Source organism: Ciconia boyciana, chromosome 3 (genome assembly GCF_034638445.1).
Source record: "Ciconia boyciana chromosome 3, ASM3463844v1, whole genome shotgun sequence".
Lineage (NCBI taxonomy): Eukaryota > Metazoa > Chordata > Aves > Ciconiiformes > Ciconiidae > Ciconia > Ciconia boyciana.
Window position 1 is genome coordinate 110,069,017 of NC_132936.1, and position 270,801 is coordinate 110,339,817.

Here is a 270,801-nt window from a genome sequence, read left to right on the forward strand (position 1 = left end):
ATGAGCACTCTTGGGAAATGCACCTTTTGAAATCACCTCTGAGCCACCCCAGCTCCTATGGGCCATGACCCAGCATAGAGCAGAACCAGCCTGGGGGTGCTGGAGCCCCTCCAGAGCCACCATTGCCCATCGTTCCCACCGTGGCTTCTCCCTTGCAACTGGTCTGGAGCCCTTGGGAACCAGCCCCAGGAAAGGGCTTTCCATTCCCCATTCCTGCTCAGGTATTTTGACAGGAAGGAAGGCTGGAGGAACGAGGGGGTTTGAAACAGGGGAGGGGGAGAAGATGCTTGTCGGGGGAGCAGGCAGAGGGAATTGCAAGGAGGTGTGAGATTTAGGGGTCCGAAGACCCCAACCATCATCACCGAGAGGAAACCAGTGCATTACCACTCGGCAGAGGCAGGGCTGTGAGTCTGCAGTGTGGAGGGCGAGGGAACGGAACGGACCAGAGAGGACATGGATTTTCTTAGAGGAAAAAGTGAGCAAGAATTACCTCAACGGAAAAATATTTTCTCTCTCTCTTTCTGTCTCACGGACAAATATAGCCCTACACATTATGCAAAAGCAGTGTTCAAGCATGCTTGGAATGAGCAACTTGGGAGGCAAATTGCTACCACTTGTCCTCACCCTTGTTTTTTGGCTTTTATTTCCTCTTTTCCCTTTGTCTTCTCCCCTCCAGCGTGGCCTGTCCCTGACAGCTGCCACAAAGCCACCTCAGAGCGAGCCCCTGCCTTGGGAGGAGAGGGGGTGCCCGGGGGAAGCTGCCAGCCACCGCAGGGAGAACAGCCACTGGGCTGCACAAAATGACCCGAGAGGAAAGATGGATTGAACCGGGGTTGTGCAGGTTAAAGAAGAAGGGAGAAATGCTCGGGTTGAATATTAGAAAGGTCTTTCCAGCAGTAAGGAAACGCTGGAGTAGGCTGCCCGGAGATCTCGCTGACACCTATCCCAGGGCATTTTTAGGAACCCGTTCAGCAATATCTGTCCAGAAAGGCACAGGCACAGGCAATCATCACTCCTGACAGACTCATTGCTCAGCGGCAGACCAGGCAATTTTCTTGCTGCCCTATTTCTGCAAAATTTCTTTCTCTTTCACTCTGAGTGTTACAGAACTTTTTTGCTTGGAGTCAAAAGGCTGCCAAGTGCCTTTAGCTGTTTCAGTCGTCTCCTGTTTCCGCAGCCCCAGCTGTGTTTCCCCAGAGGCTGGAGCTCCCGTTGACCTGGCTTGCTTCAGCGGCTTCATGGCTGCTTGTCCTTGGTTTGCTCCCATGCGGAAGCCATCTTGGAGGGGCCCTGCAACCCACGCTGCCCCACAGCCGGTGCCAACTCCAGCTTGCACCGACATGCTGTGGGGAGGCAGCAGCAGAAATGCCTGGGGGGGGATTTCTGAGCAAGGCTCTGGTCCTGCACTTACCCCTGCTTGTGTTTCACTTGCAGCACTGAAAATTTCAGCCTTCTGGTGAAACATGGAATAGCTGAGAAAAAGTCTAAATGCAGAGGCGAGCAGCTGCACACCCACGACAGCCATGGCTGCTCCAGGGAAAGGAGGGGGAAGACCCGAGCTTGGATGCCAAGGAGAAATCCGGCCTTGTGTTGCCAGCAATAACCAAAACCCGCCCTGTCATCCTCCTCTAGGACTGATAGAAGCAGCTCTCGAGCCTTGGAGCCAGCTCTGCAACCAGACCTGGGACCGAGCGAAACAGGGCAGAACTCCTGCTCACCCTCCCGCCATGGGCCCAGGGTAGAGATGGGTTTTGCAGCCCAGGGTCTCCCACGTCAGGGTGGCAGGGCTGGGGGGACCCAGAAATAAATTACCGACAGAAGAAACCATGGGGCCAGTCTTTATTACCCAAGGTGGCTGCGCTCGTGTTTTACATTTCTGTAAGGCTGTGCATTTTGCTTGCCTTGGCCCGGGAGGCAGCAGCTCCTGCCCGTGCTTGTTTCTGGAAGCTCCCCTCTGGCACTCGCTGCATGTCCCAGGGCAATTCAGCTCTGTACCCCCAGCACTCCCGCAGGCTGTGAGAACTGGGGCAGGGCCCATCCTTGGGCTGCACAGACACCCAACACCTATCACACCAGGAGCATCGTCTGGGTTGTCCTCTTACTCAACAAGTAGTAAGTAGCAATAGCAATAGCAATAGCAATGCTTCCCTTCCAGATGTTTTATTTATGAGAAAATCCCCATGTTATATTTATGAGAAAAAAATTAAAAATTAAGAAATCAAATGTCTTCCTCAAACCCAAATCATGAGATATCTGGAAACTGGCACAGATATCCTCATTCCTAACCCTCAGCTCAGCCACTACGTAAAGGAGTCAGGCAACATCTGCAGTCTCTAGGATGTGTTGCCCCTCGCCAAGAGGAAAGTTGGAAGAAGCAGAGCCAAAGGAGTTGTAGTCACCCCCGTGGGCAATGCCATGTCCAACGTGAACGGTGAGGACTAAGGTCTGGGGCAGTGCAGAGATGAGAACAGCCTCATCTCCCACGGTCGAGGTTGCTGCCTGCCGTTACCTCAGGGTTGCGTTTCCCTCTTTTCTTGGACGAGTTTGACGCGAAGAACTTGGAAGAGGTCTCTCCTCCACAAAGCTAGTTCTGTCTGATTTCCAGGAAATCAATGAAATGGGACACAACTAAAGCAAACAGATTGATCTGTAAACAGAGAGACTTTTCTCAGTCTTTCATAAGCAAAAAAATAAAAGCAACAATTACCTTCCCTAAAAAATAACACCAAATGTCATCTGCCGGCACTGTTATTTCCACTCCCAGTGGGGAGGCAGCCTGGTGCTGCTCCCAGATTTTCTGTGAATGGGCTGGGAAGCAAAGCAATTAGGCAGAAAAGAATAAACCATTCATCCAAGCACAACAGCCAGCAGAAGAGCGGTTGTAAACAAGTCAAGCTTTCTTCCCTCCTCACCATTTCCAGTGCTCAGCGGTTTTGTGAGAGGTGGCAAAGCTGTGAGTGGTGGGATATGTGGTACGCACCCAGCTCCTCCGCTCTCTGGGGCACAGCCCTCCAGGGCAGGTCTTGTGCCCGTTAAGAAGCGTGAGGATGAGGTGGTATTTGCCCACCTAAGGAGTCATTTGTGCTTGCAAAATATTAAAAATTAAAATAAAAATACTAAAATTTCCCAAGCTTCATACAGAGGTTTTTGTACTTGTAGCCTGCAAGAAGAGTCAGTCCAATACTGGTGGCTGGTGTCAAACCAGTTTATAAATCGCCTCAGGTTTCCAGTCCTTGCTGGTGCAACGCCTGCCTACCTTAGCACAGTTAAGACAGAGGCTAAGCTCTTCCTCGCGATGGCTCTGGCACTGGTAAAATCCACCTTCACGTCGGCTCTTACAGCAAATGTTCCACAGCACCGTGGTCGCTGCAGCACCATGGCGGGAGGCAGAGGAGACGCCCAGGGGGGCCCTAGCCAGAAGCCAAACCCTTCCTAGTGGCCTCATGTTGGGGACCTGCCCAAGCACCAGTGGCCAGGGCTGGGATCCCTCCGTGCTCCCGCTGCTCGGCAGGAGGAGGGAGAGACCCACCGCTGCCAGGTGCATGCAGGTACCCCTGGGGTTTGGCCGGAGCGGTGCCATTCAGGCACCACAGCTGCACCTCCACAGGGTTCATACGCATCGATACAGCTTCCCAGGGGGTAAGAAATCTGTTCTCTACCAGGTTGTTTCCACTCATTTGAGGGTTTTGATGGAAAAGCTGCATTTTTCACAGAAATGCCACTTCTTTGGAAAAAAATGATGTTCGTTGAGAAGTCAGTCTTCAGTCAAAAATATTGCATCAAGGAGAAAATGCTGAGCAGTCCAACTACCCCTGCTTGAGCCATACAGCCATGGGCCTGGAGCAGACATGCGAGTGGAGTGGAGGTACTGATGCAGATGTAGTCCCTCAAAGAAATGACTTGACCAAATGGCACAGGACAGGATGGGAAGGAAATAGTAAATGCAATTTGTTAATGTCCAAACGGAGAGAGAACAAATTTAAAGCAAAAAAAGAGAAAGGGAGAGACTCTGTGCTCATGAGGTATTGGGAGGAGAGGTGACGGGCACAGGACGAGAGGAGGAAGAGCTGTGCTATCCAGGTGGTCACCCGTATGACACTGAAGAGGCTTTTTAAAAGCCACAGCCTCTCCTAGGCACACGCCTTAGGAGACAACAATAATTTTGTTTAGTTTGGCACATTCACAGCAACTGACAAGCAGGCATCCAGAAAGGCTCTTTTGATTTTTGCTCCGTAAACTGTGAACAAATGCTTCACAGGAGGAAATTTCTGTGTGATGATAATCCCTGAAAAATATCAAAAAAAGGCTATGCCAGAAGGGTCTCCTTCAGGGCAAGCATTAACCATTTGACCATCGCGGCTGACTGCCCCTCTGGCATCAGATCTCGGGAACTTGCATCCAAGTGGTTTCAGAAGAAGCACCACCAGTTTGGTGTGCTCGTTTTCGTGTGCTGTACAATTTCTTGGCAAATAAATGAAGACTTTGTTGAAGTAATTTTTTTTCTTTGAGCAAACACAGTATAAAACGTGGTTTTGTGTGAAAAGCCTGAAGCCAAACAGTGACAGATACATTTTTGCTACCATTAATCATGTGGAAGAGCTGTTTGGAGACTGCTGCCTCTAAATAACACCCCGCGTGTTTGGGCAGTGATGTATACAGCCATCCAGTCTGTCTTTGGGATGATAAAAGCCTTCAGATCAATCTCCTTACATCTGCATCTCCTGGACCTGATGATGGGAAACCTGGGATACAAATCTCTTCTGGCTCTTTTAAAACACTTCGATGAAGAGTTGACAGTGCCTTATTGATGAAACCATATCGATGACAGCACTATTATTTTATTTATTATTTACTATTTTATTTATATTATTTATTTATTTATTATGATCAGGTCTTCTTAGATTTTGGAGTTATTGGGACATGCACGGATTTCCTGGCTGAGCCAGGGGACTTTTTCCCCTCCATACTGCACAAATGTATAATCCCTCCACCTCTCCCAAACCACTTTGGGCAATGTCTGCTCATGAATGATGGCATGGATGGATGCATATTTCGCCGAGTGCCCGGTCTTCCCATCCCGTATAGCACAAAAAGATACAGGCCCAAGTCTATATGCAGGAGGCCCTTATCTCCAGCTCCATCCTTCCCTGAGCAAGGGCAACTGACTGAGGCGGTCCTGGCCTCTCCCAGGGATGCTCTGTCCCTTTGTGCTCCCTTGGTTAATGCAGATTCTGGTCCATTAAGGGCTTGCTGTCCCTTCCCTCTTCCAGGCTGTCTCATAGCCTGTTGCTTCTCTCCTCAGGCCATACATACCGTCACCAGAAGTGTTTCACCATCTTCCATTGATCTACGTGGGACAAGCAAAGGGCCAAGCAGGGGGAAATGGATGGTCCAGTAAATTTGGAAGGACTTGCTGAATGATTTTAATTCCCCAGGTCTAATTCAGCATCCCCTGCTTTGAATTGTTGTTCTTTACTCCCAAATGATATTCCAGCTGATGTACACCACAGGGGTCCAGATGATTGAAGGCCCATCATGACCTTAGAAGAGAGGCCAGAGACGAAGCTCTCCAGGTCAGGCTGGGATTGTCTTTCTCACCGTTACCGGGACAAGCTAATGAAGAATCTGAAGAGCTTTACTTTTCCTACACAGGACCTGTGCTGCCTGGAGTAGGGCCCAGGCCACCCTCCTCCAAGCACGTGTGCTGACGTGGCTGCTTCATGCTCTGCGGCTTACAGGAGCTTTTTCCACGCATCCTGCAGCAGACTGGGCTGAACAGAGCTGTCTGAAAGGCCGAGCATTTTGCGCTAATTGAATTAATGTCTTCCATTAAGGCTGCTAGCTATTAAAGTGCTAATTTTCTTCCTGAGCCTGAGGGCCAGATTTTCCAAAGCAAGATACCAAGGAGAAGACTGAGGCAACGTGAGCTTCTAGCATCTTACCTCTGTCCTTGCTGCCAGTGATCTGAGACACGTTTAGCAGACACGTGCTCTGGCATCTGTAGACCCTGACCGTTTGGCCATCAGTAGAGACTGAAGCCACAGCCATCACCGTAAAGACCTTCTTCCGCTTCAATATAAAGAAATGCACCCTTAAGCAAGAAGGACGTTGCAGACTTTTAGCATTTCATGTTGGGTACAAAGATTCAATGTGATTGTGAACAAGGACTTAGTCTTGCTGTACTGCAGATGACCCATGAAACAGCTAACGGGTCAGCCAGCTCTGCAGATACCTGGTCTGCACGAAAATCAGGCCTGCAGCTTTCCCTGTAGCACCAAGCTGTGATGCTGCGAAAAAATCAGGGCTGTTTACAGCTGCCCCGTGCACAAGAATATTGTACCTTGGACAAGACTAATGCAAAAATCAAGAGGGACAGCTTGAGACACAATCACTTAAAGGCATCTTCTTGTCTCCTTGAGCCTATATTACACAACGTAATTACAATAAATACAAGATTAAGTAGTATCAAGCCTCTAAAAACGAGCTGTGTATATTAGTGCCCTAAGCAAGACAGCGCCTGGGATGAGCGCTCTCAGAGGAGATAATGGCTGCCTCTTCCCCTCTGTGCACACACAACACAACATTCTCATCGTTCTGATGTCACAGCACGTCCAACAGATGAAAAAACCCAACTAAAACAGCCCCAGATCTCACAGACACATCACAGGAGCGCAGCCAGTGGAGGAAATAAGCACGCATCTTACATCAGCCTGCCCCGGGTTGCTATGCAACCAGGGAATCCACGCGTGTTGCCATGACGACGTCACTTCATCATCATGCAGGGCACAGCTCAAATGAGTGCAGCAAGTCATTGGCACGCACATGCCAGGACAGAAAAATGTGGGATAGAGCAAGAGCATCGCAGCTCCATGGACGGGGGGTGCTGCTATCGCAGCCGCTCGCCGGGGCAAAGCACGAAGGGCTGCTGGCGGGACTTCCACCTTTTCCTCTTAACACTCTGTGGTCCAGCATTTTCCCCTGGTGCTTCTCAAGTGTTCCCACGTCCGGTGTCTATGACCGCAGCCATGGACAGCAGACGGAAGGGCAAGGCATTCTGTGTAAGGTGGCAGCATCCTCCTCCCCTCGCTGCCCCCGGGGAAGGGCAGCAGCTGGGGGAAGCTTGCAAGGGAGCGCAAGGACACGGGCTGGGAAGAGAGGGAGCTGCTTGCGTGTCGCTGGCAACACACACTGCTTCACAAGCTCTCACAGCACTAGTAGGATTGCTACTACGTTGTGATGCTCGTGATGAGTAGCACCAAAAATAATAAGGTGACAGTGTTAAAGACCAATAACCGAGCCAACTGGAATGCCACATTAACCCAGGAAGGATGAGCAAGCTGGAGCTTGTGTAGGTAACCTTAGCTTGGCATCACTGCCTAGATCCTGCAGTGCTGAGCTCTGCAGAGATGGGAAGAGAAGAAAAGGCTTTGACTGGAAAGGGGGCATGTTGTTAACCAGGCCTCGATGTCGAGCCCAGTGGTCAGCAAAACCCAAAACCAACAACCATATTGCAGCACTCGGACAAAGGATGCTAGTGAACACAGTCTCTGACCCCCACGGAAAATAACCACTGTGGCCAACAACCACCTTTACTATCCTCCTCCACACCCACCTTTCCCATGTGAACTACTGCTCCTTTGCGAAAACCTCTATCAGCTGTCAATGCCGCAAGAAGGACAAGCACTGCAAATTATAGTAAGAGAAGAAAATTTTGCCAGGCAGGTGTGATAGCTAGTTCTGGCCCTAAACACGTGGGAGGGATCACAACGGGTTTGTGACCACAATGCAGATGAAAGAGCAAATGATCTCAAGTCATCACATGAGTTATTCACAGCTGACACTGGACCAGCCCTGCCAGATAAAAATAATGGGGCAGAGGGAGAAGTCTTAGATGAAGACACAGCTGGAGGGGAGGACCTAAAACAAGTCACTCTGAGGAGCTGATCAAAAATAAGGTTGCAGCCCAGTGTGGCAGAAGAAGGAGCAGCTGGTGTTGAACACTATGGGAAGGATACCTGCAGGCTGGGGTGTGAGCGAGAAGGTCAGGCCTGTGGCTGCAGCGGTTGGGCTGGGACAGTCTGATGGTTCCTCTCTCTGCAGTGTCCATCGCCCCACTAGGGTTGGTGGATTGACTTCAAGGCTGACTTTTCTGGTTTGAGCAACAAAACCCCCTTTTCTTCCCTCTTCTTGGATGAAAACCACAGCTCCTCAGTGAGACAGGACAAGGTCTAGGACAAGGTCTAGGCACTGCTGAATCCCACCTCAACTCTACAAGAACAATAACTAGAAACCAGACATGCAGGAGCTTCCTATGAAGTCAGGTGTGAAGTCTGCCTGGGTTTCTCCAGAAATCCTGCCAGCCCCCGCCTGCCCACTCCGGCTGCCTCCAGGACTGCTGCCTGCGCCTGGGACTGACTCCGCAAGGTCAACAGGAACCATTACAGAGGCTTTTGGGTCAAGTTTAGACAACAGCAGGCACATTTCCTTCTCTGAATAGTCAGTATCTGCTCCAGGGTTGTACTCAGGGTTGAAGAGCTGAAGCGCTGAGACCTGAACCAGTGCATGGGGTACTCCAAATCCTGGTCCTGCTCATGGCTGCTCTTATCCCAGAGCAAGATGTGCCAGCCATGAAATATCAATTCCAGCTGTTGCTCTGTTGGTATGTATTTTGCCTACGTACCCAGCAAAATGCTTGCTTCTCTTTTGCCTTTCACTTTTTTTTTAATTTACAGTTGTAACGCCTGCCTATGTGGTAAACACATCCATAGGAACAAGATTAAGAAAATGGAAAAATTCAGATCATTTGCCAGTCTGCTCATGCTTGGAGCAGCACCCAGGGTTTGCGTTTAAAAATAACCTTTAAATTTCATTTAATAACTGCTATCAAAATCCTATCTGAATCCTAATGCAATTTTTTTTTCTTCTTCCCGCTTTCCACATCCATCTAGTCTGAGGGAGGAATGACAAAATATTGTCATTACGTGTCCTTCACGTCTCTGTATGGCTCTCTGTAATTTAGCTGGTATTTGACTCAGCCGTTTGAAAGAGCAAATCCTAACACCTCGCATTCATGCAGCTCCTTTCTCAGTGAAGGAAAGAAAAATTGCTGGCGTCACACAAAAGCTGCTATATTTTGCTTTCCATGTATATTTTCCCCTTTGTGCTCTGTGGCTTTTCAGAACTACCAGACTCGCCCAACCAACACAAATCTATTTGCTTCTCATTTTCTTCTTCTTCTCCCTTTTTTTCCGGAGGGAGGCTGTGTTTCCACTGGACACCCCCTGGGACCGATCGCAAGGGCAGGCAGGTGTTTTTGCCTCATCCATGCCCTGAATGTCAAGCCCTATGTTTAATCCAGGGGCACTTATTCCATGGGGCTGCAGTTGCGGTATCCCTGCTCTTTTCCGTAGCGAAAGGTAACACTGCTCCCACTCCGCAGTTACTGCGAAGAAAGATATAGGGAAAAGCCCCTCTTGGTGCAGGCTTAGCACTCAGGTCACGGTTACGTTAGGGCAACATGGGCTTTACCCAGCAAAGGCCCGTAGGGTGATCCTGATGGATGTTTTATGTCGTTTCTTGTTTCGCAGTCACAACAGAGATGGAAAAATGGTCGCTGGACCTAAGGAAGTATCGTTAGGTTTCCACATCAGGCCAGGTAGAAGCTGGTCAGAGCAAATGTCTGCAGCCCGTTACTTGAAAGGGGCTATTAGGAGGAGACTAAAATTAGGGCAAAAACATGAGGGTTCTTGCTCGCAAACGCTACCCATCTCCAGCAACATGTTGCTGAGGACCTCAGCGCAGAGATGTTTTCTGTGCATTAACTACCTCTCCAAAGCACCTTCTTCTGCCAGCGTGCCCGCTCTTCCCGTGGACCTCTATGAGGCTTTTGGTGTCCTCAGCACCCTGGGGCAAAGCGCTCCCCTGCTTTTTTGCTTACCGTGCAAAAAGCCAGCTCCTTCTTGCTGCAGCCCCATCACTGCAAGCGATGCCTGGAGCAGCTCTCACGTCAGAGGGACACGGGGCGAGCCTTGCCACACGCGGCTGCTCACGCTGCTCCCCCTTCCCACTGCCCGGCCAGCTCCCACCTGTACAGGACTTCTTCCCGGCCCCGAAGCAATGTCAGAACAGAGCGGTAGCTTTCTATTTCTTTGCCATTCAGCTCCCAAGTGCTCAAGTGGGCAATGAAAGCTGTGCTTTCAGGCCTCGTGTGGTAGCTGCAGGGTAGCAGGCAAAGGCTTGGAGAGGGAGCCACAGGAATGGCTTTCAACAGCTGGCGGGGGGAAAAATAGCTCTGCTGGCGCATGGCTATATAAAGGTTTAGACACTGCACTTTGAAGGAGAAAATTGACTCCATTACAGTCAAGTGGCTCGGTGCCTTCAGCTGTGTCTGGACGCTTCTGATTCGCAAGGAAATTGTTTTGATGCCTTTTGTTGTGCTCCTTTAGCAGAGCTATGCAACTGATGTGCTCAGCCACCGCTCAGCGCCGCTGCCTGCCCCGTGCCACCCGGACCTGGGGGATGCAGGAGTAACTGCAGTGAAACTCTCTGCCTGGTTATAAATCTTCCCTCGGTCCTGCTGATGTTTTCCCAGCTGCTTTTGAGCCCACGGTCCCTCCTGTCCGGTGGTGCTCCTTGTTTCCATCGCTGTCCGCAGGCTGCTGCTCTCGGGGGGAGAGCACAGGGCTGGAGATCTCCTGTGGAGCAGAGTAGGTGCCTCAGGCTCAGATGGACACAGGGAAGGATTTGGTCAAAGTCTTTATCTGTCTCAGATGATGAAAGCGCCTCTTGCATTTGCCGTGCTGGATTTCTGACTGCAGATCTCTGCGGCGGGCAGCAAAGAGCACCCATACTACATATTACTGGGGTTTGGCTTTATATCTCCAGCAGAGATCCTCCTCCTCCTCTCCTCCTTCCCGCACTGTGCCCCAGGGGATGCTATCCCCAACTGCTCTGAGGTTTGGGGGGTCGTGAGGTTCATGCCTCTTTGGGACCGTGCCCATGTTCCCAGCCAGGAGCAGTTGTGTTGTGCACCGTTTTGCTGTGGGAACTCCCACCCAGGTGAGGACCCTCACGTCGACTGTGCTGTAAGGTTGTGAGCCCAGTGGTGCTTTTCCCCGGTCTTGAAGCAGCCACTTCTTTGATGAGCGATGGGGGCATTGCTGGCTGCCACCTCTCTCCAGCCAACCGACGCACACCCACAGCAGTCCTGTGCAGGCATTGCTGTCGCTGGATGTGGACATCTGGGACCCAGAAAAAAAAAATTCTGTAGCAGAATTTGTCAGATTGGACTTGGGATAGGGGCTTCAACTTCTGCGGACATTGAGCTGAAGTCAGCAGGGCTACGTGCATTCATAGCAACAGGGAATTTGGACCAGTGTTCAAGCATCACATGAAAGCCCAGAGTTTAAGGTGATTTCTGGCTTTGAAATAGCCTGTGGGTTGGCTGCTTCTGTCTTTGTAAATTACTCATTTCGTTACCGTCACATATGTTTTGTATACAGAGGCCTTTCTGGCATATGCGTATTCCCTGTAGGAAACCCATATGCTAATTTTTCCCTGGATGGGCAAAGCCTATCAAGCTGCTAATGGAGTACAATGGGTGATGGAGAATGAAGTTCTCATTTTCATTTCAGAACAGCAACCCCAGCAAGCAGATGTAGCCAAGTGAGGCTGACATTTAAAGCAACTACCAAGATTACATTACTGAGATTATATTTAATATGGATGGCCAAATCTTTCAAACAAAATCAATGTTCTTTTACTTAATAATACCCTTGCCACATCTTAATGAAGGCTCCTCCAGCTCAAGGCCCTATTTTTCTGCAGTCATTTTGTTGTGTGACATCGCTGACTGCATCAGATGGTACATAATGCTATTTTCATCTGTTTCTATTGGATTTTATGTGTTCCCATCCTTGATTTGTCAATTGCCGGATCAATTAATCAAGGGACTCTTAGGGGAGAAACATTTTTATTACTGAGAAGGAAGGGGAATTCATTTGAATTCTGCGTCTTCCTGCAGCATCCAACATCTATTATTAACTCTCCTCCCCAGGCACGGACAGGAGGACGACGAGGGACCTACAGACCAGTCCGTGGCCATCTAAGTTATTTGCAGAAATAACAGCCAGGCTGGGCTGATCCCTGGTCTGCCCCTCGGTTCTCACACCGGCAGAGGCAGCCAGGCAGTGCCCCAGAGCCCGGGCAGCCCCGGGGAGCCCGGGGCTCCAGCACAGGTCCCTGCACAAGGCTGAGCCTGCCACGGGCAGAGCCCACGGACTGAAGAGGCGGCACTGGAGCCCAAGCAGTAGTCGCAACAGCTGTGGGCGAAACGAGAAAGACACTTGTCATCCCAGTAAATTCAATTTAATTAGCAATGCCTGAAGAAATTTAGTCGAGACAGGAGCTGTACTAAACCTTAGTGCAATTACAGAGCCCAGCATTAGCCTTTTCTGAAAGCTGGGGGGAAAAAAGTTAATTTATGTATCAGCTGATGCCTGCCTCGGGGTGAAGTGTACCCCAGCAGGGACACCCGAGCATCCTTGTCAAGCTGTAATTTTGCTGCAGGCCCAGCTCTAGTACATTCCAGAAAGCAGGCTCCTGGCCCCAAAACGACCACCAGTGACCGCATTTTCTCCCATCACACACGTGATTCCTGCCTACGAGCACGCTCCCATCACTTGGATCGCTGTAATGTCTCCCATCGTGATTCCCTCTTTGCGTGTACTCGGCTTCGCGCACTCTCTTCCAAAATGCAAGATGGCCTTTCCATTGGGAGGCCCTGTGGAGGGTTCAGTGGCTGGAGAAACCAGCTGGGAGCTAGTTCCGACCAAAACACGAGCTCAATGCACCAAGTCCAAACACTTCTGAACACTCGGGCATTTACAGCCAAATTGGAGCAGCTTTTGCTCTGGACAAGGGGCTGCACCAATATCCCTGCATGACGGCCCCTCTCCCCAAATCCTCCTTAGAAGAACCCTGGTTTGGGGGTCAGGCTGCCACCCAAACTGATTTCCCACAGGCATCTCCTTGCACCCAGCTGACCAAAGGCTGGTGGTCCTCCTGCTCTGAAGACATCCTTCCTCAGGGTGTGGGCTACAGACATTAAAAATAAATAACTGAAAGTATTATTTAAATAGTGTCTCCAAAGAGGAACATAAAATTGCACGGCCCGTAATCCAGTTTGCCATTTTCCCATCCCATTAACCCCCTTTAAAAAATTATTATTGTTGTTTGCCAGTAGACAATCTGGCGGGGCTGGGGTGAACTCAGTCCTTGCAGCCACCGGCCCCTGCCTTGCAGTGGGAAGGCACAAGCTCACCATTCCTCTGGGCTCCCAACACCCCACAGGGAGAAGCCCCAACCTGTTTCGCAGCCACAGGGAGCCGGTACCAGCTGCGGGCAAGCTGGGCGGCCGCATCTCCTCCTGCCTTTTGCACCTCTCGGGCTCATTTGGTGATCAGTGGCTGCTTAATGAGGATGTGCGGAGCTGCTGGGACTGCAGGTGAATGATAAAGGCAGGGCTTTTGTGTCCTGGGGTTTAAAAAATAAAAAGCAATTTCAGCAGCTGTTGCAGGAGAGGGATGTGCCTCGCTAAGCCTGTCCAGGGGATGTGGGGTTGGGGAAGGAGGGGCTGCTGTGACAGCTTGAGTTATCTGCAGGGAGGACCAAGGGGAGCAGAAAAATGCGCGCGGAGATCTCTGCCAGGACCAACTCTTCCAAGTAAATTACCTTGCTCAGGAAATATGCGGTGGGCAGACCAGCCCCGCAGCTATATTTGAATCGGTCCTTTTCCTTGGTTGCTGCAGGACAGAGCCTCATCCCAGAGAGGCCAGGGCTGACCAGTGCATCCATGCTGGTGGTGCTGCGTTGGGTCTCCGAGCCTCAGCCGGCGACACTGCTGGGAGCAGAGGAGAGCTGGCACCCAGGTGCTTGGCCAGTGAAAGCCCAGAAGGACTGATCCAGTGCTACCAGGAGCATGGGTGGACTTTGCAGTGACCGCAGAGACTCCACAGACAAGCAGAAGTAAGAGCGTGATGGGAGGAACACCCTCCCATGGTTTACATTAAAACCTCCAAAGTTTACGCTGAAGGTGGGACTGAGACTACACATGACTGCAGCACAGGCAAACTCCTTACCCACAGCACGGGCGTGACCACTGGTGTTGACCTCCCGGTCCTTCTCCAGGGGTCTGTCCTCCCTGTCAGGGCTGCCAGCATCTCCAGGCTGGCACCAGAAGTGGTTCCGGTGGGGAGCAGGATCCCAGCTTGTGCCCGACACCTGCAGAGCTCCACGTGGAGCACTGACACGGTGCGTGCGCCTGCCTGCACCCCTCTGTCCCGGGCAGCCCCTCAACGGCTGGACCCCCCTCTTCTCTCTGCCCTCTGCCTGCACCATCCCCAAGGCTCTGCAGCTCCTCAGCCCACAGCTCAGCAGGAGCCTCCTTTCAAGGCTTAATTAATACTGGCTGAAGCAGTCGGGAAGCTCTACTGCTCCTGGAGGTAACCTCCACCCTGACATTCATGGGAAAGAGCTGTTCTTCAGAAACACAAAAATAGCAACGAGAAAGCACTTTCTGACCAAGCTTTTCCAAACCATAACAAAGCGTGGATGCTCCGGGTGGGTCAGAGCCAGCCCCTGGGATTACGTTACTTGAATTGGTACCAGCGCTCTGCGAACCCCACCGAGGGGGATATCGACCTTGGCTGTGATGGGTCACTAACTCAACACCTCCGTGCAATTTACCCCTCTGTAGTTTTATTGTATTTCAAGAGGAGGGCAGGTCTTAGAGCTGCACGTGCCCATCTGGGCCACCTTTAGCATCGTGGCCTGGCCCTTGCGTGGGGCAGGCTGCTGAACCGCATGAAGCCAAGGACCAAAGACGTGACTGGGGATGTGACAGGGATGCACAGCCATCGGGGTGATCGCCAGCCTCGTGGGACAGGCTGCGTGGCCAGGCTCTGCTCTCTGCCTCTGGTGGGCAGGTCCTCCATCGGGTCTACAGGAAGGCAGAATTTGGTCCGGGGCACAGTATTTAAGATCTTAAAAAGGTACATGGCACGTATGGGCACTGCGCAAACACAGCATAGGGACTGTGGGGTAAGGACCACTCGTTGCCTATACTGGTCTGGGTAAACCAGGGTACTGAGCTGTGCTTTTGGGCACTGCAGGCAAACAAATTCACTTACAATAGTAGAAACCGAGAAAAAGGAGACTGTCTGCTATTTCCTTCCACCTGTTCCAGTTTCCTAAAAAAAGCTCTCATTAACCATCTTTATTCATGCAAAACGGCAGAAACACCCCTCCAGCTGGCTGCTCACCGCGATGTCTCCAGCCTGACGCAGGGTGAGCTTCCCTGCTCCAGGGGCACTGCTGCCCCTGCAGCCTGCTCATCGAGTGGGATGGCGACAAGCCTTCCTCCCGGGCTCCTTTCACCTGCGGGTGGGCAACGCCTGCCAGGAGCCCTCCTCAGGTCCCAGTCTTGCAGTTTGCAGGAGAGTGACAAAGCCTCCTCCTGTTCCCTTGGCAGGAGGGCACAGAGGGATCTCTGAGCAAAAGGGAGAGCTGGATACGTGTTGGCTTTCAGCTCCAAGGTGAACCAGACGTAGTCGGCCTCGTAAGCTGCTCAGCAACAGTCCCATAACAAATCTGTCCTCAGGTGGCTTCTGCAAGCTGTCTTCTGCCTGGCGTGAGCAAGCCTCAGCTGGCTGCAGACGTTTGGGCAGCCGAGCATGCCAACAGAAAGACATCCACAAAGCATCGAGGCAACCCCAGGCCAAGGAGGAGGCACGCAACGTGTCCCACCAGCACCCATAGCACAGCTCAGGCCAGCCTCCACGTTTGGTACCAGCCAAGGACTGCCCTGACCCGTGAACGAAATCAGTCGTTTTTAGTGGTACTACACCCTATAAAGGAGGATACATCCTACTCGTGTTCAGGTTCCCCCCCTCCACACAGCAGAAATGCCACCTGAGGACTCTCCCAGTGCAGACCAGCATGGTACTGGGGTGCAGCCAGGCTGAAAGAGGACGAGGTGGTGAGAGACCTGCTGCCTGCCAAGACACTGGCTGCTGAGATCACTTTGCCTGAGCACTGCCTGGATGCCATCCCACACACTGGAGGTGGATTCCCCACCCTGTGTGGAGCAATGGGGTGGTTGTCTCCAGCCCTACCCTCTCCAGCCCTACCCATCCAGAAAGGAGGATGGAAAGTGCCTGGTGCACTGATAAGACCTACGTAGGCTTAGATGGTCATCGCTTGCCTTCTGTATAGCTGATGCCCTCACATGGGAAGGGAGAAACTTGCAGCCCGGGCCATCCCCAGCCTTTACGCTCCTGCCATGCAGGATGCTCTAAGTCACGAAGCTGAAACCTGGAGCAGGCAGGTGAACCCAGCACCCTGCCTGTGGGAGCTGGACCTGTGTGAGTCCAGAATTGCTGGGCTCAGAGGCAGAACAGCCCAAAAAGGAGGCTGACTTTACAATACGTTGGTTATGGCATGGATCGGGGGTCTTTCTCCTTCTTTAGGCACTGGTTCAACATCCAACACCACAGCAGAAGTTTGAAAGGAGGCTTAGTGCAGTGTGGATCCTGCCTTTTTGGAGGTGATGAGCATCTGATCATAGCATCACCAGCTTTTCCAGAGCTGGAAAGGCTCATCAGGGCCTCCTGACCTTGGCTCCCTGAGCAACTTGATGATGCCCTTCTGCAGCCGAGTCGTATTTTTAGGTCCTTCTCTCTGCTGACTCATTAGGGAAGCTAATGTTCTCCAAACTGCCGGGCATCTGACCCCTCAAGGTGTGTACGCCACGCACTCCTGATAAATATAGACCACTTCAATTACATAACCTGTCTAATAAGCAGCGCCTGTCCTCCCCGCGGGTACGCAGGGCACCGGGAACCGAAACACCTCTGCCAAGGGTGTGAATGGATGCCTCGCTATTTATTGTATTTCCACTGTCGTCTATTTTTGATGACTTCCTGCTGTATTGACTTAACGAGTGACTCAGTGAGGTTCGGTGGCCCTGGAAGTACTCCAGGTTCAGCAGGACCTCTCCGCTCTGCCCACTGCCTCCGGGGTGCAGGGTAAGGTCCTCCTTTCTAATCCTCCCCTCTGCTGGAGAAGACACGGCAGAGCGGGATGGGGTGAGAGGATTAGGATTTGGAAAGACCTAGGTAAAAGCTGGGTTCATTTCCTAACTGGATGTGTCCATTTGGCAGACCAGGGGTAACCGAAGGACTTTATACCTATGATGTAATGGTCTATCACTGGAAAAGGCACCTGGTTTTGTTAATAGAGCAATGAAAGCACCTAACTGCATGTCGTGTCAATACAGAGGGCTTAAAAAGTCCGTGTGCTTGCTAGTAAAGACATCTTGGTATCAAATAGTAAGACATCATCAAATAGTAAGACATCAGTAGAGTCGGGCTGTGATCTTACAAAATGAATGTCTGATAACTTTAGGACCTAGATGTGGCTGCAACAGCTGAGTGGCAAAATGCAGAGTAGTCATTAAATAAAGCATTCAAAATACAGTATGAAGCACATTATTAATAGACTTGACAAATGCATGCATAAGTGGCGTTTTTGCGCAGTGATTTTTAACCCCTGGTCTCTGGTTCCTTCTTGTACTTGCAGCAAGAGCCCCACGGAGAGGACCCAGAGAAACCAAGTCTGCCCCACGTTAGCAGGTTTCTCTCCTTGAGAAGTGTTCAGGGATCTGCTAATCATAAACCAATGCAAGCCTCATATTATTTAGAAAGAGAAGTAGCTGTTTCCATCAAATGCACCCACTGCTCGCCATCGGTTTGGCATTGCTCAGCCAGACTGGCTGTGAGCAGCATCACGATGGCAAAGAGGGCTGTTGAGACGGCTTGAGTGATATTTATACAAGGACCGTTCTACCTATATTTGTTGTTCCTGCTGTGCAAGCATCCAGCGTGTCCTGTAATAACTTTAATAGCATTTATGCAATGGCTAGGAATGATGAAGCTAATTCAAGATTAGGTATTTAACCTCCCTGGTTTTATTCCTGTCTTTATCTAACAGTTAACAATCTGATCTCTTCCAGCATCCCTCGCTATCAGATTCAGGCTGGAGCGGGGCAGAGGGCTGGTCCCAAAGTGAGGGCTCTGCTCTGGCCTCCACAGAAGCAAAGAGGTCTGCTTTTGCTCCCAGACCGCCCATCTCCTGATGTGCCGTGGCCTGCCACCAGGCATCAGGCTGAGGAAAAGGGACAACTGTGACCAAACAGGCCCTCACGGGACTGGAGCCCCTTTTCACCCACAACAAGGGTCTGTGGCACCGTGTGGTGTGCGTCCCCAGCAGCAGCGCATCCCCAGGAGATGTCCCCAGTCCGGCTGAACCGCCTGGGAAGCAGGAGGTGCGTGGCACATGCTGCTGATCGGTGGCAGGCCCAACAGTAGAGCCCAAGGTCTTTGCCCCAAGGTCTGCAGTCCGCCCGTGAGGCCACAGGTCTGGGGTCTGTCCCAGCCTGCAGCAGAGGACACCAAGCCCCACCACTCCTTGTCCACGGGATCCTCCTCCACCTCCTGGCCTTAAATGATGCAGAAAGTCTGCTAAGGAGTTTCCTGCTGGAAGGACTCAGCAGGAAGCAGCTAATGCAACCTCTTTTGCTCATCCACAGTACTCATGTCCAACGGATAATAAAACCACAGGCTCCTTTCTCATTAATCCCTAATTAGGCTCTCTCTCACTTACATAGAACTTTCTGTCATTAGCGGTGGAAAGCTGAGAGCCTGCCTTTAACCTTCACATGTTGTGAGGAGGCAAACCCGAACACCTTGCTGTGATCTTGCATAAAACATCTCCTTGTGCTCGCTCTCAGGGGCTCCTGGAAAAGACCCACCCTTTCCCCAGCAAGGGCGGAAAAGCAAAACCTCCAGAGGAGTGAAGCGTCTGCAGCGAGGAGGCTGGAGATGTCACACACCCAGTGGACACTTGACCACTGAGTGACCGCAAGGTCGGGTTTGCCCTTGCACAGCTGCAAGAGCCCAAGTGATGGACCGCACAGACCTGAGCCAGCTACCCTGCTCCTGGCAGCTCGTCCCGGCGTGGGAATGGAGAAGGCAGCAGAGGTCATACGCTTCCAGCTGGACTCCTGCCTCTACCACTGCTCTTTACCAGTGGCTGGGAAGGAAAGGGAAGCTCCATCAGCCCTCCTGCTGCAGAAGAGGCTTGCCAAGGTCCCCCAGTGGGCTTTTAAGTTGCTGTATGGGAGAGTGATCTGGCCATGGCAGCAGGGGACTCGGAGCAAGCTCATCTGCCCATTGAGAGTGGGGCAGAGTAGTCCACAATGAGCTCTGTGCAGCCAGACTCATCCTAGACTTCAGCTTCTTAATTTAAAGCCAGGCTGGGCGTGTGGCATGCAGGCTGAGACATCCTGTGCCCTGGGACCACGCAGGTGTCCCTGCACTTGGTGCAGGAGCAGGAACAGAGAGAGGAGAGCAGAGATCACAGATGAATTATTAGGATGAACGCTCTGGGGGGTGCATGTGCTGGGCACGTGGCAGGGATGGGAATGGGCAGGCAGCGGAGTTACTGAATCTGGAATAAAATGCCCAGTCCCTGCTGTTGCCGGCAATGTGACGTTTGCTGCCCGTTATCCTGGCAGCTGCAGGTCAGCTGCATTCTGCGCCGTCCTGCCCGCGACGGTGGGACTCGCTCCTAGCCAAGGCCTCAGGGACCAGGAATAATACCTGTCCCAGATGGACATGCAGCCTCAAACCCATACGTGAGTGTTAGTGCCTGGTGCTGGACTCATCCCCGGCTTGCAGTAAGTGGTGTCACTGCACTGTCCCTAACGCCGGCCCACGTTACCCACAGCATCTTTGAGAAGACCACCAAGGAGACCCAAGGGCTGTCAGTCAGCAGGTCCGTGCACAGCTGCACCTTTCCCAAGCACTCTTCTCCCACTTCCCAGCTGGTGTCCGAAGTGCTGGGGTCCTGCGGGACAATGCTCCGTGTCCCGTTGTCCTTGTGCTGGCCATGAGGGTCTCGCATTGTTCATGCAGCAGCCCAACAAGATGAACCAGCTGGCACGTGCCCACCAGCAGCAGGTGAGGAACTGGGTCCAGCCCCTCTCCTTGTGGGTCTCTCCAGGGGCAGACAAATCCAAGGAGCCTGTGGTGCCAAGCAGTCCTCGACTCCTGCCTTGCGAGCCGGGCCAGCACAACTTGACGCATGTGGGGCAATGGCTCCAGCATCACTTCTTCAATGTTCTCCTGGTTTAAGCTACCAAAACAGAGGGTGTCCCAAAACCTTCTCCTCTCTTGCTCCTGGGAGGGAGGGAGGAGAAGGCAGGCCTGGAGCAAGAAAGGAATCAGAAAAGTTTTGTTTGCTGCAAAAACAGGTTGTTTTGTGTTTTTCCTTTAAATGGCTGGCTCTGCTCTGCCAGGGGTTGGTGTTAAGGCCTGTTAGAAGTGGCATGAACTCAGCTCCTGACCTCCCTGCGGCCAGGACTGCAGGTTGTAGTCTGATCTAACCGGACCCCGAGTGCTGGGAGGGGACCCCCTCCCACCCTCACAGCAGAGGAAGGGTCTCCCCACCGTGACCCTGAGGCCGATCCACTGGCTCTGATGTTTTGTGCCCATCACAAAACACCGAGGAAAGCCCCTGGGAAGTGGGAACCTTTGCTTAAATAGTTATAAAAAGGGCACTTCTCAAGTGAAATGAGTTCAGAGCTGAGCTTCAGAGAGCTCTTTGAACAGCACTGGGGTAGGGAGTGCAAACCTGTGGACCGACCAGCGTGAACAGCGTCTCCACTCGAATCATTTCAGTGGATAATCTGGAAGGAAATCTAACTGCGGCAGTGGGGAGGGGGACGACGAGGCAACTCCTTGCCAGGGAGAGGAGATGAGGAGAGGAAGCACCAGGCTGCCGAGCGATGCACTGATTGCACGAGGCAGCGCTGCGCTACAAGCCATTTTGCAAGCTTCCCCGGCAAGCTGGGCAGCTTCCCAGCCTGCCAGTGGGAATCTTACCGACAGCAAGGGATTACTCTATCCTTAAAGAACTCAGGGTCTTGCACAGCTGCCAGAACAAGAAACAGGAGGAGCCGTTTGCATGTCTTGAAACCCAGCACATCAAGTGAGCAACCTGAGCATGGAAAGAGAGGAGGTATCACCGCGACTAGCTAGAGGCAGGCATGGGCGATGCCGGCACTGGTGGGCAGCCTGTCAGGTAAGAACATAAAGAGGTTCCCCACAGGGCAGTTCGTGGGCCCCGCTGTGAGCCGCTCCATGGAGGACGTTCTCTCTCTCTTCACTTTCTCTAAAGATGTCTAAGTAAACAAGTCTCTTCATGTAGACGTTCTCCTTCAGCCTCCGAAGCAAGACGACGTGCTCCCAACCAGCTGTACCCAGCACTGGCAGGAGCCAAGACCTTCCCCAGCACCTCTATCCCATTATCCCTGACGTCTCCCTTCCCTTTGGGTTCAGTGTTAATAAACATCCATTCCTCTCGTTCCTCACTAGACAGCCAGCAGCTCCAGCAGCAGGGCAAGCCTTGAAGGCAGGCCAAGAAATAATGCCGGGGTAGGGGGCAACACTGGGTGGTGACGTTACTGGCAGGTTACGGCTTTTTTGCAAAAAGCGGTGCCCAGCGTTGCCTCCCGCTCCTCCTGCAGCATCTTCTTCTGCTCTCGCACCCTGCAGCGGCTTATCCTCCTCTGCTGGGGGGTGTCCTGTGGACACAGAAGCAAGGCTAAGGCCTGAGCCCCGTTAGCTCTTCCCTTTGGTAAGGCTGAAGGTGCTTCTCTGCTCCCTGCGGACAAGGGTGAAGGGGCTCTCGCCTCCTCTTCTCCCTCTGACAAAGAAGATGGAGAGAGAAATTTAGGGAAGAGGGTGCTGACCACCAAAACCATTACACTCACAGCAGCAGCCCCTGTGCACCTGCCTCTCTCATGCAGCCCAGTGCAAAGTATCTGAGAAGGAGCAAAGACCTTTCCTTCTGAGAGCAGCAATGCCTATCTGAGAAAACGCAGGCAGAGTTTTGCTCAGGTTCCTCCTGCCAGTCTCCTGCATACCCCACTGCCAGAGAAAAGAGTCACCCCACATGAAGATCTCCAGAAAAAGGGATGACAAACCATACGGAGGCCAGACTGGAATAAAACAAAGACATCTGCTTAAAAATTCAGGGCCTATCGCTGCTCCTGCTAAATACACTGGTCCTTTGGAGAGGACCAGCAAGGACAGAGGTGAGCTCTCTCTGCCTCTTGTGTGTCTCAGCACAAACCCTCTCCAGGATGAGGGAGAGTCACCCAAGCATGTTATAAGCACAGACCATGCTCCCCGCTCCCGGGAATAATTTCTGGTCCAGATAGCTTGTGGTCTGATTCAAAGTCCTCAGGAAATAAGACTCAACCTTTTACCTGTTGTATTGAACTGCAAAGGAGGCGTTTGGGGCAGCTGGAGGGTGAAAGCTTTGGCCTTCATTACTATTATTTTCTGTAACAGCAGGTAAGACAGACAAATCAATTTTTTCATTGCATATTTAAGCCCTGAGGAAACAAACAGGAAGCGACAACCATGTTTTCAGAGAGACAAAGCTGTTTGATACAGAGCATAGCTCATTTCAACTTTTGGGGACTTGATTTTTGGGGACTTGCTCTGAGCATATGTAGACATTGCAAATATCATCTCCAGCTGCAGAAACTGCTACCAGGGTCTGGGTTTCTTGTGGTCTTTCAGACACATGGTACTTGCTGGAGATGTGGGTGTTTTGCTACAGCTGCTGTGGGGTGCAGCAGTCACGGCAAGGCTATTCCCTGTTAGGTAATGAGGAGCACAGCAGCTCCTGAGAAACACAGCCCTTGCCCTTCCACACTGGATTAGCTTCGGACAACGCAGAGATAAATCAAGGAGCCTGTGATCTGAAGTTACGTTAAACTCTAAGAACGTGAACCAAGCCATAGATCATTTCTTCTGCCAGTAATTGCATGGGTGGTAACAAGATATAGCTAAATGGAGGAGCTACCTACGCATCAATAGCTAACATGCTCTTTCGAACCACAGCTTATTCCTAAGCAGCACTGGTTAAGCAGCAGAGCAAGGCTAAAATTGAGCTGTACCTCTTGCACACTCGAAGGCTTCCACATCCCTTTACACGAAGAGGCTAGAAGGGAGGGTACAGCCAGCCGCCCCTTTCCAACCTCCCACGGAGAGAAGGGAGACACACCACCTCAACAGCCACAAACCGTGGGTCGAGCACCCGGACGGACACCAGTCTGCCCAAGACAGACAGCCATACAATTGAAGACAAGGTTTGTTCCTTATGGGCACATACAGAATATGTCACGCAGTAAAAAGAAAACGGCCAAATTAAACACATGCAATGCTTCAGGTCTTTATTGTTGCTGTAGAGTAACTGGTACATGGTTAAAACATTCTAATATAATCAGTGAATTCTGAAAACTAAGGCTTTCTGTAGGTTTGTAGTATCCTGGTGTTTCCTTTCACACAGTGTACATATAAAATCAAGTTATAAAAACACCTATCTTTTTTAAACAACAGAGATTGATGCAATGCACAAAACTAGGAACTACATTTCATATGATCAAGATGACACCTTACAGACCAGCTTCAGGCCTTGCAGCTTTGAAGCCAAGAGAGAAATATCTTGGTCTGACGTCCTGCTACTCAGATGAGCTTGATGACAAACACAGACGGCAGGATTTCAACCTTCTGTTCTGAGCAAAGAGAAAGAAACCCCTGATGCTGATGAGGAAACATTTGATTGAGCAAACGAGAGCAGCATCCCTAAAGCACGTCATTGATCTGAGATAATGTAAGCAAGACCTACCAAGACCTGTAGGTCCCGTAGACGGAGCAGTCACCGCTGAACAGTGCGGCTGCTGGGACTACGAGAGAAGGCGAGCCGTGACAAACGTGCTAACGAGTGAGACGAGTCTGGGTGCCAATATGCGTCCCACGAAAGAGAGCTGTGTGTGATTCCTGGAGTACTAGCACCTTTAACCTAACAGCATTGAAAACATTTCAAAGTGATTTACCTGGCATATCTTAATGTACTTTGAATAGGGAAAAAGGGTGAGTAAGAACAAATTAGTCTCCAAAAATCTGTATATTAGAACCTTTTGAGTAAAAAGCTACATTTTGACCAAAGAGGAAAAAAAGCATTCACAGAAAGATCTTCCCCCTCTTCCTTAACCACTTTTTAAACAAAGAAGCTTCCGTATCCACAAAGCTTTTTATTAATTTTTTTTCCCCTGTCTTGCATTTCTAATTGAGCTGGAAAATGATGCACATAATCTGAACATTTACGTCAATCACAAAGCCAATACCCGTCCTTGTGAGAGGAGGATTCTTCACTTACCACATGCTGCCCTGCATGATGGAGTCAGGCACTGCAAATGTGGCATTTGCAGCTGACAAGACAATTATTCTTTTTCTTTGATCTGAATAAATGAGGAGGATGAATTACAGATTTGCAGGATGTTTACCACATTACAGTAAGTTACATGTTTGGCTCCAGCTGGGAGAAAACCCCTTGTAAGGGTCAATGATGGATTGCATTTGATTTCATTTTCCGAGCCCAACTCTAATCACACACAGATGTAAATCTTTCGCTGCTCCATGACCAAGACTGATGTTTCTGATACATTTGATGACCCCACAAAGTTCTCTGAACGACTGAGAAAAGTGTAGCTGGTATTTATGTCACCAACATACATAACCTGTCCTCCAAAGTCATTCCTGAAGACTATGTTAAGGCTATTGGAGTAGGCTGGTCATGGTTACTCCTGGTGTGAAAGCACAGCCATGGCTCAGGACAGACTAGAAGAAGCCTTTTAGGTCTCCTCTGCATTAACCGTAAGTGAGGTTTTTAGGTTTTCCTTGCGGCGAGTTACCCAGATGTGCAGGGAACTGCACCAAAGTGGAGTATGAGGTGAAGGAAAAGCAGGCTACGTAGATTTAAGCTGTAACCACACCTTTGATATCACAGAATTAGGTTAAAAAAAGTCCTCATCGTGCAGAAAGGACCTCCTTCCACTCGTGACAATGAAACACCAGTTGTCAGTCGTCAGGTACTCAAATATAAATATGAAAAAATAATTAAGAAACATAACCCTAAATATAAACCTAGTTTTATTTAAGAAAAAAGAGATTAAAAAAAAATAGAGTAAAACAGATGGCTTCAAGTACTTTCTGCATAATAAACAATTAGCTATTATAAGCGTAGATTAAAAAATACCTGTCACCTTGCAAGGGACAGTTGAATAGAGGCTGGTGATCCGTTTGAAAAATAGCCTTTGATACAAACACATGAGAGAAGATGTTTAGTGTTGTAATTTAGAAGAAAACAGATGTGTCTACCATGCTGACCCAATGCTTGAGACATTCAGCACAGTACAAGATATATTCTGCACTCCGTACTTTCACATTTCATGGCAATGCCACGCAACATACGGAGCCAGGCCATCTCGGTTTAGCTCAAACAAGCCTTCATGCAATAAACAACAAATATTTAGTGAGTCAGGAAGGTTTTGCAGCAATACAGTTGATCAAGTGGTCTAACATTTTTGAGGTTGAAAAACAAATCTAACCTGAAGTGTCTCCTAAGTGCTGGCAATGTTTATGTCTTTTACTACGTGAGCATGAACATTACTTGTATTATATATGGAAAAGCAATGATGTCATCAGGCGATCAAAGAGAATATTGCAAAGGGAAGATGTAGCTCAATGTCCCTGTGCTGTGCTAAGTCTGAAACCCACCTCTTGTACCTATAAGGAGACAACCATTGCATCAGATGCATTTCAACAGGTCTGGCTGACACACATGGAACAAGCAGTCTTTCTGCTTATCTATATGGACACTTGAAATGCTTAAGGAAGCAATGTGAAAACCCAAATAAATGCTTCAAAAAAAAAAAGATATCTTGCCTACTCTGAAAACTAAATAAAATGTTTTCAAACAAATAATGTCTACAAGGAGACCTTTATGAAAAACATTTGCCAGCTACTCAGAGACAGAGACTTATTTTTGCCTCTACCAGAAAAAAACACCAACCAAACAACAAAAAACCAGCTCCCCTATCCTGCAGCTCTGTATACGACAGTAGAAACAAGTCTCCCGCAGCTAACAGGGCGACCGAAACAGGATGGAACTGAGAAATCAAAACTTAGCTGCATAGGTCTGTTAAATAAACAGTTAAGACTTAAATGGAGGCAGAGCCAGCACTGTTTTCTGTACTACAACACAATACTGCAAGGCTCAAAAATCCTTCTGAGTGCCCAAGCCAGAATGGTTGAATAGTGGTAGGTTCGGTAGTGTTTGGAAAAGCTTATGCGAAAATATTACATTAAAATAAGGTTGAAATAGAAAAAAGAAACAGAGCAACTTCTCCTCCAACTTCCACCTACCATCAAAACGTCGTTAAACTTACCAGCTTTCCAAATCCGGTGCTTACTTCATGACAATTTGATTATACAGAAATCATACATCTGTCTCTCTTAGCTGGACAGTTTGGGTTTCTACATGAAAGTTCAGTGCAGGTCACATTTATTAACGTCCTTATGATTGTTCAATAATCCAGCAATTTGTTTCTTAATTACAGCAGAATGCAGTTGCTAGCTGCTTACAAGAGCAATGTTGAAATTACATTCAGAGATTAAAAAGTACCATTTTCACGTGTAGCAATAACTAACATTTTTCTTTCTCTTCACAGAATCAAGTGCAAATGTCTAACAACGGCGATAGTAAAACACAATTCTCATGCAAAAATTCTTCCCTGTGCATAAAATTTGCAGGACATCTCAAACTGACCCATTTTTACATCTTTCTCTACCCCAGAACTAATTGTTTTTTATTTTTGTGTTGTGAAATTTCTGTTGCTTTTTAAAATACCGATGACAAGCAAGTTCAGTTAGTTCCAGCCCACCAAATATCTTTTGCTGCACGACAAAAAAGATGATCATGGCTGCAAAATACCATCGTGCAAAGCTGTACAGGTACAGCAGTGCCAGCATACCCAGTGGGAACACGGTCCAATACAGGAGCGAGATGCACTTAACCACGAGGACCCTGAGCTCAGATTTACACGGTGGAATAGTGCTTGGCCCTGTTGCACTGAAGCACTTTCCACCTTCGTAGAAGTGTCGGAGTCTCTCCTCTTTCTCTTCCCAACGCTTCCGGCACCAAAGCTGCAGCTCCTCCTTAGAAGTGGGCACCGTCTCTATGGGATATCTCTGGATGTGGAAGTGAATCTCCTTTGGGAAGTTTCCATTCAAAAGGTGCTTCTCCGTCTGAGGAATGTTTTGGGGGTATGCCACAGTTATGTCATGGATAGCATCGAGATTGTCACCTAGCAGAAAGGTTTGGGGAAAAAAAGATCAACAGAGATCATGCAATGGTCAGAACACGAATTTGCTTCAAGGCGTGATTGAAAACTGTCCAAATTGTGACAGAAATCCCAAAGATATGTTAGCTATGCAGAGCATGTTTTATCTGCTAAAATCTCTAAAGGCTGAGAGGTAAAACTTTTCCCAATCATTATCTGTTCTGAATCTGAGCAAAAAAATTTGTGAACAAAATTATACACAGTACAAACTACCATAGAATTACAACACAGTGACTAAGAGGATAAAGTCAAATTTAAAGGAGAGAAGATGCACATCTGGTCTTGGATAAAGAGCAGAGTATGCGAGACTGATCTTCAGTTATTCGTACCTATGCTACAAGCTGAAATTGCTTTTAACTAATGAAATACAACTTAGTCTATGTTCCTGTGAACATTGAAAAAGATTCAGTTTGATCTGGAGCAAGCAGCATACACAATCCTAATTTGCTGAAGATTGAGAAAACATGCATGAAACATATACCAGCTAAATATCAGGAGCTCATTAAATCTAGGGTATCTCACAAAGGATGAGGAGTATCTGCAGCTCAGCCAGCTTTGCAGAGCACTCCAGTTAACACAATTTCTTTAAATCTGACCAGCCAGTACTGTAAGGAGGTGAGCTGCTGCTTGCTGCATTCCAGATCTGGTGAAGACAAGTACAGCATAAATGGTGGAGAAGCCCAGCTTTAAGTAAACCACATATAGTTAGCTATTTGGGTAACGTGAGTATAGTTAAACATTTAAAAAGCAACTGCAAATCAGAATTTCAAGGAAATACTGATGAAAAAACCCTCTACTCTTCATTATCATGCCTGATCGAGCCAACACTCTTGAAAGGATATCAGTATTGCCAAAGTGGGGTTTGCTAGCGCATCTTTGTAATAAGTGTTTTTACATTTTGCACTTTCTAAATACCCTCTTTATCCCCCAGCCTCTGACCAGACATTCTTTTTCAATTTCATAAAGTAAATTCCGCTAGTGTAAAACTGACCTAAAAATAGGCGCATGGTGCACTGGATGTTGCATAACCGCTAAGTTCTGCCAGCAGTGATTTATCCCGCTGTTTTTATTTGGCTGGCTGGCTCAGGGCAAAATAGAATTGGAGACTAAAAGCTGTCTCCAGTTGCAGCAACTGAAGACTTTTGTTCTCATAGATGATGTCACTTCTTGCAAAGATGATCAAAACCTACTCTTTAGCCCCACTCCCCCTTTTCATTTGTTCCCCTTCCCTGGCATTTTGGCTTTCCTTTACAGCTCCAAAAATGACAGGGACAGAATAGAAAGTTATTTTAAAAGGCCATGTTCAAAAAGATGTATCTACAGTTCAGCTCCAAATAGCACAAGAGGGGGAAAAACCCTATTCAGCCCTTCAGAGTATTTTATAACTGTTCTGTCTTATAACGATCTCTCTCGGACAGTTTTGTGGCAGGTTACTTGGGTTTTTAAACAGCTATATATGGCTCCTAGGAGGTCTATCAGAGCAAAACACAATACTCCAGCTTTTGTCTAGCTATGGGATCACATCCTATCTAAGCACAGCATTACTGTATTCTGCATGGATAAAACCTTTCAGATCTCCTTCCAAGTGATGCCAAAATTGAACGTGTCTTAGAAACCCTGCTGGGAAACGATGACCAGCCTGCTGCACCTTAGCACAAAGCATTTTCATTTTGAAAACAGCTCACATTTTTCCTCCCCCTACTCCAAGTATTTCTGACATCAGAAGGAATTACAGTCACCCCACAGGACAGACATCCCCTAGTTCCTGTCCCAGTCAGGGGAAGGGCTGCTACATATGCCTCTGAGATACGCATCTCTTAAAATCTGTCTTCCTCCTGATCCTCCATAGCTCCCCAGCTCCTAGTGGCACATAACACCTACACGCTTTACCTCAAGAGGGAGGCCAGAAAAGCTCAGCCTTCCTGAGATGAAAAAAGCGCCTTCTATGAAAAGAGTTTTTGGCTCCACGAGTTTCTCGCCCACCTTGCAGTCATTTGTGTCTGCAGCTAAACGGTCAGTCTGCCATTACATGCAAACGTTCTTGAAAAATCAAAGCTTTACACATAAGGATCACTGGCATACAGACCACAGACAATAAATCATCAGATTTGCTTAAGACACAGATTTTCTGACTCAGTGCAAGTGGGACTGGCAGGACCGGGCAGGACTCCCTGCAGCCACACAGCTGGTCTCATCTCTTCAGCATGCAGATGTATTTCTGCCCGTGAATTCCTGCTCAGAAACAGGGAAGCCTCTACTCCTTACCTATGGATTTGTAGCATCCCCCTGGACCTTCCAGCAGGGCTTCACGCCAGACTGTAGGTGGTCTACACTACATTATGGCTTCTAAATTAGCTACCCAGAACAAAGCCAGAGAGATGCGTACAGGAGGGTGGACGTCACTCTTTCTGCATTACAAACGGAGAAACCGAGGCAAAGGATGATTACGTGAACTGCTCGTTGTGTCCAGCTTGAACCAGTATCTCCTAATTCCCAGCTGCAAGGTTTACCTATTAAAGCATATTTTACACGAGAAGAAATGAAACTTCAAAGGTAGATTTAGCATATCTGAACGCACAGAAACATCAGAAAGAGAGAAGAGCAGAATACCAGGTTTCAGATGCAAGAAGATTAGAGCCTTTCTCAACAGGCCCCTTGTTTGGGTCATACATATTTAAAAACTCCACACAAATGGCAGCCTGAAGCTTTAATTCCCTGGCAAGGCAAGCATGTGGAAAGGACCAGCTTCAATCAGTTTTCTACAGCTGTTGAAAGAAACATGCCCTGCTAGTGTTACGTGCAGTAAGGCTGCGGGATCCACACTGCACACTTGAACAAAAAGGTTCTGCATATTCTCTGCTGATTTATCAATGGCATCTTTTAACATGGGCACGGTGAATGCATCACCGCCAAACATGCTACAAGCGAATCTGCTAAAAAGAAGAAAAGTTACCGCAGCGGATGAAGGTAGACCATTTGTGAGCAAGGACAAAATTCCCTTGGGCTAGGTTTAATCAGGCAGTTTTGAACCCGCATTCTTGGCTAGAGCATCCTTACTGTCTCCGTTTCCCTCTGAAGTTAAGCTTGTTCTCTCTGCAGTCTGGAGACATCTTTCACATGTTTCAGATCAAAAGCAAAGTGCCAGTCAACCAGCAAAAGAAAGCAATCCAAAGTGAAGACGCAGGGCAGTCACTGATTTTCAAGATCTTTTTTCCACTTGAATTTAAAAATCTGCTTAAAAAACCTGCTTCTGCACATTTTAAGAAGAAATTGCCCTAAGGGAAGCCACATCATTCTACTTCTCTAGTGGGTCAAAAATGAAGTAAGCAAGCATATTTGTTCACCGTTCAGAGAAGATGTCGGTGGACAAACTACTTTTTGCAATGCTTTTAGTGACATCTGAGGGATCTTCTTTATCCTGCATGTATCCACATCCCATTGGGGAAGGAAGGAAAGACAGAAGAAATCAAATAATGTGCACAGTTTTGCATCTGAAATCTACTAATTAAGCTAAGAAACTGCCATTAAGGCTAAAATGTCAGGCAGGGAGCCCAGCTCTTCAGGACAAAGAGACACCACTTTCAGTAGCTTTACAGTCTCACAACTTTCTTCCTGCAGTAGTAGAACTATATATCCTTCATACCGATGAACAATATTCTGTCCTATGCTTTATAAAAGAACCTCAGAAAAGGACAGCTTACAACAGTGCTCAGGAGTGAATATAAAATGTATTTGTAATTATTGTTATGCAGCTATAAACTGCGTAACATGCAGATGATGATTAATCCATGTGGCGGTCTCCATTTTGGATGAGAAAATGATTCAAAAGCACTATTCTTTTGTTTTTTAAACTTTCTGTGCTCCAATCAGAGTTATTTATATTTCAGGCTCTGTTGCTACACAACATTACTTCAAGCAATCACAATGCACAGCTGGTTGCTTTGGGCATTGCACTTAGAGGTGGCAGAGGAAGAACTTACCAGGTTCATGACCAAAATAACAGCATCAGAGAAAGATGCCTTCTTTTAAAAATATTAGGACTTTTTTTTTTTCTCTACACCAGCTGTTCCATCAGAATTTTTATTTTACATTAGAAGTTGCAGCATCTGGTAGCCCAGTAGAGGCGAGGTTGCTGCATCTCCCTGCCCCAGCTAGAAGCGAGTCTGAGCACGTATTCCCAATACACACACGCACACACATGTACAATGCATGGGCACAGACAGACGGACAGCCACGGATCAACAGGGACAGAAAACACACCACTCAAGCAAACAAAATGGCCTCATAGTGTTCCCCTCTCTGGTTGATTAGGATAAAGGTCTGTCAGTGGGGAATTATATACATATATACAGGCTCTGGATCCCTCCAGAAACTGGCCATAGACAGTCTATGCTGTAGCTGGCCCTGGGTTCTTGGTCGTCCCAGGTGCTGGCACCTGCACACTTGAGCCCCTGGGGCCACAGCCCCTCTCCAGTGGCCGGTACAGACCCCTTGCATGGACACACACACACACCGTCGATCCCCCCTGTTACTGGCCTTAGACACTCAGGGCCACCCAGTAGCCGGTCTTCAGATCCTCTCTTCTCCAGCTGCCTCATGCAGAGACAGACAGACATACAAACTGGTCTCAGTTGACCCCAGACCCCACAGTCTCCTCAGCCACCAAGCATGGACCTTGCAGTCCCTCCAGTAGCCAAATTGTGACCATCTGACTATCTCCAGTATCAAGACTTATGGCCACTTTGATACCTGACTCCCCAGCCTCTTACCCTACTCGCCCACTAGTCCTGCTCAATAGTCACTAGTGATCACTCACTGACATATGCACCCGCACAATAGACATGGACCCCGGTCTCTCCAGTTGCTGGCACTTGGACCTCCATAAGCACACCCACAGAGTCTCCTCACCAGGAAAACAGTTAGAAATGGGGTTTAGTGAGAAGACGGGGCAGACTGGGCTGATAAGGTGCAAGGCACAGCCAGGCAAGTGTACTGACCAGCCCCATTAACATGGGACCAGCCCCTTTTACCCCTTATTCCTCTATTTTCCCAAACTTGTTCCTCCCAAGCCACCTTGAACCATCTCTTTCCCCACTTCTGGTTCCTCCCCTAAATATACCATAACAAATCTTGTACAATCCCCAAATGCTCCTCTTGGGCATCTCGTAACGAGTCCCAAAGCCCTGCAAGCAGTAAACCCCCTTGGTCTGTAAGGTGATGGACAGGAGCCTCTCCCATTGACTCACTGTGATGGGTGTCACCCCTGGTCCACGGGCTGATGGCTCCCCCGTGACAGCCCTCAGAGGAGCCAAGGTAGGGGATCTGTTTCTCTGTCTGGATTTTAGGGTTTTCTCTACCTGCCGTTGTGCTCCTGTGCTCCTTTGCGTGTGTGCAGACAAGCCTTTCACCTCACAACCTATTATAAAACCTTACAACCAAGAGCCTCTTACGAGGTTCAAAATAAAGGTATCACAGGTAAACTGAAATTACTTTTAATGTGTGTGTATTAAATAATACAACGTCAGCACAGTATTTTAATTCTAGGGGGAAAAACCAGCCTGAATGTAAAAGGAAGCAGTGAACTATTTTAAGCTGCTTTCAAATACATTTGCAAAGCAAATATTACAAGGTAGCTGCAATTAGTGAAAACTGCCAGAAGAGATGCTCAGCCCCACAGCACAGTCCCAAATAAGCGGGCTGGTTGGATGGACCCATCCCCTGTGCTGTAAGGATCGCTTGGGAGGTCAAGCACTGCTCGTTCCTCAGTTATCATTCACGTCAATGACAAGGACACTTTCTTGCTCGTACTCGGGACCGAGCAATGCTGAGCAAGCTCACTGCGAGACAGAAGGATCTATATAAGCAGCGACTTGAGGGCCAAAATGATGATTCAGAACAGAAGCTCTTAAAGCCAAAATGACCATCAGTGAGCCTAAAATGAGGATGGGCCCCAGGCAAATCCATGCAATGAACTGCTCAGACTCTCAGCAGTCTGGAAGGTAAATGGGCAGCTGAGTCTCCTTGGCATTAACAGTGGTGGCTATTACCCATTTCCGTCCCTAGCAAGGATCTCAGCAGCCGTAATTTGTCCTACTTTAGTTATCATTGACATTACTTTAAATCATACAAGGATTATACAGTCTCTTCCCCTGTTTTGATCCAGTAGAGAAGATGCTATTCTTAACCGCAGTACATCACAGAACAGCGTGCCAATGAGTTGAGCCAGAACGGAGAGAGGTATACTGAGATGCTCTCACAACAAAATATTCATGATAACCTTAAAATAAGCTGTTCTGTGACAAGTGGGACCAATATGTGAGGCCATTCCACCTCCCACCATAACATAAGTGTAACTCCTTCCTCCTGCAAAGCAGCATACCTGTCCATCACACAGTTCCAGATGCTTCATACAGCTCCAGGCTTCCATAAAAACACTGGTTGTAGCTCCCCCACCCACCCCTTAATATCCTCAATTTTATATAACATTTCCTTAGGAAAGACGGCAGAAGGAGGCTTGGCATTTCTGTAAACAAACTGATCAACAACATAATCAAAACAGATATGGAAACAAGTAGAACAAAACTAATTATGTTTCACAATATCTGAGTATTGTACGTTAGCTTTGAGACAAAGATACATTTTTGGACATTAAAACAAAAGCCATCTAAAACTGCTTACTGGGAAATATTACTGTCTTGGCTCCTGAGATTTGAGCCATTTTTCTTTGAGAACACAGTATCATGAGGGAGCAGCTTCAAGGATTTACAGCCCCTCCTGGGAAGTATCATCCTTGTGAAGATTTAAAACTTCAGGCAGCCCTCTTTAAAGCAGCAGTGTCAGCCAGGGTTAATCTAAATCACTTTCAACTCAGTAGTTATTGGAAATCTTTTTTGGGTAAGTGTAGCAATCAAATAAGCAAACAAAAAAAGACAGAATGATAATGCTGGCCTTGATTAACAGACAAGAGTGATCCTGCATACCAATTCTTTCTCTAGCTATCCGATTTTCCACTGGCGTTGTGATACAAGGAGAGAGGAAGACCTTCCATCTGCCGACACGAAGGAGTTGAGAAAACTGCACCTCTTGTCCTTGAGGGTGGGAGCCTGGGGAAGGGGCAGCCCTGGCTGCTTTCTGCTCCCCAGCAGTAGGAGCTGGGCTCTGGGTGCTGCATACAGGAGTAGTCGACTACTGGGATCCACTACGAGGTACCTCCAGCCTGGCTGGTACGAAGATCAAGAGAAATAAGGACATCCTCATAGCTATCAGCAATCATTACGTGTGCTTAATTCTTTTGTTAAATACATTCAAATCACATAGTTTTGCAGCCTGATGCCACACCTCATTAATGTGTAAAACAATACCACTAACTGAAGTTGTTGCGGGGGGAGGGATCCACTTTGACTTTGAAATCTCTGTGAATACCTCATTTAATTAATTTAAGACCAGACTGGAATGTTATCATCATCTAATCTGATCTCCTGAATAACACAGGCCACAGGAGCTTATGCAGAACGCTTTCGTTTTTGCCATGGGATGTTATACGACAGACATCCTGTGTTGTCTTAACGCTTTTAGCATGAGGTAGGCGATTCCTCTAATGAATTTTTTTTTTTAAATCAGCATCACTACAATGAACTTGTAATGCCAATAAAATCTAATCGACTTAAATGCCTCTTACAGATTGAGTGATTCTTTGCAGGACTATAAACCAATGTTACTACAGCGGCAGGAGTAGATGTCCCTCTTTTCTATTTGAATGGGAGGGATGCTCTTTTCTTCAGCAGACACACCTGCCAGCTCCCTTCCTCCTCTCCAAATCAGAGCTACTACAAGAAGGAAGCCACAGTGTAGTTCAGTTATGGTATGAAAAGTCAGTACTGTGGGAAAGCCGGGAAAGCTAAGAGCAGACCAAGAAGTATATTATCCTGGTCTGCAGTTTAAGATATATCGAGTGCTAAACTGATTCTTGGTTTGTGGATTAAACTGTACAAAAATACTTATGCATGTATCAAGCAGAAGTGAAATACAGAAGATTTACCTCATAATTACTGCACGCATTGTTTGCACAGCTACACTTCACGGGCAAAATACAAGTATGAGTTGTGGTGCTGGATTTCATACGTTTCACACCACTTTACAACCTCCATTAAGGCTTTACAGACACCCTCCGACCCAGCTGCTATCAAAGCCACAGCCAGCTCGTCTGAAATGCTACACGTAGCTCCTGGGTACCGCTGTCAACCCAAACCGACTAATAACTTCAGGAACTGAGTTTGCTTGTTTAAAAGAGGAATCTCTGACCAGACGAGGGAAGGGTGTGCAGGGCAGAGGAGGGACCCGGCCATCGCGATGGGGAATGCGCCGACCCAGCGGCTCCATCCACAAGACTGCCCAGGGGCTGCTGCCCTTCCGTCTTCCCTCCCCAGCTCTGAAGAGTTATTTTATGAACTGCAAAGCAAAAGCTGGTTGAGCTATAAATAACATACAAAATATGTGGAGAGGAGGGAGACAAGGGATAAAAGGGTTGGAATAACAAGTTATTTTCAGTCATTAGGGATGACCAGGCATAACTGACTCACCACTCTCTACTCTATCATTCCCAAACTATATTTATCAAATCCAGCTAACAAAAATGCCGTGTTTCTTCCCCCGCCTGCATATCTGCTCACTCCCAGCCTCCCATACTACATGTCTGCTCTACATATACATATGGGATTTGGTTTTTATGGGTATGTTACATGTTAGGAAGGAGAAAGCATTGTTTCTAGGCTTATAGTACACTACTACTTATTCATACAGAAAAATGATATTTCATACAACAGACAGACACTGATGCACTGGTACGCAACTGCCCAACTCCACTAAGCTCTAACATGAATTTCCTGGCAAACAGCCAACAAATTCAGACAAGAATCACAATTATGACTGAAATAAAGACAATTTACTACACTGCAGTGAAAGCCTTTTAAAAAGCATTGCATGTACTCTACCTTCTCATGGTAAGATGTCTTTCTAGACAGGCAAACGTACATATATTAGGAAATGGCTGATTTTTTTTAAACTTTTATAAAGAAAGTTAAACTAGTCATCCAAGTGTTTCTGGAAAGCTAAGTATCATGACAATTAAGCAAAAATAAGATATTAAATATCCTTAAAATAAATCATACATGCACACACACACACAAAGCATGTATAAGCAGCTCAAGCTTATTGTTTTCTTTTAATATAGCAGACTATCCACCTAATTCCTCTGTTACTTGTTGGGCATTTGAAATCACTGGGAATCTGAGAAAGAAGTAATCCACCCATGTACGTTTCTTTGCTCTCTGCCTGCATGAACAATATCTCTCCAATGCGGATGGAATTAAGCATCAATCTCTACAAGAGGAAACACGTCCCTACTCAAGCTAATCCAGTTCTGCCAGAATTCAGCTGTTGCATCTGCAATTCCCACTCTCATTTCTGCCTGGCCTCACTGAGTTAAGAGTAAAGCAAAACACTGGAACAGTTTACATACACAACTGCCATACCAATGATGCTCAACATCGCAGGATATTACTGCTCGGTAAACAATGCAGCTGGCTTAAGACCTGGAATTTTTGGAAAAGTGCTACATTTTAAAAGATGTAAGGAGTAGCAGTATGTATGAACTGCCACGCTGTAGCACAAAAGCATGTTAGCTTTCAGCATCCCAATTAAAATACAAGCATTAAAGGGGCTACCCTTCCCAATCTTGCTGCTCATTCTATTAATGTTATTTACTTCCCCCCTGTTCTTCCAAAACCATTGCTTACACTCTTTTCACATACATCTATCGTCTTTTTTTTTTTAAATAGTTTTATGATTTTCCAGGATGTAGGGTAGGAATTTTGTCATCATTTTATCATTGTTTTTAATAATTTTTAAATTGTTTTAGATAGAGGAACATCAGACCCCAGCCGATCTGCAGATTGACCATGCAACTTATTTTGAGTCTTGTCTTTTGTGAAATCACTACAAAGCTAGTGTGAGACACTGTGAGGAGTAGAGAAAAATAATTCACCACAGATATTCAGAAGGAAGCAGTTGTGGCAATTTTCGCTCAGTAATGAACTGATCAAAGTGCATCCTATCTCCTCAGAAACGCCATGGACTTTTCACTTTCCATCAGCCCTTAGTTCATGCCAATGGAAGGATGGTGCTATGAATACCATAACACCATCCAATGCTGTATTGCAGCAGCAGCAATAAGTAAATAAATGATGGCTATTAAAGAAAAGAGCTTTTATTCTTGGCTTCTAGTGCATTACATCCATTCTTTTCTATAATTCAGATATAAAGTCCAGCTTCCTCTCCTCGCCTTACTCTATTTTCCTCCCTTTTTTTAATGGCTACAAATAACCTCCTGTTAATTCAGTGCACTTCGCTATCTGTTCTTATCACTACCCAAAGTCAACCGCTAGAGAGTACTCTTTAGCTGCTTAGTGACCTGACACTGCTTTATAATCCTGCCCTCTTCAAACTGTCCCAGGCATCACTCATGGTTAGCGCAGCCTTCCGCAGCCCCAGGAGCAGCAATCTGGAACTAGGGGTCAACTTGGATTCCTCGCAATAAAAAAGATGGGCTAGATGATATATCCAGTGCCATTATGTTTGGGACACATGAGAAGAAACTGAAAACGCATTCAAACTTTTGAGAGACTCGGTATTACAAATACGGCCCATACCGAACCAAAACACTAAATGAAAATGTACCCTGCACCAAAAATAGAGTATGAACTAGATGTTGAAAAAACACCTGCTGGCAGCCACCTCAAATATTTGGATGGAGTGCTTCCGCAGACGTCCTGAGCCAATCTCTTGCATTTCATGCCTCGCCGATTTGTGCTATTGCCATTCTTGGTCACAGTGGTTTGTTTTCATTTCTGTGTACAAAGCAAGAGGAATGCAGAACAGCACCAGCAGCCTGACAAGAAGGCATAATTTCAGCACACAGAAAATTGTGAGGCTTATAACTTCTCTCTGATGGATATATATACTAAAGCCACATCACGCTTTTGCTCCACCTTGTTTTAAATCCAGGACAAGGATTTTGCTCTGAAAACATTTCATACTCTGCCATTAGAAGAGCTTCTGTCAGGCATGTCTGTTTTATTATCTGAATTCGCAGATGAGGCATATTTACATAGAAACGAGCTCAGCTATACATCTCACTGAGTGAAATCAGTTTGGGGTAGAGAAGCACTCGGGTTTCAATTAAGCAGCAAAGCCCTAGTCATGAATTAGTCAACACAACAGCGCCTCTAACTTACTTTAATCTTCCGTTCTTTAGCATAACCCTCTAGATGTAACTTAACCCTTTGATATTCAACTCTAGCACTACTAATTCAATTTCCATGGTTTTTTTCCCCTCCGCTGACCGACCACACAAACCATGGAGCCCCCTGACACCAGAGCATAAAGCACTGCACACAACAGGCATTTAGACCCATGCCTGCCTGCACTGAGATATGAACTTATTGTTCCCAATCCCCTGGTGCTAAAACAGTTTCCACCAGACCATGATACACACAAGTGGACAAATCTTATTAAATTTAATCAGCCCAGTACTTGGGGGAGCCATCTTAATCAGAAAGGGATTTAATGAAAAGCCGCAGCTCCAATGAATACTCTTTAATTACGACTGACTAATATTTATCCACAAAGAGGAATTTGTTTCAGGATTAGTCTGAGACCTGGAAGAAGCCAAAGACATAAATTTAATAATGAAATGCCTAATTAAAGTATAATGGAAACCTAATTGTGATATACTGCTTTGTAGCACACATGATTTATTTAGAACAATTGCTTTTCACTGGGCTCATTAGGGGAAGTTAAACAAAACACAATAGTAAAAAGGAAGAGGGAAAAACAGACACACTGGAACTTCCAAGATGATTATAATCGGCTGATGAAAGACAGTGACATATTTGTCAGATAAAGCACTGCCATCCCTCCACAGGCTGTGGTTAAAATTTCTAAAAAGGATAATGATTATATAGTTCCTTTCCTCCCTGACGGCATGGGATCAGACCCAAACCCTACTGCAGCTACTTGGGGGAGCTCCTCTGGTGGAAAGAAGCCATAAAGTTGAAGGGTCTGACGGTCTTTGGATCCTCCTCATGCAGAGAAACCTCCCATAACACAGGTGCCGCTACAGAAGGAGAGCGGCTAGGGCAGAGCAACCAGCGCAACCCCCCCAGCCCTCCCCACCTGCAGCCTGCGGCTACAACTGACTGCTCTCTCTCAGGATGCATTTCTTTAATGCGGCATGGCCCTATGGGTGCCCATGGCACATAACTGAATGTCTCCTACTTTTCTTTCCCTGTATAAACCACAGAAAGCTGCTCAAGTAGTTCTTATTGTAAAACCAAACATCCTCCTGTTTGCATCCTGATGGCACCGGGGTGGTGGTCCCCCCAGTAACATGGGTTAGCTGCTACCCCACTCATTCACTCAAACCAAGATGAAGGACGCGCACTATTTATCCTGCATCACACTTTTACAACGTCAATGCAAACAGTGTTGTGCTGACCCTCTATGTTTTCTTCCCTTCACTGGTAAAGTGCTAGGAAAAACAAAGCATGGAAAAGAGCTGCTCCTCCACCCGGCAGAAAACAGACACAGGGAGGTCCAGGAGAAGATGAGCTTCCTCCGACAGTGGCTTCTGGAGCCGCCGATCAATGGCCTTAGCTCCAGCTCAGTTGTGTGTAATTGGTGATGTGAGAACGGCTGTACCAACAGAAGCTGTCACGACAGTGCCACGGAAAAGAGAAAGAGATGCTACAGACCATAGGATGTGTGAAAACACTGCATCATGGCCTTGCAGATGAATGAGGGATTGCAGTCATTTTAAATGCACAGCAGCAAAAAGATCTGTCTCTAGAAATAACATGATTTGCTAATGGTTTTGTTCCAACTACTGCTGTTCATAAGGATGCTTAGAAAAATTATACTAAAGTCAATCCTTTGAATGAAAATGAGCAAAGACTGCTGAGAGTGCCTGAACAGTCTTTCCTGTGCCCAGACAGAAGCTGAATTCTGGGCATCCGTCTTCTTGTACTTCCACATGTGTGATGCTGTCAGTCTGCCAGCCTGAGAAGTAAAAACTGAATTCCTATCTCAAGGACAGCAAAAGCATGGGCCAGTGGTTCATGGTCAGATCTGGTCTCAGTACTGCAAGAGAAAGGCTGAGAGAGACCACTTACACCAGTACACAATGGCCCGACACTGAGCCAAATGCATCGCTCTGCTCAAGGCGAACGGAAACAGGTTTAGGCTCATAATCTATGCATTGTACCTTCACGTTAAAGATGTGGGTTGCAGTGGTCTGCTGTTTCTCTATACAGATCAGAAGGCGATCCCACGCTGGCAGCTGAAGTCGCAGATGAGAAAATGCTGTAAATCCTTGTGGTACAGGCCTCTTTGAACGGAAGTCTAAAACTGGTTTCCTGAAAGTATCTGCTATAAACTTCCAACTCTGAACGCCGGCAGAACATTTAACTCCGTTGGCACTGCATGCTAGAAAGCTCTGATAGCAGTCATTACTAATGTTTTTAACATTGTTTTTCGACACAAATATGAGAATGTACATAACTAAACCACAATGAATAAAATCAACTTAGGCAGTTCAATTTATTTCGTAGGAATTGTAGAAACAAATGTCCTGCAAGTTAAAAAGTCCATTGTTGTCAGCACACAATTGTTTTCCTTAAATATTTTAACTCGGGAAAAATGAAGGCCCCTGAATTTCACACAGTGCATTGAGAGGACAACGCTTAATTAAGGGGAGAAACTATCTGTCACAGCAGAAAATCCTTTTGAGCTATGTTTTCCATAAATACACTTTGCTGTATCTAACACATTTGAGTTCAGAAACACCTTCCCTCAAGACCGCCTAAACAACGTCTCTCCGCGCTGCTCCCCCCAGGCTTACCACTGAAAGCACAAAAGGCATCGTGTGGTCCTCGCTCTACGGCTTCCTCCACTGTGAGACCCCGAGGTGTACAGGGACAGCAAACAGAGATTGGAAACACACACATCAGTAGCACAACCCAGAAAACTCCATGTTCCTCGGTAGTACCTTGGTATTTTCCCTCAAGTGCTTGTGTACATAACACGGTTCGCTACAGTCAACATCCAGCCCCACTAGTCTGAACATCTTGTCTCAATGGCCATGAAGAAGCTAGACGCCATCTGCACAGACTTTAGGTGAAGACTGCTATTCTCACTCGTGTTTGGTCTATGGACACAAACAACTGTGGAGAGCTTCAGCCAGGAGGGGAAGGACGAGAGCCCTCCTGCCCACCAGTAAACACACCAACAGCCCTGCTCTGGAGGAGTGAGAGTCAGGGAACAGACCTGGCCCAGGGCTGGTGGAATTAGAGCTTAAAGCTCTGACCTGCCCACAGGAAGGCTTTGCCATGGTACAGCACAATGTCTTCACCAGCCAGGAGCAACTGGGTGTCTCCCATTTTCCATCCCAGTGGGAAGGAAAAAGGCTGTCCTTACAAACGGGAACAAAGAAGTTGTCACTGGTTCACACGGCAGATCAACAAAGGCAGCGAGAAAGGTCAAGTTTGTCTGAAGAGCATAATCTCTCATCTGAGGAACAGCTTAAGTTAGACTTTTCAAGAGCTGCAGAATGATGAATTGCCAGTTTGTCTTTCACAAATAAACCACGGGGCAATGAAAAATCCAGCGTAGCTTGGCTGACTTCAAAGACAGTTTAGCTCTAAGAGGTAGTTCTGGCAAAAACCTTTCTCTCTGTGGGCAAACACAAGCAAAGCAGAACTTCAGCAGCTTTGCTATACTTTTTGAAACATGGAAAACATGACGAATGCTGAAACCCAAAGTCCACCACTCCTCTCAGTATGTTTTCTGCCTAAGCAATGGTGACACAAACTAACTCCCACCAACTCTTCCATCTGCCCCGCTTCTGAGAGCATTAGAAACAAGTCAACAAACCAAACAATAAGCAATTATAGCATGAATATCTCTGGAACGACACATAATTAGTGACTGAGGCAAAAGAAATGCATAACAAAAAGACGTCTTATTTTTATTCTCCCAAAGCCATGTCAACCTACAGTCATAAGTTCATTAAGTGACAACAGCAACTTTAACTATGTTGCTCCGTTGTAGAAATGGCCTTTCAAATGTCAAGGCTGACAACAAATTCATTTGGCAAACTGACAACTTCTGTTCAAACACCTGCAGTAACTCGTGTACTTTAGTATGCAGTGGACCGCACACTAAAGTGACCAATTCTTTGATTAGTTTATAAGACATACTGTACGTCAAGTCAAAACACAGTGTTAGGAGAGTGAATATGCTGCTGCTATAATAGCTAATGTCTCAGAGAGTTTACAAAATGGAATATTTTTCTAGATCAATCTGTGATCTGAGAAGTCGTCATATTATCACTCCACTCTCACCAACTGCAGACATGAATGAATAATTCTATCCATAGAGTAAAACCCTGGCACGCTTTGGCATTTTAAATTGACTAGTACATTGAGTTATGGTGCTGCCTGTGCTGAAATAACGTCGTAGGCAAGAGCCCCAAGATGGAAATGAATTGGCTACTGTCCATCTGTCTTCACCGACTTTCAAAAAACTTCTCCCTTGACACTAAGAATGACAAAATAGGTACCAATGTGTTTTTAGACTCATTGGTAAATTACCTTACCTAATCTGAAATAGGAAACTGTTGGAGGTCTGGAAGGCTGTCTAACTGTACTTTATTCACAACTTTAAAGCTGTTTTGGCTACTTCTCAGTTACAATTACAGGGCACATTTCTATTTTGCTCCCTGAGGTACACACCTTCAAGAGAACTAGCAGAGATGTACATGGTAGTAGACTGATACAGCCGCATCTACACTGCTCTCCCAGCAGTCCCAGGGCAGGCATGAGGCCAAATTAATTACCTGTTTCTAGTTACTTACCAGGAGCATCCTCCTGGGGCTAGCTGCAGGAAAATCCTGCTGGGATTCCCAGAGGGAAAATTTCAGATGTGTCCAGTGCTTAGGAAAAAACCCCTCCTTTATTTGCTGGATTGGGACTTGGTGGTCTTTGCCACCTGCAGCCAGGTGAACATCCGGCAGGGTACATACATTTTCCAGGGTCCTTCAGAGAAAGGCCTTGGTACCACCTGCCAGTGGGGGCTCAGTGGGATTTGTACAGAGCCTGAAAGTATCTGCCAGGGTGGAGTGGGAAGACCTATTGCTGAGTCTTGTCACCAGCCCAGACCCAAGGGTGTCATCAGCCACCCAGCTGAGCACAGTATTCCTGATCCAGGCAGCTCAATCAGCAATGGCTCCTGAGAAGTCCAGACCCTGCACTTTGGTTTTACCATCTGCAATACAAGTATAAATTACATCTATCTATAGATAGCATAGGCATACTAAAACCTAATTAGAGTTTATATAGCACTTTGAAAAATGTACAATAGTACTCAGACTCTTAAAGAAGAATTGTATACAGTAAAAGGGGAAAAGACTAGATGAGCAACTTTTCCAGACAGACATTGTGCTGTTCCCTGACTCTCATTCTTTTCTTTTCCTGTACTGAAGACACACTTCTACTACCAATGGTTGAACTCTATTTATGACGTACAATTTTGAAGTATGCTATAAAACCAGAAATGTATCCCCTAAAGCAAGATGAAAATGACTAAATGCTAAGAAAGTACATATTATCAAGGAAGGATTCTAAAATTGTTGAGAAGTCCATCATTTTGTCCTGACATCAGCAGGACTTCAACTAAAAATGTTGATACTACAGCTGATCTATGTAGCTGCTTCTGATTTACTACACATGACGCTTTCCCTTCATGATCTACTGTCTGAAATTGCTAGCCAGTAACAATACCTGTCTCATTTTTGAATACTGAAAAAGGGAACAGCAGAGCAAAATACCACTAAATGCATGATGCCCTGAATTCCTGATTCTTAAGTATACATTCTCAAAGGGCTGTTTTAAGAAAATATTTACTTTTTGGTTGTTATGGTGATCATCTTTTCACAGCAGTTTATAAAAATAGGAATGGCTAAAAATAAAAACCCAAAGGAACCTAAGGCCCTAAAAAAGGAATATGGCATGCAGATTTGTCTGCTTCAGAATAAATCTGCATATAGTGTCCTACAGCAGCACGTTTTACAAAGGGAATTAAAGCCATGAAATTAACATTTTAATGAAGCAGAGAGACCATTGACGTCAGGACTACTCACTGATTGCTGCTTCCAGGTGGCCTAATGAGATGAAAATGAAGTTTATATCTTCAGCTAGTCTAAGCCAGGCTTGTTTTGTGACTGTGATTGAATTTAAATGAGAAGATACTGCTGTGTGCAAACATGTCTAGGCTGGTAAGTAGCCTTATCAAATCTAGGCATAATAAATGCTTGATTTAAAATATTTTAGGTTAAGAAAAGGGATTTCAGTCTTCCTTTCACAATTCAACGTAAATGCAAAGCCAAAGTTTTATCATTAATTCTATAGCATGCCACAGCTTTTGTACTGCTTGCTCCAGGAATTCCCATATAAAATTTTTACTACAAGATGTGCTCGTTTATCTACCAAGACACAGAAAACATTCTGGATTACAAACGTGAAGTAGGAAATCGTAAATCCAGTGTAGCCTGTGGATAACCCACAGTGTGATGTTTTGGCACCAGAGGCATGTCAGACATTAAGGTACAGTGATGGAAATGCAGGACCACCATCTATTGTGAAACACAATACACAATAAACACAATAAACAAGGAACTGCAGCACATCATAAATTCCATGTTCCTAAATGCCACTGAAAGAGCTGCATTTCATTTTCTGTCTTCACTATACACAGTGACTAGACATGTATAAATATTCTTCATTATTTCTTATTAGAGGAATGACTCAATATTGGTTTTGCTTTAAATACCTATTTCTACCTAGAGAACGAGACAACCATAGCGCTGGGGACGTACCCTCAGAATTTCTGTGAATAAGTTTAGTACTGTTTAACTTTCTACTCCTTGTTACAATATTAAAAAAGAAATAAAAACAAATCCAAAGCCAGACTCGGTTCGTAACACTATACATATTATTTAAGCCTAATTCTCACTTCATTCCTGGGTTCACACATCTGTGAAGTAGTCTTCAACAGTCCTAATTTCTCACTTCTTAATATGTCCTGACATGCAATCTGCTGCTGCTGTTATAATTGATCAGCACCAGAGATTGGAGCAGGGCTGGAGAAATACAGAAAATAAATTGACTGACCCTCCAACTCAGCTCTTTTCCTGAGTCTAATCTAGAGCTAAAGAACAGCAATGAGGGGATTTGTTTTAGTCTCCTTACAGGACATTCTATATTTGTCCATTATAACATATGTAGTTGTAAGTTCATAACAAGAAAAAAGGTAGATCAATAGCTCTTTGCTCTTTTTAAAATCTGAAAACTTCACAGGAAACCACTGCTATGGAAACCCCTTGTTTCTCTGCAAGATGGGGCTACTAATGTTTACTACTTTTAGCAGACTGCTTGTAAGCCTTTTATAGACATCAGATTTCCAGACAAGATGCATCTCTGGATACAATATCTATATTTGCATTCCTTTTTTCTTTCTTTTTTTTTTTGGTGTGTGTGTGTGTTGCCTTGGAACAAGGGCTGTTGCACATGGATTACATTTGACGATTTGGTAACTAGGTTTAAAAAATGTCACCACTGGTAATGTAACGATACTACCATGCTTGAAGCTACCCCTGACCCCTCCACAGCACAGCCAAGCGACCTTCCTGGCTGTTCAGGTGGAGATTTCCAGAAATCTCTTTCTGTTTGAGACCTTACTAGGTATAAGCTGCAGAGATATTGCTTGGAAGGACTTCATGAAACATGCACCATGCCCTGCCATGGGAACTCAGATGCAGGGAAAATGACTGCTCGAAGCAGAGGAACAGCTGGCAGACACGTATTTGAGATGCTCTTGTATCATCAGCAGAACAACCCATGTTCTCACGGGCAAATAAACACATCTGAGCTCAGGACTGCTCTCTGGCCCCTGGGACTACCTTGAATATGGAGCCTTCTGATCCAGCGCTTGCACTACTTGAATTGTTGAGACAACTGTCCTGGACAGAGGGCTAGATATAAATGTGACTGTTCAGTATGCTACCAAAACAGAAACGTAGCCTGCTCAGTGTCATAGCAAACACCTTTCTCTCAAAAAGGAGGTTAAGCCACTTTTATTCTTAGGATGCAGGTGATACAGCTAAACCAATCCTGTAGTAACCCACCTCCGAAAGGAGTGATCTTGCTGTCTCCTGCCCTGCGCTGGGTGCTCCCATTGCTCCCCCTGATCCTGCAGGCAGCCCTTTCAGCACACGGAGCTGGCAGAAGCTAACCCTGCCAAAGAGCCGTGCTGGTACTGGGGGTGCTGGCGAATCTGGACCCCTGACTACTGACGGAAGTGGGACACAGGTATTCCCACTGCTAGCTCGTCAAGTCAGGAGAGCTCGTCAGGCTGGACTGGATGCTATACATACAGTGTGTTTTCATATTAGAAACCTCTTCCTTCATCCACCAACGAGGATAAGCACTCTCCGTTTCCCCCACCCACCCAAGATGTGGGTGCAGGCTTGTCTTCTTACGGGAGAAGACCCAACCTGCAGCTCACATCTGTTGTGTTGGTAAGATGCAAAAACAAGATTACACAGAACACAGCGTCCTCCTGTAATTCATATGAATTCTGGGCCAAGGGTTGGAACATTTTTTCTTCATTATTCTACTGCTGCCTAGAGTAGCATTTTCCTCTATTAGTTGCTATTGCCTAGAACAGCATCTGGAACAAGTTAGGTAGCCAGAAGAGAGTAACAGACATGAGCTCAGTGTGTTCCCAAGACCTGATTTTCAGAGATACAACACACCTGCAGCTTTCAGCAAATTCATTACAGAGTTAAAGGGCTCAAAGCTATCTGAAAAAATCAAGCCCATGCTGATTAAACCCACTCAGGAAGTATGCCATGGCTTTCTACACACCAGCTAAATGCTCTGGAGGCTTATGAACATTTGCTCCAAGTATGGATTGCAGTATTTCAGCCTGGGAGGTGACAAAGACATGAATAACCTCCGCAAGATCCACATCCGAGAAGGATGTTCACAAATTCCTGGCTAGCAACAGATGGAAAAAACAAAGGCATGGAACCACAGCTGTTCCTTTTCTGAAATGGTGAAGGACCCAAGAGGACCTCCAAGCTACCAACTCCAACAGAAGCGAGTGGCACACCCTCCCGCCTCCCTCCAGACGTGTAAGCACTTACTCCATTCCTGCAGATAAATGCCCTCTGCCATTCAGACCCAAATTTCTTCATCACCAACAAAACACAAAAGTGCTTAGATTGTGGAATAGGTACATGCCTCTAAAGCTTTATCACCAACCACTCCAAGCTAGGTGAGAAGAAAATCACGACGTTGTACCCAAGTTGTGCTAAAACTGTGGTTTTCAGAACTTTTCAAACCCTCCCCCAGTATCCTTATACATTCACTAATCTAGAGCAGCAACAACTACAGCAGATTCCCGAGATTAAAAACTTCCAGGGAGGAAAAAAACCACACTACACGTCACCTTCTGCCATCAGTCAGCGCGTAGCTCTGACACCTTCACACACAAAATGCTTCCTGTTGTCAACAGGAGATACTCAAGAAACACTGCAGTGCCTCAAGGGAAGAACAGAACGAAGACTGGGCTACGTTGCCACCTCCAGATGTGTATAGCCCTAAACTCCTGGATATCTGAATTTTGCAGAGCCCATCTTTAAAAAAAAAAAAAGAAAAAGAAATAGAATAATTCCTCAGGTTTTTCATTCCTCTCAACTAGCAGAAAAAAGCCAGAACTGACTTCAATTTATAATTTTGGGGTTGGGGGGGGAGGGGGGGTGTGTGTTTCTTTATTTTTTGTGGTTTGGGGTTTTTTTGTTTGTTTGTTTTTTCTTTTTCCAAACTGAAGTTCTGTGTTTCAGTACAGCAATTTCTACAAGGTGTTTCCTGCCTCCCATCAGCCACCCAACTCCTTCATGATGATCTTAACTGATGGGGAATTAACAAAACATGTATCTTCCTTATTACAGTGTAAGGTGTTTAAAGCTACTTCTGTGACATATTAAGCCGATATTGTCTTTAGTAAACAGCACACTGCAGGCTTCCAGTGCTTTTCAGTTTCAAAATAAGAATTTCTATTGAATGCTTAATACCTACATTTGTAAACTGACAGATAAAACAGTGCTAACGCTTGATGCAACATAATTAATTGTTACAGAAAACACTGTTGAAAATGAGTAAACACATTTTTGAAAAAAATTAAAAACAACCCACAGTACATCAAATATTGCAGCTAAGACAAAACCCCTGCTTTGCCTAGTCCTTCAGTCTTGCTTCCCTGACTTTATCCTGCTTTACAAATGGTGAAGTGCTTGACCTAAGAATTAATTGCAGAGACAGAAACAGTAACTCTGAATCCCACCTAGGGCTGTTTACAAGAAACCATGTGAGGCATGTACCTATTCAGTAATAAAACTCTGAGTAAACGTCCCTGCAAAGAAAAAAGAAAAAAGAAAAAAGAGAAGAGATGAAAAAAAGAGACAAAAAAGAGAAGAGACAAAAAAAGAGACGAAAAAAGAGAAGAGAAGAGATGAAAAAAGAGAAGAGACGCAATCAAAGGGGCATGAAAATGACAGTCCTGAACTAGATGCAAGCACACTCTTCTAGAGTATGACTGTAGACTTCTGCTACAGCTGTGAAACAGTATTTATAAATGGTGGGTAACACATTTCCTCAAAACAAGGTTGTAGCTTGTGTGCTTAATATTTGGATTTTACAGGTTTTTTAGGAGACAGGAGGATTATTTTCTCCATACACAATGTGTACAAAAAACATGCATGCTTAAACCTGTCTAATTATCTTTTCTGCCTTTATGAAACACATCTAGAATTTCCATTTTAAATTACGCATAGGATTCTTTATAATAAATGATATGACTCACCCATGTAAATGTAATCTGCCAAGAACTGCTTACGGTAGTCAACTGCATGGCAGGCACATTACTGGCACCGCTGCACGTGAATTACCTCAATCCCTCCTCTCCCACTCACCACCCTAATCTCCAAAGTGTTAAAGCTCAAAGATGTTTCACGCTGCATTTTGGGAATACTCCCACCACGTGCAAAATGAGCAAAATTCTGTATGAAAACATTTTTTCTTTTAGGAAGGATTCGTATCTTTTTCCATGTTTATCATGTATTCACTGTGTTTAGCAGATATGAATCAAACATTTTGGTCCTGGTTGGGACCTGCAGAAGGTTATTATAATGCAATTAATTACAGTGACTTTCATTTTTATGGATGAATCTCAAAACAATCCAGTGGGTTCCAGGGAGGCTTTTACTAGGACAGAGGACGTGATTTACCTTTAAAAATACCCAGGCTGGTTGCTGAAAAGCTTGGTTGAGATTTTTAAATAGTTTCTGTGGTGTTTCACTGCCTACTTCTGAAAATTAGCTTCTAAGTGTAGTAGATCCACTTTTTTCTGTTGCTTAACTAAAGTAATCAGCAGTTTAAGGATGCTTTGTTCAAACAGAACTTGAGTTTGTACTTTTCCATTTCTTAAGTGGAAACACGATCACACAACTAAATGGTATGTTCACTTCTTGTTTCATGCATAGAATTACAATTAAATGTCAACCTCATACATTTAGAGAGGAAATCGACCAAGGTTTCACAAAAGTTATTTTTATATTCCACTCCAAAATAGAAAGGAAAGGGGCTATTTGGAAAAAAAAAATGCAGCCATTCTGAAATGAAGATGATTGAGTTGTATTTGGTTAGGTCAAAGTCTGCATTCCTTAACCACATTACACCACTGTGTGTGAAAAAGACCCCAATCCAGCCACTACAGAAAAAGATGTCTGATTTTGTTTTAGAGAGAAAAGCACTGACAAATATAACCTACTCTGGCATTCAGGAAATATTTTTTCCATATACCAAAACCTACTAAATCAGAGCCTAAAAAGAATGCTACTTGAGTTTTTAAAATTTACTATTAAAAGTATCAACTCCTGACCTGAAAAACTACATATATATATATATATATATATGTAGCTGTATACCTACATGTCTTAAAAAAGCAAGTTGAAGCTTTTTATTCCTCTAGTTTTAGGGAAAAAAATGATTCAAACTGGACAGAAAGTGACTACTGACAGCGTTCTATTAAATGTGCAAAATGCATTTGGAGGAAAAATACAATAAAACAAAAATCAAGCATGTTTTTTAGTTGACAGGGTAACTAATAAAAATATATTGTGTTTCAACATGTTTGAAAGAAACAAGATGCCTGCAGAAGATGAATTACATAAAGAATGCTGTTTGGGTTTCATATAAATCACTTTATTTTTATTTTCAGAAACCTAATGTACTAACAGTCCTGAAATCAGATGTGCATAGCTTGCCCTGTGTATTTGTGCAGTCCCTTGACCACAAATGAAATTGCTAGATTACGATCTAAAATTTAAAGAAGCTTCTTTAACCTCTTGTACCTGTGTATTCATATGCACAGTCACCAGTGCCTCGAACAGTTTACAACCCCTCTGTGTATGCTTATTAATTTTCCCTGTGCCAGCTATATTCTTTCATTTCTCCTCATTTCCTGCAATCCACAAACCATATTCTGTGCAAGCAGAGGAAGCCATGAAGTGGTCAAATGTGATTGCTGAGACAGTAAGTAAATAAGAGAAGCACCGCATCATATGGCAGAGCATTATATAACATGTTCTTCTCTCCTCACATGTGTTATTTGATTTTCTCGGACACACAATTATTGACGGAGGAATACAGATCCGATGTCACTTTTTGCTTGCACATGTGGTCGCTGTAATAGGACACAGGTCAGGTGAGTGCATACACATAAAGCCATTTTGGAAACCGTATCTGCGTACACCTACTTACAGAGTTTGCTGTAACACCCCACCGCCCCCCCATCTTTAGTGCTATAATTTTTAAAACCAGCACTAAAGGTTATTTTGATAGATTTGGCTTAGCTCATGATTAAAAGTATTACCTCTAACATTTACCAAAAAAGACTCCTAAATCTTTGTTTTTAAAAATCTGCCAGCGATGCTAGGAAAACCTTAGCTTTTTTACAGTTCTGAAATTAAAAGATTAAAAAAAAAAATACTTTTTAAGTTGCATCTCACAGACCCTTAGTCCTCACTAAAAAGTGTTTATATAACATTTCCAAGCTATTCTGTGTTGATATACAGACCCTGAATTTTATTAACAGAATTTAGCGTGATCAAAATCCCAGTAGGGTATGCTGACATTGCTCTCCCTCCAGCTGGTCGTCTCCATCTGAAACGTTCTCTAGTCCATAAACAGGAAAAACTACTAAAAAGCCGACAGCATCATATGGTGCAGACACATGCATCCCTGCAAACGTACAGTTTACAATATCAACAGCTGTATGGGGAAAAAAAAAACCCAAACCAAAAAGGAACATTTCATAACAAGATTTCAAAAAAACCCTTTAACAATTGAACACTTTTTGGTCGAGCAGCTGAAGCTTGTTACAAATATCCATATATAAAAGTATCAGATTGTCCAGATGCAGAAACAAAGATAATCTAGAAAGACAGATGTAATTCTGAAGATGGTGCTGCATGCAAAAATGTCCATTTTTAGGTCTACTAAAACACAACAGAGGGTATGCAGGAGGTGGAATCCTTCTGCCAAATGGACAGAGGAGAAAAAGAATTGCAATATGGGATGTGTCCAGAGATAGAGGTCAGAGAGAAGAGAAGGGAGAAAAGGTCACATTCAAGCTTTTAATAGGCAATAACATTTTCTGGAGGATATAATTCCAAAACTATTTGGCAAAACTTCAGGACATCCATCAGCACAAGCAAAATGAGGGTCAGTTGGCTATTCTGTGAAATATTGAACATTTTATGAGTCATAAATTTAATAAAATGTGGATGTGCTAAATTTACTCCACTCCCAAGTCACACCCTTTTTTGGTAACCTCTGTCCATGATATTCTTCAATGCATCAATAATGGGAACCCTCCAAAAAAACCTAAACTCAAAGGAATTAAGACTGAATAAAAACAGACAATACATGAATACTGAAGACCCATTTAAGGTAACAAAAGAATAGAGTAAAAACTCCAGACACACAAAAAAAGCAGATATGTTGTTTTTGCTACAGGGTTGTAATTAGTGATGGGAGAACCAACATTTCACAAGGCTCCCATAGTTAAAGGATCAGGATCTTGTGAATAGTTTTGCTAGCCTCTGGTAGACATTTAGCAGCTATTTTACTGAAAATCTCAATTGTTAAGCTGAGCAATTTCTCCACATACTTCATCTATAACACTACAGGGCTGCAGAGTGTGTCCTTCCAGTCTGTCTGCCCACAATCTCACTGCCACAGCTCACAAAAGCAAATTTTGCTAGACACAGATGTGTAACGTACAAATCTACGTCTCTCTCTGTAGCAAACCAGTAATGATCTCGGCAGCATATAGCAGCAGACTCCAAGCATTTATTTCTTTAGGTGATTCCTAGTTGGACTGGTTATTCCACAATTTATTTCTTGCACCTCTCCCTGAAGCAGCTGCTGAAGGAGTTTGGATACTAGATGCGCTGACCCTTGGATTTTGTTGAAGGAGTTACTTTCCTTTAAAAGGCCCTCACCACTACTCTGCAATGCCTTCTCAAATCCCATCCTTTGCTCAGACTTCTGTATAAACTCTCAACCACAATTTCAGCAGACAGTGCTCTGTTTCCCCAAGTCTTCAGAGGGAGCACGGGAGATGTGCTGTTACCCCATCCCTTCACATTATTCTGCCTGATGCCCCTTGTCTTTTTATTTTGACTGTAAGCTCTTTGGTTCAGCATTTAACATTACAGTGGAATGGAGGAAGAACTACTGCCATATAAAAAACCCTACCATATAAAAAAAAAAAAAACAGAGTAACCCCCGCAAAACCAGCCAGACTTTTCATGAGTTACTAAGAGGTGGAGTGGGAAGACCCAGCCACAATTTGCAGAAGGCCTCACAGATACCCTCCATTATGGTTTTAAATCACTCCTGGAAGAAAGTCAGTAGTGGTGAAGCAAGAATCTGTAGATCCCAACGCTTTTACTATCTACAAATTAGCGTGAGTCATGAAGAAAAAGCTGGGTGGAGTGGGAGAGCAGGGGAAGCAAGACCTAATTCAAGAAACCACCAAATATAAGCTTTAACTCAACCAAACGCTTATATGTTCCCTTTTCAGGAAAACAAGGGAAAGAAAAGAGGATGGGAGGCTAAACGGAATTGAAACTGGCAAAAAGTCAGTTTTCCAAACAAATCTTTATGTAAGAAACTGTATCAAAACCTCTGCTGGATTAGTGGACCTGTAAAGACACTGTTTTAAGGAAACCCTTTCCTGGCTGAGGCTTTGAATTTTAAGCTCCAGCCAAGGGCGGGGGGTGGGGTGGTGCAAGTGGCTCTTTTTTTGGAAATTCAGAGGAGAAGAAAGGTTATCACTGTTTTACAAGGATGAGTTAGCCTGTCTTTTGTTGTCTTTCAACAACACATTTGTTTTTATATTCACTTATTACAACCGACTACATATTTCCTCAGGAGTTCCAATTCATCCGATGTTGGCAGAGAAGCTATAGTGGTCAGCACAAAATGAACTGATTTCTTAAATTGCCAGAACAACAGTCACTACAGGTGAAAGACTTTGTCTTACAGATACAAATAATTACTCCTTAAATCTTAAAAACAACCTTCTGAAAATACTTCTGCTTAGTTAAACTCTTGGGATGGTAGAAAGGAAAGACACTTGCTCCTAAGACCATGCCTGCAGACAGGTGGGCTTCCATTGCTACTACGAAGTTGGCCGCACCCAGAGGTTCAGCTTTGATGGCTCCTTTTAACGTGGTCATGTGTTAAATTGCCATTAAGCAATCCCTTGCACAAACATCACTAAAATTGCAACTGCTGGTAAGGCTACCAAACAATCTCATTAAAGTACAAAAAGTTATTTTGTTTCTGTCTGAGGGGTTTTGTTTGTTTTTCTGGGGTGAGGAGCTATTTGACAATTTTTGAATGATCTTGTCTCTCATGAAGTACAACATGCCATAAACTATGACGTGATTTTAACAAAACCATTTCTTTATGATGGTCACTACAACACAGGGGCCGCTGCTGGCTTGTTAATTTCAAGTTAAGTAGTTTTAAATACAGGAGAACAGCCACATTCAGTGGAACATTTAGTTTCTTTTATTTTCCTGTTTAAAAACCAAAACAGGAATTAAATCATACAGTATCTGCAATATTTGTATATGAAAGAGCACACATAAAACAGAAACAATTGATGAATTTCTATAACTGCTGGTAAATATCTTTTATCTTTTAGTATTACTAACACAGTCATTTTCAAAGAGAGACTAATCTGGAAATGGAGACTACCAATATTTTACTGAATTTATTTTATACCAAGCATACTGCTTTTGTTAAGCTTTAAAAAAACCAAACAGAAACAAAAACAAAAAACAACCCAACCAAACAACCAAAAAACCTAAAAGATACTTCAACAAAAGAAAAATGTTTAACTGTTCCTCGTTAAATATTTATAATGAATTGTATCAACAAGGCACAAGCAATTTAAAAATAGCAGTGTGTGACACCTAATACTCAAGCTGACTTCTAATGAATTAATGTTTTTTCCTCGATCAATACAAATAAACCATTAAATTCTCAGCAACCTCTGCCCATATAGAGGAGGAGACAGCAAATACCAAATTTCAGGAGATGTTGGTCAACTGGAGAAAGAAAGAACAGTATCCCAGAAAATGGCCAATGTGCCAGATTTACCAATTTATTTTGTAGCCCAGTGAATGCATGAGTGCAAGGAAGAGGTTTTGCAGAGACCTGGACTCGTCGGGTGCCCACCTCCCACAAAAGTCAAGAAGTTAAATACCCTGTGGTCTTTTCAGATGAACCAAACTGAGTCAGGTGCCTATTTATATCTGTAAGAATCAACTATTTCCTTTTGTCAACTGGTCTGTTTGCCCTGCTGCTTTATGTTAAGCTGCAGCACTTGCGCTGGCATTGCCAGCAATACAGAACAAAATAGAACAGCTTCATCCACCTCCCTTGCTCTCTTGCTTTGGCATCACAGGGCTGCTCCCTCCCCCCACGACCACTGCTATGACACAAGGATTTGCAGGCCAGATGGTGAATCATATCAAAAAAATTCTCCCGTTGAAAAACAATCCTTTTCCTGTATTTCTCCCCGGTGGCAGTTGCTGGTTTACACGCACATAAAACTACATGGTTGGTTACAAAGCTTTTGGGTGGACTAATAATCCCCCCGTCCCCTCCGCCCTAGTTGTGCAACTTGTTGAGAAGCAAACAGACTTAAGAACCGCTTCCTGGCTTATTTTTACTAAAGTTCAGCCGGGAAATAAAAACCTGAACTTCCAAGTGCAAACCCAAACATTCTAGTTAAAAGAAGGGCAAATACTTGACGGGATGGACAATGGGAAAGTTGTACTTATTTCAACAGAGTTAAACTAATTCACCCCAGCTAAGGATCCAACCTTGCAAGAGCAGGCAGGCAGAAAAGCAGCAGATCCTCACTGAAGTCGGTGAGAGCTGCATTCATCTTGGAAGGGAGCAACATAACTTTACCCATAAAGGGTAAGACGTTATTAGTAATAAAATTCTTCGCATTCTTTTCAGAAAAAGACGTTTCATACTGCAAGATGATATCCTAACAAACTAGCCTTAGATGGTTGGATTGAGTCTGCACAGTGCAATGCCAACATATCACACGTTCTCCTGATCAAGCAAAAATCAAAGTGGGACAAGCTGTCCAGTCCAGATTGGGTTATTTGGTCTAAAAATAAAGTTCCTGAACACCAATTTTATGCTAGTATGAAACAACTCAGATGACAACAGCCAATTTCTTTTACTATAAAGCAGGCTTAGTACCTCCATGTTACAATTTCCCAGCTCTTTCATTACAAGACCCTACTGTAATTGCTATGTACAACATCAAGTTTAAACTACTTGGACTGAAGTGGTTTATATTTCCAGGTTCTTTCGGCCTCAGATTCATTTTTTTGAAGGGAAGAAGGTGCACCACAATCTCAGCTGAAGCAATTCAGATATATCAAAGACTGAGGCTATGGAAAAAATGTTTTTGTTACTTAAAGAGTCACAAAAAAAATTTCAGATGGTTTCTTCTTTGGAAAGGACTGACATCCCCAAGCCTTGGAACTGGGACTTGAAGTTTGGCAGGAGATGGTATTTGTGTCAGTAATATGCCTTTTGCCAACTTCCAAGAAAACATCCCAAATTTGGCCAACAACTACGAGCCTTTGAAGAATCTTAATTTTGCACACACTCAGCAAACATTTTATAGAGTTTACAGCTGAAATTTAAGAAGAATCTGTCCTTATTCAGTATTCCCAAGTTCTGGCCTTCAGTTCACACACCATTCCCTGTCTGTAAAAGACCATGGTACGTCCCCTCCCCGCTCCTGTGTGTGACCACCCATGCAGCATGGGGAAGGAAGCAGTCTCATTCAAATGCAAAGGGGACAACTATTTCACAGCTCTGGAAGGGAATTTGGCAACCAGAGCAGAAACCCAGCCTGGGGAGGGATGGCGGCAGTATCTGTTGCACGATCGGCTGTTGATTTAGTGTTTAAAAACATTGTAGAATAACATAAAATACATCAGTAATAAAGAACATTAGGTTGTAAAGTTCAATACTCAGATGTAGGAAAATGCCAGACCTAAGGTTGCTTTTGCCTATATAATGGATATTATCTTTAGTTCCGTGATGATATACTACTTTGCCCCAGGACCTGAACTTGCAGTGAATCAGGGTTGTGTAACAACAGAGTGCAGGAGCTTTGCTTCGTTTGCTGCAGGACCAGAAAGGTCTGCAACGAACAAAACAGAGTGAGGGGGGAGGAAACAGGACAAGTTCAACTTCAGGCAGCTGAGTCTCAAACCAATCTTCATGCTAAATAAAACCCATGAGAACTGTATGCTATTTCTGCCCATCTCATAAACAGACTTTAATTTCTCATCTTCTGGTTTGGCTGACTGGAAGTTTCTAGGGTCAGTTTTACAGTGCTGCTGAGCATCGCCAGCTGCAAGCTGCATGGAAAGCGCTACGACTGAAAAATAAGCCCATAGGTGTCTAATACCAGGCAGTAGGCCTGACCTTAGTCTTGCTGCACTTCAGTTTCCCACATGCATGAGACAAATAGAGATGCAGTGCAAATAAATTCCTTCAAGATCAGGAAGCACTCTAGTACTAGAGCAGCAAACAGCAGAGATGCTTATATGGAAATTCTGTTTTCAGAGAAGAGCTTGAATAGTGCAGCCTGTAAGCCCTGGGGCCACACACTGAAGATGAGGAGAAAACAAAATATTTAAAAGTTGCTCCTTCAGTGAGTGCTCAATGAGGCAGAGGATGCGTGTGTGGGGAGAATGGCATGCAATCATTTAGCTAAAGACTAGACCATCTCATATATACATGTAAGAAAGCCAAATTAAGATTCCACAAACAGCTTTGTGATGTTTGCTGACTTCTGAGTGTCAATTTTTCCAAGCATTATAATGTTTTTTCTCTCTCTCTTTTTAATTTTGCTTTCATTGTTGGTTTCATCCAAATAAAATTACCAGTTCCCCAACAAATGGAATAAAACAGTCCTTTAAGATTTAACAATACTGGATGCTGAAAGGTGATAAAGAAATCTGGCCTCACCGTTAAAGAATACATTAGGCCTTCAAACATTCAGCTTTGCATCAGCTTTTAAATTCAAAGCCCAAACCTGATCTGTAAAGGAAGACTCAAATTTTGTAATGTCAATGACCAAGTCTTAGAGCTTTCCATTTACAAAAGCAGTGCTCATTAGCAACTATAGAGCTAATTCACTATGATTTTTCTGATGCTGTTTCTCAGACATTTATAAAAAAATATTCATTCATTTTAGACTTGAACTCCATGTGAAAGTTGTAGATTTGGAAACAAGCTAAGGAAAAAAATTAGGATTTTGTCATTTTGACTTGCAGCTCAAGTGTTAGAGCCTCACCTTTGTACATGTAAACTGTTTGCAATAAGAGCATATTCTTATTTTGGGCATTATAATATGAACTCAGTTGATGCTTCTAGTTTTTTTTAATTATCCCTAACATAAACACTTGTCCTCAGCCATTCCAAAGATACTCAGTCCTCTGTGATACACAGGGCTGTGTAACACAGAGATAAAAGATTGTGCCCTGCCTGCCTCTGGCAGTACGGTTACTGCAGATTAAGGACTCGTGTCTTACAGGAAGCTGAGTGGTGGCTCAACTAATCAAATTCAACAGTAGATTAGAAAGAAGGAACAGGACTGAATTTGCAGCTCCAAGCTGAACCCTCTGTCATGACAAACAATTTGACAGGCACTGATCTAAATGCTTTGGGATTTGTATTTCAAAATTGAATAGCCATATGCTTACCATTGAAACATGCCAAAGGCATCTGTTCTTTAACAGTTTCTGAAGCTTGTTTACCAGTGCATATTAATATACATGTAATAATTGGTTTAATACCCTCCTCCCTCACCCTCAAAGACTAACAGCTCCAAGAGAGTTTTAAAAGCTCCATACATAAGCTAGGTCTGAACTTTTATATATCCGTGGACAATTCTGAAATGAAGTAATACGAGCAGCGTACATAAACCATGCATGACGAGTCAGGATAAGCATTGCCATCTATCCAGCAATCTGCAGCAGAAGGCTAAAGAGAAATGCACCTTCTTCAACTTCTTCCTTCTCCTCACTGCTCCTCAGTTTTTCTTCTACACTCAGTCACCACAAGTGAGTTTCCTATCTTCCAGATAACAGGCTGCCTCTCGGCTGAATTCATGCTGGAGCTGTTCCCCCAAGGAAGCAGTGTGGTGCACCCAAGCCTGCACTTAGAGCATCCTCACCTCTGCCAGGCCAGTCCACACCCGATAGTCTTCCTCTCCTGGTAGGGAGCACCCCTTGCCATTACTTCCACAAAGTTCTGGAAACAAGCTAGTCCTTACACAATCTTGGCATTAACTATGCCTGCTTATCACACTGATTCAACACTAGTCCCTTTAATCATTAAAAGCGGTAACATAGACATGACACCCACCAAAGAATTAAATTAGCTTTTAAAAGGCTAACTTGTCTGACTGTTTCTAGACAAGACAACACCTATGAAGACCACGTTTTTACTGTGAATAAAGCATACATTAGAATATCTATCCAGGAAAAGGCAATTTAAGAAGAAAGGCTCTATTTCAAGTGTGATTTTGCTGCTTTGTTCTATTCAAATGGAACACAGTGTTGTTGCTTATTATATTGCCACTTTCAATGTTGCTTAATTTACATAAAAATTAACTAGACTCTTCTTTTGCATGCATCAAGTATTCATGGTTAGCTATCTATGTATATTTAATATATTTCCATGTCATCATCCATTGCTAGATAATTAGTTCCTGGAACTCTTACTGTGTTTCAAACGGTGAAACATAAGATGATCCTATTTAACATCAAGTTTCCATTCAACAGATGAGTAGCAACTTCCCACTCATCTTCACCTCTTCTGTGTTTTGATAGTTTTTTCTCATGTTTTACACTTAAAGGGAATGCACATTTCAGTTACTGAAGAGACACCTCACAGGCATCCAGTCTAACCAAGGTAAATGAGCATTCAACACAGACAGCTAAATGCTGACTTTCTCTCACCTCCTTTATATTACCTTTTCTCCAAGTCGTACTACCTATCCCAACATACTGGCATACAAGACAGTTACACAGAGAAAGCCTCACTGAGAGTTAGAATAAACACATTAATACCTATTTGAAACACCAGGATTTTAAACATTCTTGTATATAAACATTATACAATGTTTTGTCTTGTACAACAACATATCCAACCACCTTATCCAGTACAGTCAGTATGAAATTTTCTACCAACTTCAACAAGTGAGGGATTCTGCCAGAGGTCAGAAGGCCAAAACGGACACTTAAAGTTATCTTAACCTGACCTTGCACCAAAGACCACAGAAATTCCTGCAAAGGAACTTCTACCTTGTGATGAGATAAGACAGAACTGTTATATTTTAAAAAAACCAACCAAACCCAAAACCAAACAAACAAGACACCCACAAAACTGTAAGATGTTTCTATTCTAACAGTACAGTAAGACTGAGCAATACTGAGGTATTGCAATAGCTCAGGCACAGGTTTGATAGCCATCTCCCTCCCCGTTAAGATACTTGAAGTAGTTTGCAGTTCTGGGATTAAGTTCCACTCACATCTGCTACTCTTGCGCTAGACACTTTGGACCAAATTTCATCTTTGGTTAGCAAGATGAGTACCTGCTGTTTGTTTGCTAGTGGAGGCTTATCCGTTCTTCCTTTCCAGACTTGGTGTTACAGTCATTTATTTCCAAGCCCAGACAAAAATTCATGAAAAAGCTCCAGCTGGACACCTTCCCCCAGGTCTCTGCACTCTGCCCAGCATGCCATTCAAGGTTCTGGTACAGACCTTCCTGTCCCTCACCGAGTTGTACTCACACATCCCCTGGCAGCTTTACTCAACATGGATCTGCCTTCAAATCCGACACATATGATCATTCAAGCTCATAACCCACTCAAAGCAAATTCCTTTGAGAGCCACCAGCTGGCTGGCTGTCATCCAGAACGCAAGTTTGGCAGGGGGGTACCTTATTATTCACAACTGTTTATAAAACGGAGAGCAGCAACCCAAAGCTGCCTTGACTGTGTAACCTCCACCAGCCTCTGTTGGTAAACAAAGGGAAACTACTAAACTCAACCAACCTTACTCATATTCCTGCTAATTGAATTTCACTCAAAATGTCATATATGGGGTGCATTATTTAAACTGAACAAAAAAGGAACCAAATATATCTCAGTAATGTTGAGTTAGAAGTGTTACTATCGTAAGTGCCTGCCGTGTGGCAAGAAATCTGATGCATCGATTCAAACATTATTGTACTAGGCAGCTGCCAGGCATCAGCACAACTAGGGCTGCCTGGGGTGGAGGTAGACACAGCAGAAGCCTCTCAGAAGCTGCAGAAGGGTCCTTCTGACAAGTACCTGATGTGGAGTGACTTTGTTGAGGGAAGTTAGCAAAGCATCATGTTTTTCATCCTTGAGAGAGGGACCAATCCAAATTACGGCTTCTTTCAAGAGGGGAACAAGCTGAGCGTAATACACAGAAATGACTAGTAATTAATTGCACCATCGTCAGTGCCGGAGCAAGACTGTGGTGAAGAGTGCATAAAGAGTAGAAAGAAGAAATGTCCAAAAGACAAAATCAGGAAGGCTTGAGTTTTCTTAATTCCCTTGAACTTCAGCGTTGACAGAGTTTCTTCCCTCTGCTCTCAGATGAAGACAAGGAGGGAGTGACATGAGAGAGAAGGAACCTTAAAGAATTAACTCTGTCTTCTGCAGAATTGGTGAGGCCACTTATGATACTCTTTCAGGCCTATCTGAGGCACAGGCATCAGGACATGCAGAGCACAGAACTGCAATAATTTAGTGAAGAAGGATTACATGAAAGTGTATTTGGAGTGTTTACTGCAGGGAGGTGTAGGTGGAGATCCTTCAAAAAAATCCTGATAGTGTCCTAAACAAGTATGTGGAAAAGACTAAGAATTTGGATGATCTTGAGCTTCTAATAGTACACACAGTAATTCACCTACAAGATAAAGACCTAGCAGGGCATCAGGCTAAAATCTAAGCAACATCATTCAGGATGGGGTACATCGGCAAAGGGAGCAAGTTCCAAAATTGCTGTAGGCTGCCAGATGGTCATCTCCATTTTAGCAGAATTGCATACTCTGTTATAAAGGCTGGACTAATTTGACTATTTTGACAAGCACAAGTGCTCTGTCGTCTGTGGTTACAACAATTATAAAACGCTTCCTTGTCTATCCATTCATTGTCATCAACCTGCATCTGATGGCTTTCAATTAGTCTCTCTCAGCTCCAAGGTTCTGCTGATAAGCATCAGCTCCTCCGGACTGGATTGCTTCAGTCTCATTTTACCTTGGCTGATAAATCAGAACATTTGCAACCTTCATCTAAATTTGCCCACAAATATACTAATATAGTAGTTATTGCTCTTTGGTTTTGACCAAAGTAGACTATTATGGAAAAACAACAGAAAGAATAATTTCTCATCTATGTCAGCATTTTGTTTCCCTTGTAACTTTAAGTAACTCCTTCGGTTTATTCCTATTTAACCAGGCTCCCTAGTGTATTTATCTGGTTCTGAACATTCTTTTGTATAATAAACACTGCTGAAAATAACATCTTACGAATTACAATAACAACCTAAGATACTTTATCCCTACACTATACTAAAAACAATTTCTGATAATAGTAATATTTAGATAGTCTCCAAAATTCACCAAATATTTTCAAACACGAAATTTGCTTCCTCAAACCTTTTTTTCCAATGAGTAAGAATACCTAGTTCTCAGAGTTCATTGTAATGCTAATGAAAACCTTTTTTCATACTGACTTAGTTGAAGGATATCCTGTCCTTCTACTGCATTATTAATACTGCCAAACCACTGGAAAACTAAGTGCAAATGCCAATTCACTTAGTGCTATCATTCGGCTCTACAGAATTTTCCATTTTAGCTACAGCGTGTGCTAAGTAGCAGACAAAATATATTTTACATGCAGTTCTCAATAGCCTTTGTTTATCTTGTGACACAAGCCTGACCAGCATATTGCTCATGTTCTTATTTGTTTATAATTGGTTTCTTAGTGTGTTTATTTTTTTTCAGAAAAAGATTTTTGTGAAGTGTCATACTTCTGGGATTAAAACTATGCTGGTATTCCTTTTCAAGATAACACCTCTTGATTTTTGTCCACACCAGATATACGTACCAAATTCCATGGAGGAAAAGGCAACATGACATTTCTGCTCCATAAAGTAGAAGTACAATTTAGTAACAAAAATCAGCAAAGAAACATATCATTTGAAAATTAGAAAAAGACTTTTGTGTTTTGTTGGGGTTTTTTTAAGAGATTGAAATCTGAGAGCTAGAAGATGCTTATTATGTAACCACGTTCAAATATCCTGTTTGATTCACCATTTCCTAAAGTGTACTCTGGATTACTCATAGATGTAAAACACATTATTGTATTTATAAGATACAGATTTGAGAATCTGCTGTCAGTATACATCTTCAAACCCCTCTTACTTCTTTCAGCTACCTCCACTACTTCCATCCTTTCGTATTTGCCACAACTCTTCTATTAAATAAAGAAAATATTTCAGGAATGCATTTCTGGATAGCAAAATATTTTGGGGAAACAACATTAAGAGAACAACTGTAAAAGATTTTTTGAAAAATTTGAAAATTTTTGAAAATGAAAGGAACATTTCTGGAATTATAACCAGATACTCCCAAGTTCCAGCTTTCTCATAGGAAGAAACTCAGTTCATTTCCTCAGGTTCACCCCTCTCGGGCTCTTCCAGAGAATGTTGCAGATTATGGAACTTGCTTTATTCCTTCCTAGCTTTTTGCATAACCTCAGAGCCCTGCCGGTAAAAGGTCTCCATTCTAACATGTTTTTTCTTTCTTTCATTTGAAAGGAAAAAGCATGAAATACATTGTTAAGTTTGTCATTCTAAGCAAAGGAAATAGCAGACTGCCAAAACACAACATTAGTTCTCTCACTCAAAAGCATACACCACAAGAGGGCTGCATTCAATCTCACTTTTTGAAATTCCTATTTCTCAGCATTTAGTTATGCAATCTGAATGTTCAACACTTTCCTTCTGTTTTACTTTGAAAAGATGAGGCTATTTGAGTTGTAGGTCAAGACAGAGCATCCCAATAGTGGGTCCTGGAATGTTTTCCAAGTGACATGTACCTACCCAGTTGAGTTCCTCCTCTCGAGCAGCTAAGAGGAGGTAACGGACCTCTAGCAAGAAGCCAGTGAAATCATTCTGAACAACACTGCTACACTGGCTTGGGGATGCCCCAGAATATTTTGCAGACTGGGTGAGCTCACTTTGCTCGTATTCTGGACTAGTTGAAAGCCATGTCAGCTTTTTTGCCACAATCTCTTCAGTTTCGGTGTAAAGCAGCCCTAATCTGGCCACGGTGCCTTCAGTCTGCTCAGAGAGAGTGGCAGAGTAAAATCACTCTGCTTATAAAAAATCATGGGGGATATATCCTTGCTGCATAAATTCACAAAGACTAAGTAAGATTTGTTCTCTCTAACTGTGTTAACAAGGTTTTAGAATATGATGCTCGTCCTAGACAGTTTGCCAAGACAGAAATCGGCCACCAAAACTCTACATATACGTAGCTTAGTATATACGCAACATACCATACCTTACAGGAAAAAACCCACCGTGTGAGTCATAGCCTCATTACATTCCATCACCATTTGGCTGTTTGATTTTAATGAATTCTGTGCTGTCCGCTACTATCCAAACAAGAAGATGTGAAAAAGAATATGCTGCTGGTTGATTACAGCATGTTCCGGAATACAGAAAGGCACAAGACTGAAAGTCAAGAGAATTTATCCCTTCAAGAAGGAGAATAATCCTTTGAAAATGTTCTCTCCTAGTGCACAACACTGCTGTTATAAATCAGAAATTATGTATATATTTTAAAATTGAGTGCATGCTTACGTGTGTGTCTCAGTGTGTAATGTCAACTGAATTCGTTAGCTCCACAGGTAGCATAAATCCTGATGAATCTCCACAGCCTCTCAGTATGGTTTGGAATGTATTATTAACAGGTTTATTAAATATTTGCAATGCTGTGGACATGCAGAGTGCACTATTTGAGACAGCTACAGCTTAACCGCTACGTGCTTCAACAATGCTAATATACCAGTGAGATGGTTGTTTCGGATGTACAAAAACAAAATACCTGCCTCAAAAAGACACAGTCCTAGCAGATAGTATGTGAAGAATGGGAAGGAAAGAAGGAGCCATATAGCTGCTGAGCATATGTTTCATTTAATTCTCTGATCCATGCCACAAGAGCAGCAAAGCAAAGGGCTGATAGAGGAAGCCAGGCAGCTTTCAGGTCTTTTGAAAAGAACGCCTTTTTGGATAAGTGAAGGCAGAAGTAGGACTGGTTAAATCACAGTGGTGCTGCTGACAGGATGAACCTGGAGAGCACTTAGGCAAGGAATCCTTTTGAGGGATGATTTTTCAAAAGCATCCAAGCAGATTTAAAGAACACTAATTCTTACAGGATTTTAAATGGGACTTATGTCCCTAAGGTCTGCCCTCTGTGTGTTTGTCTTTTCAACATCAGTACCCATAGCAACTTCCAGGCAACGCAAACGTGCCATTGCTCACAAATCCCAAAGTCTCTGGAGCATTTTTGAAAATGTTTCTCTTCTTTTTATTTATTGTTCATGTTATGCTTTTCTCCTAATAGATGTCCTTATTGTCTGTGCAATGCCAGAAACCATCAGGACAGGCTGGCTCCTTTCAGAGCAGTGCAGTGAAGGACCGGTGATCAGAACAAGCCAGCCAGAAGGTTGCTCAGGTCCCCACTTGTGGAACTGTTTTATAATCACCAAGAGCACTCACTTTTATTGTTATACTGAAAGATCAACAATGACTACCAACGCAAACAAAATCACAGTTTTGCATATGTCTAAACATAGATGATACACATTTCAGAGATGCTTATTTTAAGATGTGAGCATTAGCTTTTAACAGTATGAAAGAGGATGAGGGAGAAACACTACCATATTGAATGTACATTAAGAACAGTTATCCAATTCTTAACTGGTAGCCATTCCACAGAAAAATGAATTTATGGGAAAATATATTCAAACCTTATATCTGTAATATGCTTCATTTTAACAGTTATTTCAGATTGTTACAGCACTTCAAATAACTGGCATAGCACATGTGCAGAAAAGGGAAGCCCTTCCTATATCTACCAATGTTTGGTGAGAACACTGAGAGCCAAGACCTTATTTCCAGCCCTCCAGAATCCTGCAGTTCAGGAAAAGGTTGACAAAATAAGACTCAAAGACAGCAATATTTCAGATTACATATAAGGTGATGAGTGAGGTGAAGAGTTGAATTTATGCCGAAGTTTATGTTTTGATAAAAATCTATTTTAAAAAGCATTTATACTCTACCACAATTTTTCCCAAGCTCCTCTGCCCTCTTACTGATACTGTTTTTCAGTATCAGTACCATAGCAACATCCAGGACTCATGAATGTGGCACTGCTCTCAGCATCTCTGGAGCAGAGCCTTGCAAGTGATTGCCAAACTCAGGGATCTGAGTCAGCTCGGAAAAGTATGATGCTGGGCTAATTTTTGTACACCCTGAAGATAATGGCAGGGGATTGGGAGGGGGGCAAAGGGAAGAAAAGCTGAAGCTGCAACAGCAGAAAGGAATGAAAGAAAAACTACTTAACATTTAATGATATATAAGCAGCAAATCTTGCAAGTAGAGGAGATTGAGAGTTTTATTACTATCTTACAGGTTTGGGGGCTATATCTGAACAACTCGAGGGTTCCAACATTTCCAGTAACTGAAGTGATACTCCACGGACCTTCTCCCCTGCCAGCAATTACTCATATAGAGAAGTGGCATCAGGAATACACAAAATACATTTGCAGCAACTTTAATGCAGCTGGAAATGAAAACAGCTAGCATCTGCAAGAAGTGGAAGAGTGGGGAATCCATCAAATACCACTGAGAATCTCCTCTACAATGGAACTCTGATTTGGGATTAGTCTGTTCAGCCTGTAGATGCTGCTATTTTTCTAGTAAAACACATCAGGAAACATCATCTCTTAACTGAAACTAAAGCAGTATTTTGTCCTGGAAAAAGTATGTTTAGGGTCCTCTCTACTCAAGACTGCTTGAAGCAATTATCTGCCTTACTAATAAACAGAGCCGAGAAATGGGTATGCTGTGTAGAGCATCTGGTAATGCCATGTGAAATAAATAGATATCAATACTATTCCTCTGTTTATAGGAATTAATTTCAATTTCAGCAATAACTAAATATGCTACCAATCCAACCAACATCACCTGCAAAATCAGGGCTCATTGGCTGACAAGAACAAGCAGTAATTAATAAACTTCAACGTTACCGGAGGCTCACCTATTGTCTCTCTTGCAGCCATAAGTCTTTAAAAATAACCACAAAGCTCAGTACTCTGACACAAAAACCCAAATCCCCTTGACAATTCTTACAGTATTCAGTATACTTTATTAGTATCTAGCACATCACAAGGATGTAGTGAACAAGCTCACAAAATAGACTGTTTGGTGTTTCGTGCAGGCTCAGGGGAGCACCAAGGGTATTGCAAGACCCTGTGCTAAGCTGACTATGCTGCTGTGAGTGACAGTATAGGAAAAATCAAACCAAATAAATATTCCAATCCCATGACTGACCTTTCAAAATGCACACCCAGAGACATGCTGACCAAGTCTAGACCAGCAGATACACCATTACACACATTCTCGGTCTACCGCCTAGCCAAAGTGCGTAAACTATCAGATAAACCTTATTTTAAAATATCTTGAAGAGGAGATAAACATAAGATTAAAAAAAAAAAAGGCAGGAACATCTTTTCAATTCTGAAGAAAATAGTTCTAGTTTTTACTGAGCAATCATTTTTCCTGAACTCATCTGTGGCCCAGCTTCATTTCTACATATGCAATCTGATGAGCTAACATCGTTCCAGGTCTCCAGTTAAAGCAATTAAAAAAGTCCACATTCGCCAAACATTACCACATCGCTACCACAGATACTGTGTATTCTGAGTTAAGGGAAAACAGTGGAAACCTCTAATACCACTGTGGGGTAACTGCTGGCAAATAACAACTTTTTAATATGGTTACCACAGCAACTATTAATAACCTGCGAGGAGGTAAACGGAAAATGATCCACTGCATGGTATATCTGCTTGTCACAAGCCATGACTCACACGTAAGAGAGTGTAAGGAGATTACTTCAGTAGATGGATCTTGATAGACTCAAGAACGTAAAACCTGAAATATTTCCGATGAGTACCACAGATGTGTGGGTGACAAAACAGCAACATGTCAACCTGCAAACACTACAGGTGGTAGTAATTCTTACATGGATCCACCATAAACCCTTCAGTGAAAGGCTGCGCTCCCTTCTCAGAAGCAATGGAGGGTGGAAAGAGGAAAGGATGGGGGCTGAGAGAAGAGAGTGGTTTGGATAAAACCAAACCCTTCACAGGATGACTGAAGTGATGGACTGTTTGCCCCAGAGGTGGGGAGAGTAGTGCAGAACACTGCTCCAGTAAGACATGAAAGAAGAGACAGAAACAGAAACTTCGACGTGTACCAAAGGCCAGAAAATATCTAACAGAAAGCTGGCGCTCATTCTGAGAAGCACATCAAAGCCAACACATGCAGATGTTTGCAAGATATGGTAATCATCAACGATTAACACGATTCTGGAAAAAGTCAAGCTGCCCTTTCCCATGTTCCAGATTACAGAGACAACTGTCAGCATTCGCAATAAAGCACAACAGCCCGCACCCGATTTTCTGCATTGCTGAATTTCAGAGACATGCCTAGCGATAAAAGTGTGTTTTCGAACAAAGGTCTTTCTTTTTTTTCATTAACTAATTTATTATGAATTTTCTACGAATACACAAAAGGCATAAAAGGCATGCAAGCTTCAATTTACATACTGATATTTCTATGTCAAAGGCTATGCTATTTAATGCACAGGATCCAATTCTCATAAAAGCACAAGTTCAAGTATAACGGCAACCAGTGAAGCTCTAATACTGCATTTTCTGCTAAAAAATTGCTCAAAGCTCTTTCACAATAGCTCTGTAATTTCTGAGTACCAGCCTACTTAGTAACATGACTCTGGGAAGCACACAGGCACAGAGAAAAGAGGAAAAAAAAAAAAAAGAGAAAAATATTGGGAAGAAAGAATTTCCTTGCATTGAGGAACAATGGTTTAGAGTTGCTGCTTAATCTCTGCAAATCTGACAGACATACAGGTGAAATCAGTTGATTGAGGCCCTAAAGTTAATGCTCATGTGGCCACTTATATTTTCCTATTTCCAAAACAGACTGGTTTTGGTTTACACATGCGCCGAGCAACCAGCACAAACAGGCGAGAGCTGCTCTGAGAGATGGCGGTGCCGGTCAGTGTGCAAGCTCTGGCCTCGCCAAAACCCACAGAAATTTTGGCAGTGGCCCAGCATATCATTCTGGGAGTCAGAAATCTGTTCAGTCAAAAAGAGGGAGGCTAGCTTTCATTAAAACAACAGATCTAACCCTTACTGTCATTTGATGTGGGGCCTTTCTATGTCCTGTACCTCTGTTACACAGAATACAAATTATGCACGAACCTGAAAACTGCTGAAGTCCTGCTTATGCGGTTCAGTTTGAGCACGTAAAACCTCCGAAGGTAATTCAGCAGACACTTCTGTGATCAAGACCCGCACGCCTCACCCAATATTTATGCGAGGAGGAAAGAAACTTTGTGTATCAAAATAGAAAGCAGTATATTTAATACAGACATCCATTCATTCATACACCCCGCCCACCACAGCCTGAGCATTTAAGTCAATGAGCAGAGCTATTACAGACCTGAATTTTATACCTGCATCAATTTTCCCTTTAAAAAACCCCAAATATAACACACTTGGAAATTGGTATTACTTTGATTTACATTTGAAAGAACGAATGGCATCTGTCTTGTAAGCTGTAGGTGCTTCGGACATAACTGTGCAGAGAGTAGAAGCGTCACCTACACCAGAAGACAAGCCGCTGGCAGTATTATGGCAGCATTCCTCATTGACATTCATCCACTCATAAAAGCAGCCTCCTGCCTCTCTCTCTTTCAAAGTCAGAGTAAGAAAAAAGCTCTGGGAGCTAATATACTCTGCCTGCTTCAAGTTGGAGGGTCTTGTTACTGAATTACTAAATTGAGAGGCTCAACTTTAAACACTGTTTACACAAATACGTCAAATTTGAGCACCTTGGCTCATGTGATGATTGCAGGGCTCGAGACAGAATCATCTCCTAAAGACGGTCCATAAGCTATTTAGGGCTTTATATGGGAGCTTACTATATTCTCCGTGCATGGCAAGGACATCCAGATACGGCTTACAAGGACCTGCTGCGTAACTCTTTGGCTACTTCACACCCCAGCGAAGGTGAACCAAACCGTATGTATCAGCTTTCAAGACCTGTTGATCGTCATCATCTCCTATTAACTGTCTTAGATATATATTAATCTGCAAATTGTAAACTGTCTCCCTAGATTATTAGCTCAAAAGTGCCATATAAGCACATTGTACCATAACCCAAATAAATGGCATTAAGAGTTAAGTACATAAATACACATACATGGATACTATCGCTCCCAGAAAAGCACACAGAATCTACATAATAGTCAGTAAGTGTCACAGGACTAAAATATTTACCTAGATATATATAGCTATCCTGGATTGAACACCTAAATACAATTTTCCTGCCCTAGCAATGAAACAGGCTGGGATACTTGCATGTGATTACTGAAATGCTGCACAACTGTAAAACTCGGGTATAAACAGTAGAAGATACAGACTGGTTTCTGATTGTGTGTATATAAAGACTTGTGTGTACTTATTTTGGGGCAAAACTATCAATTTTGAACCAATCATGGAAACAGAATGAGAATCACAGTAAGTATTTCTTTCCATCAGTAAGGATATGCAATGAAGGCAAGCATGTTAAATTTGTATCTTTTTTTATTTTAGGATGCTGCAGTTGGCAGCTGTTATCTGCAATATTTTTTTCAGTTGGCTAATTATGAACCAGAAATAAATTTGAAGTTGAAATACTATAATAAGGCAAATAATCCTGACTCTTCATCATACTGTAAAACCAAGAAAATATAAACCCCGTAATAGGAACATCCAGTCCAATGTATCCAGATATTAAAGACTGTTGACGGATATAGAGGAAGTGTCAAAAAGAGGTCAGTTAAAATTTAATGTTGGCAGAAATGATTGTCTGCAAAAGTATGAATAACCTTCTAATGATGGTTTAAAACTTTAGCTCTGTCTTAACACTTACTGTTTATTTAGTCCTGAGAAAATACTTAAAAACCATGAAGCAATTTTAAGAAAACATTCGTAAACAACTATTTTCTCTTGACAGACTATTTGGCTACAATTACAGATATTATGCCAAGATAATATATGTAATTCAATGAATCCAGATAATATTGAATCAAATCAACTAGTATTATTTTCCATCTCTTTGAAATGGAACATTCAAGCCATCTGAACTTTCAATGTCATTTGGCACTTCAGAAAAAACTGTGTAAAATACAACCAGATCTGAAAACCTATACTTAATTTCTGAGTAACCTCCTGACCTTTCATAGAAGGATCTCACAAACTAGATCTTCAAGAGCATTATATAAACCATAAATGTTTTTAATTAACATTGTTAAAGGCATGCTTATATAAAAGTCTTATTTAAATTCCTGCACATTTCTGTCATTTTCAAAGTCCCACATTTTGTAAAAAGAGATGATTTGCCTTAACCCAAGTTCTGCCAAAAATTACTCCATAGGTAACATCTATTCAAAGTTTCAGGTTTAAAAAAGGATTAAATATTATTTTAGGAGATGGTTAAAGTGAGGTATATGATGATGAGTTAAAAAAAAAAGTCATGACCAATCCTCATTTTGGTGCCTTGCATTTTCTCTTGCTCATTCACATGTTCTGACTGTCTTTCCAAAAGTGCTCACCTTTGTTCCCCAAAGAAATACAGCATAAGGCTCTAGTAATTTTTCACCAGGTGCTGATTGAAACCAGGATTCATAACAGCTGAGGCAAGACAAATGATATACTTGATCAGGTGAACAAAGTTAGAAATAAGCAAATCAACTATTTTATTTCTCTTTGCTTTCTATCAGTAGCCAACTAACCAGATGTGATAGTACTTGGGATTGCAGTGGTCACTTTGGTCAACAAAGGTTTGGTCTTCCACAGGGTAATTCCTCTGGCTGTCATGGTAAGTGATCAAAGTGATCAAATGCGCTTAAGCACTGAGAAAATGTATAATTAATAGAGCTCATACACTTTCTTTAAGTATTTTGATAGACTAAGGCCAAAGTGTTTGCAGAAGCAAACTTTAAGGCATGCTAGGAAAAAAAGCTTGTGCTATTTTGAGTAATATGCATCAGTAAAGATTAATGAAGAATCTCACAAACCTGCTTTATCTGTTGCAGAGACTGTCACAATTGACTAGAAATTCAATAATCATTCCCAAGAAGGATGATCTTCTTGCAGGGGTGAAAAATGCATGTATTTTGTTAATCTATATATAGCCTAAGTATATTTAATACTTTTCCATCTTCATTAATCCTTACTGAAATTTTTGTTCCTCTCTTACTCACTTCCACATCTTCAGGTAACACTCTATACTGTGTATCAGATAGCAAGCTGACCTTATCCAGCTACCATGCGGTCTTTCCCTCTTTGTGTTCTCATGTCTGTACTGTATTTTCTCTTACCACGCACAAACAATGACATTATATTAAACCATCCTACTTAAAATTATTATTGAGCCAAAGGAACACACTTCTCCAAAAATCAATGCTGAATCAAATTTTTGTCCTTCGCTTGCTTAAAAACCAGCAACAACTGCAGTCCTTATTCTCCTGAGTGTATTATTAATTATACATCTAAAGCATGTTCATAGCCTGTGTTTACTCTTGGGTGATTCTAAGGTTTATATGAATGAAAAAACAGTAATGTGATCATTTACAAGTAAAATAATATTTTCACTGTCTTGGCACTTGAGCATAATGAAAGGAAAAAACAGTCAGCTTTTACCTGGGTTTCTGTTTAGAAGAGTCAGCTCAGGGGGTAAGAGCTATCACTCATTAAGAGCTAGAAGGTGGAAAAAAGGTAAGAGACTCAAAAGCCAACAAGATGTATTGCCTAAACAATTTTTATTGCTTTTTTGGTGGAGGTTATATAGATTTCTTTTTTTCTTAGCTCCCATAATCTCAGCAATGCCTTAGAAACCATCATAGCAGCATTAGGGGCAAAAGAGATCAAATAGTTGAAATAATGACCATATAAGAGCGAGAAGGCAGCCAGAGGAATTTGAGTGTTGGTCAACACTGGCAAAAATCCATTCGCATGGTTCAGATGTTTTTGCCACCTATGGAAAGCAAAGGACTGATAACTGCTCAGATTATGCTGTCAGGGTGCAGATAGTGCTTCCTCTAGGAAGAAACTCTCCTGCAGAGATACAAGCAACATCTTACTGAAGGTTATTTTTTCCTGATTCTTCATTTCCTATTCAGAAGGGTCGCTAATAGTTATTTTTATGTAATAACAGCTAATTCTTTCATGCTACAGCTTGCGATGCATGGTTCTTGCCAAATTAAATTCATTTTTTCAACATTCGAAAAGCAGTTAAACTTCTAATGACATTTTCCTCCTCTCTTCATCAACCTATTTTTGGAGCAGAATAACGTACTCAGGCCTGAAGTAAAGACACTTGAGCCTCAGGAATGGAAAACAGCCACGAGCCAAAATGTATTCACAGGAGAGCTATAGGGCAATAAGGTTGTCATCTATGCACAAAAATACTTTCAAAGACGTAAACATGATGTTAAAATCTCCACCACTCCCTCCTGCATGTTAAAGTCACACACACTGCTTTGTGTTCGCAGTTATGAGCAGGAAAAAAGGGAACAAGTCTATTTTTATGATTATTGCTACTATTGAAGCACTAGGACAGTCTAGAAACAGGGACTCGTGTTAACACCATATCCTTAACAATCCTGATTTTCTTTATTACTACTAGTATCAGAAATTAGAATTGTAAAAAAGGCATTTTATTAGTATAAATAATAAGTCAAACCAGAGCAGCACGATAACGCTACGTACCAACGGTGCCATCTGTATCTGAAAATCTACCTGGACACCTATATTGTACAGATGAAAAAATATATATATGCAGGTATATAATATACTGACGTGTTTTAAAGTCAAGCAACTACAGTTAGGTTGTCCATAAAAATAAAACATTTCAACACAAATGGTCTGTATTTGGCACACTTGCAAACAATTGAAAAACAACTCTTAAATTAGTAAGTAATAACTAAGTATTTTAAAATGCTAATTGAACTACCTTCTCACACATAATTTACTACATAATAGCACACAGTCATAATATATATAGCTTAAAATGCCTATCAAGGTACCCAATACCTAGTAAATTCAGTGCTAAAGGGACATTAATATTTCACACAATATTTGCCTGCCTTAAATCACAGTAGGACTTAAAAGCATTTGAAGGACTGGACAAAAAAAAAATCATTAGGAATGTTTTTGTTTTTTCCCCAGCTTTGTATTACATAAAATCAGTTAATCAGCCTCAAATATTTTCCTTTTTATAACCCAATAGCCTAATTTGCATAGATCTCTCATACAGCAATAGAAGAGAAAAGCATTTTTATAAAATCAGAAAATGACTGTATAACCATAAAGCTCATTTCTGCAGCAAATACAGAATCTTTTTTTTTTTTTTAAGTTGATAATATTTCAAGTGGAAAACATTCCTTTAACTGAAAATTTATTCTAGGCTAGAAGTATTATTATGCATTAGGTTAACCTAGTGCTGAAAAGTTTTAAGTAAAACAAGCTTTTGAAATTGTGTACGTGGCAAATTTTTTTTTACCACAGCAAATTGAGTAATAAACATTCAAGATAGATGAAAATCTAAGATGTCCACCACTGAATGTCCAATAAAAATAGGGTCAAATAGATACATGGTCCAGCTAGGATTGTCCAGCTGGACAAAGTATGGAAGTGTTTACAGTGATTTTAGGATATCTGCTTAGCAGGAATCGAGCAAAATGCAAGCCAGCTCTGCTCCTAAAATCCAAGCAAGGATTTCAACAAGGGAAAAAACCTACCAGCAGGCCCTTTTCTTTTTAATAATCTCAAACTCCTTCCTTTGGCAGTCAGAATAACCAGCATGTGTTAAAAGATCTAGAATCGCTCTTCCCTGAAGAACTAGCCTACAAGTAAGTCACTTCATATCTACTGTACATGTTTATTTTCTTCAACCATACATTCATATATCCTGCAAACATTTACTCATCTGTGTTTGAATCACTGCCACATCAGTATCATTTAATGGTTACACTGTTATGGCCTCAAACCTCAACAAAATGCCCATGCCCAAAACAACCCACAGACGTCTCGATCTAACAAGCAATCACATCTTTATATTCTGTTCCCCTGATAACAGGGACTCGATCTCTACCCCCAGATTAATACAGGGATGGAAGACCATTTCTAGGTAAAAAGCAAGTATCATGCATCCTCTTACCCACCACTCTGCCAAGCAGCACAACTCCTATTTTACGCAGCTTCTTCAAGTCACCAGTTCTGAAAAAGCTGGCAGCACTGGGCAGTTGGCTTGCTGCAGCTACATACTTCTCTGCATTCCCCTTGCCCATTTAACATAGCAACTTGTTGTCTCAGCTCTCAGACTTAAAACCAGAAGCTTTTCAGAGAGGGCAGTGTTATACATGTCTGTGTGTTCGGTGTCAACCACCCAGCTGGGGTTGAGGACTGGTACAGACTATAAGGCTGAACTTCCTTGGGATCTTTTCCATTATTTTTCTGAGGTAGACTGCTAAACAAGCTACAATATTTAAAAAGAAAAAAGTGAAAATGTTTTCATCCACCGCATATCTCCTGATGATATTAGCATCTGTTAGCAGTTCCCTCAAATCTCTCCACATTACAATCATTTTAAGTAGGGTTGCAAACAAGGACTTTTTTTTCTGATCAGGATACATAAAAGTTTTTCTGAAATTACTTCAAGCAGTTTTGCGAACATCAGCTTCTACAGCTTGGGTGAGATTCGTTATCTTAAAGGAAAACAACATATAAATACACAGCAGGATTACCTTCCCTTAGACGCTCAACCACAAAAGTGAATCCAGTAGTTCGCGGATGTAAGACGTACTCGTATTTTTGAAGTCCGTTCTTTTCAGCGAATTCATTACTGCGGGTTTTGGTATTGGCTGAAGGAGAGAATAAAAAGCACCATTTTCTATTAGTGTCCATGTAGACCAAGAATTAAATATAATTATTATATGACAGGAACAGTACAACAGCAGTTGACACAGTACGAATGTGCAACAGCTTTTCAGGTGGAGGCAGACTGCAAGTGTGCTTTCAGTTGGCCATCGTATGGTATGAGGAAGAGCAATGTGGATTGCAAGAAAAGACTTTTTACCCTCTTATTTCATTTTAGAAAATAATCAGAAAATCTTTTGTATTTATCAAATGTGATCTGAAATCTATTAATTAAAGTCTGTTAATAGTTCTCTGTACACTTCAATACCCATTTTACAGTAAAATGTGTTAACTGGCTCAATTTATTTTTTTTTTAACTCAAAAGGCACAATGTATAGTAATGTAGGTTTGATATTATGTACAGAAATACCTTGAGGTCAATGTTTAACCAGGTTAAACTTATTTCAGAAAGAAAACATTAAATGGAGGAAAACAGTTAATCTAATACATTAAAATGGTATTTTACATCTTCATGCTGAACTTGACACTTTTTATTCATTGACCTGCGCTGCACATACATATCCTCTTTTATTTTTTTGACCTCAGTGTCGCAACGCATGCTTGCTACTGTATGCAGAGTACACGCAAGGCATCTGGAAAGCAGCATGGCTAAACCCCATGACAAATGCGTTTCGAACCTCTGGCAAAAAAGAAGTCTCTCACGAGAAAACCGAACAAAGGCTTTCCAGAGCCAGGTACTAACAGAGCCCACTAAGCAAGGAAGATGCAGACACTAAAGCGAAAACTTCTGAAGACAAGCGGAGAGGAAGCAATTTGTTCTCCAGTGATGTGCAGGAGGCTCTTCCAAGCAGCCTCAGTTCGCAGCCAAATGGACTTTGCTGGCTACACTTACTCCTTCATCATGGGTACTGCTGTGCTCCCCTGGGGCCAAAAGGCAATGGACACATGCAATGTTCCCTCGGCAACATGGAAAAAACCAATTTGATCAACTAACTTATTAAATAACTCGTATTGATATAGTTTTACAGGTGTTTTAAAAGACAAAATCCCAGCAACAGATCTATGGAACAAAATCATTGCCTAAGCAATGTATCATCTTTTTCAAGCAGAAACAGCTCTTTTTTTAAGTGTCCACGGTTAACCTTAACAGAGGTGGGAGATAAAGTAATGAAAAACGTATTACTACTTAATAATTTAACAGAACTGATACTTATAGGTAAGTCCTGTCCCTTACAATCATCATAAGTTTTCCTGTAAAGGAACAATAGCACAAGTGGACAAATCAACAGTAGTGTGAGATGTAAAAACAGTTGCATTACTGTTTTTGCAGTAATGCAACTTTCCTGCATATTTCTTTTCTTCCTAAATTACATGAGCTCTTTGTTTATCAAAAAATGAGGGTGTCCCTCCTAAAGGACCATCTACCTATTAATAAATGCTATAGCATATCAGTATACTGAGTATTTTTCTCCCTGTGACCTATTGTTTCCACGCATGAGAGTACTGCTTTTCATATATGCAACCCTTAAGATTTAGCGCACAGATTTCCTGACCATGTGATTTGGAGGAAAGGAAAACTGTTGCACGGTAGCCAAGCAAGTGATTCAGCAAAGAGAATCCAAAGATTTAATTCTTGCCAAATTGCCAAAACGTACAAATACTTGAAAATATGACATCTTCAAAAAGCATTGCTAAAATTACAGAATGTGTGAAATACCAAAATTACACTTGGCTATGTAACTTAAATTTATCTTTCCTTGAACATATGCATTATGTCTTTAACCACATGACCAGAGTATCTATTTTTGTCTGCTCGACTACTACTCCATTCAATGTTGAAAATGGACTATTCTGAATCAGCAAAGGGACCTTGCCTTTAGGACCCTGACCTCTGCAACAGGACAACCTCTGCAAACTTGCAAAGTGAGTCATGAGCAAGACTTGGAATGGCAGAAAAGGCAAGAGTAATCCGGTAATTATTAAATGCTCCTCTGAAAAGCCAGATTCCACCTCTTAGACACAACTGTATTGCACTATTAGCTCAACAACTTAAACTCTTTATTTCCTCAGAAATGACATTGATCACCATGAGTGTTCCTATAAAAAGTATACAAGTCAAGAGCTCCTTTCCAGATTCTGTGGCGATTCAAGTAAAATGCTTTAAATTAATTTATCACAAAAAGTTTTAAGCTAATGTATTGTTTCTTCCAAAGGACAGAGGAAGTGTCGTCTTCATTTTCTGCACATCCAAGTTTGGGTTTCACATAGGAACATTTGCAATCTGCAAATCAAGTCAATCAAAGCTTTGAGACACAAGTGCCGTAAGTGTCTACATAAAGCAAAGCAGTCTAAAAAAAAAATAAATCTAAGTCTTAAGCATCTCAAACTGCACATAGTTAATGAGCACTCTCTGTATGTCTGCTCACTAGCACTTTGTTTCAGAGGGAGCATGGAAATGAATTCCGTGGTGTTTGCAAAACACTCCTACTTGCACCACAGAAAAAACAAAGAGTAAATGGGCAGTTTTGTTTTCTGAGCAAGACCTAATTGATGCTGCAAAAAAGGTTTGGGACCTCCACTGCCCATTGCCTTGAAGTAATCATCTTCAAACCTCCTCTTAGTGCACCTCCTGCACTTGGAAAGAACTCACTGTAAACATCTGCAAAACATCTTCGAAATTTCCCTTTACTACCATGCCTTTCTAAAAACATGTGAACAGCTGGATACTGGCACACCAGCCAACACTATTCAGCTATTTCCTGATATTTGTATCCCTGTCTTGCCCCTGGACTGTAAATTTTATATAACTGAGATTGTTCCCTTCCCCTTTTGCATGACCCTAGCGTAATGGGATTTTAGAACTAGAATAATGCTCCGAGCTAATACAGTGATCATTGTCATCTGGAAAAATCATCTCCCTCTTCCCTTCCTAACAACTATCAAGCCACAGGTCTTTGTGCATTAAACAATATTTATTATAGCAAGTCAGGAAGGTCAAAGGGTTTTTGATGCTATCCTGAAAGCAAGGGTAGGATATGCTTCCACTCTACCAAAAAGTAAGAATAATGCCCATCCTCCCCCTCCTGCTACTCTCAACATTTGAAGAAAACAGTTTCTTACTCTGCTATTACTTACAAACAAATGCACTGACTGCCATCTTATCCAATGTAAGCACCTTGGTGCCTACTGCTGGTTGGGATCCCCGTGCGAGACACCTGTGCCTAAACCTGGGGGAAATTCAGAGCAAGTCTCCTGGCTCAACACTGGATTCAACAAAAGGCAGAAAACGTGATGTTCCCCATTATATGAAACCTAGAGGTTAGAAAACTGATCCAGGAAATTAGAAACCCATTTTTATATCCTCTCCAACCTAAGGGAATTCGCACAGCAAACACCTCTTTAAAATCCCTTAATCAATAGACCAGGCTACACTGTCAGCACTGCAAAACTTATGCAGATGCCTCATCATTCTGCAGTGCAGATTATAACATTCTTAGGTGGAAAAAATAAAAAAGTGAAAGATGCCTTTGTACGCCTGATAGTGAAACACTTCCTTAAAAAGAGGAAACATATGTTCTCTTCTTTGCTTCCAATCAACTAACGCAAATTGCATAAGCAGCTCTTGAAGCAGGGACTGGAAATGAACTCAGGTTAGATCTCTCCAAACCCAAAAGGTCGCTCACATCATTTGACTAAGGGTGATGTCCCCTCTTGCTCACTCTCTCTGAAAAAGATGAATAAGTGTTGCTTTCTAGAAACAAGTATTTTCTTTCTCACACTGTATTTAAGCCAAAGTAAATCTACCCTCAGAGTTTTTGCGCATAATTCCTATTAGGTGTATTTTGCATTTTAACTCCTTGGTTCTATCTGATAAAAAAGAATAAGTAGATATGGCGCAATGATAAAAAAGAATAAGTAGAATAATCTATTTTTATGGAAAGCAGCCAGTTTATTAATAGAGGGTGATGTGGGACCTCTCCTGATCCAGAACTGCTTCATGCTCTGTCTCCTCTGGTCTCACATTGACTTGCCTCTCCTCCCGTGTCCCCTTCAGCTAATACATGCTGCCTCTCAGAGGGTATGTTCTTTGGGGTGGTGACAAGTACAAGAAGTCCAATTTATCTGAGTCTTTAGACACTACAGCAGTGCAATTGTCAAACTACACAAAAGAACAAGAATTTAAAGGTTCTGGCCATAACCTCTTTTTTTTTTTTTTTCTCCTGTGCTACATCATTTGATTTCATTTTTTCTCATTTATCTCAAAATTATGTGGGCAAAGCCCATTTATCACATTTTTAAATTATTGGAAAAGCTCAGAAAGTCAGCACTTTCTAGGAACACCACACTTCAGAATTTCATTTAAAGTAACTGGAGAAAGAAATTATGGGAACATATTTTCTTCATTTTCGAGTTACAGATTTTTAAGAAGTTAAATTGCTTTTGCCCCGAATACAAGAAGATACAATGAACAAATTCAATTTTTTAAAAAATGTACAATTATATTTTTAATTTGTGAGCTAGCTCTGAATTAAAAACAAAATCCTCTAGAATTTGACTTTGATGAAAGCCGTAATGCAGTAACAAGCTGCATTTGCGTGAGTCTTAAGAGTATTTGGAACTAAAACTCCAAGACCTGTACCCAAGGAAAAACTAAGTCTGTGCCCCCCATGAAATATGTATGCAGTATTAGCTCCTCTCAAACAAACAAGCTCACATGCTTTTACAGATTCAACATTGTCCGGGCTGATGTGTTTTGCTGGATGTCACCCAAAAGAATTACAAGGTTCCCTCATCATCCTACTGGAAGCTGATTCTGACAAATTTAATACAACTATTTCTGATCAACTCTCAACTACTTTTTTTTTTTTGCTAGTACTAGTGCACTGAAATTTCAACATGAAGTACTACCTTTTCCTTTAATCTGACTTGTGATAAAAGCATGCATGTACGTATTTCTATGACTTCAAGTACTCTCAAATGATATTGGTACCAGACAGTGAAAGAATAAATGAGTACTCCAGAAATTTCTCTTTTAAAAAATCCCCCTCATTTATCTCTCTATTAGAGGTTTGCATAGAAAGCATAAAAGCTTCATTGGCTCACAGTTGATATTTTAAGAAAAAGTTAAGCAATTGTTCTTTTTTATGCTATTTTCTAACTGTTACACATTAAATCTACTTCTACCAGTACTTTTGAACAATATTTTTTTGCATTACCAAAGTACATCTTATTTACTACAAAAAGAGAAAAATCCAACTGCAGTTCATTGTTACCTTCTAGACAGAATATTGTATGTGTTCCACATCACAACACTCCTGCCAAAATCTGGGCTCTAGCAAGCTTTCCTACTTGTTTTTTAGCTGTTCCTCAAGGAAGAAAAGTCTGTGCAATCACACTGTGTCCACCTGTTCCCCTTAACTTTTGAAGCTATTGCCACCTGCAAACAAAGTTTGACAGAGACAAGAGATTCAAAGATTATCAAGCCCCACAGCAGTTTCAGAAAAACCAATGGCTGAGTAAAGGGAGCCTCCAAGAGTAGCGATCTTAATAACGGGAAAAGCCAGGGCAGGCTCCACAGGTATTTAGTCTGTCAGGGCTTTCAGCACAGCGTGCAGCCGTCCGTTGATTAACGCAAGTATTGGTGAGGATGACCCACAGCACACAATGCCTCTTGCTGAGACAGCAGCAAGAGATTTGTGGAGGAAATGTCACACAGAAGGAAACACAAGGAAAAAGGAGAAGTTGGAGTGAAGAAGAGACCATGTATAGGGATGCAGACACAAATCCATGGGAAATGAGGCTTTAACAGGTGCAGAGCAATACAGCAACTTTTTTTTTGTTATTGCTTTCTGAAGAATTACTACAAAGAGTCTTATAAGGAACACCAAGAAAAACAAAAGAACAAGCAAAATGGTGGGTTGTATTCCAGCTTTCCAGAAGCACTAGACTTATGGTTGTTTTGTTTTCTGCAGGGCTTCAGAAAGTCTGGCTTCTTTTTAAGCAATTACAATAAAATACCTTTGATGCACTTAGCTTTAACCTTGAAGTACTCCAGAGTGAAAAGATGACCAACCTATCAGAAATAAGTATATAATTATTACCTCAGACCCTATACATCCAGTCTGCAAATACATTGTTCAGGGTTCATGACATTACTGTTTCTAAAATTTATTTACGTAGCATCTTCCACTGCAAAGTACTTCACCAACTTGAAGTCAGGCAGCCACCCATGTGTAAATACAGTCATACGTTTCTTTGAAATCTTTCATTCTCAAATACCTGAAAACATCATACAATTTCTTATAAAGAGGAGTAAATCTATCATTGTCATGCGAGCACTGAGAGGATAAAAAAAATGATAGCACAGAGCTGCACAGCAATTCTGCTTTTCAGTGAAGTACATGTAGAATGTTATATTTCATTTTAAGCACCAGAAGAATTTTTTTTTTCAGAAGTAATCAGCAGTTTTGGAATTTGGTCAGAAAACAAAAGCCATTGCCTCTATTTTTGCAAAATGTTCCTTAGGATACTGGGTGGCCATTCAGAATAAAACTGTGGTTTATTTCTTATTCTAAAAGATGGAACATGAGGTTGCAATAGGTCCTAATACGTCAATAACAACAGTTTTCTGAAAATCATTTTTCAAAATGTTACACAAAATACTTTACTATGTTCTATCATTCTCATATGGCATAAACTTATTGCTTGGTCAGGATAGCTTGTCAAGGATCTTGCCCTGTCTCCTATAATATTTTACAATATATGAGCTAACGTTTCCTGTGAAGGCAATTAGATAAGGAAAGCTATTTACTTTCACAGAAAAAGCCCTAGGGTTTTGCCTGTCTCTATAGATCTTACTATGCACAAATATAATATCAAGGTGGCATTCATTACTGATGGCAAGTTAGAGTGGTAAACACCGGACAGTTTACCATGTCAGAAGCCAGCACGGCTGCCCAAGGAAGCAGTGCCCTATCGTCTTCCCTGCCCGTCACTCCATCCTTCCCACCGCACTGCTTCCTCCCTGGGCTGCTCAACAAACCGGGGGGAAACGATCACCACCCATCTGCAGTGGCTTCAACTGACGTCAGAAGAACAGCACAGTTAGTGCGGATATCCATTTGACACGGCAAAGTTAAAGAGTACGTGTTATACACGTACGAGGAAGGAAAACCAGAACAACAGAAACACCTTAAAAAAAAATCTGCCAAAAATCTGTGTTCAGAAATCCAATTAGACAATTTTTTAATATTAAGTGAAGAATCTTGTCTGCATGAATTTCTCAGTGGATGGTATCAACAGCATATACTTAGTCTAAGTCATTTATATCAGTTACAACAGCAGAGAGAAAACGCTGTGTTTCCTCAAGCAACTCCACGTTCAGGTGGGAGCATCCCCACCACTGCCTTTGGGACTCCACAGCACAAGTGTTAACACACCACAGCTGTCTCAGTCCTTGCCAATTCTTCTTTTTTTAAAACTCAGTATGAAACTTCTTCAGTTCTTTAAAATCTGTTGTCTCTGAGGAATACTGGGAGGGATTAGAAGGTATACATAATTTATGGAATAAATTACAAACAATCCAATTCTTCAGTCATCTTGAGTTGGAAACACCTGTTCAGAAAGAGAGTCTGAGCAACCCAAGGAGGAGTCTCCTGACTCCATGAATAAGATTAAGATTTCATCTCATAATTCAGAGCTAGGAGGGGAGAGTTGTTCATGAATTCAAAGAAAAGAAAAATTTAAAGTGAGATAATTTCCATCCTTCTTCCTAATTTTAGATACAAAGTAACTAATTCAACAAAAGATATCACGTGAAGCAGTTCAACAACGTACAATGAATTTATCCTCTTTTAGGAAGGCTGATCAAGTGATGACAATTCCCTACAGTGTGACAGCATCTGAATACTATACATACCCATTTTTAGGGATATTGGGAATACAGAAGAAAAAATAGCAATATATGTTAGTTATTTTTATACTGTGTCTAGTACTTACTGAGCTGGCATTGCAATAAAATATGATTTGAGAATATCTACAAGGGAAAGTATAGTAAAAAATCTTTTAAATAAGCTAAAAGATAGAAGTTTAATTGTAATTGATTTTCTATTTATAGATGATGCTTATCAACTCATGCTGCAGGCATTAACCACCACAGACAATTCATATAATGTTTTCTTTTATTGGCAATTGAGTCGTCTTCAACACTGATTAGCAGCTTGCTACTGATGCCATAAGATACCTGTATTAAGGTAGATATTTTATTAAGAATTAATACTACAGGATCAAACTCATTAAATTTACTCTTATGATAATGTCAACCTTTGTTTTAGGGAGATATTTTTCTTATAGAGGCAGATACAAACTGCTTACATGGCCTAAGGAACAAGTATCTCCATTTTCTCCTCTCAAAACATTAGGCAAGAAATCTAATAGAATCATTAGTTCTCCTCTTCAATCACTCTCCCATAGGTCTGAAATGATTTTGCACTGTTTGCCCCAGTAGTATGGGAAATGCAAATACACAAGTGATTTATTCCAGGTCCTGAAACCTACTTTTGCTAATGCAATGTACATACAGTACTGACCAATATAAAGCCATTCCAATCATCAGATGCTTTGAAATGTAACAGTTATTTCAGGAAGATTGGCAAAGCCTCTCAATGGAACTATATTTGTGCCTCTCAAATGAATCGGCACATATGATCATTAACTATAATTTCTACTGTCCATGAGAACCCAGTCTTGCTCCTGCCTTGAACTTTTTTTAACTATTTCCATAAACAATAAAGAATTTCCACATTGAACATTCCATGAGAAGATGACAAATGCAGCCTACCTGTGAGATCAGTTCCTTCCGGAAAGATGAGGAGTTGTAGTGGTTCACGAATGTCACAGAAATAATCCAGCATTTTTTCAAAGTGACTCTTGTCATCTTCCCACTTTCTCTGAATGAAAACAAAGGCAGCAACCTGCATCGCCCAGCCTAAAGTTTAAAAAAATACACCTTTAGTAACTTTTCACTCTGATCCTTCCACAGTGTCTGTTATTGCAAAATATTTCATAAATTGTGTTAGACACAACATTTTATTTACTGCCCACCTGTCCTCACCTCTGATTAAGAGCACTTAGTTAAATTGTAAAAGGAGTTTTGGATAGGAAGCAAAAGAACACATAATCTAAATAAATAAATCTAAATAAATTTGGAATGGCTACAGTTTTGCAAAACTCAAGTTACTTGAGCTAGAAAAGCCTTCCAGAAAGCAAGAATAGGGTCAATGCTATCATGATGTGAAGGATTTAAAACCACGGCCCTCACTATAACATCCTTAATCACTGCAACACTGATTTGCTCAAGGGAAGGCACTGCCCCACAGACAAACATCTCAGCAATGCACTGCAGGATATAAGAAAGCTGCATTATAGAGAGAAAGTTGCCCTTAGTAGTGCACGTTAACCATGTGCATTGTGCAGAAAATATCTATTGCTTTGAGGGCTTTATTACATATACGTGCTTATAATTTTCATTACTAATAGAAGAAAACACAAAGTTGTTCTTTACACTTGATTATAGAAAAATTTGATGTATATCCATTTGTTTGTATAATACACAAGACAACTGTGAAGATTTACAGACTGACATCAAACTCACAATGTAATGCAGTTAAATAAATGAAATTGCTGCTGAGCCTGCAGCTCAGGGGTCACATGCCATTATCTTCAATAAACATTCTTGGCTTTTTTGGCACAATTTAGTATACAATATATCACATAATATTAGAAGTGCTGTCCACTAGTTCAGACAGCAGGACGAAAAATCAGGGCTCCAGTTCTGCCACATGCCTGTGATGCTCCTTTCTTAAACAGGGCTCGGAGGAGCATGACGTTGCCTTACCACTGTACTTGGCTAGCTTGTATCTCATCAGAAAACCTGCGGATAGATATTCCACATCAAAGAGAAAACATCACAGCTTCCCATTCTCCTCTTTGCTCACCACAGTTCTCAAAAGTCCATTCTTCCTTTGCTGGTGACTTACAGCATGTTATTCTTGCACTTTATTTCGGCTCCTCTTTAGAGGGATTCCTTTCTATTCTGTTCGTGGCAATATCTTACAAGGAACATATGCTAGAAAATCACTTTAATAAAGTCACCAATTTCTAAATCAACTTTGCAAGTCAGTCAGCCTGGATAACGTATTGACCAAGCTGCAAAATCTCTTCTGTATTGGATAGGAACATTAATTGCATTGTTAAAGATTTGTAACCTGTATCATAGGGTAGATACGTTTTATTTTTAAATCAACTAAACAGACGGAGCATGCATAACTAACATGCCTTCTGCAGTCTGGACCTAATGAGTCTCAGATACTCAGATAATGAATGATATCCAGATAACCAAATAATGGAAGCAGTTATACGAATTAAGAAAAGAAATGCTCAGAATGCAGTCTCAGCAAATCTTTTCAAATTTGCACGCTGTACTTGTTAAAAACCCTCTGTAAACAAAAGTAAACTTTGACCACAACATTTTATGTGCATCTATGCACATACCACATTCCCACATCTGCAGTGTCAAGAAGTATCAGTATAGCTTTATTAACAGAGGCTATCCATGTTTAAATTATTTGCAGGAAAAAATACAGGTCAATTTTAAAGTAACTGAAAAATAACTTACATAATTTAACTATGCTCTCTTCTGGCATTTAATCGTCTCCTACTGCTACGATACGTTTCACTACAATGGTGCAAACCCAATACTTTAAATTGAACTGATCAGGGCTTCATTTTCACATTTGTCATTGTGTTATATAAAGAGGACATCTTTTCATACCAAATGGTGCCAAAGCATTCAGTTGCTCTAGAAGATACATGGAAATGGTACGAAGCTGCATCAGGGGAAGTTCAGACTGGACATTAGGAAAAGGTTCTTCACTGAGAGGGTGGTCGGTCACTGGATCGGGCTCCCCAGGGACATGGTCAGGCACCAAGCCCGTCAGAGCTCAAGGAGCATCTGGACAACACTCTTAGTCATAACTGGTTTAGTTTTAGGTAGTCCTGCAAGGAGCAGGGAGTTGGACTCAACGATCGTTATGGGTCCCTTCCAACTTGAGAAATTCTATGATTCTACGATACTTCATCTGAAATCAAATTCATAAAAATGGACATAGCAAAGGAAAAAAGCCCTCTAAGCAGAAACAGAGATGCCTTGTACCATACCATTTACAACACTGAGAATGTAGATGCTCCATGGGACAGAGTGGAAATATACATAGAGATTAGGGAAGTTCTGCTGTGGTTTTGGTGTTTTCCACTCATTCTTACCTCTCAGCCCAAATCTTCTGTATGTTTTATGTACCCTAGACATTATGCCTAAATTAGATTATGCAAAACCTGTACTGTGCTAAACCATTTTATTGTGTGGTATCACACATCAGGCCTAAATTATTCAGTCCTTGTGTTCTCATTGCAGCAGAGTCTGTAGGCGGAAAGAAGGGAAACAAGCAGCAAAATAAATGCTCACTTGGGAAGCCTGCTGGTACTTTCCCAGGTCAGCAGCCTCTTAGGAAGAGCGATTTTGGTCCATAATAGGGAGGGAGCATGGAAAAAACCTCACTCCAGATCCCACCCTGTCCCCTACCTTTCTTCACGCAGCACAAGGCTTTAAATTATATGGAAACTTGCATATAAACTCCTTCTGGTGATCATTCTTTAACAGCACTGTGAACATCAAATTACAAACACCTTTAGCTACTAAAAAAGCTGCGGCTTGGGTGACTCGTATTTTACCTGACTAAACTGCCTTAAAGCAGAGGATATAATGCAGTGGTTTCCCATTCCTGTCCTAAGTGGTGGTGTTATATATGGGCTATGAAAAATTAAACAGAGGCAGTAATGTAATGACAGCAGGGTGTCGGGGAGGAGGAAGAAAGAAAGAGAGGGAAGGGAGTTGGGAGGCATCCAGTTTTTAAAATAAACAACAGGTTTGATTTTCTAACCTTTCCAATAGATAACATCCAGTGTTCTGGAAGAATTTTTCCATCTTTAAGTGTATATCTAATTAGATAAAACCGTCCTGACTGCTCAAATAAGAACAGATTATCAACAGTCGGATGACTAACAGTAAAGGACCCAGGTTTTCCTCCGCACTTACCCCAGCACAGCACACTGCACCAAACTATTTTACCATCTATGAAAGTGGAACAATCTTCCACATTTGCTCAAGCTTTAAGGCCTCCAGTGAAAGGCAACAAAACCATGAATTACTGCCTTCAACCAAAACCCTGGTCCATGCACCGATGGGGAGAATGCCTGCTGTTTACATGTCTCGCCATCCCACCAGATTCAAGAGGGAGAGGAAACCCAGCACAGGCTTGCAGACACATGCCTTTGAACAAAGCAAAAGCAGCTCTCGCTTTGATTTCCATTCCACAGCGTGTCTGCATTGTGCTGCTGGAAAAACGACGCGTAACAAGTCTGAGGCACAACGTGGGATCCACGTGGGAATGCACAGAGAAACAAGAGGAATTCAGTAAAGCAATGGGCAAAATTAAAGGTTTTGCTAATCAGCAAGATTTATGATTAAGCAGCAGAAGGAAGCAGCTTCTCACGTGCAGCTTGCAGTGAGACATGCTGTTCACTTAATTATTGTTAAGTTTAGGTCAACATGTTGTCCAAGAAAAGTAATTATATTTTGCTCTTTTGCACAACGTTTTTGGTCATCTAAAAGCTCCCGGGCAAAAGGAATTTTCCTAGCAAAGGCAGCATTTACTTGACTGGGGAAAAATGGTTGTCTTTTGATTTGCAGATTCTTGAGAAATCATCAGTTATAAAAACACAGCAGAGGAGCAGTGAAGCTAAAGAAATCATAACAATGCAAGTCCTCTGCTAAAACAGTCTTCTTGTAACAGACACCGTTTCTGATAACTGACATTGCCTGTGAAAGTACAGAAAAAGCATCACACTGCACAGCTCTTGATCAAAATTGCAAAACAGCAGCATGAAAACCTACTTAGGCAGAGTAGCTAGCCACACTGACTTTTAAATCAACTTTTCGGAGCTGAAAAAATAAAAAAGGCAGCTTCAGCTCTCAAGTAACACAGACAAGCGAATGTTATGTATTCCACACTTCAATAAGGCTTTATCAGGACATAATTTTAACAGAAAAAAATTACAATTACACAAAAAGGAAAGCCTGCCATTGAACTAGAGAAATGTGCTGTACATAAGAATTTCCTTACTGCTCTGGGGATAAAGCAAATTATAGCTTATGCAGGTTGAGAATTTGCAGCTTTGTATTAAAAATGCTAGTTGCAAGCATAAAGCTTTTTAAATTCTAAGACCCTGCACTTCTGTTTTCCCTACCCCAAAATCCTTTAAAAGAAAATAACACTTGAAGCTAAAATTTCTTAAGTGTGTTTTCATTGCAAAGGTAATTTGGGAGTAAGTAGATACTAGGGATGGGGGTGGCAATGAACAAAAGAGAGAAAGAGGGGAGTTGTGCAAAAAAAAGTCTTTGGTTTTGTATCACAATTTTATGTACGTTTCCATAAGTATCTCAGAAATTAGATATCCCCAAAAATGTCATGTCACTGTAAGAGGAATATTATGGCTGATATTGAAAGCAAACATACACACATGAAGAAAATGGTATCTATGTATTTCCTATAGCAATGTAACAGAACAGCTAATAAATACTAAACCCCTGCACAAACAAATTCAATAGATGATTCAAAACTGTAGAAACAAGTAGGAAAGTAGAAGGCCTAACTATGGGATTTTGTTATTATATTCATTCATCCTCCCTCTTTTCTTCCACTGCATTATTCACTGGTTTTTCATAGCATTATCTCGGTCAAAAATAAAAGCATTATTCAGTGCGCCTGTATTCAGCTGGGGTCTGGTCCTGATCAGGGCTTTTGAGGCAACAGTGAACCAGACATCTAGGCTTAATAAGGGAAATCACTCAGAAGCACATGATCCCACTGTATACAAATAACTGGGTCCGTTAAACAGTTTGTTATTCCAAGTGTTTTGCTGCATAAAATATCCACAAGGCAACAACCACGCAATTCTGAATGTTCCTTATTTTCAAGATGGGTAGGTATTAAAAAGACGTTAGCACACAGAAAAATCACACAGGAAGCAAGGGCTTAAAGTTACTATGTATATACAGTTAAGTTTTCATCAGCATAGACTGCTAAACAGATTTCTGCAAATTCAATTAGAATCAGCCATTTTACTGTTTTTCTAGATAGTTTTATGTCTAATAACCCAAAGCAAATTAAGAATTAAAAGATTTTTTTTTAATTTAATGTAATGGTTTGAGTGCACAAACTACGAAAATAAAGAAAGAAATGCTTCTTGAAATAATCTGCTAATGCACAATCTCTGCTCCTGGCAAGTTTTTTGAAACCATGGTCATTTCCAATACTGTAGTTAATAGGAGTATAAGGAATTGAACTACCACCATCTGATTTGGTGAATTCTTCAAGCAAATTACAAAACTAGCTAAGAGATGAAATTCACAAATATAGATTCACAGTAGCACTCCTAATTTTATAGTGAAACATCTGATTCAGTCTATTTATTCATTTGATTCAATCTATTTGTAAGGTGTCCTTTTAAACACCGGTATGCTTTCACTATTGCCTTGCCCTATCAGACTCTGAACATTACTTCAATCTACATCTGTTTTTAAATTATTTTCACGGTCACATCCAGTTTACGTTCAGACTATGTATTTCATACATGTATATACCACATAGTCTACTTTTTACTTGGACAGAATATCATTGCTTCCGATGTGTGTGAAGCCTAAACCTGTTTCCTTACTAAAACAACTGAAATGTGAACAAACAGCAATGTTAGAAACACAGAATGTTAAGGTAACTGAAAAAAAGAAAAATATCCTGGTTTTGCTCTGATCAGTTTTAGCTTTGATTTCCCCATAGTTCTCATGCATTTGTTTCAGTACCAAAATATTCTAAATTTTATATTTAAGTCACATTCAAATATTAACACTTTCTGTATTGCCTTTGGTCTGCTTCACTCTCTTGTGGGAGAATACAGGATGTGCCCGTACAAACCTCTGCTTTAGCTTATTGTTTATTTATAATACGATTAGAAGCTTCTTCAAACAATGTTTACAGTATGAGATTTACTTGTCAGGGCAATAACAACGTTGTCAAAAAGCTAGCCAAATATAGTGGCCTATGTCTTAGCTGTGAAAGTTTAACTGTGAAACCTTCTAGAAAGGACATTCCATTGAAGAATTGGTATCTCTCAGCCAATATACACACAAAAAAGTATAAAAGTACCTAGGAAAAAATCATTACAGTAGTAGCAGGATATATATGTATATAAAGCACCCAGACAGAGATATATTATACTCTTTGAAAGTATTCTTTCAATATTCAATCCCTTGATCGTGAATCAGAAAGATGCTATTTGGACACTTCATACTCAAATATTCATTCTATTTCCTAAATTATGCCATTTTTATAGAATACAGACAATCAGATGGTTAACTCTACCATTGTATTAATGCTACTTACACAAAATCTTTGTGCTAAAATGCTATAAATGCTGTTAAGGAACATTAAACCCATTTAGTTACAATATCCATCTTAAAATAACACTTCAAATTTGATTTGATGTACTGTGTAAAATCAGAATAACATAACATTACTTAGAACTAAAGCAACTAAAGCAAAGGCTTAAACCTCTATAGGATGGCTGGAAAGCTGCTTTTTCTAATGCATTTTAAAAATACATCAGTACAGTGAAACAGAGCATGAAAACCTAAGTATTAAAAAAGATGAGTCTGGCCCAATACACATCTGGAAAAAAGCCCCACATCATTCCAGAATCTCCAAAGACAGAAAGGAAGCAACCTCTGGCTGTTAGGTCGCAGGGAAGAACAAACAGGCCCCACCAAACACTGCGAGTCTCTCCCATGGATATGTCATCTCTACTGCAAGTCAGAAACGGTGAGAGATTTTACAATTCAGTATCTCTTCCATAGGCCTGCATCCTCTTCAGTTGCTCCATCTCCTTATGGGAGGACTGCAAAAGTAACTCAGCCTGATGAGCTGATCTGGACAGATGCTGCATAACTCACTGATAACAGCAAAGGAATGTAAGTTGGGAAAACATGTCATCCTAGTTCTGCTGTTGTTTGTTCTGTGAGCTTGGACAAAATAACCACTCTCTTCATCACTTGTCGTTTATAAAATGGGGAGAACGAGAAAGGTTAGCATCTGATCTCACTCTTTTGATGTGCGTTTTGGAGAGGCAAAGGGGGTGGAGAGAAACTGGAGTCCTTATTATATAGAAAGGATAAGGAAAGTTTTAATGGAAGACAGGCTCGTTTGTTTGGGGTTTTTTTGGTTTGTTGGTTTTTCGGTTGAGTTTTTTTGGTTTTGTTTTTTCCCCTTGACAGAGTTGGGAGAATTTCTGTGGTATACTTCTGAAAATATTCCTATTATGCCTTTCCTGGAAAACCCAAGCTGGGAAACAGGCACCTAAGTCTTTTCTTCCCCCAAAAAAAGGCATGTAGACTTACAGGAAAATTAAGCTGCATTTTCGCTTCGAAGTATAATCCTTCCCTCACACTTAAAATTTTGTCAAGAGAGTCTTGTGTCTCTGTCTTCCCTGTGAACAACTGGTAGAATAACAATCATGCTTTCCATTAGAGAGCATACTTTTCAACTTCCACTTTAAAAATCACGTAGGATAACAACTCTAAGGTAATTAAGTCTGGCAGCTCATAATTGAAATGCTAGAAGACAAAAATGTCACAGCTCCTCAAAAATTTCATTTCAGTCTATTTTAACATAACAAAGATACTTGAGACATGAGCTATACTAGAAAGTTCAGTAGGTTACACTTCTAATTTTTTAAACCAATAAGCTCTACTGATAAGAATCTGAATGCAAATCCAGCTATAACCGAACAAAGATACTTTATGCTGAAGTATTTATATCCCTACCTGCGGAAGTAGCCGTGGCAGCACAAACATTTCCATGCCAATATAAATGCATACAGATTCCCCGCAGTGCGCTACTTTAACTATACTCCAATTCAGTTAAGTGCTAAAATTTTCTAGGCTTAGCGACACCAATATTTTATTTCTGATCCGTCATAGCTGTCGGTGTGCATGCTCTTAGCCCGTGGCAAAGGCAGGATAATTTGAGTTGTTTTGCCCTGCTTCATTGAAAACTAAGATGACTCAAATGACTTTGAATTTGCTTCAGGCGAAGCTCGCACACATGCACAGCTATAATGGATCAACTGACATGCAGTAAAAGATTGGTGGGGCTAAGCCCAGTGCTGAAATAGAGCACAAGTCCTTTTTTTTTTTTTTTCCTGGCACTTAACACAACAAGGGCCAAACCTAACTTGAGCCTTTGAGAGCTACAACACAAGTGACTGGATGAGTGAAAAACAACTATAAAGTTCCTACATCTTGCAGTCTCTTCAAGAGCAATGTTAGCTACAGAATAACTTCAATACAGAGATGAAGATCTGGACAGAGTTACTCAGTTATCTCTGCTCCTAACTACTCCAGGTTTGCCAGCTTTGCTTATTCTCTTTTTCCTTCATCACCTTGTTCCTTTCCTTACCTGTTCCTGCCCCAGTCTGCTCCAGCTATAATTCCCTGCTTTAGCAGTCTCAGTGAACCTTATCAAAAATGGTAAGTCTTCAAGATATGTCCATCAATGGTGCCTGCAGCACCTGCATACTTTAAATAACACTGTAATTCAGTGTACAAACGTATCTTTTCCATCCGCATTAAGCAAAACCAGGGTTAATATTATCTCACATGGCAGCTATGCACTGACACTAACCCCTTTGGTTACCCTCTCTCATTTTTCAATCAATTTATCCGAGTGTGCTCAAATTAAACCCAAATTTTAATTTCTTTTTCATGTAGATGTCAAGGCACTTTTAACCGCTAAAATCCAAATATTACTGCAAGCCCACCCAACACATGCGAATTGTCCATCATTAAAATACATCTGTTTCCAGTGAAGTCTTACTGGTTCATATCACAACAAAACTTTTACAAATGAAATTATTAAGAAAAAAATGGAAAGGATGCAACTTCTAGTTATTATCTTGTCATCTGACACAACTGTGTATGTTCCTTGGTACCTACTCGAACAGTATGTATTCCATAGCACATGCTGAACACAACTGTATCGTAATTATATCACTTCCAATACTATTCCTCATTAATTGAGAATAGGCAAGAATATAAATTGTACATATCTATTACAAGTACTGTAGAGAAGTCCTATCTTGTCAGACTGCGCAGGAAACCGTCAATGCCATTAGAAATTCTCCTTGAAAACTGACACTGCAGAATGTGTCAGGAGTTTCTGATGATGTCAGATGAGAAACTGCAGCAACAGCTAAGAGCAAAGTAGTGCTCCCTCGAGACACCAACTTTGGCAAGTTGTACTGAAACGCTGCAAGAATGTTTCTGAAATTGAGATTACTGAAATGTAATACCTCTTTCTGAAAACTTTACTGCACACAATTTATCAAGCCAAAGCTATGGTTCCAGGAAGAACGGACCATCTGTTTTTCTTTGGGCTTCTTTTTTTGAGGCTCACCTTTAATCAATTTAAAGTTTTTTCATACACTGGAATGCAAAGACTTAATAACTTAAGAACTAGATAAGTGACTCAATGCTTCTCCTTGAAATACTGACTCCTCTGATTTTAATTGTAATTAACTAGAAAATAACTGCCTACTTGTAATACAGACTCATTAAATCTGATACCTTTACACTTTTAAGCTACAAAGGGGGTGACAAGGACTCTGGATCTATTTGCATTCCAAGCTTTGCCCTTCACCTACCATATATACCACTTGGATCAGTATAATCTCTCATACACCTATTTTTACACCCCAGCTGGGATAGTACTTATAAAAACAAAGGTGCAATGCTTAATACTCACAAGGTTTCAGCAACATGGAAATTAGAGGGTTGCATTATAAACCTTATCTTACGCATAATTTTAAATGAAATCCTTGTAAAAAAAAAATCTTTTGAAAGATCAGAAAAAAATGCGCTGAAAGCAATACAGTATATTCATTCAAATATTTATCAAACTCAAAGCAAAATTACCATTAGGTAAAGATTTATTATGTGTTACATTTAGACAATATATCAATACTTCCATAATCATATACTTTTCACTATGTACAACTAATTCGTATAAATATATGAAAAGATGAAACTGAAAGACAAGATGAAAGTATTTTAATTTCCACAAATATTATACCTTAAATGATCAACATCTAAAGTATCAACTATAGCTGCAGTGCACTGAAACTGTCCAGTTGATTTCCAAGTTACCTTCTTGCCTTTACAAGCTCATAAAATAAACAAAACTTGTATGTGAAACCACCAGACACAATTTAACAAAAACAAAGCCAAAATCTCACAAACACCTATTAAAAGTCTATCACATAACACAGCAGGGCCGTTAGAGATAAGTAGGAGAAATTCTGCTCTTACTGATGAGATTCAGGGTTGTCCACTTTGGACACTGTTTTCTGCTATATCACTGCCCCACCAAACTTCATACAGATTCCTGATTGACAGAAATCTTCTGTCAATCTTAATTTCATCCAAGAGTCTCACTTTCCAACTGTCCCCTAATTACGTAGCTATACAGAATACTTTATTTTTGCAAGAATCTGCCACCCAAAACACAGGCTGACTGAACGCAGAGACATGCATTTCTAAGGCCTCTTTTTAGATACACTATGGCAGAACAGAAGCTGAACATTTATGATTTTAGACTATCACATTATGGCTTGAGTGCAGGACATAGTTTAGCTGGATTCCTCTCCTGTGACTAATAACACAACATTAACAGCCTACTAAAAAATAAGCTAAAATTCACAACATTGCAACCAAAGTACTCAAAGCCCATATATTGTGGAGGGTGCTTAGGGATCTGGCATATTAAATAGTGGTTTATAACACTATAGATCCAGGCACCCCATCTACTGCCAGAAATTGTCATCCTGTAACGCAAACAACTGGAGTAAATGATGCCACCTCTACCATCACAGCCCACAAAGTGGAGTATGAGCCCAGAATTTCATCAGTGGCTTAAGCTACTGTGTCAGACTATGAACAAAGGCGGCATCGTGGCCTGCTAACATTGACCTGCCAAAGCTCCATCTGCCTGAGCCTACTCAAACCTACTAGATGTGCTCAGTTTATGCACAGAACTGAGAATTGGGGGGGGGGGGATCAACTTCTAAACAATTCCTGACACCCCTTCAGGAATCAAATTTGGCCAAGCATAACAGCATGCAAGCTCCTGGAGCTGACGTTCTAATTTTATTAAAGGCATTAACAAGCATACATACAAATGTTTTGTTACCAAAAAAAAAAAAAGCTACTTTTGAAGAGATAAACGTATGAATCTTCCAGACTATACTCCTGATCCCATCTTCCATCATTGCTTTAAAAAGTTGCATCTGCAGCTGATTCCAAGATTTCAGAACATCCCTACTGTATTATGAAGACGAAACATTTATCTAAATATGTATTTTCTCATTTCCTGTAATGTTAAAAGAGATGTCTTTTGTCAAGTAAAATTGACCTTAATATTTGACTGTTAGGGAAGTAAGTATGTTACCTAGTTGCAGCTCTTACTTAAGAGGACCAAAGGCCCAGCAAGTGAATGCAATAGCAGCACAATGGTATGAGAGTTCCTCCATATGGTATCCTGCCAAAATTATCTGTTCAGATAAATGGCCTGACAAAAGGGAACCATAAATAAGGTTACTCTTTCGACATCATAAAGTTGATGCATATCATGCCCAAGCTAGTTTTGTATAAAACAGCAAATAAATCTAAGAGATAAATAAAATGCAAAGAGATGCTTTCATTTCAGATAAGTCTGCCTATTTATTCAGAAACCATTTGTGCAACAATTTTTGGCTCATCTGAAACTATTTCTTTGAGTATGTGCAACTCAGATCCGTTTCCAGCCTACATCACTATAAATACTGATTATTTCATATCCTATACAGCATATTTTGTGTAACCAAGTTCAATTTAAAACTACAGTTATTAAAATGAACCATCAACTTTGCAATTGCCTACAGGGCTTTTTCTTTTTTTTTTTTTTAATCTTCTCAGTAGTATAAATTGGATAATGAAGAAAGAAGCCTGATTAGAGCATTTGCGATGTGGGGTGAAATAGCACCAAAAACAAAGTGTTGAAAGAGACTTTGAAAAGACTCATAAAATCTTTTTCCATAATTTAAAAAAATGCTTTCAGTACACAAAGCAGAATTATTTTTACCTACAAGCAACAGCAGCACATGTAGTATCTTTAAAAAGAAATGCTTAAGCATGTAGTCCAGGCATCCTCCAGGAGATTTATGGTTTAACCGCTCAATATGCCACATTTTACACAAGTTTTTTTAAAAATACTGAAACAGAATTTAAACCTAGGTCATTTAACAGGGTATGTACAGTGCTGTGCAAAATTTAAACACATTTTCCTTTCAAATTAAAGGGTTTAGTGACCTACCAAATCCCGGAATGCTTTTGAGACTGGATTTGAGACAGATTTTTTCACGTCTGAGGTAGCTGTATCGCAGCAGGCAGTTCCACAGGAACATCCAGTCCATTCGTGTGCGATGGTTCATGATAATGACACTCCTTTCTCCAGGAACAAATCCATCACCAGTGACAACCACCTTGGCACCAAACACCATCTCCAGCAAGGCCTAGAAACAATATCTCAATATTATGGTTTTACTCCCAGAAGAAAAGCATCAGCCCATTAGCAATAAAAATTAATTTGAATTCTATCATTTCACTTATTCACTCACATTATCACTGGTAAACAAACTTCTGACTGTTTTCTAATAAGGCAGACAGCTTTTCCACAGTAACAGTCAGCTGTTTAATGGAAGAGGAAACAACAATTAAATAGCACTTCTTTAAAAGCACTCTTTTACAATCAATGTCTAACATTAAACTTGGTTTTCCCTGTTTTTCCCAGAATACTATTACATAGGAATAGAAGCAAGGGAATCAGTATGGATTATAACTTGGTAAGTAAAATCTAAGGAGAGACTGGCTGCACAAACAATCTATTGCTCAATACTGTCAGGGCTGGGAAGGCATCAGAAGCTGTCTTGCTTTCTGCTTGGGTCCAAATGGTCAACATGTTTGTGCTTGACTTCCTCCTGCAAAAATGGCTAGAACTTAATGGCAGAAAGAGCAGCTGAGAGAGAGAAATCCCAAACAAGCTTGAACATAGTACAGTGATGTAGACCTAGATCTGTACAGCTCTACAGTGCTACCTTGAAGCCTGAGCCTCCACCCTACAATTTGCAAAAAGCATCAACCACCAAATGCTGGTACAGAGTCATCTACGAAGTGCCGTCCCAAAGCATGGAACAAGCCTCAAACTTGGAAGGACACAAACAAGAGGCTGGACAAACAGCTTTCTCCATTTTGCCTGAACAGTCAGTGATGCTAGAAGTTCACATATAAAACATGTTTCTTGCCTTACCCGCTATGTGGCTCTGAAGGGTCAAGTTATAAACCATAGGTTGGTGGTTTATCAAAAGAAAAAAGCAGGGAAGAACTACACAGTAAGTTTAAGAGGGCCTGGTTTCATAACCTGGACAGTCGGACCATAAACGTGTAACTAGACTAGCTGTACATAACATCAGAGCCCAACGGCATGCTCTAGCCGTGTTCACACCACTAAGTCTGTCAACCTCCAAAACAAGGTGGCCACATAAAAATTGCCTATTGGAAATGGTTTCTGACCCATGACCATTCCCAAATCATGCAAGAAAGTGTATGGAGGAGTGCTGGTCGGTTACAGCTAAAGACCAGGACCAGGCAAATAATTCAAAAATATGGATGACTGAACGCTAGTGCCTTGCAACCTTTTAATACCTACTGGAAAAACAGTGGAAAGGTACAAAATCCCAAGAAACACAGGTAGACAACAGATATTACCTGGAGGTACAACTTAAGGCCCTAAGGTTAGGGCCACTGGCAGGACACTGTCCAACCCAGTTAGCACAGAAAAAGAAACCACAAAACACAGCTGGACATCTAAAGGAATAAACTTAACAATCAGCCCTAATGTTATAAAAATGGAAGCACTTCAAATTACCTCCTTACCTTCTCTTCCCCATTCTTCCTCCAGAAAAATATAGAAAAAGAGGAAAATTTGGGGATTAAAACAGAGCTCTAGGAAGTAAAACAACTGTCTGTTCAAACTTCTGCCATCTCTGTGCCACAGAACCTCAAAGAACACAAATGTCTCAGTTTAAGTCATCTGTAAAACCGGAATGACATTCTCACAATCACAAATGGCTTGAGATCTCGGAACGAAAAGCATTATATGGGCCAAATATTAATACTATTAATAACTCAGCTCACTATCATTCTGGCAAAGGTGTTTGCTATCGAGAGTAACTATGGACCACTGCAAAAGCAGAGCAGGTCATATGGCTCAAAATGGTAAACAGTTCTCTCTTCTGAAAAGAGAGAAGCAGCCTTTTTTGATAGTTTAATAAGAATCTTATTACATATTTAACATCTAGTTAAACATAATAATTAACAGATGTCCTGTTCTACATACCCTAATGATACTATAAGCCAAACTAAACTGAAACAGTTAAGACTCACTTGCTGTCCCATCCTGCTGACTCTGCTAGAAAGGAAATAGTATGGGGCAGAGGAGTGAGGAAGGTGGAAGTTTCTTATATCTACAGAGGTCAGGGTCAGAGCTTCCCTGTTGGAGTCCAACTGGTCCAACATTAATTTATTGTCCGGAGACACAAACCCAAGTACCTGCTTCTCCTGACTAAGAATGGAGTAGTGTAAGGACAGAAAACTAACACAGACAAGGTCTGAGCCTTCAAAAAGGTTGGGTGCAAAATCTTTTTCAGATCCCTTTCCTGAACCTAATTATAAAGAATTATAAAGCCCAGGCAGCTAATCAAATAAAAGATCAGTATTTGATTTTGGGGAGTTTGCAATTTTAGAAAAATTGGAAGACAAACAGGCAGAAAGGGTCGATTTTGTGACGCTATCAGTACTCAGCTAAATTGCATCATGGCAAGAAATAACAATCCTTCTACTGGTAGTAATTCCCTTTCCTGGTAATTATTTCTTCCCTCCTAATTTCATAGCATTTAGTAATGACGAAAAGGACAAAAGTTTTAGAACATGAAACAGCTCACACACCTTTAAAACACACAAGACAGAAACAGAGAAAGCAGAAACTATTTGACATGCAATAAAAATAAATCTTCCTTTATGCCACAAGATACGTATTTCTGCACACCAATATAGCATTTTACTTCACAAAAAGTTAAATCTTTAAGGACCTAAAGGAATAAAGTCCCTTGGTTTTTAGAGAACGGATGAAGAGACAGATCCCATTCATACTGCCTTTCCTCAGGAACAATTCAGGGAAGAGCTTTGTTATTGATTTCCAGACTCCTATAGCTATAAAGTTGATGCAGTTCAAGTGAGGAAGATTTCATTTCTAGGGGAAGTTGTTCTTTTTCACCTGAAACCATTTGTCTCTAATTCAACTACAAGGACTAAATTCTAAGAGGATTAAGTAAGAGAACAGTGAAGGTCAGCAACAATGTACCAGACAGTGAATAATTTTCCTAATTAGATAGTTGGAGCACAGTCCAAAGGAAGAGTTTATAAGATGACTCATTTAAGAAGTTTGCAATTTAAAAAATTCTCCTGCTTACTAGTGCTTCACTTACTCCTCCCTGATCAGCATCTAACTGACCCTGAATGGAGATGTCGTGAAAAGGCCTTTTCAAGAGTACAATTAAGACGTGGCATGAGGTGACACACAAACTGTGGAAGAGGAGGACAGGCACACAATCTGCAGCACTGAGCTAAAACCTGTCTCCACAGAGAGTATGTTAAGGCCTGTTTTGACAAAAGCATAAAATACTTTAAAAAAATAAAATTAAATTAAAAGTGTTATGAGCAAACTACATCGTGGGATTATGAACATTTGCCCAGAACTTGGCTCAAACCGCAACTTACCACTGGGAGCGTGAGCCAAGTGGCCACAACGCAATCGGTGATCCAGCGATACCAGGCCGGTGAGATAAACATCAAAGGTAGAAAAGGACCAAGCATGAATATACTTCCAAAAAAACTTCCCAAGAATAGTGCAAGTACAAAGTAGATCCCTTTCCATGACACCATGGCTCTGAAAGAGAAAGTTGGCATTATGTTAGAGAGATAAACTGGAAGTAATTACATAACTCTTCAAGTCCCCCTTCAGGTCCAGTTTGAGGTAATATTCCTCCTTTTTTTCCATGGCTAACAATACATGATGACAGTAAATGCAACCAAAACGTTCTACCTCACAAGCAGCCGTAAGAGAACGACTTTATAAACACAGTGATTTGTAAGGTGCATTGGGATCTTAAAGGGGTCATAAAAGTACCAGCTACATCATAATTTCCTCCACTTATTACAATATGTCGTTCCACTCTAAAATCTTCAGCAAGCTATTTTTATTATACAAAGGTACGAAGAGCTATATAACAGAACACCTGTTATATTAAACTTTTCAGCTGCTATCTCTGCCATTGGCAAAGTACTAATGTTGCGTTTTCTGAAGATGAAGAACTTTGCTTTTCTATTTCTCCATTTTGTTTCCTCTTGCTAAACCCAGTGTTGCAGAAACTCATCTTCCCCATCTAACAAGGGTCTACGTGTGACCTCCTTCAGCAACCACTCAAACCTCGCGAGACTGATCAGCCGTTTCAAACACCAGTTCCCTTTTCATCACAACAGGGCAGGCAAGCAGCTGCTGAAACCTCCCAGCTCACCCTGGCTTAGAGAATTTGTGACTTTTTCAAGTCTGCTGTACTTCAACTGTCCTTATTAGTTATTTTCCAACTTATTCCACCAAAAAGCCAATAGCGTTTGGCTTTTAAGACAGTAGTCTAGACTTGAAATATTTCAGTGTCTGTGCTATCAGCTAGACTCCCCTATTATAAATTGAAATGTACAGTGCATGGAGCTTCTTAATGCATTACAGCAGAATGCTCAGCAATCCTCCAAGCATTTGTAATAGCTACAAGCTTTCACAATTTAGCAACTACCACCAGCTATGACAAAGCAAATGTGGAAATATCAATTCTCTAAATTAGGGCTAAAAATAGACTGTTTTCATCTATTTAGGACTCAACCAATTGTTTATAAAATCAAAGGTTAAGTAGAAGTCACTTTTCAGTCGCTTTACTGAATTCCTTTTCTGACAGGCTATTTTAGGAATTATAGGAGCTCAGATAGGACTTCAGGACAAGAAAAACAGGAGGCTGGTGTTTTTAATTTTAAAACGAGCAATGGAAAAGTAATCCATTAAGCCTTGTGTACTGTAATGTACATGATTTATCTCAAGCATGTTTTGTGCAATGACCATAGCAATAATGTTTGCACAGCAAAGTATTCAAAAGTCAAGAAATGGCAACGCTAGTGTTGTTAGCACATGAATTTGCTTCTGCTACTTCATGTTGACAAGTAACAAGAAAGTAGCTCTATTTTGGGATACTTTTAGGTTTAAACAATTTCCTAAGCTGTACATATTTGGTGGAAGGCCAAGAGAAGAGGCCATGCAAATTTGTTAATGTAAGAAGGATACAGGAAGCTGTATTTAGCCTGACTTCTGTAGCACAGCAAAAAAATTAAGACTAAATACAAATGTTTGCTGATAGCTATATCAGAAAGATTTTTAACACAATGAAATTTGAATTCAAACAAGTACACGTTATTTACATCCTGGAATACAGAGCGCTCTCTTTCCTGCCAAAAGCAGAAACTAAATAACCAGCTGTCCACATATGCGTGCAACCGAATAGGATCAATTTTGACGTATCAAGGGATCCTTGAGGGGCACTGCACTGAAGAAACAATGCTCCAACTGCCTTCTTGTATTTGTTACTGCAAACTTGTGTGGGCAAAGTCCGAAATAAAGGTAGAAGAGGACAAAAGAAAGAACCCAGAGAAGGACAGAAACAGCAGAAAGGGCAAAGAAAAGCATCAATTGCAGCAGGACTAGAAGAAAAGGCCTTCTCCTGACATATCAAGATTTGAGACCTACTGCAAAAGGCAGCAGAGAGGATCAACCTTCAATGTGCTTGATCTACTCAAGCATTTTTTGAGGAACACACACAGCGAAACAACTAGAAACATCTAGGGACAGCTTTCAGACAGGTAAAACCCACTAGCAGACACAGAACACGAGTTTGTTTAGCTCCAGCCAGCTGCCCCAGTCCTCTCCGAGGCTGCTCAGAGCCACCGGTCATCGAGTCAGACGCAATGATGTCCACCAGACAGACACCCTGGCTCCACGCGGCTGCCGGACAACACGGAGGCGCACGTTCCAGTTCCAAATCCTTGACTGCTGCACGCAGGTAACCACAGAGTCAATGAGTGAAGACATCACACTGTCATCCTCCTAGACTCTTAGGAAAGCAAGGTAGGTCACTAATTTACAGGATGGGTTTTTCACAGTTTACACTGGTCCTTCCCTCAAATTATAGCACAGAGCCAAATATTTAAGAAAAAAAAAAATCTTTTCTGTATTTTATGTGAAAGATTGTCTTGTAAACTTTTATTTTTTTTAGATGAAGGTACCTGAGCTATGGAAAAGACCTGAGGAAGTTCTAAAGTTTCTCTTCTTCAACCTGCACCCCAGCAGTATTTTCTTTAACATTAGAGTATATACTTATATAAGTTATACTGCATTCCACTGGGTTAAACACTGCAGTGTTTATGTCTAGACACAAAAGATACCGTGTGTGTTTTTAATCGATGTCATTTATCTCTCTTGCAGCCACTCTTTTAAAGCATGATACATACCATATTTTGCTTATTGCTTATATATAATACATTATATAACTTTATACACAGACACATGCGTTTATCTAGAATAATGGATAGACTTTGTCTCGGAGTTACCCCCACCACAATACAGCACATACCATGCAAACAGGTATGAGAACAGAAAAACAACTCCCTCTTAATGAATTTGAGCAAAACTACAAAATGAGAAGCCTGTGATAACATGAAGAACTTACAGTAGAGAATAACCATCCAGCTGGCCTCCTGAAAACAGGGCTCAGCAAGCTGATTTTAGTAACAAGGTGAAATTGTTAACACACTCAACCCATTTATTTTCGTTTGTGGGTTCACGTGGTGGAGTTACAGCCTGGACAATAGGTTACATGATTTAAAATGCATCTGCCTATGCATGTCAGTTGAGAAGCATTTACATATACTCTCATTTTAGCCAACAGTCAAGGATGGGTATTCATCACACAAGCTGCTGGGCGCGTTGGCTGCCAACAGCACATGCCCTGGGCTAGTCAGCAGAAGTGTTGCTCTGCGTGCGTGCAGAGCAGGGAGGGCAGAGAGGAGGCTGAAGCCCCCGGCTGGATTTGACGCACTCGCCAGACCAGCCGCACCACTGGAGCAATGTGCCCTCTCGAAGTCAAGCGGTGCCACAGGGACCCAGCTCCAGCACCTCCTCGCCTAGAACTACAGCGCACAAGTTTGTAAATTGTACTGAGCCAGCTCTGGTCAGACAAAATAATCAGTCACAACTTTGTCTCCTACTAAAGCTTCACTATAGTTTGGGAACTGCCCCGTCTCTGAAGCAGTGCAGTCGTGTTCATACGGTGCTGCAACTTGCCTAACAAACCCCCTTTTGCCCGTCTTTGCTCAGCTCTGTATCCTCACCTTTTTCCCTTCCCAACAGCAACCCCTCTCCCAGCCCCGCGTCCCACGTCTCCCATCCCCAGGCAGCAATACCCCTCCCATACACACCCCATTTCCCCCCCGCCCTTGCCATACCAGCTTGTTTGGGCAGGTGAAGAGCAGCACGCTCCAAGCGGCCACGCACCCTGCTGAAAAGGAAAGCCGTAATGCTGAGGACTGCACGGCTGGCACGCAGGCTCAGCTATCGAGTCCTGCCAGGCCAGACTCTGCACACTGGTGTCAACCTGTGTTGGCACTACAAGGGCTGTTGTACCCAGTTTACCACTGTGTCAGTCACCTGAGGAGTTCCCAGACACCCACTACCAAAGACAACAGGGAACTGACTCTATTATCATCCTTTAGCATCTCTCAGCCCCTTAAACACCTAGCTTAGAAGCAAAGTCTCTTAACAGATGTCAGCCACCCCAAATCTAACATATGCATTCAACAAGAGAAGTAACAGCTACAAATCAATGCAAAATACATGCCTGCAACTTCAAAACATGATTAAAAAACAACCAAAGTAATCTCAAAGGGAAAGGAGTACTTAACGAGGACTTGTAAAATGATCTAAAACAAATGTGAAAAATCTCAAAACAAAGAAAATCAGAGCTGACTCATGTCAGAGATGAGACACCCAAGAAATTAATTAAAGGATTCGACAGGAAGTCTGAATAACAGAACCCAAGCGTTTTCAAAGTACAGAAGTATTCCTTTACTGCTGCTGACAACTATCTCTTCCTAATGCAGCAATCACTCTCACCACCAGATTTAGCATGTATTACAGCCTTTATGCATCTTAAAGCCACTTTCCACTTGCTGTGTGGGTCAGAGCTGTGGGGAGACAGTCAAAATTATTTTAAGATTCAGACTGTAAGCTGCAAACAGTGAGGAAGACAGCACCCTCATACTGGGCTTGTAGTTCTTCATCTATTTTGTGGCAGAACTCCAAGTTATTGGGGTACTGTACTTCACATGTTCTCGTTGCCACAGCAGAAGGAAAACACGCTCTGTCTCCAGGTAACGGGAAACAGTAATTCTTAAAATACAATTTTTGTTTTACATTTCAGTTAATTTTAAAAATTCTTGGCTACAATAGGACAAATTACTTTCCAAAACAGTTGCATTTTTGTAAACTTCAACTTTATTAGAATATTTTCTTGAAATTACTTCAATATTCTATGCAAACAAAGTTTTTGCATAGTAACATAAAGCAGAGGCAGCTTCCTGTGATCGGATTTTGCCTTGTTTTGCTTATCATCTACATGCTTTTATTCAAGGTACAGCTGGAATGACAGACAAACCACAGCTTGTTATGATGATGATTTCAAACGGCTTTGAACAGCCTGTTCTCTACAACAAAACTAGTATTTCTTCACAACTGCTTCTATGGCTTTTAAGTGGGCAAAGGATGCAAAATAAGTTTATCTGGTAAGAAACAAAAAAGTTCTAAAATTCAAGGTCTAGAAGTTTCACAAGTAGTCAAGACTCACCACATGCTTCACATTTCCTTAACAGTTCCTTGCTAATTCAAAGTTCTTGTACAAGCAGGTTAATTCGTTTTCCAGGTTCAATGTAAAACAAGATTTAACCTACAGTATGGAATTAAGCAATACTACCTGACAAACAGAGCCAGCTGCCTGATAACTAGAGATTTTTAAGCACTTAGTATTATGCAGTCAGCAAATCAGGTTTTATTACACTACTGAAAAGTAAAGAAATGCTCTTTAGTGCCAATAAAACAACATTGTATTATTACCAGTCAGGATGATTCCATTCAATCAGCATGGGCAATAAAACTGTTCATTAGTCTTCAAGAACTGAATGGGGAATACTAGGCACTAGGTTTAATTCTTCTTTCAGTCAATTACCAGTGGAAAAGGTAAATGTTATCTTCAATTAAAATCAAGCAGAAACTTACACAGACAGCCAAAGATGCCTTTTCTCTAACAGTTCTCCAAAGAAAGCCAGCGGTTAACTGCGAACTGACTTAATTTAGTTTTACATTTCCTCTAAGCATGGCAAATGACAGAGGTGAGCTGGAAATTCCAGCTCCCATATTCAATTTTGCATTCTGAAACATAATTTCCAAGTCAGAAGATAAAATTTTCACAACAATTTTTAAAACCTTTCATCTGGGTGAAGTGAGTTGGACTTCAAGGAGGTGGGCAAGAGGGGAACAAAGATTGCCAATTTCCCAGGTGTCCATTAAATAAGCCATTAAACGAATGACCCAAACTTACACTTGTTCACTAGTTTTTAAGGTTACTAAACAAAATCATCTAAGACAGGAGAGCAGGCAGCTGGACAATCCTTCCCAGCTTGCAAGGCAAATAACGCAGGGGTCTCAGCAACCACTGAGCAGGTGGCCAAGTGCCAAGGTTATCAGCCAGGCAAACAAAGTTTCAGTGGAAATGACACACCCTAGCAGAACGTTTCAAGTCCAACAAATCACCAGGCTTTTCTGTTTGAGCATTTTATGGGTTTTTTTCCATAACAACATTTCAAAGGAAATTTTTACCAATTCTTGCACTCAGAGCAAGAAACTAGTTTCTATGTAGTACCGCATTTTAAAAAGAAAATTGCTTACAGCAAGCTTTTATAGACTGACTCAATTGTATTTCCAGATCTACAACTTACCCCATCTCTTTGATCACGTAACTTCTCACTTGTGCCTCAGTTAAAAGAACTGCAGAAACATCACAGGTTATATAGGAAGCAAAGGAAAAAGCTGAATTGCACAGATACCCACTCTAATCAGTAGCCCACACGATACAGGCAAGAAGCTCCATCAGTCTCCACAGACCTCTTTATGAGCTACACTTTATTTCTGATCCTTCTCTTGGGCACTTGTATATTTTAAGGAACATACAAATACAGCACAGATCACTATCACAGAAAAAACGTGAAGAAACAGGCACTTGACCATTAAAACTACTTCCCTTTTATTCAGTTCTTGCACTTAAAAACCTTTAAGAGATTTAACACGTGTATCGTAAAACAATATAGGATAGGGCAATAAAAGATAATTATCATCACAAACCACATCCCTGACCCTCTGTAACAGTATAGCAGATATTAGCTTAAACGTGCACCAAATAAAAAGTACAATACTTAATGAGTAATTTCCGTAAATATTACCAATAAAATATGATTATTGCTGTATCTTACAATATATTATCTCTTATTTGCCAAGACTTAATCTGACTATTATAATTCGATAAAAAAATTAACAGAATATTTAATTTGCTCTTCCAAGTCATTGTGTCTTTCCAAATGCAAAAAACATGACTGAGGTTCTTGTCAGTACAGCCTTTAGATACTGTAACCAGATAATTCAGTCAGGGTACAGACATCAAATCAGTCTGATGCTTTTTCACTCTTGTTCACCTGTACTCTTTCCACTGTTGCTCCAGACAACCATTAGACCAATAAAGCTTGAATGAGAGCATGAGCTAAGGTATTTAAAATCATTTGTAAGAGGGTATCAAGCAACAGCTACAGCTGCTTCCTGAAAAAAGAATGATTTAGGGAAAAGTAGCTTGCTTTTATTCCTTACTATATTCAGAAAATCTAGATGAATTGACAAATTTGAGCTGCTGTAAGAACTGCACAAGAGCTTTTTCTACCAAAAGCTACCTCATTTTTTATTACGCATATTGCACAGACACAAATAATTCTGAATTGCTTCTTCATGGCTTTCCATGCATACAGTTGTTCCCTATACTATCCTTAAAGTTACTGTGGCCCCACAAGCCTCTATTAAACAGTAACCAATATAAAAAGAGTGCCCTGGCTGACAAGTCATCAAAAATAGGTTTGGCAGATGAAGAATAGCTGTTGTATTCCCCCCATCCCCTTCATCCCTTGTCTTTAAATAAAACCAAAAAAACCCATAACCTTGCAACAAACATGGAGTAGTGGTCAGTTCTGGAGTGTTATTAGGTATATTACATAAAACCTGCAGGTCAGTTCTAGGCCCAGTCTACTTTACAAAAAAAGCTACTTGTGGTCGACAGCTGGCAAATCTAAGTCCTCTGGTTTTAAAAGTCTACAACAGACCAAAAAGCTGACCAACATTGACAGGTAACAAATCCAGGTGAAAATTATGAAAAACAGATAAAATGTACAACTTTGTAATTGGAGATGTTACAAACAAACCAATAAATCTTCCCCCCCCCATAAGAGCAGCCCAACACTAGTTCACAGCTATTCTTAGCAGGGAGGGGTGGCATTTAGAATTTCAGAAGAACCTATTACACAATAAAATCCCCAGCTAGGGAACAGAAATCAAGGACTCCACGCTGAAGAACAGCTGAAGAGCTGAAGAACTCAAAGACAAAACTGGTAGAGTGTTCAGTGAAGTATCTTAAAATCTCTGCCACTGGCATTGAACCAAAATCAGTCCCTGAGAACAGTGAAAGCTCTTCAAGTTATTCATATGCACTGCAAGAGATCCTGAACGTACAATTTAAAAAAATGCTGAATTTCCAAGGTTCTAAAAACTTTGCTGATTTATTCCAAGATAAACTCTTTTCTCAGCCTACTTACAGAACAGTAACTCACAACTCCCTTCTGTGTAAGGATACATCCATGAAACTTCTAATGGCTTTTCTACACTCATCAAGACAGAATTTACTCGTCAGGCTAACAACTCAAAAGAAATACAGGAGACGTGTATGAAGAAAATTCAAACAGCCTGTTCAACAAGCTATGAAAACCACTGACCATCAGTAGGATATTAACAGCATGACAGAAAACTTAGGCTAACTCATATTATTCTGAAGAGTGCAATTATGAAAATAAAAAGGGGGGGATGTAAAAAGCAGACTTTCAGAGGCCTTAAGCAAGGTACCTAACTTGGAGAAAGTTTCAGTGAGAGCTTTGTATTTGTGACCATCCTTTACAAAAACCTCTCTCAGTTTTAGAACAGAATATATACCCAAATAATTCCTCCTTTTCCAGTTATAGTGTCTGCTATAAATGAATTTGATTCTGGGTGGGTAATATTACAGCATGGGTTTGTTGGTTTTTTTTTTTTAACATCTTTTATACTATGACAGCCATCACCTGTAAAACAACAGCAACTGCTAAACTACTTTATTCCTTTTCTTAGTAGCACATTACAAGCTATAAAACTTCAGCAGGCCCCATGCTAAAAATCCCAACAGCAAACTTACTGAAGCCAGTGAGTCTCCACCTAGAATCAATTGCAACATCAGATTATGGATTTTATCTACTCTCAGAATTGTTAAAGGGCTGAAAAGAAAAACTAGAGACTTATCTTCATTTCCCTACCATGTAAGTCATTCTGGCTAAACAGTACTTATACAAGAGATGGAGAACAGTGCCTACCGACAAATTTATGTCACTTTTTTTTTTTTAACAATATTAAAGATAAATTGCTATTATCAATTGCATATAACTCTGCCAAGCCTTTGAGTCTTGCAACTGCCTCAGGCTTTTTAAAATATATTTCCAAGACAAATATCAAAGAAAAAAAAAAAAACACATTTGCCAATAACATTAAAAATGTTCTAGCCACTTAATTGGAAAATCCCATACTTTAGAGAACTTGAAATTTTGCAGGGCTGCCTTTGCATCAGGAATACACAGCACTTTGAAGCATACTTACACATCAGCAAATATCACATGTTTATAACAACTTTAAAAGCCACATAAATTGTAGTTTTCTAGTGAGTTATGCTTAAAGGCTGGCTGCTTTCCAAGGTAAGCATAGTAGAAACAATAGATCTGTTACCTGGCAGGCTTCAAAGCAAAAGAGGAAAAATGCAGTAGTTCTGCAGAAAATTTAAATGTTTCATTCCCACTAGAAGCCGCAGAAACAGTTTATTTGCATTTGTTCCATTTCTGGACATGAAATCCTGTTCTCAATCTGTTATGTTTTGGTGAAGATGGAACACCCAAAGCAATATAGGCAAAAACCACACATTGCCAAACTACTGTTCCACTACTAACTAATATTTCTGCTTCAAAACCTTACAGTAAGAGATGAAGTTCTGCTATGCTTTTCGGAGCCTTCTAGAGAACAGTCTTCAAATCTCATTTGCACAGCTCACCAGCAGGATCAGTCAACAGCATATCTGGATATTTCTAAGATTACATTACAAACCAGTGTTAAGAACTGTAGCTTTAACCCCATCTTCAGCTCTGTAATTCTTTCTTTCCACCAGCTACAAAGGGAGGCTTCTCTTCTGACAGAACTCCAAAGGGATGTCCTCAGGGCTTCAAGTCGACCCAGGTCTTCAAAACCATTTCTAGGAGAGCACTGCATTTCACGGTGTAAACACTTCCTTCACCCATCTGCGTGGTTCTGTGCAGAGATGCAAGCTTTGCCTGGGAAGACGCACAGCTGAGTTAGACGATCTGTACTTCAGCTAATAAAGCTCCGTGTCTCAGCAGGGATTCTCAGCCCATGCACAGCGGGAGGCTGATGCAGATACATTGCTTCTGGTTCCAGGGCTACTGAATCTGATTCTATAAAACACACAACATTTTTCTTCAAACTTTAAGTGTTCTCAAAGCCCGAAAATGTTTTACCAATATAGTATAATAAAGCAACTCATGTTTCTTGTTAAAGCTGAATGGCTTTGGTCCCTCAAACACATAGGAAGATACGAGCGACCGTTTGATTCGTAAAGTGTTCTGCATTTAGATGCAAAGACCCAGTGCTATTGACGAATAACAATGTTTTGCATGGACATTTAGCAAGGTCATTTCATCCTATAACAAATTACCAGTATAAGCAGCTAAATAAAGCAATTCAATGCTGAAGCAACCAGATAAGTTATCTGCCAGTGCTTATGCAATACTTTACCAAGCCACCAGAAGACAAATGGAAAAAAGCAACATCTAAGACTAAGACTTTTAGCTTTTTAGCTTTGTATTATGTAAAACAGTAGCTCATTTGAAACAGAATCTCAGTTTCTAATAACGTTTGCCAGAACTGAAAGGAGCTTATAAAAAAGAATTAAAAGTGGTTTAATAGGTGTTGTATTTCCCATGACAAAGACCAAGTCAATGTTACAGTAAGAATGAGTTTCAAGTCAGCTGCAAATACATTTGGCAGTTGCAGATTCATTAGATAGACGGGCTGTGGCAGACACATAGGTGCTAGGCAATTCAAGAATAAAGTACCCATGAAATAATCACAGAACAGCAAGTGACCCAGTCAGGGAAATAACCCATTATAGCTATTCAGGGACTACTAGATTTTACACATGTGAGCAAAGCTCTAGCTTAACAAGAGCTATTAGGAAAAAAAGGGGAGGAAAGAAGGAAAGCCGCACAAGAGCTATAGATAAAGAGCCTCCCAACACACATTTGGGGCATTTTGTTATAGACCAACTGATGGCTTCCAGTCTCCGACTCAGTACCACTGATGTTGCTACAAAAGTGCCTTAAAAGCTCCAAAGTGATAGGGGAAAGGAATAAAAAGACAGAACAACTTTTAAAAGACCGTGATTGTCGAAGCAAAAAATTGTTTGGATAGTTAAGGAAACTATGCTGCTCATACCTCAGGGATGAGAGGCCAGAAGATAAAGAACACCCTGACCTACACCAAAACTATCATGTGGAAGATAAAGGAGACAGGTGACAAGGTAGACATAGCCTAGAGAAGATTATTTATTGGTATCCCTTCTCCCCTGTAAAAGAAATAATAATAAAAAAGGAATCTAAGAGGAAATGCAATGACTCAATCTTTGCACTAAATAAATCATATCCAAAAAAGGAAGATATTATCCAGATTTGGCTGTGCAGATCATGCTACCAGAAATACCTAAATCAGGAATCTTCTCATAGCAGTTTCTATAGTCATGGAACATGTTTCATACCAGCTGTATCTAGACTTTTCTTTAGGGCCAGACAGATTTAGAGTTAATGATCTAGCAATTCATTATAAGGATTTTTTTTCCTCCCCCCCCCCCCCAAGAATTTCTCTTCCAAGAAGATCTAGCAGTCTCTCAGTTATTTCCAACAGGGAACACACCCTGGCATATGTTTCCCGTTCTACCAAGTGCCCCGACCTTTCAGGGAAAAGATTATACAAAACCACAGAATTCCTGGAAAGAATCTGCTATTTCTGATTAGCACACTAATATCACAGAAACAGAAGCTAGAAGAGCTTATCTTCAAGCTGTAAAATATGCTCATTAATAAGTGAAGTACCTGGGCAACTGGCTAAAGATATATATGAGCAAGCACGTACATCTTTCTAGCTGCATTTGCAGAAGAATTCCCAACTGCAATCACAGCTCTTGAAATGCCTTTAATGAGTTCACTGCAATGGGCATTGTGGAGGTGATATTTTTATTGGGGAAATTATAAATCATGGACTTGTCAAAAACAGATGCTTATGACATTGCACTTCCCTCTCTTCCTCATCAGTTTGAGGCTTCTCCCTGGGTCTTATGAAAGTAAACACACTGCTGAAACTCTCACTACTCCCAAATAACCAAAGAACAATATATCTTTACATACTGGGACACTCTGCATTCAAACAATACAGCCTCAAGAAAATTAGTCCACTTCTGGTATGACTGCAAGGCATGCTGAAGTTAAAAAAAATCATCACAAGCACAGCTACAAAGTTGAACACAGAAGCGCCAGCATTAAAAATAACAGCATTGACAATGAAATATTCTTATGTCCCAGAGCTAAGTGACATTTTTCATTTGAGCATAGAACAGACAGCTATCTTATCCAATCCTGAGATGTTCAGCTCTGAAATATGTTTGTTGCCAGCATGACCACCACACAAACAGCTTGATAAACAAAAACAAGAGTAGTGATGGCAAATGATGCAACACAAGGATCGAAGACCTGATATTACACAGTATCACTTGGAGTCTATTAAAGCTATTCATTTATGCTACTATAAGTAAATACTAACAAAAGCATGGAAACTATTTAGAGAAACTATAGTTACAAGACCTTCATCAAACAAGGGACAGTAAAATTGTTCCAACTCTTTACTAAAATGTTATGAGTTAATTAACTGACAGTTGGGTCAACCTCCTGTCTTTCCCAGAGGCATAAAACCAAGAAGACATGCAGGGATGCTTCTTTCCAAGCTCATGGGCAGAATGAATAGTATGTGAATTTCTGTTCTAGTGGAGGCACCTAACTGAGAAACACTCACTCCTAGATATCTGAACTCATCCTGAGCAGGGTCCTAAACCTAATTCTCCACAATGGCACTAAAATCAGTGACAAGCAAGGCAAGGGTCCTGCCCTTCAGAGTTCTGACTTCTTCCCTCAGCAGGCCCACCTTGAGCAACTATTGAGGCAATAACACCTCTGAAAAAGCTAAGCTGTGATTGTTGAGTTAAAAACTCCTAATTTTAACTTTCACAGAGGAACATACGCAGACACTTCTTTTGAGTGCTTCTACTCTTGACACTAAATATGATTTCTTGTATGTACTTTGATCTGAATTTATGCAAGACCACTGTCTTCCCATGAGAGTAGCTCTTAATATGTACATGGCCTTAAAAGCTCTCCACAGAAATGCAGAGAATTATATCGTTTTATTTAAAGATTAATAATGCATTTTTCACAGTTTAAATAGAACATAAATGTTTGCAACTTCTACTACAGTACCTACAAATGTGCTGTGAGAAAAATCCCAGGCTGTTATAGTATCAGTTATATACTTGGATTAACACAAATAACTTTGATTAAGCCCATAATTTCTCAAGGCTAAACCATATCATTTTTAATTTTACATAAAGTTGCTTACCACTCAAAACTTTCTTCTCGCACAAGTCATTTTCACCTGCTCCTGCTGTTGTCACAGATTAACAGCCAGAGAGAGAGGACAGAAAGAACCAAAACAATGCAGTAGTGGGAATAAAGGAACATACTCTGTCAAAGGGAAAGCCTAGAGCTATTGGAAAGCCCTGTATTACAGCTAAGCAAGGCAAAACAACATGCCTTCTAACAAAGACAATTTGAAGCCAATTACAACCCAGAAGATTAATGTACTGACTCAGACGTATATGAGCCTGAGTTTTCCATCACCCATCTTTCCCAAGAACCCTTGCCTAACTCACTGAAGGAGGGGTAAAGCTGGTTGTGAAAGTTTTCAAAAGTGCAGTAAGGAGAAAATTTGAAAACAACTTGAGGAAACATGGATTCCTGCTGAGCACAGAGTTTTCAACAACAGCTCAGATTTATTATATTGAAAATTTTTTTCCAACATAGATACAAGCTACAACAACGTGTGTTTCCTTTCCAATTCAGCCACAGCTGAACATTTTATTGAACCATTACAGTAAGAAAAGAAGCTTTCACAAAAACTTTTCAAAAAGATCTCTTCTCTTGGAATCAAACATATATTATTAAAGTAATGCTGGTAAGAGGAATCAATCATTGGACTAAGTGATGTCAAGGACTGCTGAGCAATTAAATCTGATTACTAATTTTGATGTATTGATGAAAACGCCAGAACAGAGTATTCAGAAAAATATACTGAAGACAAATGTTCATGAAACTATTCTCCAAGTCTTCACTTTCCCTCTGCCCTGGATTTGAATATATCAAGAAATGTAAACAACCTTCTACATCAACATTTAGAAAAGTTTTATGGGCAATGCATACAGTAATTCAGTTTTTAAAAAAGATATTACTACCCATACTTACTATTTAATCAAAGGTCTCTTAATTTGTTTGGGTTTTTTTTTTTTGCTATGGAGAATAGTGAATAGGAGGAGAAAAAAAGAAAAAGAATAAATGACACCTTTGCTAGTTTCTGTTGTAAAAGGTAAGCTAGCAATAGTCACCAAAGCCAGGATTTTTAGATCCTCCTCCACCTTCACCAGTTTACTCATATGACAAATTAACCTTCTTTTCAAAGAGTACACTGAAATAACACAGCCATATAAATTCTGTTTGGAAGCAGTTGGCTGGTCAAATAGCACATGCGTAGCCCTGCACTACTCCCAGCATGTGCTACTCTTTGATATATTCCCATTAGGCAAAGGATGCGGAGGTAAAGCTGCAGTTGGTGCTTTGAAGGGAGTATCATTAGGGGCTAAAAACAAAAAATTCAAAAGGATCAAGGTTTTATTATGGCACAACCTATTTTCTAAATAAGTTTCTAACATCATCAGATGAACCTTCCCATTGATTTCCTTGCAGAAGGCAACACACTTTTTGTACACATACTACAGTATTTACAATCAAATAATCTTTATTATTTACATAAGTAATTTTTAAAATTTCTCCTTGTACATCACATCTGATTCCAGTATTAGGTTTTATTTTATCCTCCTCCCCCCCCCCGCTTTTTAACTAAACTTTGCTCCATAGAAATATCAGCAATTATGCTTGGTGGAATGGGGTAAGAAGTTCACACACAAAGCTCTCTCACTGAATAGGCAGTGATGACAGGATTTGTTAAATATGCATTTTCTCACCCTAAAGGTATCTCACTGGAACAGCCTGAGCGCAAGAAGAAAAAGTAATGGTCTCTTGGCAGCACATATAAGCTGCCATTATTGTGATGAAACACTAAACCACAAGCAGCTTCCAGAGCAAGACGTGCTTATGTAAAGGAGCACAATTCTTCAAGTGTTTTAGCTTACATAGATGCTGAAGTCAAAAGAATTGAAATAATTTTAAGAATCACCTTCTACGTCAGCTTTCACCTCTTTTGTTATGTATATTACAATAACATTACTATATTTCTAGAGTAAAGATTTGGTTATTTTTCGAATCTTTGAGAGAAAACATTAAATTGAAAAGAAAATAGCTGTCTTCTGCTTCATACCAGCAAAGTAGTACAGACTTTAAGATCCTGGATCAAAACTACCTTAGGCAATTTTGAATTTACCGAGCCTAGTACCAATCCCTCAAAGAAGGATTTCCTTCATTTCATTTTGGGCATTTACACAAGTGCCTTAAGGTGGGTTACTGGAATTATTTCCCCTCATTCCTCATCCCATCTCGCTCCATTCAGTAGGCTGATCCTATAATCTAATTTCACAAAAGAAAACTCCACTTTCTTTTCCTGTGAAGCAGCAAATACACACACAGCTTATTTTCATGGAGGCTTGATCTACAGGGGGTTAATATTTTAGAACTTCTGAGTAAAATCTGCAATCATAGTAGGAAAAGCTAAAGAGACACTTAACCTCAGGGATGCCTCACTCTCCTCACATCTTCGTGATATTAGAACCATCCAAATGCAAAACACTATGCAGGCAATATTTTTTCAAGATTTTCTTCTGAGAAAAGGGATGGAAGCAACAGGGTACAGGATGCCCTGGAAGAGTTTCCTGTTATGAATAAAGGTTTTCCTACAAGAACATGCAACTATCGCTGTACACCCACACAGCTTGGAGTTTTGAACAGTTTCAGCAAATAATGAAGTTTAGCCCTTTCAAGCTGTTTGAGAGATCAGTTCGAGACCCAGGTTATCATACTCACTAACATTTACATATGAAAAGGATAAGAAGTGACGATGAAAACTGCCCTTTTTCTCTTTACATACAAGAAGTGACTAAACATGTACAGAGTCATAACAAACTTCAGCAATGAAAGACACAGTTTGCAAAATGAAGTCCTTTTGCAAAATAGCTCCCTCTTCAGTTTTCTTTCTGTTTGTTCCTGCCAACTTATGCAAAAGAATATTCTTCCATCAATGCCACCAGAAGACATTTGGAAAAACTGTGTTAGATTCAAACTGTATTTAGGTGTCATGGGCTTCTCCTCCTCAAAGGAGAAGGAGAAAAAAACCCAGAAGACACCATTAGATCATATCTTCTAAACCCAGAAGATACCATTAGATCATTTAATCAAATGTTTATGGAAGGCTATTCAATTCAGTTCACTTAGCCAACAATAGTTTGTCTAGAACAACGTTGGTTGCCCAAGGTTGCCCTGTTTGAAGACACCAGCATGTGGATATCTACCATGTCCTACTATTATGCTATTGACCCATATTTCAATTTAATAATTTTGTTTCCATAAAGATAACTGCAAGCTAACCATGAAACTTCAGTCTTCATTTAGATAAACTGGACAAATGTAATAATACATCATGAACAGCTAAGTAAAACACATTACTAACACTACTGAATTTGATCAACGAAACTTATTTTCCATATAATCATATGTATTCAAAGACCATCCTAGACCAGATTCACACTGGGCAAACATTGCCGTGACCACTAGAATTTTCCCTTAGCCAGTTCTATTTTCAAAAGAAATTATAAATTTAAAAAGTAACCTACAGATGATAAAACACACATCAGACAGAAAGATTCCCTACTCACTATGCTGTGAGGTTAACCCATTACCCTCTAATAGTCTCAAGGATGTAATCTATTACTAATGCCACGAGTACCCCAACCTCCTGCCCCATATATAAATACATTAGTAATAGGCTACCAGTCCTTAATAATGGACTATTTAGTACAGTCATTAAAGTGGTAACATTTTAAATGCCACTGATTCAAAAAATTTTCTTCCTTTTGTCATGACAACTATATTCACCAGATAATTTTTCTCCTGACTCAGGAACAGCCACATTTGCCTCCAGTTAAATTATTCGTAACTGAAAAGAATCAACAGTGACTAAGCTGGGAAATTTAGTTTGCCTAGTTTATCAGAGACTTTCTGAGCATGCATCTAATTTACAAGAACTTGGCCTTTCAACAAATACTTATAGCTATTTGTACATTCAGAGACAAGAACCCAAAAACAGGATTGTAAAAATCAAACTCAGCAGCAAGTTTTTGCTCAGGGTTCCTACCTAGTTGAACAAACAGCTAAATAGCATATATCGACACTTAGATATACTGATACTTCAAAACAAGCTAAAAATTTACACTTTACATGTGGAAATTCATAAATACACCTAAATCAAAAGTGAGCTGCAATACATCTACCTATTCCTGGATGGAAAACTCCATTTTAGAAAGGGGAACTAAGCCAGCATTGCCAGTCAAGGAGATTGCCACTTCCTCTCAGTATTTGCAAGTTCCTATGACATAACAGCTGTAAGTTAACGCAGGGAAGATTTCTCTAGTTATATTGGGGTGGGAAGGTGTGGGGGGGTAGGGTTTTTTTATTACTATTTTACTTTAATCTTATTTTGGATTTCAGTTTTCAGTTTGGTCTTAAGACTTCCCTTCAAGTATCCCAAACTTGTTTCAGATGTAGTAATTTATCCAACTAGAAGAAATTATGCTGTTAGTCATATGGAAAGAGCCTAGCTAAGAAGTGAGCTTAATTTCTCTACAAAATAAGCTCCTTTTTCATAAAGGATCAATAAGTTTAACCATGAAATTTTCAACATTAGGAGGACTGCACTACTTATGAGCAGGACAGGTAGGTATGTTTCTAATTAAAGAGTAAGCGACATTCTTCATTCAAGGTTCTCCATTTGATTGCTTATAAGTTTAGCTAGTTAGAGAAAAAGTAGTACGTGTTCACATAAATCAAAGATACTACCAATGTGTAGATCAAAACTGAATTAACCTCTGCAGGCATTTTTACTTCTAGTATTTAAGCTTTATTTTCCACCAAATTAATAATTGAGAATTTAAATAATTTCATTTGTTTCTCTACGGACATCACATGCTTTTTTGAAAGACTCAGGTCTTGTAAATAAGACAGTTTATCTGAACCCTGGAAGGGGGTGGGGAGAGGAGGGGAGGGGAAAAGAGGACAGGCCTTAATTCACTGTGAAGAGCATTCAGATAGTTTGGTGATCAGATCATACAAACCTTTATGGAATAAGATATTCCAAGAAACACTGCCAAGATCTCTAAGGGTTTACAACGCTTCAGATGCATTGAAGGGTTATACTAAACGTTAATTGCACTAGAACATATTATCATGGATATTTCTACAAAAGAAGTGAGCCCTATCTTACAGGTACTAGAAGAACCCCCAGAGTCTTGATTTTTCCCCCCTTGTAAGAAGAATTATATTGTAGAGCTTTAAGCATGTCCAAGAGTTTGGTCAGACTAGATGTATTCACAGTAAATGAAGTATTTATGGATTCCACAGAACTTATTTTATGAGTGGCAATGACTATAGGCTGGTAAAGGACTCTGGTATTCTATCAACCTTTTATACCTCTCACACTGGACAGTATTTCTGTTTCTCCAATAAAAAGGAATTAGTCATGCAAGTTTTCAATCCAGAAAAGAGCTGCCCTTATCACTGTAGAAGATGCCACGTGGCATTTCAGGGAATGAGTTCTAGAGAAGTCTATATCCAGCAGAAAGAGTGTACCTCAGCATGAACTGAAAACTGCAAGTCAGAAATTACGAAACCGTAACAAATTCCCTCATTGACCTTCTGTCAATACAAGACCTTTGCAACTATCAATAGACAACTGCTAAAATAAAATATCCTACTTCCCACCACCTCTTCCCTCACACAATACACCTCTGATTAATATCAGTTTTCTTCGGAAGGGCATTCCTTGCTTCCTGTCTTTGCCCATGGGCTGTAAAGAGAAGTTAGAGAAAAGAGGGCATCTGTCCCTAGGGAGAATAGACTGCAATGTCTAAGCACTCAGAAGACACAGAATAACTTAAACACTGAATATACATACACCTTTGCAAATTCCACATCACACTGGGTAGGAAAACGCTACCTACTTGTCTTAAAAAAAAACAAACAAACAAAAAACCGCACACACACACAAAAACCCCCAACAAAAAACCCAAACTATGCACTTAAAAAGGAATCAAGTAGGAAATGAGTCATGGGGAAAATTTCAGGGAAATTTCATACGAAAAGGAAACCCATGAGCAATTTCATAAAATTTTCCATGCCCACTTGTCCTGCCCGCCCTTTCTTTTTTCTTTCCTAGAGGCTTGATGGAAGAAGACAGGCCCCAAAATACTTTTTTTTTTTAATTTATCCTGCTATTAGAGGGAGAACAAAACAAAAGAATAGACCACAGTATGCTCTGACGCCCTGAAGATTTGTCTGTTGCATCTTTTTATTCATGGAATTAAAAAAAAAAAAATTGCATCAAGAGCTTGCAACTACAAGCAGTCAAAAACTATGAATCAGATTGCCAAAAAACCCAAACACATTAAATAACCATTCCACTTGAAGTTTTCAGACATGCTGTCAGGAAATGAATGGTTTCTTTCTTGTCCTATGTCAAATGGGCAGGTGGAAAATTCCCAAGCACATTCTTCTCATGGCTATGTTCTCAATCAGCTGGAAAGCAAATGTGTCAAAGTCCCAATAAGATCACTTGGATTTATGTCTTAGTTCCCTCCCTGACACTCTGAACCAGCCTTCTATCTTTGCTCCTGCACTAGAAAAACCAAAAACTTGGGATTGTTCAGATGCAGAAGGGGAAAAGAGATCCCTATAGATGGAGAGGTTCTCAACACCCCTACTATCAATTGGCTGTACTTAAGCAAATTATCCTCTTTCCTCTGTAAATATCTTAAGTCATCACCTAATTAAAGAAAGAAAAGCAAGCTTCTTTGCTGTCTTAGGTCAACTTACTTTTTTATGGAGAGCACAACAGTTTGAAGAACAGATGGAAATACCAGCTGGAAGCTCTAAAGGACACTGATCTTCCTACCTTCTTAGAAGACTGAGGCACAGTGTTCTGCTCAATACATTTACCTGTTCACACGCTTACAACCTTTGCAGCTTCTAAACAGCACTCAGATTCAGTCTTGATTCTGAACAGGGCTCAAGAAAAGGCTTTCTCAAGAAAAGTTTACCACAAATAGAGTCTGCAGGGTAATTTGTTTGAATGAATTCAGAACAAGAAAAATTGAGTCCTTGTGCAAAACGTTTGTTTCCAGGAGGCTCACAAAGGGATTCTGCTACTGAAACGACATCGTGTTTGTCTCTAGAACAAGTGTGGTTTTCCAGGAGTCTTCCAATGAGACATTGCCTGGACTTGATGAATCAATTTTTCTAGCTTTTGCACTCTCCAAAATAAATTTAAAAAAACAAAACAGAAACTACATTAGCAATCAAAATAGAAGCAGAAGCACAGGAACTGAGAAGCTCTTTTCTTACACAGACATGGTCCTCAGATTCCAGACTATGTCTCAGTTTGGGTGGCTGTTCCCTCTGGTTTGGGAATTCCAGTCTGACAGTCATTGACCTGGAAATACTTCATGGATACTAACTCTCTGGAGAATGGTCACAATTAGGATCCTCAAAAAACATCTTAGGGAGGTCACAAGTCCCACCATGACTCACACAGGTAGCAATGGTTTCAAGGAAACAATTATTAGCTCTTTGAATGTGTCACGGCACAGTTCATTCACAGTCATTGCATTATACAGATCAATCACGTAGATCTGACAGATCAAAAGGCAGCAATCTCACAGAGTTTGAATGCATAAACCCAGGCAGCAGAACTTCCTCTAGTAAATCCACTGATGAAGAAATTGTTCTTTCCTATCACACATGAACATGATTAAATTCAATGACTTGTTGATATAAAACACCTTTGGGGGGAAAAAAATCTCTTTAAACTCTCACAATAGTGAATTCATTGTAACCCCAAGAATTTCAACTAAAATAAGAACACCTGTAGAGAACAGCAGCACATGTGACTCAAGACAGACAAGCTGCAGCCAGCCACCAGCATTCAACGAGTCAAAGAACTGACCTTGTGAACTCCATTAATTGTTGCCACACTCATCTGGTATAGAAGAAACCGAAACAGCTATTCTGTAGCTGCAGATAACATTCTGATTACTGCTCTAAATACCTGCTTCCTGTCCCTCTTGCTGTCATTCAGTCTTAGTTTCTGATCCTGCTTCTCAGCAGTGATCTTTGGCCCTTCAGTTGTATTAACTCATTCTGCCAGCACAGCCTTGGTTTCTAATCCCACCTCTGGTCTGCTTACACCGATTCCTGGATCTCACTGGCCTACTGTACCCCCTCATCCTACTTACTACTTCTGATCATGTCGCTGAAGCTGGGGGAGGAACAAGCAGGCACGGATCAGAGAATCTCTAGCCTAGGATCACTCTCTCTGGAGCTTGTATCCCCTGGTTTTCCAGTTCTTCACAACAGTATTTCACTCCCTCTGTCCTAAACTACAGAATATACAGAATCTATCCACTCATGCCCCAGTTAAGATTCCTCACTATCAAGTGAAAGAAGAGCAACTAGCATCAACCCAATCGATACCCTAGAAACAAGAATAACAGCTGAGCATCATCAAGGACCTAGCAGTTGCCTTAGAATTTCTTGCAACCTTAACAGATGTGGAATAAAACCTTAATAGTCAGATAAGAAGTATACGCTTTACAGTACTTCTTCTCTAGCATTTTCATTATGGCATCTACTCTGAATTAGATCAGAGGCTGAAAAAAGAGCCTTGTTTATTTTGTGGATTCTTTGGGAAGTTTTGTTATTATTCTGGGACAGTGAAGGAGAGGAACATTTACAAAAAACCTGGCAAGAAGTGGCAACACCCACTTTTCCTTTGTTATTTTGGCCCCCATTGCTGATATTTTTGGATTTTCATTCTGGAAAAAGGAGAAAGATGAGGAATTGTCTGAAGGAGTGATTGCTGGGCTGCGTGCCCTCAGAAAATTGGAAAATTGCCCAGGCTGAAGAAAGAAAGGATTCTATAAACTCAGATCTGACTTGTGTTTAACAGAACAACATTTATGGAGAATGAATATTTACAGTGTCTTGACCTAAGAGACTTTGTTATCTTGTACGGTGTTGAAGAAAGAAATGACCAGTAGAAAAAACACAGAAATCGCCAAACTGAATCAGCAGTAGTCCACCCAGTCATCCTGTCTGACAGTGTCTTGAACCATGGACTTCATAAGAAGGTGCAGGAAGAAAGCCTGCAGTAGGCAGTGATGGCAAGTTTATTCTTAGTCTCTGTTAACATTTACCTTAAGCCATAAAATACATGGGCTTATATCCTTCTCAGCATTACTCATTCATTAGCAGGCTGATCTTGTCTTCTATATAAACAGACCTAATCCCTTTGTTCTATCAGCAATCTTTAAAACCTTCTTCACTGTTGCTGAGTATCCAAATCCATAAAGGAAAAGGATTGACAGCAGTCAGACAACTTACCCATTCGAGCAACAAAGGTACAAATCCCACACTCAGTTTCCCTCAACTATCAGTAGCAGGTAGCCAGTCAGAAGCAAGGTGATTAAAAGCCTGTAACCTTCTTAGCAGCAAACAACCCATGCTTCTCATCACCACCCTCCACCCTCTCCTGGAATCTTTAAAATAAAGTTAAAAAATCTAAACTCTGTATCTTGTTCTAAGGAGAAGTCCCCATTTCATGGAATATCTTACTACAAAGCATTGTTAGCTGTGAACAGCACCTCAGATTATGTAAAACAACTTAAAGACTTCAGGGAACACAGTATTAAAGAGGAAGAAAGTAGTAAGGAGAAAATTAGATCTTACATCTGGGATTTGTTCAGACAGTTATTATAGAGCAAGGGATGCTCTTGAGAAACTGTCTCTCCAAGCCAGGAAGATCTCGTTGAGCTAGCCAGCCATCCAAGGTGCCAAATACTAAGATTTAATCAGCCTTTAGCTGTTGGAGGAAGTTCCCATTCTGCTGCAGCAACAGCAGGATAGGAACTGGGGAAAGGAAGGACACAGCCATATTAACAGGCACTGCTGGCATGACCTTTAAGGAACAGCTGGGAGCTACCAGCTTAGACAGTAGAACCAGTATGAACAGTCATGTAAAGAGATCAAGCCTGCAATGACTCCTTGTAAAAAAATTATTTGTAATCTTATACAGCCTGCATTGCTAACACCACAGGGGGTATAAAGAAAAGGAAAGAAAGATGCCAACTGGAGAAGTCTAGTTTAACAAAACAAAAATATGTATTCCTGTTGCCTGCATTATTTATAGTATAATTTATTCATCACCACCCCAGACTGTGAAATGTCTGAGCAACTTCCAGAGCACAGGGTTTTTTTCCCCTCCAAAATATGAGGAGTATAAGAAACACAGCTGACAATCACTATTTTATACAATAACAATGCAATACTATGATTCACTTGCATTAAGCCTGACTAAATATGTCATTACCTTCAAATAGAAAACACAGCTAATAATTTCAAAACTAAAAATAGAAAGATGTGATGTGAATCCTATGTGATTTACTCCTAATTTGAATATATTATGCTGTCTTTCAAAGATTTTTGTAGGTGCTTATCAGCTTTGCTATTTTTTCTTTCACTCGTTTGCTTTATTTTTCTTTTGCTTACCAAGATAACGTCTACTTATAGAAATGCATTTCTAGAATCTTATATAAAGAAGGACTACATCACTAACACTACTACAGTGCCCATGCTGATGTGAAATGTAGATGCCGTTGTAGCTGAAGAAAATCAAATGGCAGAGAAAATGACAATGAAATATGTGGGAGCAAATACGCAAATAAACCCTTTATAATGAAAGGAAATAGTACTAAAAGTCTTCTAAAAATGTCAGCTAAGGGAACTCAATAAAGGTCAAGACACTTTGAAAACGAGAAGTTAATCAAAGATTTTCTGTATTTACAGCCTTTTGTTCCATAATTCAGTACAATGTACTCTAGGTTACTTTAAAGCTAAGAAGTGACCTTTCTTGCCAACACTCACTGTTCGTTACCCCAGAAGTCCCAAGTTTGCTTGAAGAAGCCAATCAAATCTGCTGATGCATAAATTGTCTAAATCTACACCTTGCAGGATACGGTGATGTTAGTCTCCAAAACCGCTACTTAGATGATAGAACTTCACCAACATGATTACTTTTCATTGTTCTTGCATAAACCAAAATAAATAACAGGTGGGGAATGACCCCAGAACTCACTTCATATATTTTAAACAGCCTTTAATGTTACCGTTCCCACCACTAGCAAATGAAAATAGGTGGGGCAAATATTTTTGTGCCAATAAAAATGTTTCATTTAACAACAAAGTGTGCATCAAGAAGGCCAATTAAAATGTACAGGCACGTTTTGAAGTCACTGAATTTAGAGCCACTCCAAACTTGCAAAAATAAACAAGCATTTCAAAATGGAAGCATTTTCATTACAAAAGTGACAAGCAGATTTCCATCCTCTAAAGGAAAGTCACTTTTTTATCCTTTTCTTTAAACTGTCACTCTCAAAATGAAAGCAAAATCAAGAAAGAGAATTGCTTTTGATACTATGCAAGCTTTTAAAACCTCTTGGTTTTTTGTGGCTTAACAACCACATTTTCCTGTGTTTAAAGTGCTCCTCTCCCTTCTTATAGCGCAAGACCATTACACAAGAGGAGAAACACCCTATAGCAAAACAGAGTACACAGCAAGCGCTTCTGTCCTTCCTCCCTCAGGAAAGAAAATTATTCTCCTATGGTGGCTTAGTTACAACGTACATTTAAATTGCTCTAACAGCAACTAAAACTACTGTTTCAGTTCTCAATTCACACGCTTACCAAGACTTGAAAGAGGAAAGGAACCCTGTTTCCCAAATAACACCCCTTATTCTGCAACTTACTTTAAGCTAAGTAGTTATGTCCTCTGAAGCTGATGAGAGCTTTAAAGGAATAAATAAGGTATCTTTTATTTTAAGGAGAATCATCTTCCCCTGCGAATCACCTATGGGTAATCTCAAACCAATAAAGATTGTATGACATTTGCACAACAGAATCACACAGAATGGCTGAGGTTGGAACAGACGTCCGGAGATCATCTGGTCCAACCCTCCTGCTCAAGCAGGACCACCTACAGCCAGTTCCCCAGGACCATGTCTAGCCAGCTTATGAATATCTCTGAGGGAGACTCCATAACCTCCTTGGGCAACCTGTACCAGTGCTCACTGACCCTCCCAGTAAAAAAGTGTTTTCTGATGTGTTTCAGTTTATGCCCATTGCCTTTGGTCCTATCACTGGACACCACTGAGAAGAGCCTGGCTCCATCCTCTTTGCACCCTCCCTTCAGGTATTTATATACATTGGTAAGATCCCCCTCCCTGAGCCTTCTCTTCTCGAGGCTGAACAGTCCCAGCTCTCTCAGCCTTTCCTCACATGTCAGATGCTCCATCACCCTCGTGCCTCTTCACTGAACTCTCTCCAGTATGTCTAGTATGTGTTTGTGCAGGGTCTCGACCCTAAAAATTTCTAGAAGCATCCGGAGTGTCCTTATTAGCTGGGAAGTTAAGTCCCTGAGTGTCCCTTTAGCTGCTGCACAGGGTTTCTATAACAAGGAGAGAGAGAGAGCACTTACAGCAGTCCAAATTCAGCATGAGGGGGTTTCCGTCTTTAACCACTAGAATAATTCCTTTGGTCCTGGTCCTAACTCAAGCCAGAATAATTAAGGTCAACTTTTAGGAAATTCTGAATTATGCCAACGCTACTGAAAAATACCTCCCTGCTAGCTGCAAAATTAAGAGACTATAAAGTCACTTAAAAATTCATCAGTCCTCAGCTCCATTTCAAACAGTTTAAACTTCATAAAGCAAATAATTAAGCTTATAATGTTGTTTTGCAATATTGCAAAGCTGAGAGAAAAACTAACAAGAGATTAAAAGACAAAACATGAAGATCAAGAAAATAAAGATGACATTTTCATACCAATCATTGCCAAAAATAAATGAGAGGCGGGAAACAGGTGAAACTGTTTCCAGTTTTAAAACTCTTCATAATGTGTATAAGGTCTCAGTAGTTCTGTGTCATAGTATGGCCTAACAAAATAGTTCAAATTACTTTAGGAAAAGTAAATATATTCCAAAACAAAAAAGTTCACTGATCTTCCAACACTTCTCTCTCTCTCTCCACATTTTGGTGAGAGGACCCAGTACCAAACATCTAGGTAGACTAGAAGACATGAGCAACAACTGAAAGATCCTTTTCACTTATCTATATTAAGCCATTACTTTTTCATAGTGCTTTCCAGAGCAATTTACAGTAATCTGCAGTATGCAAAAAGGATATAATAGACAAACAGAATGAGAAGTTATTTGATAAGCATTTCTTAGAACGTCAGAATTTTTAATAGCTAACATTGTGGCAAAGAAGAAAGAGATTAATGGTGACAGAGCAAGAAATAGAGAAAGCCATTCTAGTAAACTCAGCATAAATGTCCTGGCATTGCTTCAGGCTTCAGTTTGGCAGCTGCTACAGACACATGTTATCTTCAAACGATACAGCACAAAGACACTCAGACCAATCACTTTCTGCATCTCAAAAATCTATATAAACTGGAAACTTTGAAGGGGTTTGGAAATGGAAAAGCATCAACACAAGTGTAATTAACAGAACAAAGAAAAACTTGCAAAACTAGCTTTGCACAAGATTGCTCTTACGGGATTCTCTATCCAACAAATACAATTAAGGTATATAGATAAATAGCTTATGACTTATAGTGGTGGGATTTTAGGTATTTTACGGGAAATAAGAAATTTAAAGTGATCTAAGACCTCTAACAGTATAATCATAAGCGTTTTTTACTGGTAACAGATTCCAAGCTCCAAATCTGGTTTGACTGCATTAGTCACTAAGAAAAAATGTAATAATTTCCTGATACTTCACTGAAATTCTTAGACCGAACTACAACAAAAATAAATAATAATCCCTTTTTGAAGGAATATCAGAAAAGGATTCTCCTCCAGTTGTTCAGGAACACTAGAGATTTAAAATATTTCAAAATGGCTGTCTGCAGTTCAACACAACATGGCTAATGGGACTCATCTATCAACTGTCCCATAACACTTAATGTAGTCAAATAATTTCTCTTTATAACTTTCCATCTGTAGCTTCCATACTGTCAGATAAAGATATCAAGCACATAGATGGAAAATTACATCAAGATATATCATAACTGACCCTTTTAAACTGAAAGTAGGTTTTTCTATACATTAAGAACCAGCTCAACTTAGCTGCAAGATGCCCTATTAAAGAACATCTACAACCTGCAATTTTGGTAAAGTTGTTATACATTTTGATAATATAATTCAGTCACTTTCTATTATGCAGGACAGATAACAGAAATATACTTTGTAGCAATAACTTCCCCTTCCCCCCCCCCCCAAGTTCTTACTTTAAAAGTGCATAAAGGAGTATTATTTCTCACTGGCAGGGAATTCTGGACATTAATTGTAATTTGTAATCAGATATATCCATAAAAATGATTACTGTGTCCTCGATCAACAGCTGAATAAAATATTTAACTGACCACCAAATAAGGTAAACTAGGATAAAACTAAAACTCCAAGCTTCACACCTCATTCAAAACGCATCTCTCCAAGTTATCCACCTGTAAGGATGTCTGCCAGTTCATCAAATAAGCTTTGTCTCATTCTAAATATCATAAAAGACTAAGATATATTTAGATCAAATAACTTCAAGTACATTTTTAGGCTTAACTTCACTGTGAAAGCCAACAAAGGTTGGGCAAACCTGTCTATCACCAATTAGACAGTAAAAGTCAATCAACGCATAGTGGTTCAGTATTAATTTCTCAGAAGAAAGGCATCCCAGCCAACATCCTTCATCTTGATTGCAGAAGCATCAGACTGAAATTGAAAAAAGTGAACCGAGATAGCTAATACAATTTTCCCAAGAGTTACTATAAAGAAAATTTCAAAATGTGGATTGACAGATTAGAAGAGGCTATTTTCCTCTTACTTCTCCTTGGAACAATAACCATATGCTCAATCATGCATACGTAAATACACAAAGAACTATTTCACTCTGGACAAAAGCAAGATTTAAGTGAGAGGCATAAAGTAGCATCTCTATAATTCAGTCAAACTGCAGAATCATTTACGATTGGTAACTGCTTTGTAGAAATAACTTGGAATACTGATGGATTCTTCTTCTAGCCCTGACATGATTAGTGGTCTTGATACTATATTCAGGAACTCAGTCTAGTTACTTCTCTTTGGAGTCAGCATTGATCTCAGATATCTATAATTTTGCATATGATAAAACAGATTGCCAGTAAAGCACCTGTAGTCTCAGACTACAGATGAAGTGATTCTGTAGAAGTCTACCATACAATACCTAGTTTCAGCCTCAGAAGCATTTAGGTCAGATACAGCACCATCAGAATTTACATGAGGGAGAACATCACCTTTAGTAACGGTCATCTGCAGCATAATTACAGTTTGCTACATTCACAGCTAAAAGATCGGGGCATTCAGCACCATCCAGCCCACTGTTAGTGAATTGTTACCTTCATATTGCACTCAAAAAACATTTGGAATCCTGAAGCTGCACAATCAAACAGAGAAATTATAAAATAACAGAATTAAGGCTGTTCCTTCCTGGCTGGTTTATTTATTTTTTCAAACAGGAACCCGGCCTCATCCAATGCACATGCTTTGACAGGAGGGTTAGCAGGGAGAAATTACTTTGTGTTTCTTTTTCCCCTTCTCATAGTACAGTGCTAAAATTAGCCTAAGCTATTAAAATCCTAGGAGAAAAACCCTTTTTTTTTTTTTCCTTTTTCCTCCGTATTATGGTCATTATACTACTATCTGAAAGTGCTATATGTCAGTAATTTATTTTCACAATAGATCCTATTTATATTTTTATAACTCAAGATCCACAGCACAAAGTATATGAATTGTGTCTGCCTAATCTGGAATGTTTCCAGACTAATTTTTTTCAGAATATTTGTCACTGTGCAGTATATCACAAGCACAATTCACAGTTGCTATTAGGTTCAGTCACAGCTGTGAAAGCTTTGCATTCTTTATTTTATAGGTATCCAACTTGAAACCTTACTATTCAATACAAGGATCACAATTAGCTATTGTTAATAACAACATTACATATCTTGCTTATCAAGTAAAAAGCAAAATCCAGTTCTTCAGAGTGGCATTTAACTAAGGAAACCTTCAGATGATCATCTTCTTCAATCCTTTATTCAGTTCAGTATACAACATCAAGCATGTGCAACAAGTAAAATGGGTTCTACAGACTGCATTCCTTAAATCCTTAAGGCATTCCTAAAATACAAGCCATCCTCAACAGTAAGTTTCTTAAGGGGAAAAAAGGTAATGTGTTAATGGAATTGCAGATTGTCAATTCAAATGTGGAGATGTGGGTGACATTAAAAAGTTTAGCCCATATATCATTTGGTACTTGTGTTTCTGTTGGTATTTTAACAAAGTCTAAGATCACGAGCCTAGTGTGAAGAGAATTTTGGGGAACAACAGCTGCTCGTCTCTAATAGCAATCGTGTAACTTGAGAAATTTAATTTTAATATTTTCAATGACCAAAAGAAAACACTCTGATCTTCATGAATTTCCAGAAAATAATTATAATGAAAAGGTAGGATATCTTAAACAGAGCAAGACCTAACATTCCCATATACAATATTTATGCTTTTCTAAAAATCAAAACCTCAACATTTAAGTAGGTCACATAACCATAACATCTAAGCATCCCCTTCAACCTCTTTACCTAAATTAAAAAAAAATGGAGCATTATCTAGAAAGGTAACAGACATAGAACTGTTTCTGTATTTGCTACATGTCAGGGTAGATCTGATAGCATCAACAGATTAATGGGAAAAAGAGCAAAGTGGTAATTAAACCAAAAGCTTGTGTTTCAAACCATTACATTAAATCTGCATATTCAGTGTACAACTCCTTAAAGCCAGCAGGCTAGACTGGATTAAAGAAAGAGTAAATCCTATCATATTTAATGTTTCACATGCCTGATCCAGGTAACTTTTTATGTGCACTTCACTATTTTCCTCTACAGAAGCAAAATAATGCCTCCTAGTGCTATTAATTCTCATAAAATAACTGATTTTCAAATAAAAACGTTAATATGAAAATCCTAAAATGTAACCTATTTTCTTTTTGATAAAATTCTGTCCATCAAGAAGAATCAATGAAAGTAAGCTTATAGAACTTAAAGGTAATAAAGTATAATGACTCCAAGTCTTTTTTTTTTTCTTTATTTTTCCCCTACTAGTTACATTGTAGTCAGAAAATTTCTTCATTGTACATTAAGGAACAACTTACCTACGTCAACTTCCTTCTGAAAAAATAAATTGGTGGTTTTTAATAATGGCTGCATTTAGAAGAGGCTTACATAGAACTTTGTAACCTTCTTCCCTAAATAGTTAAAATGTTTTAATTAATCCACTTTTCCTTGACAAATATTTCCTTTACGAAGTTTTTAATATAATTCAACATTGGCTGCATCTTTCTTGACAGCTGGTATTTCCTTAATAGAGAAGGTCTAAAATGGTTTATGTATAACATTCTTTCTAAAATTCATTTCCTTTCTGTGTAAGAAGTTAATACACCAGCAAAAAAAGCAGGAATGTTTCATGCCATGTGGGATATAACAGTTCTAGAGTTTTGCTTTAAATTAGATCAATAATGTTTTTGTAGAAATATTAACATGGCTGAAGCTTAACATTTGGAAAAAGGAAAAATACTTGCCTACAGCTTTGCTTCTCTCCAGATCTCATTCCAACATGAACTTCACTTTTACATTCTAGCTCTTCAGTACATGCCTGGTGGAAATCTAACAGCTCTTAGTAAGGTTCATCTTATGGGAGAGGTGTTAAGAGACTGATGGTTCTATATCAACCCCAACCCCATAGCTCCCAAACCAGAAATGAAAGTTCTTGATAACCTCACTCTGAACATTAAAATCTTTCAAGACATTGAAATTGGCAGAAAAGCACACCATAACCTTTCTCAAGAGAAGGACAGACATTGAGGTCTCACAGAAGAAGATGCAACTCCTAAGGGTAGGCCACTCCTCCGTACTAACACCAAATCCCAAGTCCTTAAAAGCTGGGAGACTTGCACCAGTTGCAGGCAGAAGAACTAAGGTCCCATGTGCAAAAAATCCTGGGAAATGGCATCTTTACAGGATACTGAGGCCAAACAAAGGCATTTGCTCTACAGTCTGTAATAAATACTCCCTGTAAAGGTTTGTAAACCCTTAGCTAAATGCCTGGAGAGCTACAGCAGTAACAGCAGTCTTTAAGTGATGAAGAAATACTTGCTGATAATTTCTTTCCTCTTGTCATGCTATAAGCATTCATTAAAATATTACTCTTCTGCCCGATCAGACCATTTTCACTACTGCTGAAAATTTTCATTCTAAAAGATTCTGCAGCCTGTGGAACTCTATGTATAACAGTATTTTGCAACTACTATTTTTCCACTTTTTTGGTATCTCCTAGCCAATATGTCATTTTGTGATACTTCTAGTAAACATTATCATTTGTGTTAATACTGTACGTAGGGAATATCTTGCACTGAAATCCAAAGCTACCAGACAGTTTCCCTAAATTTTAAGGTTTGCTTACTTTACATTTATGAATAAATGACATGTTTCTAAACTTCAGCAAAAGCCTGTCCTAAATATGCTTTTTTTCAGCTAATTCTGTATTTCAAGACGCAGTAAGAGATGATGGAGACAGGAAATTTAATCTTTCTTTCTTTCTAACATGCAAACTCGTTTTAGCATTCTGCTCACAACGATGATACCTTTTGTTCTGAAAGCAAGCTTAATTCTGCATGCCCAGCGCTCATGATAACAAAGCTATGGGCAATATGTGCAATGCTAGTTTGCTTAACAGATTTTTATGGATGCCTTACATAAAGCTAAAAAAGAAAACACAGCCATATTTACCACGTCTATTTGCCATTGTCCACATGTAAAATGAACAAAAATCTGAATATACTTGGGACCACAGGCAACATGGGAATAATGTAAAGCTTCCCTTAAAAATGGGAAGTGAATATTTGCTATAGCCACTTCAGGGGCTTAGTGCTGTTGCGGAAGGGTGATGGTCTGCCAAGCTGCAAAGGCACAGAGAGAAGGCAGACCATAAGAAAATCTTACTAACGTGTGACTGACACAATCAAAGCTTACTAAATCCTCTATACTTCTCATAAGGTTCTTTCTTTAATTAAAAATAACCGCTATCAGTATATTTTCAAAGCTATTCTACTGCACAAGGGTGCTGTGTATCACCTCATATTGTTCTTCAATAGCCTACTGCAATTACTTTAACAAAACCCCATAATTTTAGCTATTTTCCCTTTAGACAGAAGATAATACATATTCCTGTGTTATCAACAATCATTTTAGCAATATCCCTATTGTGACCACTCAAGCCACATTTGCTTCTGCCTATATTTAATTTCCATATACCATAACTACAGAGCCTTTGTCTCAATTTTACAGATCAGTCATCTCTCAAGGTCTTTCAATGACCTACTGTAATAAGAACACACAAAAATATAGCTGTTTAACCCTTGACATCTTTGCAGGCATTTGTCACTCAAAAACTATTAAGGTGGCAGACAGGATAAACACACAGCTCTTTTACTCACTGTCAAAATCTAAATGAGATGTGTTACTCAGTTAAAGCATTTTCTTAAAGTGGGATTTTTTTATTGCTTAGTGGAGCTGACACTGTTCAACATCTAACCCTGTATCCAACAGAGGTGCAAAACTAAACGCTTCTCAATATTTAGGAGAGAGACCAAGATTCTTTCCTCAGAATAGGACCGAGATACAATAAGTACAATGTCTACCTTTATTACAACATAAGTAAAAAAACCACTCTGTTAAGAAAGTTTTTCCAAAATTTACTTAGAATAGTAATTTTTGTAAATTGGGATCTAAAGATACAACCATTTATGACAAAATTATGAAGTAACCATTTTGTAATGAATAGCAGACCCATGCAAGCACTGGAAATAGTGGATAACTGTCAGGATTTTATTTAAAACTTGGTATTCAAGTGAAAATTTAAACCTGATGTTCCTAATAAAAGAACACACTTCTCTGAGCAAAGCCATAATTTTGGGAGAGACACACCCTTTGTCACTTTCAATGGTTAGAAATAGATGAGTCTGCAAAACACTTCTTATAAATCAGATTGACGCACAAGTATTTTTGTAAGGAAACTCTAGTGCAAAATCTATCCACCTCATGGAGACAGCACAAAATGCAGTAAAACCAATCCTTTTCTAAAACAGTCTATCCCCAAAGTTTAGAAAGGTCAAACATACCCAGAACATTACATTCCATCTTCCCAGACGGTCTGCAATTATTTAAGAGAGATTAAACCAAATCAAACACCCCCTTTCCAAATGTGAAATGCATGCCAATTCCCAGAACATTAATTGTTTCCACTATCTGATGATGAATTACACATAATTAGTTCACTGGCAGTGCATCATTTTTACTTGTCCTCAGGACAAATCTACTGACCTGGGCAAGAGACCTTGAAAGAAATTGCTAAAACTGTTTTCTTTTTAAGGGAATTCACTAGTTAAGTTGACAGATTTAGTGGTGTTTTCACACTGAAGAGGGAAGACCAGAAGAAAGCTACTGTCTATGCAGGAGGCTGAAAGGAAATTATTAGTCTTACCTCACCAGACTCTACAAACTGGCTCAATAACCTTGGCCTGAGTGTATTACCTCACACTTTCTGAAATGTTGTACTCAAGAGAAAGAGGTTTTCCACGAGTGGAGAGTTTAAAAAAAAAAAAAAAAGGACTGACTCCCAACAGAGACTTAACAGGTAAGTATTTCTTCTACTTGTTTTGCTATCTGAGAAATCTTTTGTAGTTTTCCATGGTTTTGTTAAAGGACCTAGCGATGACTTCCCTGGAGCACATGGCCCCCAACTCCAGCTGATACACAATCAAAAAAATTTACACAGCGGAACTAGGAACAAGCTCCAAGTCCTGACCATACCCTGAAAGCTGGAAGCCAGTCTGCAGTTTGGTTCACTTTGAAAAGTTAACTTCCATAGATCAGCATGTGGTCACCGCTGTCACCTGGCTTTATCTTACCAGAAGAGTTAAAAGTTGTTCTTCAATGAGCACAAAACGTGTAACTGCTGTTCAGTGAGTTGAATGCTTGAGAAATTCCCACTGTACCACACAAATTCTGGGTAAGAGTTAGTCCTGTTTATGAGGAAAATCATTAAGTGAAATTATAAAGTGTTTGTTTAATTTAAGTTTCTTAAAAGTAATAGCACAAGCTGCAGCAATTGGAAAAAAGGTAAGCTTTACCAGTCATTGATAAATTTGCTACTGGTTACTATTGCTATAGTATTATCAGCTTTTTCAAAACCAATGTTCTTTACATTCTAGCAGATCATTAAAATCACAGTAACAAACATGATCTGACAACAAATGGAATCGATCAGCTGAACAGATGCATGATTACTGTAAGATTAAGTACTAAACACTCGAAGGATCTAGTCCTTCTAGCATCTGAATAATAAATAAAACATCTGAAAAACTAAGTCAGATTTCTCATAGTTCCATGTCCAAACCAGGACAGTATTTCTTTTTGACATTGTTTTCACTAAAGAAACAGTGTGTCAAAGCTAACCAGTGCATCTCACATAAAAACACACTGCATTCCATATAATGGAAATCCACACAACTCATCTTCCTCTTATGACATTTGTCCTCACATTTCACTGTAAAAGCATCTCACCCTACCTATGTTCAGTAGAAATGGTCTATCTGAAGAGAAGACTGCTGACAGATTGACTCCCTTGGTCTCTGAACACTCTGCCAACTGGAAAACTTTCTGGGTACAGCAAAGACCTTTTTTCCTGCATTTGGGTAAAAACAGGGATATAAGATTGGTAACAGTTTCAGGGGTCTTTTTGCTTGGGTTTTTCTAATACTTTTCTAGAAACTGAAACTACCAAATGTTTAGCAGTAATTCAGGGAGTTGTAGTAGCCACCTGATAGATTCAATTCAGACTCATTCCCACTTCTATTTCGGAATGCATACAATGTTGAATATCCTCTACACAAAGCTTCACACTTGCTGTACATCTACTTACAACTTCAACCCACCAACTGAAAATGGTAACTATACCCTGCCTGAAGAAGTACAAGACAACCACTGAAAACTTCAGTAATCTCCAAAACAACGCTTGCACGGAAGTCTGGAAGAACAGCAAGCATTTTACTTTGTTTTGATGTTGTAACTTGGATGCTTGATGAGTGGAATTTACAGTTTCTGAACAGCTACCTTTCAAATTTCAGAAGCACAGCATGAAGTGCTTTCAGTGGTATTTGTTACAAAGAGACTACTAGTATCAAGTCATATTTGAGCCAGTCTATAAACGTTTTTTTGCAAATAAATTGTAAAAACACTTCAAAAGCATTAATCAGCTTAAAAACATTAATTTCTGCATACATTTTTCTACATAAGTTAAATCAGATTAGGAGAACATACTTTTTTAAATATGCCTTGAGCTAATTTTAAACATGGTTGGAAAAGTTTGGCCTACACTGATTAAAATCTATATTTAAATGAAAGGAAAATTTAACCACAGAAACTGTGCTCATTTTAGAAAAACAAGCATATCACTGCCAAAGTGCTGTCCTAAGTTTAGATTGCTGTCTGACTAAAATATTGTAATTACGAGAAACTAAAATGGATTTCTAAATGTTTCAAGATGAAACAGCCATTGGGTAATTTGCAAGATATGCAATTATCTTCTGAATTGAAACACATAATGCTAATACTTGATCTGAACAAATGCAGGCTGTAGATTGTTGCTTGTGTGGAGACTGGGGAAATCGATGTTAAAAATCAATACCAACACTAGATAAGAGTAGCCATAATGAAACCTAAGAGCAAAATTACCAAGTGATGTGGAATTAATTACTTAGACATAAAGAATTTTCTCTGAGAAAAAAAGTAAGGTTTGAATCTTTTATCTACTGCTTCTGTCTCTCCAAGAGCTGATCAAGCTGAACAGAGGATTCTCAGCACTTTTATCACTGTTAAAATTGCATCAGTGGCTATACCAGGCATGTCACACAAGCTCTCACATGTAGCAAGACAGTAACATTTTTACCTTCAAACACCAGAGAGGGTCTTCCTTATAGATTTGAAGGGTCATACAGCATATTTTCTGTAACTTTGCAATTAACATTTACATTTTGGTGGAATCATTACCATACTGACAATGCAAAAGTTGAAAGGAAAAGAAATATATGTAATCACACACTAACCCCAGAGCTGTATGTTCATTTCATGTATAACCATAAGAAATTCCAGTTACTTTGAACAGTAAGTTAAATCTTGATCTGCAACAACCATTACCAGTTTGATGCAACTAACAGGATTTCAGGACATCAAAGTAACTCCATTCCTGTTTAAAAATCACGATTGTGTGTACTTGTCAGTACCTGCACTGCCTGCTATTGTTTGTCTTTGATTTAGCAAGAGAAATGAATGGCTTGGTTGTGTTTTATTTCTTGTTCTCCTGTAAAAGCCTGGGTGTTTGGTTATCTTTCGACTCTTCCGACTACAACCAGCTCCATCATTTCACTGATTTGGTGAAGGAGTACAAAACAATCTATTATTCATATATTAAAGCACCCAGGAACTGTGAGCATGGGGACACAGTAGTTTACAGGAACACTTCCATGATTCAAACAGTAATTTTATAAAATACTAGAGCATTTTAAAGAAAAATTAATTCTCTTTCTACAAGCAATGTGTGGTGATCTACATAACTGCTTCATATGGACTCATCAGGCAGTCTATTCATTTAGCCTTCATGGCACCTCTGAAGCTGCCATCAAAAGAGAAGAGCAAATAGATACAGATTTCTTTCAACTGTAAGATATGCTGGATGCCTTAAAAACAACAAAACCACCATACGGTCAATGAGAAAGCACTTGAGATTAAGCAGTACCTTTCAGAACCACTGGAATTAAAGCAATAGCTGCTCCGTTGATAGCTAAAATAACATAAATAGCAGGTATTATACCAAAAGATGCCCCAAAAAAACCCCTCAAGAGTCATGGGAGTTTTAATATCACAGATGCAAAGTCTTGGAAAGGCATGTTTAAAAGCAGCAAGATGAAAAAAACAGTTTTGTTTCAAGGAATCCTGGGGGGGGGGGGGATGACACACAAAAAAACCCCAAAACTAAGCCTGCTGTCAGATTAAAGGTAAATTCATTTTCTCACACTCATGAAAGGATAGTGTGTGAACCTAGTGCAGCAATTAACTTTCTATTGACAAGTAAAGACTCCTCCAGTTTTGAACCCCTAAGCATGTAGAGAAACCCTAATACAAACAAATCAAATGAAGTTTATTATAGAAAAACGAGTTCACAAGTAAACTAGTTCAGCTAACACAAAAAGACTAGGAAAAAGAAGAGACATTTTGTCTACGTTTCAAGAAGTCTGCTAACATTGTTCTCTCGCATCTCACTGTGCCCTGCAGCAGTAGCAATGGACTTTATAATGCAGAATTGTCTTTCAGGAGCAATTTACTTTTTGGACAGGTCAACAAGAAGTCACATAAAACCAAACTGTGAGCCTTTGCCCACACTCAGTGGGGACCTGTTGCAAAAAGTCAGCTCTCTAAAGGTTTCATTTTCCCCTCTCTTAGCTGTAAGTGCTGATCAGACACCACACATGCAACGCAGACAAGCCAGCTCTCCTCAATCCATAGCTAATAAAACATTAAAACAAATCATGGAACTCAATAGCACATATAAAACATGAGGAACCTTGTCTGTGTGTTCTCAGCACCACAACCTGAAGAAACAAGGGAACAAGGAAGGAACAACCTTGAACAAAACTGTAAGTGGAGAACAGGAGAATGAAATAAGGAAAGACAGAAGGACAAGGGAAAACAAAGATTGTCCGTAAAAAATGACCAGGTAGGAGGAAAGCAGAAACCGAGACAAAGACTCTGCATGTCCCAAGAAGCTGGAAGAAGTAGGCAACAAAAGGAAAAAGTGTGTTTTGGCAAAGCAGAGGTGGGAGGAGTGGGGGGCAGCAGCACATTGAAGGATAGGACAAGTGGCAGGAAAGAAAGGACATAAATGAGACTGTCCAAACAAAAATTAAGATCTAGAAACTCTACAGGGAGAAGTCTTGGACAGAATCAAATAGAAAGCCAGCAGAAGGACAAGAGGATTTGCACCTGAAATAGTTCAGGTGATTAAGAATCTAGCCTGGCATTATTAAAAATAGCTGCTGAAGAAGTAGAGACTCTGAAGGAACAGATGAAACACATGACAGCCTGCCACTTGAGCAACTGAAGAAAAGATCTGCCTGATCAAGTAACCCTAACCCTGCTAAAACCCCGGGTGGATGTGAAGATGACACCTCACCATACTTCCAATTTTCTTTTCAGATTGCTTTTGTGAGAAGGGTAGAGAACTCCATGAAAGCAAAACTCATCAAGACTGAGGAGCTGGGACATACCAGAACCAAAGTTTCCCTGTGCAACTTCAGTTTGATTTTTACAGTAGGATATAATCTTATTTTTCCTTCAAGATTCCTGCCTCCCTGAGTACACATGGTGGACCAGCCCCTGAAGTCTAAATAAGGCTTTGTAAGAGACTTCCCTTTTTCAGCACAGCAGCTCTTTGGCAAGAAGCGAATGGAGAAAAGACTCTGGAAAGATGGGAAAGTTCCTTCACAGACTTATACTCCCTTCACTCTTACCACACATTCCCTGCACATGGCTGACTTTTTTTAATCCAAATTTTTCAGAAGTTTTAAGTGTAGTCCTGATTTTCTGAATGACCAACTTGAGATTTGGTTTCTCAAGGTACAGTTTCACATTATACTTAACCCACAGCTGGTTTACATTAGTGCAGAGGGAGAAACAGCTTTCATTCATATCAGAGCAAATACTCACTAGAATAGCTTCCATCTGACAGAAAGCCATCCCCATAAAACTGTTAGATCAACTGTCCCTGCAACCATCCAACCACTAAATCCACTACAAAGAGAATAGCAGTAATCCATGGCCAGCAATGGCGAAGGAGTGAGACCACACTCTTCAGCAGCAGCCCACACACTGACCAAACTATGTATTCACACTGTCAAACTGTACCTTGATTTGCTGAGGAGCCAGATAGTACAGCTGCCACTGAAGCTTTGTGTTCGGAGTATTAGATAATACTATAAAACCTGATTACGAAGTCAACCAACTCATTTCAGATTTCTGTGTTCAATTTAAGACATACTTTGGCTTCCCTCCTTTTTTTATCCTAGTTTCCCCATTTGTAAAGTAAGAGAAAGGGAGGGAAGAAAAGACCATCTGCTAATCTCTCTGTGTTACAGTGGAGTAAGTTCGTGTTTGAGAAACATTAAAAGATTGCTGTGGTAACTACTACTGAAAAGTCCAAGGGTCCGAAAGCAGAGAGTGGGTGGTATCTTCAAAACAAGAGACAGCTACTATGAAGTAAGTGAGATATGGCAATACTTAGCAATCAATAAGCAAAATATGCTACCCATTATGCAAACACAGTCCACTCCGTCCACTAGCATAAGTAGAGACTAAAAAAAGTCTACTGACAACCAAATACCGTATCACAAAGAATACACATAAGCACCAATGTGAAGCTGCGCACATAGTTTAATTCTAGTATTTATTTTTAGTAAGCAGCTTTTTGCGGCCACAGTTACGTTCTGAACAGCCTGGTTGTGAAAAGTTACATGCCTTGTTCGATACTCACCCTGCACTTCTTACACAAGAGACCATTCAGGTCAGAGTTTAACTTTGCCAGAGGGCAAATCTAGCCAAGACAGCAGCGTACGGGCCAATACCAACGGGAGAAGTGGCAACAGACACAGTAAACAGGGAAAACCACCCAGCTACAGTTGGCAAAAACTGACTGACTTCTGTGTATGTGCAAGTCATAACAAGAGACTCTACTTTTCCCAAAAGGACAGATACTAAGGATGAGATTAGAACAACAAGCCTCCGTTTATTCCTCTGGGTGTAGTAAAAATAGCAGCACTGAAACCAAGGTTTCGGGTAACGTACACGTTTCACACACACTGAACGGATCCCCAGACAAGCTCAAGCGCTCTCCTCCAGCGGCTCCTCGTCCGGCATCGCCGCGGCTCCCAGCCCTCCTACAGCGCGGCGACCATGCCTGGGGAGAAACGGGAGGCAGGTGAGAGTCCGGCAGGCCGCATCTCGGAGAGGAAAAACCGGCAAGGCCGGGCCAGCGGCGGACACCCGGAGCCGCTGGTCAGCCCCGCCGCGCCGCGGGGGTCAGCCCGCCGCCCGCAGCGCCGCCGCCAGCACCGCGGCCCGGCCCGGCCCGGCCCGCCGCCTGCCGCCCGCCATGGGAGCACCCGCGCCCGCCCGCCCTCACCTGAGACGGGGCAGCGCCACGGCGGGAAGAGGGAGGAGGCTCCCCGCCCCGCTCAGGGAGCCGCCACCCCGGAGAGCGCGGCCGCGCCGCCGCCAGCACCCAGCGTCGCCAGGGCCGCTGCCGCCATGTTCCCGCTGCCACCGGCGACCTCTGACCCCCAATCACTTCCGGTCACGGCCATCAAGCCGTTGCCATGGCACCGCTCGTGGTCCCGGCCTCCCTTAAAGGGGCAGCAGCCACCCCTCACACCCCCACGCACCCCCACATCCACACCCACTCCTTACACCCACACACACGCCTCACACACACGCACACGCGTGTGGGTGACAGGCCTAGGGAGCGACCAGGTGGCTGAAGGAGCCGTGGGCCCGGGAGCGGCAGGCCCTGTCCCGCACGGGGGCCCGCCACCGCCCTGGGGCTCAGCCCCGCGGCCCTCGGCCTCCTCCCCCCCAAAAGCCAGGGCCACCCTGCGGGTCCCTGGCCGGGAGCTTGGGCCCCGGCTCGTCTGAAAAGGAGGTTTCGGCCGGGCCTTTTGGGGTACGCGGAGCCATGCTGCCGCTCCCATGGTGCAGCCGGTGGGAGAGGACAGCTTCAAGCACTCGGGAAGAAAAAGCACTTATCTTCACGTAGTTACTAGCTAAAAAGGGACAACGATTCATCAGCCCAACAGTGCTGTACGAACGGGAGAACCCTACTACTGTTAGCCGCTGATTTTGTCACAGAATAACCTGTCGAGCGTGAGAGAAGCGGAAAACGATCATGGCATGATTTCCACTGCCATGAGGAGATGGTTTCTCTTAACTTTCTATGAAACTGGCAATATTTTCAGCTTTTATTGCACCGAGCTTTGCTGCCGCTCACTGTTGACGCGGTTGACCTTTTTATACTCTTTCCACGTGTATGTTTAATATGGTAAACAAATCTGGTGAAACCTCCAATCCAAGAAGAAAAACTCCAGGAGGTTTTCAGTAAAGTTTTATGCTTTTGTAAAACCAAAGTGAGCCTCTGCCTGGCTGACTAGAGCTGTTGGATTAGGACCAAAGCGACCTGGGCTCTCTTTCTGACCCCACAACAATTTCACATGCGCAGGCAAACATGCCCTTCTGCAAAACTCCTACAAAGTACAAATACCAGGGCAAAACCTGATCCCGTACCCATTTAGGGATATATTGCCCCATAGCCACTCCTGTGGTGGGATCCCTCTTTTCTACTGCAGCTAGTTTTGAGGACAACATCGGTTCTTCTGAAGTGCCTACCATCATTCAGTGAGAATTCATTGCCTTGATAAGTACCTTTGCGGAGCTGAGAATCATTCATCAATTTGGTCAATACTTGAAATTAAAAAATCAGGGAATTAACCTTCTGGGCATCTCATTCTAAAAGTGATAAAAATGTTGGAAATTCCATTGTCATCCCTTTTTGAGGGATCTCATTTGTTCATTCAGCCTGGAGAAGTAGGGGCTAAGGGGGGACTTAGCTGTTGTCTTCCACTGGTGGAAGGTTATTGAGAAAGTGGAGCCAGACTCGTCTCAGAGATGCACACCAAACAGATGAGAGGCATTGGTCCCACATTGCAGCAAGAGAAATCCCAATTAGGTATTAAGAAGGAATTCTTCAAAATGAGGATTGTCAAGCACTGGAACAGGCTTCCCAAAGACCTTGTGCAATCTCAAAACTGGCCTGGACAAGGTCTTAAGTAAAAGTACTAATACCCAAATCCTTCAAAATTACTTAGATGAAGAGATGAAGACAACTCCGTATTAGATTGCACTGCCTTTTGTGTCAGGAGGCTGGTTTTTGGGTGATTCAGCTCCCCTGACTTGTGCTAACTATAAAACAGGCATTTAGTCAGACTTAGTCATCAAGGTATCCCCCTCTAGGCAGCTCCAAAAAGTGACCCGTTCCATCCTAAAATGGATGTCTAAAACAGCTCAGCACATGGGGAGCTGAAATGGCTGACTTTGGTAGCACTCTTACTGATCAGATAGTTAAAGCCAGGTGAAATGAATCCTCCTGAAAATAAGGTGCCTCCTGAAAATAAGGACAAGAGGAAGGCAAACTGCAGAATTTTAAGTAGCTAAGCGCAAGACCTTGGCATGAAAGAAATAACATAGGCAGAATGGCTCCAAGGGGAACATATGTCTTAGTCTGTCAGTCACTGACTCGTGGCCAGGCTCCTGGGCAGCCTCAAAAGTTTGAATAGGAACAGGGCATCTGCAGTGATGGCATCTGCAATAGGCCTCCTGGTACAGCCCTGGAACGCTAAATGGAAAGCTGCCCCCGAATTATTATTCTGCTGTTGTATAGGAAGGTGAGAGAGGTGAAACTGCAGTCATATCTACATGTGGCTTTTGGTATTTGTAATGCAGGGAATTCATGGCTCTTTTCATTAGTTTGATAAACTGATAATGGGCAAAAACGCATATGGCTAATTGTCTCTCAGGTCGAGGCTCTCTGTATGGAAGAAATCCGTGCTAAAATGGGTTAATAAAATCTTGAAGATTTTGTAGCTAATTAAGGAGCTTTGGCACTCTAGCGTGTATCTCAGCACCAAAATGCGGGCCAGAATCTTACTGCAGCCCACTCTCTGCCTCTTCCAGAGTGACTCTGGACAAATCACTCTCCCTGTCAGTGTAGCAGGAATAATGACACTTTCTTCTTGCTGAGAGTGCTGTCAGGAGATAGTAATCAAAGGTCGTAATTTGATTAGAAAATGTGAAACACTCTACAGCTCTCCTTCTTACAATGCCAACACCTGGCTATACAAACTTCCATTTAAGATATTTTACTTATAACTGTGGAGAAAACAATTTGCTAAGACAGATAATAACAAGTAATTGTGTTCCTGTTTTCCTTAAGGATCCCAAAACAATTTTGTACTGTTTGTAGAGAAATCAGTTTCTCTATCACATTGACATGCAGCTGACTGAAGAAGAACATGACATCTTTGCAACCATTCACCGTGGCACTCTATTAGAAAATACAAAGGAGAATTGAATTTTCAGTTGCAACTACACAGGCAAGTAGATAAGCACCTTGTGCTTTACAACCATATACTTAACACTGAACTTGCATGAGGTGAGTGAGTGTAACCGTTTTGTTAGAAAGCAAGAAGTCTGCTCAAGAAAAATACAGGCATTCATAATGCCTCTACGGTTTTTGTGAAAGTGGAAAGTACAATTTCTACAGCCAAAGACAACAGTGAGGGGAAGAAAAGAATGTTCAGTATTCAGCAAAAAGGAAGAATCCGGCTGACTGGAAATGTATGTGCATTTCAGAAGGCTTTGTTAAAATAATATTAAGGTACTGGCTTTACCTCCACAAAAATAATGCCATTTGAAGCTGAAGTCAAGCTTTCAACATGTTTGAAATAAAACAATATAGATTTAATTTAGCCACAAAACAATTCCTGTGGGGAGAGCTGGAAGCAGCAAGGCCTGATTGCCAACAAACTCGCTCCCTCTATCCCTCAGCCCACCTCCATCCCCACCGCCTCCTCCCCACGCCACGGCCGACAGCCCCGCAAAGCAAGAAGCAGTAGGTGCGTGTTGGCCAGTGAGTACCAGCTGCCAAGAGAAACAATAATGTTTGCTCAGTGGGGGCATGGATTTAGTTCTCACTCTGGCATGCTGTCTGTATTAACAGATCTTGTAGGAACATGATTGTTTCTGAAACTACTGCCCTTCCATCAAATTTGAGTTAAATTCGTCAAAAAGGTTCAAAAGCTATTGGAGGGGGACTTGCAGCCAGACTGAAAGCCAGCGTGGCCACATAAGCAATATTCTTGTGGAAAAAACAGGCTGAAAAAATAAAGTTGACTACAGTGAGGGAAAAAAAAAATCAATGAAAACCTTTTTGGAAGGGGGTGAACTTAAAAATGATTCAGACTTTCTAGCTGTGCTAGCACCTGAGAAATAGAAAGTGAAAAGAGGAAATGAGATGAGCTACCATCCCTCCACAGGCAGGACTTGGAAATGTATGGAATGAAGAATTTAAGACGTTGACAGTAACACAGGAAAAGGGAATTTTTTGGCTATAGCTGGGGTAGGCTTTACAAAATGTTTTTAGTGATACGATTTGCAGTGGGACATTTCCATCCATCCTGTGTTGGCATAGCTCACCTGGATGACAAGTGACATCATGGAGCTCATAACAAGCTGCTAAGAGAGGGGTGACAGAGTGGAGGGGAAAACATTGGAAACCAGTGTCACTAACAACAGCAGTATGCCTAAAACATTTTGGTTTTTTAATCACTATTGCTTAGTTCTGTGTTTTACTCATAGATTAAGTCCCCTTGGGGCCTATATCTGAGTTGAGGGAAATGATAGACCATGTGGCACTCAAAAGGAAAGAAAAGATAAGCAATATGGAAAATATCTTTAAGCAGCCAGTCACGCCTCCCTAGAACTGCCAAAAAACAGCAGAAAGAAAACTCATGTTCTCCTGTTCCTTGCAAAAGCCTCAGTCACTTGAATGAGGAGACTCTCTAGGAGCTCTTGTTGCTAAGAGGCCTGGGCTGCGCTTGCATCAAAAGGTTTTCAAATTGTGACCCACAAGCTACTTATGGGTCTGCCAAGAGCCCGCTGTTCACATGGCTATTTCCACCTCCTAAATCACATCAGAACGTGTTAAATGCTTTCCTAATGGTCCTATGCCATGTAAACAAGTGCAGAATTAGCCCCAGAGATATTATAAAATGGTAAATTGAAGGAGTGGGAAGAAGAGGAAGAGGAAAGGATTGTGTGACGGAAAGGGAAAGATGAGAAGGGATCATAAACGCAAGAGGTGGGAGGTCATGAGTTGCTCTCTCCAAAGACCTCCGCCCCAGAGAGCAGTGCAGATACCATCATCGGGGCCTCTACTGTGTTTTCTCCTAAAACTCTTTAGGATGGCTCTGCCCTGATCCCCGTGCTCTGCCCTAAGACTCCTCATAGAGCTCATTTGCCAAAACTGCAGTACTCCATATCCACCTGGATTTTTCCTCTCTCTTGGGTTTTCTAAGCAAATTTCGCTGCCTGTGAGAAGAGCTAAGTTACTTGATGTCTGGATCATTCACCTTCTCGCCTTCATTCTCCTACTTTTCTGGAGGGTTTGAGATAAGGATATGACAAGCCCACATAAAGATTTTCACCTCTCCATCTGCTTGCAAAGGAAACCAGATATCCAAGCCCACATACCCTCTTAGGTGTGGAAATTTGCTAACTGTTCATAACATGCCTAAGCCGCACTTGTTAAATTTTTTCAGAAACAGCAGAAGTAGAGAAGGGGCCTTGACTCAAAGGGTATCAGCACAGCAGTGACTAGAGATTACTGTCACCAAATCAAAACAGAGGAGGCAGTGACAGCATGGAAAGCTTGCACTGATTTAAGCTGGTATAATATTTCTGGTGCCAGAAAGGTAGGTGTATATCTCTGGAGACAGACTAAGCTTGTTCTTATGCACAGCCCCATGAACAGCAAACAATAAAGGCCACTGTTTACTGCCCTACAAATATAGTAACTGGCACAGGTGATATAATGGATTTAGCTGATTTGGGAAACGCTATGAGTTTAAATGGTTTTGCTATCAAATTCAAAAGGCATCTGCAGGTATAACCATGAAAGGCAATTCAATAAATTACTGGGGTTTTTCAACTCCCCAAAGCTAAAGAGAAGATGGATTTAATTCAGAAATGTTTATTTGATTTAGTTGCTGTTTGGTTCACAGGAGACTCCCTGCAGGGGCAATAAAAACCAAGGCTGCCTTTTTTATAGTGCAAAGATTTTACACTGCAGTCCTCTCCAGTCTTTTTAAACGTGCCCCTCTCTTGTTTCAAATACTAAGAAATTCCATTCATCATGACTCAGAAATTTCAGAGATGGAAACGATCTATTAAGCCCTATGATCCATCTCCTGAGCAGTGCAGAATTGCTCCCTGTAGTGCATTCGTATTTTTAATATTTTGTCCATCAGGTTTATAAGGTCACATTACCGAAGTGTTTTAAATCACATTTCACGTTTGTGTAAACAACTATGTGGTGGTTGCATTGCGGTGTAATTGCTCTTGCAGATGTACCAGAGAAAGGAGGTAAGCAGCAGCCAGGATAAATGGCAGGTGCCAGTATCAGGGGGGGTTGTTTTGTTGTTAAATGTGATCAGTGCTGGGCACAGTGGGCTTTCAACTATTCCTCTTTGGAGAACGGTCATTCTAATGTCAGTCATTAGCAATTTGCTGTTGGTCACCTGGGAACAGCATGTCTCCTACAAATTGCTTCTATTAGTCACCAGTTCTTGTCTAAATAATTGGCTATGAGAGAGAGAGAGCCTGTGTGAGACAGGAGTCAGCAGGATGGCAGAATATATGGGTACATTGTTATAAGACACATACTTTACATTTTTTGAATGCCAAAAAATAGTGGAATGGGCTCAGATCTCTTTTAGGCTGGGGCCAGGCTGGAGCTGCACCACCGAAGTCCAATGGAGCCGTTTGAAAAGCCAAGGCTAATGTACATGAGATCAGTATCTGGCAGCAATACAGCAGTACATTTGCTTGTCTCTGAAATGCAGTCACCTCTGGCATGAAACCTGGCAGCTGTTTCACATAAAATGGTAAGGATGTGGACCAATATCCTTCAGGAAAGGAGGAAGAGAAAGAGGAGGAAGAGCATGGAGGAGTCTCACTAGTTTGCACCCTTCCGATTCCTGTCGCCAGCCCGTTTAGTGAAAGCTCCTACATGGTGTTGTTAATTCAAGTACCTGCTGATTTGACAGCCTTTTATCTCACTAAAAATATGTGTTTTGGCATGGCAGAAAAGGAAAGGAACAAAAACCTTTAACTTACCTACTAAAAAGAAAATTGCTGTGGCAGAGAAAGCAGGTCACAGTCAGTAGCATATCAGCATTCAGCTATGTCATTCTCATGGGGAGCTTCGGTCTTCCCGCCATACCGTCTGAATATGTTCTACTTTAGGTTACTACTTGACTGCTCTTATGGTCCTACTGTACTTGGTTTGTGAAAGCTGAGCCTGAGAGAGCATGGGGGTAAAAGGTTACAAATGTCCTCCCGATAAAACTCATGTCATAGTTATAAGGAAATATCTAAGTTTGGTGTTGATGGGGTACTTTAGAGACGCTAGAAGAAGGGGCTTTGAGATCATGCAAGTCATGTTGGAGCCTCTGAAAACATATATTGGAACTCTAATGCGGGCATGTTCAACAGAGGTGCGGAGAGAGAAGCCGCAGGACCTTTGAGTCCAAAGCTGCCGATCTCGGGACCAGTGTAGAGGGGACTGGATGGTTATTCCCCAGGGTCTGGGAAGGAGCCTGAGGGGGATACTGGGAAACTGGAGCTTAATGATGGCTGTCCCGGGAGGAGGCAGCAGCACCGGGACAATGGACGGGGGTCAGAGAGGGGACAGAGGAGCCAGCCTTACGTAAGCCATTTCTCAAAGTTACACAACGGAGAATAGTAATAATGCTAATGCACTTTTATAATGCATTCCTACGGAGATTTAAAATGCTTTGAAAAGGTAAGTAAATATTATATTATAAGGTGGCAGATGGAGAACCCGGAGCAATGAGGAAATAAGTGGCTTCCTTGTAACTGTAGAGAGAGTCAGAAGTGTGGTGGGGAGCAGAAGTAAGGTGTGTGGAGCCCTCTGAGCGCTCGGTCACAGCCTCTCAAATGCCCGGGTCTGCTGGACAGGAGGAAAACTGGCAGGTTAGGAAGAAATTTTCCCTAAGTCAGGAAACAAATCAGAACAGAGAAGCACATTTTTCAAGACGGGAAAAGATGTTTGGTGAAAACAACAGAGAAGCATTTTGGGTTCCCAGGATTTTATTACCTTTTCTAGTGTGAGCCAAGGGATCCTATCCAAGTTTCCAGAGATTATTCCTCACAGGAAAAGCAAAGCCCTAATAAAGGACATAGCAATTGCCCAGTAAAAACAACAACAATAATAAAAAGATGTCTTTTGTTTAATCACCTGGACAGATCCCGTGTGATGCAAATAAAATGTGGGATAACAAGCTCCAAGAGGCAGGTCTCATCTACAGGGGCTTGTCAGGCCAAGGCAGCAAAGTGAGAGAGAGTGAGGTGCTGGTGGGGAGCGAGGAAAGGCAGCGCTCCCAGTAGCACGCACCTGCCTATGGTCTCCATGGTCAAGCTGCTGTTTGCTGTCAACGCCAGGGATGCTCAGGAGATTTCTGCCCTCCCAAAAAACTGTTCAAACCACTTATTGATTTCCCAGTAATAACAAACCTGCCACCTCTCCTTACTACCTCCCTGGGCTGGACTGGTCCCTTTGGGGTTACCATGGGGCGAGCAACCCAACCTTGGGAGCAATCACTGGATGCAGAGGGACCTCCATCCTGTGGAGGATGTGTCCTGTGCCTTCGAGCACGTCTGCCCCATGTAATGAGGAGTGCTGCTATCACCCTGCTCGTCCCTGGCCATGAATTGCTACATGCTGAGGACAGCCCTTGGCTACCGCTGTGCTGGACTTACAGCTTTTGGTCCATTCCAGCTGCTCTGCCTCCGCTCATTGCCTGCAGCTGCCCTCTTTCCGCCTGGGCCATTTGTTGTCCCTGGGCAGAGGCAGAAGGCCTCCCTGCCTGCCTTCGGGTGGCTTCAGCTCATGTGCAGGAGCCCTGGGCAGCTCCTGTGCCGTGTGTCCTCTCTCCTGCCTGCAGTACTGCTGTGAGCAGGGCAGGTCGTCCAGGAGAAGTTTTATCTGGGGAGATCAGATCATGTGGTTCAGGACCTTCCCTGCAAGACAAAAATTGAGCCTTCATCAAAAACTCAGCTCTCGCTCCTCCAGGACTGAAATGAGGGCTCAGCCGTGCAGACAGAGGTAACGTACAGATCTGTAGGACTAGTCCTGTGTTTTCTGTGTTAGTTTAGATTTCAAGGACTTATGGAAAAATGTATGTCCTGTCATATGAAATGCAGTAACTAATAAATAATGATCTGCATTTCTCCAACTGCAGCATTTAGCAACCATTCGTGACTGCAGTGTTGTAACAGGTCGGTGAGCAGCCAGGTGTTGCCCCCATTTCTGGACGGGGAGACCTGGAGCACAGCACCATTGCTGAAGATCACTTCTTTTTCCAGAAGGAGTGGTGCGTGGCCTCCTCCCTGTTATAATCCCTCCATGGGCAATATTGCTGCCAGGAAGAGCTGTAATCTCCCCTGGGTGGGGCGAACGGCATGATGGGCACTTGCAGGACGCACCTCCAGATCACCCTCCCTGGCTCGCTCCTCAGACAGGCTTATCCGTGCGTTCGGAGGGGAGCAAGGTAAAAAGCATCAGCCATCTCTGCTGGAAGGGCTGTACGTGTGGCTGCCAGGAAGAATTTGGCCGTGACTACATGAAATCCAGTGCTGTTTGGTCAGTCTCAAGCTGACGTTCTCCTCTGCTCTGGCTTCTCGTGAACAGGATCCGGCGTTCTGGGCAAGAGCAAATGCAGCAGCTGAGGCTGGCACGGAGGGGACTGAGCCGGCTTCAGCAAAAGCGTGTGGCTTTCCAAACATCTTGCAGTCCAAAGCAAAACCAGCAGTTCTGACATGCTGTGAGCAATAAACAATGAGCTTTGTCAGCATGTCTGGGGGAAATGATAATTCCCGGAGTGTGAATGATGAAATGTTAACCAAGATGGAGGCTTTGGATAGCATTGTGGTTAGGAAAGCATACGTGCATCAGTGTGGAAGAGCTGACACTAAGGCAAAGAGCCCTAACTAAGGCATTAAGATCTCTCAGGTCTCTCAACTTACTCCCCAGTGGTGTTTTCTCCTGTTCCCTGCGTAAAGTGTAAAGCATTGCTTATGCCAAAAGGGAGATTTGCACTGTTGTAACGAGTGCCTGAATCCACCCCTCTCCCTGCATGCCTTTGCATCACTGTGCTGGTTTTGGCAGGGCTAGGGTTAATTTTCTTCACAGTAGCTAGTATGGGGCTATGTTTTGGATTTGTGCTGGAAACAGTGTGGATAACACAGGGATGTTTTCGTTACTGCTGAGCAGTGCTCACACAGAGTCAAGGCCTTTTCTGCTCCTCACCCCACCCCACCAGCGAGTGGGCTGGGGGTGCACAAGAAGCTGGGAGGGGGCACGGCTGGGACAGCTGACCCTGACTGACCAAAGGGCTATTCCATACCATATGATGCCATGCTCAGCATAGAAAGCTGGGGAAGAAGAAGGAAGGGGGGAACATTTGGAGTGATGGCATTTGTCTTCCCAAGTGACCATTATGTGAGATGGAGCCCTGCTTTCCTGGAGATGGCTGAACACCTGCCTGCCCTTGGAAAGCAGTGAATGAATTCCTTGCTTTGCTTTGCTTGTGTGCACGGCTTTTGCTTTCCCTATTAAACTGTCTTTATCTCAACCCATGAGTTTTCTCACTTTTACTCTTCCAATTCTCTCCCCCATCCCACCAGGGGGGAGTGAGCGAGCGGCTGGGTGGGGCTTAGTTGCCAGCTGGGGCTAAACCACAGCAATCACCTACCACTCAGCACTGCCATTGAGCCCTCTGAGACACACAGGTCTTCGTGCAAGTCAATTTACTATTGAACGTGCATTACAAGATTGGCTATCTCTCTTTTCCGTTCTTTGTACTAATAGGCAGCTCTGATTGCTCTGGTCTTTTCAGTGTAATGTAAAGTCTAGTGAGATCAGTGGGAATGTTTTTATAGGTTATGGTGACCTTGATAGAGACTTGGTAGCCCCATGCTTAAATATTTAGCAAATCTGTTGCATTGTTTCAAGGCCAAAAATAGTTAAGAGGTATTTTTCCCCTTTGCTTGGAGGACATTAAAACTATCTACTGCAAACTGTGTGAAATGTTTCCAGCCACTCCAGTGATGAATAGCATTGACACGCGTGTATTAGCAGAAAACAAGAATAACTAGAATCAGAGAAAATGATACAATTAGTTATAGTAATAATATTAATTCCATAATGTCATCACTGTAGGGGTCTGTTGCAATAAATAACCTCGAGAGTTATCTTAGTGTGTGTGACAGAGGACGTATGTGCATATGAGATCTGATTACACAATAACTTTTTCCCGATGTGCCCTATGAAACACAGAGCTTTGATCTCACTCTCCAGCTACCCATCCTGGGGTTGTTTTAAGAAAAATGACATTCAGTCCCATTATTCAATGCTGGAGAAAAAAAAAAGACTCAGTCTTCTGCTATGGCTAGTGTTACCCTCAGGCATTTCTGGCATGTTTCCGTTGTAAATTCATTTTATATGTGGCCAGGAAGTAAAACATCTTGTTGCATCATGTAAGAAAATACCATATTTCTTCCCTGTTGCTCATTTCCAATCTACAGAAGTATCTGGTGGGAGCATGTCAGAAGATCTGTCATTAAATGTAAGAGTTTCAGCCCACAATGCAGTTTCATGCCCGAGACTCATCTTGAAAGAACAAGGTCAAATCATATTTTACTTTTCTCCCTTTTTAACTGTGACTTTTTATTGTGCTTCTCTCTTTCGAGCATAACAATGATTTTCTTTTCTACCAAAACCTGTTTTTGCCACTGTCATTTCTGGGCAATTTGTTTTTGGATGGAGATAAAAATTAACACTGCTGCTTTCCAGGAAAATCCTAGCGCTGTAAGTTTCCACCGAAGCCTGGCCCACAGCTTAACAGGTCCAAGTTTTGAGGCACCCTTAGCAAAAAAATACAAAATACTACACAAGGAAAAGTAATAAAAGGCCAAACACTCCAGTTTGCATGAGTGATACTGCAGGGCTTGAGATGATGGCTAGCCACACTGTGGCATCTGCTAGAGGAGCACGGATTTGTTGGAGAATATGAAGGCTCATCTTTGGGGTCATAAACATGGCCTCTCTCCCACCTCTTGTTCCTTTCTCTTCCTCCCTCTCCGGACCAAGCCAACATCTGCTTCACTATTCCCATCATTCTCACAATGGCAACCCCCAAAAATGTCTGTTGAGTGTTAGGAGGAAGGTAGAGAGCCATTTGCACACCACAGAAATTACTTTCATTGCTCCTACTAAGCCAAGGTCCAAGCCACATAGTATGGTGCACTATCTACTGGCACAGTGCCTGTCAGCTCACTGCCCCATGCATACAGACCTGGAGCTCTACGGTAACAGAATCGGATCATTTCTGCCATGCTCCTGTGTCACAACCTGCCCATTTCTGTCTCCACACCATGCCTCCCATGAGGGTCTCTCTGTCACCTGGTTAATCTGAGAAGTGAGACATGGATAAAACAGGTTGCATTTCCCAGTAGTCAGACTGGTTCCTCTGACCTAAGCCTCACACTCTTAATAGAAGCAGGAAAATTTGAGAAAATACATCTGATGTAATTAGCATAACCTTTCTGCCAGGTGGTTAACAGCAGAGAAAATGTCTGGATTTAATATACCCATAGCCCCTCTTGATAAAGGACTAAATTCCAGTCTCCACTTAGAAACCTGAGAAAACTAAACATACCCTCCCCAAGAGCTCTTAAAGAGATGGATTTCCACCACTCACTTGCATTCCCAGATCTTTATTAGGCAAGAGGGAGTGCAGTCATAAAGCCAGGCAAAACCTGCAATGGCAATATGTATCCAGATAATGAGCAAAAGACCCCTCTTTTTCAGATCTGTCAGCAGGCGTCCACCTCCCTCCCTTCCCTGTCTCTGGTGAAAAGGTCCCCCAGGGAGAGCCCCGTGGCTCCAGCACATCACCCGGGTTCAGCATCAGTGAACAGTCCTACCCAAGGCAGCGACGGAGGACCCCAACCTTGCTGCCAGTGCTACGGATAGAAGACGTCTGACCTGCCTGCACAGCTACCCAAAGACCTGGTGACAACACACGCTGATGCTCTACACCACCCTTGGGACAAATCAGGCCATGTGGCCCGGAGCTGCAAGGCAGGAGTTTAGGCAGCAGAGTGCCATCAACCCACGTCCAGTTATCAACAAACTGGCATTGGAGTGTGGTCTACCCTCCTGCACTGCACTTACTCCTACCACACTCTTACCTCCTCGTAGAGCCTACAGGCAGAGGTGGAAGAAGAAGAACTGTTCCAGCCTGCTTTATGGCATGTTGTTAAAGCAATCCAGGTACTCAAAGGACAGACCACTTTCCTGTGCAACTGTGATGCTCTTTCCGCCATGACACTATCATAAAAGTCAGGTGTCCACATCACTATGTCCTGAGCACAAGGGCCCATGAGGTTTCAGGGTCTCAGGTGGCTGGAAAGGACTAACTGTGGTTTCCAAAACTCTCTTATTTTCTCAGTTGCACTTGACTGGGAGATTGCATCATCCCAGTTTGGAGCTGGGAACCTCACCTCTCCTGTCTGTTGGGTTGCTGTAACCTGCTCTGCCCAGTACTATAATTTCAAACTATTTGGAGGCTGCTGCTTCATGCTGAAAAGGTTGTGCCCAAGGCAGTATTTATCATGAGAGGTATTTCTACATGTATGCCATCATTTACAACTGCTTATAAATTATTTGGGGCTGAAGATGTAAATGTTGATCTTCCATCTGAAAGGCTTAGATGTTTAGTCAACTTTAGGAGACTGACAGCTTTTTAATTACAAAATCTATTGCTTTCCTCCTCCATTCTGTCTTACTGGGTCTATTTGGAGTTTACTGAAATACCCAAGGGCTGGGTATTAATTCAGTTAGCTCTAGGCTGGATTCTTCGCCACATTTAGCTAAGTTCAAAACTAAGCATTACTCTTAGAGATGAAGCCGTGGAGTTAGAAATGATTGGGAAGGTGTACATAGAAAATGCTAAGTGTGAAGGATTTGGATATTTTCCAGGTTTTGCATATTACAGCCTTTTGCCTGACTAATTTATACTTTGTGCCCATCCTAAACCTAGAAACATAATCAGAAAACCTAAGAGAATCCTTCTGAGACCCTTTAAACCTACCTTCTCTGTAAGAAAAGGAAGGTGCTTTCTCCTTCCCTGAAAACTCTCATTAAAACAATACATGGCCTTGACTCCAGAGCAAGAAGCAGCAGGACAGGAGTCAGGTACTGAAGGAGAAGACTACGTGGAAAAGACAGATAGTCCAAACAGCAGCAAAGAGGCAACACGAATTGTCCATGGGCATGTATCCAGGCAGATTCGCTCATCTCTCCCTCCATCACGTGTGGCTGATGTCCAAGGGAAGCCATGTTGGCTGGTCAGTGTCACAGCAGAGCGGTGCAGAGCTTTATTCAGTGTTTGGGTAACACATCCAGCCATTCTCCTAGCTGTCCAAACGCATCGTGTGACATGGACAGAGGTAAGAGAGTCTGTCTGGACAGTTTCAGTGAGGAACAGAAGTCATCTTTCCCACTCGTATTGAAGCATTTCTTTTTAGTTCTGTTCTTTTCTTTCTTTTTTTTCCTTTTTTTTTTTTTCCAGAAGGCGCCCATCCAAATGGCCCTACGAGCTGCCTGTGCCGTGTAGGTGTTTCCTGTTGAGCAGCCATCAGCTGGCAGCAGGCAGCGGGGAAGCTCGGCAGCGGTGGCTGCGGTGACCTCTCTGCCGTGGGGTTTGCACAATGCCCTGGGAGCTCCTGGAACGAACGGGAGTGATGGACATAGGAGATATTCTTGGGGTCATTACGCACCGTGGGAAGAGCCTGGATCGCAGCAGTCCTGTTAATTTCTTTCATTCATGTCCGCTGAAGTCAACAGTCGAAAGCAATTTTAAGAAATTGGATCATACAGAATATATAAATACCTGTATTCTGGCTAGCTGTAACAATTCAATGAGAAGTATGACTCCCTGGTGAACGAACAGGATATCACAGGCTTATGTTATCTTCCAAATGGGTCAGAGTTGAATCTTTTTCTGGATTTCCACATTCATTTTCTCTTACCAGGTTAGGTTTTTACTTAGAGAAGACATTGTTATAGTTCTCAGACTCACGGTCACAATGGGAACACCTCCAGATCTTCTGAAGATATTTAAAATAAATTTGTTACAACGTGCAATTTGGTTCCACTTTCTAATAAATGCCTTCGTTTTTATATATAGATATAGTTTAGGCTTATGTATTCAGCCTGTACTCCACATATGTAGATCCAGTAATCTTGAATCAATATGTATCCCTTCATGACTGCTTTAAGGGGAATTAAGATTAATTAACCTTTACAGGCAATAATGGCCTTTCCTGTGGTATCCCTGTTGGTGTTCCATTGTCTGAAATAATGAAGTTATACCCCTTGCTTCAGGTATATTATTTTTTATAACTATGGGCTTTGTTAGAGATGATAAAAAAATGTCTATAATATCTTACAAGAAGAGCAATTTTGCCTTTTTTAAAATAGTGCAATTCTAGCATTTTTAAAAATTGCAACAGCCATTTACAAATGCTGAAACATCTGACAGCTGGTTGAAAAATGTGGAAAATACTGAAGCAAGCTCAAGAGTCAGATTATTTTGGCTAGTGTGAGTATTTCTCTAGGCCTTAAAAATAAGGCAGTGGGATAAAACAAATTCTGATCTTAGCATTAGACTTGTAGGCAGACACACATTATGTGTGTTGTGTTTTCCAGTGTATTTTGGCCCTTGTACTCAATATATATACAAGGAACATATATATATACACATATGTAGTCTCCACTTTTCTTCACTTGTATGTTCAGCTGAGCTGTGTTTGGACTTTGAAGGACATGCATGCAAGTACACACGCATGTGTATGTACACAGACATAAATCCAGCTCTGAACATACACGTACAATAGATCCATAATTTGTGCTCGTATTGTACTTGGTGCTTTGCTGAAGTCTTTCAATCAAAGATCTCAAAGTATTTTGAAGTCATTTGAGAACCAAATATCCCATGGGTGTAGTCATGAGCTACCGGTATACCTTGTCCCCCGTTCACATATTTCACTAGCAGTGTGTTCAGTTCGATGCCTCGCTGTATCCACACTAGATGAAAATTAACCTTCTCATCACTATTGCAAACTGGATATATTTATACGTTTCCTAGTGAAGTGAGTTGTTTCCCCCAAGGCCTTGCTCATTAGCAGGCCTAGGAGCAACACCCAGGAACATTATTGTCCCGAACTGTGTACTCCTCATCAGAGCAGGTGATCTCTCCAACATCTCATTTTGCCACACGCTGCTCCTTTAGATTTTTCATATCCTGCTCATCATCCTGAAATAGAAGGAAGGATGTCTGAAGCACCCTCAGCTCCAAAATGGGTTGCTCAGAACCTCCCAGGATTCAGCCCAGTTTTGTCAGAAGAGACAGAAATGCTGTAAGCGTCGGCTGGGTGAATCCCAAGGAAGGACCACAGGATTTCTGTTAGACACTTTGATGAGCCAGGCACAAAGCTATCAGCATCCCAGGTCTGCTCTGAACATCACGGAAAGAAAAACAAAGTTTTAAATTAAAAAAAGAAAACCCATCAAGGTTAATCTTTCAAAAGCCGCAGTCCATCTGGATGCCTTCTTCCTTGGTATTAATTACGAAGACTTGCCCTGTAATCCATAAGCGAAATATGAGTGAGATGTAAGCTTGCTGAAGTTGCGTTTAATATTTTGCTTGCTAGCAGGGCATCTAATCCACCACGAGCAGGAATTCATCAAGCCTCAGGGGCTACCTAAAGCACACAATCCTTCTAAATGAGCAGTAATCTCCGCCGTCGAATCCTCAATCTCATGAACTAATAAGTGATGCTAAAGGCTCATTTGCTTTGGGAGCTCCCAGCAGTGGAGGGGACGACAGCTCTGTACCCAGCTCCCGGCGTAGCAGTGAGCAGAGCGCTGAGATGAGTGCGGGCAAAGAGGCAGATTCCTGGCATTTTTATTTTTGCAGCAAAGAGCATTTCTTCCTTGGCACGCCAGTGCTCTGCCAAAATTTGGGAGCCACATGAACACCGAAGTAAAAAGATCCCACTAACGGTCTCGAGCAGCAAGATCAATAATAATTTCCACAAACTCCGCTCTTTTACATAACGCCTCCCTCCCTGCTCCCCCTGGGATAAACAGTGGGACGCAAGGCTGACATTTTGCAGATGCTGGGAGCCCAGGCGGTTCCGGCAGCGGCGGCGGCGGCGGGAGGAGAAGGAGGCGGCACGAGGGAGAGGCACAGGCGACTGAAATTCATACTTGGAGAGGTCGCGGGGGTCAGTGACAGTGGCGCTGAATGGATTTTTCCAGCCGTTTCGAGCTGAGATTTGCACTCTGTAATCTGAATGCTTTTATCTATTTCTGAAAATAGACAGGAATTTTTTCCACAGGCTGCTCCAATCTGGCCATGGAGATACAGGGAAGGATTACAGGGATAAATTCAGGTTTTGTTAAGCAAGCATAGCTTTTCCAAACCAAACATAGACAGCTTTCTCGCAGCATAAACACGCGTACAAGAGTTCTCTTGTCGGAAGGACACATCCCCTTGTGCAAGGGATGAAAGTGCTAGGTGCCATGCACAGCCCTGGAGCCCTTGACTTGTGGTTTGTACGTTGTTTGCCTCTCCAGGCCAGCTGTGCTAGAGCCAGCAAGATCTCTCCAAAGCTGCAGAGAATGATCTAGATTTGTTTCCCCCACTGAACAGACAAGTACTAGTTTACTCAGTGATTATTTTCTGTTTCACTCACATTTTGCTGCAGTTGAGCTTCCTCCCTTGCTTAGTCATGTCCTCCTCTGGCAGAGGTTTCTCTGAAAAGAGAGCTGATTCTAGAAATTAGCTAGGGCAGAAACCATTGGGTGGGTGTATTACAGCACTTTCAGGGACGAGGAATTGATAAGAAGCCAGCTTTATTTACTAACCTTTTTCTATCTGGAGCAGAAAACACGATGCTGGGACCTGGTTTTGCTGTTACTAAAGTGTTTTGAGCTAGAAGCGAAAGCATGTCCTCAGGGGTGTGTATGCCAATGTCTTGGGGTAAAATACCGTGGGATAACAGGACCTGCAATTTCACAGCATAAACTGTTCTCACAAGGTTTTACTGTTTTCCTGGTGTCCCTCCATCCCACCAGCCCTGTCTCCAATGGGCTCACCTTCCCACCCTCGGGTTGCACGGTCACTGTCATGCCTGGCTCCTAGTAATGCACCAGCCACCCTTTCCTCTTTCCTGCGCTCTAGCACCTCCACTTCATATACAAAACCGTTTTCATGAAGCATGGATACGCCCTTTTTGGGTGGAAAGAGTTACGCACTGAGATGTAACCCTGCTCTCTCAGTCCGCAGGCTGGGGAGATGTCATTGACAGTCGGCAAATGTTTGTGCAGAGGCGAGTAGTGGGCCAGCAGATCGGGAGCTTTGCCAGGAGGTGGCTCTGCCTAGCCATGCCCAGGTGGCAAGAGAGCCGCAAAGTAAACACCCTAGAGCAATAATTCTAGGGACAAGTGAGAGGAAAAAAGGTGATTCGATTAGGCATTGCAGTTATTAATGACAGTAAAACCTTTGTGGTGTGGGGGGGTATGAATCTGGATGGAAAACAGTATACATGACCGGGGCCACATCAGGGCAAGCAAGGGTTGGAAAACCATGCCAAGAGCTGAGCTGCTGAAGCATCCTGACAGCTCTGAAAGACGATGATGGGGAGTGACCGTCCCCTGGGAGCCTCCTCAGCTGGAGATTCAGAGGGGGGAAAAGGTCTCTTAGGAGGCAGCCAGATCCACTGAGCTTCAGCTGTTTGACAGAGGCTTAGATCAGCCCTTCTCAATGCAATGCGGCACGTCCATCAAAACAAAAAAACCCAAAGAAGTAAGTGAGTGCAAAAACCCGTTGGCATTCACCCATGCCCTTAACATTTACCAGCAGTCTCTCACCACACTCCTGTCTGTGCATCCTGCCATTTGCCTGAGCTCAGAGCACAGTTTCGTTTCAAGCCAACAGCGAGCACTGCCTGGGGGGGCAAATGCCTTCAGAAGCAGCCGTTCTCTGGCACAGAAGAAGACACATCAGCCATTTCCCCCCAGCCAACTAATACTAACAGTTAAATTAGTTTAATCCATAATTTGGAAATCAAGTTTCTGTGGTTTACCAAACTGGTCAGACTGGAGCTTTAAACATCACCTTCTCCTGGACAAGGGACGAGACTAAAACATAGCCTAAAGAAGTGTTCAAAGGAATTTTCTTGTGGGGCAGGATGTCTGTGCAGATGGCAGCCCAATGCCAAGGATTTCAAATGGTGCTGGGGCTCCGAGGACTCTCTGCACTTGCTCCTGATGGTCCCACCAGGTAGAGTTCCCTGTGCGCCAGCCTTCCCATACTGGTGGTAGATGGGCTCTGTGCTACCAGCCCTTCAGCTGGCTCTTCTGCCTCTCTCCCTGACTTCCCAGTAAACAAATAATGGCAGACTCATGTTCAGCCTTGTCTATTCTGGGATCTCTACCAGTCCTACTGATAATCACTGTTATAAATGTTTACACTGATAGGAGACTGGCCCATATTGTACAGAGATAATAACAGTACAATTTGATATTCATGAGGTGCTGATGATCTCTAAATATAGAAACAGAGTAATTATTGCTGACATTACAGGCTGGATTTCAAAAAGCAGATAAATGGAGAAATGGATATGCTATTTATTGCAGCTTCAACAGTAACAACAGGAAAGCTGTCTCCCTTGATTAGGCAAGGACCAGACTGCAGAAGGCAGAGCTCATGGCAGAGGGGTGAAGGGCTGTGATGCTCTATCAATGGAAGGGAAAAGCACAACTGTAGAAGAAAAAAAAATCTGAAAATGCACCTAATGCCAAGCTCATCCCAATGCACGTGACTGTGCAAGACGGCGATGAAGCAGGTTGACTGTACCATGAAAACCTGTTATGTAATGGACTGGAAAAAAACATTGCAAACTTTTCTACCAAACCGAAAGACGAAGCCTTTGGCCACCGCAATCAATGCATGTCTGCAGCTGGAGCAGGCAGCCAGGGTGCAGTGAGAGCATGCTGAACGTAGATCCCAGCTGTTTGCATCTGCAGGCAGCGAGCTTCGGCCGCTCTCTGCTTGCATGGGCTGCAGGGTCACTCCGGGCTTGTACACTGGTCTGTAGAGGGAGTTGTACACTGGCCAGCATGGAGGGATGCCACACACCCTGCTCACTGGCCTCTACAGGCTGTACAGGCTGTAGAGGCCAGTGAGCAGGGTGTGTGGCATCCCTCCACGCTGACCACTGAACATGCACATTTCATCGTTCCCCTAGCCTGTCTTCCTTTGATTCATTTTAGGAACATTTAGCTCTTACTGAAGACAACAAAAATAATAGGTACTCAGGGCTTCTGATAAACAGGCTGCGGGTTGACTACAGCGTCCTTCAATACAGGTGTAGGCACTTAGCCTCCGGCGTGCAAGTTGGTATCGCTGAGGAATTTTCTGGCAGAATCTCTCCTTTGTCAAATGTTGTTTATTTTGGTACAGGTGTGTTTGGGGCCGCGTCCTTCTCCCAGTCTCTAAAGGGTGCTAGCAAGGTTAGTTACCTAATGACTGGAAAGATATCCATCTGTCTGGAAGCATGGCCTTTGTAGTTTCCGTGCAGCAGTGGTACCCATGGAGCTGAACACTGCGCTGGCCAGACTGCCAGAGCCATCCAGGGTCTAAAGCTGTTTTGTGCAGCAGTTCCCTCCTGCCCCTTTGAGGAACCTCACCCCTCGCTGGTGCTTCCACAACAGACAAAGCCAGATTTGCTTCCACTTTGACCTTTACCACCACTGTGCTGAACAAAGCACTCACCAGTTTCTGTTGCTGTAGAAAAAAAACCACATGGACCGTAGCCAGGCCGTTGCCCCAGAGAGATCAAAAGAAGTGCAGCCTTCAAACAGAACAGGCAGGAGCTGTTCATCTGGGGTTTGGTTGTCAGTATGACTTCTGACAACTATTTTCTGAAGTGAGATGAGGAAGGGATAAAAGTTACCCACCACTTTCAGACTGTGGTCTGAATGTTTGTTGCAAAGAGGATGTTTCTAAGGGCAGTAATTCCTGGATCAGACTCCTTATTAGGTGATTCTGCAGTCCTAAGAGTCAAGCAGCAAACCAGACTCTAAATTTCACCAGGGTTTAGGGAACTGGTGCTTGCATGTGAACTTCACATGGATCACTCCAGTGCATGAAGAGCTAAAATTATTCACATGCTCTGCTGCTAGTCTTCTGCCCTTTCTGTATCTTCTCTATGCATACTACTAGCCAAGAGGGGAGAGAAAGAGAAAAGAAAAGAGAGAAGGGGGAAAAAAAAATCGAAAGAATTGCAAGTGAGAAAAAAATGGAGGTAACACTCCATAGCATGTATATGGTGTTTAATATGTTCCTGTAGGTATACAAACATTGACTAACCCTTGAAATGCAGTATAGTTAATTGAAGTGGGTTATTCTGTGTTGTTGGAGCAGAGGGAGTCAAAGTTCCCCAGATTTGTACAGCTTTTTGTCAGACAACACCTCGAAGTTTTTACTTCAGTTTTACAACTGGGGAAACCAGAGCACTGAGAAGTTACATTGCTCGGCCAAGGACCCACAGCAAGTCACTGGTGTGATTGCCATGGGAGCTCAGCCTTGTTCTTGGTCACCGGCCCTCTCAGACAAAGAAAGGTCTCGGTTCAACTGGATGCGCATGGGGTTTCAAACTAGTCACCAGCAGCATGAGCTACTTGGCTTTTGGGGAAACTCCTGTGCTATGCTTGGCTCTGTGTCAGTATGGCGGAGAGAAATGAGTGGCTGTGACCAAGCTGGTGTCACTGCCTGGAGGTCACAGCTGCTTGGCAAAAGGACCCCGATCTCTCAGACAAGCTCCAGGCTCATCTGCACCAAGTCAGCTCCCACACCGACAGATTCACTAGGCGTTTTGCCTAAATAACTGGTGGGGGACGTTCTCGTTGTTGAACATGTGTTTCAGTTGGATAGAAGCCGCTCAGCCTGTAGGGAATCTGTGCTGTGGCAAAGGCAGATCAGAACGGTATTTTTTAATTAACAAAAAAAAAAAGGGGGGGGCATTTCAAGCATAGTTTGTACTCTGCTTAGGGAGGAGCTCTCTGCCCCTGGGGAGTTTTCAGGATACTGAGCCGTGACAGCAGCTGTTGCTTCCTTACTTGCTGCTCTTAAGCAATATATTGCTCTCCTAGGCAGGTGACGATGCAGGCAGAGCACCACCTTCTCCAATATAATCCGAAGCTCCATGCAGTCTATTCAGATTACAACAGAAACCTCGAACTGGGATGCTGCTTCAGAGCTAGAGGACAGAGGTGTTCACCTTGTTGCTTGCAGGTCCCCAAGGCTCTTGGAGGAGCTCCAGGAGGTCCAGCACAGGACACCAAGAGAAGTGGGTATGTTGGCAGGAGGTTTGGATTCACTATGAGAGCAGTGCTGCTGGGAAATTTGTAGGCTCTACAAATCAAAATGTTAAAAAACGCAGTTCTGAGGTCTGCTGCTGTAAGCTTGTGAAGTAAAGACAAATCACCAGTCTCTAGGGACGATACTAAATTTTGTATAAGGGAAAAATGTGACATTCATTTGTAACTTCCAGGTTTTTCCAATTCCCATTTGGTCACAGTTCAAGGTTGTGCTTCCCAATTGGAGCTCTTTACTGTTGTTCCCCCCCCCCCCCCCAAAAGACAAATTTTGTCCTGATGAGGTCAATGATTGGAATTTTCTATTCAATAAGCTTTTCTTCTCAGTCACAGATGGCCGTAGGCCTAGCAACTATGCAAGTCTGAAGGTCACCAGCATCGTGTGTCGACAGTCAGGGTTTCTCACCAAAACCAGTTCTCTGTGCCTGAGACCTGGTCCCCCCCACATCAGTCTGGTTGCGTGAAACCAAGGGATAAAATGGAAGTGAAATAGGAATGACACTAGTGTAACAGGTCCCAGGAGCTACTCTGACAGCGTTTTATTTGGTGCATTTTCTCTGCCATGGTTGGCCTTGTTTTTTATAGTTGTGGCTAAGAGGTGGTAACTTCTGGAATTGGGGCTTGGAATAACTCATCATTTTTTAAACATTCCTTTGAAGCACAGTGCAGAGGAGTCAGGGCACACGTTGGAGATGAGAAGGGAGTTAAGAGAACAGGAGAGGGTTAGGGTGGAAAAAAGGTGGGAACCCAGATCTTCCCTTCCCAGCTTGTCTTATGCAGGTTACAGAGAAGTATGTCAAAAGCATGTCTTCACATGCAACTGCAGGTCAGTTTGCTGTTTGGGACAATGAGGGTGGGAAGTGGAAATAATTGTTGTTTTTAGCTTGGATGAACATGTCCAAACCAAACCTTCACAGCTATCTTCCCTCATAACTTTTTCCACTTCCGCTACCTGCAACTCTCCCTTTGGAATGAGCGGTGGAAACAGTCCTTGTGGGTCATGAGAAAGGATCAGACCTCTAAACATGTTGTTATTCCTGTTTTCCAGCTCTCAGCACTCACAAAAACAGATGATTAAATAGACTAGGTAGCAGTCAACTGATCCAGCTCTCCCAGCAGGTACCGGGAGTTCTCTGCAGAGGAGCAAAACTGCTGGAGCAGACATTTTCCCCATTGCAAAGTCGCTTGTTATTCTTTACAACCAAAGCAATGCAGATGCTGCAAAGAGGCATTACCTTACTGGAACATCCTTTTCTGCATTTTTGTTCAGACTTATTACTAGATACCTAGTCTGCATTGCCCTGTAACAAACTTAGGAGCAAATTAGCATCTCTCATACTTTAACGAGATAGATAGTTTTGGGGGTTTTTTTACCCATGTAATTATACAGGAGCTAAGAGAATGGGCTTTGACTTTGATCCAAGTTTCTTGTCATGAATAATAAAATAAACATCCATAACCACATACACACACACACCCCTTATCTAGTACAGGCAATTTTGAATTTATGATAGCCTTACTCCTTAAAGAAAAATAACTGAAAATTACTATGAAGTTTGTGTCTTTCCTCCTGCAGCCCATGGACCTATGAGGTCTATTATTAGATTCAGACAGCAAAGTTCATTTGCTGCTGATGCTCAATCACCCTGCTTAGTGAGCTGATCAGTATTTTACTTCTCAAAGAGTCATCATGGCAGTATTATTTTCAAAGCACACAGGTATTTTCTGGAAAAGCATATGAAACACATGGCACAGTTGTTGGAAGCTATGGGAAGTTTTAACTTGCTGCTACGTTTCCATTCCCGGTGCATGCTCCAGGGAGAGCCCTGCGTGTCGTGGAGGTGACGAAACACGCGCCTGGTCGGGATGGGGGAACGGGAGACGGCGGATGGCAGAAAGGAGCCTGCAGGGCCTGTCCTGGAGCTCTCTCAGGTGGCTTCAGGAGCTAGGACATTAGGTGAAATGAGGGGAGAAGGGAAAATATGACAGGGAAGTATTACAGAAGGGGCATTTTGCTGTCCCTGAAAGGACAGGGCTTTTGGCTTAGAGGAGGAATGGACCCCCTTCATTAGCTTTCCCCACTGCTCCTCATGACTTCATCTGTTGAGCAAGCTCCTTAGTTTCTGCTGGGAGAGGAGATGAAGTCACTTATGAGGCCAGGATGGGGAGAGGACTCAAAGGCCTCTCTTGGAGGAACACTCCATGGGAGAGTTCAACAGACATAAAGATGAGAAAGTGTCAAAGTAAATCAACATTCAACTTAAGAAATGCGTAAGACCTCCTGAAGTTAGACTCCACAACAGCCTTCGTCACTGGGTCTGGAGCAGGAGAGGGCTCAGCAGAGGGTGCGCTGGTGCCAAGCAGGGGCAGAAACCCAGGACAAGCACATAGGACACTGATCTCATACTCTGGCAACAGCCCATGATCAACAACACGGGGAAACAAGTTACACCAGCCCCTGGAGACAGAGCCTGAAGGAGGGACTACAGGTTTCCAAGCAGAAGTAGTACAGTCCACTATGTCTCCACTCCCACATCACCGCGGGGACACTTCTGCCCCCCAACTCTGCTACCCCATTGAGACACGAAAAACCTCCTGGCACCTTGAGTGTTGCCCAGCAGGACTGGTGGTGAAAATCAGCCTTTATGAAATGCACGGCCATCCCATGAGGCTTGTCATTTTGCTTCAGAAGTGCTGCCACTCTTCTCAGAGAGGCCAAAGCCATCACAGCCTTTGCTGTGTGCATGGAGCACAGCCTTCGTCTGGCAGCCTTGGGAGATGAAGAGAGTCACTCAGTAGTCCTTAGACAATGCTGCAGATACAACAGCTGGCTTAGGCACCTCTGGCAGCCCTGGGGACAGCAAGGAGGACATAAAGCTGCTTGCTAAACTAGCGGCAGTGCTGCTCATGTAACGTGTGCAGTTGGGAATCATCCCGCTATAAAGGGAGAGTTTAAAAACAGCCAGACATTTTTCCTTTGTTCTTTATTTTTCTGCCATGACACGATGCAGACAGCAATGTTATACAGATGGTCAACAATGAAGCTGTGTAACAAAAGAGAAAAGTGGTTGGCCTAAAATATCTGACAGGGGTCCATCACTATTAATCAAGCACCAGAAATAAAAGTGACCCCCACAGCATTGGTAGGGAGAACTGGGAGCTGGTTCCCCAGCGTGTCTTATATACCGTATCAAGAGGCTACCTGAAAATCCCTCACTGGAGGTAGCCAAATTATTCGGGGACCTCAGCCAACTCAGGTATCTTCTGCTTTATGAACCTTGAGGACCCTAAGACATGTGCACTGCTGCTAGTCGCTGCAATGCATTCAGACTGGCTCTCTGCTATCTATATTTATCACGATCCCCTCAGGAAGTGCTTTGGCAGGATTTTGTAATGAAAACCCTGCCCGGAGCACTCTTTGGCATGCAGTGAGCAGCCTTAAAATAGCACAGTGACATACTGCAATAATTACTCATATTAACACTCTTCATTGTGCTGTGTGACGCTTTGTCCCCGTCGCCTGGCTCGTCCCACTGCCCGGCGCGTGGTGGGATGGCAGGGAAGAGCTGGCCTTTCCTAAAAGGCAAAGTTCAGCTCCGGGCTCGGACCCGAGCCCCTGAAAACCACGCAGACCCGACTGCGGTCTCATCCATCACGCCAACAGAGAGCCAGCGCCAACGCCCCAATTTGCTTCCAGATCCAAAGTTCGCAGGTGTTCAGGCAGGATATTTTGGCTCCTCTCTAGCCCATCAGTGTTGTTTGAGGAGAATGTTAACAACAATAAGCATAAAAGCCCAACCAGAGGATAACTTTGAACCCACACTATAGGAGCAGGCTGCTTACTTGCCAGTTACATGCTGGCTTCCAGTCTAGCCTGCATTTTCACGTTTTTATACCCTTTGGGTATCTTCCTGCACTGTGCTAACAGTACATCTCATTTTACCTTAAATAGTAAGAAAAAAGTAGTTTTCAGTCAGAAGAGAGATGGGGAAGTGGGGACAGCCTTGCTTGAAGTTGATAGAACCCTCAAAGTTTCAGTATTTTCGAGAAAAAGGTTTTCTCTCTGCAAAAGAAAAAAAACCAACCCTTCTTGAATTGCTTGAATTGTGCATCTTGAGCATCTGCAGTGCGTTTTTTCTGTTGATGACAAAATGAGCTTTTGAGAAACAACTTGTTACTCATGCCTATTTACCTAAACTTGCTGGATTTCAAGAGCTCAATCTAAACCCCATCCAAGTCAGTACAAAGAATCCCAAAGACTTCAGTGGGCTTTGATTAAAACCTCAAGTCCTCTAGGACTGCTCAGGGTACCCCACAGGCATGGTCCACATGTTTCAAGAAGACACAGTCCTATAATTACAGAGGCCAGGATCTCTGAACAGACATTGATGTAACTGCTTAATTATGGCTCCACAAGGAGAGGTAATACTGCAGTCCCTTCAATATACTCTGCTACAGAGAAAGAGAAGCTATGGCATGAAGGCTCCTTTCAGTCCTTATTTTCAGTGACTGTACTGTCACTTTGGGGAAATTATCACCTGATAATACACGTCATTTCATTTGCTGGTACATGGTGCGATCACTGAGGAAAGACACCCCACATACACGATTTGTGTATGCTAGCCCTTTGTACTTCCGTAGCGTTATCTAAGGAGCTCCAAGCCCTTCCTGAAGCTTAGCCACGCCTGCGCAGGGAGTTACGACCACACTAACATCTCTCCTCTGCCCCCTTTTTTAGGCTCAATGAATTCAAAGATGTGGAGAGTTATCAGAGCATTCACAAACAGCAAACAGAATCAACGTGTAAGGCTATTTTTTTAATTAAGAAAACTCATTCAGGCCACATGAGTTAGTGAATGTGCTCACAACCACTTCTGTAACTATGATGCCATGGAAAAATGCTATTCCAAGAAAGCATCTGGCTAAATACAACAGACTCCCATTAAGCGATCCTACACTTTTGTCAAATTGCAAAACATCTTTCAGAATATATCAAAGAACATTTTCCAAAGCTGCCTTTCTCTAGCATGTCATCGAATCTAGCCTGAAAGCACAGCACGGCAATGAACTCAGTATCTGAATTTGTAACGGGATAGGTATCTGCCAAACGTATCGTCACCAGCAAACAATGCACTAGTCATATGGATTTTTTTTTCCATGCACCAGCCTTTATTAAAACTTTCTCAATTAATTCTGTGGTCTCCAGGACCTTCTACCAAGGTCACCATTCATGGCTGAAAGGGCTGCTCACTGAGTAATGAACACTAACTTCTCTGGAGACTTTCTTGTAAGCTGTAATCAAACACAATCTTCTGTTAATTGCTTACACATACTTGGTGCATTAACAAGAGGAGCTTTAAATATACATATATATAACCAAACACAACTGAGGAAGGCAAAATTTAGATATTAACACCATAGGAGGATTCTGTTGATGACTTTTCTATTAAAGCCAGATCTGATTATTGACATGGGAGAAATGTTTTATTTGGAATAAAACCTTTGCTTCAGAAGACCATGTCTCAAATGCAGTGTTGGATGTCTACTCCTGTTCTAGCATAAATTCTTGCCTGTGAGAAGAGGTCAACAAGAGGCTCTTGCCCTAACTACTGCTCTAGATCTAGCTGTCTGCTGAAAATTCTCTCCTAAACATCTGATTTTGAACCAGACTGGGTTGGTTAGTCACAAAGACTTCTCCTTTGATGTGCAACTCTCTAGGGCACAGCCTGCCTTACCACACTCAGAAGACTAAGAGGTCTAAGGAAGTGCTGTCAGGAGCAAGCAGGACCTCGCCAAATCAAAGCAACCCACTCAAATAGCATCCCACTCACCCATAACATTGGGTTATTCGAACTTGTGGAAATGCTGCTACTTAAAACTGATCAGTCAGCTTGGCAGTTATCAGGGATGGCTCTCAGCCCTATCTCACCATGGCCTCTGGCTGAACAGAAGCTGATGGCACAGCTGACGAGCCTGTCACTGAGCTAAGCCACAAGTGAGCTCCCCTCCCCAAAAACTTCCTCAGCCTGACTTGTGATCCAGAGGAACTGATAACCTCTGCTGAAACACAGCATAGAGCGGGAGGTATCACTGACAGCTCCAGGCACTAGCAGAGCTCAGCAGGAACCCAGGAGGGGTCAGTGGTCAGGGGAACATCTGTCCTGGTCTCTTAAATGCCAGAGTTACATGAGGGAACCTGCACAACACTAAGCCTTCCTCTGCTGCTATCAGTCCTCTGCTCTTAAGGGCACTTACTTTACGCATAAAAGAAGAGCTTCTGGAGGCAGTGTATTTTAGTATTCAAATATCTCAGGTGAGGCTACAGGCCACCCTGCTTACACCAAGTGGACAAGACCAGGCATCTTTAAATGTCTTAGAACATTGCTTCTTATCAAGTGTGCAGAGGAGCAACCTCTAGTCACCAGGAGGAAAACCAGAGGGTGCAGTGATGGAGAACTAGCAGAGACTACCAAAGACTTTTTCCCTTTGAGACACTGGCGCACGAGTCCTTTAGACTCCTGGTCTGCCCAGAGAGTAATTTCAGTGGGTACTGCAGCTTCAAAAGAGGATTGGATCAAGGTCCTGGAGGAGAATAAAAGAGATCCCTAGGTCTCTTCTCCTTGCTTATGCTTTATGGTCCTTCTGTAGGTTAAGTTAACAGGTTTTTCTAGGTATGCCACAATCCATATTACATTATTTTTCCATTGCTAGTTTCAAATTATACTGCTTCTCCCTCTAAGCTCATAAAGTTCTTTTTAAAAGCTCATAAAATTTCACCTGTGTACATTTACAGCTCTCAGGATATGAACTAAACTCAATTGATTTAGCCATATTTACCACTGCTGAACTTCACACTGTATTTCGCCGCACTACCTTTTCAGGAGGAATAAGTCACTTCCTCCTCCTTTCCTCTTGCTGAATTCTTCCAGCACAGCCACTGAGTCCAGAAGACCAATCCAATGTTTTTCCCCGTTTTGTTGGAAACCCACCAATACAATTCTGGCTTAAAATGTAAATAAGTGTGTCTACACTGACAGATAGCTTAGTTTCCTACCTCTCTCCCAGGCCCTAAGTCTGTGATCATCCATACCACATATTCATACAATCATAGAATCATAGAATAGTTTGGGTGGGAAGGGACCTTTAAAGGTCATCTAGTCCAACTCCCCTGCAATGAGCAGGGACATCTTCAACTAGATCAGGTTGCTCAGAGCCCCGTCCAGCCTGACCTTGAATGTTTCCAGGGATGGGGCATCTACCACCTCTCTGGGTAACCTGGTCCTAGTTTGCTCAAAGTACTTCCTTCCAGAAGGGAAAAACAAGCACAGCTGATGGGACTGTCACCCCACATTTCCCATGAGGCAGGCAATGTAGGGTTGGAAGGCCCTTGTTTTGGTCCCTTCTCCTGGGATGGTCCTTCAGTGCTCCTCTGGGACCCTCCACACTAACCTCTTCTGAATATTCACACCCGATAACCCAGAGAATGCAACACATACCATTAGCATCACGTTATGAATGCACCAGCCTGTCTGGTTACAACACCCCCACACACATATTTCCTCAAGCTTTTGCGGGGCGGGGGGGGGGGGGGGGGGAGAAACCCACAGAAAAATAATAACGATGTGTCAAGGCCATAACTTGTGGCCCAGGAAAGACCTAAGCCAAGAGCTATGCAGCGTGGGTGCTCCAGAGGGACTCAGCCTCCAGCAGTAGTGGCACCAGCCGCTACGTACCCCAGTAGTCTGGGAACACCCTGAGGGGCGGCTGCCTTCAATAGCAGATACAGCCAACGAGAGAGTTCAAATGTCAAACCCAGCTCCAGCAAGTACCCAAATCCATGGCAGCACCTTGCAGACCTCAGCTCTGAAAAGCCTGAGAAGCTTCCTTGGTCCGGCAAACCTAGGTCAGGTCTTTCTTGGCCTTGTCAAGGTTGGACAAAGAGGCCTTAGCCAGCAGAAGACCAACAGCAACCATGTCTAATGCTGACAGAAATTAACACCCGTAAAGTAACATGGTAGCCAGACATAAACCCAAAACTAGAGGCAAAGTTTATCTAAACGCATTTGAGTTGCCATGATTTCTTTTCCCATTTTAGACGAGACCATGAAAACAGTTTTGATCTCTAGCCCTTTATTTCCTTCACGGCTGGAACATAAAGTGAATCAACATTTCGGGACCGCCAAAATATTTTGATTTGCTTTTGGTATTTGCTTATAAAAATGATTGGAGTTTGTCAGAAGGAGTGGAAGAGCTGGGTTATTTTTTGCTGCTTGGGGAAGGAATGAATTTGCAAGGGGTACAAGAGGAATTGGCTCCAGCCTTTCCAACTTTGTGGTTCATTCTCTTTCTCGGTTTCATAGTAAATTGTTGCACTGGGCTGGAATGATCCAGTGCTGCTTGATTTCTTACAGCCTTGTGATTTTGAAGCAAGTGTTCAGCCCTGGTAGCCTCACTCCTTGGCAGTGGTCACCTCTGCACAGTCCTGACCTCCACAGAAGGAGCACAACCCCTCTCCCACATGCACCTTGTAGGGCACATGGCTGCCATGGGAGGAAGAGCAGTGACAGTAGCATCCTACATGATGGATGGGGACCACCAGCCACCTGCTCCTGAGAGGGAGGCAGCAGGTCCTGGTTGCCACTGAAAGCAGAAAGCTGATTGATTTCACTTAAGTGTGTTATACAGAATAAAGGCTGATGGAGGGAAAAAATCACCCCAGTGTAGAAGCTTCTGCTTTTTATTCTCCTAAGAGGCAAAAAATTATGCACTTGTCCTGTCCAGGGAGATCTGAAACAAGGACTGGGCTGAAATCAAGACCCCAGGTATGAACATCCCTGAAGTTTAGGAGAGTATCTCCTCTCCTAAGATGGGCCATCTTAAAAACCTCTCTATAATGGCCAAACTAAAGTCCTAGATTCCAAGCAGAAATGAATTTGAGAACGTTACATCCAGATGCAGATCTTAATTTAGCAGGTTTGGGCCGTAGGAAATTACTGATGTGGCACACCAGACCTCAAAACTCACAGTTTTTCTTCAATATCACATGCACTGAGACACCTCAGTATAAAGACTCTCCCCCAGGATATTTTAAAGTGAGAAGAAATAAAATGAAACATGGAACTGTCATCTCGTTTGGTTTTATACAGCAGACACTGCGTGCGTGAAAAGCAGCACACCGCTCCTATTAACAGTCTCACACTTCTGGTCAGGCTTCCTGGAGGTAGGTGGTTCACTGCTGTCTCTTCTGCTCAGTTTGTATTGTTGTTTTAAAGGTCCTATCATTTTCTTTAGGGAAGAGATTGATTGGCCTTGATAAATGGACCAACAGCCCTTTCATAAGAGAGCGCACAGGCAGTTGTATCTGGGAGCACGAGGCCAGCCACAGCCATCAGGTCATAGTGAGGTGCAACCACCAGCAGCGTGGGCACAGGAGGAAAACATCACCTACTGCTCTCCAAAGTCTTTCCTTGAGGTCCTTGGGCCGGAGGTGCCATCTGTACTGCAGCACTGAGGTGACGGGGGTCAGCCTGGTCCAAGTTGTGGGCTGTGTATGTGCAGTCAGACAGCAGCTAGTCCAACTCTGACTGCTCTTCACAACCTCCCCAGTGGAGGTTATCACCGTCTCACATCTGCTCACTGAGCTACTCATGGGAACACTGCCTAAGCCACTTCCCTCAAAAGACGTCCTGCTTGCAAAAAAACAAGAATTTGGCTATTTACATTAATGTGGTTCAAATTGCTTGGGATCCTTTGCAGATAGCCGCACCATGAGCAGATCTGAAGGAATCAAAATATTTAGGGGAAGTCAGTGATGGGCAACCAGATGCAGTCATTTCTTCAGCAAGCAGAGGTGCAGCTGGAAAGATGTATGTGCACGCAGACCTGGTACCATCCCCTCAGCCACTGCTCTCCATCATGTCCTCCTCATACAGGCAACCTCCTCCTGCTCTAAGCTGACATCAGTGTACTGAGACACTGCTGCAATGGCATCATACGCACAGACTGCACTCAGCTGTGTCATCTGCTGTAGATGTGGTCATCTCGAGCAGGGTGGGCAGCAAGACCTTACCTTAGCGAGATTGCAAAATTAACCAGTGCTTGTCTATCGGAGCTATTCCCAGAGCTGGATGCATTTTCCTAGCAGAACTATAGGTCCCATATCACATCTCTGTGCCACCGAAAGGCAACGAGGCTTTATCTGCAGTCCTTGCCGACAGACACATGCATGCTCTTTTGGTATGCCAAGCCAGCTGGAGGGGAACCAAGCTAACCGTGGCTACGTGGCTTTCAATCTGAGCTGGCTCATGTCCTTCCAGCTCGGGGAGCAGGCAGTGCAAATGCATCTGCCTGCATGAGACCGTATAGGCAGAGAAAGCAAGAGGCAGAAGGAGAGTGGTGTTAGTCTCTTAGAAAGCACCTAATGATCCCTGGAACAAGAGTTTCTGTGAAAAGTTAAACTCTCTTCACCCTGTTGTCCCTGCAGTCCCAATCTGACCTTCTTACTGCTAGCTGTTTTCAAGCTGGAGGCAGGTGAACAAATAAGCATGTGGTATCTGAAGCTTTGATAAGCAATGTTGTTTACATAAAAAAAAATTACAAATTAGTCTCTTTCTCCATTTTTAAATCAGCCCAAATTAAAAAAAATAAATTTTCTCCTTTCAGCGGAAACTTCTTTGACACATTTAGGTTAATAAGTCCATTTGATAGATGACTTATCGCTCACATTCCTGTCTCCTAATCGCTTCCTTGTCTCGCAGCCACCCTGGCTGAAGACTGATGAAAGCTTCTAATAGCCGCCGCAGCCGCCTTCCTCCTGCCAGCACCGGGCATGGCACCAAGCGCTGCGGTCACTGGTGCTGGGGCTCTGCGGGGCGGCCACGGCTCGAAACCCAGCTGGAAATAGCACCTGCTCCTGGGAACTGGACGGTGGGCCTTTTCACCCTAGTAATAGCCTCGTATTTTCAGAGTGGTGGAGGAAGTCTACAGCGACGCTTTGCAAAGAGCAGCGGTTTTAGAGCAGCACCTCCTGTGGGGCACGTCTCCATGGGATGGGTGAAGAGCACCCCAGCCCCATCGCTGGCCTTGCAGCTGGAAATCAGCCCCACGGCTCTCTGACTGGGGAGGGTGTCTGTGCAGGGCCAGCTTGGGACGAGGAGGAAAGCATGCAGTTGTCCTCAGGTGCTCCGCCTTGGTTGAGGAGCACCCATGGGTGAAGCGTGGGTGGTCGCAGAGCCTCTGCAGAGGGAGTGCCAGGAGGCCATGACCCAACTTGCAGCCACCGCTAGCTCGATGAGCAGCTTGATGAGCAGCCAAAGCCGTGCCCGGTAAATACTTGCACGTTGCGGCTGCTGTGATGGATCATCCCTGTGAAGGCGGGGTGGGCTGTTGGTGCCTGGAGACTTCCGCAGGCGCTCCGCCTGCTTCGTCACCCTTCCCACAGGTGCCCGTTAAGGCAACACAGCTCCTTGCCTGCCCTGCCCGGGGTCCTGGGCATGATTTCACACACAGTTCCTATCTCAACAGGCCCTTGTTATCAAAGGGAAGAGGCTGGTATCATGGGGAAATATCTGGAATTTGTGGGAATTGAGCTCTGCTTTGTTAGAGGCCATCCAGCAGTGGAAAACATGAGTGAGAAAGCGCAGGGAGGTGCCGTGCTGCTGCTCCAGGGTAACGCCAGCTCTGAGCCATGCTTTGGTCACCCAAAAACACAGGCAAAGATACAAAGCTGGGCCAAGCTGCTCTCTCTGGTCGTGGGCTGAAGGATACCAGCATTTCCCAGGACAAAACAAGTATGATCTACTCTAGCCAAGGGAAACTGCACCTCCACGAGCGTTTTTCTCGTGGGCTGTATGCAGAAGCACTCTTACACAGCAGCTTAAGAGACAGCTGCTGGAGACCCACCTGAATCCTGCACGTGTCTGATCCTTGCAGCATGTTTTTTCTTGCAGTGCTCATTACACCAGAGACAGAGGCTTTTCATTTCAAGCAGCTCATCATTTAACATACCTTGTTAAATCTGCTCTGGCATCAGAATGGGAGTTTGGGGATGCCCAGTCCCAGAAGCAATGCTTGTGACTATACTTCGTGACTATATTTGATTTGATTGCTTTTATTATGCTTCCCCTTCCATCCTTTCTGCTCAGTCCCAAACAGGGAATTGGGACACCTGCCCAAGGGTGCACTCTGAGAAGGGGGAGGTCCCTCCCTCGGAGACAGGGCTGTCTCTCTGCCGCACATTTGCTTAGCTTTCCCGTAAAAGAGGCTGGCAGAATAAAGTGGAATAAAGACTTTTCTTCCACCTTACTGACAAATGGGCCTGCCTAAAAGAAAATTCAGCATACCCAAACTCATAAAATCTGAGAATTTGCACATAAAATTTAAATCCAAACCTGGATTATATTTTTCCTGAATGGTTTCTATCTTTTCACTCAACTGAACCAAGCTCACCAGCCTCAAAAGTCACAGTTTCCACCCTACGACTTGGAACGAGCTCCGTGGAGGAGAGCGAGCACCTCTCTGCGCAGGAGTCGCAGCGCTGAGCACAAGCACGGGTGGAGACAGAGACTTCTGCAAAATGTGGCTACGCTTCAGTTCCTCTCCCGTACCCAAACATTTGGGCCTGTACCCCTTTCCATTTCAACTTTCCTACACCACTTCCCTTACTCAAATGAGCACATCAAATACTCGTGGCCGTCTCAGTAAAAGCCCATATGCATAGGTCACCCTGGAGCCGGGGTGAAGGCAGTTCTGCAGAGCTGGCAATTTGGGTTGTCTGGTTTTGGGTACCCACAGCGAGGTTTCAAAGGGGCCTGAGATGCCCTGATGCTGGGCCCATTTCAAACCAGGCCGTCTAAGGTATTTGGAGCTGAGATTATGAAAAACCTCAAGCTCCTGAAAAAATCACAAGCATCCTCTGAAGACTGAGATGGGTCATGTCACACATGAAAATAAGGTCCAGGATATTCAGCCTGTTCCCTCAGGTGAGAACAGAGTGGAAAACAAAGATGCAACCAACAACTTTTTGCAAGCAAAAGTTTTTTTTGTTTTTGTTTTTTTTTTAGGTCACTTGGAGCAAAGAACAATATTAACCTCCTACACCTCGACCCTTTGCAGAAAAAATATTTACAAGTACCTGAATTGTTTATCTCAGTTCAGTTCCCATCTCTTTTTCCCTCCCATTAAACAGTGAAGTTTTACCCGTCAGTCTGCAGAGACTGTGTGACAACGTGACAAACAGCAGAGCCGCGATGTGCTAAGACAGCTGTCACTGAGGAGCTGAGGATGGACCTTTGCTCTCTTCGGTTTGGACAGCATTTATAACACTTTAGGTGAGCTCCATCTCCTAGTGAAACTTCAGCCTGCCTGAATTGTCCTCCAGCAAGAACCTGGAGCACCATGCTTAACAGGCAGCATGTTTCTAGCCTAAAAATGAGCAGAACAGAAAATCTCCCAAAAAAGAGAAGTACAGGCACTTTTGATGATACAGCTACAAAACAGAAATACAGCTCACTGTCTGCTGTAATTTTTCCCATATCAACTTTACTGGTAATTCCTAGATTATCATTATCTTTACCACCTAAATGCAAATGCAACAAGGCACATTTTCCTTATTTTAGGCCATCCTTCTTCACAAGCCTCTTCTTTTCTGCCGGCCGGCATCTGATGGCTGCAGGCTGGGGAAGAGGGCTGCGGGAGGGATGCCTGCAAGCAGCCGGTGGGAACGATGGTCCACCTTGCTGCTGCCCACTTCTCCAAGGTCATCCCGCGCGCCGGTGGAGCACCGCCATGCTGCCGCCATCCTGCCGCTCGCATTTTGAGATCTGTTGCCATGGCACCGGGGTACAAATCGCTTCTTGACTCTGCCCTGCAAATCTCTCCCAGCAGAGCCGGGCCTGGACCTGCAACATTGGCTATTTTTAGCCGCGTGCTGCATAATGCAGAAGCTGATGAACATCTGCAGATCTTCATTAGTCAGCCATTTCCAGGTGTTCGGTGAAAGTAGCAGATAGCCAGAGACAGGAGAAAGGCTGGGATGAAACACTGAGTGAGGGCACCTGCTTGCCGTGCCTGTTGGTGAAGAACTCTGTCTCAGTTTCACCTCAAATCCACCATAATGGAGCTTGATGGAAAGGGACCTTTGTTACCCGCAAGCTGGAGGGACACGGACCCATCAGCCTCCTTCCCTGAGGCGCCCACACTGCCCGAGACACCCAGGCACCATGGCGGGATGATGGCTTCTCCCCTACGTTCCCTCATCCCATGACCTGCTCCCCAAGCCCACCTTGTGCTTGCAGCCCTGGCAGGGCTGGACCAGGGCAGGAGGTCCTGAGAGCTGACTGAGGTCCTTGGACAGGGACCACGAGGGGCGTTCCCAGCACCCCCCAGTTTTCCCTCCCGATGCTAGCCTCAAGCTAGCAGCATGCCTGGGGCACGTCACGCTGATCCAGCCAGAGATCGGGTGACAGCATGAACCCCTACAGGTGTCCAAAGCTGTGGGGAAGGTGATAGCGCTCCAAGTGCCATTAGAAAGGTGTCACATGTCAGTCTTTAGGAAGAGCCGAAATGCGTTGGAGATTATCAAATCAGCACGAGTGCTGCGTGATGAAGGCTTAGACTGTGCTGGAGGGGTCAGACACCTGCCCAGCAGCCCAGCCCGACCTGGTATGTCGACTGCCAACCTACTGAAGCAGCAAACCTTGTTATTAAAAGTAATTCAGAATAGCAGGTTCTTTTTCACATGACAAAATGAAAACAATTTTACAGACTCACAAATATCTATACTTTTCAAGGGTACGCTTGGGTTTTCTTTAGGCTTATTGCGGGCTAAGGGCAAATCTGCCAAATCCTGAGTGCTCCTGTCCAAACACAACAGGGTACCGTGGGCAACCCCCCCAGGCCGCCTGCATCCTAAATTCATTGGTTTAAACCAAGCTCAAGAGCAGTTTCTTCAGTAGCAGGGCCAGACTCTGGGCTGGCAAACCCACAGGGCTCAGGGATGCTCTGGTTGAGAGGTGTGGTGTAACCCATCAGGAAACCACTGACCAAACTCCAGCTCCAGGCTCGGATGTGCCCGGAGCAGAGGGGGTGTTTAGGTCTGAGGTTATTGCACAGACTTCTCTCCCCATCACCCTGAAAAAAAAATCACACTGGCTTTATCTCCCCGGCTGGCAAGTGACTGTCAGAGAGAAAACACCAAGACCGGAGCTGCTGAGGCAGCCTAATTCCCTCCAGTGCCTCCCAGTCATTGCCCAGCCAAAATACAGCGAAATGGCACTGGGGCAGCCCCGAGACATATGTGCTGTTCCTGCTCATCCTGTTCCTGCTCTGCTAAGGACGGCCAACTTGCAAGAAAAGCAAAGCAGCGGCTGGGCACAGTGCTTGCAAAATTAAATATTGCTGGCCAGGTCCTTGTGCAAGGTCTGACACCGAGACAGGTTTTAGAGGAACCCCTCGGTCGCACCATCTCTGCTGCGTAAGGGCGTAACTCTGTGGAAACCCAAGGAGCTGGGTTGATTTACACCAGCTGCAGAGTTGATTACTGAGAAGCAGTGCTGCCTCACTCCATATTTTTCTTATTTTGTATAACGTCAGGGGGGGCAAATCAAGGCCATGTGAGGCTCTGCACTAAATCACTCGCTGGGATTTAGGAAACGTGTACAAACGCAGGCATGTAGGATTACATGAGGGACCAGCGTCCTCTCTGAACGGAGCCAGTAGGTCAAAGATGGTACCAAAAAACCCCACCACCAAACTTGAAATGAGCTGTTACGGATCAACCTGCTGCTAAAAGGAGCTTCCTGCCAAGCAGTGACTTGTATCCTGGTGCCCACAAGTTCATGCCACCTGCAATATGCTTTTTTGGGGGTTGGTTTTTTAGCTTAATGAGGGCTATGCTTCCTCCCTACGCCCAGAAAGGCCAAGCTAGAGGTGGCAGGGTCAAAGTGCTAAGCAGGGTGACGGCCACACTGGGAGGTGGGAAGAAAGGGGTGGCTCAGCTTGGGCCAGGCAGGAATATCCCCATTAGCACAGAAAAGGGGAGCCGTAGAGCCAGGCTGGTGTGGGCGAGATCATTTCACACCAATGTCTCATCAGACGTTGCCAGTGGCACTGGTTGACTTCCAGGTGCCGCGGCAGGACCACATCCAGATCAGTGACACCCACCAGTGGGACTTCCCATCCGTGGCAGCTTCCCAAGGCCGTGCCACACAGCAAGCCAGCATCACAATGCATCATTTCCCCAGCCCTGATTACCCACGGCTGAATCAGTGACCTGGAGAGGAGAAGCATCGTGGCCCGAGCACCCCAGCGTGTCCCTACATGCAGTATCCCAGTCCTGCGTTCAACAGAGACGTCCTCAGCCACCCTTCCCAGCCCTCCTGCTCAGAGAGGGAGCTGGAGAGGGGGAGACTGATGGCCAAGGAGGACCTAGGAGTCAAATTCAGGCAGCTGAAAAAAGTTGGACTGCAGCCTTCACCATCACATGCTGGAATTGTTTGTTTATCTTCCTGCTTCCTCTACAAAACAACTCATCCCAGCTGGGTCATAAGGAAAGGAACAATAGCCATATATTTTTAGGATCTATCTGTGAATCATTGGTGACTAGTTTTTCCATTTTGTCACCCAGACCATTTTGTTTTAGCAAGAGACCCTGCAAAGCAGTCCAAGCCGTGAGTGTGCAGGAAAGGGGTAGTCCTGGCAGTCAGGGATCTCCCCAAGCACCCGACAGCCCCAGGCCTGCCTGATGGCATTGCATTTGTCCTACGTCCACCAAGTGAGGCACCAAGGGACCTCCAAGTGGGTCATAGCCATAGAAGTTACCCATAACCTGCCAAAGGGTTTGGACATGTGGGTGTCCAAGCCCTGCCTATGATAAAGAAGGTTTAGTTTTGGGGTTTTTTTTTTGGGGGGGGGGGTCCCCTTTATTTTTGTGTTGTTTTTTTTTTTTTTAATAAAGGATGCCTCTCTCCTATTTAGAGGTCAAACAGGTTTTTACCCAGGTGTTTATTTTCTTTCCCTTATTGCAGCATCCTTGACCACACAACACAGAGACACTCAAAGGCTGCCACAGCCCACGAGAGGCCAGTGCTTGGTGCCAGAAGCAAGCCGCCTGCTCATTAAGACCTGCAAGTTAACAATGCAAATCCACAGCCTAAATGTAGTGTGTGACAGAAAGTCCCGGTCTGAATACAGCAATACAGTACCTCAGGGGACTGTCAGAGGCAGGAACAGCCCAGCCGTGATATACAGGCGCATGTTCAAAGGTACGGCGAGAGGAAACACAGCAGCTTTTTGGCCCCTGGTCCCCTGGGGCCCACAGCTTGCATGCCCCACTGGGTAACCTCAGTGCTACCATGAGGCCTCCGGCAAGGCAGAAAGAAAGCAAAGAAGTCACAAAAGCCAAGCCTCCTACTTCTCCTCCATCACCTCAGCCAGTAGCAACATATGGGAAGAAATTAGGGGTGGGTTTCAAAAGCCCTTAGTGAGTCAGGAGCGCAAGTTTTGCTGCCTGTGAAACGTTAAATAGTGGATGGGAATGATTTCTCCTTAAAAAAGGGAAAAAAAAGATTACTAGATCACACGTTCCCCCCTGCCCAATCTCTTCTAAGTGTCCTCTGAAGCAGTAGCTCCCAGTAAACTGCAGATTTAGCCCACAACACTCCTTTTCGGCAGCAGTTTCTTTTTTCCTGTTCCTAGGTGAGGTAGTGTAGGTGCAGAGAGGTGAAGAGATTTGTTTCAGCTTGCATGGAAAATCACGGGAAATTCTGTCTGCGTGTCCTTAATCATAACTCTATCAGCAATCATCCAGGCTTCTAACATGGCTCTCTTGTTAGCCCTGGGGACTCTCCATCCTGTGGTTTTCCCAAGTCTATCTCACCCTCCTTACTACCTCCTGCCGAGGTCTTTAATAAAGGTGTTTTATCTTTTCCATGCTTAGGGGCAGGTCTCAGGTGCTCATCTTGCCCCAGCCCTCTCCCACTTTGCATAGCACTGATTCATATGAAATACAGGCACATCCCGTATTTCACATGAATCATTCCCTTTTCAGCTCATGTTCCCAACGATAATATTTTTGTGGAGCAGTTTTATTCTATTAGCCCACAAAAAGCTCCATTACTCAAGCCTTTCCCAGATCATCTAGCGTGTTTCTCTAAGGAAGTTTTTTCCACAGTGCTGTCTTAGAATAAATCCCTTTCCTCTCTAAAATGCAGGGGTGGAAAGATGCGGGGGAAGTGAGTCTACCAGCAAATGGATGGACTCGTGCAGTCGTTTCCCAACAGCTTACACTCAATAATTAATATTTCTGAGGACATACATGGATAAGAGAGCAGATAAAGCTTACAGAAGCGTGTTTCTTTCTTCCTAGATGCATATTGGTGCGGTGCAGGGAAGAGCACTCATCTGCGTGGCTCTGTAGGTGTGCACATCTTCATGCATGCATGCATGCAAATGCACAGATGGTATCTGCCAAAGCCCTGCCCAGCCTCCCCGCTGCTCCCAAGCTCACCTACCCCAGTGTGCGCACAGCCAGTGTTACACCGGCTATCTTCCCCCGGGGTTTCTGCCACAGCCCCCGAGTCAGGAGTGGGGGGAAACCAAGGAGAAACACGTCAGCTTGTGCCTCCCCAAACGGGGACATCCCGTGGCAGCACCGCAAGGAGTCAGGGGGAAAGGGCAGCCACCCTCTGCAACTAGAAAAAGAAACAAACGCAAAAGCAAAACCAACCCCCCCCAAATGCTTAGAAATTTTTCTTCTTCTTAAATTTTCCATTCTGGACCTTGGCCAGGAGGTAAATTTCTTGTTTTGGAAAAACTGAGCAAATTTCAGCAAGTGTAGGGGAAGTATTACACTTTCCCCATTTCCAAAGTGCAAATTGTGAAAGAGCCACTCTTACACATCCTTAAACTGATCATGAGTTAAAAAAAAAAAATAAATAAAGCGCAGGACATACTGTTATGTCAGAAGAGGGTCCTTAATGCCCCCTTAGGGACAACACCCTTGCATGGCCTTAAAAGAGCAGCTCTGGAGAGCGGCGAGCACGGCTGCTGTGGCTTGCAGGCCACCTCTCCCCAGCGCCAGCTCCGGGGGGACAGTTGCCCCCACACCCCCATTTTGGAGCAGAGGTCCTAGGCGCACATTAGACCTCCCCTTAGCCGGTCAGAGCAGACAAGCAGCTCCAAGCTCCCAGTACAACCCTGTAGCAAAAGGGTGAATGAGCCTCTAACGTGTTGGTGATGGGGGGAAAGGAGGGACAGCAGGGCTTGGTTTTACCCAGCCCATACTGATTATGTTGGGTGCTGAGGTTTGCGGTTTGAAAAGGACACTGAAAAGGTGGGAATAGCCCAGAAGCTGTAAAGGGAGGAAGAACCCCGAAGGGTGCAGGTGAACCCAGGATGTGGTTTGGTTACAGCTCATCTGCTTTCATGGAGACACTGACGGGACTCTCTAATCCAGCACAGAAATGTGGCAGATTAAACGCAGGAAAATGGGCCACGCTGGGCTAAAGGGCAGAGGATCTGACCCATGTTCCTCGCTGGCTTTAACGTGCCTGAAGAGAGCCCTGATTTTCTTTAGACGGTAGAAACCCACAGCTTTGGTGTTCAAGTTCCCTGCAGCGGAGGCAGCCAAGCTGCGTGGCCAGGGTGCACTCAAGAGACCAGACCTGCCGAGAGGGCTTTTGCAGAGCGAAGCCTGCTCCTTTTCAGCAGCACAGAAGGGGAAGCTGGCTCAGAGGCTGCTGAACCAGAACATGTAAAAACCTCTCCTTAAATACAGCGTAGTCTTTGGGGAAGACGAGGACAAAAGGAAAAAGAAAAACAAAAAATTAGTTTAAAAAAATAACTCCCCCTCCCTCACATGGAAATTGAGACTGCAGGATACCAGGTTTTAAGCATTTCCATGGGTTTTTAGCGTGTACTGCCCTGCCATTCCTAGCCTTCAGTGTCTTTAAGGAGCGATGTCTCTGCCACACGCCAGTAGCAGAGAGCCTGTCTGGGAGAGGGTCGTCTGCTGGGCACCACTCTGCCTTTGACCTGCTGGAGCTGGAAAGGCTTCAGAAACCAAATCCAATTTTTGAATCCCTGCAGAAATGCCGAGCTCTGAGCTTTTCGCACGCGCCTCCGCTCCCCACTACAATGCGGACACTCGCATCCTCCAGACCCACGCCTCCTCCGAGCGAGCTGCTCCCTCTCCTAGCCAGGCAATCCCTCGCAGACCCCCTGAGACCCCTCCCGGGATGAGGATTTTGTCAGCGGGTGAAGCAAAGCCCATTGTCTCCCCCCCGCTTCCCCCTTGCAGGATGCCCCTGCGCTGAGAGCACCTCGCCGCCGCTGCCAAGCCTCCCGACCCACCAGCGTGGAGAAGAGCCCGAGTATGAGGTAGCCCATGAAAGCATCTTCCCCTCCCGAGCTATTCCAGCTCCTTCTACAGGAACGCTTGCCTTAGGAAACCTCACTCCATGTTTTTTGGTTGAGACTTGCCGGTGCCTCTTTTATACCTTTTTTTTTCCCCCCTCTCCAAACATATGTTTTTATGAGCTTCTTGTTGAGGTCATAAAATACTGGGTTGGAGGACTATAAATTCACAAGGAGGTATTCTTTGAAGGGAGCTTTTCTTCTTACAATTAAAATAATTAAAAAAAAAAAGAGAGGGAAAAAACTCCCCATCCTCCCTCTCTTGCAAACACCCTCCTATTTTGCAGCACAACATCTAAGTAAGGATCCGGGCCCCTACATGTCATCTTGCACCTCAGATCTAATTAGAGCAGATTTTTGCAGCCCGGGAACCGCAGGTAGAGGTGAGCTGCAGCCAGCCCTGGCATCGGGTCTCGGGCCTGAGGAAAGCAATTTGTTTTGCAGTTTTGCAGGGATAATAGTTGCCTGTTCGTGCTGGGTCAAACTTCCTACCACGCTCGTGTCAGGAAGCACAGGGCAGTCAGCCGGAGCTGAGGGTGCCTTGCTTCACCTTCACTTCACAGAGAGATCACCATGAGGCTGTCGGGGGGATGCTCAAAAGCCCAGCCCCCCATACACAGTGATAACACGTCATGTGTCCCCCCAAAAGACACACACTTGATTTAACCTGGCGCTACAACTACCGCACGTTCATTGCGGGACACCCTGGGATGTACACCATGCCTTTCGGGAGCATCACTGGTTTTGCAGGTGGGGAAACTGAGGCACGGGAGCTATGTCACAACTTACCTAGTGGCCAACAGACCTGAGCTGCTCCCCTCGCTGCCATGCTCCAGACCCACGGCCTCTCGGGTCTGCCGCTTGCTCCATGGTGGGTTTGATTCAATTAAAGGGTGTCCTGCCCGCAGCGTGGGAAGAGCTGAGGGAGCACAACTGCCCCTCTAGGTAAGGAGCACTCTGCTGGGATTTGGGGCACTAATAGCTAAATCTCACAGCCTTTACTCAGGCAAACCTTCAGCTCAGAGGCATTCCTAACGTGCAGCCTTAATTGGCTTATTTAAGATTAACTAGGCCAGTTGCCCCGGCCAGCTGAGTCAGCAAGGGAGCGCAGGGGTTTTCCCCCCTCGTCTTCGAACAGGCTGTTCAGGGAGCGAGTCCCATCCACTCCTGGGGCCTTGCAAGCCTTGACTCGGCTCCAGATTAACTCCAAACCCCGCAGATGGCACAGGAGCTCGTGGCTGGCTTATTCTGAAGTTGCTGCCGTAAAATGCCTCGTCGCTGCCGTAGGGTCTGGCTCCTCCGTCCAGCGGGAAAACGGGGGGCAAGGGGTGTCTGGCTGCCAGCCCCCTGCCCTTGGACGTCTCCCCGCCACACGGACCGCTGCCTGCCCACGGATCAAAGAAGGGATTTGCAAATGGCAGGGCTGAAGGCAAGATTTCTGCAAGGCAGCTCCCCCTGTCCCCCATTATCGCTGTTTCTTTTAAAAGCAACAATTGTGCGCAAGGAGGAGGAGGAGGTCACATGAAGGATGCCTGAAATTCTTTCCAAACCACAGCCATTTCTGACCCGTCACAAATTTCCCCGCTTACTCTGGCCTGTGAACTCTGGAAAATGCAATTAAAAGAGAAAAAGCAGAGGCCTGAAACCTCTGATTCAGGCGGGCTCTCTGACATTCATTAATGAGGCCAGCCTTGCACGATGCTGATTTAATAGGAGCGACTGTCTTGCTTCCAGCCCCAGTTCATCAAAAGGTCATTAGCCCTCCCTTCCGACAGAAACCCGCCCGAAATTCGTGCCGCCTTCCCAGAAGTTAAGGGAGCAGCTTATTTAATGGTTTAATGTGGCTGAAATTGCCATTTGCTGGACTGATAATGGTGACGAGCAGCACATATATATACTTTTATATATATATATGTGTACTTATATATATATATATATATATATACTATAACTTCCCCCTTATAGCATCTTCTTTCTATAGCTGGATGCACCATGCACAGCCCAAAGCCCAGCAGCCACGGCAAGGGGACGGCAGGCAGCTGCGGCTCCCACCCCGGCGGGGCCAGCCTTTCAGGGAGGGCACAGGACAAGCTGCCGGCGTCACCAGAGCCGAGCCAGCAACTGCTGGGCACGTTGTCCTTCTCCCCTCCACCCACGTGTCAGCAAGCAGATCCTGATACCGCCTCACTGATTTGTTATTTGACATTTGGTGTCCCCCCCAGACACACACAGCCACAGCCACACAGCTGCCTCTGAACCAGTTGTTTTGAACTGTGGAGCTCATTTCCAGTGGTGGCAGCGGTGGAAAGCAGTGGCAAGAGGAGATGGAGGGGGAGGAATGGCTTTGGCATGTTCAGAGGTGGCTTGGGCTGATGATGGGTCTGAGCAAGAGGAGATGGAAGGGGATGAATGGCTTTGGCACATTCAGAGGTGGCCCTGGGCTGATGATGGGTCTGAGCAAGAGGAGATGGAGGGGGATGAATGGCTTCAGCAAGTTCAGAGTTGGCCCCAGAATAGTAGTTAAAATATTGCAAAATGAAGTGAAGCCCTTGGGCTGAAACAGAGGGGCTGCGCACCTGGGAATAGGTGGGGTTTATTAAAAGCAGTCCACCCGTTCCCCTTCCAGGGCATTAGCCTCCTTCCCCAGTAAATCTGTCCCCTGCCCGCTGGGTCCCCATGACATCCCGGGCCTCTCCGCGGCTCGACAGGCTCCCGCAGGTCACGCCGTACAACGCTCACCACCTGATCCCCGAGGTAACATTATCACCCTCTGTTTAATACCATTAAGCAAAACTACCTGCGTGGGGCCACCAGCGTAACCGGAGAACCTCCTGTGGCCACGCACCCGGGCGTCCCCTTCCCGCCCAGACCCGCTGCCGGGGCAGGACGGGGACGGTCCCGGGAACGAACGCCCTGCTGCTCTGGCCTGTGGGTTACTCCAGCTGCTGGAGAAGTGGGATGGAGCCCCATCTGCCCTGGGTCTGCAAAGGGCATTGGCAATTCGGGGAGGGAGGGGTGATGCATCTCTCCCTGACTCCATGGAATGAGAACCCAGACCTGCCTGCTGCTGTGAAGACGGGTGGGATGACTTCTCCAGAGCGGTCGGTAGGGCTTGATTTTGGGGACAGAGTCCACCTGGAAAAGCCAGGTGATTCCTCTTTGTGCTTCAGCATGCAGGAGCGTGCCCGGGTGCCTGAGCCAGCGCGCTCCTCTGCAGAGGGAGCTGCCTCTCACCACAGGGTGGTATTTCCTCCCCAAAGAGCCTGAAATATATCCTTTCGGATGAGAAGCATTTTATTGCTTTCAGTCAGGAACAACTGAGATGAGAAAGCACAATATGGCTGGGATGAGAACCTACGTCTAACGCTGATACTTGGTTTCCACAACAGAGAAATGCTGAAGCCCCACAATTATAACCAACAGCAACATTGCTTCCATCAAGATTTGGTCCAGTGCAAGGCTAAAATGTTGTGGGAAGAATTTATTTTTAAGTTTTCCACCATACCAAAATTATAGAGCTTTTAAAAACCATCCCCCCCAAAAAAAGTTGAACATTTCCATCCTTCTCTATATTTCAAAGAATTAAGAGAAAACTGTCACAGATTTGAAAAATAGAAACTCACTCAACTTGGAGCCCACTGGCTGGTTTTTACCCCGAGCTCTCAGAGCACTTTTTAAAGGGGATTAAGCAACAAACTCCATTTTACAGATGGGGGAACTGAATCGTATTTTGGATAAGCATCTGAAAGCTGGTTGAGCAAAGTCAGTAGCAGCGTTGGAAAAGCTATCCACATCTGTAGAGAAGTCCTCTACAGGTTTTCCACCCCGAGACTAAACAAGCAAAACAGACCTCAAACTGGTCATGAGGGAATGCAGAAAGCGCAGATGAGATGCTAATTAAAAAGATACTAAATTGTACCCACCGCAACGTGCAGTTAAAGCAATGAATTCCTTCCACGGGCAGAAAAACATGGTTTTGAAGTCTTGTGGGTTTGCTGGCAGACCCCTCCCTGTGACCTGCAAATGAGAGAAGGCGGCATCAAGGGCTGTTCCCCTGCCTGGCGCAGTGGTCTGGGGAGCAGGAGGTGCTGGTGATGCCACCCAGGGCTGCGTGGAGGAGGCTGGGTGGGCTAAAATGCTGCTGCATCAAGGGGAGGGCTGAGGTGGGGCGAACTTTTGATCTTAATTTGCATGGAGTTTTTTGGAAAAGTGCTGTGGTCAGATTCTAGTTGCAGCTTTTTAGCTATAAGAAATTATTTTCACTCCAAGCCCAACGGAGAGGACATCACCTGTCAGGATGGGGAATTAAAAAAACACAGGGAGAAAACTCATGGTGGGTATTAGGGCCAGACATCCACTTGTAACCAGGGTTTTCAGAGTCAGGTTGTGGCTTCCCCACCTCACAACATTTCTCTGCGTAGCTCAAATGTCTTTAAAAAAGGTCCCCTGAATTGCAAGGCATGCTAATGTGTATTTAAAAGCAATTTCTCATGAGCCACTGCAGGGCTGTTGGGGCAGGAGTGGCTGGAAGGAAGGCTCAGGCTCCCTGTTGTCATCTCCCAGAGTTCAGGTTGTGGTTATTCAGGCCCATTACACGGAAAGTAACTTTCTAGAAATACTTCAGTCTTTAGATGTTCGATGTTGGTTGCCTGTCCAGCCCCATAATTCAGCTGTCCTAGGAAAGGTCAGTGGTAGAACCAGCCAGCATTTGCCACCGCAGTGCAGGGGTTGTGTACCATGGCTTCACAAGGCAGCAGCACCACGGAGAAACGTCACTCAACACGCACACCCCACATAGGGTATGGATTGTAGTTGGGACTGTAAAAAACAAAGAAATAGCCCCAACAATTCTAAAGGATCGGTTATATTTTCATTTACACCAGCTTGACTTTTTTTTTTTTTTAACACGTTTCTGTCTACGGCCGTAATTGGATTTACTGGGTCTAACAGCTGAGTGCCAATTGTGTTTCCATGGAGAAAACAGTAGGTCCAGCTCATTCTCACGTGTACTCTTATCTCCAGCTCCCTCGGAGGCACTACCTTTGCCGCTGCCTGAGAAGCTCCTTTACACCGAAGACAGGAGTCCCAGGGAAATAATGGGGAACATAGAGACACAGTGTGCTCACAGCATCCCAACAACCTTGTACGTGGGTCTGAGGCCTTTCCTTTGCAAGCCCTGCCAGGAGCAGACAGCACAGAGCTCCAAAAAGCGAGCACCCTGCAAAGACCAAGCCTCCCCAGCTCCGCTTGAACCCCTCTTCAACACCAAAGGTACCTTATGCAATAGAAAATGCAAACCAGGGGTTCCAGGGCTCACAGGAGCGGACATCAGGGAGTTTACAGTCCTTTCTCCTTGGTCTGGGCACCTTGCCTCTCCCTGCTATGGGAACTAGCGGAAAATGCTTGCTGCAACCTCCACACAAGTAACACATCACTTCAGACCCCTCTTGGTGTGCACTTTCACATGCAGCATCATACGAGTGAAGCTGCCCTTCATCTTTGAGGTGGGGCTGCCAAAAGCCACGGCCAGGCCCACTCCATCTTTCATGCCTCATTGTTAATGAAACCGGGCTTTGGGAATCGCGACAGGGCGGGCTGGCGCCTGCAGCCTGGGTCTGCTGTGCACTGCCTGAGGAAGCTGCTCGTCACTGCCCTGTGCCACCCCGTCCTCCTGAGAGCATCGCGTGGTACCCACGGGGCTCGGACGCCTGTCCACACGGAGCGGGGCTGGCAAAACCAACGCAGTCTGCTTAGGGCTGAGGGTGGCTCTCAGCTGCACAGTGGCTGTAGCCAGTGACCTCCCTCCGTGTCAGACGTCCCTCACCTTCCAGCTTCCTTAGGTTACCCTGGCAAAGCTTCTTCAGGTGCACTGATCTGTAATCCACAGCCACCTTAGCTTTCTGTCGAGAGCTGCTTATAACCCCACCACTCCCCCCATTCGCCAGACCCCAAAAGGCTCTCGCAGGCAAGCTTCGGTGGCCGTGGCACGGCGGAAGGAGAAGGCACCCTCTTGCCTGTGCCGACAGGGAGAGGACACAGTCTGCAGGGCCATTTGTCCGGGGTTTGTCCCAAGCCAGAGCACAGCGGTGGTCCTGCGGTCTTGGGCATCCTGCCCCCCGCAGCCTCTCCTTCCACTGGCAGCCGCTGCCTCCCGAGCTGCCTTTGCAGCCTGGCTGTGCACCCGCTGCTACGAATGCCAGGCAAAGGGTGTAATCAATGGTAAGCAGGCTGCATTTTAATTACCCTTTATATAATGCAAACGTGACTGTATTAATAATCCTTGCAAGCCATGGGACTGTCTTACACAACCTTTAATTACTCAGGGAGCTCAGCGTTTGCCATTGTCGTACAGTTTGCTTTGCCTTTTATTATCTCGCCGGGCTGCCAGGCCCTCCAACACAAAGAGAAATACTTTCTGCAACTTCATCCAAGCCAGGCGTCTGAAAGCTTTGTACCTGCTCCAAGACCATCATGTTTCCCTCCCTTTATTTCCTCAGAGCAGAAAGCCAGAACATCACCCAAACGCATGTCATTATTAGTAAGTGCATATGCACAGGATGGCTTCCCCTCCAAAAAAGCCCCACCTTTGTGTTGAAAGGGTTATTTCTGAGGAGCTATCTATATTACAGCGATAAAAGATGAGACTAGTGGGTGCTTGACACATTGCATGGGGCCAGACCCAGCAAAGCACTTAAGAAAGCCAATAAAGCTCTTAAGCACATTTTCCCATTGACTAGAGCTTACCTTTTATTAAGCACTGAACACGAGCATATGGGTGTTTGCAGAAAGGAGAATTAGGCTCTGACGTGACATCCTGGATCAATCAGATTTTTCCAGTGGCTTCAGCAGCAGCAGGAAAAGTAGCTACTCATCAGCCTGTACTGGAAGTTGTCCTCATTTTATGGTGATTGGCATGCTAAAAAGCCTCCATGGGACAAAAAGCAGAGCTCCTCTGTCCTCTTGCACTTCACACCATCAATAGCACTCAGGTGCTCCTTAAGTTTCTTTGTTCTGCAGGTCCTGGAGGGTAAGATTTGCTCCATTTCATTCTCCGCTTCCCAATGCAGTCATGATGGGCAACTTCATATGATCCTTTGCGAGTCCTGCCAGACTTCCACCTGGGGTCTGCTGTAATGCTTGCAGGTCTGCTGAGATACCGGATAGTATTCGATGCAAAGAAAATAACGCTTCATCACATTTTCGCAAAGCATTGAAGTGGCCATCAAAAACCAATGGATCATAATTATTTTGCAAATTTTGTGCTGAGAAAAAGCAGGAAAAATAAAAAATAAAAAGATGTTCCTTTCTTGCAAGGGGGTTCCCTCCAGCACTGCCCGACCCATGGCCCAGCCTCCTGCTGCCATGGAGGTGGACAGAGATCCACAGGGGGCCCTCAACCAGGGCTGCCTGGAAACGTATCCAAACTCTGAGACCCACTGATGAAGGGACTTCCTTGAATTTCTCCCCCCTTAGAAGTTTCATACACCTACCGATGACATTAAAATAAGGTCCCAGCTGGCAAAATGGTCATAGAAAATTTAAAACACTACTTCTACGGGCCTGATTCTGATACTGGTTTGCACTGGTACCAGAGGTTTCATCAATATTACCGCTGATGTGTGTCTGCAGAATTGCAACCAGGATCAAGCCTAAAAATAAATAAATAAATAATAAGAGAAGCAAAATTCAGTATTTAAAGCATATGTTTATGCTTCCCACCACCCCACCCCCAAAGCTTTTATGTACAATTAGCTCTCCTAAGGTCCCTATTAGGGATCATTTCATTAAATAATAGCTCAATGTTGAGTTACAGAAATGAGTCTATAAAATATTATAAGGCATGTTAAATGATGCGTGAAAATAAACTAGGTCAGTTGGGGAATAGGGATTTCTGTTCCCTGGAAGGTCACATATCTCTCTCCGAGGGACATGACAGCAAGCACCGATATGTAGGAGCTGCCATGCTGGCTCAGGCTGGTGGTCCTTTTCCTTCTCTACCTTGGCCGGGCAATCACTACTGCCAGATGTTTCGCTGCACAAACCCCACCAAACAACCTTCCTGAGGCAGAACTTCTCCTAAGCCCCCACAAGTTAAGGCTGCCAGAGGGTTTAAGGACTTACAGCTCTCTGAAAGCTCTAAAAAAAAAAAAAGGTTATTCCTGCAGATATCTCTGTTATTTGTGGATATTTTGCCCTGCTTGACCTCACTTTTATTTTATGGCAGTGAGTTCCACATAGATTAGGTAGGGAAAAAAAACGGTTTCCTTAAATAAGTTTTGAAATTATGCCTTTTCTGCTCCTTTTAGTGTTCAAGAGTTCAGTGCAATACAGGCAGGAGAGGAAAGCAGAGAAAGAGATACAGGGAAATTGCAGATGAACAGCAAACGATGCTGTAGCACAAAGTGTTAACAAGAGCCCTACATATACATTCAGGAGAGTTTTTAACCTGGAGCTAAAACACAGCATCCATCTCCTGGTGCCCATGGTTGCAAAAAGACACAGTAAAACTGAAAAGAGGGCAGAACCAGGCCACAAATGTAGCTTCAGAGCTGGAGAAGATGCCTACAGGGAGGCATCCAGAGAGCCATCTATCTTATTGAGATGGTGGATTAAATTACAGTGCACGAGCACATAACTCCAGGCACTAAAAGGCTCTGTCAGAAAAAGGGAAAACAAAACCAAAAAGCTGCAGACTGAAGCTGGACAAACCAAGTCAGAAATACATCAACAGCACAAGCTTGAGAGTCGGAGAGAATCGCCAAAGGAAACAGCAGAGTCTCCATCTTTTGAGATGCTCAAAGCCAGCTTGGATAGCTGCCTGGAAGACATATTTTAGCCAAAAAAAAAAGGTAACAGGCTTGGTGCATGAGGGATGAGGTGTGGTTGCATGGCCTCAAACGTGGGGAAAGTGGGACTGGCCGTGCCTTCTCACCTTGTGCTCTGTGGACAGTGTATGGCAGACTGTAAGGGAGTCAGTTGAGTACAAATCACTTCCCAAAAATGCATCTTTTCCTCAAGACTGCAGTGTTGTAGAAGCCACCAAACTGCAGCTATCAAAAGAGGATTGATTTCATGGATAAGGGTGTTGAAAGGAAACAGAAACACCTCCAGGAATGTGTCATGGGACAAGAAGGGTCATCCCCACCTCTCACAAGGAGGCAAGGGCTGGGCACAGCCAAGTCAGATGGCTACACCTCATCCCTTCATGCAGGAGAGGAAAGCAGAAAGTTTCCAAAAGGCATTTCTTTGCTATAAAGCTTCAGCAGAGCTGGCAGTTAGTAGCAGGGATGAAGGGCTGGGCTGGGAGGACCGCCCTGGCCAGTCACACATGCCCAGTGCCTTGGCATACTCACCTGCAGCATAGTAACACCACTCACCTGCCTCCCAAGGTACTGGGAGACTTCATTAACTTCATCACAATCCTCTGCTTTAGAAAGAAGCACAGAATCACACAGATTGGGAAAGACCTTTAAGATCATCAAGTCCAGCCGTAAACCTAACACTACCAAAGACCACCACTATACCACGTCCATGAGGTTGGCTAGACTGGTGCTTTACAAACAGTAGTATCGATTAATACCATTAACTCCCAGACTGTAGTTAATACCTAACTATGGTCAGAGCCTTGCACATAGTTACGCTTGCTAAAAAAGAAAAGGGAGCCCTCTCCACCCCCCCAGCACAGGCTTACTCAGAAGAAGACTTCAGCACTGATGCTACAGGGGCTCCCTTTGGTCCCAAGCCACCATGGTGGCCAGGGTTAGCTCTGTGCCTCTGCCAGAGTGGCACAAGTGCTGCCCTGAGCTGCTGGGCTCAAACCCTGGGGGAGCAGCACCATATGGCCCTCACCCACAGCCCTTGGAAATGATACAGATGCAAAATACCATTTTTATTCAAGGATGCAGAGAAGGAAACTCGCTGTGCAGCCCTCACCCCTTGCACGAGCAAGAAAGACCAGCTCCAGCAAGTTCTCCCTTCTCCTTTAATTAGTTTTAGGCATGAAAATGGTTTCCTGCTTCCATCAGCTTTTCCTGATATAGTAATTAATGTGCCTTCCTGCAGAAGGAATACCGATTGAGAGGTAAAGCCATTGCCTGGAGAGAGCTGGGCTTCCAAGGAAGTGCTAATTAGTCTCTATTTGAGAAATCTGGTTCAAGCAAGTGAGCAGGTGTTGCTAGAAATTGGAAATAATCTGTACAAACATGTTCTTTCCTATGTGACAGCAGAGCTAATTACACCTCCTTGGGTCACCACTCCATTTTACATAATATCTCTCTGTCGAAAGTGTATTACCACCTGGCACTGGCTGCCAGATGAAACACTTTAGCACTTCGTGTCAGCAGTGAATTAACCCCTTCTCCCATCACGGCTTGAGAGGAAGGATGTTGCTATCAACCCCACTCAATCCAAGGACAGGGAAAGCATCTCACATCTCCCTTTGGACATGTGAGGCACTGTGCAGTGTACCCTGCCTTGTGCCCTGCCGTACCACTGCCAGCAAGCTTTGATCTTACTTGGTGTCAGCGTTGGAAGGGTTTATGGATGGTTATGTGCTACGTCCCAATACCGTGGCATGCAATCAAAGCTTTGCAACCTTTGAAAACCATTTGAAAACCATTTGAAAACCATTTGAAAACCGAAATGTCCCCTGGGGGAAGGTGATGATTGACATACCGAGAGGGGACAATACCGCAGCAGCAACAGAAGTAATCACAAAGCTAATTATTTTTTTATATAAGATGTTTTATGTGCAGGCTTTTGCAGGTGCAACGGTCTCATTGCATTGTCTCGATCTCAGGCCAGTGTGAGGTGTCCGTGTACATCTGAAAAGCTGGAACTGAGGAAAATGGAAAGCAATCACTCGGCACAAGCCAGCACAGGAGGAAAGCAGCCAGCTGTGGGCTTATTTGAACAGGAAGAATTTCCTAAGCACCCTCCCAAAATTGAGGTATCTCTGCATTAGTTAGCAAGCGTCATGCAATCTTAACTCCTGGTTTGCACCACATCTGTAGGAAGAGACAGGGGCCCAACGCAGATGGTGTGGACAGAGAGACGTCCGTGAGTCACTGCCTGACTTGGGAGACATGCACGACCCCCTGGGCCTCAGTTTGCTGTTGCAAAGGGATGCACGGATGTGTTGGTAATACCTGGGAAGGAAGAGCTGCTGGAGGAAGGGAACAGAAACACCATGACTACATTTGTGAGCAAAAGTCTGCTTCTAGGGTGCCTGCTGAGGCAATGAGGTGTGCTCTCCCTGCAGGCAGAGTATGTTGGAATGTACATAGCAGAGGTAGCAGGTACATAGCAGGTAGCAGCCTCTGCTGCTAGGCAGAGCTGGTACGGCCACGTGCCTCCAGCCTTTTGTACCAGGACGAGGATGCACCTGCAGCCCGGGATTTGCTCCTGCCACAGAGACACCCTGGCCCTTCCACCTCTTATATATAGGATAATAAATCAGGAGAGATGCAATACTGAGATTGTGGTAAATCAGCTGAGCACAGTCAGAATATGCTCCTGACAGCAGCAGTTGTAAGGCTGGCCATGGGACATTTCAGCCCAAAGGTGAAATGCTAGCCCAGATAGCTCTGATACCCAGCAGGTCTGAGGAACGGAGACAAATTCTCAATATATTGCAGGATAATGTGAATTTTGCCTCTGTTGCAGCTTCAGTCACAGTGCGGACTGAGCAGGTGAGAGCTTTCAGTAAAACACTGTGTATTTAGCCAGCCCAGAGAGCTTTCACAGAAAGTCCTTTCTCTAAGGGCAAAACCTGTTTAGCGTCCACCGCCAAGCCACCTTTCTAGCAGCACCGCGTTCCCCAGCCATGGGCACTTAGGGCCACGTCTGCAGCCAGTCCTAATGAAAGGGCAGCTGAGCCCAGAGCCTCGGGGACGGTGGCATTGCCGCTGGACCAGGGGCAGGGTAGCCCCGGCCAAAGCCGAGCAGAAGGGGGATGCTCCTCGGCAGCGCAGCTGCCCCTCCAGTTGCTCCCAGCTCTCCTTGTCCCAGCAGCTGAGCATGGCCAGGCTGGATACGGAGGGAAGGGGGAGACAGTACCCCTTTGTAAAGCTGATTCCAGGCATACTGCCCTACACACACACCCTGCAAAGAGGGTCCGTTAGGGCTCAGCTCACCAGAGCTGGGATCACACTGGGGATGAAGTGGCGAAAGCATAATGGGACCTGGTATTTAAGACACAGGAATGAATTGTATCCCTATAGAAATGTTTGGTTTGGGTCCTATTTTCCTCCCCTGCCCTCTGTTAACTGCTTCAGAGGCCCAGGCGGAATGTGCGTTATTGCCTGCAGAAGAAAACAGCCACAGCTGATCAGGGCAGTGTCCTTCTCCACCCATGGGAGAGCCCACACTCATGCTCAGTTTTTCCTAAAGCCACTTCTGACTTCCGACTCTGCACCCACTCAGAACTATCAACTTACATATCAGAGGGACTGACGTGGCCCTGAAATTATAATGTCTGAATACTTGGTCGCTTAACATGCATAAGGCAGAACGATAGCAATGTTCCCATTCTTGGGATGAGGAGCAGAGATACAGAGGCAGTAAAATATCTCCCCAGTGAAGTCTTTGTCAGAGCAGGGGCTAATGCTCCACCACTGCTCCATCGTCCCTTTTCAATCAGGCATGTCCCTGTACTTGATCCCACGGATGTGGGAGGCAAGTGTCTTAGTATGACAGAAGAAATGTGTCTCCCTCTCTCAGATGTTCCCTGGAGACATGTCCTTCCCTCAGCTTTCTCTTCTTTCAGTTTCAGTAGGTCCAGCTAGTTTGATCTTTTCTTGTAGACCACATTCCTAGTATGATGTTTGCCTTCTTCATAACATCATTACGATGCTGACTCACGTCAAATTAAAGTTCAAGTATTATGCAGGAGGCTTATAAATGTCTTACCTGAGACATGGGAACTGGCTCCAGTCTGAAGATGGCTGCAATTCAGGCCTCTCCCAGCCATGACGCTGGCTTTAAAAATAAATCTTGTGGGTTAAAATAAGACCATACCTTGGATACACCTTCAGGTTTCTGAGCCACCTAGGGCAAAGCTGCTAAGGCTGGATATGTGATCATTTTGCTTAAGTGAAAGCTGAGATTCATCATTCAAATGACATCTGAAGATGGGATTTGAAGCAGGTACACACATTTCCTAGGGCTTCTAATAAGCTGCCTCCACTGGCAGGGACTTATGTCCAGTGCAAGGAGTGGCCACCATACATGACTCACTCCAGCCCTGAGGCCCTGCTTTATCTGTAGGTGACATATCTGTAGGTGACATACCGGCTCTTGCAACGATGGAGAAGCCTGGCCAGCAGCAGCCAGGGCTCTGTACTGCTGCACGGCATGACTCTCTGGGCGTCCTGCCTTTGTAACGTGGGAGACAGGGATGGTGAATATAAATCTGCATTAGCTCAGCTTAAGAGATGAAGGACGCAGTATGGACTCAGCAAAGCTTATGTGAAGAGTGGTTTCGGGCAAGTCCATGGCTCTAACTGCTGCTGGCGTGCGTGTGCATGACACTGCATGAAGCTTTCTGCTTACCAGCTCCTCCTGCCCCTTAATCCTGCAGCGGCTCCTGTTTGCTGCACGGCCATGGGATCTGCTGGCGCCCAGAGAAGAGCTGGGAGCCAGCCTGAACTGGATTTGGGATCGGCGAGGGAGAAGATCAAGGAGCAACCCTGCTACCTGCTATGACTGCAGAGGCAGATAAAATAAAAGCACACCCTCCCTTGCTCCGACAGCCACCGTCCAGCTGCGGAGAAGTGTGGTTTTCTCCTGCAAACAAAACCTCTTTCCTCTGCCATCTCCGATGCTGCTTCAGTTTGCAAAGAAAGGCTGCTGCTGTGCTCACCCATTGACAGAGCAGACTTGCAGGATAGTTTATGGCACCTACTGTACTCTCAGCTCAGAGCTGTAAAACTATTCACTGTAGCTACTGTGCAGGGCTTGGCTAGTACAGCCACATCCAGAAGTATCCAGCAAGAAAAAAAATGCAGCTATTAAAAACACTCACACACAAGCCAGGAAACATCTTATTATAGATCTTGGTTTGAAGAAGGGAAATTAAAAACCCATACCCACACTCAGCATATGCCCAGCTATATTTGTCTGATCCATTTATTGTCTTAGCCAACGCAATTTCAATGTTGCACTACTCCAGTCTTTCACACTAAAAAAAAAAAAAAACCCAACGCACAAGATGCCATCGCTGGTTTGCAGCTGCAGCCTATCCTGTTTCTCTGAACATTTGCTGATTTGGCATCAGCACAATACCGAGGAAAGCGGAGGGTGGGGGTTGGGATCTGACGGGAAGATGTGGATCACAGCAAAACAGGCTCTTCCTATATTTATAGCAGTGCTCTGTCGGAAGCGCAGCAATTTGTTTGTGCACTGATCTTTAAAATTGTGGTGGTGAAGGCATCACTCTGAATGGGTTCCTTCACTAAAGATGTACCTTGTGCATGCATTTCTTAGGCTGCAGAATTGAAAATAAAAGCTCTGGCAATGACACGCCATGCATACAAAGTTAAATATGCAATGGAAAACATTACAGCTTGGTTAGTTATTGCTCCCATAGTGCAAGGACTGGAAATCGATGCTGCAAGTACTTTATGAAGAAGTAGGAAGCTTGGCGCTGGATTAAAGAAGCGTGCATGTTCATGAGTAAGCGTGGAAGAAACCCGGCCGTGTTGTAGGCTGAGATTCTCCAAAGCCAACCACGGGTGTAGCCATACCGAAATCAGCGGCGAGCCCGCTGCCTCCACGGGAGAGGTGCCACGGGATGCTCCATGGTGTTTCAGCGGGAGGGAGGCCGTGCTGTAGCCGTGCCCCTGGGGCAGGTTTGCACCAGCTCCTCTTGCACAGAACAGATGCCGAAATGTCGCAACTTCAACATGGGCTGGAAGAGCCAAAATGGTTTGGGTAACTACTTCTGTGTCCTTGATGCAGCGAGCTTACACAAGGCTCTGCAACACTCGCTTTTATTAATAGCCTGGTTGTCCTGAGCATTTTTCTTTTTTGGTTCTCACGAGTTATTTTCACTGCACAGCTTCCCATGATCACTCAATTTTGGGAGCTGATTAGACCAACTGGTGGGATAAATCCCCACAGATGAACCCACACCCAGAGAATCAAGAGTGTTTCTATAAAAAGTTAGGAACATGTGCATGGCATTGTGGGTACAAACAAGACTCAGCACGTATCTGCCCTTCCTCTGCTGAGAAAAGCTCATTCAGTTACGTGGAGTTTTAAATAAAGACGATGCTGGCCACTTTTGATGGTACCTGGCCCTTGACTAGCCCTGCTTGCGCAAGCACTCAAGGTATTACTCAGTGAGGGTAAGGGAATTACATTTCCAAGCTAGTTCTGTTCTGTCTGTAATGAAGTACTGGGATCAGATCTGTCTGTGACTTGCTTTTGCATGAAAATCTGCCCTCTTTTAATACTTTGAACATCCAAGGAAAGACCATTGCGCCAGGAGAGAAAGTCCTCTCAGATGCAATTGGGGTAAATGGGTTCACTTTACTCCTACAGGCGGCCTAGGCAGAGATGTAGAGTTGCACAGCTACAGCAGTGATGTTAAACAGCTACGGCAACATCTTGGTCCTGTAAAAATCAATAGCAAAACCTTCTTGGATCCTGGACTCTATCCCGGCTGTGGAAACAGCAAATTGGGCAGAAAAAGCTAGCGTTAGACAAGAGCTACAGGAGTCAGTGCTCAATAAGAGCTTCCAAAAGCCTTTGGGGTTTGGTCCCTCCAACAATGAGGTATCAAGGGAGCTTGCAGAATGGATTTAGGCAACTACAGTGGGACTTGGACAAAACATGGGTCTTCATGAAGGTCCAGCACAGTCTTTCTGGGGGTACAGGGACATGTGCGTTGAGCTCTGTGGAGTATAAACCTGCTACCAGCACTCACACGCCCTCCTCTCACACAGGTACCAGCAGGACCAGCTTTTATAAATACACATACCTACGTTTTTATGTGCAGACCAATTCCCATATCCACTAAAATACAGGAGCCATCCTAAAGAGGATGTATTGTACACATCTCTGGGGGATGTGCATGCCGTGTTATTCATAGCAGCCCACACTGAAAGACAACAACTTTTGCCTAAGCTATGAAGTGAAACACGCGGGAGTGTGCTCCTTGACTCCCTGTGTAGGTAGTACCAGATAATCATCAACTACATGACTGCAGACTACTTCCCCCTCCCACATTCAGTTCCTATTCTGGATCATGATCACTCACTGAATGAGAATTCAGGATTTCATTTGACGCCCCTCCATTTGCCTTTTTATTGTACCATACTCTGACTCTGCTCTGAAGACAGGTCTATTAATATTCTCGGGGATTTTTGTTTGATCTTTGTCATGGCCTGAGTATCAACAGTGTGAACACTAACAGCAGAGGAAGAAAGTCTTGCCTCCAACTCAGGTATTTGGACCCAGACCTGCCAGCTGCCAAAGTCTTACTCAGTGCCTGGCTTGGACTTGCTTAAAGCATATAAAAACTTCTGGGAATTTCTCTGTAAAATCCATATGACCATATGCAAATTACTTCCCCTTCCCCAGAGGTTTAACATAGCAAAACCTAGATATACTAGGCTGGCAAACAGACCAGGCCCCTCCCAACAAATTTCATAATTCCCAGCAGTATGACTATTAGAGCTACTCTAGAAGAAGCTTGCCAGAATATAAATTGGGGAAAAACACTGAATTTTCACTATGTTTATTTTCAGAAACATCTGAACTTCTCTAAATAAAAAAAATTTAGCTGGAGGTAAAAACTGCCAACATGAGATATGTCAGGCTGGTGGCTAAGTCCAAAGCAAGTGATGGTACCTGTGTGCAACATAGCTCAGCCTTGCTGTGCGAGAGATATGGGGCTCCTGATGGCACCTCTAAAGCAGCTACGAATCCTGTCGTCACAGCACACCTGGGACACAGGGAAGGGCTCCCCACATTTTGGTGTCAGAGCATTGCGTCTCTGGGCAAGCAGTACACCTGCTGTATGTATTGAAGAAAAGTAGTGTAGAAAGCAAATCTGTCTAGTGCCCAATCTGCTAGACTATGCTTTCTCCCTGATGTATATGACCAGATATGCATCCTTACACGTGATGTGTATGTGTGCCTCTGTGAGAAAGACAGGAGAGACCTGATTGACAACACCATCCAAAGCCGATGCTGTTGAAAAAACAGGGAACTGGAAGATACTCTCTTCACCGTCACTAACAATATGGATGTTTTAGCACCGCCCTCCACATAGCTAAGACGAAAATAACCTTTCTATAAATGCACCACTGTATTCTGAGGTGGAATAAGACTCCCAGTGAAATCACTCCAAGGCATTCAGAAACCAATTTACTGTTTATGACACTGAAGAAAGCTAGTCCCTAGTTTTTCCTTGTCTCTCCTCACTGGGGCTCTAAAGCCCCTGGAGGATAACTATTTCGATAAATTGCATAACAAATTACATTTCAGGGCTGGACATCTCCATCGTGGAATATGGAAGCAGCGTAAGGCCGCCTGTTTTCATGAGCTGTTTCAAGACACAACGGCCAGCCTTGGCTTTCTCAGAATCCATCAGCATCGCAGTAAGTGTTTGTTCCCAAGCAGGCACACGTACACGTACCACCAGACGTCTCTCATTGACCCGACGGCTCCCACATATCCCCCCCAAACAGACATTTCCCTTCACACCAGAGGATGACCAAGAAGGTGCTTCACTTGAGAAGGTCTGATAGCAAAAGGAAAGAATTCAGCTCATCCCCATGGTGTGCTTCCGGCTTTATTCTCCTCGATAATCACCACATCTGGTGACCATCTGTCGTTAAAAATGGCTTCCCAGGAAGAAATGCTTAGGCTCAGCATGGGGAGGTCGGTTATTTTTAACCGAAACCTATTCCACCTTGGTGTCTCAGGAAAACAAGCATGTTCAGCAGAATCGGTCCTTCAGAGTCAACATGTGCTATCACAACCTAATGTTACTTTTGGCAAACAAACCAGTATCACCTACTTGCCCAGGCTCATCCATGTACAGCATGGCTGCCAAGGGAAAATAGGATGAAGAAAGGATGACACATTACTAATCTCTAACCACGCACGTTCAAAGTGCAAATGGAAAGAACGAACACCCTTGACCCTACACTCCCCTCTTTATCACTGGAATAAATGAAGCCCCAGCTGTGACCAGGTAACTTTCCCCACAGCATGAGTATGCCTCTGTCCTGGGCAGAGGGTCAAGGAGAGAGCTGTGACTCCAAACCTCTTCAGCTCCGGAGCTTCTTGGCTAGGACTGTTAATCGCAGCAGCAGCGGGGATGCAAGGACACTGAAACTGGCCTGTATCAGATGACCAACAACTCCCACTGCAAGGCAACAGAGAGCAAGGGCTCGGTGTCTGGACTCTACCTACTGTTCAAGAAGACCTAAACAAAGTAAACATGAGGAACCTATAGAATTAAAATCCTTCCCTCATATCCTTTCTTCCCCCTGCCCACTCTTGGGCAAGTGGGAAGAAAGGAGAAGCATTGCCCTGTCTGCATCTCTCCACTCTGGTCAACACCCTGACTTGTCTTTGAGACGGTGGAGCTAGGATGCTGCTTTGCATTTGCCATCGCATGCCTTGTGCGGAGTATGCTGTGTAAACGCTGCAAATCTTGACTTTGCATTGCTGAGATGTGCGTACGCGCCTGAGTCATGGCTTCGGTGTGATTGACAGTCCTCTGCTCCAGAAGCCTCCAGAGAGCTTAAGCTGTAGGAGTTTTGTAAGTAAGGATGTTATGTAAATGGATAGCTATTTTTGTCCAAAGTTTGGTTCTGTACTCTACGAGACTAAAAATACATGCACACAAAGCTAAAGAACATGTTTCTAAAATTCATGCCCTTTCTCCTATGATCCTCTTGCCGGTGGTGGCAACTGCCAAAGGTTTTCTGCGCACTGTGGAGAGCAAGGCTTCTCCTTTATAACCAGCCTCCTCCTCGGCCTTCATCTTCCTCTGAGACCGCAGGCCAGCACTCAGGACACCACAAGCACTTGTGCCACAAAAAGTGTGGTAGCAACGCTGGAGCAGAAGATAAGATTACCTTCAGGTGGCCCCAGGTGACTGCTGCAGCTGTGAAACCAGACCATGCTCAGCATCTGGGGCAGCCCCTACCTGCCAGCTGCAAAGTCCTTTTTGCAAAGTGGTGGTGTTGTGACGCCAGATGATGAGGAGGAAGGATGTCCTGCCAGGCAGGTGAGGGCAGCACAAGAGGTTGTGGGCTACTGGGAGAGGAAAGGCAGCTTCATGGCTAGCAGTGGCTTTGTTTTAGCAGGAGTCAGTGCTAGAAGGAAGCAAGTCCCCCACAGGTCCATACCCTGGTCTCAGAACAGCATGCAGAGATGACCTGGCAATGCAGCATCATCAGTTCTCTGCTCTGCCCGAAATTTTCTGAGCGATCTTGGGTCAGTGCCTTAAGAACAGATCCACAGAGGTCTACAGAAAGGCCTTCAGAAAGTGGCCAAACAGCAAAAGTCAGCATGCCTGGGTTCCTCCCTCTGTAAAATTCAGATGGTAGCATGGCCCTACCTCCCCCAATGTCACCATTATACATATCTTGTTGGCGGGGAGGTGATCAAGGGGGTGGGAGCGGGAGCCAAAATGAATAGAGTGTAGCTCAGGCACAAGCTAAGCCTTTGCTTCTGTCCCATGAAATTTTTTAGACAGAATAAGTCAGGCCTGTTATCATTTAGATGCTTTGAAAAAAAAATCCCACTGAACTTCTAGAAGATCGTCTACTGTTAGTTAAAGACTTCAGACAGTTAAATGATACTTGCTAATTCTGGTGCTCCGCTAGGCCCAGACATCTATCCCTGCTGGCAGGCCTAATGAGGACTTTGGTCTGCACAAGAAGTGGTTATTCATCATCAGATCTCCTTGCCCCTTATGTAAATGTTCTGCTTCGTCTCAGAAGAAAGGAAGGGGGAAAAAAAAGCTATAAATAAAAAGTAAGTGGTTATTTTTGGAAAATAATTTTTTTCCTGTTTTATGTGTCTGTGTGCATATGTAAACAATTACCTTCTGCATTTCTGTCAGTTTATCTAATCTCTTAAGCAAATACCAAAGTTGTTGGGTTTGGTTTTTTTTTTTTTATGGCCTGGTTGTCTTAATCAGTCTCTCCAAAGGACTCCTTCAGGGGTCAGGTTCTCCAAGCACCGCAGCGTGTCCCAGTGGTGCCCATCATGGCAATCGAGCTGCAACCGATACATGAGGCAAAGTCTGGCCCTTGGAGTCATCCAAGGATGTGGATCCACGATCCAAGTCGTCCAAGATCACGGACGCTTGATCCAGTGTCCTGTAAAGACATAATTCCATACAGCTACCTACCTGGATATTTATACCTACGTATTGCACGTGCTTTAATTTCACTCACCATCATGCTAAGGGGGCACATGGGGGTGATTTTTGGCTGCAGGGAACTGCTCCCTGCACCACCAGTCCCCCTGTCCATCAGCATCCTCTGAAGCACACACCTACTGCTGTCACTCCCTCAGAGAAGGCTCTTTCCAAAACTATTAGGTGGGGAAGGAGACTGCCCAAGTGCCCCCACAGCAAGCTGGAATAGCCTGCCCTAGGCTTGCAGGAGCAGGCAGGCCAAAGGGACTTCAAAGAAAATGAGGTAGCTGCAGTTACAGAGGGATGAGTACCGCGGGGAGGGGAACAGGCAGGATATATATAAAACAAAAAGCAGCTTTAGGAGCAGAAACAAGCTGCTGATGGCAATGGAAAAGCTCTCCACAAGACACAGCAGCCTCGTGTGTGCTGATAAGAGATAGGGTTAAGTGAGTGGAACATCACATGCCTGGCCCATTCATGGCTCTCCTTCCTACGCAAGCAACAAGCTCTGGAGGTTGATAACACTGGAATGTCAATGCAAAGCTAAAAAAAATACCTCCTGTGTGCTGCTTTAAATATTCCCAGGAACTCAGAGCTTGTTCTGAAAGCATCTGATTTAAAGCCTAGGGAGGGCTCTTCACTTGAGCTTGTGATAACACTGCTCACCATGCTGGAAGGCAGGCAGAGGCGAGGAGGCTTGAAACACTGTGTTGGCCTTGCTGTATGTAAAATCGTTTTCACCAGGAGCAAAGAGATAACCAAGAAGGGACAGAGAGAACAGAATGACTCAAATGCCAGATTTGCTAAGACGATAGCAAGCACGTTATGAAAAAAAATTAAAAAGTGATTGTTCTACACATGCCTTGTTCTTTATGTCCTTATCCTCAACCTCTCACTGCTGCCTGGAATCAGAAACACAGGCTGTAAAGACCTCGGGTCCAACAACAGGTGTCACCTCCTATAAGGAATCATCAAATATATAGTAATTTTTTTAACTATTTAGCTGAATTCCCATCCTGTTGAAGTCAGAGTTTTGTCATTGCATTCAGCAGGGCCAGAAATCAAGTGATTCGGCTGTGGTTGTACAGAAAGTCTGTGGCAGAGGGAGACTTCAGTCCAACCCAACCTCCTAAACAAACCTAGTTCTTCATCAAAGCCTGTAAGCTTCCTGCTTGCAGTGCAAGAAGTCTGTGTTTCCTTCATCCACTTACCCATAGATCAACAACTGTTGAAGGTCTTATGCCAGCGTGGAGAATACTTTGAACACCGGTCACCCAGAGGTCCGGACTCCCTTGTTCTCAGAGTTTCACAGAGTCCTTCAAAGGCCTAGAAAACATAGCAGAGAACAGGACTGAAAACAGTTGCCTTTCCTGCCACCTCTAGTTTTATGCTTTATGCAAAGCTTGGTGCCTGCGGCTGAGCGCAGCCTCGCCGTGGCTAGCGCTGTCTCTGCCCTGCGGCTTCCAGTGCACTGCTTCTGGCTGGGCTCCTTGGCCACACCGTGCAGGAAACTCAGAGCTGCTTCCAGCCAGAGCTGGCTCGGGAAATGAGCGTCTGCGCTCACTCTGCACGGGTGCACGCTGCAGGGACCAAGCTCTCCACGCACTAATTTGGGGGGAAAGTAGATATCCGAAATCAAACAAAAAACCCACCAGGCTTTCCTGTAAGTCATCCCTAGGATGGCAGTCTATGGCAGGGTCTCTGAAGCCCTGAACTCTTGCTCTCAGGTCCTGACTTGTTTTCTATTGCATAATGGAGCCTGGCCAAAACCCACACTGCCATTTACCATGCTGGTGTGCAGATGCTTTTGCTAGAATAGAGTTAAGCCAAAGAGAGCGGCATGAAAATCTGCAAAACCTGAAGGGCCAAAAAGCAAGGTTGCAGCAACTTCTCCTCCCCCACTTTCTAGGACTCAATTGTGAGTGTACATTCATAGGGGCTGGCCAAACCCAGAACCGAGGTGTCTCGACTACCATGGGTTTTAGAGCCAAAGGCTAAATTCAGCTCACACGCTGAAGTCAGTGTGGTTTTGTGGGCGCAAGCTAAACTGGAACTTCAGTTTGGTGGTTTGAGAAGGGAGGAACAACTTTGCTCTGATTTAAAAAGGAAAGAGAAACAAAATAAAATGCTGCCATTCCCTTGCAAATCCCAAGCTCTGTAGTAATTCTGCTGCACTGGGTTGCTTTCCCTAGGTGATAGGGCACTGGAGATCATTTCTACCAGGTTTAGGAGCTGGCCCCTGTGGGACATGAGCACTCTCCATCCTGTTGGACGTTTTGGCTCAAGACGTTCAGCCCCCTTTCCTAGGGCTCCCTCTTCCTACAAACCCCACAAGGGGCTTCCACAATGACAAAGGCAAAACTTTAAATTTTGTGCAATATCACAAAGGCTTTTCTGTACTCGCTTATCTTACAACTGGAGTTTAGGTCTCTGCTCTTAGTTCTGTTTGGGTAGGGACTTCCTATCCCTGTTTACTCTCCTTGAGCATCTCCAGGCAGCCCCTGAGCGTCTCGCAGCCACCCACTCACCATTACAGAACAAGCATATCGCATCCCAGTTTTAACCGTGTTTGGTGGATTTCCTCTGCTGTTAAAAGCAAAACGAGTTCTGTCTCACCCAAGCAGAACTACTACAACATGGAGAGGAAAACCAAGGGAGATGGAAGGAAAAGCAAGGGGGAGTAAGAGCACCTCCAAGCAGGAGGAGGATTTCCAGCAAGGAAGCAAACTGCTGATCACGTAGTGCAGCACCCAGCTAAACACCACCTGCTCTCTGAGGCTGCCCCAGGACCCTCTCTGTGGCTTCAGCTCTTTTACCCCACCACCATTTATCCATGCTCTGCTACTAGCTAAGATGACAGTGGGATGAGATATACCACTTTAATTTTCTCCCGCTCATCAACTGTGTAATTTGTTCTCAGACACTGCCTGCAGCTGTAGCCCATTCTCAAGGGAGTACTGGGGAAGTAGGAGGGTCTGGTAGGTTGGGCAGACTCTAACCAATGCCTCACCACTCATATCGTTGCCCTCGTGTCACCATTGGCAGAAAATGGAAAGCCTACATTTGCCCTAATGCTTTCTCAGCTAATGCGATCCCTTCTAATACTGGTTGTGCTGTTCTTGGCTCACACCCATGCAGGGGTCTCGCAGCAGTGCCAGCATGGAGAGCATGGCATATCCATATGGCAGGCTAATATGTGACACTTCTAATGACATCCACTTTGTATTTCTTTGTCACGGTGAGTGGTCTTTAACAAAAGGCGTGCTTATCACCGGTGGCCAGCAGTCAGTGTCACTCAGGAGCTGCCTGGTCACCAGCTGGGAGCATCCAGGTGTTGAGCCCCCAGATCCATCAGCATCAGTGAGACTGGGAAGGCCAAGCCAAGGACTGCCTGAGCGACACTGTCCCCCACACCGTGTAGAAGTGATGCCACTACTAGTCCTGAAAGTGAACAACCCCAACCAGTTCTTCACCTCTCTGACTCTGCAGAGAGGGAGGAGGAGGCTCGAGTTTCCCCCAACACCTTTTCAGGCAGCAACATCTTTACTAAAGCTGAATTAAAGGAGGCCAGTTAGATCACAGAGTGGGACGAGACCAAGTCTCCACCACACAATTTCATATGGCAAAGTAGCCTTCAAATACTAACTGTCCTCGGACATTTTGTACACAGGCCAGAGCGAAACCAGATGCCAATACCTTCAGATTCAATGATAAATCCCTTTCCCATCTGGCCTCCTCTTCTGAGAGCTTCAGAGAAGGACTGAAATAACTCAATGGTTTCCTGAGGGTCCCTGGTTACAGTTCTCCTGATAATGGTAATAGCTCAGTGGCCTCATTCACACTGCACAGGTGTATAAATAATACCTTGAGCAATTCTGCCAAGTCACTTCAAGTAATGAATGTTGGTCTTTGCATTGTCTTCTGCAGCTTCAGTTGATACTTGAATTAGCAACTAAGAACTAAGAAGAATTAAAGAGGATTTCTAGTAACTGGGGTGCCACTTACACTAGCTCAGGGGCACAACTGAGTGAGCTGACCGGTAAGTGAATTATTGCAGAATTAATTTGTGTCAACCATCTCTGTTCTGTGCTGCAACAGCAACCTTTCAAAAGGCGGAGGAGTCAGGCTTCGGCACACAAAGACCATCTCCACTCAGACACCCTTCCAAGGACGATGAAAGGCTTGACCCAAAAAAGTTCTGCATAAACTTTAAGAGCAAGAGGAAAATCAGTTTTCCAAAGTTATTTTTTAGAAGGAAGGTACAATACAGAAAAGTTAGAACATATGCCAGTGTCTCACTGAAGCATCATTTCCTTTCAATCACATATTGTAAACTGTCTTCAGCACAAAGGGCTGAATACCCCCAAAAACTAAACAAAGAAAATAATTCTTCCAAGATTCTATATTTATTCTATATATTTTATATCTAGATCCAGTCTCCTCTTAGACAGAAGAGCTCTGTTATATATGCACACATAGCTTACCTTTGCACTTCCCATTGCAGCCTATGGTTATCTAATTGTTATTTAGACCAACATGCTTTACTTCTACCACGGCAGAAGATCAGGCTGCAGAGACGCAGGATTTTCTCCAGATGTGCCAACCTGACCTCTCTTCCAGGGTAGAGGGTGCAGGAAAGTGTTACAGCCGAAACTGCCATAAGCACCGTAGTCCCAAGTCTGAGCATAACCCCAGCCTACCATCTTGCTCTGCTCCACAGGGATCCCTAATAAGCCCGATTCATGGCCAAAGCTGTCCCTTTCACACCTCTCTGCAGATATTTCTGGGCAATGATTGTTGTCTAATCAGGGAAACGTTTCCAATTAATTCCTTTACGGCCACTCCTTTTCCTCGCTCACTCCCTGGTTTTCCTCCTTTCTTATTTCAGATCCCAACCCTGCTGCTGGGCTGCCATAAAAGCCCTCAGGGGGCACAAGCATTAGAACATTTCCCTTTGGACATTTCCCTTTCCAGCCCCTCGTGAGCACTCACAGGCAGAAAATACACACCAGGCAGCCTGCTTCTCCATCAAACCCAATCCCTCTTCGCCCAGCATCCCCAACCCCGCAGCCATCTCATGCGTGGAGAAGGCAGCCCAAGTGAGCTGCCGCTTCCCCCTCTTGCAGCCCAAGTGACCTTAGCATGAAGAAATGTTTTCCTGTTATTCAGCCTACGTTTCCCCTCACCCAGGTTATCCCATTGTTTCTACTTAACCCTTCCTCAACTATTCCATCACCCGAGACCTCTAACGGTATTTAGCTGCCATACACATTCCTGAGACATTTTTGGTGCGAGTAATTCAGGTTAACAACTTATATGGCACCCCAACAGACATGGTATGTGTTCATATGCCCTTCAGATGTCCCTTATTTCAGGTCTTGAATTACCCAGTGACTTTCTGTTGGAAGTTAGTGATAAGAAATGTAACATCAGTGGAACAAACCTACTTGCCACTTGCATGCAAGGAATGAACTATGCATCCCCTCCAAGCTTTCTGCAGAAGCTGCTTGGTTTGTCCACCCCATGTCTGCTCTTTGTCAGACGTGGTATCCCCCATCGCAGCCTTGCTGGTGTGCATGTAAAGAATCGAGACACAAGCATGGTTTCTGCTTCAGATACAGCAGGGCCACAAGAGTTAGGAAGGGGTCAGTGAGGAAGAGGAGTATTGTTTGGAGACTGCAGTTCCAAGCTGAGTCTTTGCAAACCCTTCTCCCAGGAACAGGGGTATTGCTTCTGGTATGGGGCAGTCCCTCTGAAGCTAGTTGGGACACCTAAGGCACAAAAAGCATGGTTGTAACCCTTTTATATTAAGGCATACTCCAGTTGAAGGTTATCAACAGAGAAGGCACTGGGATGTTATAAGACACAGGCGTGCTGTGACTGCATGACTGACTACTGCTATCTGCAAAATCAAAACCTGTTCTTAGGAAAATTCCTGGAAATCCGTGTGAGACCAGCTTTTTCATGTTTCCCATGAATTTCCATTACTTCCCCCATACAAATACAAAATACTTCTTTAAGAAAAGTAAGATGTGGAGTGACACAGGAATATTGCAGAATATTGTCTTCTGTGGGCACCACTTGACTACACTGAGCATCATTTTCTAAAGCCTAGAACTCCCTCTGCCTTTTTATCTTTTTTAACCCTTTAATACTTGTCACACTCTCTCCAGAGAGGACTTCACATCCATACCCTTAACATGGGCATGTGAGACTCAGTAGCCTCATACTCCAGATCTCCCCCAGGCTTCCTTCCCAGTGATTTGCCTCATTTCAGCCATTCAAAGTTATGTCCCAGGAACTTTCTCCTTGGTCCCAGCACTTCTATTTATAAGTATCAACCACAAACAGAGCATTTCTTCAGCAAAACATAGTCCAAACTGGGCCCTGTGCAAAGTTTTCACTGGTTTCTCGCTGAAAGAGCCAGTTTCATTGAAGACTCCTGGGCCAGACCAGAAAGTTTGGGTGAGTTTCTCATTTGGAACGAAACTCAAAGGTAAGAGAGCTTCCAGTCTCCTTGAAATGGCTTTGCAATCTTCCCCACCAGAAGGCCTGTCCTTTGCAGGGATACGCCTGCTAGGAACCACACCATTGCCTGCCAGGACAGGTAAGGAAGGGTAGAGTGGTGATGGATAGCCCACCAAAACCTTCAGGACTCAGTTCCCATCTTCCTATTACATTTATACAAGCCTGTGGATTAATTAGCAGATTTTCAAGGCTTGAGGATGCTCAAAGCACTGTTAAAGGGTTAATACCAAGACCGTTTTCACAGAGTGAAAGAAGGTCTGGCTACAACTTCCCTTTGTTTCCCTCCTCCCTTCCCCACCTTCCCTCCTGCTGCTTCTTTTATGAACAGGTCTTTACTGTGCCTCAAAAAAAAAATTGCCTCTCTGATGGCCTTGCTTTCCCCTGACTGCTTGGGGCCATCAGAGAGCCAGTCGGAGGGTGGCTTTTGTAATAAGGAAAGCTTCTTCCAGGCAGAGGAAGACACTGCCTGGGGCTTCTATATTCACAGCCTTTCTATTTCAGGCTTTCCCTTTTCACAAGGCTTTGTTTGCTAACCCCTGCTCTCCCCCCACGGGACATTAGTGAGCATACTTACCTCAGAAGCAGAATAAACTGTAAAAAAGCCCAACAACTCTGGCAGAGCCCACACCAGAGATGAGGGGCTTTGCATCTTACCTCTCTGCCTTTTCTCCTTCCAGGGAGTTTGCTGGAAAGGAGACTAATTAATAGGAATGCCTTAACGGCTTAAATCCTGCTCTGTGGACTCCGATTTGCCTCTTGAGGTGGAAAGCAGAAAGTAATCCTATTTTCAATATAGACAGAGGTAGGCTGTGCTGATACTGAGCCCAAAGCAATTCCAGAAAGGTCACCGCAATAATGCGATGCATAGGCTCAGAAAGCCCCGGGGAGCTCCGGGGAGCTGGCACAGGATGTTAAGGTAAACGAAACAGCCCCAGCCCCTCCCCTGATCCCTGGCAGAAGGATTTCGGTCCGTGGCGTCAGCTCACAGCAGCTGCCCCAAGCCTAGCATCAGAGATGCCACTGCAACCTGCACCCACACAACAGTTTGGGCATCCCATCCCTTCCCTCCTGCCTTACGCCGTGCAGCACAGCTGGGTACCAGCACCACCAGCAGCAAAGGCACGCACTGAGCCAGTGGTCAGCCATCGCCATCAGTCACCACCTCTGTGTGCTCCCAGGCTCTTCAGCCAGGTCACAGCTTTGCCAGAGCGCCCTGCTCAGCAGCTGCCAGCCCCATCGGCTCGGTTTGGCTGCAACCCTTCGCCCCCTTAACCCACACACCTTGACGTCTGTCACCACTGATGGTGCTGTAAATCCAGGCTGCAGCCATGCTTTGCATATGAGTACCCATGGGCTTAGTGCTTTGCCATCGCTCATCTTCCCAGTTCAGAGAGCTTCTGAACACCAGGTTTTCTCCATGCCTGTCTCACACGCAGGTACAAGGATCCTGAACCACGCACCACCGGTTTAACTTTACACTACATTGCAGCATGGTGACCTATTCTAAAAGCAGGTGAGTTTAGCTCGAGCAGGGTCACGTGCCCAGCTTGACACCAGATTTTGAGGCAATGCTTAAAGTTCCTTGTCACCACATTGCCAAGGTGCCTAAAATACATAGGAAGGGTAAAGCACTGCAGTCTTTCAAGATCTGCATAGGAATATATTTACCAAGCTGGATATTACCACTATCTGTCTTTCCACATTAGCTCTCTAGATTCAACATGTCTTCTTCCTGAACCTCTTTCCTAGAAGTTTTCATGATTTTCCTGCAAAGGTCCGTTCAGGCCAGTCTCACCAGTGAAGCACACAGTTAACTACTCTCCCATCCTCTCAGGGCTACAAAACACCCTCCTGTAGATTTTCCATCAGTGGCTCCTCTGAACATTTCTTTCCAATGCCTCTTGAAAAAAGCTGGTGTTCGAGCACAAGCCTGTCTGACACCTATCCTGAGGTCAAGCCAATTATTTCACTCCTTGCCCACCGCCACTGAGGCAGTCACACTTTGCACCAGCCTTTTAGCATTTTGACCAGCTCCAGCCGACTGCAGCCTTACCTAGGGAGGTTTATGCCTTGTCACTGTTGACCCCTGCAAAGTCACCAAAAGCATATGCCACCTTTCCAGCATTCTCCAGTGCTCTCCTGAATAACAAGTGTTTATTGTATTGCTCCCTTTCTGAACTTCAAGCCAGCTGGTCCTTCAGCTAGAAGGTTCTCTATCTTGGGTGCAAATTTCTCCAGGATCTGGCACAGCAACGTTTTGATAAGGTACCAATAACAAGAATGTGTAGTGGTTTCCATCAACACATGAAGTCCTCCTTTTCCCAGGACGGGACCATCAGGGACTTGGTTGTAATCTTGGATGATTCTTCAGGCTCCCCCCTACCACTGGCAAGGTTTGATCTGCCCATGTGAATGCAGTCCCGTTCACTTCTTGTCTTGCTGGCCCATCCAGTTACTGCTTTTTGATATCCAGCCCATCTCTTCGGTTCTTTTGATTTGAGCACACACATTTCCTCATCTGGCACCAAACAGATGAGAAAACATTTATGTGCCCAAGTCACAAGTGCGCACCAGTATCAGCTGGTCTAATTAGAGCCATTTCAACTGGTAATTTCCAGTGGGGCAACAACGGTCTTGCCAAAACCAGCTTTTGGTTCCCTAAGCACTTGCTAGGAGCCACAGCAGGAATAGGGCTTCCCAGAGCAGTGGTGAGTCCTTTTATTTTCACAGAAACCACCAAGCAGCTCTGCCAGAGCAACAATATTCCCTCACTGCTGGCCAGTGCCTGGATGAACACTGCGAGCCCAGAGGTGAAGGACTTTCATAGCCCATTACCCAGCCTCCTGAGCCATGCAGTTCCCAGCTGCCACTGCTCTTGACAGATCACCATGCTACACAGAAGCTTGGTCCCTGCTCTTTTTCTCCTCCAATCTCAGCTTGGAAACAGAGTGTGAAAACACATTTGCCTGTCTTCAAGTGTTTTTTCTTTCCTCCTCAGCAGATCTGCTCCTAGCCCATCACCTTGAAGGTGCAGGGAAGATACTCAGCATTACAGGAGATGTCATGTTTAACCTCATGCATGACGGAAGCTGGGTTTGCATTATCAGTAGCACTGTGGGCAAGAAGCTGAGAATAAGTGGTGTTGTAACTCAGAAACTTCAGGCACAGCCATGGGAGGATGCAGTGATGTGTTCTTTTATCTCAGCCTAACTCCCAGAAGGCCGCTATCCTACAAACCCCTTGCTGAAAACTAGATACACCTTCAGTCTCACACAAGTAACAAGCTCAGTCCCTTCTCCCCCAGTTAAAATAATGATTAGAGATGGTTATTGGAAGTATCAGGAAGCCTTGCTCCCATCTCGAAACTCTGCAAGCTTGGTGACCCTCCTGACTACCTACATACGCAAGGCAAGCCTGGCAGATCCTGAGTGCCAAGGCAGCAAATCCTTCTCCTACCAGTACAGTAAGTATAAGTAAGTATAAGGTACTGTAGTATCTTATGAGTGTTTTCATCAATAGGTACCAGCACGCTTTGCAGATGAAAGCAGCATGTTATCACTACTACACTTTTCGGAGAGCAGTCAGGAGGTGGCAAGGCCGAGGTTAAAGAACAGCAATGGAAATGAGACAGAAGCACAGAAGACAGTCAGGGAAGTGAAGCAAAGCTGTGTCCTCTGTAACCAACACAGGTCAGGATGTCCCCATTTTCACAGAAAGCCCCTGGAAATGGGTTTTTAAAGGGCTGCCTGAAGCCATCCAAGAAGCCAGGCTGGGGCTTACCAAACCTGGTATTCTTCCTCCATGTGGATCTCCCCATTTTTTACTTCCATTTAGTTACTCAGGGGTAACCCTCGGAAATACCAGAAAAAAACTGTGCTAAAACATGTCAGTGTCACAAAGGGAGGAACACATTTGCCTGTCCCTAGCCCTCTGAACTCTTCTCCTAACCCAGCAAAGCCTAAAGCAATATAGACACTGGTGGAGAGACTCGAGATGGGTAGAGGCAAGACCTGCCATGCTGTCAGGTAGCCAGGTTGGCAGGGGAGGACATGCCTACAACTCCATGGTCCATCTGCACACCCAGAGCCCAGCTGTGCATCGGTCTCCAGGGAAACTCTGAGGTTTGATGGGTCCCTGAGCTAGGAAGCATACCCCTGTCCCCCAGGAAAGCATCACCACATCCCTCTTCACCCAGAGAGGGAACTCAGCCGCCCACGCTGGGACACCTTTCTTGTAACCATCTCTTGTTGTTATCCCACAAGCCCGATAGACTGCAGCGTGAGCATCTCTTGTGAGCCCCTTCCCAGCTCAAGCACTTTTTGCTGAAGTTAACACCACAGATTTAGCTCTGGCTAACATGGCTCCTGCCTTTATACCAGAGGCCAGTGCTACAGGCAATATCTCACTTCCAGCATAACGAACTTTATTGCTGCGCAAAGACTAGGAGACTGTACCCACTCCAAAAAGCTCAGTCTAATGGATAGAGACCCATTCTCCCCATTTTACCAGGCAAAGCTTGGGGGACAAAAGGATTTTCCTGAAAAGGCTGTGGCAGTCCTCAAGTCCACGTGCGATACTACACCGCACCACCACCCTTCTGCACCCACTCAGCACCACTGACCCGCACAGTGTTATCTCTGCACCACTGACCAGCACATGCTCAGCACCAATTAATCTTCTGACATCCCAAATCCTGCGCTGTCACATCACTGCTGGACTGCGGGATGAGGAGCAGCAGGTCACGATGACCGAGGCCTCATTTAAATGCAGCGTGCCCACTCGCAGGAACTGCAAATACACCAAATATGAAGGACGAGCAAAGGGAGCAAGGAGATTGCTCTGGACGCTCAGAGCGATTTAAAGGGAGCAGGCATGAAAGTTTTGCTTTAGCAGAGGTCCTGCAATCCAGCTGACACATCCAAACCCTCCAGCCAGGGTGTGTCCTCACTTGGATCAACACTTCACTCCTTACAAGGTACCTCCTAATGGTCTATTGATTTCAACAGCCATCCCAGTAAACGTGTTACTGAGGGAACAACAGCCCAGCAGCAATTGCAAGTTCATGTGCTAACGCCCCAGTGTTCAGTGCAAAAGGGAAAATGAGTTTTGAGAAGGTAGGTTATTGGCAGGTCAATGTGATGCTTGTAATTCTGGCAATGAGCAGCCCACCCCAGAGCAGAGGTAACACGAGCAGGCACAGCACAGCCTCCCCTCCATGATCTGTCCTCAAAACCAGTGTCACCTCCTGGTTCAGCTTCCCAAGGCTCCTGCCACCCTCCTAACATAGCTCCATCTTCATATGAAACATCACTTGCCAGCCCCAGCTATGCCATGGCAAGGCATGTCCCAAAAACCATCTGCCTGCCAGTCCCAGGTAGGAGATGACCTCCTCATGAGCACGGTCCAACCAAAGCACCGGGCCTGGGGAGCACAGCAAGGGGCAGAGCGGCTTGGCCACGTGAGGAGGGATCTGGCAGGCGGCATTATTTGGGAGCAGCCTCTGCTGAGGAGTGGAGCGAGGACTGAATTTCTATTCTGGGGCTGTTTGCGCTTCCTGTTTGGTGCAACAGCCTCAAAGGGGAATTAGTATTTACAGGGCTCCGGTCACGTCATCCCATTGTTCCCATGCAGTCAGGAGGCTGCCAGGAGAGAGGAAGAGAGAGCAAAGCATCCCAGCAGGCTGCCCCAGCCACAGCTCCCTGCCAGCAGTGGCACTTTGCAGGGAGGCAAAGCAAAAGGTGCGGTGGAGTCAGTGATTTCCCACCTCCTGCCACGGGAGCAGCGCAGAGGGGCAGTCAGGCAGCTGAGAGCACAGCTTCTCCCTCCCCAGGCATCTTCTGACAGCAGAAAAGGCAAAAAGGACAGGGGAAGGTTTTTTCTCTGGCAATCTAGAAGATGCAAATGCACTCCAAGGTCCTTGTAGACCCAATGGCAGGAGCTTTAAAAGCCTTTTGAGGGATGTTAGCTTCTCAGCTGGTCCAAAGCAATCCCTTTTCCAGAGCCATTACGTTTTCTGATGTACACAGATCAATGTCATGCCACAGAGAGGCCCGGTGCCTTCTGCACGGGCAAGGAGAGGAGCCTCCTGCAAAGGGAGGGCATGCCAGCAGGGCCCCAGGGCACCCCAGGAGGAGAAAGCGGACCCCTTCAGCCTACCCTACCCAGGTCACGCACATCAGTGGGGATGCTCAGCAAAGCAGAGGTCAGGAGAGAGAAGAAAACAGGAGTCTCACAGAGCGAATTTGTGGAGGAGAGGGGAATACAGGACGGGAGGGCAAAGCAGATGAGGCAAAGGGAAGCTGAGAGCAACTCCTGCACATACAGGAGCCTTCAGCAAGAAGCAGCACAGCACGAATGAAAGCCATTTTGGGGGGTTGCCTCAGGATGTTGCTCTTCAGTGTTGCACAGCATCCCTACTAAAGACAGAGGAAACCATTTTGCTCTTGATGGGAGGAAGGGGCAGAGACAGAAGAGAGCTGCACCAGGAAAAGGTCTTGCATCAGTACTAAGCCACAGCTGAAGACAAAGGCCTTTTATAGGCAAGACCAGGCAGGCTAAGGGATGACAGTAAATCTCTCTGATTATATTCTTCAGCTGTGCCAGAAGAGACCTGCATCTCCTAGGGCTGCACAAGAATGAATGCAATAAAGACGATGAAGCACTAAGATGATAAAGTAATGGGGGCTGTGCAAGTTACCACATAAGTAAAACTCTCCGTTTCAACTCAATCGGTAGCAGAAACTGCCTTGGTGACCACTTTTTCCTAGATTTTGAAGTCTCTCTGAATTTCTACTTGCGGGACCGCCTTGACTTAGTGCTGGTTGCATCTCAGGCACTGTTTTTCCATGGATCAGGACTCAGTCTCTCCCATGAACAGCACAAAAGCAGACTAAGCATTTTAAGCAAAATGAGGTACACATGCACAGCTTGGTCTGTGAGAAAGATCCAGCCTCCAAATTTTGACAATTAACTTCAGAGGACCCAGAATTTCACCTGCAGTATTTGTTGACCTATCGAGCAATCACGTAACGCTTCGTTGAATGAGAACTTCTGCTTCTCTATATGTTTGGCGTGGTTTTATACATGATATTTTAATTTTTTTGTTTGTTTCCTTTCCCCATTTCATTTCCTCTTTAAATTCCAAGACAACTGCCTGTGTGCAAGGATAGCAGCTGTTTTATTCCTGGAATTTGCACTCAGTTACAGGACAGACAAACACTGGGCTTTCTGCAGGAACTCGGCTTTCCTTCTTTCCTGATTTGTTGCTGTTTTCCTTAGGCTGAAGCTAATATCTCCTTAGAGCCAGAACAGACATTTGGGGTTTTGTCTATGGAAAGAAAGAGTTCACTCCTTGTCAGCAGCAGCATGCGTCCTTTCAGAAACAGAAATATTTTCACTCTTTGATTTCAGCAAGACATTTTGGCAGCGTTATGAATCCAAACCTTTGGCAGAATCGTGCAGGCAGTGAGACAGAGGGAGGCTTCACTGAAATACGGAAGAGCGAAGGGGATCACAGCTCAGTGCTGCATGAAGGGCGCAGGAGTCCTTCCCGCACAGCACTGGCTGTCCGCAGAGCTGCTGGCACAACGGTAGTGCAGAAAAGGGCTCAGGCTGTTTTCACGTTGAACAGTTCCTCACATCACAACTGCTACAGCTCCGCCAGTGGCCTGCAGAGCTGCAACACTTCATACTTCCACACGCAAAAAGAGCGAAATCCATTCTGCACGTTTGGGATTTGTATGTTGGACCAACAGCAAAGCTATGCAGAGAGCACCCTACATGTACCTCCTCTGTGACAACCAACAGCTCTCCGGGAAAAGATTAAAGTCACCAGCTTCCATGCATGGGAAGGCTTCTTGGTTAACCAAAGGGCTGTTTCCGAGGGCTGGAGGAAAGTGGCGTTGTGCTTGCATTGCCACAAGCCTGTTGGAAGCAGAACGAATGCTGTGACAAAGCTTATTTTTTGCCTCCAGGAGGCTCAGTAAGTCCAAACATGCTCAAAATAAGTGCTGAAACCTTTGGGTGCTGATCCAGTGCTGAGTGAAGCTTCTAAAAACGTGAAGTTTCCCCATCCCTGGCTATATTTATCTTCAGCCTTGCTCTAGTGACCACTCTGAGGAATGAGGGGACAGACTCACGCTACTACTGAAAGGTGCTGTAAAGACTCACAGCCTCTATACAAAAAAGCCCAGTGCCATTTTCTGAATGGAAAGGTGCATTGCTTCAAAAAAAGACAGTCTCTTCACTTTCAGTTCGGGCATCCCACCTCAGGTCTTTATAACGACCCACCCAGGAAAGGCAGGTGATGTCTTCTGGTCAAGTCAGATTCCTCTCCTCCCCTCGCCCTGCTGCTCACCTGCCTCTCTCCTTCCCTTGCCTCTCCTCCACGTCCACGTGCAGGCTTTGGCTGGCCCTCAAGCCTACGCTCCTCTTGCAAACATGACCCTCCAGCACTTACTCATGACTAGTATCTGCACGAGCCCGCTCAGGAAGGTTACTCACGTAATTAAGGGCCCAGCTACCCTGCAAGCATAACCATGCCTTTGCAGCTGGTTTTCACTCCCCTCACCTGACCTTGTTACCACAACACTGAGGAGCTACAATCCCTCCACCTTCCCCCATGCTTATCATGTTTTTAACTTTGCAGCCATGACAGAGGGCAAAGCACAGCCAACTTTCCACACCTCTACTTTAGCTCTCGAAAAAATGTCCACACCTGCCTTAGCAGCCTGCTCTTCCCTTACCAAAGCACCTTCAAGCCTCCCCATGAAGGTTACCTCTCCTCAGGTCTCACCAAATTCTCACCAGCTCTGGTGAAGCTGATGTCCTCCACCGGCCATCCCACACACCCTCACCCTGGGTGCCAGACACCCAGGGGAGCAGATCCTGCTCCTCCATGGGTCCTGGGGCTGGGACGATGTTCATGATGGGTAAAGCTGGGTGGGCAGCTAGGTGGCAGCTGAGGCCAGGGGACACGTGCAGCATGTGTGCTGAGACATCCCTCTGGATGTGAGCTTGGATGGAAACACGGAGGAGAGCAGTGCCTTCAGGGAGCAGAGCAATGCCAGCTGGGCTAAGCCACCACACAGAGAGGTGGAAGGGATGCAGGACAGCGAGCCATGCTGGATGCCACCATCATCTACACTGTAAGGCCTTGCTGTGCTGGACAGCGAGGAATACCTAAGCAGGTATAGCCCAAAGACAATATACAAGTAGTCAACATGGCCAGTAGCAAAGCAATAAGCGTTTGTGTTGGGACACACAGACTTCTAGGGCTGACAATGCCCCCAAGAGCTGGAGAACTACAAGTCACAGGTGAAAATGGGGATAAGAGAAAGAAAAAGAGCAAGAGTGGAGCCTCAACATCTCCTCCTGCTCCACCCTGGAGCCACCAAAGGCTGCCTGCTCCTTTGCAAGGCAAGGGCACAAGGCTGGGCCTGCCAAGCACAAGTGTCTGCAAATTGGGTGTCCAGACAAAAATGGCAGTAGGTTTGGTTTTGGCATTGAGTTTTTCAAAAAAGCCACTGAGTGAGCATGTTTTTGATAATGCATTTTTGTGCTTGTTATATATGACCTGGGTTATGACCTGGGTTCTCTTTTCCTTCCATATCTGAACCTTCCTCTGAGTTTTCTCTGGAAAAGAAAAAAACAAAAGGGCTGGGAACGTTCCTTTTCATTTAAAAGGAAGCTGAGACTCCTTGACAATGGGATGACTCCAGCAGCTGGGCTTTTAAGGACACTCTGGAAATTACAAGACTCCTGATAAAATCGTAGGAGTTGGCAAGGCCATATTTCCTCTGAACAATTACGATTTATTTGCCTATGGGTATTGCTGTGTTGAAACGCCTCTAAAGTTCCTGCTATGTCATTGAATTTGCATGCATTTCTTTTCAGTTCCTTCCTTTTCCAGCCCCTGCCAGAGAGTAGACATTCCTGAAAATCAACTAACCACACTCCCATAACTTTACAGCCTGAAGACCTTGAAGCAAATGAGCCTTGAAGAGTAATTGTAGCATTACAGGCACCAAATGATGCTGAATTATGCAGCACTTAACGGACCCTGCTTAGTGGATTGGTTTGGGGAAAAATGTTGGATAATGTGAGAAAAAAATCACTTCCCCAAATAATATAGCAATGCTAGCTAGAACTCTCACTGTTTTCAACTCTATTAGAAAAAAAAAAAAGGACTCCTCCTTTGACTGTGTGGTGGGGCTGGACTGGAGGAGTCCCATTTTAAATAGGTAAACCTGCGCTGGGAAAGGACCTCTCCTTTCAGAGAACATTTCAACCCACCAGATTTATACATCCCCCTCTGGAGCATCTAGCGTTGCTGTAAGAGGTGCTGAGAGTGACTACGCACCAAATCCAAGCACTTCAGGTAACAAGCATCAGCCAGGATGAACCAGGTCTTGGAGGCAGGTGTGAGCTAACATTTCCATTTTGGTGGCTCAGATGCTGCGGAATGCATGGACCTTAACCAAGATGCGTCTTCCTAGCATGATAAAAGCTCCCATTGACCACAAGAGAGATAATTTTTTTGTTTAAAAACTATTTAGAAAACATCTGGGTAGCATTATCACTAACGAAGCCAAAAGAAAAGTAGCAGCAATAGAAATAATGACGCAAACATGATGGATATGCATTCAGTGATGTGTGGTGATGTATGTTCCTTGCAGGGGGGGTGGACTAGATGACCTTTAAAGGTCCCTTCCAACCGAAACCATTCTATGATTCTATGTTCACTAATCATTGACCATCTCTATGTGTTCACATGCAGGGTATTTCTGCACACTCTATGAATGGGCTTCGGTATCATTATTATTTCCATTCTTAACACATAGGAATCAAGCTGAAATTAAGCATTAAGTAAGAAATTAATGTAGAAGATAAGCAGCTTGCTCAAGATCACACAGGAAATGGGTGAGGACTGAGGGATGGGAAGTAGGTGTTCCCCTGGTCAGGCCATCACGTGGCAGTGGCTTCCTACCAACACCTTAGCATTGAACAGGACCTGGAAAACACAAGGCTGCTGTAACGTTTGGAGGTCCTCTTCCCCAAAACTTTGGTATTTTTCAGGGACAAGACCTTGAGAGAAGGTGGGAATGGAATGGGGGAAAGTCTGTTTAGGCCCTCACCTCTGCTTCATGGGTACTGGTTAGCAGTGAGAGTGATGGACGGGGCAGCAGGAAGAGCAGGAGCTTTGATGGGTTGACCAAGAAATCCCCATGCAGCAAGTACGTGAAGTGCCTGGCATTCCTGGCTGGTAAAGATGGGCAGCCATGGCTCAGGTATGCCAGCATGAGGGGCCATGTTGTGGCACCACGAGAGCAAATAACCCTGCCACTCACAGAGCACCGCTTCACCCCAGCGTATAGACTCCAGGCATCCCCAGACTGGGGGAAGTGCGTGCTAGATTTCCCAGCGCTTACCCACCACACTCTGCCACGTCCTTCATCCTCCTTCCCGAGCTTCCCACGCCGGCAGGCTGGCCGGGAAAATAGCGAGCGCCACGGCTTACCCCTGCATGCGATGAAGCAAGAGTTTGAGAGAGGACAGGGAGGAGGGAGGGATAAGTAGGTGACAGTCTAATTAAGGAACGCATGATAACGCCTCACGCCGGCAGCCAGGCTGCAGGCATTTCCTGACCACGGGATGCTGCCAGCTTTGCCACCTCTGAGCTTGCCTTCACACGGCTTTTAGACGCTGGCTGCAGCCCTGCTCGGCTGATGGAGAGGTGTCCAAGCCCATCGTCCCGCTTGCGTGCGTGCGGGGAGGTGGAAGTGGAGGCTTTAAGTTACCTTTTGGCTTGCCACTCGTTGTTGGGTGTTTAAACACAGGTGTCTGCTGCTGTTGACACTGAGTGATAACTGGAGACATTTTTTCCATTGGAAAGAATCTCAAGAATTTCCCCGTTCTCTTTTTATTCTTTTTTTTTCCTTCTGCCTCGTGGTAAGGAGACTGTTACCGGGGGGTGCGGGGCAGCTGGCACGAGGCAGAGGTGTGACGGTGCTTATTTAAAAATTAGATCCCCCCTCCATTCCGTTCTCACAAGCACAGCCGCTCCAGCCCCAAGCTTCAAATGCTCGTTTAAATTGAAGTCTTCCTCCCTTTCCACACCCCTCGCTGCCTCTAACAGCTGGTCCTTAATGCTCTATTCCCTGTCTTGTAAACTGGTTCCCCAAAACGGCAGCCAGCAGCCACCTCCAGGAATTAATTATCCCTCCAAAAGCAGGAGGAGCTGTGGTCCCTCAGTGTCGTCTGCATCACTGAGGCTGAATTTGCACCGTTGCATCCAGGCTCACAATTCAAGCCCCTCCTTGACTCCCTCAAAGAGAAGAGCAAAACACTCAGAGCTTGGGGTGGCAGCTGGGAGAAAAGCATTCAGATGTAAAATATATAAGAAATGCCTTCCCAAAAGGGAAAAAGTGGGCACACGCTGGGAGAGGGGCCCCTTCCCTCCCTCCTTGCCCATCTCGTGGCACTGATCTGCCACCATAAAACAACCCAGGGCCCAGGGTGCCATCACCAGAAAGCTCCTATTATTTATTTTCTTATGCTTAACTGTGTCCCAGCTCTGTTTCAGGTCATTTCTTATGTCATTCAAACTGGTTAGATTTTTTTTCCCCAAGAGAAACCAGGCCTGTCTTGCTCTGGTACACCCTGGGGAGCAGGAGGAAGAGCCAGTGAGCCCACACGCGTGTGCTCACACACCCTCCCAGCACCACGTACCATGGGAAAAACCTTGTCTCGCAATGAGCTCGCTGTGCGGCCGCACGTGCGTTTGTGCGGACACATGTGTGTGCAAACACAAGAGGCTGAGATGCTCCTACACGCACGGGCACGTCCCTGCATGTGCAATCACTGCCGGGCGATGCTGCCCTCCCCCTGCTCCTTGCTCTCCTAGGACTTTGTTGGAAAGCACGAGCGCAGCCAACGCACCTCCAGCCCTCCTGCTGGTACCCATGCCTGAGTGCATCTCTCCCTCTTGGGGTGACGGTGGCACTAATAAGCAGGCACCATCCCCGCCATAGGATGGAAAACATGAACACTCTAAAAAAAAGCCCTGGCAGAGTGGAAAGCCAGGCCCAGGGGGACTAAACCAAGCACGCTGGGGCACTAGCTTACCTAACACGTTCGATGGGGCTTGGCCACCGCACAAGTGACTAATTGCCTGTCTCTTCAGCTCCCCGCAGCAATTAGCAGCTCCAGTCGTTGGCCACTCTCTGCCCCAGGAGCTGGGGAGGCACGGGGTCCCCACCCCTGTGTTTCCTGGGAGCCTGGGCCGGCAGAAAGCCAGTCCATCCAACAGGCGTTATTTTCACATTATAAAAAAACCCAAACCCTCATTGCAATGCAACGTTGGCCTCTCTTGACGCATCTGCTTGTGGGCTGGGGAAATTTTGGTGGCAGTGAAGCAGGAGGGGTTGAGGTCCTTGCTGCAGACGCTGCCAGCTCTGCTGGAGAGGATACAAACCTGGGGTGCAAAACTCATAAACTGCCCTTTTTCTTCCCAGACAGACACCTCCCCTCGCCCCCAGCCCACTACATGGGGCTGCACATCCTTGCCCTCAGGGAGCCCAGGAGCCGCCCCACGCATCCCTCCCATCTCAAGGGAGGGGGGTGATGGGGGGCACAAAGGAAAAGGCAAACAGGCATGTTTTGAACAAAAGGATAAAGAGGCCAAACCGCAAATGAAACATTACCACTTCAAGGGGGAAAAAATAGATAACGACATTAGTCACCACCCAGAGAACAAACTACAGCCTCCTCAGCCTGCGGAGGCTATGAGGAGCCTTCCATCCTCCTCCTCCTCCTCCTCCTCCCCGTCCTCCTGCCCCTGCTCCTGCCTGTTTATGATATGGCTTATGACAAAAACAACTTATTAAAGGAATTACGCAACTGAGCCCCTAACCCTTTCCACGCGGGATTTTTCCAAAGCCTTACGCTTATCAGGTAATTGTGCTGGAGACACCAGCTACCTGTCACAAGCCCTGTTGTGTGGCTGTTTTTTTAATGAGGCCTCAGCTCCTTAATTGCTCGCATGCTTTGTTGGGAAAGCTTAGTCACATGGGTGCAAAGGTAATCCAGGAAAAGTACTATCAGCGTGCCCAATTACGGGGGCTGGCACTGCCTTTGGTATTGAACTCTGCCCATGGCCTCAGGACCAGCATCCCGGGAGGTCACTTGGCAAAAGGGCATCTTTACACCTCTCCGTGCAGGCTGGTGCTGGCTCTCCAGCTCCCGGTCCACGTGCCCTGTCAGAAACTTGGCTCATAGCAGAGCCCACATGCTTGTTGCCCTGGGATTGCCCAGGAAGCCCACATGATGGCCAAGGAGGTATGCGGGAGCCTGTGTGTAGGTACCTCCTGCCTTCTGAGATGCCTTTGAGCAGCTGAGGCACCTGCCCAGGGCTGATAGACACAGTCCAGGACCTACCAGAGCAGCATCCTCTTGCAGAGGCGGCTGTACCTCTAGCGTACACCACCCAGATGCACCGGGATGTCGGACCCTCACCGAGGCAGAGGGACGCGCTCACCGTCAGCGGGGACAAGCCATGCCCCGACTTGCACAGTCGCCTCGGTTCAGTCTGGGAAGTTTGGATGCCGATGCTCCAGCTCAGCCTGGACCAGCGATTGGTTTCAATGCACCACTTCCACTGCCAGCAAGGGGCTGGCACACACACAGAGCAAAATTGTTATCTGTGTTAGAGTAAATCCTGAGGGACCAAGCACCATGGCAAGTTTTGAGCCAGGCACCATACAGACACAGGGTAGCATGAAGCACACATGCATGAAGCAGCTGGGTGGGTGAGCTGTGCTCCCAAGCGCTGTGCTGTGCATCGAGGCTGGGAGAAAATCATTACCTACTATTTCAGTTTGCTTGTTTCAGACTTTGCTCCAATTTCTGTAAAACTAAATAGTCACCTACAAAAAAAAACAAAAAAAAAACCCAACAAAAAAAACCCCAACAAACCAAAAAAACCCAAAACCCAACAAAAAAAACCCTGCTCTAACTGCAGCCCACCGGGCCACCTCACCCAGCCTCAAATCTTCTGGTAAACAACATGCATAATGCCAGCCACCAGGCTTCTCCAAGCAACTCCGCACATTTGTAATATGTAACGCAGTGTATGAAATCTATATCTCCGTATAATTAGGAGTGCTCAGAGCGGTGACTCAGACATTCCAGCACACTTTCTTCTTGTTGTCGGTGTACGAAATGTAACTTTACTCATTTTTTCCAATGACTTTGGACTTTAAAAACAGTAATTAGCAAAGTCAGCTTGTTATCGGCTCCTGTCGGTAACCCGTCCTCATGCTAGTCCTCCACTGTGTTTTGGTCACAGGCAAAGCTTTGGCAGTCATTTCCCAAGGCTTGCTTTTGTCCGGAGGATCAAGGCAGCTGATCGAGGAAAAGAGGTCCTAAAACTGCAAGCCCTTCCACACATCTTCGTTTTAAGCACTTGAATATTGAAGTAGCTCCAGACTGGGTCTTTATGTAGTGTGCTAAATAGTAGGCAAGACATGAAATAAAACTTTAGAGGCATCATTTTCTCACTTCTCTTTCTAGTTACGGCTAGGCAGGCATTGACAGATGCAAAGTGAAAATACCGTCCTCACTAACGATGCTTCTCCTACCGTGCTTTTACGGTGCCTTTCATCTGCTCTGCTCACAAAGCGTTGTACTACCCGTACGTCGCCACGTACCACTGCATCTGCAGCCAGATGAAGGGCGAATGGCAATCTGCTACTTACCACCGCTCACAGGCATTCAGCCCATGAAACGTTTCAAAGGGTGTTACGAAGCCTGCGTTTCGTGAGGGGACAGGGGAAGCTGCTGTTTCCTCTAGCATGCTGGTGGTCCTCATATTTTCTTCCCTGGTGGGACAGACTGGTTGCAAGGCCCCAGCAAAGGAGGCTGAAAGAGCAGCATCCCCTTGAAATCCATGGGAAGTCCAGCCAACCTGCACAGGTGAGCCACTGCTGACAGTATTTGGACTGGCACGCATGGGAGCAGAAAAATGCTCCAGAGAAATACTTAAGTCCACAACTTTTTAATATGAAAAATTAGAGAGGAAAGAACAACTTTTCCTGAATAATTCAGGTGATTCCTGGTAAGCAGATTGTGCTTACCTGCCATCTGTTACAGTGAAGCTCCAATGCACTCAGAAAGATACCAAGACCCAGCTACAGCCAGAGGCTTCTCTGGGAGGGAAAGCATGTGTATGGGAGTGAGGGAGCAAACAGGATCAGGCCCTCCAGCTGTGCTGGAGCCAAAAGTTGGGGAGCATATTTAACCTTCTCAGTCTAACTGCTCTCCTCAGCTCATGAAGTTCAAGGGTTAGTGAACCTCTCTAGCTAATTTTGGGTTCAGACAGTTCAGAAAATGAGTTCACAAACCCTTTTTTCTTACAATTTAAAGTAATTCCCCCCCAAGGGAGACTGATGCCATTTAAACCACAGGTTTTCCAGGCTAAAGGGAGACCTGTGGTCTGTGGCCACACTTCGGGAAAGCTGTCGCCTACGTCAGGTAGCATCTCCAGCGCACGCCTGACTTTCAGCATGACCGAAGTCGATGGGATGTCCATGGAGCGGGAATGAATGTGTCCTTGAACTGGACCTTGCTGGGAGGCAGAGGCCGGTTCTGCCTTCCTCCCTCCCCGCCTCCCTCAAGTTAAGCCAGTGCAAGCAGCATGCAGGTGGCACAAGCCGCACGTGCTTTGCCCCTGCAACCTCTCCTTCCACCTCCACGGTCTTCATTGCACAGTCTTGCCATGTTTTCCTCATTCTTCCCATTCCCCATTGGTTTTTTTTTCACCCTATTGTGTCACTTCATGTCACTGACACCCTGCCGGTTTGGGGGTTTTTTTGTGGCAATTGAGGAATGTGAATTTTACAGCAGACTGCTGGGCACACGCAGAATGGCTGTCCATGGATGTATAGGTCTTTTTATGCTATAGAAACAGAGGCACTGACATGTGAAGACACAAACCCAACAAGGCGAAAGCACAGAAGAAACTTGGGGTGAGGTTCAGCTCATCTAGCTTCAGCTACCTGAAAGTTGGGCATGCAAACTACATGGTTTGCTACATCTTCTCGCTAGTGAGAGCCGGAGGACCTCCAAGAAGTCATTCTTTCCAGATAGGCTGTTAAAATTAATCACCTTCTGGAGGTGTTTATCTCCTTCTGTGGAGTACAGGAAGAGACTAAATCATTATCTCAGGCTAGACACCCAAGTTTTAATTACGACGGAGGCAGTTCAGCGTGACTAGCCCAGTGCCAGGGTGGGAGGTGGCATCACAGGGTCTGCAACTGGGAGCTTTTTGCTGGTTCCCTGGGGAAACTCAGCTGAATAAACCATCTCTCCTGGCAGCAGTGGCTCTGGAGATTTCTTCTGAGCAGGTGTCCTCAAAACTGACTGCTGTTTCATCACACCGGGAACCTCCCCTGTAGACAAATGTATAAGGTTTGCTGGAAGAGGAAGATATGGAAAATCACTGATGGCAAGTCCCTATAAAGTACCAAATACTCACTTAAGTTAAATATTATACTTCATGCAAACTGTGGCCAAACATATTTTTACAGAGGTCAGTAATAGTTACAGAGATTTAGCTGCTCAGATTAAGCAAGGCAGAGATAGGGGGAGGTCCTGGAGAAATCTCTTAGGCTGCCAGTGGGAAAAACTAGAAAGGATGCTGCATGGAGAGGAGCACATGGGCAGGATGCAGTCTGTGAAACACGCTGCAGCAAGCACCTGCCGGGCAGCTCAGAAGGGCCCTGGAATGGGCCAGGACAGCCTGGGTGTCCATCCGGGAGCACCGGCGGGGTGCGCGGTGGCACGCAGCATGGCTCTTGCCTGCCCCATACAAATGCCCGCAGGCTCTCCCCGCTACCTTGCACAGGCACCCACAGCAGACCCAGCCAGGAATCGGCATCCAAGCGCTGTGGATTTTGGCAAATCCCATTTCAGCTCAGCTGAGCTGATGGATAGACAGGATAGACATGGATAGACAGGTCATGAGATTGAACACTACAAAGTCCCTTTGTCCTCGGGTGCGGGGGATAACAACCCCAGCATGGATCAGCTGAGCCTGGCGGGGACTGACGAGCCCCTGCAGAGCCTCCCCTCGGACCCATCGTTGGAGCAAGTTTACACACAAGACCCTGCTCTAAAGCCCCCTCTGCCTCCCCCTCTTGCAAGGGTATCCCAAATCCCATCAGCTGGATATCTCAAATCCCATCAGCTGGAGCATTACTGGATTAAACCCACCAATTCAATGTCGGAACGTGCCAATTACTTCAAAGGCTGTGCGGAGGGTAAAGCAAGCTGCGGGTGCCAGAGCAGGGGAGGGTAGGGGAGCTGAGAGGCAAATCCCACATGCACACCCATGCACACGCACGTACACACACGCACAGCCCTCTCAGCACACAGGAAAGGCTTTCCCCACTCGAGGGTGCACGGAGGGTCCGACCAGCCAACTTCAGCCAGCTCACCTCCACCCCGTGGGATGCAGGGGTGTTGCCACCCTGGCCACCAAACAGCCGCTGTTTGAACTGGGGGAAATCCTGCCACAGCTCTCGTTGAAGCAGGGGTCGGTCCTCACCCCCGCAGGCAGCATCCAAAGCAGACTTGACAGCCACAGCACTGGCAACAACTGCAGTGGAAAAGAGTTGTCAAACACCGCTCAGGAAGGCTTGCGCTTGACAAATATTTGTCGAGCTGATTGTAACCCGCCCGGCTCATGCTCCTGAATGCAGAGAACCTGTGGGGAAGAGTTTAAAACCCCTGTAATATGGCCGCCTTCTTTCCCCTCGCCCCAGCACAGCTGGAGAAAGCTGCAATCCTGGGTCATCTCCTTGCCCCAGCTGAGCTGCTCCCAGCGTGGAGCGCAGCAGGAGCAGGCTGTTATGTGGCGGTGACCACTCTAGGATTTTATTCCCGTGTTCTCCCTTGTATTGATCCCCATCTTTGCAGGCCAGAGCCAAAGGCGTCAGCCGACGTGACCCTGGAGGAGCCAGGGAGCTGCCTTGCTGTAGCTGGCCGAGGCACTGGCTGCTGCTCCGTCCCTGCAGCTTGCAGCAGAGCTGTAGGCTGTGTGCGTGTGGCTCCCAGCAGGTATGGAGGGCGTCATGGACACTAGCGTGTGGCCACCAAGGTACCTGGGCCAGGGGCATGTTTGGGAGAGACGTGCTTAGTGGCCGGACACACTCTGGGACCGATGGAGCAGGAAATACCCGGGCTTCTGAGCCGGCTGAGGGCAGAATAAAGAAGGAAGTATTGAAAATAAAAGCAAGGCTGCTGTGACATTTTCATGCTTGGCTTCTGACATCCTCTCCATCTCATACACTTGACTTCCTTGCTTATTTTTATCAGATGAAGCTGATGGTCGCTGCTACGGTAACCCTGTGCGGTTACAGCTCTGGCAGTGAACAAGTGCTCAATGCATGTTTCCTTTGCGGCTTCCCTCCCCGCTCCGGCTTCCCACCCCTCAGGGCTCTCAAAATAGTGTGTTTGACTTTGTTACGCCTTAGTTGTGAACGCTGCCTGTTGTGATGGGCAGGGGTTCACTCCTCCAGGCTCTGCTCGTTTGGCCCACCAGCCACTACTGTCTTCCCCCTCTTCTCGTCCTACCTTTGCTGTCTTTGGTGGGAAAAGTACAGGTCTCTGACCCCAAGTACGGGGCTGGGATTTTTGTTTTAACATGGAAAAAGCAAAAAACAACTCTCCCAGGGCTGATAATGTGGGGTGGGGGAAAAAGCTCTTCATTGACAGGACAAAGTCTGATTTGAAACAACAACAACAAAAATACTTCTCTTGCCTCGAGCCCACTCCTTCCCCTTTTAGAGTCATTACGGAGAAGGTGGGACCAGAGGATAAAGGCTGGTGCTCTCTCCTACACCCTGGAGACCAGTTCATCTCCAAGGGCTTCCCAGCTGCCCCAGGTCGCAATGACCCACGTCTCCTGGGCTGGTACCAGAGCCTCATCAGTGGATTTACCAGTGCTCCAGTCCCACCAAAATCATTTCTGTTAATGGCATTTCACTAGCAAGGGTTATGGCTGGTTGTACTTGAAGAAATTTTCATGTTCTCAAGCTCTTCCCCAGCTGGTCTGTCTCCAGTTCTGGTACCCAAACTGCACTGGGGTATTACAAGCAGCTACCCCAGGCTTTCAGCTCGTGCCATGGCCGTCGGCGCAGCACAACAAAGCCGAGCCCCACTCGCCCCTTCCTCCACGTGAACTTCCACTGAGCGAACATGAGGAGCTGCGGAGGGGTGCGGGTGCCCCGGGGTACATCCCGGCTGCACACCCAGCCCTTCGGGCATGAAACCACAGGGTCACAAAGGATGTTCGGCAGCACAGCCCCCCGCTATTGCACCTTACAACCCCATCCCATCCTCCTCCCCTTTCTGCCCCTAGGTAGCAGCCACCCACCGTGCCCTTCCTCGCTTCACAGCGGCTCTCGTTTTCCCCAGCTCTGCTCATCACTGTGTTCACACATGGTGCTACCACCAGTCCTAGGCATTTCCTGGGCAAAGCAGGTTTCTCTGAACTCTTTTCCCCCCTAGGTGTTGGGCCTGAAACCTCTTCCCCCCCCCTCCTAAAAACAACGCTCACAAGCTTTCATTTTTGTTATGACCAGCTTGAGCTTACTTCAGCAGAGCTGCTCTCCAGCCAGGCTTGCACAGCCCTTTCTGAAGGTGGATGATAGATGTAGCTGTAGAAAAGAGACACCTTTTTAACCAGAGTTGCCGAAAAGCCGAATCCGCTGTGCTATCGACACTGCTGGCCTCTGGCAGGGCCTGGGCAGAGCTGCAGCTCAAGGGATGCCCCACACCTTCGCACGCAGCCCTTCTGCTGCTGGGAGCCCTGGCACACTTCACCCCATCCGAGCATACCTGGGCAAAGAAACCCCGAACGGGTCACAGTGGTACCCACCTTCTCTCACCCTTTAATTCCAGCTTTTCACCAGGAGACCTGAAACACAGCAGCAATGACCTTGCAGCAAGACAGGTAGACGGGTACCCACAACGTACTCCTGGAAGCACAGATGCATTTACACAGATGCTGCTGACCATGGCGACATCGGGCAGGTGCATAATTAAAGTTTGTGGCGCTTCTGTCAGGTCCAGGCCCAGCTCTTTGTTTTTCTTAAACCATTCCTTTTCTGTCCAAACATAAGCAAAAAGGCATCATTCGAATCATAAAACGCCCAGAGCTTTTGTCCTCAAACAAGGATTTAGGGATGGTAATTGCTTTTGTTTATATAGAGATGTTTGGTACCCAGGGTTACTTTTGGAGAGCTCAGAGCACATGCATTACAGGCCATTGCTCCTCACATCCCTCGTTTCATTCCAGGTGACTAGGCTAGCGGTTGGGGGTTTTTGTTTTGGTTTTGATTGTGCTTCAAGACATCTCAAAGCAGAGCAACACAACGGGGATGAAACTCCTTGTCCTCAGCTGCTGGGAACTTCCTACAGGAGGTAAAACGGGAAGCAGGCAGCCCAGGTTATCCTCGCCTGGCAGCTGGAAGGCAACGCTTGTTTTCTGTTGCTTGCAATGACAAGGAGGAGCGTGGTTACACCAGAGCAGGACTTGGACGTGCACTAAGGGGACCTGTGTCCAGGGGGTGGCTGCTCCCCGTGTACAGTGCTGGTGGTGAAGTATCTTTGCACTCCTGCAGAGCAACAATTTTGCCTGGCTGCACCCAAATGTAGGCAAAGCCAGCTGCCAAACGTTCGTCTGCGCAATGCGTTTCAAGTGACTGCATGCTTTGGTGAAGCCAAACAGAAGTGGATACACACTGAGAACAACAAACCAAATATCTGGGAGAGCAAATGCAGGCTGAACTAAGCAGGGCAGCAGTGCACAGCTTGCTGTGTCATCAGTTGCAACTACAGGGCAAAGCTTTGAGGAGGACAAATGCCTCAAGTCTAAACGAGAGCCAGAAGAAGAAACATTGCTCTATGTGGAAAGAAAGGTCCTTATGCCACCCATCAAGTTCTTGAGATGACTCAGGGTCACCCATTCAGCAGCAAGCCCATTTTCATTTGGTGATGCAAGTTCCAGTTTGACCATAACACATGGAGCCAAGGACCAGGAAAGAGCCCCCTTCCCACCATCGCTCTCCTGCCAGCACTGCTCCAGGCTGATGCAAGGCCGACCCCCAGGCAGAATGAGCCCTGCTCAGAGGCCAGCCCTTCTGGTCTGGCCCCAAAATAGCATGATGCATCAGGAAACAAAGTGAGTGGCTTCATTCTGACATGAGCCTGAAAAACCTGTTCATGTGGAGCACATAGAAGCAGCAGACGAGTTCAATTCATTTGAGTTTCCCTAACCAGTGCTGTATTTTAATCAGAAACATTCTGGGACAGGACTAAACATCTTCAATTATTTCAGGCCAGCACTTCCTCTTAGGAGTGCTACAGCTTCTCCTACAAGAAAGGCAACTCCTTGCCTAAGGAGGAGAAGAAATCAAGGCACCTTAGCTAGAGGCCAATTCCAGAAAAGGAGAGGCAAGCTTCACATTGTATTTATGTTTCTATGGCATAAAACGTCCACAAGGGCTGAACACAATACAATTAATCTTTGAACTGTGGGGCTCATGTTGAGCATGCCCTCAGTTCAAGCATTAAATCTGAGGGTCATTAGTTAGTGTATTTAAACCAGTCTCATGCAAACATAACGCTCTAGCCTCAGCCCGGCTTGTTTGCATAGGTAAGATTAGAGTACTACTTGCCAAATCAGAGACTTCTTTCCATGTATCTGAAAGACAGGGGTATTCCAGGGCATTTGCTTATCACCCGGTTTTAGTGGGAAATTTAATCCCATTAAGTACACAATTTGAACTACTGAATCCTGGCATGGTCAGATTTCTACACCCGGGACACTGCCTTGGAACCAAACAAGTTCAGAATCACACTCAGAAATGCAGTTTCCTCCAGGTCTTCCTCTGGCAGCACTGTGAGCTGTAGCACACAGCCATCGCTGTGGGGCAAGACACAACTGACTGCTCAAGAAGACTTTAGCTCTAGACCCAAAACGGCCGAAGCAGACAACCCCAGGTAGCTCAGCTGAGACCCTAACAGCACACAGCACGGCAAGACTTATCTTCATGCTTGTTGCTCAGGGCAGGGTAAGAGCATGCACAGGGAACATGCACAGGTACCATATCAGTACTAAGAGCAGCTAAGTATAGCCTCTGCTCTCCATGACTTCATGCTCTGTAAGGTTAGGTAAGGGGTTAGATATAGATTATAATTACAGATATAAATATAGATTTTTTTTCAGGACCAAGTTAGAGCACCACTTTGCTGCAGCCTTTCACACAGCAATAGGCAACTGTAGGAAAATGGAAGGCAAAGATGCTGCCCGTCACTCTAAGTTAACTTGGGTTTACAATCCCATAGGGCATGCCCTGAGGTCAGCCACATGCATGAAGCACAACTGTCTCCAGGTTCATAGAACAGCCTCAACTGACAGACCCAAGTCTTTTAGGATATTTGCATTAGCATTGCAAGTCAGCACACCTCAGACCTGAAACACAAGGACTGGCCATTATCTGGAAGGTTGACCATCCAACCCACTTTGGCAGTAAGAACAAAGCCAGTATGTTTGGAAAGCATTTTCAAACTTTATTTACAACTGTCACAGTGACAAAAATGTAGTTTGAAAAAAATGCTAGCTTCTCCCTGAGGCTCAAAAAAGAATTACAGAAATATAGAATGTATATCATACAACAGGAGGAGTTTTACTGGAGTGCTTTGTTCTTTAGATACGTTCAACAACAAATAGAAATATACACAATACTTTCAAAAAAGGATGCAGACAGAAATATGCAAGTCTTTAGGGCAGACAGCAGGTCTGAAGTCCAAGGATTGCCATCTCATTGCTGCCCACATGGTAATATCTTTGATACACAGCTTTGACTTGGTGGTACAGATGGTAGAGACCAATAGAGTAACACTCAGAAATAAGACAACTGGCTGGTATGCAAGTGTACAAGCTCATTCCAGTAAGACAGCAAGACTAGAACAAGTGTTACAGATACAACAGCTGAATCCATTGCTAGAGAAAATGGTATCACCACATCATGACCATTTGGTGATCAACCATCCACCAAGACAGGCAGGGAACATGTATAACCGGGTCTGTGTTGCTGGACCAGAGACCAGCCGCAGTGTAGGAACGCTGAATTTCTCCTGCTTTGTGCTAACTCATCTCCAAACTCCTATCTGTCTGAAACAGTTATGCAGAGCTGATAAATTATTGCCATTATGTTTAAACACAAGCAAGACAAGACTAAAACAATCCTGCCAATATTTTAAAAGCAGTTCCCAACCCCCACCAGCGTTTAACTACTCATGAGGTATTAAAAATACAAATACACACATGTCCAAATATATTTTAAAAATGAAACCAGTTATAAGCAAAGGGGGGTGGCATTGGGATTATTATGAAAGTTTGGTTAAGGCCTTGACATTTCTTTTTCTCTTCCATGACCCCAAATTTGGTTTAGGTGGCAACTGTTCTCATCCTATCCCAAGATCAACTGGCTCCCGAGCTGGTCCTCGAAGCTGTGAGATCATCACTTTCCAGGAAAGCAGCGGGTTACCCCGTCTGGCAGCAGACTGGCCTCCTCCCCAAACAGAGACAGATGACTTCTCCTTGGAGCAGGATATGGTGAAGAGGACAAAGCCACAGACTTCGCAAGCCAGTCTGCACTTCATTAAACACCCACGAGTTTCACCCCTGCTATGAAGCAGAAACACATCTTGTCTCGGGACACTCAGGCTAGTCCTCTCCCAACACACCCCTCCTGCAAACCCCACTCTCCCGCTGGTGATCCACACTAGATCTGGTGTTTCGTCTTTGGATTACCTCCAGGTCTGGCAGTACTCCCCACCATGCACACTCATACCAGCCTGTCCTGCACTGCCAGGGCTCTGAGGAGACCCTGCAGTGCAAAGCTGGAGGAGGTCCCCCACCCCAGCCCTCACGAGCCCATTGACGAGCAAGTTGGAGACATGAAACCTTACAGCCTCAAGGACACCCAGGTAAGGAGGCGTAATCCCCACCCTCTGGCTTTGGGCGCTGTACAAGACGAGACCGACCACAGCAGCCTCAGCAAATAGGAGAGAAAAATCTGAGGTGTTCAAACCTACACGAGCTCTTGCTGCAGACAGAAGCATCTTTACATCTGATGTGCATTACCTCACGCTAACCACCTGCAAGATAAACTAGGGCCTCGCAGGAGAGATGACAAGCAGCAGCCTAACATTATCCTGCAAATACAGCTGCTCAGCATCGAAGAGTCTAAAGGCAAACAGAGGGGGAGAAAACAGCTTTGGGAAAAGTGGCTGGAAAACAGGCTCAATAGCGAGAGCAAGAAACCCAACTACTCCTACGGATGCTCACATTACCCTAGGAGGTGCTGAACCGGGGAGAGCTACAGGCCCCTCATCAGTAGAGCATTTAGCCATGCTTCGCTACGGACACCCTTCCACCCCCCAACACACAAAATGGAAGCTGTAAGAAAGGCAAATCTGAGAGATGACGGCTCTGTTCTCATGCTTTTAGCCGGAGGCAGCTCCCAGCCAAATGCTACTGCCTCTGACTTTCCTCCCCCTCCCCAAGCTCCCCCCTCCAGCGGTCCTCGCGTGGTCACCCTCTGCCATGTGCTTGGAATTTCACTGCTGCCTCCGCCTCGGAAAAATACAGATAGTGATCTTGAGAACAGCAAACATTTCTCTGCGTTACTTCCTTCCTTCCTCAGGAGGTCTGGTGACACCGAGGGCTTCAGTTCTCAATACAGAGAATACAAAAAACCTAAGATCTCGCAGGTGCAAAATTGAACTTGTCTTTTTTTTTTAAAAAGACTTTCAAAAGTGTGGCTCTTCCTTCAGAAGGGTGCCTTTCCTCAGATACCATTTATTGCTCCTTGTTGTCCTTCTTTGCATCTTCACAGTTTTCTTCCTCCTCTTCCTCCTCCTCCTCCTGCACGAGGAACTCTTCGGGTGGCCATCTCAGCTCGCCGCTCTCCACGTCGCCCTCCGTCGGCTCCACCACAATTGAGGGCAGGCGGTCCTTCAGCTTACAGTAACGGTCAAAGTCTGAGGGATCGGGGAAGATCTGAAAGAGCCAAGAAACAGTCTGTGAAAGGGGCTGCATTCAAGCAGTCTTAGCCAAAACCCAACTCCCAAGACACTTGGGTCTTCAGGGCAGACTAGTCTGGACACAGAGTAAACCACTGAGTGATGGGAAGACTCTTGAACTTGCAAATAAGCTTCTCTAATCTCTGAGTATTGGAAATAAGCACTGCTCAAGATTCTTCCAAAGCACATGCCTGCTTGGCTAGTGCTCAGCTAACAGGCATCTGCCCTTAGATATTTATCCAGTGCCTCACCCCCCCCACCACCGCTTTTGCATTAATGCTCATGAGTTTGCACACTGAGCTATCTCAATCAGAGAATCTGAGATCTCATTTCCTGCTGCTGGTCAAGCTACACATGAGAACAGGCTTGTGCTCCAAGCTCTGCTGCTAGAAGGGAGAGGAAGCATGTGGCAACCCAGTGCTAGAGCAGTCCAGACCCTTGCAGCGAGGGCCTGCATCTGGTATCGCTCCAGGGCCACAGCACCAGAACGAAAGAGAAGTTCAGCTGCATTGTGGAGATAGAGTGAAACTTAGCAGGACACTCATTTTGTGGAAGGGTTGGAGACCGGACCATATTTCTTAGGACAGGAGGTACCTGTGGCATAGCTAGCAATTAGGTACTCTGGTGCAAGGAATATGAGGACCCCCTTATCTCCCGCCCCCCAAGGTGCATAGAGCAGTACCTCTTCCCTCCCACCCATAGCTTGCCACAGGGGTGCACATGCTCTGCAGCAGCACCAGGGCCCAAATTCACCGGCAGTGCCCCTGGGGATGCATGCTTTGATCCTACTATGAACTGAGGCAAGGACACAGGTACAGGAAAAACTGTCACTGCAGTGTTAGCAGGAGGTTTGCATCACTGAATTGCAGTGTGAACAGAAGAGGTTGCTGTTACTTATAGGGATGCCCTACTAGGGGAACAGCTTAAACTCCAGCTCATCCAGAAGAGAACCGCTGGGTGACAAGAACCAGTTGCCACATCAGATCCCCTGGTTGGTAACCAGAAGATGAAACAATTACCACCTGTTTATTTCAAACAATTTTATCATTTCACATTACAGTTGCATTTAAAGACCCCAAAGAAGGTAATCACAAAACACATTTTCCCCTCCAGGTTGTAGATGAGGTGAGGAGTCAGGCACTGTACTTTTCTTTGAACACCAGCTGCGTTCAAGCAAGCCATCAGAGCATCCTTGCAGGGAACGGCACTGCCAGCCTCAGACAGGCACACTGCTCGTGGGTGCCTCAGTTTGAGTGCAAGATCTCATCTGCTTGGAGCTTTGTGGTTCCAGTTAAAGGCAGGTTCCTCATCCAGGAGCCCTGAGCATTAACCACAAAGAATCATACTCCTCATGCCAATTATGCAGGTACCCACCACCTTGGGAAGCCCTGGCCCAAACCCTAAAGTGAAACGTTCTTCAGCCTAGCAACTACTAACCACACCAGTACCGCCTTGTCAATATTCAGTCTTCTACTGTTCAGCCACATTTCTCCCTCACATCCAAAGCTTTGTGGCAACCAAGTTACCAACCTGAGAAAGCCATCGGGTTGCTACTTAATGCAAAGTCAGGCAAGGTAACTTTGGGAGAGGGTGCTCGGGCAAGCAACTCAGTGTGAAGGTAACGCACAACAGGAGGGCTCTTTGCAGACAGCCATCTGGTCCTGGGGACAGTGGTGCAGGAGCCCAGCTCCCACTATGGCACCCACCATCCGTACGCTTTTCAAGTGCACAGGAGCGAGGTCTTTGAACACAGCCACGTTAACATGGGCATTGCAGTATGAGCTACTTGCTAGTAGTCACTCCCAGCACAAGTGAGACAGTCACTGTTTCTTAGAGGTTTGTGGCTTCTGCTTGGCCAGTGCATTGGAAACAAAGGCAGTTTCACACAGTGCATTACTGGAAGTACAGTTGGTGGCTCTTAAGCATCCACTTGTTATCTAAACTCAGGATAAGAAAAAAAATACCCTTGACATTACATGGTTTAGAAGGTTGCAATGGAAAAAGTAGTGTGGTTCAGGAGGTTACATAAGCTGAAAATGTCATGAAAATAGCCTCCTGTGCAAGAAAAATAGCAGTATAATAATTAAACTAACCTTTGGCTGCTATCATTTCAAGCACATTAGGTCAAATTGGAGCAATTTCTTTGAAAATAGCCTGCCAAATTTTTTTCCAGAAACTAAGTAGTAGTCATTTCCTTACAAACAAATATCCCTGAAATGTGGTGTGCAGCTTTTTTAATAAAAAAACCCTAGCACAATCTTATCTCAAACAGCTGCAGGACAGGCTGAACCCAAGAAGGTCAGGATTTTTTCCACTAAGTCATGCTTTTTAATCGCCGAGGCAGCATGAAGTGAGATGTTGCAACTGCACTTTCAAGGGGTGTGGACAGTCAATGGAAAAAATACACAAAGGCAAGTTTCCTCGCATGTGATGAGCAGGGTGACACGGCAGGCCAAGCACAGGGACCAGAGGAGAAAAGGTTTCAAATTAAGACTCCACTTACACATCTGGGGAAGCTGAGTGGAAAAGTTACCCCAACCAGCCTCCCCACTCACTCCAAAATAAGCTGTGTTGCCAAGCTCTTTTTATAAAGATAAGCAAGCACCAGCTTTCTGCTGTCCCAAACCAGTAGTGCCATGCTGCATTTGTTAGTCCTGTGTGCCTAATCTGGTCCCACTCCAGATTTAGACAATGGGAAGGAAAAAAAACAACACAACTCTAAAACTTGCAGCAAGGTCCCCACTGGGAATATGGCAGCTGAGCTCTGCACCCCATTTTGCACAGCAGCCAGGACAGCTTGTCTAGCAAAACCTGCCTACAAGCCTTTCTGCTCACGTTGCTCAGCTCAGGCATGTGAGAGGAAGACTTTGCATCCCCTGCCACCCAAAGGGTACAGCACCGACAGGTTAACTTCTCCCCCTCATTTATCAGAGGGAGCCACCTTGCACACGGCTGTGGGCAGCACAAGATGCCCACTTCGGGCTGATCTGGTCACTTGGTGGGGGACAAATGACAGCCACCAACCAGTGGCGAAGGCTACCTAAAAGCAAGTTTAGCAGCAATTCAAAGGTATCTTCCTCCCCCCCACTGGCATGACACAGCACGAGGGGCTGCAACTGCTTCCACTGAGCCCCCCATTCTGTAGCTGGGCCCCAACTCCTGGCCCGTGGAGAGACATATCCAACACCTTTAGAGCCCACAGAGGACACGTGTAATGCTTCTTACACTACTCAACACAGCTTCTTGCTCACAGCAAGACTAGTTTTCACAGGCCTCTCCAGATGATGTTTTGGGAACTGCTCTTCTCATGGACTGATCCAGATCACATACAAATCGACCGAACTCTTGCCTTGCAGCTAGAAAGGGCAGCAAAAAGTAGAACTTGAAATGAAAGCTTGAAATGATTTTGGAAAGATCATGTTTGCCTCTGTTTCGGATGATCTAGCTCTACTATCCTTGAATGAAGTCTTGGCAACAAGAATGGAAAGTTTTCATTGCCCTGGGGAGGCTCATACCCTCTCTCAGCATTCACAGGGATGGAGAAACACCAAAAGCAGGAGAGATGTCAGACAATTAAGAGGATTAGCTCAGAGCTACCATAATCCAAGTGACACTTGTAAATTTAAAACAACTTCCACATGTGTACTCCATACCAACACCCATAGTTAAAGTGCTTGTCTCCCCTCTCATGGGGCTGAAAACTATTTCAGTTATATTACAGGGAGAGTAAGGTAATGAGATCTTTCCAAATGAAGTTACTGCTTTGAGGGAAGCTTTGCTTCATTGTAATACTATACAAGACTGGAAAGTCTGCACTGAGAGGCATACCACTTCAGGTGTAGGATACACCCCTGATGTACACGTATCACTCATCCTCCCAGTACTAAAAACCTAAGTTTTGTGCCTCTTCAGCAGTATCAAGTCAATATTCCAAATCAGCATTTAAGTTCTTGAAATAAAACTTTACTGCCACTGAGAAGCATGGCAAGCTCATTTCAGGAAATACTTAAATCATCCCTCAGTGTCCTCTTTGAAGGAATTTTTCAGCTATAAGAAGCAGTGCTAATACATACATTTACTCATACAGTAGTCACGACTTGAAGCTGAGCTCCATCTAGTATGCACACAGCAGCCTGTGACTCAGGTTTATGAACTATGACAACTCCCCAGTCACGGACCGATTGCCCTATCTTGGGGAACGGTAGCCAGGAAATTTCATACATCATAACAATTTTCCAAAGTAATAAGGCATCAAGTAGGGAGGAAAAAACATGCACCAAGATGTTCTGATTAGCTGCTGTCTTCAGCCTGCATTTCAGCGGAACACTTTTTTGCATAGCATAGCTGCAAACATGATTAGTTTTGGCTCCGTTTATTGCATATCCTCTTTCTGCCTTCATTTAAGGCCCCAGACCCTGGAATATACATTGACTCAGCCTACTAATCTTGTCTAGTAACCATGCATTGGATGTGCTATGTGACCAAGTTATCCTAAACTCGCTTGCTATCACCACTTTTTTGCAGCCCACTCTCAAGACCTTCCACAGTAGCAAGTGCCAGCTCTAATAGAGGACTTCCCCTGCACAAATCAAGGCTGCACGGACATGAAGCACCTTACAAGCAAACAAGACAATTAGAGAGGAAGCTCAATTTCTACCCTTTGCCATCAGCCCCTGGGTCAGCAACATGTTGCTCCCTCAGTTCAGCTGGGGGGATGCAGCGGGTGCAGCTCAAACCCCTCAGCACCCAGCACCCCAGCTCCTTGGGAAAGTCAGTGCTTCACTGGTGCTGGTGACAAGGTGTTGCATTCACCAAAAATTATTTCCCCAGCAACACAGGTGATCCCAACTTTCACCATAGACACTGGATGGAGCATTAAGCCCATTTATCCAGACTCAGTCAGTCTGGCACGATCCACCGCTAGCTGTGGCTGTGATTAACTTAGACAGATCCCAGCATGATGCGATCATGACTTAAAGAGCTCAAGCTCCCCATGACAACCAAACCCCGGCTGATGGCATGAGGCAAGCTCAGCCTCCACATGCCAGTCTCCTAAAAGGGAGCCTAAGGTCCCACAGGACCAGCAAGCTGTCCAGACAGCTGGTGAAGTAGCACGCTCAACTCAGGACACAGCATTTGCTCAAAATAAACACTTTGGGCACCAAAGTGTTTCCAGTTGTGCTCAGACCCCGCTCCACTTCCAAGCAGGAAGGCAGGATTTGGGTCGAGGTACTGTTTTGACAACAGCTCTGCAAAAGTGATCAATTCAGCCTCGCTTTCAGGAGCATTGCTCGTGCTGCTGTGAGATGGCATCAGAGGACAAGCTGGCAGAGTGCTGATGAGGCTTTTCGGAGAACAGGTATATCTAGGGGCTAGAAAATAGCAAACAGCACATTAGCTCCAACTGGCAGTGAAAAAGGCCGGGCTCACCAGAGACTGCCAGGCAGGAAGCGCATGAAGCCCTCCATAGGCACATCTGTTTGTAGCAGGGGCATCTTGAGCCATCAGCTGCATTTCAACGAGTTTTTTGTTTAGTAAGTCCCATGGGAATTATGGGACATCTATTAAAGATCCAGAAATAGCTCTTCACTGCAGGCACAAGACCCAGCATGACATCATCTCTTCAGCTGCATCTTCTGTCTATGCCGCCCTGCTCTGAGGCTCATGCCCCCATTTCACCATTCACTTCCGCTCAGGACCTTTAAATCTGTTGGCTGAACCATCTTCAGGGGGCTCAGAGAACACCTTTACACCACAAATACAGTAAGAAAACTGCTTTACATAGAAAGGTTTTGAAATCAGCACATTAGCTTACAAGCATTTTGCGTATTAACTGGAAAAAGGCATTTCTACGCTGAGAAAGCACATCTTGCAAGTCAAATGGTACAAATTGCTAAGCCTACACAGACAACTCGGTTATCACCGATGTGACTTCTGCAGTCTTGAGTTTTCACATCATTGCTTAAACAGCAGTGATGGCCAGCCCCCCAAAGGCCAGGAAGCTTCCCTAGGGGGGTGCACACCTTCAGCTGATGTCTAGACAGACAGACACTCCAGAGCATGAGCAGAGGCAAGGGGGTGGAGGAGGCAGAAGGAAGAAGTCAACAAGCCAAGTTCCCTCCATAACCAGCAAGACAGACAGGAGCCCTGAAGTTCAGTGAACTCCATGGGACAGAGGAATCGGCTTGCTGAAGTTTATACTCTGTATGAGTTTGTTTCCTCAGTTTACTTCCAAGTAAAGGCAAAAATACTTTGAAACAGTACTGTTGGTTGGGCAAGTGTCTGCAGCAGACACTGACGTGCTGCTTTACAGGTCCAGCAAAGCTGCTGGACCACCTCCTCTGGTCCAGACAGTTTCATGCCTGCATACAGTGGAAAGCAGCCCCCAGGCTCACGGCTAGGATCCCGTGGACCAACTCCCAGGCAGTCCCTGCTCTACACAGCCCAAAGGGGGACATTCTGAACCTCCTTTTGAGGTCACCTCTGCAGTAAAATAAATACAAGTTTTACCAGAACAAGAGAAACTTTTGAAACTAAAAGCTTGCTTCTCCCAGTTCTGGCTCCACTTTTTTTTTTGCCTCTCATAGCCAGCCAGGGGCTGTTACACTCACATTGTGAGTGCCCAGCTCTGCAGACGAGTGGAGGAAGATGTTGCAGCTTAGCACAACAAGCCTCAGTGTAGGAGCAGTCATGCTCCATTAGCCCTGTCTGGTTTTAAGTTATTGCACTACAGCCCTCAGACTAGCATACAATTTTCCATGTACCAAACTCTCTCCATCAGCAAGATGAAGCACAAAGTGCCAAAGTCTGAGGTAGAACAAAGAGTTCATGGTGCGATTTGCATCAGATTTGTCCTTGCTGTTCTAACTTGAATTTTCAACCTTTTAAGGATGCTTTCAACTTACCTTGATGTACACTGTGACATTCTCAGCCTAGCAGCCAGGGGAGGAAGGCTGGAGCCTGCTCCCCAATCCTCTCTACACTAACCTGATTAAGAGGCAGACCTCATACACAGCCCACACACCACCAGTACCCCATTAGGATCTTCGTTGCAACACCTCAACCCTTTCTGCCATCAGTTTGGCTTACAACAAAGTGAGGTACCAGCAGGCAGTTCCCAGCTCTTGCAGGCATTTGAAAAAAGTCACCTATGACTAGACCATTAGAGGGGAGAGATCCAGGATGCATAAACCCTGCACAGATATGAGTCGTCAGCATTTATGACTCACACACCTTCAGGTTCAGATGATCCACTCAAAACTGAACAGGCCTGTTCCCCAGTTGGCCCAGTAAGCAGACTTATCAAGGTCATTAGCACTTGGGGAAAAACCTCACTGAAGCAATCATAAGAACAAGCAGGGCACCTAGATTCTGCCTCTCACTGGAAAATTTGGATCAGTAAATAGAGGCATTTGACCTGACCGGGTTAAGCCTCTTCATATGGTGACCCATAAAGACAACTGAACATCCCATGCAGGCTAGTTTGATTGCTTCAAGTTTATAACCATTCTCATTGCTGTACACTCCCTCTATAGGGGAGGAAAGAGAGGCCATATGCTTTCCACTAACTCAAGCACTGAAGCACAGCACAGCTATTTCCACACACAGGCAATAAACCAAACAACTTGTACTATCCAGATCCAGATTTCGGACCAAAAAAAGCAATGCATCCCCTTTTCCTCCCGCAGCTTTGGCTTCTGCTGGAGGACTCAGCTGTGGCCCAAAGTTCAGTTGATTTCATGCTTCAGTGCACTGTTACTGCCTTGTAGCTCATTTTTCAGACATAAATATGCAAGCATACAGCAGCACACCCCATTTGAATGCACAGTTAGAGCAACTGCCTCTGTGCAGGTTGTGTAACATCTGCAAAGGAAGAACCCTGCATCGGGATCTGCCATTAAGAGTCACCCAATGCACAGCCCAGATGCAAGTCATCTGCATGCACTCAGTACCTGTGTTAAATCTCATCAACAAGTCTCCTGGAAGAGTAGGAAAACATGGAACTAGTAGGCCAAGATGCACAACTTGGCCTTTGATAAGCTAGGAAATGAAAGGGATATTGAGACTAAAGGATTAAGGCTCAAGCTAGTTTCTAAGACCACCTCTTTGCCCCAGTCATTGATCTAGAGGTTAACAGCTACTTGCATTGTTCAAAACTTTCAGAATGAATGCAGCTCATGCCTTCAGGTACTGGTATCTCCAGTGACATTTCGAGGCTTGTTTTGGCTGTCCCTGGCCTCACTGAATCTCACAGAAGACTGTCAACCCTCTCAAACAGGCCCATCAGTCAGGAAAACCAAAGAAATAGATCAAAAAATTTAAGTGCCATATAAGCACCTCCCTCCTGCTCTAGGCAGATCATTTGTATGCCGGGTTACAAAGAGATGCCAGAGTCCTCTCAGCCCGGTGAGTGGGGCGAATCCTTCTTTAACCAATCTCCCCGCCTCCCGCCGAGCCCCCGTGAATGCTGAATGAGCAGGGGCTCGATCGCTTCAGAAACAACCAAGTCCTTTGCCAATCTGGTCTGATACCGAGTGATATTTTAGACAACCGGCTCCTGCCAAGCAAGCATTCCAGTCTGTTGACTAGTTCTCACTACAGCAAGACCTGCTATTAGGTCAGGCTATGGAAAGGTACATTAGACCGAGTTTGCAGTCCAGCCCAGGCAATTCCATAGGGGATTACTGCCTAAGCAGCCAGCAAAGCACTTACCTGATATGACAGGCCATCCTTGCGGGGGCTTAGCCCAATCTCATCCATAGCTGGGGTGTTCATCATCACTTCAGTCATTTCAGCTGATCTCAGATAATCAGGGCTAGAAACAAAAAGACACCATTCAAATCATCTGAGGGGCTCCCGAAGGGCTGAGCAATATTTAAGTAGCATCGGGAAAGAAAAGCAGGCAGAAGAGGCTGTCAGCAGTCTATTTCTGGTCCCTTCCTTCCTGCCCCCCCTTGGAAGGGGGTGGAAAGAGCTAGCAAACCGGCGCTACAGCCCCTGCCCCCTGGCAGCAGCTCCCTGACTTTCTCCCCCGGAGCACAGCCCAGGAACACCTCGGGAGGCTTTAACAGCAGCGGTTCACTCTTAACTCCACTTCCTCCAGCTCTGCCCCCTAAGGGGGGAAAGTAAAAAAACACAGTAAATAAGTGCAAGCACTGGGGGTTTGGGGTTTTGGTTTGTTTTTTTTTTTAAAGCTGGTGTGCCTTAGCTCCTGCCGACTTATTTTACCACCTCAGGGACTTCCACACCAGCGGAGCGCACGGCGCCAACTCCAGCGCTGCTTTTACAGCCTTAATGGCATTTCCAGCTCGAGAAAGCGAATTCCCACAGTTCGCAGTTCCTCTATTGCGGCTCATCCCGCTATTGCTCGGCTCGCACCGCCCGGCGTGTGCACCCGCCGCTACCAGCCTCTTCTCCCTCGCTTTCCCGAAATCACGTCCCGGGGCTCCACGCCGCCCGCTGCATCGCTTCCTCCCGGGGCACACGCCGCGGCGGCGGGAGGGGCGCGGCTGAAGCCCCAGCAGACACGCGGAGGTCCCGCTTCAACCCCCGCTCGGCCATGGCAGCAGCCTGCTCGGGTACAGCCTCCTGCCGCCCGTGGGCCGCGATCCCTCCCCCGCCCCACACACACACGCGGGAAGCGCCCACTCACCAGGGCAGGGGACACAGCACAGACATGAAGTCCCGGCGGAGGCTGCCCCGCGCCCTCGGGGGTGGGGGGTGGCGGGAGGGGCACCCAGGCGCACGGCGCTGCCCCGCGAGCGGAGCGGCTGAGCGGCACCGGCGGGCGCTGCGGGACGCTGCTGCGCTGCGCTGCGCTGCCCGGGACGGGAGTGCCCGGCCCCGCCGCTGCCGCCGCTACCTCCGTCTGAGCCCAGCGAGCGCCGCCGCGCCGCCTTAAATGGCCCCGGGGGGCGGGGCCCGACCCGCGTCCCCGCCCCCCCGCTTGACGTCAACTTTTTCATGAATGGCTTCGGCGCACGCTGCCTTGGGGGGCGGGGGGGTGGTGCGTGTCCCCGCGCTCGCCCTGTCTCGCGAGCGGGGGGCGGTGGCGGGCTCGGCTCGGCCCGGCCCGGCCCGGCTCATCGCCCTGGCTGTGCGGGCCCGGCCCGGCCCGGCTCGGCTCATCGCCCTGGCTGTGCGGGCCGAGGTGGGGTGCGGCCCCCCCGGAACGGCCGCTGGGTGCCGGCCGGCGCGGGATGCGGCCAGCACCACTGCGGGCATCACCCCGGCCGGGGCTGGGCTGCATCTGCGGGAGGCGAAACCCCCTTCCTGGGGGGGATGGCGGGGGGAGGCCGGGGCAGGCTGGGGGCAAAGCCGGAGCGTGAGCCGGCCCGCCGCTGCAGCCAGGGAGGGCTCCTGCACACGCTCGTGGCCCAGAGAGGTGGCAGCGGCCGCCCATCCCTGCTCCTCTGGGCACCTTCTGTGCCCAGCACCTCCAGCTGGAGTAGAAGCGGAGTGAGGAGCTTCAGCAGGCCGAGCTATATTTAGCAAAACAATGCGAATCAATAGCGGGAAGGCGCAGGAGGAGAAGGAGGCGAATGCATTTGCTGCCCGGGAAGCGCGAGCACCGCGGGCAGCTGTAGGTGAAGCACGTTCCTGCCTTCCCCTCCCGACATGGAACTGCTGGGAGGCAAAACGCATCTTTAGGCGAAAGGCCTGGGCACCCCCAAACCCCGCTGAAGTCCCGACTGTGTGCCTCGATCCCTGATGCTGCTCATGCAGCCTCCTAAGGAACGGGCTCTGCGGGCATGGCGCTTGGCCACGGGGCGGGCCAGGCCCTCCAAGGCTGCTGAGAGATGCTGGGTGGTTTTGGGGACTGCTCTGCGCTCCGTTTGCTCACCCAGTGAGCAGTATCGTGCTGTATGCTGGCAGGTAAAGCTCCGCGCAGGGACGGTTTTTGTTCCACCTGTCGCTCCGTGCTGCCGCTCAGACTTTGCCAGCAAAGTGGATAACCAAGCACGCAACTGCAAACGCTTCTAGCGTTACCGTGCCTCACCTTCAAATGCGGAGCACGCAGCTGCCGCAGCACTTCGTATACACCTTATTTGCCCCAGTGTTTAAGTGCTAACAAATGCAAGTTCAGGGTTTCTGAAGGGAAGCTTTGCCCTCAGCTCCACTCAGCCAACCCCCAGACTGTATATAAATGTGTACATACATACGTGCATGCGTTTCCTCAGACCGGATAATTTAATCTTCTTAGATTCATATTATATAATGGCAGCGTATGTGGGTGTTTTACATCAGGCTTCAGCAAGCTGCTGCTTTGTGCCAGATTAAAATGAATCACAAGGAGCTGATCTAGCCCCTGCATGGAAATTCAGGTGGGTGCGGGTGAGCTCGCTGCAAAGGGCCACCAGTAACCTTCCACAAGCTTAACGGGAGAGAGGCAGCAGGGTGGACGCAGTGCACACAGTCTCCTTGCCCCCATCAAGCCTCCTGACAACGGGATTTGGAGCCGGGGAGAGGAATAAGAAGACAGCCAAGTCTCCAAAGCACTGGGGAAACGGCTCCCCTGCATTTTGCTGGCCTGGCCGCCGGGACCTCCTCTCCCTGCTGTGTACCCTGGGATGCACGTGCTCACGCTTACTGGCTCTGCTAATTTCTGCCCTAAGAGAACACAAAGACTTGGCTTTTAAAAGACTTTTTTGAAGCTGAACAGTCTACGTCGGTGCCTGGTGGTATGTGCAGGGGCTGGGAGACCACTCTGGGAGAAGGAGAGAGGCAGAGTGCTTCAGGCGATGCCAATCCATATTATGAGGTCTCTTAAAATTAACTTTACAGCCTGCCCTGAGTGCCCTCATACCCCACTGTGTCCAGCTGAAACACGGGATGCGAGATGGGGCCATAGCTCAATTCCATGGGATGTTTCATCGGAAACAAGCCTGCCTGTCTCCCTCAGACATACACATACTTGCTATGGATTTCCTGGTCTTGTCCATAAAAAAAAAAAGCCAATGAAAAACCCACGTGCCCCCAAGTCCCTCTTGCACCAGGCACACCGAGTTGTCTCTCTAAATGCCCTCCTACACTCGGCAGCGCTTGAGGTCCAAGGTTTTCCCCTCCTTGGAAAGCATGTTCCTTTAAATATCTAATTCTTGATACACCCGAGCCCCTGAAGGAGACCTAGGGACAGGACCGGGGCTCGCCCTCCCCTCCTTCCACCCTCCAGGGCTCCCACAGCCACTGCTGAGAAAAAGCAGCTCAGTTCAACTCTTCACCTGTGTCCTCTGGACCCATGTTTTGCCATCCCAGCTGGCAAGGGCAGATAGTTTTGTGGTTCCACCTAGATAACAGCCTTGGGGGGGGGGGGGGAAGCAAAAATCCCCAGGCGCGTACGTGCTGAGGGCGCGGATTACTTCGCAGCGACTTGGTGAGAACATCGGCCCTGGCCCTGGCCAATTCCCATCGGGAGGCCTGGGGATCGGTGCTTTTATTGCTCGCTTTGGCTCTAAGCCACCACGAGATTTATTCGTGTGATTAACCATAAGCGCGTTAATAGTCCTTTTGAAAGAAAAGGCACACCTCCTGTGATTTCCATCAACCGCGCTTGGGTGCTTTGCTGGATCAGGCACGGCTTAAACCCCCCCAGAAGTGTAATGTTTCTTGGGTGAGGTGTGTACCTGGAATGCTGCACCTTTGGCCCTTCCCTTGGGGGAAGTCTTTGTGAAGGTATTCAGGTATCCCAGGGACAGGGGATGTTTTATAAGCCTGGGGAGGTGTCCTCCATGCAAGGGAGTTGTCCTGTAATAGCTATGCCTCCTTCTTCTTTGCTTGCCCCAGCCAGGTATGAAAAGCTGGGGCTACAGAGGTGGAGCAGGAGGAGCTGTTATACCCTCATCTGCAGCACCTACCTTAATAAGAACAAGCTTTCCCTTGTAGATAAAGCTTTATATCAATGTCTGGGCTGAAAGTGAAGGAGCCCCATTAACGCTCGAGCTGCTGAGCCTTAGAAATCTGCGTGTCCAAGCAATCAGTTTTCATTAAGCCCCAGATCCTTTTGGCCAAATTCTCACTCCTCTCAGGGGGCAAAGCAAGAGGAGTTTCCTGCCATCCATGGCTCCACAGCCGTGAAGCAGTACACAGGAGAGAATAAAATGGGATCTGATCAAAGTATTAATTAATTAATCAATCGCAAATGAGAATGAACCACTGTGCTCTTCCTCTGCTCCAGTGACGGGAGCAAGATGCAAGCTCTTCAAAGTGCCATTTTTTTGCCTCTTGTTTTCAGCCAGTTCTAGTAAATGGAGCCCAGCCTGCCCTGATTTCCACTTCTTTCCTCATCTCAGGTGCTCACCAGACTCCTGTTTCGCTCCTGCCTGCTTTTGCATTAACCACTTGGGACTACCTGGTCACCTGGGGGTAGAAGCAGCAGCACTTGGACTCTCAGCTGGGGTAAACTGATTTCCAGGGCACTGAGCTGATTGAAACCAGATGAGCTCTCATGCCTTTTTTTTCTTTTCCCTTCAGTTAATTTTATAAATCTCCGTAATGTTTTGGGTTTTGGGACAGTATAAACCAACGGAAGAGAAACAAGTGATAACAACCGTTCACTTGTACATTAAAAATCAGCAGCAATCTAGCAGGAGCAGCACGCCGGTGAAGAACAGACCATCGCTATCCCTACAGAAGGCACCTGTGTATAGCCAGAGCCGAGGAGAAATAAAACTACTGGGGGGTCATTTCCCCAGGTTTTCCCCTAACCTGCTTACAAAGTGTGAGTTTTCGTTGCATTTACCTCCAACCATGCAAATATAACCATACTACTCGTCCAGATTTAGATCCAACAGCCACAGGGGCTAACTGCATGGTAGCCATGGGGCTGAGCATCCCTGCAGCAGCGCCGGCATCCCAGACCCTCCGCAGCCGTACACGCTGCTGCCTCCCTTTTGCTGGGGGGATAAGTAAGGCTGCGTGAGGCGACGTGACCAGCACAGGGTCACCCCTGGGGTCACCTCCATTCGGGAGCGGAGCTCACTGGCTCCTGTCTCCCAGCCAGCATCGCAAATCCTACAGGGAAATTTTCCTAGTGAAAAAATAAACTCTTCCCACTCGGAATTTAAAAACAAAACCATGGAAACATTGCTCTTCATCCTAATGTTCCGCAAAAAGTTATTTTAACAAATTTAAATTTGGGGCTCGATTTGACCGGCTGGTGCCCTTTGAAATAGTTGAATCCAGGCCATCGCCGCAACCATGTCAGAGCCAGGCCTCGAGCTCCAGCTCGCCTGACACCCCTGCCAGCACCCGGGACGTTAAATCCCCCCTCCTCAGTTGAGAAGGCAGTGGTGGTCAGCCTCTCCCTGATTCCTGGTACCTGCACCCATGGGAGTTGTTGTGCACCATGCAGGAGCTTGCTTTGCTCCCCCATGTTTCATGGCCTCCTATAAATAGTTTGCATACCCGGGCATGCTACGGACAGGTTGAAACCACTGCCATCCGCAGCCTGCCACCTCGGTAGCGTCACCGGAGACTGTCCCATAGGCCTCTGCCCAGCAAAAGCTTCCTAAGAGGCAGTGACTACTGCTCGAACAAACCCTGGGCTGTCCCTGCACGGCCCTATCTGTGCCTGACCCAGCACGAACCCTCTCCTCTCTGTGCTTGTGGCGCACGGTCTATTTATTTCCTTGGAAAAAAAAATAGGCTCTCACAGTGTCACTCTTTCCAGCCACTTTCCACGCAGCATCACATTTCACGGTGACTTCCAGATGGTGCTTGAGAAGAAAAAGCCACTCAACGTGCAGCCGTCCTGCCCCGCACGCCTGGTTGCGAGGCGGGTTGGGGAGCAGAGAGGAAAAATGGGGTTTGTGCCCCAAGTCAAGAAGCAAGGAGGATGGATACAGCTGGCAGAGCAGAGGGTTTGATTTTATGGACCTGGATGGGCTGCTAAGGGGCTGGGAATTGGATCTGCTTTTGCAACATTGCCTCTGGTTTTATTTTACACTGATGCCCAGGAAAGAAGGGGCCGTGGTGGGAGCCGAGCCCGCAGCCCTCCGGCAAGGCTGGCCTGGGAGGGCTCAGCAAGTTTCAATCCAGCTCTGCAGGCCCAATTCAGCAAAGCCCTTAAGCTTGTCCTGATAATTAAGTTTGTGCTTAAGGGCTTTGCTGAATTGGGGCCTTTGCTTGTGCGGTGACAGCTGCTGTAGATAACCGGGAGGAGAGCGGCGGGGGCGGCGATGGAGGGGAGGAAAGGACAGAGGACACGGTCGCATCTCTGGCTTGAGAAACCTAAAATATGATGACCCTATTTTGTCCATGGATTTCCTCACTTTTCTTCTCCGTTGCTAAAGATAGTGCGGCTCGTTAGCCCCATGCCCATCCTGGCCAGTGTTTCACCCAGCGCCTGGTCCTGGACGTGCCCCCACATAGCCTACAGGCTTCCCGGGCACGTCCGTCACTTGGGGCTCGTCTGTGAGGGGGACAAGGGGAAGGCGATGCCTGCAAAGCTCTTCCCTGACTTTCTGTGTGGGCACGGCATAAAAATCATGGCGGACGGGGAGAGGGGCAGAGGAAGGGGGTATAAAAGCAGCCCATGCCCTTGTTTTCTGTGCTGTTAAAAACTAGCGACTGGGGGGGGTTCTTTCTTGGAGCCCACAGCTGAGAGGCTGAAACAGCATCATCTTTACTCTTCCCTGGCCCTCTCCCTTGCCCGCTGCTCCCACCAGATGGGCAGTTATTTTGCAATAAGGTAAAGTCCACTGAGCAGCAGCGAATCAGTCCCGAAACCCAGGGCATGGGGGTTTGATGGGGACCTCACGTGGCTTAGATGTCCCACTAGCACCTCCTTCAGGTTCCTGCAAAAGGAGGTGTCATCTCCCTCCTGCTGAACCCTGACAGCACTCGCAGGAGATCTGCTCTGAAACAGCGTGGATAAGCAGCAGAGCCCGTGTTCAGGGGAGGAGAACGCATCCTCGCTGGTCTGCTCTGGAGATGCACCGAGGACCCAGCGTCCGCAAGGAAGCCAGCAGGAGATGCGAGCTCTCAGCTCGGCTCCAGATGATGGCAATACAAAAGGACACATTAAGAACAAAGAGTGTCTGGGTTAGTATTTATATTCTGTCAGGGGAAGTGAAATGCATTTTGGCTGAAATCAGTGTATGGAAGATATTTTCATTTTAAAAATTGAATCCCTTACTAAATCACTGCATTTCACCTTTTCATTACACTAGGGTTTTATTTATTAACGGGTTTATTTTTTTTAACAGGGTGTCCTGCTGGTTTTATTTCCCTTTTTTAATCTGTTGGTCAGATGAGTAGTTCCCTGAGAAGAGCTGACCCTCGAGGCAACACCAGCCCTTCCCACTTTCTGGCAGGCCACTTGCTAGCACCAGGGAGACAGCAGGGGCCTGAGAAACGCAGAGGCGAGTCCCCTGCCTAAGAGGGAGAGAGGCAACGTGTAAATCCAAGCATCAAGAAGGCACCAAAACACAGGCGCTGACTGGGGGAATTTATTGCTTCTGTAGGATCTCGTCTCTGCTGTTGTACTTGTTTGGCTCTGCTGCCGTAATTAAAGCAATGCGGCTCTCCGCTGTGGCTGCTGCTATAATAGCACAAAGCAGCTTTTACACCAGTAATACTATTTTTGCACGGAAAGAGGACTAACGTTATCAATGTCAGGCACATCTGTCCCAATATAACTGAGCCAATGCTCTAGCTTTGGCTACTGTAAGTGCAGGTAAACCATCGCGTCCCCACCACAAAGTGTGGGAGGGGCTGAATGGGTGGGTGCAAGGCAGCCCCCAGGAGTTTCCCCAGCGGGGTTGGCTTCGTTGAGAAGAGTTGAAAGGACTGAGGAGAGAAAATCAGTACTGAAGGTTTAATGAAGTTAGGAGGATAGTTGCTCACCCAGCATTCAGCCCCAAGCTCCACTGGTTGTTGGATAAAAGCCTTTTAAAGGCAGACTCGGAAGAGCTACGTCCACAGTGCAGATGAGGGGCAGAGGACACCTGAACCAGGATGCGCTGGGAGGTCTGACTCCTCGCAGGCATCCAGCTCTTCTGGGTTCGTGGTACGTCCAGGCTCGGGGAGTGGATCCAGGCACTCGGGAGAGAGGGACTCTGACCGCACGGGTCTTGGCCATGCTTGTCTCCCTGCTCTCTCCTGCGTGTGTGCAAGAGCCAGCGTGGTCCCGTATGGTCATGAGCTTGTCCCATCCTGGTCTTGATGAAAGGTTCTTACTGGCGCCTATTAAATCAAACCATGATGCTCAGCACCGACCTTAACTCTAACCTAAAAAGACCTACATCTGTCAAGAAGCAAGAATCAATCCCATGAAATCCTCAGCTTCCTACTTAGGAGCAGAGGCTAGTTATCCTTTTGCCTTCTGCCCTGAGAGCTCGCTAAGACAGAGTTCGATGCAGTAATTGCTTCTTTGGGGACTCGAGGAATGAATAGCTAAAGTAGCTCAGCTCTGCAGTCCTGCGCCTACCCAGCGGCAGCTCTTCCCTCCCTTTCCAAAGGCTGCAACCTGGCCCCGACGGGGACAAGTGTTCCTGCTCCCGGTGAGGCATCTTGCTCCCTGCCTCATGACCCACCGCCCAGAATAACGATGTAGCAGGACGGTTCCTCCCTCCCCTCATCCACCACTACTCCTGCCGCTCCCAAAGCAGCAGGGAAAGGACCCCGGCCCCAGCTCCTCACATCCCGTGTGGTTACAGATGTGGGGGTGGGGGACAGTCTTCACCATGCAACCCCTTCTTCCAGCAAGACCAGGGTCACTGCGAGGGTTCCAGCGAGGGTCACTGCGGTTAGTTTTGCACGGCTCTGGGCACTTCCCAAGGCAGGAAGCCGCTGATGGCTGCTGTCCTCTGCCAGCTGCATCGTCTGGTCAGCCCACAGGGGAAGGGACGGGCTTTGTCTTAAATCTGTCACTACTGTTGAAAAATTGTAATCAGCCAGCTCAGTCATGCCACAACAGAAGAGACAAATTCTCTGCTCACCTACCTCTACCGACCTCGGTGCAATTGCACCAGGGGAAAACCCACCCCCTTTGCCCCGCTGCGGGTACCGCTCCCAGCTGCTGAGGGTACCCAGGACAGGCGGTGGCCCCCATCCCACCCCGTGCCCGTAGGTGGGGGCAGCTCCCCTACCTGCCACTGAAACCTGGGCACTGAAACTCCTGCAGATAGCACCTTAGGGGAAAATTGCCTCCAGAGCTGCACCAGCGGCACGAGCTGATGCTCGCGCAGGGCTTTGAGTCATTTTGGAGCGACGTCAGGCACACTAAAGCTGCACCTGCAGCCCTGGTGAGCAGGGCCCCAGCCTGGAAAGCGGCTGGCTGCCGAGGTCTGGACCCACGGTTCTCCTCCTCCTCCTCCTCCTCCTCCTCCTCCTCCTGGTGTGCGAGGCTGCCTGCACTCGCCGGCGTGTGCGGGACACGCTCTCTGCCGGGAACACGCAGCCCTGCAGCATCTCCACACCGTTGCCTCTGCGGGATGCGGCCGCAGCCCAGCCCTGGGTGGGCACACGCACCGATTTATCTTCACGTACGGGACAGACGAGTCACGCCGTACGCAGAGCTGCTCGGCGTTTCACAGCTACGGAGGAAGCCTGTGTGCTGGTTTTGTGGAGGGGAGTCCCATTTAGGAGGCAGACGGCGCCAGAGGGTTTGTGGGTGGGAAGGTGTCTTTCCAAACTCAGCCTCAGCCACCACCAGCTTTGTCTTGCAGTCAGGGTGTTTCTGCAATACAGAGAGCTATCGCCATGGCTTCCTTCCCCCCCCAAAAAAAAGAGCATTCGACAGCCGAGGAAGCAGGTTGCAAGCACAGTCACAACTGATGCTACAAGAAGTGGCACTCATCCCACACGCAGCCTCTCAAAATGCTCTGTGAACCCCATGCGTGAGCATTGCCAACACCTCCGTGATGCACAGCCACCCCTGCGGGCGGGTTTGCTGATCAGGCCGGGCTAGCTGGGCTCCATAGCAGTTTGACAGGCGTGGGGAAGGACGAGGATGGCCTTCTCCACTTGAAATTGAAGGCTACATAAGCAGGCAGGAGGACTAGCAGCCACCCCTGCCGGGGCTGAGCGAGGTGGCTGGAGCTGGCATTGGGTGGCAGATGTCCCTGGACCTTCAGAGCATCTTGGATTGTGTGGAGGAGGAATCATCCTCCTCACCCAGCCATGGACCACAGGGTCTCAGCACTGCGGGACACATGGGGGCCAAGCTGGTTCACAAATGGAGCCAACAGATTCACTGGGGTACGTTGGACATGGTCAAAACCTGCGGCTCAGCTGCGGTGCCTGGACGCGAGGGATGGGATAGGGGCCTGGCCAGGGATGGTCTTTCTTACAGTAGTCCGAGCTACTGGACCACCACCAAAGCCAGCACCTCACTTGAAACATGGTGTTCCCTGACCTGGCCAAAACCACACTGGGTTTGTAAGGTGGGACTGGCTGGATGAACATGGAGCTGCAGAGGAGTCAGGCGCCCGCATCCGTGTCTGCATGCAAGGAAGCTCCTCTCCCTTATCAGCACCTGGGGTGGCCCAGCCTTGCCAGTGCCTGCCTCTTGAGAGCTATCAGCCTCGCCATCCTGAGGGTGTGCCTGGTGTGGGTCCTTGCAGAGATAACCTGGCTCTGCGGTGGTGAGCGTTTCTGGAGGCAATGCTCCTGGGTGCCGTGGTAAGCCCCACTTCTTGTGGAGAGCCCTTGGACCAGCAAAGACACCCATCGTTAGGGAGATGGGAAGAAGGAAAGTAGAGCAACGGGGCTGGCCAAGCCTTGCTGCAGGCTGCTTTGATAGAAAAGTAATCACTCACGCTCCACCTAAAGGCCTGTGATTTAATCCTGGGGGACCAACAAGGGGAGATCCAAGATAAACAACATCTGTGCATTCACAAATAGGAAATGGAGTTGCTTTCATGTCTTGAGCCTGTTGATTAACCGGGGTTATTGTTTGGCTTGGCGCTCGCCGCTCGGTGACTTGGAAGGAAGGTAACTAAAAGGGATCATTTGGTTGCACTCCCTAAATTCAAGTATCTTTAAATAGTGTGCGGGTCTGCGTTTTGCCTGCAGAAGACTGATGGGAAAAGGTAGCAGAAGAGTGCAGATGGCTATCAGAAGGGAACCTGTGTTTAGTCTGCTTGTGCCAGATGGGAATGGAAAGTCCGCTCCCTTGCCAAGTGTTTAAAAGAGGAAATAGGATGTGATATTCTGCCTCCCACTCCTTTCTCTCCCCTGAAACCAGCCCGCTGCTCTACTTCCATTTGTTGTAAAAAGGAAAAAAAAAGCAGCTTGGCCCACGTAAAGCCTTGGAGATGGTTAGAGACACACCTCGTTCCCTTTTAATGTGTTTATTATGTGGAGATGGATGGAACAGTGTATTTTTATACACAGCTGGGTCCAGCACTGTGCAGCACCTGTCTTTCAGTCTCTCATTAATCTCTGTAACAGAAACAAAACGGCAAGGTCCCTGAACCACAGAGATACTCTGCTGTCATCTCCCTGTCTCTGGCAAGGAGGAGACGAACCCCTACCACAGCTCTCTTCTTCCAGCTCCCGAACAAGATTTGTGTCAAATGCCATGGCTGACAAACCTACCTGCGAGACAGACCACAACCTCTCGCCTGAAACTCCCATGATTTCCCCTGGTTAAGAACTCCAGGTCTGCCCGCGGCTGCCTGCGGGACTTGTGGAGGTGGTGGAGGCTGAGATCCTGCGGGGCTGAGGCTGGTTTAGGGCGTTGATTTAGGGGTCCTGGGGGTTAAGCCCAACACGGCCCCGTTGGCACGAGCCCTGTAGCAACCTCGGTGATGTGGTGCATCAGGAAACCCTCAGGTCAACTTTGGAAATATCTCGTGGATGTGGACGCCATGGACCACAGGCTCACAAAGCAGCTTTGGGCAGAAGGGACCTGGTCCAGCATCTCCTGTCCAGCCCCTGCTCGGAGCCAGGCTGACCTGCAAAGCTGGAGCAGGTTGCCGACGGCTGGTCCAGCTGAGCTATGAGCACTTCCCTGAGCAGAGATCCCACTGCCTCCCAGGGCACAGGTTCCAGGGCCTCACCATCCCCACCATGAACGTTTTTCTCTCTAACCAGAACTTCCCTCGCTGCAGCTTGCGCCGGTTGCCTCTTGCTATGTATCTCCAAGACGAGTCTGGCTCCACCTTCTCACCAAGCCCCCGAGGGTGGGGGGGTGACAGTAGTGAGACCCCCCCTTTGCTTCTTCCTCTCCAGATGGGACCAACCCACCTCCAGGTAACTTAAAACAATGTCCCAATCACAATAATACCCACCCAGCTGGTCTCAAGCATGGGCATTTCAGCAGTGTCCTGCAGCTGTAAGTTCTGTAGGCTAGCTTTAATCACTTATTTCCCCAGGTAATTAAAGAATATTTCTATGAAACCTTTTCACAGAGGTGAACGGCCTCTTCTGCTCCAGCCCCTCTCTGTGTGCACCCAGAAACGAAGCCATGACCGAGTGGAGCAGCAGCGTGCGTAACAGCGGAGCCATCAGGAGAAAAAGCAAGCGTGACTTTTATCACATCTTCCCATGCGGTCTCCAGGCCACCCCACCAACACGCCTGTCTCACTCGCAAAGCCACGGGGCTCTGGCTCTGGGTACGGTCCCCACCACCGCAAAGGCCCCCGAGGGGGAGAGCAGCAAAGCCCAGCACACGCCCGGCTGAGGATGCTGCAGCCGCCGGGCACTGACCACGCAGACATCTTCAGCCTGAAAAGGACACAGCTCCTCGGAGGGGAGACGGGGCACCCCGCCGCAAGGTGAGGGCTGAGCCGGTGGCCGAGGTGCAGGCAGGAGGGCGGGCAGGGTGCTGGCCCAGCCCGGTCCCCAGCTTGCCCCTGCCCTGCCTGGGAAGCCACCAGCCAGCTGCTCGGCTCTGAGGAGCCGTAGATTTAATGAGCAGTTTCGGGAATGCTCTCAGCTTTCTTGCAAAGCTCTTTGCTGTCTCGGGCACTAATTACTAAATCTTTCCGAAGCTGCCGTCTGTGGAGGCCCTTCGTTACAGCGTCATTGTTGTGGGTAGCAGGGCGATACTCGGCGGGTGTCTGCTCCGCCTGGGGGCTGTGTGGATATTATACCTATCTTTTTCTCATGGGGAAAGAAAGGAGAAGGCCTCCCCCTCGCCCTGGAGAGAGGTGCTGTTGCTTGCCTTGCCAGGGGACGGGGTGCCCTGCCTCTGCTCCGGGAGGACGCAAGGCTCCCCAGTGCGGGGTGCAAGGGAGGGGGCAGAAATAAGCCTGCCCAGGACACGTGTGACAACCTGCCTCAGACAAGGCAGGAAATCCACATGGAGACTGGTGAGACCAGTTTAGTAGAGACAGGATCCCAGGAGAGGAGGGGAGAAGGAAAGACAGGGTGGGGAGAGATGAACGTGAGCTGGCTGGGTGGCTCGGACCTGACTGGCAAGAAATGGGAGCCGTGGAGTTAGGACAAGGCTGGGTTCACGTGGGGACAGTTGTGCGAGAGATGCTTGGGTAGTGCCTGGCTTTTTTGCAAAAGAGGTGCTGTGGGGAATCTGCAGCCAAAGGCCAGCCTGACCCCCTGCGAGTGCCTGCCTTCAGCCAAGGCAGGGTGCAGGCAGGCAGGAGGCAGGCTGTACCCCCGCTCTGCCAAGGAGCCAGCCACCTTCCTGTCCCTTCTCCCTTTCCTTGCCCATGAGAGGCAGGGAGCAGTGCTGAACTGCATCCGGAGCGGTGTGAAGCCCTGCTGCTGTGCAAGAGCCGGTTTTTCTAAGCGAGGCTCCCCAGATCACAGCTGCCTCGAAGCTGCTGGATGGTCGCATCCCCCCAACAACGGGCAGCCCCGCAGGGTTTCGCTCCCCAGCTGCACACCTTGCTCTCAGGTACGGAAAGGTAAAGTCTTTCCAGTTGCTGTGGGCTCCTGAAAGGTAAAGTCCTGGTTAAGGAGAGCTCGCAACAAGCAATTTGACAAGCCGAGTTAGAAACGCAGAGAGCAGCAGCAGCCGAGTGGGCTGCATCTGGGGGGGCCCGAGTGCATCCCTGCTGCAGGGCTGCTGCTGGCTGCACTTATGCAGGGAGGGATTTAGCCCTAAGAGTCTTAGTGACGCATCTTGGGAGACTTAGGCTGAGCCTGGCTTGCAGAGACGTGACCTGTGCTGTATTTCCCGTGGTCACCTGCCAGTCGGCATTATGTGAGCTGTCAGCCCGCTCCCGGGCACAACACGTGAGCACGGTAGCACAAGGGCTTGGAAGACAAGGAGGGGGGGAAACCAGCCCAACCCCTTACTGGGGCCAGCCTTGCGTCTGCACCGAGGCTGCTGAGACAGGACGTGGGATCGGTCCCAAAGGACAAAAACTGCTGCTTACAGCTGGCAGGGAACCAGCAGACCATTTGCTGTTGCTTTAACTGGAAAGAGGATTTGGCTCAGGGACACCTCATCTCTCAGTCATCAACAGGACAGTCCTTCCCGCTGCCTTGGGGTGGTCAGCATTTAGGATGCGGGAGAGCCAGGACTGCGGTCGCTGAGCGCTGGCTCCTGTTTGACCCATACTTGCAAGAATTACAGTATGAGTCACTGCAAACAAAGCAGCAAAAACATGACTTAATGAACATTGTTGTTAATGATAGTCCCATCCATAGGTGTATTTTTATAGCTGGGGAAAATGAGAAAAGGAAAGTAAATGTCTGTTTTTGACTTGCAGAAAGGCAGCCCCAGGGCCGGCACCAGCACTGGGAAGAAGGGAGCACCCGCAGAGAGCACCCAGGTGGTTTTCTCTAAGAGGACTGGTACGTACAGAGTCTGTCCACCCCGAGAACTGCCCTGACTTTGGTGACCATGTTCAGCTGAGATGAAAGTTGAAATAAGGCCGACTGTAATCCCCAAGAAATCAGGCCACTCTCAGGACTCAGGACAATCAGGTCCCATTAAAAAGCATCTGCCAGTCTGATGTCCCGAGGGTTTCATTATCTTTCTTAGCTAGAAGTCATCGGTGAGGGCTGATCTCCTGCGGACTTTGGAAAGAGATCGAAAGCCGCTGCATGGCAGCATCGGCACAGGGCAGTTTCAGGTGCAGCAATGTTCATTTTCCAAATTTCTCGGCTCCCAAAGGCAACGGGACGGTGCCATCAGCAGGCAGTGTGCTCGGCTGCACTGAGACACATAGAAACTTAGGAAGAGAAATCTGACAATTTGGGAAGTGAAAAGTGAAGTGCTGGAAGTACTCGGTAGAGGACAGGGCAGAGCAATAAGCAGCAAAGAGGACACCATGGAAATGCCCACTGTTGTTTGCTTCTTTCTTCGGCATCCATTTGTCTTTTGGCTACTGCAAAGTCTCTGAGACATAATTAGGAACAAAGTCGTTGCAAGAGTTCCCAGATCTAATTGAGCTCTCTTGAAACTAAACCATTTATAACAACCTTTTGCAAGGACAAAACACGATGTACTGTCCTTTGGTGCAGCCAAGAATATGCTGTCCTGGGGCCTGATGAGTCCCGCTGCAGCACGCGAGTGATAGGCAGCAACTCAGAAACCGGCTCCTTGCTCCAGCAGGCAAACAGTTAAGCGGCGTGAACCTGATCCCATTGAAATCAATAGGAATTTCAAGATCCCTTAAGCAGGGGTCCTGGGATGCAGAGCTCGGGTCTGGGTGCAGGGGGTGTCGTTAAGGTAGAGGAAGCAGAGCGGGCTGTTAGGAAGAAGATGTCTTGATTTCCCGTGCATCTGACTTTCAAAAGGTAGTGACATCCCCTTCAGTCCCTAACTGAAGTGCATCTAATGGGACCTTTGTTTTCTTTTTTAAGTGGCAAGGGACACTAACTGCCCCGCCTCTTGGCAGGCCTGGCAAAAAAGCTCACATTACAGTGGCGGAAGCATGCAAGGCCACGTCCAGACTTCGGTTCATATTCTGGACCTCTTGCTCCTCCTCTCTCGTGAACAGCGAGACCTGAGTGACAACTGAGGATTTCCTAGTGTATTTTTGGAAGAGAACTCTCCTACCTGTCTAGAAATCATCTATTTGCCTTTCTGCCTGGCTGGGGCAAGAGCACATGATGCCAAAGTCATGAGCTGACCCTGGGTGACACTCGAGCATCCCTGGCTAGTATAGGAATAGAGCTCCGGGGCATGGTGGTACCAATCATTTATCCACTAAAAAAAGGTTGGTTTGGACTAAAGAAGAATGCTTGCAAACGCCGCTCTAAGTCAGCAGGGAGTTACGGCAGCGTTGCAGACAGCAGGGTTAAAACCAAGTACAGCGAAGCCCTCCTGGTTGGCCTCAGACAGTGTCTTCTGGGGACGATTTTTCAATTTGCTGAGAAACCCAAACCACCAGAAACGTTCGCTTCAGATTGATCTAAAATGAACCCAGTTGACCTTCTTTCTGATTTGATTAATAGGAGGAAGAATTTATTATTTGTACAGTTTTAATAACAAGCCATCGAGGAAAAGTCTTGGACTGTGGGTGAACCGTGCCAGGAGCCTTCTGGAGAAGGGAAAGGTGTCCCAGCCTGACCTGCACTGCCTGCAGCACCGTGAGCTCTGCAGGGCTCCCCAAGGCTCACCGAGGTGCTCACTCCTCCCGATGCCCGAGCCCTGCACGTCGCAGCTGGATGGTACCCCTCGTGGCTGAGGGGTGCTGCCGAGAGCATCCGCCTGATCAAAAAGGTCCTAGCTGCAGCAGGCTTTGCAAGAAAGAGCAAAGCCCACCTGGAGCATTTGGAGCGGGGATGGAAAGAAGAAAGACTCGCAGCATTTTTTACTATTAAAGTTACTTTAAAATGTTGAAGTGTTTCTAAAATGCAACAGGCCACTATGTAGAACAGGCCAAAACCAACACGATAACATAACAGGAACGCATCTGCCCTTTTTTATGCCCTGCTGCCCTCCATCCTCAGCAGGCAAAGCCAAATGTCAGAGAACTAGCCCCATGTCCAAAGAGGTCACGATTTGCAAGAGCAAAGGGATTTGGCAGAAGCTGCGGTTGCAGAGCAGCTTTGTACAGCAGCAGCTCATTTCTTTTGGGAATGGGGAAGAAGGGGCATTCCTAAGTAGTGACCTTTACGCCTTTAATCCTCATTTCCTTCTTCTCACCCTCAACCTCTTCCCTAGCAGCAAATTTACCTGCCATCACCCACCCAGGTGGCACAACAGCGATCAAGGCATAAGAGCCCACAGACCTGAGCAGCAGCAGCCTGTGTGTCTAAAACCCAAACTGACTTTATCCAAGGGCCGGAGACCTCACGTGTTACTCGAAACGAGCAGACCTCGCTAATGGCTGTTCCTCCTCTCCCCGGCACAGACTTCTTTATGCTTTAAATGGAAAAATGAGTCCAGCTGGCTGCATTCTGCAGGCAGGCTGAATGACCTGCAAGGGCTGGGTTCTTTGGGTTTTTTTGCTTTGCCCCCCTCCAAGAAGGGGAAGAGCCGCCGGCGGTGCGCACAGCCGGTGCCATCATGTTTCCTGACAGCAGAGGGGGTTGTTGGGCTGCTTTTCCTCCGCCTCCCGTGCGGAGCCCGGCCGGCCGCCTCCGGAGCGCCCTGCGGGGCTCGGCCCCGCCGCGGTCCGCGTCGCCCCCGGGGGCTCCCCGGCCTCCCGGGGGCTCCCCGGCACCCCCGCGGGCCTTGGCGCCCTGCTACTTTCCGTGCCCACGGGAGGGGCACGGGTGGGTTTCGTTGCCCGTAAATCTGGTCTCCCTCGCGGGTGGCGCTGGCTGGTTGGGCTTTTCATATCGTCCGTGTCGGGAGGGACGGGCAGGTGCGTGGATGAAGCGGAGGCATCGGTGCAGCGGCTCTCTGCCTGGGAGGGAGGTCCGCGGGGGCTTTTTGCCCCCTCCTCGTCTCCAGGGGGCTCGGGTGGAGAGGGAGGCCTCGCCCGGCAGCCGTCGGGAGCCGCACCAGCGCTGCCGGCAGCTCCGCGGCTGCTCTCGCCCCGTGCCGGAGCAAAACCCGCCGGTGGGCAGGACTCGGGAGCACGGCTCTCACCTGAAGGATGTCCCCTGACGGGGGGCTTCATGCGGAATGGAAATTCATTCCCACGGCAGAACTGGAAGTCCTCAGCTCCGTGGGACCTCGGGCTGCAAGCGCGGCCAGGCCGGCCCGTCCCTGTAATGCAGTAAATGCACTGAAGTGCACTGAACGCACTGAAATGCAGTAAATGCACTGAAATGCAGTAAATGGACTTTGCTCCGAGCAGGTACCAGAGCGGGACAGTGGGACGCAGCCCCCTGGGCTGCTGGGCTATACGCCCTGCCCAGTGCCAGCCCAGTCACCTAACTGTCCCCATGAAATGGTGGATTTAACGGCAAAAGGAGACCAAGCGGGGCAACAGGACACCTTTTATAAATTACTTTAGCTCCTGGGGATGAAAGGTATTCTGTGAAGCTAAAATATTAAAACTACACTGGATTATTCATTAAGCATCAATTATCATAATCACATTTACTGTCAGATGTTTCAATGTTGCTATTCTGCTCTAGGAGGGAACATATTTTTAGGCTGCTTTCCGAAGGAAGGAAGTTCTTGGGGTCAGTCACGCAGTCTGGTTGTCTGTCTGTTCTCACCGATTTGGGAACCTCTGGGTTCGTTTTGGCTGAAGTTTACAGAATGCTGGAAGTCTCCAAAATACTATGTTCCTGCCGGTTAATTAGCCAAGGGGATGGTGGGGGAGCCCCCAGACCCAGCTAGTGGCGTGGGTGCAGGAGGAGCAGGCACGTGGTGGGGTGGGCACGGATGGTCCTGGCGGCAGGAGAAGCTTCAAGCAGGGCAGCACCGCTGCCGGCATGGAGAGCTCAGCCGTGGGACACAACCCCACAGGAGACTGGGCTTCCCTAGCTCTGCTGCCCACTGAAATCGTTTACATAAATACCTGTCGGATATGAATTGGCTATCTATTACACATTGGTTTTACTACTTCTGCCTCCCCTTGTTTGTACTTTTATAGTGTTATAAAGTTGGAACAAGTAGTTTTGGTTGAAGAATAAAGCCAGCCTCATCTGCAAAACAGGATGTTTGAAAATAAGATCTAATTTTCCTTTGCGAGAACCTAAGGCAAAAGGAAATTGATATCCACTCTAAAGGCAAACACAAACAAGGACTTACTATTTATCATTAAAGCATATTTAAAAGGCTCTAGAGCCCTAAAAGCAAAAGTTTGATGCTGTATAAAAGAATTATGTTACTGAGATGTATCAGTTCAATAATTAAAACAGCATCTATGAAATATAAATGTAAGATATTAATAAATTAAATTAAATTAAAGCCACTGAAAACCAATTATCTTGTAAAAGATCTCTGATAGCTAAACTAATGAGATGTAGAAAGATTAATTTAGATCCCTGTTTTAGGAGGTGATTATAAATTGCTATAATGCCATATCCAGTTACTAGGTTGTTATTGAAACTTGTGAAATACATTTGGAAGGGCTTTTAAATATTCAGGATGAAGTAGAAATTAGAAAGGAGTTAGAAATAATTAAAAATTAGCTGTCTTGTCACATTGCAGCTTTAATCCTATTACATCTTCTAGTTTACAAAGCTTCAGATGTCCCTCAAAGTATTGATCTGTGGGGATGGTGGTGCTTATGAGCAGGGATTTATGTGTTTTAATAAGTACAGAACTTCAAATATTTCTCATTTTTTCACTTATTTGGGGAATTGTTTCTTTGTAGGATTATCGCACTTGCCACCGGCACTGCCTGATGGATTTCTCTGGCCGTAGGGCAGGTTGGGCCATCACCTGTGGTCCCGTAGAGCCCCTAAAGACGCACCGCTCTCCTTGCAGCTCCTGGTGAAAATGCTGAGGAGCATCAGTCATGGTCTTTTTGGTCAGGGCAAAGCACAAGGCCTTCACTCTATTCCTACGGCTGTTGTAGCACTAAGCAAAGCACAGGGCTCCTGGGGAAAACAGAGGATGGTGGTGGTGCAATGCATGCCTATATCCCACAAAATATGGTCTTGCCACTGCCAGAGGTTGGCCACAGAGGTTCGCCAGCCTTGCTTTGGTTGGGGCTTCCCATGTGGGGAGCTTCACGTGAGCTCTGTAACAGCACCTCTCTAATGACCCGGGGCCCTCACCCGTCTGCGCTCAGTTTTGCTTCGCCTGATCCAAGGGGTGCTGAAAGGCCTCCAGCAGCACGGCTTGGCTGTATTTCTGCAGTGCAGCAGGAGCAGCTGCGGGCACAGCAATCGGTCCCTGAGCCGGGAGGAAAAACACTGCGTGGGGGTGCAGGCAGGGGAGAGCAGCGGGGCCTTGAAACCTCTGGCACAGGGCGATACCGGCAGCCTCGGAGCTATGAACTACTCCCCCGTGGGCAACTGCTGTGTTGTCAGAGGAACGTGGCCTTGGGGCTGGGAAAGACCGCTCTCCAGCAGCAAGGAGGGTGAGGAGCAGGTCTGCAAGTTGTGCACAGCTCTGCCTGGAGGGTCAGCGCGGATGTCCGCGGCTCTGGGGACTGAGGAACACGGCGGGGAGAGCCTTAGAAACGGGGTGGAAACAGCCCCAGGTGGACTCTAGCAGAGGAGGCGGCAGAAACCCCACCACCACCACCCTGGAGGGGCAGACAGAGGGGCCCCACCATTGGCATTGCGCTGCTCGGAGGTGAAGGACTCGGGAGCTGCGACGCCTGCAGCCCTCCCCGGGCAGCAAAGGGGTGAGCATAACCCAGGGAAAGCTGCAACAGCTAAGGGAGGGGGTGGTTTTGATGCGGATAAAGAATTTTTTTTTCCTTTTATCCTCTTTCTCTCTAATATTCTAGATAATATCACCTATCATTGTAAGTGGATTGATGAGCACTCTTTGATCAGACTGTTAAAACTTTTAAATAGTCAAACAGCAGATTCTCCTGTGTAAGACGTGTTTTGCTTGCCCACATAAAGGCAGGAGTTGCGGTGCATGGAACTAGTGGAGAAGGCAGCAGCCCTCCTGGGAGCCCTCCAGGCATTTTTGTGAGCAGCCTTTCTGGGAGAGCCTTTTTCAGGTGCCATCCTGAGGCAGTCATGGACAACCAGCAACAAGGCTACCCTGTGTTCCCAGAGCCCAGCAAGAGTCTTGCTTAAAGCATAGCACCCAGTTTTGGGGAAGCAACAAGAGGCAACCCTTTAAAGACTTGTTGAAAATCTGGAATTGGGAAATCCAGCAGGAGGGAAAGCCTTCTGCCTAGGAGGAGAAATGCTCAAGGGATGCATCTAAGCAACGCTGGGCAGGGGAACGAAAACCCTCTGCCTTGTTTGTGAGAAGAGCTAAATTAGAAATCCCTGCTTGGGGGATTTCTTGGTTGAAAAAAACGTCTGGAGGGAAGAAGTACACTAGAAAAACAACAGAGGAGCAGCCCAAACTTGGGTGAGCTTCTGCTATCTTCTCTCAGCTTGCTTGAGTTGTAGTTTGGAAGCAGCCCTTTCTGTAAAGGCTGAAATACCTTTAGGGGAGCCAGAAAGATGTCAGAGCTGGCAAATTGGGTTATGCAGTGGGGACCAAACCCCTGGGGTCCAAACTCTTGCAGAAGTATCCAGCAGGCAGACCTAGAGTTTGCCAAATTAAAAGAGACGGCTAAGTCTAAACTCTTCTCCCGAAAATCCTTAAAATGTGCAGGAGCATGGGCTGTGTGGTTGGTGGCCAAAAGTTTAGTTGAAGAAAAACAGGCAGCCCAGGTAGAAATTCAGAACCTCAGGGAGGAAAACAACAAACTGAAAGCAGAAATAAAGGCTCAGCGACTTAAACTAGAGGAGGGTAAAACTCGAGAAGGAGTTGCGGCTGTGGAGCAAGTACGAAGCGTTCTCCAGTATCAAGAAATGTGTGAACAAAAAAAGGCCATTTTGAATGAAAATCAGGCACTGAGGGAAAAACTAGCTGTCAGCACAAAAGCTGTAGAGGAGGTGCAAGGAGCAATCCAAGTATTAATGCAAAAAATAGAGATGCTAAAAGAGAAGGGCACAGACCACCGAGCCTGTGAGGCCAAGATGGAAAAGTTAAAAGCAGCGTTAGGGGCGAAGCGCAGCGCCGTCACCGCCCTTACGAAAACCCCCTACCAAGGAGATGATGAGCAGTGGGACGGAGAAAGGTGGTTTAATCCAGATGGCAGCCCCTCCGTAGAGGAGTGCAAGCCTGCGAGCCCACATGCGCTAGTTTCTGAGATGCCGGAAAGGCGTAAAGCAAACCCCGTTTCGCTTACCAGTGCTCAGGTGGCTGTGAAAAGGGAAGGTGGAGGAGCAGAGGGGAGAAGCTGGGGAAATGGGCAGCCACAGGCAGATCAGATAATCGGGGGGGAAACAGCTACTGCTGAGCCGGCTCCACACCAACTCAAACCAGGGAGCGCCCAGGGAAGGAGCAAGCAGTCGGCAGGGAGAGCTTGGGCAAGGGAGGATGGAGGGGGTGCCGGGGGAGGAAGGGGCAGCAGAGGAAGGGAAAACCCCAGGGAGAAGAGGGACTCAGAGGTGCTGCAGACGGCTGCCTCCGCCGGTGCGGCCCCCCAGATCCCCTCCCTGGGGAAAGGGAGGAAAGGAAGGTGGCAGGGCAAGAGGCAGTGGCAGCACGGCGCAGCTCCCCCCGTCGTGGCACAAAGTGCCGTGGCCAGGAGGGAGTTAAGCACGATGCGAGTGGACATATGGAGGCAGCTTCGGAAGCACGGGGAGGATATGGCGCGCTGGGACAACGCTCCCACCAGGGTTTTGCTGGATCGCCTGCTGCAGATCAGTGGGAGAAGAGAGGGAAGCGGGCCCGAGGCCCCTGCCCTTCCCGTCATAGTCTAGGGCAGCTGGTCCCCCCCTTCCCCGGGCTTGTGGTCAGAGCAGAAGCGGACCACTGGGGAAGGCCCCGCGCTGGGAGCACGGGGGCATCGGGAGCAGAGCCCACGAGGCATCGCCCGTGTCGCACGAAAAGCTGGGGCACGGGGTGCAGGCTGTGGGCAATGCAAATTAAGAAGGCTCCTCTGATGGAGGAAACGCAGGAGGAGTGAAGTGTTAAGGGGTTTTTTGTTTGCTTATTTTTACAAGAGAAACAAAGAGGGAGAAGTTGACTTTTCCAGCAGGAGCAGCCAGGGCTGCGGTGAGCAGAGGCTGCCTTAGCTCTGCCACAGCCGCCCTGGTGCCTGTTTTGCTGCAAGGAGTCCGGGCAGGGATACCAAACGCTGCTCAGGCCAAGCTAGCAGAGGCTGTTTTGGGGAAAAAAGCAGAAGGCTTTAAGGGCTGATAAAACACTGGAGTGAGTCCAGGCTGTGATCCCAGCTGGGCTGCAGCGTTTGCCAGCAGTGATGTGCAGCAGCGGGAGTGAGAACGAGCTATAGGTATGAAGGGCTGTGCAAGGAAGGTTATAGGAGTCCCGAGCACGGTATAAACCCTGAGGGTGAAGCAAGGAGAAAAGAACAGCACCTTCTTTCTGGCTTTTCTGTAGGCTATCCAGAAGGGTTTGGACTTCAAAAAAAAAAGAAAAAAAAAAAAAGGCACCATTTTCAAAAAGAATACCTGCCTGTTATCAGAGGTAAAGCAGCAAAATCAAGAGGTACGAGCAGGGCAAATTCAGAAGATACCAACACAAATGAAGCAGTTCACACTTAGCATTACTGTTGTTAAATTCAATATGTGTTTTCACATAAGCATGTGGAAGTATGTGCAGAAAAGAAATCAGGAGCGGTATACAAAAAATGGAAAAAAGGATTGAAAC

General features: G+C 45.0%; 2 protein-coding genes and 3 long non-coding RNA genes across 11 annotated transcripts; 1 reads left to right on the plus strand and 4 right to left on the minus strand.

The window, feature by feature from the left end:
* Window positions 1–23,351: 23,351 nt before the first annotated feature.
* LCLAT1 (lysocardiolipin acyltransferase 1) lies at window positions 23,352–142,660 on the minus strand. 6 transcript variants are annotated; one of them, XM_072857070.1, is made up of 8 exons: window positions 142,508–142,660; window positions 142,171–142,282; window positions 111,526–111,749; window positions 101,664–101,832; window positions 98,143–98,341; window positions 85,410–85,556; window positions 76,438–76,554; window positions 23,352–27,340 (listed from the first exon to the last, which is right to left on the minus strand). In XM_072857070.1, exons 4-8 carry the CDS (start codon window positions 101,826–101,828, stop codon window positions 26,832–26,834), a joined length of 1,137 nt encoding a protein of 378 aa, XP_072713171.1. In that variant the 5' UTR covers window positions 101,829–101,832; window positions 111,526–111,749; window positions 142,171–142,282; window positions 142,508–142,660; the 3' UTR covers window positions 23,352–26,831. The 6 variants fall into 6 exon arrangements, with proteins under 6 accessions (XP_072713171.1, XP_072713170.1, XP_072713168.1 ...); XM_072857069.1 differs by lacking the exon at window positions 111,526–111,749 and adding an exon at window positions 136,845–136,960; XM_072857067.1 differs by lacking the exon at window positions 111,526–111,749.
* Window positions 142,661–149,335: 6,675 nt separating this feature from the next.
* Window positions 149,336–156,889, minus strand: LOC140650305 (uncharacterized). 2 transcript variants are annotated; one of them, XR_012041917.1, is made up of 4 exons: window positions 156,390–156,889; window positions 150,994–151,254; window positions 150,332–150,401; window positions 149,336–149,512 (listed from the first exon to the last, which is right to left on the minus strand). It is a non-coding gene; the product is annotated as an uncharacterized lncRNA (long non-coding RNA). The 2 variants fall into 2 exon arrangements; XR_012041916.1 differs by lacking the exon at window positions 156,390–156,889 and adding an exon at window positions 151,720–152,002.
* A 70,457-nt stretch (window positions 156,890–227,346) lies between these two features.
* On the minus strand, window positions 227,347–233,221 carry LOC140650307 (uncharacterized). Its single transcript, XR_012041918.1, has 3 exons — window positions 233,014–233,221; window positions 230,570–230,730; window positions 227,347–229,546 (listed from the first exon to the last, which is right to left on the minus strand). It is a non-coding gene; the product is annotated as an uncharacterized lncRNA (long non-coding RNA).
* A 2,478-nt stretch (window positions 233,222–235,699) lies between these two features.
* Window positions 235,700–248,092, minus strand: LBH (LBH regulator of WNT signaling pathway). Its single transcript, XM_072857075.1, has 3 exons — window positions 247,882–248,092; window positions 246,942–247,044; window positions 235,700–238,206 (listed from the first exon to the last, which is right to left on the minus strand). The coding sequence occupies exons 1-3, from the start codon at window positions 247,905–247,907 to the stop codon at window positions 238,006–238,008; spliced, it is 330 nt and encodes a 109-aa protein (XP_072713176.1). The 5' UTR covers window positions 247,908–248,092; the 3' UTR covers window positions 235,700–238,005.
* Window positions 248,093–259,695: 11,603 nt separating this feature from the next.
* On the plus strand, window positions 259,696–263,890 carry LOC140650308 (uncharacterized). The gene is made up of 3 exons (XR_012041919.1): window positions 259,696–259,951; window positions 261,854–261,938; window positions 263,547–263,890. It is a non-coding gene; the product is annotated as an uncharacterized lncRNA (long non-coding RNA).
* Window positions 263,891–270,801: the final 6,911 nt, after the last annotated feature.

Bases quoted from the DNA above. Each gene is read 5' to 3' on its own strand.
- LCLAT1 (XM_072857067.1), bottom strand. From the start codon at position 101,828: ATGGTGTCATGGAAAGGGATCTACTTTGTACTTGCACTATTCTTGGGA. The intron at 98,342-101,663 runs GTAAGTTGCGGT...TATTGTTTCTAG, and splicing joins CTTGGCTCACGCTCCCAGTG to GCCTTGCTGGAGATGGTGTT. The intron at 85,557-98,142 runs GTAGGTCACTAA...TTTAAACTTTAG, and splicing joins CAAAAGCATTCCGGGATTTG to GCTGGGCGATGCAGGTTGCT.
- LBH (XM_072857075.1), bottom strand. From the start codon at position 247,907: ATGTCTGTGCTGTGTCCCCTGCCCTG. The intron at 247,045-247,881 runs GTGAGTGGGCGC...TTTTGTTTCTAG, and splicing joins GTGCTGTGTCCCCTGCCCTG to CCCTGATTATCTGAGATCAG. The intron at 238,207-246,941 runs GTAAGTGCTTTG...TGGCTCTTTCAG, and splicing joins AGGATGGCCTGTCATATCAG to ATCTTCCCCGATCCCTCAGA.